This window comes from Hemiscyllium ocellatum, chromosome 4 (genome assembly GCF_020745735.1).
Source record: "Hemiscyllium ocellatum isolate sHemOce1 chromosome 4, sHemOce1.pat.X.cur, whole genome shotgun sequence".
NCBI lineage: Eukaryota > Metazoa > Chordata > Chondrichthyes > Orectolobiformes > Hemiscylliidae > Hemiscyllium > Hemiscyllium ocellatum.
In genome coordinates this window covers 125,738,269-126,026,626 of record NC_083404.1, presented here as the reverse complement: position 1 = coordinate 126,026,626, position 288,358 = coordinate 125,738,269, and the positions used below count along the sequence as shown (strand labels likewise).

The window sequence follows — 288,358 nt, the reverse complement described above, 5'->3', positions numbered from 1 at the left end:
GACAGAGCATGTGAGAATAGCAAAGTACCTACCCATCCAATTTACATGGTAATCTCCAAAACGGCACAAAAATAGCAGCTTTTACCCATTAAGTGACCTTATGTTCACAGCTATTGCAGGTTTCTTGGCTTAATGGCAAATTCATAAACAGAAATTGCCTTTCACAGCGATTTGCAGGCATCAGTTTGTTGGTTAGGATGAATATTAACAGCAGTTCTGGGTAAAATCCTGTCTTGTTGTTTGAAAATCAATTGAAGTTATTTGCATAACATCACCGTGACAGTGTACATAAATGCTTCACTGAATGCGTTGAACGTAGGGGCTTTGATTGTCATTTAACAAGCTTGTTTTCCACGCAGTTCCTTGTTTATGACATGCTCTCAGGCGGGTGAGGAGTTGTGGAATGGATTGGCCCATTTGCCACCCTCTGAGCGATCTGTTCACATCCTGAAGCCTGCAGGGGAAATGCACAGGGGAAAAAAATCTGGAGACCCCAGCTCACAGCCAAAAGCATAAAATCAATGATAATTGAAACTCTTAACTATAGCTTGAAATGATAGCATCTCTTTAAAATAACAAAATGCCACCAAAGCACTTCAAGATAATTTGTGACTGAATCACAGAAGAAGTGATTTGAACAGCAGGATTAGAAGCTTGGTCAAAGAGTCACTTTGTAGCACAGAACTTGAACATTGATGAAAACAGAAATAAATTGATCATAAGACTATCATTCTGGTTCCCAAATGTCCTTAGGGGAAAAAAATCTGCCATTCTTATTCAGTCTGGCCGACACATGACTCCAGGCCCACAGACATGTAATTGACCCTTAGACAACCTCACAAGTCATTCAGTTAAAGGGAAATTAGGGATTGGTAGCAAATAGAGTCATAGAGTTGTACAGCACAGAAACAGACCCTTCGGTCAACTCGTCCATGCCAACCAGATATCTTAAGTTAATCTAGTCCTATTTGCCAGTACTTGGCCCATACCCCTCCAAATCCTTTCCTGTTTATACCCATCCAGATGCCTTTTAAATGTTGTAATTGGACCAACCTCCACCACCAACACAGTTTGAAGCACTCAGCAAGGTACAGGTTCATCCCCACAGGTCTCGGACTGAAGGTTCCTGAACGTGGCCAGGTCTGATTGAGGATATCTGTCGGTGCTGTATGAACTTTACTTCTGTGAGGTCTTGTGCCCGTTATAAAATTAATCCACAATCTCCAGAGTGTAAAGCTGCTTGCTGTTGTTTTTCTGATTGCAGAGAATAAACAATGAAGCTAAAAGAAAAATTAATATTTTTAAGAGGACATTGTGTACCTGCTTAGCTTTACTGCAACATCATGTGAAAGGTTGCATTTTTAAAATGGCTGTCCTCAGTGTTGATATCAAAAAAGCAGGACACTTTGAAATAACTCATAACATGCAAACAACTTTGAGGAGGTTATAATAGATGCAAGTTATTAACTTTGTCACTGCTGGGTTCAGGCATACACTGAATGTTGGGAAACTTAATTTTAACCATAGTTGATGATCTAAAATTAACCCAGGCTTTCCTCATCAGGATAATTGCAAGAATGCCAAATTTCAAATGAGCATCTGTCCTTCGGTATTCATGCGTCTGTCATGCAAAGTTAAAAACCTCAGCAACCCACCTTTCTTTCCAGTTTAATCGAAATGTTTTAAAGAGTGTTTTAAAGGAGGAATGAGAAAGGTAACCATGGAAAGATGTTTAAAGAGGAGGTTTTAACGCTTAGGGCAAGGCAGCTTAGACTGCTTCCGTGAATGGCAGCAATGAAATTTGGATAAGAGGTCAGAGGAGCTCAGTGATTCTGAAGGTCTGGTGGGCTGGGGAAGGTTAACAGGGAGAATACTTTGCATTGGATCACTGAGACAGCTTCTAACTGAATCAGATGGGCTGACCTGATTTATAGAGTCACAGAATTATCTTGGACTATTTTTGGTGTTTTAACAATGAGTCACTGAACGACATGGTACTGATACCAGAAGAGGGGTTTATGCTCTGCTAATCAGCTCAGATTTGGAAATCTTTCAAAATATCCTGAAAACTGTGCAACAGAAGAGCTGACTGAAAACATTTGCTTTAGCCTGCGGAATGATTTCAAGTTATGGAAACGGGTTGCTAAATTAGGCAACATATTTTGTTTGTGACAAACAATATCACCCCGTGACACTTCTCAAAAACATGTTTGAGGAATTCCCAACATGTTGAACAGTGTTCAACCCCACCCCCCTCCCCCCCCACCTCTCCTGGTCATGTTGACAATGTAGTGGGAATGTCACTGGGCAAATGACTCAGAGGCCAAAGCTAATGTTCTGGAGTTGTGGGTTCAAAGCTCATCATGGGAGGTGATGGAGTTTAAGTTCTTTTAAAAGCAAGTAAAAAGGTCATGAAACTATCAGCAGTCTGGCTCCTGAATGTCCTCTGGGGAAAGAATTCTGCCATTCTTACCCAGTCTGGCCTATATGTGACTCCAGGCTCTCAACTATGTAATTGACCCTTAGATGACCTCACAAGTCAGTCAGCTAAAGGGAAATTAGGAACGGGCAGCAAATGCTGACCTTTACAACAACACCCATATGAAAGTGTGCATTTTAAAAAAGCCTGCTTTAATGTTGAGATAACAATAATTGGGACACTTTTGAAATAACTCTCAGCATGGAAATGACTTTGAGGAGGTTATAACATATACAACTTTTTAAGCTTGTCACTGCTGGTTTCGGGTGTACGTTAGATGTTGGGAACCCCAAATTTTAGCCATAGTTGCATATCTAAAATTAATCCAGCCAGCAAAATAAACTTTCTCAAGGAAGCATCTGTCTTATCCCATGATGTCACACTCCTGTTTAGCATTCCCTCCTCTGGGAATCGATATGATTGGACAATAGACATAGAACATTACAGCGCAGTACAGGCCCTTCGGCCCTCGATGTTGCACCACCCTGTCACATCAATCTGAAGCCCATTCCACCAACACTATTCCATGTACGTCCATTTGCCTTTCCAATGACTACTTAAATGCACTTAAACTTGGCGAATCTATTACCGATGCAGGCAAAGCATTCCATACCCTTACTACTCTCTGAGTAAAGAAACTGCTTCTGACATCTGTCTTATACCTATCTCCCCTCACTTTAAAGTTGTGTCCCTTCGTGTTTGCCGTTCCCATACTTGGAAAAAGGCTCTCCCTGTCCACCCTATCTAACTTTCTGATTATCTTGTATGTCTCTATTAAGTCACCTCTCAACCTTCTTCTCTCTAATGAGAACAGCCTCAAGGCCCTCAGCCCTTCCTCATAAAACATTCCTTCCATACCAGGCAACATCCTAGTAAATCTCCTTTGCACCCTTTAAAGCTTCCACATCCTCCTTATAATGTGGTGACCAGAACTGTACACAGTATCCAAGTGTGGCTGTACCAGAGCTTTGTACAGCTGCAGCATAACCTCCTGGTTCCGGAACTCAATCCCTCTATTAATAAAGGCCAAAACACTGTATGCCTTCTTAACAACCCTGTCAATCTGGGTGGCAACTTTCAGGGATCTGTGTACATGGACACCGAGATCTCTCTGCTCATCTGCGCTCCCAAGAATCCTAGCATTAGCCCAGTACTTTGCATTCCGATTACTCCGGCCAAAGTGTATCACCTCACGCTTGTCCACATTAGACTCCATCTGCCACCTCTCAGCCCAGCTCTGCATCCTATCAATGTCTCTCTGCAACCTACTACATCCTTCGTCCTATCCACAACTCCACCGACCTTAGTGTAGTCAGCAAATTTACTGACCCACCCTTCTAAGCCCTCATCCAGGTCATTTATAAAAATAATAAACAGTAGTGGACCCAACACCGACGCTTGCGGTAAGTCGCTCGTAACTGGACACCAAGATGAACATGTTCCATCAACTACAACCCTCTGTTTTCTTTCATCTAGCCAATTAATGATCCAAACTGCTATGTCTCCCACAATCCCATTCCTCCACATTTTGTATAATAGCCTACTGTGGGGAACCTTATCGAATGCCTTGCTGAAATCCATATACACCACATCAACCGGTTTACTCTCATCTATCTGTTTGGTCACTTTGTCAAAAAACTCAATAAGATTCATTAGGCATGACCTACCCTTCACAAAACTGTGCCGACTGTCCCTGATCAGATTATTGCTTTCTAGATGGTTATAAATCCTATCTCTTATAACCTTTTCCAACACTTTACCAACAACTGAAGTGAGTCTCACTGGTCTGTAATTATCAGGGTTGTCTCTACCATCCTTTTTGAATAAGGAAACCACATTTACTATCCTCCAGTCCTCAGGCACTATTCCTGTAGACAATGATAATTTGGAGATCAATGCCAAAGGCTCAGCAATCTCTTCCCTTGCTTCCCAGAGGATCCTAGGATAGATCCCATACGGCCCATGGGACTTGTCTATTTTTACACTCGGCAGTATTTCTAATACTTCTTCCTTGTGAACCTCAATCTCTTCTAGTCTAGATGCAAGTATCTCTGTATCTTCCTCGCCAACATTTTCATTTTCTATAGTGAACACTTTTGAAAAATATTTATTTAGTGCTTACCCTATCTCCTCTGACTCCACACACAACTTCTCACTATTATCCTTGATTGACCCTAATTTAACTCTCGTCATTCTTTTGTTCCTGACAAACCTATGGAAAGCCTTAAGGTTAACCCTGATCCGATCCGCCAACAACTTCTCATGTCCCCTCCTGGCTCTTCTGAGGTCTTTCCTGACTTCCTTGTAATCCTCAAGCATCCTAACTGAGTTTTCACATTTTGTCCTAGCATAAGCCTTCTTCTTCTTCTTGACTAGGGATTCCACTTCCTTAGTAAACCATGGCTCACGCGTTCTATATCTTTCTCCCTGCCTGACAGGTACATACTTATCTAGGACACACAGCAGCTTTTCCTTGAATAAGCTCCACATTTTTAATGTGCTCATCCCCTGCAGTTTCCTTCCCCAAGCTATGCTTCCTAAATCTTTCCTAATTGCATTGTAATTTCCCTTCCCCCAGCTGTAACTCTTTCTCGGTGGAGTACACCTATCCTTTTCCATCACTAAAGTAAACCGGACAGAATTGTGATCGCTGTCTCAAAAGTGCTCACCTACTTCCAAATCTAACACCTGACCAGAGTCGTTCCCCAGTACTAAATCTAAAGTGGCTTCGCCCCTTGTAGGCCTGTCTACATACTGTGTCAGGAAGCCCTCCTGCACACACTGGACAAAAACCGACCCATCTATAGTACTCGTACTGTAGTGATCCCAGACAATATTTGGATAGTTGAAGTCCCCCATGACAACTACCCTGCCTCTCTCACTCCTATTGAGAATCATCTTTTCTATCCTTTCCTCTACATCTCTGGGACTATTCGGAGTCCAATAGAAAACTCCCAGCATGGTGACTTCTCCTTGCCTGTTTCTAACCTCAGCCCATACTACCTCAGTTAACGAGTCCCCAAACATCCTTTCTGCAACTGTAATATTGTCCCTGATCAACAATGCCACACCTCCCCCTCTTTTACCATCTTCTCTGTTCTTACTGAAACATCTGAATCCCGGAATCTGCAACAGCCATTCCTGTCCCTGCTCTATCCATATCTCAGTAATGGCCACAACATCGAAGTCCCAGATACCAACCCACGCTGCTAGTTCATCCACTTTATTTTGAATGCTCCTCGCGTTGAAGTACACACACTTCAAACCAGGTTCTTGCTTGCCAGTGTCAGATACTTGATTTGGGAACTCCCTACTCTGGTCCTCTTCTGTACCTGTCCTACAGTTTTGTTTCCCATCCCCCTACTGTATTATTTAAATCCCTCTGGTTTAGATGAAGACCATCCTGCTTGTAGAGGTCCCACCTACTCCAGAAAGAGCTCCAATTATCCAAAAACCCGAAACCCTCCCTCCTGCACCATCTCTGTAGCCACGTGTTCAACTTCTTTCTCTCCCTATTCCTCACCTCACTAGCACGTGGCACGGGCAGCAAACTAGAGAAAACAACTCTGTTTGTCCTAGCTCTAAGCTTCCATCCTAGCTCCTTGAATTTTTGCCTCAAGTCCCCATCTCTCTTCCGACCCATGTCGTTGGTGCCAATGTGGACCACGACTTGGGGCTGCTCTCCCTCCCCCCGAAGGATCCCAAAAACACGATCAGAGACATCATGGACCCTGGTACCCGGGAGGCAACACACCAACCATGAGTTTCTCATCCCCACAGAACCTCTTATCTGTCCCCCTAACTATCGAGTCCCCAATAACTACTGCTCTGCTCCTCTTCCCCCCTTCCCTTCTGAGCAGCAGGTGCCCCACTGCTTTCCCCTGGTAAGTCACCCCCCCCCAACAGTATCCAAAATGGTATACTTATTGTTGAGGGGAATGGCCACAGGGGATCTCTGCACTGCCTGCCGGTTCCCTTTCTGTCCCCTGTCACCCATCTGTCATTTTCTTTTATCGGTGGAGTGACTACCTCTCTGTAAGTCCTGTCAATAACCCCCTCTGCCTCCCGAATGATCCGAAGTTCATCCAACTCCAGCTCCAGTTCCCTAACGCGGTTTTCGAGGAGCTGGTGTTGGGTGCACTTCCCACAGATGTAGTCAGCAGGGACACTAGTAGTGACCCTTACTTCCCACATTCTGCAGGAGGAACATTCCACTGCCCTACACTCCATTCCCACTGTTCTAACTCCCGAAGTGACTGCTAACAAAAAAGGATCAGGAAATAAACTATTTACCTTACTTTAGAGTAAAAAATGAGGTCTGCAGATGCTGGAGATCACAGCTGCAAATGTGTTGCTGGTCAAAGCACAGCAGGCCTGCTGCCTGGCCTGCTGTGCTTTGACCAGCAACACATTTGCAGCATTTACCTTACCTTGTCAATCTGGCTCCCACAACTTGTTTTTTAGATTAGAGGAGAAGGATGGGTAGGAGACACTACCCGAGTAGTGCCTCAGGTAACGCAACCACGCAGATATAAACTGGCTTTTATGTGGTTGTGACAATAATTCCCTGTAGAAGTGTCTTCAAAGTTATAATATATGCCCCTAGCAGATAAAGCACAATAGTAGGATAGGAAATTCCTAAAGTTAAATTGGGGTGACAAAGTTGAAGCAATTTTGTTTCACAGAGCTGTTATCAACACATCCATATTCTATTTCACCTCTTCCCTCACTTGGTTTTCCCTCTTCATTTACCCACAGATTAACTCCTGATTTGTTCACAAGCTGCTGGTGAGATTTTGACTACAGTGGACCAATTCATGGTTGGTAAATATAAGAATATTTACGAATATCACATAGAGTCATAGATTTTTACAGCATGGCGCATCATGGTCACATCTGTCATCAAGCACTTATCTACTCTAATCCCATTTCCTAGTATTTGGGCTGTAGCCTTGTATACCATTATTTCAAATGAATTAATCTACTTCATAAATGGTGTGATACTTCCCGTCTCTATCACTGACTCTTTCAGGCAGTGAGTTCCAGATAACCACCACACTCTGGATGACACATAAAAGCATAAATGTGGAAACATATCCCCTTTAAACTTCCTGCCCCTTACCCTAAAGCTATACCCTTCCCATTACTGACATATCCACAATGGAGAAAAAAAAAATCAGATGCCATGAATCCATATCTTCGTTTTGCACAATCAATCCTTCATAATACCTCCAAACAGTGCTGTAACTTCTAGTGGAAGGAATCATCAAATGGTCAGAAGATCAATGTAGAAAGAATCTTCCGGGCATGTTGGATCACACATGGTGTCACATCAGGGTTTTATAGATCGATTCCATTGCAATAATGCATAGGAATGGTTTTCACACAATTTAATGCTCATATGTTACCAGACCAGATAAATATATGTTCCCTCAAAGTGTTAAAATGTCTGCCTCATGTATAATTTTTGCAGTCAGCCCTGGTGAGGTCATAGCCATGTGAGTAATGTCCAGCATGTTCATACATCCCAAAGATGGACAAAGCTATAATGGCTGAGCATTGCTCATCTCTCACAATTGATCAACGCGTTCACTGCAGACAGCCTCCGGCAACAGGATTTGGCAGACTGCTAACAGGGAGGTGCACTTTGATTGTGGACAACACTGAGGCTAAATACAACATGCTGGCCTAGCCTGGATATTACACCTTTTATTTACCATTTATCTCTCAGTCCCACAAGCTTCATTCTTGATGAAGGGCTTATGCCCGAAATGTCGATTCTCCTGCTCCTCAGATGCTGCCTGACCTGCTGTGCTTTTACAGCACCACACTCTCAACTCTGATCTCCAGCATCTGGAGTACTCAGTTTCTCCTGGCTATTACACCTATCATCCCCAAGCTTAAACCCCAGTGTATGACTGAGAGTGCAGAAGCAGGGTCGATTCCCCACATCTCTCGAGGGATAGCAAAATATATTGTGGATGCTGGAAATCTGAAGCAAACACAGATAACGCTAGAGAAACTCAGCAGGTCTGGCTGCATCTGTGGAGAGCGAAACAGAGTTAACTTTTCGAGTCCTGTATGACTTCTGAAGAGCCAAATTTCAGCCTGTGCGAGTGCTATGTCCTGAGGGAAAGGGGATACCCAGCAGGGGAGGGAGAAGATCAATCATCTTCAACATTCCACAAGGCTATCGTCTTCCCCAGAGATTCACCACTCTCATTTGATTTTATCTCTCCAAATGAATACTGCACTGTATAGAAATGGTATTTCCTGGTTGAATATTTGGTATTGGAATTTGAAAGGCATTCCCACTTCGCCTGGAGCTGCATGAATGTTGGCCACAGTGTTTGAATTCAGGGTGTTGCGTTTGTCAATCTAAACTCAGACATTGCTTTTCTTTGTGCTAAAGAATTCTAAGATTCTTGGTTACTTCAAATGTATTTCCCCTGTGACCTGTGAGGAAAAAGGTAATTTTTCATCTATATGTCTGTCAGGAATGGGATTGTCTATCGTTCTTTTGAATATCAAGGAAATCGCCAAAATATAGAGAAATATACCATTGTCAGCTAGTCATTTGCCCATAATCGCTGATATGCCAACACAAATATTGTTACAAAAAGCAGGATGCATCTAAGTCCTTCTGATCTAAGGTTTCCGTGTTTGAATTGGCGGTGAGCACAGACTAACCTTTTACACGATTGAAAAAAAGGATGCTGAAAGTACTCAAAATACCTGGCAACATATAGAGCAGGGAGCGGAGTCAATGTGTCAGGTTGAGAACTTGAGGTATCATCAAACTAATGCGTACTGAATGTCTGCACAGTTGAATGGCAGGTCAACTTCTTAAACTGTCTCACTGGTCCCATCTCTCCCTTCTCCCCTCTCCCCCCAACCAAACCCCCTCCACCTCCCTTATTTATTCATAATGAATCATGTACAACTTTTCTGATCAGCTATTTTCACAGATTGGTGGCGATGATAATACAGTGGATTTGCTTTTAACCCTGTGTCTGACATTTGCTTTTTATGAGATCTGCAGTTTCTTTTTCATCTATTCCTTTTGGAACACGCTTGAGTGGGAAAAGTGAAAATAAATGTTCTACTTCCTTCCTTAATTACTCATTGTATCTAGAAATAAAACAGATTTACTAAACGAAGAAAGTTGTACCAAGTTATAGAACATTGCATTTATGGTACGGATGATAGATTTTTAACTGTAAATACTAATTTTTAATAGATGCTGTGAGGCATGCTGTACAGTACTTAACAGTGCGTTAGCAGTTTGGGAAGAATTCTGTCCCATTCTCGCCCTTCCAGGACCACCTTGTGTATTTTCGCTGTGTACACTTGCTGCTTCTCATAGGGGTGACACTACCAGCAGCATTTTGGACTTTCTTTGCACCCTATAGCTTATATTGCATTCAGAGCCTCTCAGAAGCAAACATTGCATTAATCTTGCAACATGGATATAAGAGGAAGAGTGTCCAGAATGGGAGACACTGACAGAATATAAGGTTGGTACTGGTTGGAGTGCAAACCAAAAATGTTCAGAAAAGGTAAGATTGGAATCATTTTTGTGAGGTCCAACTTCTCTTCCAGACTCCAAAAGAACATGGGAATTAGAAGTCAGAGTAAGGCATTTGGTCCCTGGATCCTGCTTCCTCATTGAATAAGATCAGGACTGGTCTTCTATCTGCGTATCATTTTCCATTCTATCCTATATGTAGAATGGTAGATTTCATTCCACAGAGGACATTAGAGAGAGGGAGTTCCAAATTTCCACTGCTGAGGAAAGAGCTGAATTTTTGAGACTGAGGCAGATAGTTCTGACTGATCCAGCCAGTAGCATGTTTAATGATGGGCCTGTACTGCAAGTTGGTGTTGTTCAAGATACCAAACTATGAATTAGGTGCAGAAACAGGGCATTTGGTTTTTCAATTCTACTCCACCATTCAATAAGCTTACGGCTGATCTGCTTCACATTCCCATCTGTCCCCATTCACCTTTGATCCCCTCATCTATCGAGAATCTAATCTATCTCCGCCCTACAAATATTCAATGACATCACTTCCTGAGACCGAGCGTTTCATAGTCACACAATCCCCTGAGAGAAAGGAATTCTCCTCGTCCTGTCCTGAAAGTCAACACCTAATTTTAAAACTGCTTGGCTTAGTTCTGGACCCACCACAACAGGAAACATTCTTTCCTTGTCCAATTTGTGGAGACCATTCAAGATATTATACACTTCAATCAAATCACTCCTCGTTCATCTAACCTCCCGTGCAAATAAGTCCCTTCTTTCCACATATGAACATCTGCTCTTTCCAGCAATCAATCCTGAAAACTTCCTCTGAATTGCCTTCAATACTTTAACATCCTTCCTGAAATTGGGAGATCAAACTCCATACAGCATTGAAGGTACAGTCTCACCAATGTCCCATGTAATCGGAATAGAATAAACCTATCTTTATGTTCAATGCTTCTTGTCATAAAGGATAGGATTTCATTAGCCTCATGATTACGTGCAGTGCGGCATGCTAATTTTATGTGTCTCGTGCACCAGAGCACCTAGATCCCACCCAGGGATCCCCACTAGATCCCCACTAATTATTCAGTTATTTTCCTATTAAATAATACTCTTTTCTTTACCGTGCCTTCGAAAGTGAACAGCTTCACATTTTCTGACGTTATACTCCACCTGTCAGACATGTTCACTTACTCAACCTATCGGTATTAGTTGAAAGTGAGAACTGCAGCTGCTGGAGATCAGAGTCAAGATCCTCATGACCTGTGCTACCTGCCAATCTTCCTTCCGACCTATCTGCTCCACCTTCCTCTCTGACCTATCACCTTCATCCCCACCTCCATCTACCTATTGTAATCTTAGCTACCTTCTCCCCAGCTCTAACCTTCTCCCATTTTTCTCTCCACCCCGGAGGCTCCCTGCCTCATTCCTGATGAAGGGCTTTTGCCTGAAACGTTGATTTTCCTGCTCCTCGGATACTGCCTGACCTGCTGTGCTTTTCCAGCACCACACTAACCTATCGGTATTAGTCTCCATCCTTGCTATGTTATCTACAATGTATACTTTTCTACCCATCTTTGTGTCATTAATGGAGTTAATCACCATGCCTTCAATCCTCCAGCTAAGTCATCTATAAAGATTGGAACAAGGGCCCAACACAGACTCCTGTAAGGCCCCACTCGTCACACCCTGCCAATCAAAAAAGACCCATTTATGCATTCTCCTTTCTGTTTTGTGCTCACCAGCCAATCTGTATTTCCATGCCCGTTTGTTAACCTCTGTGCCAAGAGCTCCTACCTTGGGCAATTACCTTTTATATGGCACCTTGTCAGATTCCTTCTGGAAATCTAAGTATATTCGGTTCTGCTCTAACATGTTAGCTCAGTTCTTGTACAGTCCCGTGTTATAAGGAAATCACATAATAACGGCACAATTTAAACTAATGGGGTCGGAATTGCATTATAAGCAATTAAAAGTTTGTGTTTTAGAAACAGTGACTCCAATTCGTCAATCGTGTTAGAGCAAATTCGCATTCATGAGATGTGCATTATAGTAGAACAATCTGTGTAGCAATTCAACTGACCCCCTTTTACCCTATATTACTCCTTCATAGAATAAATTTATTCAACTCGATTTCCCTTTCACAAAACCTTACTGCCTCTTTCCAATTGCCTTGAACTTTTTCAAGCATCTCATTCCAGTCTCAGTAATGCTCAGTGGGGACCAGTCTCCAGTTGCATCAAGGGAGTAAGCAGTCCTTGCCTTAACAGGTGCCTCCTGGAATCATACATGGAGCCAGGATCTGGGCTAGGAAAGTTGTGGCACATGTGAATACTTCAGATTTAGTGACTTATGGCATCAGTGGGATAAAGAAAAGAACAGGAGAACACCATTCAGCCATCAAGCCTTAACCGTGATTCTAGATGATCTCCTCCTTGTTATTTTTCTGCATTATCTCAGTATTTCTTAGGATGCTGTTTGATCTTTGAGCTTCCTGCCCTCTAAGTTAGAGGAATGTCTCATGTTCGCAGGAAGGCCTTATTGTGGGCTTCCATAATCCACGTATCAAAGAAGTGGAAAGATTTTCTGATCATGACTGTCTGCAGCTGCTGTCTTTATCGATCCATGTCTACCACTTGGGGAGTGTGGGTCTGTGATGGTGATCTGTGGGGAGGTTGGTGTTTTCCATGTTGATGTTCCCACTGAGCAACAGATTGAGAGATGATGCAGATATTTGAATGAAACCCTGGAAGGGACCAGTTGCAAAGAACTTGATGGCCACAAGTTAAGAAGTATTTATGTAATCACTTGCATTGCCACAGCCTCCGGGGCTCTGAGTCATGAGCTGGAAAGCACAATTAGTGTTGTCAGATCTTTGTTGACTGACATGGGCTGAATGGCCTCTTTCTGTACTGTACGCATCTCCGTGTCTATGATTAACCTTGAGTGTAAAGGCATGGGATTGGGTAATCATGGTGTATCATCATGATCCAGAACTGCACAGACTTCTCCAACATTTGTCTTAAAGCTCTGCACCTGTGGCTTGTTCTACCTCTTGGTCATGTGCAGAAAACGCCTTTGGAGATGGTCACCCTTTGTTCAGGGTAATACATCTACCTCCTTCTCCTGTCTGCTGCTCTCTGTGCCAACTCTTGGCCTGGTACCCTGGCTCTGAAGCATTTTGCTGACACCGCCTTTCCACTATTGCCCATATATGCCAAGGTATTCCACCCATCCTGTTACATTTTCCTCCTTTGCTACACAGTCATCATTGGACATCCTCACTTCTGACCTTTGGATGGAGGGAAGATCATTGCTGAAGCAGCTGAAGATAGTTGGCTCTAAGATACTCCCCTGAGGAAGTCCTGCAGAGATATCCTGAGATTGACATGACTGGTCTTCAGCAACCGTTGCCTAGTGCTAGATATCACTCCAACCAGTTGACAGCTTTCTCTGATTCCCATAAACTCTGGTTTCGCTGAGCACTTTAATGCCTCATTTGGATACATATTGTTTTGATGTCGTGGGTAGTCTAATTCACCATACCCATGTACTCAGATTCTGGATTCTCTCATCTGATCCAGGTATGTACGTTTCTCCATGTCCTCCCCACTCCTGATCTCTATAACTGTCTCGAGCTCCACAATACCTCATGGATCTCCTTGATCTTCAGTTCAAACCTTTAGTGGGTGGGGATAGTAAAGGTGAGAAACCACACGGAAGTGGGGTTTAGGGTGAGTGAGCCGAGGTATCAGAGAGATTTTGCAGGTGAGTGCGAGCAATCTTTCTGATGGAGAGAGTGAGAGGTTAGAAACTCAACCCATTGTCGGTTAGGACATCAACATTCAAAATAGCCTGGTTCGCCTTCAGCTAGTAGCCTCCCCTATCCCTAGCATTGTTATATTATCCTGCCACACAACACTTGGAGAACAATCAGTTCTTAACTTCTATTGCTTCCCCATTAAATCCTTAAATTCTGGAATTCCCTGCCTAAACCTCTCTGCTCTTTACATTTCTCTGCTATCTTTAGCTGTTTATTAATGCATGTTTATTTGACCACATTTTAAGCTATTAATATTTCCCAGTGTGGTTCAATGACAAAGTTAGAAGCTCATATGAAGTTCCTTGGGACATTCTGCTGCATTAACATCTCCATATACATGCAGTTTGTTCTGGCATCCCAATCAATTCTCCACTTGATATGGAGCTTGCACTGTCACAGCTTCGGCCTCAGTCTGGAGATAGAGAAAGTGAATGGTCAAAATGCTGGGGGCAAAGTGCAGCAATACAATCTCCCTGCAAAAGGCTCAACCTGCCTTCAATACTGCAAGGCCGGGAAATCAAGGAATATATTCACTAACCTGAAGCTGCCTCATAAATACTCCTATAAATCATTCATGTTCCTCTCTGATGGGCAGCCTCAGGAGTTCTGTTGCTGCTGACTTCTTCACTAACTACTGCCGCTGAGCTTTATCTGCACAGATTTGACCTACATTGCAGAGAGCGGAACTGTATTTGACACTATTGCCCAAGGGTGGAATGAGGACAGACATCCAAAATTCATGTTTGTCTGTGCTTCCTAATGGGCGATAATCTGAAGTGACAGCGGTGTGTACACATGCACGGAAACACCATGTTATTGAATGCCTTGGGCAATACTTAAAACGGAGGGTAAAACAACGACTTGCAATTATATAGACATTCGTAAATAGACAGGAATAAATCAGAAATGAATGAACCCTGGCAGGAATATAATTAGGATTTTATGTTCAAATATGGCAGGAGATAAGAAGTAGCAATTGGGAAGGCAGTGTTTTTGGCTGCGCTGCTTATGGCACTGTGAGGAGATACACATCCATCATTGCTACTGGGAACCAAGTGAGGCAGCCAGTAACCAGCTTTGCTTCAACTTCTTCACTCTGTTGCTATTTCTGGCTCGGTCGATGTATTCTGTTTCACAAGGCTGGTTGAATTATCGATTCACCGCAAGCCTTGGGGCCTTGGTAGTGAGCCACTGTAAATGCTAGCTCCATCTATCTGGCTGAATTCTTGGCACCAAATGTTACAATGCAGTTCCCCAGTTGAACAGTGAACTAACTGCACACCCTTTTTCACAGCTCATTTTTAACAGCACTCTGCATAGTCTCATTTCACAGGGAATAAAGGTCATTGCAATCAGCTCCAAGCATACTAAAAACAAAACATCCCAGAGAAACTGCCTTTTAAAGATTAGTTTAACTTGTTTATTTTCACAGATAGGTCCAGGGCCAGCCTTCTGACAGCTAGGCTCAGCCTCCTCCGAGCTTTGTAAACGTGATTGAAGTCCATTCTTCATTATGGGGCCGGGCAAAGCAGCCTGGAGGTGGGGGTAGGGTGGTGGGGGGATCCCAGGGCAACTGAAGGGGTATTAATAAGGGTGGGGAGGGGGTGTCAAGGCAACTGAGGGGGCATTAATGAAGGTGGGGGTGGGGTGTCAGTGCAGCTGAGGGGGTGTTAATGAGGCTGAGGAGGGGGTATCAAGGCAGCTGAGGGGTATTAATGAAGATGGGGAGGGGGTATCAAGGCAGCTGAGGGGATAGTAATGAGGGTGGGGGTGGGGTGTCAGGGTGGATGAGGGGGTATTAATGAGGTTGGGAAGGGGTGTCAAAGCAGTTGAGGGGGTTATTAATGAGGGTGGGGGAGAGGTGTCAAGGTGGATGAGGGGAGTATTAATGAGGGTGGGGAGAGAGTGTCAGGGCAAATGAGAGGGGTATTAATGAGGGTGGGGGAGGGGTATCAGGGTGAATAAGGGGGTATTAATGAGGGTGGGGAGGGGTATCAACGTGTATAAGGGGGTTATTAATGAGGGTGGGGAGGGGTATCAAGTGGATGGGGCTTTTAATGAGGGTGTGGGTGGGGTGTCGGGGTGGATGGGGGTATTAATGAAGGTGGGGATGGGGTGTCAGAGTGGATGGGGCTATTAATGAGGGTCGGGGAGGGGTGTCAGGGCAGATAGGGTATTAATGAGGGTGTGGGTGGGGTGTCGGGGTGGATGGGGGCATTAATGATGGTGGGGGTGGGGTGTCAGGGTGGATGGGGGTATTAATGAGGGTGGAGAGGAGTGTCAAGGTGGATGAGGGGAGTATTAATGAGGGTGGGGAGAGGGTGTCAGGGCAAATGAGAGGGGTATTAATGAGGGTGGGGGAGGGATATCAAGGTGGATAAGGGGGCTATTAATGAGGGTGGGGAGGGGTGTCCGGGTGGATGGGGGTATTAATGATGGTGAGGATGAGGTGTCAGAGTGAATGGGGATATTAATGAGGGTGGGGGAGGAGTGTCAGGGCAGATAGGGGTATTAATGAGGGTATGGGTGGGATGTCAGGGCGGATGGGGAGTATTAATGATAGTGGAGGTGGGGTGTCAGGGTGGATGGGGGTATTAATGAGGGTGGGGAGGAGTGTCAAGGTGGATGGGGGGTATTAATGAGGGTGGGGGAGGGGTGTCAAGGCAGATGAGGGGGTACTAATGAGGGTGGGGGAGGGGTGACAGAGCAGATGAGGGGTGTATTAATGAGGGTGGGGGAAGGTTTGTCAGAGCAGCTGAAGGGGGTAAATAATGCAGCCATGCGTGATTTGCCACCTAAATAGAGATTGGACAGATTGGGTTTGTTCTCCCTAAAACAGAGGAGACTGAGAACGGGAAGCATGATTGAGGTGTGTAAAATTGTGAGGGGGTTAGAAAGGGTGGACAGGAAGAGAGATTGCCCCTTGGTGGAGGGATCAATAACCAGTGGGCATAGATTTAAGGTAAAGGACAGAGGGTTAGAAGAGATAAGGGGAAATGCTTTGTCACCCAGGGAGTGATGAAATCTGGAACTCGTTAGCTGTAAGGAAGAGGGGGAGGCAGAAACCCTCATAACACTTAAGAAAAATTTATATGTGCACATGTAATACCAAGACATTGAGGACTATGGGCCATAGGACCATAGGATTAGAGTTAGGTGGTTGTTTTTGAATGGCGCAGACTTGATGGGCTAAAGGGCCTCTTTCTGCGCTGTAGATCTCTATGATTCTAAATAGCAGGCCTGATTAATACAATCAAATGTTAAATAACAACATAAAGAAGCCATTTACTGCACATTATTTTCCTTCGTCTGGCACTGCCAGCTAGGTGACCCTGCTGCACTGTGCCAGAACTGTTAGCTGCCTAAACATCTGAGATAGGCAGCTCTGGTAGGACTGGAAAGGCAACTGGGAAATTCTCACCAACACAACAATTAAATGGCGTCCTGGACACATCACCAAATTTGCTGAAGATTGGAATGAGGACAGGCACAGTGTTTGGAAAGTGCAGGCTGTGTGGTGTGTGATCATGCAACAGAGAGAAGTGTTTGTTTGCTTGGCTTGCCTTCTTTCATCTAAAGTGGTTTTGATGGCTAACCAGGCAGCTCCTGTGTGTGCCTCCTCAGGAATTCCATCAGAGTCCAAAGCTTAAGGTTCATGGATCATATTTGAAAACATTTATCCAATGTGCCACCACTTTCACCGAGAATAACAAGGGCAGCAGATACATACCACCACCTGACAGTTCCCCTGCAAGCCATGAATCATCCTGGAAATATATCACCATTCCTTCACCGTCACTGGGTCCAAATCCTAGAATCTTGCCCCTTCCAAGGCATTGTTGATCTACCTGCAGCAAATGGACTGCAGTGATTCCAGTAGGCAGCTCACCACCAACTCCTCCAGGGACGATTATGAATGGGCGATAAATGTTGGCTCAACCAGTGATGACAACATTTATGAATGAATAAAGGAAAAGAATGTCTGATTCTCATTTACTTTACATGCCATCTTTTTCTGCAAGGACACAGGTGTCAGCAGATGGGTGATGAATCGGACATAACCTAGGCTGGAAGGAAATATAGTGGTGAGATGTGAATGCTGGGTGTGACAGGCTATATCTGAGGCTGTAAGATGAGATCCTTGCACTGGTGATATTTGGGAGTGTAATATGGAAAGGGCATAATACTACAGTCCTTTACTGGAGTCCATGAAAGGTAGTCTGACATGTATGATTGATATGAACGTGGACGGCTACTTTTACCTTGTCTGTTTACATCAGGTGATTAAACTTATTGCAACATTGCACAGTCCTGGCTTTCAGAGATATAGATCTACTGCCATTATCTACTAATGTCATAGAGGTTAATGACGTCCACTCACACACCCCTTCCAGCCCACCGGTCACGGATCCCGAAAGGACTCCCTCTCTTTTTTTCAATATTTATTCATTCTTGGGACATGTGTATCATTGGCAATACTGTCCTTCATTGACACTGAGAACTTGAACCTCAGCTGTGTGTCCAATGATTTTCTCCTGACATGGATTTGCTAAGGTGTTTAAACCCAGTACTAGCTTAGAAAATGGCTTGTTTAAAAATAAGAGTCATCGAGAAATCTCAGTTGACCTTCTCACCAGTGTCATCTCTGTGATGCACTCAGCTCCTTGGCTCAGTTACAACTACAAACTCAGCAAGATATCTGCACCAGGAGAAAGTGACGTCTGCAGATGCTGGAGATCAGAGTCGAGAGTGTGTTGCTGGAAAAGCACAGCAGGTCAGGCAGCATCCGACGTTTCGGGCCAGAGCCCTTCATCAGGAATCAGGGTGAAGAAATATCTGCACCAATCTGTCTCTCACTTGTATTCGACTGCAGTCACCTCAAATTAGTAGCAGTAACTGAGAGAATTTCACTCGACAATTTGCTGTTGCTAATGCTCCAGCATTGCCTTGGAGTAACCTGAAAGAAAATCATAGAGGCATTAAAAAGTAGTTTTAAAAAGGCACTTCTGTTAATTAGTTACAAAATTAGCAAACATAGGAGTAACACTGCTTAACCATTCAACTGATTAATTAAGAGTTTGAAAAGAAAGTGACTATAGGCCCTTCTCTGATTCAAGAATGAAAAGGTGGTGAATTTAACCCAAGGGACATCAGATGAGGTTGAGAAGGTGGTTCCTTCTCACCCAGTGCAGGAATTGAACCCACACTATTAACATCACTTCATTGCAAACTAGATAGCTAGTTAACTCAGTTAATAAAACTGCACTCCTTGGCTGATATAGAAAGGCTGCATACAATGGCAGTGGATAGGTTGGATAACCAATGGCTGGAGTTTAGGTATGGGGCAGATAACGAAAGGAGGTCATGTGGTGAAACCTTCAGGAATCTGTTCACACAGAATTGGCAACCTGGAAACAACTATTTTGATTGTCTATTTTTCTGGCTGCTGTGCATCCCACACAAGTGGACATTTCAGCCTAATGTTGGTTAAAACACAGCTAGAGAATTGTGTGCAGTTCTGGAATCCACATTTTAGGAGGGATGTGATTGCTGTGAAGACAGTGCAGAGGAGATTTATGAGGACATTGCCTTGACTTGAGAGTTTTACTTATGAGGAGAGTTTGGACAGACTGAAGTTGTTTCCTTGAGGCAGGGGAGACCACATGAGGATAAGACTATGATGAATAAAATTAGGGGCAGCATAGAGAGGTTAGATGGATTTCCCCTTGGTGGAGGGATCAATAAATAGAGAACAGCGATTGAAGGTATGGATCAGGAGGTTTAAAGGGGATATGAGGAAATTGTTTTCCATCAGAGTGTGATGGGAATCTGGGACTCATTGCCCACTCAGTGTGGTAGAGGCAGAAATGCAGATAACATTTAATACGTTTTTAGATGTCACATACAATGTTGAGGCATGCAGAATTATGGGCCAAAAACGCGGACACAGCATTAAAATAGTTAGGTACGTGTTCTTGATCAGCACTGACTCAGTCGGCCGAAATGCATTTCTCCATATTGTAGATCTTCATGACTCTATTTTGCAAGATTCTGTCATTTAGTTTGTGGTCCATCTTTTTAATCTCATTGGTTTTCAGCGTAGATATTCTAGATCTTAGAACTCTATGACTCAATGACACCGCCTGTTGGATTGCTTACCGTGCAATGAAGACTGGATTGGAGGATTGACAGCTGTGTGGATTTTTGTGAAATAATTAAAAAAAAATTTCAGCAGAAGATGTTCATTTTATTTTATATTCCAGCTTTATCCAGATCTCTGCAAGATAAGTTACAACCATTAGTAAATTGGATGGAACCTTGCTAATTTTCCAAGTTTAAAATAAAAATTGAGTCAAGTGACCTTGACTTACTGGCAGTAAGCAAGAGAGAATGATTAGCAAAGTTCACACTGCCAAGGAAGCCGTAAGTCAGGCCAAGTGAATAACTATGTTCGGTTACAAATTGTACCTGACACCAAGAGGGTTTATGTATCTCCACAGGAATGTACATCTTATCACAATATCAGAATCCCTGGTGAAAACTTTTCTTAAATGCTGTTACAAACCTACATCAGAACATTGAATTTGTGTTGTGACCTGGCTAGGGACCAAGAGCTTTTATTTTTTAAAGCTGACGAATTGCAAGATTCAGGAGACTTATTAGGAAAATAGGGCCATAAGATTCCACAGTTCTGAACAAACAGCAATAAACCTTGCAAAACAAAATCAAAACAGTGATATGATTTACAATACATGTACAACAAACTTCCAACATCCCGAATTAAAACATGCTTCTGTTGGGTAATTGAAATAAATGCACAAAGGCTGGTATCCTGTTACCAAGGCAACCTTTATTTACATGTGTGCAGTATATGGGCTTTGACCAGCCAGCTCAAAGCCAGTCTCTGAGGAGACTTTCTGAATGTTTGTATCTGTCATCCAGGCCTCCCTGATTGACACAGGTTAGCAACCAAAATCAAAGATCTCATAGTCAATGAGATCCACTTGGTAATAGACTGGGATAAAATGCCCTATGACACACATTAAGTCTGCACACCTCCCAAGATATGAATCAGCAAAACTCATTAAAATTCAAAATGAATTACAATTTTTCACTTGTATTTATCTGGCCTTAAAACTCCTTCTCATGAGCCATTCTGTTATGTGCTGCCCGATCTGTTCTGGTTGATCACTTTCCTTTCCTGGGACTATGTTCCAATGGATTCTGAAACTGCACTCCAGTACTCACCTCACAGGCATCACCTCAACATTTCACCGACAGCTAGCTTCACTAAGCTAGAACTGCTGCTGCTTTTTCTCCTCTGAACTTGCACCTTGCTCTGCTGCATCAAGTAAACTGCCTGTGAGTTTTTCAAACCCCCCTTCTCTCAGCTGTACTTAATTATCAATGGCACACAACCACTTCTGAGGCAGATTGTAATAAAAACACCTTTGGCAGATTTCTCAGCCAGCAAGTCGAGCAATTGGAACTGATTTGGCTGCTTTTGGAGCTTTCAGACAGATGAGGACCAACCACCACCTCAATGCAATATGGTGAAAATGTATTAATTATTTATGCTATGCCTAGAAGCATGGTTAAGTAGAACTTCATTAGAACCTTCTTCACTCAACTTTCAGACCTAAATTCACTGATGATGTGATTTCGCTCTTCATATATTGTTCTTTACCCCATTAACACAATTTAAAATTTTCCAATCTAAGGGCACAATTCCTGAAACAAGGGAGCTTTGCAAGTTTCTGGTTAAAGTGTCTGAAATTTCCTCATTAATTTCTTAAAAATCTCATGGGATAGAAGCTATCAGGTGCTGGGTATTTGTCAGACCTCTGTAGCATTATTTTTTTCTAAATATAATGCTAAAGTGAATGTAAATATAACTGTTTCTCTGCTTACATTCACTTAGGTGACTTAAAGTGCTCAATATATTAATCCTTGCTCTGAAGGTCAGCCATAATATTTTGTTCCTTCATGTGCAGACTGACACACTGTCTGTGCCATTTGCTTATTTTCAATTACAATATTATTCATCGGCATTTAAGGACCACCATTGGCCTAGCCAACATTTACTTGTGAAAGAAATTCTTGCCATGTTAATACTTATCCAGAAAGCTCCAGTCTAGAGATAATATTATCTAGGATACAATGACCTGGTGTTGAATTGTTGTTGAACATGAGAGTGGGTATTAAGGGTTCACTTGGTTTGATTTCAGCATCTTAATTAGTTCAAAGGGACAACATTAGGCATTTGGTTTGCTTTCCTTTATTGGTCAGAGCATTGAGTATAGGACATTGTTAGGCTATTTTTGGAATACTGTGTGCAATTCTGGTCTCTCCACTACAGGAACAATGCTGTGAAACTTGAAGGGGTTCAGAAAAGATTTACAAGGATGTTGCCAGGGTTGGAGGGATTGAGCTATAGGGAGAGGTTGAATAGGCTGGGGCTGGTTTCCCTGGAGCATCAGAGGCTGAGGGGTGACCTTATAGAGGTTTATAAAATCATGAGGAGCATGGATAGGTGAATAGCCAAGGTCTTTCTCCTGCGTTGGGGAAGTCCAGGTATTGATTCAGGATGAGTGGGAAAAAGTTTAGAAGGGACGGAAGGGCAACGTTTTAATAGAGAGGGTAGTGTATATTTGGAATAAGCTGCCAGAGGAAGTGGTGGAGGGTAGTACAATTACAACTTTTAAAAGGCAACTGGATGTGTATATGAATAGGAAAAGTGCAGTGGGATAGGGGCCAAATGCTGGCAAATGAGACTAGATTAGATTAGGATTTCTGATCAGCATAGATGAGTTGAACCAAAGGGTCTGTTTCTATGCTGTACATCTGTATTAACTTAAGATAGAGATATATGTTTTTAAAATGCAAATGCAAGGAATCTAAATGCAAACAAGAAATTCTGGAAATTGGCAGCAGCTCAGTTTGAAGCTTACTGGTGAAAAGACAGGATTCTGGTGAATCCTTCCACCGAAATGTCAGGTTATGCATTTTGGAAGGCACACAAATTAAGCGAATGAATTCCCAATAAGTAGGAGCACTTAGCGAGTTTTGAGAAGATTTGTAGCTTGGTTGGGGTTTTGAATATAGGTTTGTGCACTGAGCTGGAAGGTTCATTTCCAGACGTTTCGTTACCTGTGAGGTAACATCTTCAGTGGGCCTCAGGCGAAGCATTGCTGAAAATTCCCACTTTCTATTTATATATTTGAGTTTCTTTGGGTTGGTGATGTCATTTCCTGTGGTGATGTTATTCCCTGTGGTGAAATCCCTTCCTGTTCCTTTTCTCAGGGGGTGGTAGATGGGGTCTAACTCGATGTGTTTGTTGATAGAGTTCCGGTTGGAATGCCACACTTCTTGGAATTCTCGTGTGCATGTCTCTGTCTTCTGCATGTCCTAGGACAAGCCAAACAAACACGTGCACGAGAATTCCAAGAAGCATGGCATTCTAACCAGAACTTTATTAACAAACACATATAAATAGAAAGCAGGAATTTTCAGCAATGCTTCGCCTGAGGCCCACTGAAAATGTTACCTAGCGGGGTAACGAAATGCCTGGAAATGAACCTCCCAACTCAGCAAGCAAACCTACAGCTAAGTAGGGGCACTGTGGAGGAACAGAGGGAACTGGAAGTGCATGTTCACAAATCCCCAAAGGTAGTTGGACAGATTAATAAGGTGATTAAGAAATCACGTGGGATGCTTTGTAAAGGCACAGAATATAACAGCAGAGCCCTCAATGCAACACTAGCTGGAGCACAGATCAGCAAAGAAGATCAGCAAAGAATGTGAATGGGGACCACTGAACTGCTCTCCTTTCCTTCCCTCCACCCATATCAGCCATTCTTTTTTGTGTCTATCTGTATGTGCGTGTAGTGAGGAATGCTTATAAGTGGGTTAGAGTTTTAATTAGCAGAGCTACCTGCTGGCGATTCATAACTGTTCACCTGTAGTCAGAATCAATGCATTTGTAATACATTTTAAAGAAAGAAAGCACAGGTAAACAGGTTTAAGGGAAATCCCAAGGCATTTTATACATATATAAAGAGCAAGAGGGTACCTAGGGAAAGGATAGGTAACTCAAGGACAAAGGAGGGAATTTATGTGTGGTGCCAGAGGATGTGGTGAGGTCCTATTGGTATTCACAAAGGAAAAGGACATGGTGGATGGTGAGAGGAGTAAATTGATGTTCTAGGGCATGTTGATATAAAAAGGAGGTGGTGTTGGATGTTTTGTAAAGCATTAACATAGACAGGACCCCAGCATGCTGAGGGAAGCAAAATAGGAAATTTCTGGGACCTTGTATGAAATCAAGGAGAGGTTCCTTGAGGACTGGAGAATAACCAATGTTATTCCTTTGTTTAAGAAGGAAAGCAGAGGTAATCCAGGAAATTACAGACTTATGTCAGTGGTAGAGAAATTATTGGAGAAAATTTTTAGGCATAAGATTTTCTTGCATTTGGAAAAATCTGGACTTATTAGAGATGGACAGCATGGCTTCATGCGGGGGAGGTAGTGTCTCACAAACCTGACTGACTTTTTGAGGAATTAACAAAGATGATTGATGACGGCAGAGAAGTTGATGTCATCTGGTTTTTAGCTAATTGTTTGATAAGGTCCCTCATGGCATCCTGATACAGAAAGTGAAGTCTCATAAGATCCACAGAGAGATGGTAAGATAGATACAGAACTGGCTCAGTCATTAAAAAATAGAGTAGCAGTGTAAAGTTGCTTTTCTGATTGGAGATCTGTAACCAGTGTTGTTCTGCAGGGATCACTGCTGGGGCCCCTGTTGTTTGTAGTTAGTATATTATGATACAAAGATTGGAGGAGCTGCGGAGGATTGCCAGAGAATACAACAGGATATAGATAGGAGATTTGGGTAAAGAAATGGCAGATGGAATTTAACCTGGACAAATGCAAGGTGGTGTATTTCGGAAAGTCTAACACAGGAGGGAAGTATACAGTAAATGGCAGAACCTTAGAAGCATTAACATACAAAGGGATCTAGGCATGCAGATCAAGGTATACTTGCCTTCGTCAGTCGGAAAATAGGGTATAAAAATTGGCAAGCCATGTTACAGCTGTATAGAACTTCAGACAGGCCATTTTTGGCATATTGTGTACCATGCTGGTTGTTACACTACCAGATGGATGTGGAGGCTTTGAAGAGGGTACAGAAATGGTTTACTAGAATGTTGCCAGGTCTGGAGGGTATTAGATATGAAGAGAGATTGGATGAAGTTGGTTTGTTTTCACTTAAACATCAAAGGACAATGAGAGACCTGATAGAAGTTTACAAAATGATGACCGGAGTGGATGGAATGGACAGTTGGAGTCCTTTTCCCAGGGTAGCAATGTCAATTACTAGGGGACATAGGTTTAAGGTAAAAGGGGGTAATTTTAAAGCAGATATAAGAGGCAGGTTTTTTTACACAGAAGATGGTAAGTATCTAGAATGCACTGACAAGAGATGATAGAAGCAGGTACATTGGAAACATTTAAGAGTCATTTTGACAGATGTACTTATAGGCAGGGAATCGAAGGATATGGGCTGTGTGGGAGAGAAAGGATTTCAGTTTGGAAAGGCATCATGTATCAGGGCAGCCTTGGTGAGCTGAAGGGCCTATTCCTGTGCTGTCCTGTTCTTTATTCTTCTTGTAGCAAAGACCTTAGACAGATGGCATGAACATAATTGTATTGTTCCTTTAAATTCAAGATCAAAATGATATCAACATAAGAGAGACCCCAAGTAAAGACCCTTGCACTCAGCAAATCTTTGCTGTCTCCTAAATCTCCAATTCATCTTATCTATGCCTCTCATGATATTATATAACCTCTAGAAGGTCACCCCTCAACTTCCTACACTCCAGGGGAAAAGTCCCAGCCTATCCAGCCGCTCATATGTCAATCCCTCTGGTCTTGGTAACATCCTTGCTTTTAGCACCCTTTCCAATGGGGAAAAGAGAATCAGACCAAAGGCAGTGAGGAATGTTAAATCAGTCAGAGTATCATTTAGTGACAAGGCAGACTCCTGCTCCTATATCTTATGGTCTTAAATGATCTGCCTCTCAGAAATCCATGCCAAATAGATCTGAATAAATCACATGGCTCAAAGTGCTTGAAAACTTGTTCCATGTTGTGTTCTTGAGAAAGGTTAATATTTCAGTGTTGGGCTGCCACTGGGGTTTTCTCCCTTCTCTCGCACCATTGCCTGTCAAAACTTAAACTCACACATGTGAATGGATGATATGTGACGCTCACACGTACAGTTCTCCCACAGCAGCTGAACATGCTCATTAGAAGAGAAGACTAACTGCTCTCTAATTTGCTGGATAAGGTTTTGGATCATTTCTTCCCATTTAATTGCTACTCATTAGCAGATGCTGAAGACTTTGGCTTTCTAAGCTGAGGAAATATCCTTTTTTGTATTTTAATGACTTAAAGGGATCCCAATTTGGCATGTGAAATGACGAGACCTCCAGATTATAAATAATACCATTCTTGCTAATTTCCTACCGTGAAGCCAAATGCGCTTTATAAATTTTGTCGTAAATGTTGCCTAGTTAGGCTGCATTAATGTTGGGTCCTGTGCTGCTCTGATTGTAAGTGGAGAAAAACTGAGATTCTGATTGACCAGCAGAGGAGCCCATACAGAAGTTTAAATTCATGTACTTTACTCTGTCTGAACTAAATTCACATTAAAACAGTGGCACATGGCAGCTATATTGAATGGGCCAGCAATAAATCATATTTGTCAGATTAAAACATCAAGACAAGCTACTGTTTTCCTTCTTTTCCTCCCGGGTTCTCTGTGACCCCCCAGCACTCCACCTCAGTGACATGCTCCCATTTTTTCGCTAATGCTGACTGTTCACTCACTGATTGGAGGCAGACACGAGTCTTAGGGAGGTTCTATCCCATCTTGTATAATATTCCTTTCTCACTGGATGGGCATGACTGAGGGCAGTTTCAAATGGTGATTCCTGTTGATGGGACCTTTGACTTCCCGTGTTTCCTGGTACATCTGGGAGATGGCCAGAAATACTTGGGGTTCTTCCCTTGGTCTGACTCATCTTCTACCTTATGCCTCCAAACAGCAATGGTAAGGATTAGAGGTTGGCTGGTGCACATCTATGGGATTCTGAGAGAAATAGCTATGCCAAGAGATAGAGAAGAGGAAGATGTAGTTCGGTAGGTCATTGGAAAGCAAATATTAGGATGTGAATACTTGAGAGCTGAAGGTGGGCATAAACCGCCCCGTGTTTACTGTGGAGCAAGGCCCACATCAGGAAAACCAGCAGTATCCATTTTAAGCCAGCAGTATCCATTTTAAAGCAAACAGTATTGGGAGAAGGGACCCAAAGACAGATCCAAATACACACCAGACCAGACACTAGTCAGGACTCCAGACAATGGTCATGACTCACAGATCGAAACCCACCTTATAAACTCGTCAAGACTCCAACTGACACACAGCCATAACCTGATCATGTAAAACAGTCATACACAAAAGGATGAACCTAACACGTTGGAAGTAACAAAGAGGGGTGCTAGCCTTCAGCCCTCACGGAGAGACAAGCAGATAGCACCCGGACCCATTCACATAAAAATGAACAACACACCTTTTGTGTATGCTGCCGACTCTTCGAGGACGGCAGGAAGCTTGACATTCACACATACTCCAGCCATGAGTACCACCATTCACACTCATTCATACCCAATCTCCTACATCCTGACTCATGAAGTATATAACTTGTAACATCGCACGGGAAACGTTAGAGCAATCGAGATTCAAACCTCGATTGGTCTCCGCCAGGGTTACATACTTTAATAAAGTTACTGATTGTCGAACCGCACTCTGGGCTCGGACTGAAGATCATTTCATTCGCGCTAGCAAGAGCAGTTCTTTGTCCTTCAATAACTGCAATGTGAAAGGAGATGGCTGCTGTTGAGGAAGCAGCAAGTAGGGAATGTGTTTTTGGAATGAGCTTCACAGGTGACATATTATCCACTTGTGAAACAGTGGAGGAAAGTGTTCAAAGAGCAAAGAGGGTGAATAGACTGTTAGCAGGTACAGTGCCAAGAAATGGAGGAATAAATTACCGAGTTCACCCAAGCTGCTCCTGTTAAGTCCGAGAAAAAAATGAAGCCCAGAACCCAATGCAATCAGAGGAATGATGATGTACAGATTGAGATGGGAAACATGAAGCGTTATTCACTCATTTCAGCTGAAGCTATTCTATATCTTGGAAAAGTGACTCTGCACATGTTCAGAACCTCACACTGGGCCCTCAGAAGTCTCCTCCTGGGCATTCGAGGGGTGGCCTTTCCAGGAAACATCCTGGTAAATCTCCTCTCCACCTTTTCCAATGCTTCCACATCCTTCCCGAAATATGGGGACCAGAACTGTATACAATATTCCAAGTGTGGCCGCGCCAGCGTTTTGTATAGTTGCAACATGATATTGCAGCTCCAGAACTCAATCCCTCTACAAATGAAACCTAACATACCGTATGCCTTCTTAACAGCACTATCCACCTTGGTGGCAACTTTCAGGAGTCTATGTACATGGACTCCAAGATCCCTCTGCACATACACACGACCAAGAATCTTTCCATTGACCCAGTACTCTGCCTTCCTGTTATTCTTCCCAAAGTGTATCACCTCAGATTTAGCTGCATTGAACTCCATTTAGACAATAGACAATAGACAATAGGTGCAGGAGTAGGCCATTCAGCCCTTCGAGCCTGCACCGCCATTCAACATGATCATGGCTGATCATTCCTAATCAGTATCCGCTTCCTGCCTTATCTCCATAACCCTTGATTCCACTATCCTTTGAGAGCTCTATCCAACTTTTTCTTAAATGAATCCAGAGACTGGGCCTCCACTGCCCTCTGGGGCAGAGCATTCTACACGGCCTCCACTCTCTGGGCGAAGAAGTTTCTCCTCATCTCTGTCCTAAATGATCTATCCCGTATTTTTAAGCTGTGTCCTCTGGTTCGGCACTCACCCATCAGCGGAAATATGTTTCCTGCTGCCAGAGTGTCCAATCCTTTCATAATCTTATATGTCTCAATCAGATCCCCTCTCAGTCTTCTAAACTCAAGGGTATACAAGCCCAGTCGCTTCAATCTTTCAGTATAAGGTAATCCCTCCATTCCAGGAATTCACCACGTGAACCTACGCTGCACTCCCTCAATAGCCAGAATGTCTTTCCTCAAATTTGGAGACCAGAACTGCACACAGTACTCCAGGTGTGGTCTCACCAGGGCCCTGTACAGCTGCAGAAGCACCTCTTTGCTTCTATATTCAATTTGTCTTGTTATGAAGGCCAGCATGCTATTAGCCTTCTTCACTACCTGCTGTACCTGCATGCCACCTCTCAGCCCAATTCTGCAGTTTATCCAAGTCCCCCTGCAACCTATAACATTCTTCCAAACTGTCCACTACTCCACCGACTTTAGTGTTGTCTGCAAATTTACTAACCTATCCATCTATGCCTGCGTCATCATTTATAAAAATGACAAACAGCAGTGGTCCCAAAAGAGATCCTTGTGGCTCATCACTAGTAACCGGACTCCAGGCTGAATATTTTCCATCAACCACCACTCACTGCCTTCTTTCAGAAAGCCAGTTTCTAATCCAAACTGCTAAATCAATTCCATGGCTCTGCATTTTCTCCATGAGCCTACCATGTAGAACCTTATCAAAGGCTTTACTGAAGTCCATGTATACCATGTCAACTGCCCTACCCTCATCTACATGCTTGGTCACCCTCTCAAAAAACTCAATGATGTTTGTGAGACACAACCTGCCCTTGACAAAACCATGTTGACTATCTGAAATCAAATTGTTGCTTGCTTGATGATTATAAATCTTATTTCTTATAATTCTTTCCAAAACCTTTCCTACAACAGAAGTAAGGCTCACTGGTCTATAATTACCTGGGTCATCTCTGCTGCCCTTCTTGAACAAGGGCACAATATTTGCAATCCTCCAGTCCTCTGGTACTAAACCTTTCGACAATGACGACTTAAATATCAAAGCCAAAGGCTCTGCTATCTCCTCCCTAGCTTCCCAGAGAATCCTCGGATAAATCCCATCCAGCCCAGGGGATTTGTCTACTTTCACTCCTTCTAGAATTGATAACACCCGTTCGTAACTAACCTCGATCCTTTCTAGTCTAATATTTTGTACCTCATTCTTCTCCTCTACAATATTCTCCTTTTGCGGAGTGAAAACCGATGAGACATGTTCGTTTAGCATCTCTCCGATCTCCACAGGGTCCACACTCAACTTCCCACTTCTGTCTTTGACAGGCCCTATTCCTACCCTAATCATCCTTTTATTCCTCACATACCTATAGAAAGCTTTAGGGTTCTCCTTTCTCCTATTTGCTAAAGACTCTTCAGGAAGGGCTTATGCTTTTGCCCGAAACGTCGAATTTCCTGTTCCTTGGATGCTGCCTGACCTGCTGCGCTTTTTCAGCAACACATTTTCAGCTCTGATCTCCAGCATCTGCAGACCTCACTTTCTCCTCGAAGATTTTAACCTACTGCGAATTGTCTTGCAAGGATGCCTTCCTTGAAGAAGCTCTCTTCCTCCCTCTACAAGGATTTCAGTGAGTCCATCTCTCACTGCATCCCCCAGGTCATCTCCTCTGCACAGAAGCTCTTCAGCCACATTCTCAAACAGAATTCCTGAAGAAGGGCTTACGCCCGAAACGTGGAATTTCCTGTTCCTTGGATGCTGCCTGACCTGCTGCGCTTTTCCAGCAACACATTTTCAGTTCAGAAGCAAAGGTAGCAATAAAGAGGTGATAAGGATAGTGCATAGAGAGATTACAGGGAGATTAGGAGCTGTGAATGACCAAGACTGAAGCCAGTGCTATGTGACAAAATATGTGGGGGATGGTGGGGATGGGTGAAGCAGGAGCAAAATGGAAAACGGGGAGAAGAGTAGCAAAGGGGGAAGAGGAGAGGAAAAAAGTGATGAGAGTGGGGAGTGAGAGAAAGAGAGACAATTAAGAAATAAGAGGTACAGAACAGTGAAAAAAAATTTTAAAAAAATAAAATAAATGAAATAAAATTACGGAGCAGAATGAAAACAGAGGGGTCGAGATGGGATAATCATCTGAAGTTGTTGAATTCAATGTCGAGACCGGCAGGCTGTAATGTGCCGAGTCGGAGGATGAGATGTTGTTCCTCCAGTTGCGTTGAGCTTCACTGGAGCATTGCAGCAGGCCAAGGACTGACATGTGGGCATGGCAACAGGATTGTGTGTTGAAGTGGCAAGCCACAGGAAGGTCCGGGACCTGATTGCGTGCAGATCGAAGGTGCTCAGCAAAACGATCACCCAGTCGGCCTTTTGTCTCTCCGATATAGAGGAGACCACATTGGGAGCAATGAATGCTATAGACCAAATTGAAAGAGGTACAAGTGAAACACTGCTTAATCTGAAATGAGTGTTTGGGGCCTTGGATGGTGAGCATGGAAGAGGTAAAGGGGCAGGACTATAACCTGGTGCTGTGTGATTTTTAACTTTGGATATAAGGGACATCGTTTCAAAGTTTTCAGGTAATGTTAACCTCAGAAATGAGATAAACAGTGAGGAGGAGAGGAGCCAACCTCAGGAGACTGTGGGGGGCTGCTGAAACAGGCAGAGGCATACACAGAGGAACCTCGAATATCCGACTATCAGTTGTCAGAATTTCGGATTATCCGAAGAAGATCTCAAGGTCCTGATAAAAACAGTGCATCAAAGAGGTGTTTCAACATTGATTGCACCTTTTGTTTACAATGATTAAAAATGAACCTGGCTTACTGAAAGACTGCTGAGAACAATCCTGGACATCAATGGGAGCATTGTCTCTAAATGACTGACTACCCACACACTCTCTCTCTCTCTCTCTCTCCCCCCACACTAAACCCCCCTTCCCCAGATAATCTCTCCAACATTGTCCTGTACAGGGCAAAGGTGGAATCTGTCAAAAAGTTGCAGTAAAAAGGAGTGGGGGTGGCGTGGAAGTTTCAGCAATGCTACAGGTTCCTTACACACAAGGGTATGTCTGCTCAGAAACAAACCCTGAGACAGGGAGAGGGAACAAGGCAGATAGAGCAAGGAAAAAGGGAACTTCAGAAAACTCTGAGCCCCAGAGGTGAGGCATTGAATCAATTAACCGAATAATCAATTATCTGAACAAAATATTGCCTGCCCATCTTGTTTGGATAGTTGATGTTCCTCTGTGGATGAAACTGATGTAGAGAAATGTAAAGTGAGACATTTTAGAGAGGAGAGGGGTTTCCATTAGATTAAAATATTAGGTAGGCATCAGCTGGAGTACTGAGTGTAATTCTGATGGCCAAACTATAGGAAGGATGTTGTTGAACTGGAGAAAGTGCAGAAGAAATCTATCAGGATGTTGCCTGGGCTGGAGCGATTCAGCTCAAATAGACAGGTTGGGCTTGCTTTTCTTAGACCAGTGAAGGCTGAGGGGGTCATCTGATTGAGGTGTACGGAGATCCCCCAATATACAAGCATCAGACTTACTAACAACTTAGACTTATAAATACTGTCCCCTGTAGGAGCATAAATATCCAACATTCTAACATTGCCTGTGCTTGTGAATGGCTGCTTATGTTGTCTTGCATTGTGTTCTGAATTGTATGCAAATTGACTTGTGAATGAATTCAAGAACGGAAACCATTTGCAATCACTTGGACTACAACAGGTTTAGAGAAGATTTGAGGAAAAAAGATTTCACCTAAAAGGGTGGTCAAGATGGGAGCCCTCAAAACATTGAAGCACTATTTATAGGAGGTGCACAAAGAGAGCTCTGTGCCCAGCAGCCTGAAGGAAGAAGACGGCTCGATAATGTCATCTCAGGCTGATGTCATGAGGATCAGTAAATCCTTCTATGCCAGTCTGTATGACGCGAAGCCGACCGACAGCGCGGCCTCCCAGTCGTTCCTGTCGTCTATCACGGAGGTCTTAGACGACAGAACACGTGAGAGGCTGGACCAGCCGCTATCTCTGAACGAGCTGACCAAGGCCCTCGAGTCCTTCGAAAAGAATAAAACTCCCGGAAGCGACGGCTTACCGGACGAGCTCTATTCTGCTCTGTGGGACTTGATTGGCCAGGACCTGCTGGAGGTGTATGTCAGTATGCTTCAGGCAGGTATCATGAGTGAATCCATGAGGAAAGGCATCATCACACTCATCTACAAGCGGAAGGGGGAGAGGGAGGAACTGAAAAATTGGAGACCAATCACACTGTTGAATGCGGATTACAAAATCCTGTCAAAGGTAATCGCCAACCGGGTCAGGTCTGCTCTAGGGTCGGTGATTCACCCTGACCAAACCTGTGCTGTACTGGGCAGGAAGATTGCTGAGAGTCTCGCACTCCTCAGGGATACGATCGCCTACGTGCAGGACAGAGGGTTGGACACCTGCCTGATCAGCCTGGACCAGGAGAAAGCCTTTGACAGGATATCACACAGGTATATGAGAGATGTTCTCTCCAAAATGGGCTTTGGGGAGAGAATCTGCAATTGGATCAGACTGCTCTACACAAACATCATCAGTGCAGTCTCAATCAATGGGTGGGAATCAGATAGTTTCCCAGTCAGATCTGGAGTCAGGCAGGGCTGCCCTCTCTCTCCTGCCTTGTTTGTTTGCTGCATAGAGCCATTTGCCGAGTCCATCAGGAAGGATGCGAGCCTGAGAGGGGTGACTATTCCGGGCAGCGGGGGCCTGCAGGTTAAGGCCTCCCTGTACATGGATGACATCACCGTTTTCTGCATGGATCCGCTGTCCGTGCGCAGACTCATGTGCATTTGTGACCAGTTTGAACGGGCCTCGGGGGCCAAGGTAAACCGAGGCAAGAGCGAGGCCATGCTCTTCGGGAACCGGGCCGACCAATCCTCGATCCCCTTCACCGTCAGGACCGACCACCTGAAGGTGCTGGGTATTTGGTTCGGGGGGGCTGGGGCGTGCGCCAGTCTTGGGAGGAGCGTATCAGTAAAGTGAGACAGAAACTGGGCAGATGGAAGCTACGGTCGCTCTCCATCACAGGAAAAAACCTGGTCATCAGGTATGAGGCACTGTCATTGCTGTTGTACGTGGCACAGGTCTGGCCTATTCCCAGAACCTGCGCCGCTGCAGTCACCCGGGCCATCTTCCAGTTTATATGGAGTTCAAAGATGGACCGGGTCTGAAGGGACTCGCTGTACAAAGATCTGGGCAACGGGGGAAAAAATACATGCAATTCACCCTCACCCTGATGGCCACCTTTGTGTGTGGCTGCATCAAGCTGTGCGTGGATCCCCGGTACGCAAACACCAATGTCACTACGTACTGAGATTCTACCTGTCCCCGGTGTTGCGAAGGGTGGGCCTGGCCTCGCTGCCGCGGAACGCTCCGAGTAGTTGGACCGTTCCATATCACCTGTCCTTCGTGGAGAAGTTTATGAAGAAAAACACCTTTGACCACAAGTCCATCAGGAAGTGGTCAGCATGTAGTGTCCTCGAGACCCTTCGGGAAAAGGAGAGGGCGGATCCTATTGAGCGGTTCCTTGAGCAGACTGTCAAAGCCATTTGGCAGATTGCCTCATCGCCAGAACTGTCCAACAAGCACCAAGACATGGCTTGGCTGGTGGTGAGAAGGGCTCTGCCTGTGAGATCCTTTATGCATGCTCGGACTCTCAGCCGCACCGCACGCTGCCCTCGAAGCGGCTGCAGGGGGGAGGAAACTGTCACACACCTCCTTCTGGAATGTGTCTATGCAGAGGAAGTCTGGAGAGGAATGCAGTGGTGTTTGTTGAGGTTCGTCCCGAGCAGTGCCGTGACACGGGACTCCATGCTCTACGGTCTGTTTCCCGGGACGCACACTGAGACGAACATCAACTGTGCCTGGAGGATCATCAACTCAGTGAAGGACGCTCTCTGGGCTGTCCGAAACCTGTTGATCTTCCAGCTGAAGGAGTTGACCCCGACTGAGTGTTGCAGACTGGCACATTCCAAAGTCCAGGACTACGTGTTGAGGGACGCGCTGAAGCTTGGGGCAGCTGCCGCCAAGGCGCGGTGGGGAAAGACCACCGTTTAACGTCTGTCTGCCTAAAGAAGAACAGGGGGCCCATGCAGTCGTGTTGGGCTCTGCTGACGCCTCAGCTAAATATATGGGCATATGAGGGAGAAATGCACAGATCTGTATATAACAATGATAATTTCTGATCTGTGTATGTAAATGTTGACATATGTATGGCATGACCAAATGTACAGACCATCAAATTATTTTATGATTATTTTACGAATAAAGAATATTTTTGAAATAAAAAAAATTATATGAGCACTTGAAACACCATACCATACAAGGCTATGGGCCAAGTGGTGGAAAATGGGTTTGGAATAGATCGATAAATGCTTGTTGACCAGTATTGATGCAATGGGCTGAAGGGCCCCTTTCCATGCTGTAAAAGCTCTGTGTCTATATGAAAAGCATGCAAAGTTGGGATTGTTCTCCTTAGAACAGAGATGGTTATGTGGAAGTTTATTTGAGCTGTTCAAAATAAGAAGGGCTTTGATAGTGCCGGTAGGCAGAAACTGGTTCTGTTGGCAGGTGATCAGTAATGGGGTGATGCAAATTTAAAATAATTAGCAAAAGAATTAGACAGGAGATGAGGAGATTTTTTTTCTATTTTGCTCAGTGAATTGTTATGATCTAGAGTGAGTTGTCGGCAAAGACAGTGAAAGGAGATTGTAGAAGGGAACTGGATATATGCTTGAAAAGGAAAGAAATGCACAGCTACTGAGAAAGAGCTGGCATGGGCCGCAATAGTTTGAGTAGTCTCCTTTTCATGCTGCATCATTCTTGGATTCTATATTAAGTCAATGTGTATCAAGAAACCAAATATGGCCTTCGTTTAAAATAGGCTGTTCTGTGTAATGTTATATTCACTGCCACACTCATAATTACTCAAAAGTAATCTTCACTATTAAAGCTATCCTGATTTGAGTCTGTGTGTGGGATACATTTTATCACCAGTAGAGATTGCAGGCAGGTCACTTTCATTTAATTAAACTTGGAGGCAAGCTGACCCACTTCCCAAACCTGTTCCTGTTCCTGTTGACAGGACACTGAGATGCAACATAAATAAAGACGTTGATGAGATATCTGAAGCAAGCGAGCTGGAGACATTGGAAAGTGTTTTGGTTTTCAAGTACATTGTTCATAGTTGTTGCATCTCCTTCAGCTGAACTCAGCAGAGCTCACTGCCAGTTTAGGTTAGTTGATTGTTTGTTTGAGTAGGGGGCAGTCATTTTGACTGAACATCAACACTGGGACCAGGCAGATTAGAGGAAACAACAGACTGAGGGAAGTGGAGGTCTCTGTCCTGAGCTTGAAGCCAAAAAGCAGGTCTTCGTTTCCCTAGAGCTGGCAGCCAGAGATTCAAGTCATCCAGCTCAGTAATACGGGGGGGGTGCGGCGAGTGGTCAGTAATGGGGTGGGAGTGGTCAGTATTAGGGAGGGGGAGGGGTTGTGGTCAGTATTGGGGGGGAGAAGGTGTGGTCAGTGATAGGAAGAGGGAGGGGGAGTGGTCAGTAATAGGGAGGGGGAGCGGTCAGTAATAGGGAGGGGGGGGAGTGGTCAGTAATAGGGAGGGGGAGCGGTCAGTAATAGGGAGGGGGAGGGGAATGGTCAGTAATAGAGAGGGGGAAGGGGTGAGTAATAGGGAGGGGGTGTGGTCAGTGATAGGGAGGGGAGGGGGAGTGGTCAATCTTAGGGAGGGGGAGAGGTAGTGGTCAGTATTAGGGTTGGGGGAGGGGGAGGGTTAGACTGGCAGGTTCATTATTTTCCTTATGCACCTGGAAAGCGAAATAATGGTCAGTTTAAGGAGAGAGATGCAGGCCTTCCTGATTAACAGTTCCCTTCAGAGTTAAAAATCACACAACACCAGGTTATAGTCCAACAGGTTTAATTGGAAGCACACTAGTTTTTGGAGCATCACTCCTTCATCAGGTGGTAGTGGAGGGTTCAATCCTTTTATAGCAAAAACTTACAGTGTGATGTAACTGAAATTATACATTGAAAAATACCTTGATTGTCTGTTGAGTCTTTCATCTGTTCGAATACCATGATAGTTTCACTTCTTTCATGTGTAAATCACCAAACCTTTTTTAAAAAGTTGCATTCTCCGGTTAGCTGTTAACAATGGGTGATAGCTAGACAATATGTTGAAGGTGTTAGCCCCCTGTGTGCTCTGTCTGTGCCATGATGTTTAGATTGATTCTAATCTAAAAAAGTGAAATAACAGAGTTTTACATGAATTCATATTGGCCCATCATCTCTGTGTCAGCTCTTTGAAAACATGACTCACTTAATCCTACAATTCAGCCCTTTCCTCACAAACTTGTAAATTATTCTTTTTCAGGTACATGTGCAATTATCCTTGGAATTTTTCTATTGCACTTTCAGGTGAAGAATTCCAGTTCTCAACATGAAGAAATTTTAAATCATTTCCCCTCCAGTTCATTTATCATTTTATTTTAGATCTACAAACTCCACTTTCAAACAATCCTGTTCCTGCCAACACGATCTATCAAAACCCCTGGTCATTCTGAAGATCAGTATTAGGTGTCCATTAAACCTTCCCGGGGATTCACATACACACACCTTCTAATAGGACGCACTTTCAGAGTTATAGATGTATAGCTGAGGAATGGACAAACTAGCTTGCTCTTTCCAAGTACCAGCATAGACATGATGGGCTTAATGGCCTCTTTTCATGTTGCTTAATAATATTGGTGTGTCTGAACAAAATCTCCCAATCTAGAGCCAAGGCTGGTAGTGGGAGGGGATACCATAGAGGGTTTACAACACGGAAAAAAGCCCTTTAGCCCAATGAGTCAAAAACAACCAGTCAACTAATCTAATCCCAAAACACTTCTGGTCAGGGGTGAGTTGGCCTTTCTCACATGGTGACAAGTTCTCAGCACATTACGTATGGGTGAGGACTGTTACCTGATTGGGTCGTAGGTCCTGCAGCCCAATATGAAGGGCAGCTGGATGGAATTCATTCCCTGCAAGTGAGAAATTATTCAGAGAAGACAACTGCAATGAAATTTTCCTTCCATCCTTCACTGAGCAGACCTCCATCCTTGGTCAGCCTTCTTGACTCTCGCCCCTCTTGCTCAGTCAGCCTCCATGTCCTGCACAATGTAGATTACTATCACAGCACTGGGCAGACATTGTTCCCCAACCTCCAAACTACGTCTCCTACTCTATGGGGATTTTCATTTTTTGCTTCTTGCCCCACTTGAGCCACTGCTTGCTCCTGGCTTCGGGACCTGCAGAAGATTTTGTTTCCATCTTGGGAACTCAGAATTATTGCCCATTCCCATTGTGTCAGACCTTCAATGCAGGATTTTCTGCAGTGATTCAGCGTCATACATATCAGTGCCTCTGAGAAACTTTGGTATTTAAATTCGCACCACCAGATAGTTACTGAACTTAATGAAGGTTGAAATTAAATGTTTAATGTGCATGTCTGCGTTTTGAATGTTTATAATCGAGAAGTTCATTTCAACACAGAAAATACAAACACAGAAGTGCAGGGAACAAGCTAGTGAGGCAAAAATGGTTAAAAGATGTTCATCAAAGTGTATGAAATAAAACACTTTTACTTACAGTTTTAGACCATGTTTATTAAGTAGTTTCTTGTTTAAATTAAAATGGAGAAACATTCCTGCAAAAAAACTCATTTCATTTGATATCATGACAGTGTATCATCAGCGTGTGCTTGCTGATTCAATTAAAACAATCAATTTGTTTGGTTTTGGAAGTCAAGCAGAACGTTTTTGTAAGCAGGGTTTTTCAGTGCAATGTTATGCTTCTTAAGAGTTGATGTGTAGGGAAACGATAATGAAATATTGCATGTATTATATATACATTCTCTATTTGAATAAATCTTGAATGAAAAAGCTACTCAGAAATGAAGAATTTCTTTAACATAGCAAAGCTGGAGAAGAAGATTTGCCCTCTAGATTTATAAATATACAAGACCATAAGACCATAAGACATAGGAGTGGAAGTAAGGCTATTCGGCCCATCGAGTCCACTCTGCCATTCAATCATGGCTGATGGGCATTTCAACTCCACTTACCCGCATTCTCCCCATAGCCCTTAAATCCTTAATATGCTTTAATGATCCATCTGACTTGTAAAAGCACGCATGACTTAAAAGGAAGGCTGGTGGTTTCTCAAGATAACACCCAAGTGAATACTGTCACCATTTGTTCTTACATTATGTCTGAGCACTGGGGATTAGAGGCCAGCATCTTGTCATGATGGACAGAAACCATGTTTTGGAATATCCCATGAGGAGGCTCTGAAGACATATCGGAGGCTTTTGCTTGCAGAGGAGAAGAGAGAGGGATAGTAAAAATATAAGTGAGACACTTTCCCCCACTAAAGCCTCTCCCATTGCACTTATACCTCCCACCTCTCTACACCACCCCCTCCCACCACAGCAGCTAATCTGATTCTGGGGGTGGCAAGGTGGAGTTAACATTAATACCCATACTTTTCTAGTTAGAATGCACTGCATCAAGTATAGAAGTGACTCAGAATGAGCACAATTACTGATCATTCCCCTCACCATCACTGTAGACCTTCATTGGAAATAGTCCTGCTATCCTTAGGTCGTGACCCTTTATTCTACAGAACCAGGGTCACAGTCTAATGATACAGAGTAGGCCATTCAAGACTGAAGTGAGGAGACGTATCTTCACCCAGAGAGTGGTGGGGAGCCTGTGGAATTCTTTGCCATAGAATTTGGCATAGAATTTGGGGCGGCACGGTGACACAGTGGTTAGCACTGCTGCCTCACAGCGCCTGAGACCCGGGTTCAATTCCTGACTCAGGCGACTGACTGTGTGGAGTTTGCACGTTCTCCCCGTGTCTGCGTGGGTTTCCTCCGAGTGCTCCGGTTTCCTCCCACAGTCACAAAGATGTGCGGGTCAGGTGAATTGGCCATGCTAAATTGCCCGTAGTGTTAGGTAAGGGGTATATGTTGAGGTATGGGTGGGTTGCGCTTCAGCGGGTCAGTGTGGACTTATTGGGCCGAAGGGCCTGTTTCCACACTGTAAGTAATCTAATCTAATGTATAGAAAGTGTTTGACGCCAAAACATTGAATGTTTTCAAGAAGGAGATAGATACAGTTATTAAGGCGAAAGCGATCAAAGGGGACAGGGAGAAAGGGGAAAAAATTACTAAATTGGATGATCAGCCATAATCATACTGAATGGTCTCAAAGGAGTAAACTCCTGTTCCTAAATTCTATGTTTCTACATTTATTGTTGGGTTTGCTGACTATGACTTAAACACTCGTGCACAGTTGGTGAATTTCTTTGTTTTTTCCAAATTCTAGCAGCACGAGGTGTTACCCCCCTCAGGCATTTGAATATTACAAGAAAATCTGGAGTCAGTATTGTGGCTTCACTGTCCATGAAGAGACTAAGTTTCAGTTCATCGATGATACTGATGAAGATCCGGCAATGAAGATTGGTTCTCGAGGATGAAGAGTCGAGAAGGTGGTGCTGGAAAAGCACAGCAGGTCAGGCAGCATCCAAGGAGCAGGAGAATCAACGTTTCAGGCATAAATCCTTCATCAGAAATGAGGTTATGCCCAAAATGTCGATTCTCCTGCTCCTCGGATGCTGCCTGATCTGCTGTGCTTACCCTCTTGACTCTGATCTACAGTCCTCACTTTCTTGAGGATGAACTTTGCCCATCCTCAGAGGGGATCAGATGGAGATGGAAGGAGGAGCTTTTTGAGAAGTGCTACTGTGTTGGGATTGAGTGGAAGCAGAGAGCCAGGGGCAAAGAGTGAAAGCAAAGGTGATGGAAGAGGATGGAGTGAATGACTATGATGCACCTGACACAGAAACTGAAGAAGGCAAGGAAAACCAGCAAGGTGCAGCTATCATTACAGAAGACATCATTTGGTTTAGCTAAATGCTTTCATATGGCCGAAAATCAAGACTACTGCAACTGACACTCTTCATGTGTCGAGGTGCTCTACTACTTTATTTATGTCCGAGCTTTAACTTAGTTTGGATGTGCCCCTAGTTGAAGGAGTAGCTCTGTTGGGATTGCAAAAGGTGCAGAAGCTCCACTGTTATCCGATCTTTTTTGTGCATTCAGTTCTGGTCACCCCATTACAGGAAGGATTTGGAGGCATTGGAAATGGTGCAGAAGAAGTTTACCAGGATGCTGCCTCGATTAGAGGGCATGATCTATAAGGAGATGTGAGACAAACTTGGGTTGTTTTCTCTGGAGCAGTAGAGGTTGAGGGGGGGGTGTAAATATGCAGAATCTTTAACCCATGTTGAAATGTCTAATACTTGATTGGCATTGCATCCACATTCATCTACTCCATCCAGCAACAATGCTCAGTAGAGGTAGTGTGTACTATCTACAAGATGCACTGCAGAAATTTACCAAAGATCCTCAGGCAGTACCTTCCAAACCCGTGACCACTTCCATCTAGAAGGACAAGGATAGCAGATAGATAGGAACCCCACCACCTTCAAGTTCCCTTCCAAGCCACTTGCAAATCCTGACTTGCAAATATATTGCTGTTCCTTCACTGTCACTGGGTTAAAATCCTGGAATTCCCTCCCTCATGGCATTGTTGGGCCACGTACAGCACATGGATTGCCGTGGTGCAACAAGGCAGCCCACCACCATCTTCTCAAGAGCAACTTGGAACGGTCAATAAATGATAGTCAGCCAGTGACGCCCACATCCCACAAAGTGAATTTAAAAAAATTAATGGGCCTGCATTTAGGGTAAGAGGTGGAAAGTTCAAAGGAAATGTGAGAAGCAAGTTTTTAACACAAAGAATGGTAGGTTCCTGTAACGTGTTGCCAGGGATAGTGGTGGAGGGACCTTTAGATAAGCACATGAACAAGAAGGAGTGGAGGGATATGGACCATGGGTAGGCAGAGGGATGAGCTTAACTTGGCACCATGTTGGCACAACCTTGTGGGTCAAAGGTCCTGTATTGTGCTGTACTGTTTGACGTTCTATCATATATGACTCTTAACAATGGTCAGTTTTAACAAATATTCCAAAATAGGAATAGTTTCATTGGCAAATACATAGGGTGCTCACGATATTTCATTGTCCCTGTCAAAAAAGTATAGATGGAATACATTGCGCTTGAGGGCCATTGTAAAATTACTCAGTCAAATAATGACCAGAGTCCAAGTTCCAGCAGTGGGGACCTGATGGGCTGTATATCCTCTGACTGTGCTCTCAGTAACTCTATAACTCCACAACTAAACTGTCAGAGTAGATTTTCTGATTGAGTATCCAACAGTGTTTTAAGTTCACCCTATTATCCCATCACATTCCCCCACCCCAAAGCCATATATCCCACCCCTTTAGATTGTGAAAGCAAGTCACCTTCACTAACATCTACTGCATTGAAAACTGCAGTTTATTAATGAATTCAGATCTCACCAGCACTGATGATTTATTTGTGTTATATTTGTTTCATTGCGATAAACACATTGGGTAGCCTTCTCACCTTGTGAAGTGGGGGATTAATGACTGAATCTTGTTGCTCTGTTGTATCGATCTTTCGTTCATGATGAAAAAGGTTCAGTGGGTGCAGCTCCCATCAGGGAAATTTGACAAATATTTAAAAGGGAAAAGAATTGTGGAGGTATGGGGATATCACTTTAATGCCTTCTAGCATTATGATGCTCTGAGATATCTATACTTCTGGCCTCTTGACTATTACCAATTACATTGGAGGCCATGCTTTCAGAAGCCTATGCTTTGGAAGTCTATCCCGAAACCTATGGCTCCTTCAAAATGCCTCGTTAAACTTACCTCTTTGGTCAAGCTTTCAACCATCTGTCCTAATATTATCTTATGTGGTGTGGTATCTAATTCTACTTCATAATAATCTGTCAAGTGTCTTGGGATGTTCAATTATGTTACAGGCATGATGTAAATTCAAGTTTTGGTGCTGGCTAAAGATTAGATTTAGATATAGATTTATTGTCCCATGTACTCAAGTACAGAAATACAGTGAAAAGTGTAGAATGTCACCACAAATAGTGACATCTTAGGTACAAAGTAGTAAGAGAAACAAGAGTTTAGAATTAGATTAGATTCCCTACAGTATGGGAACAGGCCATTTGGCCCAACAAGTCCACATTGACCCTCCGAAGAGCAACACACCCAGAACCATTCCCTTACCCTATATTTACCCCTGATTAATGCACCTAACACTATGGGCAATTTGGCATGACCAATTCACCTGACCTACACATCTGTGGATTGTATGAGGAAACTGGAGCACCTGGAGGAAACCCACACAGGCACTGGGAGATTGTGCAAACTCCACACAGACAGTCGTCCAAGGCTGGGATCAAACATGGTCCCTGGCACTGTGAGGCCAGCAGTGCTAACCACTGAGCCATGGTGTCACCTCCAAAAGTTAAATTTTAAGCATTATTCCAGAGAATAGCAGAAAAATAAAGAAATAAGATAATTGTTATCATTATGATCTTTCATTTGTTTAAACTTGGAAAATAAAGGAATAAGTGATAAGTGATGGGATGTGGGACTAATTGTTTTACTCTTCAAAAGATCTAGCTCTGACCTGATGAACTCAGTAGTCTCCTGTTGCTCTATGATTCTGTAACATGTTTTCTCTAGGAAAGCTTTTCAACTCTCTCTCTCTCTCTCTCTCTCTCCACCTGGGATCACCGAGTTTAAAGTTGGGTTCAGTATGCTTTTGTATTGCACTGTTAACTGTGTCCCTACACACATTTGCACTGAACCATCCACAAATCATGACTGAAACAAAATACCAATTATTGATAAATGGAGGAAGGGTCACTTGACCTGTAATGTTAACTCTGATTTCTCTCCTCAGATGCTGCCAGGCCTGCTGTGCTTTTGCAGTAATTTCTGTCTTCGTTTCTGAAATCCAGCATCTGCAGTTTTTTTCAATTTTTAGCAATTGTTAATATTAGTGAGAAATATTACAAATCCCTCTTTCAATCACTATAACCTAGCTCATAACATTAGCAAAAAGCAGTGTGAACTTTTTTTATTGTCAGTTCAAATGTTATGACATCCATTAGGAGTAGGAAGCAAGCCGAATGGAATATTGTCTCTGAATACCACATGCTGAGCATTAGATTAAATTCCCTACAGCATGGAAACAGGCTCTTCAGCCCAACAAGTCCACACCGACCCTCCAAAGAATAACCCACCCAGACCCACTCCCCCACCCTGTATTTACCCCTGACTTGGCAATTTTGCCTGGCCAAGTAACCTGACTTGCACATTTTTGGACTGTGGGAGGAAACCGGAGCACGTAGAGGAAACTCACGCAGACATGGGGAGAATGTGCAAACTCCACACAGACACTCACCCAAGGCAGGAATCAAACCCGTTTCCCTGGTGCTGTGAGGCAGTAGTGCTAACCACTATGCTGCCCCAAAGCATGTTTTTATATTTATGCAAGATAGAAGATGGAATTCCAAGAACTGTGCAGAATGTGTGAAGCAAGGAGGCAATAAAAAGTGCAATAATTGAATTTGAAATTGAAGTTTCTTTCTTGGACTGTGACAGTTTTATGATGGTTTATGATAACTTAAGTAACACTGTACTGAAAAATCTTTGATCCAGACTGTTGTTCATGACTGTATTGTATGGGCTTTATGAGACATCTCCTGGATTATTGTATTGCAGTTTTGATCGCCTTATCTGAGGAAGATGTTCTGACTATGGATGTGATACAATGAACGTTTACCCGACAGATTCCTGGGATGGCAGTACTGATATATCAAGAGAGCCTGGATTGATTAGGACTATATTCACAAGAGTTTAGAAGAATGAAAGGGGGATCTCATGGAAATGTACAAAATTCTAACAGGACTGGACTGGATAAATGTAGGAATGACACTCCCAATGATTGCAGGGTTCAGAACTAGGGATCACAATCTAACGATATGAAGTAGGCCATTTTGGACTGAGATAAGGAGAAATGTCAAGCTTGTGGAATTATCTCCCAAAGAAAGAGGCAGAGGCCGAAGCATTGAATATTTTCAAGAAGGAGTTAGATATAATTCTTAGAGCTAAACGGATTAAAAGGTACGAGGTGAAAATGGGAGATAGTGGCATTATGGACCAGACCAAACTCCCTCAAAATGTATTATAACGGTAGTCTAGAAGCTAACATTTTTTATTTCAAAGGTAACCATGAGAAACTGTGTTCCTGATTCAATTTGACTGGTAAAACCATTTGACATTAAGCAAAACATAATTTATTCAAACACTATAGTTAAAACACAACAAAATAAAAAGGAATGTGGAATATCTTAACTCTGTTGGAAAACTTAACAGAATAATAGATTATTTTACGACTAAACAGTAACTGTTCCAATATAGTAACAGGGAGAAAGTGAGGACTGCAGATGCTGGAGATCAGAGCTGAAAAATGTGTTGCTGGAAAAGTGCAGCAGGTCAGGCAGCATCCAAGGAGCAGGAGAATCAATGTTTCGGGCATAAGCCCTTCTTCAGGAAGAAGGACTTATGCCTGAAATGTCAATTCTCCTGCTCCTTGGATGCTGCCTGACCTGCTGCGCTTTTCCAGCAACACATTTTTCAGCCCCAATATAGTAACAGCCTATAAACACACTTGTGGCAAAAAGGCAAATTCAGAAAACAGATTGTCTCCAATCCAGGAGGAAAGAACATCAAAAGACAATTCTGAGAGAAAACTCAGGGAGAGAGAGTGTCCCAGCCAGGAGAGGTTCACTACCTTCCAACCCTACTAAGACCCCAGCAATAAATGCTGAAAGCTAAAGGCCTGGATCTATAAGAGCTTGACCACACCCACTCAGGCTGCTTCTATTGTTCTAACTTTAAAAGAAAACCCCCAAGGTCTCACAAGTTAGTTATCTTCTCATAGACTGCTGTACACCTGTCCCCCAATCTCTCTCTAAAATAAACCAGGACAAAACGCACCTCTTAAAGCCACAGTATTATCACAGTGGGAACAGGGTACTGAATTAAATGATCAGTTATGATCATATTGAATGGTAGAGCAGGGCTGAAAGACCAAATGGCCTTCTCTTGCTCCAATCTTCTATGCTTCTATCACTCACGACTCTTAAGAAAAAGCAGAAATAAATTCAGAAAATGGTCAGAACACCCAATGCTCGCTGAAACGCATTGGTAACTTTTTCTCACATCACAGATCCTGCTACACCTGCTAAGCACTTGCAGTGCTTAAAAGCATTGTGTTCAGAGCAAGGGTCGCTGGACCTAAAATGTTGACTCTGATTTCTTTTCACAGATGTTGCCAGACCTGCTGAGCTTTTCCAGCAATTTATGTTTCTGTTTTACAGCATCCACAGTTCTTTCGGTTTTTATATCCAGTGTTTCCTGTTTTTACTTTCGATTTCCAACACCTCCAGTATTGTCTTTCACATTTAAGAGGGGTTTTTTTTGCAAAGTGATTTCAAATTCCCTGATTGAGATACAGTTAGTCACAAACTGAAATTGCAGCTGCTGACTTTGTGCAGCATTAGTGTTTGTAGTGTTAATTCCAGATTGCAATAGGAATTAAATATCATTTCCTTTGACTATCCTCCTTTATTGTGTAAGACTCATTAAAAAAATCCTTGATTTCTATTCCATTACAAACATTTATTTCAGAATTTGATTTGGAACCTGGGTTTATTTTTACAGTTAAGTATAAATTCTATCAGATTAACAATGGCAGGTCAACATCTTCTTTCCTCCTAAATAATTGATGTTTGTAGGAAGTGAAAGTCCCACTCATTCCTGATTATTTTCCTTTCCTGGTTTATTTAGTTGTACTCTCGTATTATGATGAAATGCTTCCAGAACTGGAGGCACGTCCCCTGTGAGGCACGGCTGCTGCCTTCACATTTTAATTTATGTTCCAGCCCTATCTTTACTCAGGGATGTTCTGCCATTTGTGCATCCTTTAAATCACATCACTGGAGATGGAACTGTTCTGTTTTTAGAAGACTTTCACCAATAGATCAGAAAACGACCCTCGGGAATGTTGCTGTATTTGTAGGCCACTATATTCCATTGTGTGAATTCCTCAAGTGCATGATGATGAATCCTTAGTTGGAATTTACCTCCAGTGCTACTAAACATCCACTCCCTACATCACTGGTGCACTGTGACTGCAGTGTGTACTGTTGAGGTATGCAGGAGCCAAGTGTAGGACAATACTTTCCAAACTAATAATCTCTACCACTTAGAACAGTAACAAATTCAACTGTTATCCCTGTTGAAAAGGGATTAAACCTTTTCAGTGTCTGTGAATGAACAATGACATCTCTCTCCTATGAGACACTATATTTGACTAAAAATAGTCTGAAAACCTTACCGTTCAGGTCATGAAGTATATAATTATCCTCATCAGAACTAACCTCTTAACCGAATTTTGTATCAATGAGAACTTTCTCAGGCCTTTGCCTGAGCCTTTGCCTTGTTGAATAGTGAAGAGTAATGGATTCAAAGCTGACCCTCAAAGAACTTCATTGCAAATCACCTCCCAATCTGTCATAGGTCCCTCCACCACAACCTTTTGCTTCCAGACACGAGATAACTTTTGTATCTGAAATGCACTATCCCTTTCATTCTTGAGGTGTTTTATCTTCAGTATAAATCTGCTGTATGACACCTTGGGGGACCAATCAGCCAATTGTGACTCTTCGAAGTTTTACAAATATCTATCCAATTAGCATCACTCTATGCCTTTTTTTCCTGCTTTGGAGTTTATCCGATTCTTTTTGAAAGTCACACTGACATCTAACATCACCTTTATTTCAGATTGCTGTGTACCAAGTCTTTCCTCTGGTTCATTTCCAACCATCTGAAATCTGTATCCTCTGGTTATTGACAATCTCCCAGGGCCATGCATTGTTTATAAAGAGCTGTACAGGATGGCAAAATATTTTACACAGTAGGTGGTGGACGAGCTTTTTTATTCACTCATAAGACGCGGGTATTGCCAGCTGGGTCAGCATTTACGCCCCTCGCCAGTTGCTGCTGAAAAGGTAGTGCTGAGCTGTCTTCTTGAACTGTCACAGTCCATGTGCTGTAGGTGGTACAATGTGGTTAATACCACTGGGAGTGAACTGTAGGATTGTGACCCAGTGAAAGTGCTGGAACGGCGATATATTTCCAAGTCAGGACGTTGAGTGGCTTGAAAGGGAATGTGCAGGTGGAGGTGTTTCCATGTATCTGCCGCCTTTGTCCTCCTGGAAGGTGCTATTTGAGGAGCTGAATTTCTGCAGTGAAACCTACAGTTGGTACACATTGCTGTTACTGAGCATCAGTAGTGGAGGGAGAGAATGTTTGTGGATGTAGTGCCAATCGAGTGATCTACTTTGCCCTGGATGGTGTCAAGTTTCATGAATGTTGTTGGAACTACACCCATCCAGGCAAGTGGGAATATTCCATTCCACTCCTGACTTGTGCCTTGTAGGGAGTGAACAGGATTTGAGGAGTCGGAGGTCAGTTACTCACCACTATATTCCTAGCCTCTGACCTGCTCTTGTAGCCACAGTACTTATATAGTGAGTCCATCTCAGTGTCTGGTTGATGCCAACAGTGAAGAATTCAGTAATGGCAATGCCATTGACTATCAAGGGGATAGTGTTATATTCTCTCTTGTTGGTGATGGTCACAGGCTGACATTTATGTGGGGGGTATGTCACCACTTGTTAGCCCAAGCCTGGATATTGTCTGGATTTTGTTGTATTTGGACACAGAATACTTCAGTTTTTGTGGAGTCACAAATGATGCTGAACGTTGTGCCATCGTCATTGATCATCCTCACCTCTGGAGGGAAGGTCATTGATGAAGCAGCTGAAGATGATTGGGCCTAGGACACTACCCTGAGAAGCTCCTGCAGAGATGGCCTGGAGCTGAGATGTATGACCTCCAACAGCAACAACCATCTTCCCATGCGTCAGGTATGACTCCAACCAGCACAGAGCTTGCCCCCGATACCCATTGATTACAGGTTTGTTAGGTCTCCTTGATGCCACGTTCAGTTGCATGCAACCTTGATGTCAAGGGATGTCACTTTCACCTCACCATCTGGAATTCAGCTCTTCTGTCCGTGTTTGAACCAAGGCTGTAATGGGGTCATGACCTAAATGGCCCTGGTAGAACCCAAAATGGGCATCACTAGGCAGGTTATTGCTTGCTAACCCTGTTGATGACATCTTCCATCACTTTACAGATAATTGAAAGTAGACTGATGGGGCGCTAATTGGCTGGGTTAGAGTTGACCTGCCTTGTGCGTACAGGAGATACATGGGAATGTTTCCATATTGTCAGCTAGATGCCAGTGTTGTCACTGGACAGGAACAGGGTCACCATGGACTGAATCCTACATTGTTTTGGGCTAAGTGCGAGTTGCATTTGTGATTTACTAAACTCATCTTGTTAATCAACCATCACATCTGTTTCTATACCATCTAACCACACGCTGATCTCAGAGTAACTCACCGCACAGCTCAGATATGATGATTCTATGGTGATAATGATATCCCAAACTTTGTCAGCATCCTTCGTGCCCATTCCATCAGTAAAAGCCCGTTGTGCATCCCACAGGCACTGTCAATCCAAGGCTGCGCTGCACGGTTGCCGACAGTTACCCCCGATTTGGGAGGCACCTGGAAATGGAAACTTCCTCCCCCCACAGGATGTGCCTGTACCAGCCCACTTTGAGGTTGCCACATGGGATACAACAAGCTCAGCCATCTGGAGGAATGGCCAGCACTGGAAGAAAGTAACATCCTTCTCCGTTCTAGCTCGGTAAGTGCCATCATTCTCAGTCTGATACCTCCCACTCCCTCCATCTCTGCTACTGTACCCACACCCCTCCCCCACCATGGTCCACCCGCCCCCTCCCCACACTGCCCCCTCTCCCGCTGTGGCCCCGGGTTCTACCATTCTGACTGTGGCCTGCAGCATCTTCTCTGTTCACTGCTACCCACCCAAACCCCAATCTCCACTCACGCTGCGTAGCCTCTTTGCTGCCTGTTCACTCACTCGGGAAACCTCCCCTCTTGCGTCAACACTAATAGCTGTACCACCCACTTTCACCTTCTGTAATACCTGCCCCACTCTGACTTTAGGAGTAAAACAGCCCACACGGGGCAGAAAGAGTCAGGATGGCGGGGGTACTGCCTGAGATTCAGCTCCTCACCTTTTGTCAGCGGAGGTTCCTGACTCTGACTGTGCTGAGAGAAAGTGAGGACTGCAAATGCTGGAGATCAGAACTGAAAATGTGTTGCTGGAAAAGCGCAGTAGGTCAGGCAGCATCCAAGGAGCAGGAGAATCGACATTTCAGGCATAAGCTCATTTCTGATGAAGGACTTATGCCCGAAACGTTGATTCTTCTCTGCAGCTGCTGCCTGAGCGGCTGTGCATTTCTAGCACCACACTCTTTGCCTCTGAAATCAGAGGCTGCCCTTGTCATACCCCATACCGTACAGGAACCTCTGAGCAAAACCCGACTGAGGCCTGCTGACAATCATGGCAAAATCTCTGGCTTTGTGTGTGTCATAAACAGCGAGGCCTGGCAGAAGTAATCTGATCCTGATATCTCCGACTGAGGGGGTGAAGTACAAAAAGACAAGGCAAGGCAATGCAACACAGGGGTTTTGTGAGCTGAGTCACAGAGGCCAGGATTCAGCCTGGTCCAGTTGGTGAGCTGGGGGTGTGTACCTGAGCATACAGTGTTCTTGTTGCAGCATTACAATGAGAGGTGGCGGCACTAACTGAGGCAGCATTGAATTGCAGAGGCCTCATGTAAGTGGATTAGAGATGTGCTACAAAGGTTCTTAGAGGTTGGCACATATCGGGTGTCAATGTGAGTCATGTGGTCTGCTAGGAGACAGTGAGGTCTGCAAATGCTGGAGATCAGAGTTGAGAGTGTGTTGCTGGAAAAGCACAACAGGTCAGGCAGCATCTGAGGAGCAGGCGAATTGACGCTTCGGGCTGGAGCACTTCATCGCGAAGTCTGATGAAGGGCTCCGGCCCCAAATGTTGAATTTCTTGCTCCTCAGATGCTGCCTGACCTGCTGTGCTTTTCCAGCAACACACTCTCAACATGTGTGTCTGTTACTCACAGAGCACGTGGTGAGCTGAATCCTGTAGGTAGCTCTTCCATTTTCCTTATCAAATTTTCTTGATGTCCAACTTGTCTGGTGAGTTTGATAAGATGGGAGGTTGAGTATCAATGAGATTGTTAACAAGGTGCTTAACAAATCAAAGCCCTCCGCTACTTCCTTTCCCGGCATACCAACCAGTACCCTTCCACTGACACCCTCCTTCGACTGACTGAACTGGTCCTCACCCTGAACAACTTCTCTTTCCAATCCTCCCACTTCCTCCAAATCAAAGGAGTAGCCATGGACACCCGCATGGGCCCCAGCTATGCCTGCCTCTTCGCAGGATATGTGGAACAGTCCATCTTCCGCAGCTACACTGGCACCACCCCCCACCTTTTCCTCCGCTACATCGATGACTGTATCGGCGCTGCCTCGTGCTCCCACGAGGAGGTTGAGCAGTTCATCCACTTTACCAACACCTTCCACCCCGACCTCAAATTTACCTGGAACGTCTCAGACTCCTCCCTCCCCTTCCTAGACCTTTCCATTTCTATCTCGGGCAACCGAATCAATCTACAAACCGACCGACTCCCACAGCTACCTACTACACCTCCTCCCACCCTGCCCCCTGTAAAAACGCCATCCCATACTCCCAATTCCTTCGTCTCCGCCGCATCTGTTCCCAGGAGAACCAGTTCCAATACTGTACAACCCAGATGCCTCCTTCTTCAAAGACTGCAATTTCCCCCCAGACGTGATCGACGATGCCCTCCACTGCATCTCCACCACTTCCCGATACTCCGCCCTTGAGCCCCGCCCCTCTCATCGCCACCAGGACAGAACCCCACTGGTCCTCACCTGCCACCCCACCAACCTCCACATACATCGTATCATCCATCGTCATTTCCGCCACCTCCAAACGGACCCCACCACCAGAGATATATTTCCCTCCCCTCCCCTATCAGCGTTCCGAAAAGACCACTCCCTCCGAGAGTCCCTCATCAGGTCCACACCCCCCACCAACCCAACCTCCACTCCCGGCACCTTCCCCTGCAACCGCAAGAAATGCAAAACTTGCACCCACACCTCCCCCCTTACTTCTCTCCAAGGTCCCAAGGGATCCTTCCATATCCGCCACAAATTCACCCGCACCTCCACACACATTATTTACTACATCCGCTGCACCCGATGTGGCCTCCTCTATATTGGGGAGACGGGCCGCCTACTTGCGGAACGTTTCAGAGAACACCTCTAGGACACCCGGACCAACCAACCCAATCACCCCGTGGCTCAACACTTCAACTCCCCCTCCCACTCCATCAAGGACATGCAGGTCCTTGGACTCCTCCATCGCCAGACCATAGCAACACGTCGGCTGGAGGAAGAGGGCCTCATCTTCCGCCCAGGAACCCTCCAACCACAAGGGATGAACCTAGATTTCTCCAGTTTCCTCATTTCCCCTCCCCCCACCTTGTCTCAGTCAAATCCCTCGAACTTAGCACCGCCTTCCTAACCTGACCTCTCTGCCCCCACCCCACTCTGGCCTATCACCCTCACCTTGACCTCCTTCCACCTATCGCATTTCCAACGCCCCTCCCCCAAGTCCCTCCTCCCTAACTTTTATCTTAGCCTGCTGGATACACTTTCCTCATTCCTGAAGAAGGGCTCATGCCCGAAACGTCGATTCTCCTGCTCTTTGGATGTTGCCTGACCTGCTGCGCTTTTCCAGCAACACATTTTCAGCTTAACAAATAATAATCACTGGTAATTGGCAATTCACTGCTGGCTTGTGAGAATCCCCCCAATGCACTTGTGAAAATGAGAAATGATGTGTGAGTTGTTCCTGATGTCAAGAAATGTCTTGCTGCACTTGTCACCTGGTTCTGCCATAAATCTCACCATGGCCCACTTCATTCAGACCCCTATACGATTCCGCCCATTGTTACAGAACTTATCTATAGTTTAATATGACCTGATGCTGAGATAATCTTTGTCCTCACTCTTTAGAAGAGCCTTGTTATAGTTTTTAATCACTGCACGGTCACTGCAAGGTTTGGCTATTGTTAAAGTTCATGAGCTTGCTCTGGCATTTTTACCCTTTCACATAGAATAGAAGCTCTCATTTCCAAAGAAGTGTGTGAGTAATTTCATTTTCATTTTCTTCTACTGAGGATTGCTTTCAATTTAACGAGCTTCCTGTCAGCCAGATAAAACCCCATTCTCACCAAAACTATATCTCTGGCAGACATGAGCTCTAATGTAATGTGTTCATTAGTGCAATTCCAATAAGCTCATTAATCATCATCAAAACTAACAAACAGGCTGACTTGTGTACATGGCCTTTCTCGCACTTTCATTCCAACCTGCAATCTGTGCCGTGCACAGTTCTACTTTGGTTGCTAACTATAATCACCTTTGAGAACTGTCATTGGTCAATGATCTGCCGCTGTCTGATTCACCCTGTTTCTGAGCCTTGAACTTGTCTAACGGTGGTGGTTGATTTTGGCTGCACCCACTGAGTTGTTAAGTCTGTCAGCACAGCTTGATGTATTGGGAAAACAAGAGCATAAGTAAGCCTTTCAGCCCTTTCAGCCTTTTCTGTCAGTTAGTCTTTGGTGGTGTTCCATAATGATTGTGCGGGGCCTCTGTCGCTCAACATTTTTGTAACTAATTGCTCTTGAGAATCCAAAGCACAAAACCAAATGTGTATGTGACAGGAAAGTACAGTTAAAACTGCAAAGGACCATGACAGAATCATAGAGTCATAGAGTTATAGAGATGTACAACATGGAAACAGACCCTTCGGTCCAACCCATCCATGCCGACCAGATGTCCTAACCCAATCTAGTCCCACTTGCCAGCACCCGGCCCATATTCCTCCAAACTCTTCCTATTCATGTACCCATCCAAATGTCTCTTAAATGTTGCAATTGTACCAGCCTCCACCACATCCTCTGGCAGCTCATTCCATATACGTACCACCCTCTGTGTGAAAAAGTTGCCCCGAAAGATGTTAATATAGATGCAGAGTGGACATGTAAATGGAAATTGAATTTCAACGTGATATGTGTGGGATGGAACATGTTGGGTGGAGAGGCTATCTGTTCTCCTGAAACTAAGGTTCTAAATGGTAAAGAGGTACAATTTTTTGCTTGATGAATGATAGAAACACTAGTTATCCTCAGAACCAGGGTTTCAATCATGAACCTGTGAGTGCTGAGGTTGGACCACACTGCCTGAGAGTGTGGTAGAAATGGGCTCAATCAAAGAATACAAAAAGGAATGGGATCATTATCTAAAAAGGGAAGATGCACAGGGCTGCAGGGAAAATGGGCAGAAGTGGCAGTGGGTGAATTTTTCTTCCAAAGGGTCATCATGCATATGACAGGCCAAAAGACCTCCTTCTGTGTTATACACATTCTATGATTCTAGTTGTGGTGCAGAACCGCAGCAACTCCAAGAAAATTGAGACCCAGTCATTCTTATATGTCTGTAGGACTTTACCGTATATGAAGTGGCTGACGTACTCATGAAAGTTGCAGCAATGACAAAATGCATTGGCTTCAACACATTTGGAATAGCATGACAAAGTGAAAGGTGTTATATAAATGAATGTTTTGCCTTTCATTATTTCAATAAACAGTGAACAGCCATTGCAATGACCTCCCAGCCTCCTGCTGAATCCCAATGCCTTCCATTTTTAGCCTGATCAGCAATTAATTTGAATAGCAACTTGAATAAGAAGAAGCTCCTTGATTAATATGTTTATTTTCCAGTTCGTCAGATGAGGAGTCTGACTAATAGAAACAAGTAGAAAATGTAAATGAATACAAATGAGCAAGGCAGCTTACAAAAAAGTGATGAAAGATTACAAGCCATCTCAGATTTAGCTAAATTATGCATTTATGCTGAATGACTCCAACCTTGTGGCTAATTCTGTGAATCACTGTAATTAGGAGGATTCACTCTGAAGGCAGAGACCATATTATAATTCTATTTCTAATCGATTAACAACTTGGATCAACGTCAAAATGCTGGAATATGTCTTCAGCAGGAACCTTGGCGGATTAGGCATGTTGAAAATGTGTCAGATTCTGATGGAATTAAAGGGAACAATTTGATTATTCTGGTGTTTCATAGATCATGGATTATGGAATTGATGGGAGCACTTAATAATCCACTCATGAAACACCTTCATGGTGGTTAACTGAAGAGCAAAACGAAAAAAAGATTTCAAGACAATTTTTTTTGTACATTCACTCATAAGGCATGGGCATTGTTGGCTAGCCCAGCATTTATTGTCCATTCTAAGTTGGTCCTGACAAGGTTGTGGTGAGCTGCCTTCTTGAACTGCTGCAGTCCATGAGCTACATCCACAATGCTGTTAGAGCAGGAATTCCAGGATTTTGGTTTAACAACAGCGAGGGAACGGTGAAATAATTCGAAGTCAGAATTGGAAATTACAGGCGATGGTGATCCTAAGAATCTGCTGGCCTTATCCTTCTTGATGGAAGTGGTCATGGGTTTGGAAGATGCTATCTAAGAATCTTTAGCGTATTTCTGCAGTGCATCTCGTAGGTAGTACACACCGCTGCTACTGAACATTGATTGAGGAGGGAGTGAACATTTGTGAATGTGCTGTTTCTCAAATGGGTTTCTTTGTTCTGGATGATGTCAAGCCTCTTAAGTGGAGCTGCTCTCATCCAAGCAAGTGGAAAATATTCTCTCCCATTCCTGACTTGTGCCTTGCAAATGGCTTTATGAAGTTAGAAGGTGAGTTACTTACTGCAGAATTTTAGCTTCTGACTTGCTCTTATGGCCAGTGTAGTTCTATGGTTAGACCAATTCAGTTTCTGGTCAATGCAAACCCCTAGTGTGTTGACCAGTAGAGGACTCAGTGATAGTAAGACAATTGAACGTCAAAGGACTGAAGTTAGATTGTCTCTTATTGGAGATGGTCATAGCCTGGCATTTGTGTAGCATGAATGCTACTCGTCTCTTTTCATCCCAAATCTGAATATTGTCTTGTGTTCTGAGGAGGATTCACCGAACCCGAAACATTAACTCTGATTTCTCTTCACAGATGCTGCCAGATCTGCTGAGCTTTTCCAGCAACTTCTGTTTTTGTTTCTGAATATTGTCTCGGTCTGACTGCATTTGAACATGGACTGCTTCGGTATCTGACGAGTCACGAATGTTGCTGAACGTTGTGCAAACATTGGTGAACATGCCCAGTTCTGACCTTCTGATGGAGGGGGAAGGTCATTGATGGAGCAGCTGAAGATGTTTGGGCCTAGGACACTACCCTGAGGAATTCCTGCAGAGATGTCCTGCACCTGAGATGACTGACTTCCAAAAACAACCATCTTCCTGTGTCAGGTATGACTCCAACCAACAGAGAGTTTGTTTCCTGACTCCGGTTATTTATAAATGTATAAGTTATAAAGGGTACATCTTTCTTTTATAATATGTTTAAGGCTGTGCTTGCTATCTTATTATCTTATCCTTAACTGCAGAAGGCTGTAGAATCTAGATCATTGAGCATAATCAAAGCTGAAGTAGGCAGAGTTTGAACCACTAAGGGAGTCAAGAATTATCAGCAAAATACAGGGAAGTGGAGTTGAGGATTATCAGGTCAGCCATGATCTCATTGACTAGTAGAGTAGACTCGATGGGCTCAATGGCCTACTTCTGCCCCTTTATCTAATGGTTTTATGATGCACAGCAGTAGTGAAATTTCTTATAAATTTTATTAATTATACTACTTTATTGAACCAGTATCTCGGGTCTCAGAACTAAATGTTCAACAAAATCCAATTTCTCTTTTGAATTTTAAATATTGGCTTAATATTATATATATGTACTTTTAGCAACAATCAGCAAAGTCTGGGTATCTGCAAAATAGATCCTGTTTCAAATTACAATGAATCCTAGTGTTCTGGTGTTGCAAGCTATTTTAAAATCTCAGCCTTAACTTGTATGCAATTGTACAATGCTGGGCACTGGGTGAGATACTTTACTTGTAAGATAGGGACAGAACTGTTGATTTAGATCATACGTCAGCATATAACACAAGACAGGTCCAGTGGAGATACTTGTGGGAGGATTGTGGAAGTTCAGTTTGCGCTGTTATACAAAAGGAAGAAATAGGTAAAGTATTCCAATAGTTCTTAGTGGACCACAGGGCTGCTCTCACATTGGAAAGAGGAGACTGTGGGGGTTTAACCTCTATTCACCACACCTCAGGTTGGAGAAAAGTTGAGAAGGAGAGTCCTTCATGGTAACTTTAGCTGTTGTGGAAATTGAGCTCACACTTTTGGCACCACTGTGTATTGCAAAGCAACCATTTTGCCAACTGAGCTAGTCACCCCCAAATTAGCTGCACAATTAAATAAAAAGACTGAATAAAATAAAGAAGCAGCCCTGTTATCAGGGTTGGAGAAAGATTGTTTTAAGCTACATTGTAACCTAGACCTCAATGAAGAGCAGAAAGACAAGCTGGAGAAATTTTGCAGGCTTGCAGACATACTTTAGATCCTATATTAATGTTACTCATGGTTAGTATTCCTTTCACATCAGAGCTCAGATGGAGAGGGAGAATATTGATCAGTATGTGATGGCATTAATATATCAACCTAAATCTTGTCAGTTTGGACAATAGAAACATGATTTCATCAGAGACTGGATTGCTTTAGGCATAAGAGATCCTGCCATCAGAGCACATCTGTTAAAAGAGGAGAAACATAATCTCGAGCATTGCCAACATGTGCAGAATCTCTGAGGCTGTCAAATTGTCAGCTAGAGTGTATTAATGGAGGAACAAAGAGACCATATATTATTCCAAAAGATATCTTGGACTATTAAGGACAACCTATTGGAAAAAGGGAAAAACAAATACACGAGGAAGAACCAGCAGGAAGATCAAGACCATGGGGCAAAATATAAATATCACAATGGATAGCATACACAAAAGGAAACATGTTCAGTGTTGAGAAAGAAATTCTCTGACTGCAAGAAGGTGGCTCATTTTGCAAGCAAATGTTTTACGTGTCCAATAACATGGCTTGGGCTTTGACAAATTCCAGGTTTATCATGAAGCATACCTCCTGAAGTCAATGAACAATCCTGATAAATATTGAAAATGTTCTTTCCATGTGTGATTAAAATTCACCAGATTATCTATATATATGACACAATTGGGTAATCCAGAGAAGACCTCATTGGTTAGTCTCTATAACATGGCTGGCACATTTATCATATCAAATGGCATGATTTTAAACTGTTGAAAAGGTGGGACAAGCAACGTATATTTCTAAGCTGGACCTGCTCAGAGGGAAGGAAAGCCAAAGGAGGCTGTGTTATTGGTTACAACACAGAGTTAAGAACCAAGTTCAGAGGATTCAGAATTGGACATTCCTCAAATTAAATTGTACAATGAAGAAGTTGTCAAAAGTTGGGATAAATTATTGAGTTACCTTCCAGAGAAAAATTGAAATGACCTGAAAGAGTTATTACTATTACATGAGAAGATATGTGGAAATTAGCTGGAAAGTACTATCCTAATTATTCATGATGTAGATATAGGTGATGCTGCTCCACTTAAGCAACATCCTTATAGGCATAACCCTCTAAAGTTGGCATAGGTTCAAAAGGAGATTGAACACATACTCCAAAACGATATAATCGAAGCGAGTTACAGTGACTGGAGCTCACCCAGAGTAATGGCACTTAAACCAGATGTACCCAATGGTTATGTGTGGACTATTGCAAAGTCAATGCAGTTACAAAGACTGATGCATGTCTGATTTTGCATTTATGGGACAACAATCCTTATGCAGTCCAGGCCAGTAAAAATGTTTTTGTATTTTAGCTTGAGTTTTCCTCACTCTTAAATGACCTTTAAGTGGTAGCTCATGCCCCACTCACAACACCTCTCTTCCATACTCCACTGGCAATATGACTTAATGAACTTCTGCCCATTTTTCATCTGCCTGAAATGTGATGATCTCTATTTCCTCATTAAGACATTTTTTTTAAGATAGTAGCATTCAAGAATACATTTGGATTCTTTTTACGTGTATGTCTTTTGATGCAATCGCTTTAAATTTTCATCTTTCTGCTGTAATACAGTTAATTTATTTGAGCTAAAGATGTCTGCTTTGTCATCTTTCTGATTCTGGTTTGTGTCTCTGCTAATTCCATTTCAACTTTCTTATCTATACTCTCTGATCTCTCCTGTTTCAACTGGAGACTTTGTGACCTGGTCACCACATAGTCAGGAAAAAAAAATCCCAGGATATGTGTCCTGCAATAGCTCAGTTGTCTGATTTTCCACTGGCTTTTCAACCCCAGTAGGCTGTACTCCTACCTGTGAATGAGGTATATCGTTAGGCAGGACAAATTCTGTTCCTGGAGCTGAGAGTTCCAGTACTCCTACCACGAATTCTCCACTCTTCATTGAAGCCTGTAACCCCACTTTACATAATTGAGCACTTTTTGTCTCACCATTAATTCCCGTTACTAGTACCTTTTCTGGCAATAATCCTTCAGAGGTACATATCGCCTCATCTTTCAACATCAAAGATTGAGAGAATCCCGTAACTCATTATATTGTAATTTCTTTCCCTGCTGCTCCTGGCCAATGCAAGAAAACTCTACCATGACAGGTATATCACAGAATCACAGAATCCGACAATGTGGAAATGGGCTATTCAGCCCAACAGGTCCACACCGACCCTTCACAGAGCATCCCGACCCCACCCATCCCTCTACCCTATCCCTGTAATCCTGCATTTCCCATGACTAATGCACCTACACATTCCTGGACACTATGGGCAATATAATATGCCCAATCCACCTGACCTGCACATCTTTGGACTGAGGGAGAAAACCAGAGCACCCAGTAAAAACCCAGACAGGCGAAAGTGCAAACGGTTTAAGCAGATCTGGCACTTAACCAACCTCCAACCAGATTGCACATTCTGGTACAGCTTTCTAGCTTCCACTGTCCTTTACATTACCACTCCAACAAAATTAATTAGCTTATCCTGTTTTCCAACATCTCGCTTCCCAGTACCCTTCCTAACCCACCAACACTGTGATTTCATGTGGGCCTACTTTATAGCAGTGAAAACACCAGAGCTTTTTAACTTCTCTTACTCCGTCAAGGGTTTCCTTCTTACCCTGTGGTAAGTTATCCTTATGATCTTCACCGAGATCTACCTTTCCCTTTCCACGCGAGGATTTCGCTTGTACCCATTTCCTGTCCTTCAAGGGTTGAAATTGATTTTGGAAGCCAAACTTTGCTTTATGGACCAACTCATAATCATTAGCCTCTTCAACTGCTAACCTTGCTGTTTGAACTCTTTGCTCTTCCACATGAGTTCTCACTACTTCAGAAAGTAAATTTTTGAATTCCTCCAAATATTTATTTCTCTAAGAGTGTTGTGAATTTGCTCTATTTTTAATGCCCTTATCCACCTATCAAAATTACTTTGTTTGATCCTTTCAAACTCAATGCAGGTTCAACCAAGGCCCTCCTTAGATTCCTAAAACATAGTCTGTAGGCTTCTGGCACAAACTCATATGCACTTAAGTTGGATTTATTCACATCCTCATACGCCCCAGATGCCTCCTCTGATAGTGATGCAAATACCTCACGAGCTCTACTTGCAAGTTTTGTTTAGATCAACGAAACCCAAATGGTCACTAGCCACTGCATTGGTTTAGTCAACTTTTCAAATGAGATGACAAAGACTTCCACATCCTTCTCATCAAATCTAGACAATGCTTGAACATATTTAGACAGTTTCTCATCAGGCTGCCATGGCCTTGCTCATTCTCACTCTCTTCCTCACCAAGTTTACCTTCAGCCTTCATCTCTATCCTTTTAAGCTGACTTGCCTGTCTAAGTGCCAATTTCTGAAGTTCAAACTCTCTGTCTTTCTTCTTTTCCTCTCTCCTTTTCTCTCTGTTTCTCATTCTCTTCTGCTTTTAATTGTAATTTAAGCCTTTTCATTTCTGCTGATCTTTCCTTGTCTTTTGCCTCTAACTCAAGTTGTTTCATTTTCAATTGAACTTTAGCCATCTCTAAAGATTCTGATGACATTCCCAGCAAATTTAATACCTGAGTATTGCTTAGTTATCTCTCCTTCCTTATAGAAGGAGGCAGCTTCAACTCCATATTGCCTGCTAATTCCAGCACCCTTGCCCTAACCACCTTTTGTAAAATGCCTAAAAGTCACTTCTTCCACCCCCCAGAAAATGCTTAGTGACTCAAGGAGCCATTGCTATCCCAGGCACTGTTTAAACCAATTGAATTCAACACCTGAAACAAAAGACACTAATACCTACCACTCGCTGCCCTCAAGTCCAATAACCCTAATCCAAATTGGAACTGTAGAACAAATCCCGCAAAGAGCCCCCAATCTGTTATAGACCAGGCTAGACCACCTCAAAACATTTCAAGAAGATAGTCCGGACCCTAACTTTGCTAGTTGTTTCAAGCAGGCGTAGAGTGGATAGTCCAGGAGAGATGCTGCTGGTCAAACCACTTAGTTTTTAAAAAAACACAGAGTTTATTTACAAGATTATGGAATGAAATACAAATAAAATAGAACAGAATATAGAATAACTTAGCCTATCCGAAAACCGACCAGACTATCCCAACTTAATGATGCTGTTCCAAATGCTCGCAATAATCTCCGTAAACACTTCTTGGCGAAAAAGGTAAAATCCAACAATGTTCTTACAGGAGAGACATCAGAGAGAGGGAGGATCAGCGTGGAGCTGCTTCTTTGGGTCCAGCAGTTTCACAACTGACTGCCTGCTTTCAATGAACAGCCAGACGGCTAAAACTCAAACCGAAGCAGAGAAAAGCTCAGCTGGGAGAACTGGCCATTCCCCTTTCATTGTACAAGTGTTTTTTTTCAAAACTTGAAAGCATTCTTGAATAGTCAAACCCAGACTTTTTAGAATCACTGTTTTTATGACCTCTCTGAAAAAAAGCCACGGGCAGCATAACTTTGTTAAAGGATCAGCATTGTCTCATCTCCCCTCTTAAAAATGCATTTTCCAGCTCCATATGCAAATCATACTCATCTCAAGAGGACAATAAATCGGAGAGTGCAATGCAATGGGAATAATGAAGATCTAGAATTCCACACAGCAGATGTCTCAGCTGTAGAAAATCTATTGGACCGATGACCTATATTCTGCCACAACAGATCTGTGGCATTTTGCTGACACTGACACCTGGGCAGATCCGAGCGGACTAGAAAGATGTCCTCACAGGTTTTGGATCTCCTCCTGGTAAACATCATCTCAAAGTAGATTAGAGGATGAGTCCAACTCAACGTCTGTCGTGGTGAGTTCTAGCTGTCTTCAAGTTCAGCCTGAAAGACAAAATCAAGGAGCTGGAAAAACGGAGTGTTCAAGAACATGACAACAGCTTCAGACTGGATCAGCAGCACAGTGGCTGTGAAGAGACCTAGAAAACTGAGAGTGTGCTGTCATTTAAATCTTTGAAAAGATCCCACTGCTTTGTGACAACTAAAGAAAATCTTTCACCACAACTCACCAAGGCAAAGGTCCTTACTACCCTCAGTGTCAAGGATGGTCACTCCCATATTGGTCACTTCCATATTGGTCACTCCCATATTAGTCGTGGCAGTGGTTTTGGATTCTAAAAGGATGCTGGTTTGACAACTCAATATTTTCTTGATTATGTCCAGTCTTGTCAGTATTAAGCTCTTGAGATAAACATAGAACTGATTAATTTTACTGCAAAAACACATCCAGGTGAAGACTTTAAAAATAGTATAAATGTTCAAATATATTCAATTTTCCAATAATGCACACAAACATACTCATTTCCATAAGCACACAAACAAATATATAGCTTTACAGAGCTTTGAGAAGATTTGGAGCTCAAGTTGAGATTCTGGATGTAGGTTTGCTCACTGAGCTGGAAGGTTCATTTTCAGACATTTCATCACCGTAAGCGGTAACATCATCAGTGAGCCTCCGGATGAAGATTGGTGGCATGCCCGCTTTCTGTTTATGTATTTAAGTTTTCTTGGGTTGGACTAACAGGCAGAAAACTAGCCACCGGGATACATGAAAATCAATGAGCCATAAAAAGACATGACCCACTCTCACTGGTATCCTTACATACAGATGAGGAAGGACACCACTTCGACTGGGCCAACACGTTAATCCTAGGAGAAGCCAAACAGAAACATGCATGAGAATTCTGAGAAGGGTGGCATTCCAACCAGAACTCTATCAACAAACACATTGACTTAGATCCCATTTACCACCTCCTGAGAAAAAGAACAGGAAATGACATCACCACAGGACATAACATCACTAAGCCAAGGAAACCTAAACACATAAATAGAAAGCGGGCTATGCCACCAGTGCTTCATCCAGAGACTCACTGATGATGCTACCTAGTATGATGACAAAATGTCTGAAAACTAACCTTCCAGCTCACTGAGCAAATCTACATCCATAGCTTTACAGAGTACCGGATCTTTAACTTGGCCAAATAAGATGCTATTAAAAGAGTAAATTTGAAAGGTTTTGCTCTTTGCCTTCAGAAAAGCTCAGAACCCTAGGAACACCATCAATGGCATATGTCAGAACAAGAAGATTCTGAAAATTGGCAGTCCAACATAAGAGCTGCCATGATCCTACAAAATTGCCAAACTGAAGATTTTTTATTCGGAACCACAAGCCTTTGTAATAGCAGGTCTGAAACTCCTGGGAAAATCTCAGTGTCACAATGAAACAAAGTCAATGTTCAATGGTAGTAATCAGAGGTGTCAGTCACAGCTTTGTGGATCAAGAAGTTGGTGAATACAGCACACCTTTTCTCATGGAACTTTCATCTTCCCTCTGACACAACGATAATGCGTTTGGATTATAAGGGTGTCAGTCCTGTCAACATAGCATGAGTTAGATTGTACCATATTAAATATGGTTCAATGCTTCAGAAAGGTCCCAACAAATTGCAGAAAGCAGCAGTTTGGAATGTTAAGCCTTCTGGCTCCAGGCAATGTCTCACCACCAACAAAGAAAATAACATGTGAAAGATTGGGGTCTTCGTTCATTTAGCCTCAATTCTCTCCAAACAATCATCACCAACAAAGGTTACGCCTTTGAGGCATCCTATGCTTGTTGTGGTCACCCTCACTTTATTCTGTTGTTATGGCACCTAATGTACATTTAAAAATAAATTAAGTGCTTAATTGGTTTAGTATTAAATATTCACTCAATGTGCTGATAGTCTGACACAGATCTGTAGTGGTTTGTAGAAAATGCTATCTTTTAGAATAATTCTATCCATTGACTATTAACAAGCAAACATTCATTAATTTCTGTCCCTCATATTTATCTTCAATAGAACTGCTGTTTCACCAAACTGTCCTGTTCAAATCAAAGGTGTCTCGCAATGATCAAGTTAATGAGCCATGTTGATGTGTCAAAGTTATTCATTTGTGCTTTCGCTGACCTTTGCGTCAGCTTGCTCTGAAATGAAATGATTTACGACTTCCCTTTGTGCTGAAAGCGTCTTTCCCCTGGCAATACATTAATTGGGAAAGAGCTGATATCCAATGCAGTGTTAAAAGATTGGCCGAAGCTAAACTCCCCTAAAGCTATGTTCTTGCAAACAGCTTGACTTTTCATCCAACAGTCTGCACTGCATTCATATAATGAAGGAGGTGGGCTGGAACATTGAACTCTCGCAAACCAGCACAAGTTGCTTTAAGGACACACACGGTAATTTAAGAAATGATTGTAGTCGTGATGTGGAGTTGCCGGTGGTGGACAAAGTTAAAAATCAAACAACACCATGTTATAGTCCAACAGGTTTATTTGGAAGTTACCTGATGAAGGAGCAGCACTCCGAAAGCTAGTACTTCCAAATAAACCTGTTGGATTATAAACTGCTGTTGTGTGATTTTTAACTTAATAAAATATTGTGGCAGAAGTTTCACTTCTGAGTTAATTCCTTCATTTTACTTTCCTTAGTTGCTAATTACATTTATTAATCAGTCCTGATTGTGTTTCACTCCTTATACAACAGGAACGAGGCTGATACAATAATGTGCACTGCATCTGACATCACTATCCTCCTGTAGCGACTCTCAAATGACAACATAGTTGTCCATTCTGGATCCTAGAACCTGCAGAGATATGACAGCCTCCATAAATCTAACAACACTTTCTATAACACCTGCTTTCTTTATCCATTTGCTCTTGTTAACTTTTTCATGTATTATTTTTGTAGCCCTCTAACTAGTCCAGAACTTAAACATTGCTAAAGGGAGACCAGAAATTGGAGTTTTTGACTTGCATTCATCAGAACAAGAATGGAAAGAAGAGAGATACCTTTTTCAAACAGAATGAAAAGAGGCACAGTGGCACAGTGGTTAGCACTGCTGCCTCACAGCGCCTGAGACCCAGGTTCAATTCCCGACTCAGGCGACTGACTGTGTGGAGTTTGCACGTTCTCCCCGTGTCTGCGTGGGTTTCCTCTGGGTGCTCCGGTTTCCTCCCACAGTCCAAAGATGTGCGGGTCAGGTGAATTGGCCATGCTAATTTGCCTGTAGCGTTAGGTAGGGGTAAATGTAGGGGTATGGGTGGGTTACGCTTCGGCGGGTCGGTGTGGACTTGTTGGGCCGAAGGGCCTGTTTCCACACTGTAAGTAATCTAATCTAATCTAAATAGGTTGCTGATTGGTTGGGCTATAATTGGATTGCAGATGCAGCAAGAACAATTGTTGTCAATCTTAATTGTCTGATAAGCAGATAAATTCTGATTGGTCAAGGCATTGCCAATGTGTGTTCAGATGCCTGTCCTTGCTGTACCTCAATGCCAATTATGGCTCAATCCTCTTCTCATTCTGCATAAACTGGTATCTTAATAAATGTATATTCTAAAATCAGACCACTGGATTGGTTTGGGTCGCAGGCATGAAATATTTGGATATTAGGATACTAGTAGAGTCATAGAGTCACAGAGATGTACTGCATGGAAACAAACCCTTCGGTCCAACCCGTCCATGCCGACCAGATATCCCAACCCAATCTAGTCCCACCTGCCAGCACTTGGCCCATATCCCTCCAAACCCTTTCTATTCATATACCCATCCAAGTGCCTTTTAATTGTTGTAATTGTACCAGCTTCCATCACTTCCTCTGGCAGCGCATTCCATACACGCACACATTCTGCGTGAACATGGTGCTCCTTAGGTCTCTTTTATATCCTTCCCCTCTCACCATAAACCTATGCCCTCTAGTTCTGGACTCTCCCATCCCAGGGAAAAAAACCTTGTCTATTTATCCTATCTGTGCCCCTCATGATTTTATAAACCTCTATGAGGTCATCCCTCAGCCTCCGACACTCCAGGGAAAACAACCCCAGCCTCTTCAGCCTCTCCCTTTAGCTCAAATCTTCCAACCCTGGCAACATCTTTGTAAATCTTTTCTGAACCTTTCAAGTTTCACATCTTCCAATAGGAATGAGACCAGAATTGCAGGCAATATTCCAAAAGTGACCTAACCAATGTCCTGTACAACTGCAACATGACTCCCAACTCCTGTACTCAATACTCTGACTAATAAAGGAAAGCATACCAAATCCTTCTTCACTTTCCTATCTACCTGCAACTCCACTTTCAAGGAGCTATGATCTGCGCTCCAAGGTCTCTTTGTTCAGCAACACTCCCTAGGACCTTACTATTAAGTGTATAAGTCCTGCTAAGATTTGCTTTCTTAAAATGCAGCACCTCGCATTTAACTAAATTAAACTCCATCTGCCACTTCTCAGCTCATTGGCCCATCTGAACAAGATCCCATTGTAACCTGAGGTAACCTTCTTCACTGTCCACTCCACCTCCAATTTTGGTATCATCTGCAAACTTACTAACTATACCTCCGATGTTCACATCCAAATCATTTATGTAAATGATGAAAAGTAGTGGACCCAGCACCGATCCTTGTGGCACTCCACTAGTCACAGGCCTCTAGTCTGAAAAACAACCCTCCACCACCACCCTCTGTCTTCTATCTTTGAGCCAGTTCTGCATCCAAATGGCTAGTTCTCCCTGTATTCCATGGGATCTAACCATGCTAATCAGTGCCCCATGGTGAGCCTTGTTGAACACCTTACTGAAGTCCATAGAGATCACATTCTGGAAACATATAAATGTTTTCAGGGGCGCCAGAGTGTATTCTGATGTTTGACATGTTTAAAATTAACAAGATGCCCCAAAGATCAGAGACAATCCAGAAATTACATGTGAGCAGGATGAATGATGATGCATGAAATTTAAAGCAGGCACCAGGACAGGACTGCCCACAGGAGGGCAAATCAATGGAAATAAATAACAATCAGATCATTTTTATAATGGACAGCAGATCTCTTAATCCCCAACTCCTCGAAGCTCCTCAACATTTCTGCTTTCTTGCTGCTGTGCTATGTTTGACTCTCAACTTGATAATTGTAAATCTTCCCTGTGCTTCTCGTAGTTTTCTCTGAAGGACTCATCAAGGCACCCCGTTACCATGACCCATCCTCCCAACTATCGTCCCTCCAGATTCAGTGTAAAGTCATGACAGTTTGAATGAAAATGCACCAGCAATGTTTCACTTGTTAACCAATGAAGTAATTGATAGAGTGTATAATTATATCAGTTATATTGACAACTCGATTGTTTTTAGCCTAACCTAGGCAGCACATTTGTATCATGTGACTAAACCGATTGATCAGTCATTAAAAAGCCAATTTGAATAAACTTTCCAGTGTCAATGTGACTTACTCGTGCCAAACTGTGGGACAAGTTGCACTCAGAGAAGCAAAATTACAAGCTATTTTTGACTTTACCGTGCCTAAGATGAAATGTGAAACTTTACATTATGTTGTCTTGGGTGAGTTCCAGCACAAAATGGTTCTGAACTTCAGCACTGTCATTGCATCCTTAACAAATTGTTGAAAGAAAAGGCAGAATATTTGAATGGATGAAAGATTGTCAGTTTGCCTTTGAAAATTTGAAAGTGGTATTGACGATGGCACCCGTTTTAGCTGCACTGAATTATATGAAGCCATCAAACTGACTGTCAATACCTGCTATATTGGAGTGAGGCTGATTTACTGCAAGATGACGAGATGATCATTGAATAGCCTGTCAGCTTTTTATTGAAGCAACTGACTGCACAAAATAAAAATATTCAAAAGTTGAGAAAGAAAGATATTGAGTCTTTTGCTAGATCTGTGTCATTTTGAAATCCACATTAGCAACAACATGGAATAAACCATTATTTAGGCAGACAACAATATTTTGACTTTCTTAGAAACATTACAGGACAAGAACTTATGATTAATTCAATAGGGTTTAATTCCGCAACTTTGTAATTTAAAACTCACTCATGCCTGGGAGAGAAAATGTCACTGCGGATGCTTTATCAAGAGACGCACTTTCATTCTTCACTGGGATGTATGTATGATGTAAATCATGTGTTTACGTAAAGTTTTAGTATAATTCATTGCAAGTTTGGGTTCTTGGATTCTGGATTAGTGAGAGACATGGTTTTCTCTGAGTGTATGGAGTTAGCAATTAACTTGGGGGTATTTCTGCAGCAATGGTGATTTGTATTAAAACAACTTTTAAGGCTTAGTTTTAGAAATAATGGGTTTGTGTGTACAGGTTGTTTTGCTATAAAATGCATTTCGTTAACGCAAATTCACCATGACGTGATTGATGAATGGGAGACACTATTTCTAAAATGCAGTTTAAAAGTGTGTATAGGTTCCGCTGATACTGGCCCCATTAGTTTAAATGGTGCTGCTTTACATGAATTTCTTGTAACATGGGATTGCATGAGAACAGAACTACTGCATTAAAGCAGAACTTACTGCGCATTAGCAGTGTTTATGACTGAACGAGATAAATAAAATTTAGAAGGTCAGGAGGGAGTTAATTAGGCTTAGAGAAACGCTCATAGCTAGAGATAGAGGCTTTGTTTTTAAGTTTTACTTTTGCTTTGGGAGGTAATGGCCTGATGGGATTATTGCTCAGCTATTATCCTGAATGGGTAGGTGGAGATGGAGCCCAGAGAGACGGATGGACGTATGAAAGGTGGAGGTAAACAAGGACATTATGGATAGTAGGTCAGGACAGAAGAAAAGCTGAGCAAATGGTAATAAGAGCTAACAGTAGGAGCAAATGGGCAACTGTGCTAAAAATAACCCATGTCTTATCAGGACCGTGTGTGTGTGGTGAGCATGGAAGAATAGAATCAGGTGCTAAAGTTATTTAACTCAATATTGAGTCCTAGGGATGCAGGGTCCCCGTTTGGAAAATGAGATGTTGTTCTTTAAGCATGTGCTGATATTCACTGGAACACTGCAGCAGGTCTGTGACAGCAATGTTGGTGTGGGAACACAGTGGTGTGTTAAAATGGACAGAATGTCGGTACTCTACAAAGCCGTCACCCTATCTGTGTTTCATCTCCCCAGTGTACAGGAGACCACACTGCGAGCATTGAATACAGTGGACTGGATTGAGTGAAGGGCAGGTGGAAGATGTGTCTAGGGCCTTGGGTACTGAGGGGGAAGGAAGTAAACGGGCAGAAGTTACACCTCCTGCGATTGCATGGGAAGGTACTGTGCCTGTATGGGGTGGTACTGGAAGTGGAGGAGGAGTGGTCTAGGGTCGCCCAGAAGGACCGGTTCCTGTGGAAGGCTGACAAGGGTGGGGAAGAGAATGTGTCTGCTCATGGCATCTTGCTGGAGGTGACGGAAATGGCGGCTTACAATCCTTTGAATGCAGAGGTTGGTGGGGTGATAAGTGAGGACCAGAGGCTCCAAATCATTGTTGCGAGAATGAAGGAAGGGGTGAGGGTATAATTACAGGAGATGGTTTGAACACATCTCAGGGCCCTGTCAACCATAGTGCAAGGAAACCTCGATTGAGGAAAAAAGTAGATATTTCTGGGGATCCCCACAGAGGGTGACATTGTCAGAATATATGCAACAGGGAAACTGGGAGAATGAAATGGAGTCCTTCCACGAAGCAGGGTGTGGGGATGTATAGTCAAGGTAACTGTAGGAGTTGGGTTTGTAATGTACATTGGTGGCCAACCTATCCCCAGAAATGGAAACAGCAATGTTAAGGAAGGTAAGAGAGGAGTCAGAGATGGGCCAGGTGAAGGTGAGAATGGGGTGGAATTGGAAGGTAAAAGTATACATTTTTCCAGTTCTGAACAAGAGAGGGAAGCAGAACCAAGATGTCACTGACATAGCAGAGAAAGAATTATGGGGAGAGAACTGGATAGGATTGGAGCATGTACCCGAAAAAGAGACATGTAACCGAGGTCCATGTGGGTATCCATGACCACACCTTTGATCTGAGGAAAGTGAGAGGAGTTAAAGGAGAAGTTGTTCAGTGTGAGGATGAGCTCAGCCAGGCTGAGGGGAATGGTGGGAGATGGGTATGCTTCAGGCCTTTTTCTCAGAATGAAGCTGGGAGCCCTGAGACTGTCCTCATAGGGGATGGACATATAAAGAGATTGCACACTCAGTGAAGAGGAAGGGGCTGGACGCTGCAAACTAGAAAATCTGAAACTGATGTAAAGCATCAGGATAATCGCAGATGTAAGTGGGGACACACTGGACAAGGGGAGAAAAGGTATAGTCAAGGTATGAAGAAATAAGTTCTGTGGGACAGGAACAGGCAGAAACAATGGGTCTCCCATTTTGTTTTATGTTAATCCAGAGACATAGGTAATGTTCCAGGGACCTGGGTTCAAATTCTGCCATGAATGACATGAACTTTGAATTTAATAAGAATCTGGAATTAAGAATCTAATGATGACTATGAAACTGTTACTGATTTGGAAAATAATTTATCTGGTTCACTAATGTCTTTTAGGAAGGAAACTACTGTCCTTACCTGGTCTGGCCTACACGTGACTCCTGATCCATAGCAATGTGGTTGACACTTAACTGTCCTCTGGGCAATTAGGGGTGGGCAATAAATGCTGATCTTGCCCATGATGCCCACATTTCATGAATACATTTTAAAAATCACCATGCTGTGGTGTGATTCAAACCTTGGTTCCAGGAGCATTACCTGGGACCTGGATTACTCATTTATATTCCCTATGAACTCAACATTGAATATGAGACATGAATATGGCATTTGGATTCTGTTCAATGATTTAAAGTGATTTAAAATCAAGACATCAGTTGAACCACTGAAACACTCTGATTATCCACCATGGAGAGAACTCATGAGGTGTGTTATAACACTGGGAAGTCTTTGAAATGCTCATAAAACTGTCAGAAAAACAAACATTTATTCCAAGTCCTCCAGAAAAAATGGCTCAAGTATTGATAATACTATCAAATTAAACAAACAAGCTTTCAAAACTATTTCACAGAGACATAATACTTCCAACAGGACATAACATTTTCACTCAGTCAAATCCCAATATGTCTTTGGCAGCTCTGTAATCACCTCCTGCAGAGTTGAATCTATGAAAGGGGTGGTAGATTGGTTGGACCTCAGCCAAGTGTTCATAGTAGGGTTTCAGTGTAAACATTGTGCCAATATAGGTTCTAGATTTGAATATGTGACATTTTTAAAAACAGGTTGAACAGATGGCTATCTAGCTCAAAATGTGGCTGACAACCATTTGGTTAGTCTCTGAAACAATCTGATAAACGATAATCTATTCAGGAGGGTTCAAAGATTTTATAGTGTTCAGCTCTATACCCTTAATTAAACAAACTGTGAGATCAGATCCTATGATGGATGCTTGGCTGAGGTCCAAATAATGTTCATGCATTCATCATTACTGGAGCAATTTACATAGCCACCAGGAATACTGTAAGCATTGTTTAGCTGTCTGTTTTATGAGCGGCTGAGAGGATTGCTTATTTGGTATGATTTTTTAAATAGATGAATTTTGACCATTTTATGAGCAGTAACATTTTTCAAGAGATGTTTGAATGGATATTTGACAGTTTCATAAACATTTCAAGACTTCTCAGTGCAAGAGAGAGAGAGAGAGAGAGCGAGAGCTTCATCAGTATGTCACTTTTCTTAGCAATACTCAGAGAGCTGGTATGATAACAGACTGCCAGCTACCACAAACGTCTTAGAAACCCTACTTTGCAGAAAGGGGCTATTCGGCCTATTGAGTCTGCACTGATCGTCTGAGAGCATCCCACATAGACTCATAACCCCCCCATGGGGTTTATACCATGGCTAACCTACCTAGGCTGCACATCCCTGGACACTATAACATGGCCAATTCAAGTAACCTGCACATCTTTGGACTGAAGGAGGAATCCAGAGTACCTGGAGAAAACCCACACAGACACAGAGCGAATGTGCGGACTCCACACAGACAGTCCCCCAAGGCTGGAATCGAACCTGGGTCCCTACCACTGTGAGGCAACAGTGTTTACCACTGAGCCACCGTGTCACCCTTAAGCAGGGTGACTTCTCTAAGAGATATAAATAGTAGGAGGCTTTTAAGAGGAAGGGAGGGGTCAATTAAAGACGAAAAGTTATATTTCTGTGTGTAGACAGAGGGAAGCTCTGGGATACTAACTTTGATCTGTCTTAACCTAGGAAGAACATGCTGCCAACACAATATTGAAAGAGGAGTTGGATGAGATCTTGCTAAGCTGCTTCATCTCTAGGACTGATAAGATACATATCTGAGGATGCCAAAGGAACGGGGTGGCATGGTGGTTCAGTGGTTAGCACTGCTGCCTCACAGCGCTAGGGACCTGGGTGCAATTCGACCTTTAGGCAATTATCTGTGTGGAGTTTGCACATTCTCCTTGAGTCTGCGAGGGTTTCCTCCAGGTGCACCGATTTCCTCCCACAGTCCAAAGATGTGTAGGTTAGGTGAATTGGCTATGCTAAATTGCCCATAGTCTTCAGGGATACGTAGGCTAGGTAATAGGGTAGAGGAATAGGTCTGGGTGGGATACTCTTTAGAGGGACGGTGTGGACTTGTTGGGCCAAATTGCCTGTTTCCACACAGTAGGGATTCTATGATTCTATGAAAGAATCATAGTGAAAGGTATGGAACACTGTCCATAATATTCCAATTGTCTTAGTAAGTGGTGACATAAAAGACAAATGTTACATAAATGTTCAATAAAGAATATGAGGATAAAGCCAGCAACAGTAAGATGGTCAAGTCAACTTGGAGGGAAGGAAAGCTTTCAGAAATGATAATCTGCAATAAAACTAACAGTCACTTGGACAAGTGTAGATTAATTGAGAAAAGCCAGAATGCCTTTATTAAGAATGAATCAAGTTTAATTAACTTGATTTGAGTTTACTGATGAGTTAGCAGATAGGGCTTATCAGGATAATATGGTTGACAGTGTGCGAGAACTTGTAAAAGGTGTTTTTGTGAATTGCCAGTGATTATGTGACAAGACACATGGAGTAGGGGAGAACGGTTGCCTTATGGACTCAAGATATTTTCATGGTATCAAGGGCACTGCTTATCTTGTTGTACATTTATGACTTGGACTTAGATGCACTGGGTGCAATTTTCAACCTCAGATGACACAAGACATGGAAGCAGTGCAAACTGTAAGAAAGACAGTGTTAAAACGTGAAGATGATATAGACAGGATGGTAAAGTAACAGATGAAACTTTAAGCAGAGATGTGTGAAGTGATTCATCTTGGGTAGGAAGAACTTGCAGGGATCCAGCAGGGAGACACAGCACGTGAAATGACCTTCCTCTGTGTCACTGTGACACTGAACATGATAGAAGAATCAACAACAAAGTACAGTTAGTTATTTCTTGTCTGCAAATTTAAAACAGAATTGAGTATGCTAACCACCTTCACCATCACTTTTATGACTTGTCTCCAAGGTATCATTCCCAGTTAGTTCTAGTCACAATGTAGTGAGGTCTTTCCAGCAAAGATTTCTCCTTTTATCCTGTACATTCATCTTTCTTCCTTGGCCACTGCTAGTCCTTCTTTAATCCTCCACGGCCATAGATTCATTTTCCCTCTGCTGACAATACCCAGCTTGACCTTGTCAGCACTGAATGACTTCAGTCACAGCTGGTGACCGTGAGAAGGACATGCAGCATTCTTAAGCTGGGAACACAATGGAAAAGCATTGAATGCTATTAGCCAAAGGTCTCTAGAAATTGTTAACTTATTTTTTCAAATAGGGATGAGATATACCAAGGAGTGCAGAAATCAGAAATGACAGGAAAGGGTTAAATACGTCAAAGACAGGATGTAACCTGCTGCGTATGAGAGATGCTGGCTACAGAACTGGTATAATCTGGCTTTCTGGAAGGAAGACATTTAACATTCATGAGAGGCTGTGCATGTCACGAAGATAGATGTAATGAGTATATCATTGTTCTGGCATAAATACACAACCTGCACTGAGGGATTTCTCCAGTGTTTTGTGGTTACTGCTGCAAAACTCCTGAGAGGTCGCCGGTGAACATATAGATTCATTTCTTACAGATGTTATGCATCTGTGGTAAAAACATATGAGCTCAATCAAAGGTTAGAAAGGTCAATATAGAATTCCAGCTCTTTCCTCAGCTCCATAGATGCTTCTAGGCTACCAGACTGTCCAAATTGGAAAGAAACTGTTGTAATATTCTCTGCCATCCCAAAAATATTGCAAAATTGCCAATTACTCCATCTCTCTACAATTGTTCCCCTTGGCAATCTTGTTGTCTTGCTTGATCCAAATTTATAATTCCAGCTTTACAGCTAAGACTCACATATCACACGATAGCAGCAGTTAATGTTTAGGGGTGCAGTATAGTTTCACCACCTAGGCAACGGGGTGAATACGATGGTGGAAGGGCAATGTTTTTAGACCAGTAATTTAGAACCCCAGGTTAATATTCTGGGGAACAAAAATAGAAAGTACAAGAGAAACTCAGCAGGTCTGGCCGCATCTGCAGAGAGAAAACCATAATGTTACCATTTTGAGTCCAGTGACCCTTTGTCAGAACAGCTCTGGTAGTTTTCTCTCACTTCCTGTCCCATCACAGCAAATAATGATGATATAGAATACACTGTCTGAAAGGATGACATAAACAGGAACAAACATTAACTTTCAAAAGGGACTTACATATAAATTTGAAGAGAAAATATTGCAGAGACACAGTGAAAGAGTGGAGAAATTGGAACTAGTTAGATATTTCTACAAAGAGTTGAGAATGTGTTGCTGGAAAAACACTGCAGGTCAGGCAGCAGTCAAGGAGCAGGAAAATTGATGTTTCAGGAATGAAGGAGGGCTCTGGCCTGAAAAGTCAATTTTCCTGCTCCTCAGATGCTGCCTGACCTGCTATGCTTTTCCAACGACACACTCTCAACTCTGATCTCCAGCATCTGCAGTCCTCACTGTCTCCTAGTTGATCTCTACCAAAGAGGTGACACAGGCACAGTGGGCTGAATGGTTTCATTTTGTGCTGAATCATTTTATATTCCCTTGAATCAATGTTACTGTTACTTCCAGACCAGATTACCTCAACACATGCTTCTCTGACTTCTAAATGTTGACCCAAATTCCAACTCATTCAGTACTCCACAAGCCCCAACGTGATGCTGCACCCCAAGTCCAACTTGATCATTCCAATTCACACTGATGTGCACCGAGTTTCCATTTGCTCATAATTAATTTCAAAATTCCTCTGCACTCTTGCCCACTTTAATCTTTTTTACTCTTAACCACAGCCTAAAATTGTTTGTTTTCTGCAACCGTGACTACTGAGCATCTTATGCTCCAGTTTACGATTAGAATTGCTCTTTCGGCTGAAGGGAGCTGGTGGCCCAGTGCTGATGTCACAGGAATTATAATGCAGAACCCCAGGCTAATGTTCTGGGACATGTGCAGAAAGTGAAATGTGAATTTAGTAAAAAGCTGACCTAATGTGATCACTATCAATTGTTTAAAAAAATACATCTGGTTCTCCCTTTAGGGAAAGAAATCTGCCTCGTTTACCTGGACTGGCCTACATGAGACTCCAAATCCACAGCAAAGTGATTGACTCTTAACTGTCCTCTGGGCAATTAGGATTGGGCAATAAATATTGGATTAGCCAATGAAGCCTACATCCCATGAATGAAAAAAAATTAATTCCTTAAATTTCCTCCCTGATTCCTTTGTCTTGAAATGGAACAGAAAAGCTGGGAGGTAACATAGGTTAACCTTCTAAATGTATATCACCTCCTAACAGTTGACCGTGCTAATGTGTCGTTGTTCCAATGTGGTTGATCCAATATGACTGTTAGCAGTCTTAATCTTACCCACCCTCATAGTGATGGGTCTGAACATTAAACTAACAAATCTGTTCACATGTCACTTCAAATGAACTTGAAAGACAACATCAGATGTTGGAAATTCGGACATTTTATTTTACGGGTACATTATCTCTTACAGTGAACCCTAAAGACATCCATGACAATATTCAGTCTGAACAATATTTCAATATTTTCCAAAAATTATCAATACTGTACACAGACAGTTGAACTTTTACAATAATTTAGTTAAAAATGTTTTCTCCCTATTTAATGCAAGAAACACCAATAATTAAAATACAGTACATGTTTAACCTCACAATTTCATTACAGTGGATTCTTTGTCTTTTTGATCCTCATATTTATGAGTGATGTCGGGGCACAGTAGCTATATACATGCACTAAAGTGCTATGGACCCAATGGCATGCAAATCAAGTATTGTACCATCATACATCTAATTTATTAAGACTGTCCGTATCTCTCCTCTTTTTCTGCCTTTTGCTCTAGCAAAAGAAAATAAAAAACTATTTGATATAGCTTCTTTCTCTTGTCTCTAAATATGTACTATGCAACTCATTTTTGTCGAGTGCACTGTTGACTCTCTGCAATAATATAACTAATGCTCCAATCAATATAAAGCACTTTACAAAGTCTCACTGGCATCAAATGTAGAATAAAATTAATGCTTTATAAAAGAATAATATTAGGACTATTTTACATGAAAAACAATACAGTGCAATGTAAAAGAAGGCAGTCCAAATTACTGAGAGACCACTCCAAACCCTTCAACCTCTCAGGATTCTGATTCCTTTCTCTTCTTCCTGTTATATAGAGTGTACTTTTTAACAGGTAAATACCTGGACACTATAACCGTCAAACTGGGGTGTGCAACGCTGTATGGTAACACGCTGTATGGACACTAATGTAAGCAATGAATTACAAGACTCAGTTGACATAGTTACAAATTTTATTGTAGATAATGCTTCTGACATTTTTTTTGTGTTTGTTGGAATTTTTCGATGGAAAAGAATTCCCCTACCTGACGTGACCTTCAAGCTGTAGACACCTCCACAGCCACCGTTTTACACGTGGCCGCTCAGTGGTCAGCTGACAGAAGGCATAACTTTGGATGGAGGTGACCATGTGGGTCACCATCTCTCCCCACCTCCCTCCCTGTAGCTAGCCATCTGGTCCTAAAGTACAGGCCAAAACATTGCAGATCTGACTAGCAAGCAGCCCTCTAAGTGTTAAACCTGCATTCCTCACATCCGTAAAGAGCACAGTGCTATAACCACCAGCTATCAGGAAAACTAATTAGGATAAATATCACCTGGATTAAAATTTCAATTTGGCCTCTTCCAGTAAACAGCAGTGAAGAAATAAATCTTGATTGGATATTCCAAATTGAGAAAGAATAGGAGGGTGGAGGGGCAAATCCCGCTGAATCTTCACTGCATACATTTTATACAACTCTGACTACTCACCATGATGGCTAAAGTAACAGAGATCCCTAAAATCATTGCCCCGCAGGCAAATAAATCTCTACCTTTACAGCCAATAGGTGCTGGCTGGTTTCAGTTTGCAGTATAGACATTTCCATTGTTTTATAGGTTTGATACACAACATTTATTCCTCCATTCTTGACCTGTTAAATCCTTTAGAACTTCAACTGCTGACCAGGTTCGGTCACTTTGCAGGGTTGCCGTGATGATGAATTTCGATGGCATTTTGCTGCTGAGCCAATGGCTCATGCGGTCTTGTGCTCAGTGTCACAGTGTGGCTCAGTGTGTTGGAGTGGTTCTGTTGCATGTGCGTCACTGCTTCTGAGTTGCCCGGCACAAGCTAAATCCCCAGAGGACGAAGACCGGGAGGCGGAGGGGGAGCGTGAAGCCCATCGTGATGGTGGACGTTGATTAGCTGGCCTGGCAGGGCGTGAGAAGCAGGATTCTAGTGGTGGTGCTACTGAGGACCGAGGTAACTCCTTACAACCAGGAAACAGAAAGAATAAAAGGCAAGGTTAAGACATCGCAATGGAAGGAAAACAATCAGAAATCTTATCAACCTGCCTACTGTTAACTTGCACATTCTCTTTCATGTCAATGGATTATCACTGAAATATTGAAAGGAGCATTTGCTAAGGGAATCTTAGTTAATATCAGCCATTATTCCTGAAATAGGACCACATTCCACAGTTACAAAAACTCTTAGTTCATTCAAAACCCTCAACTTGTATAGAGTTAACATTGGGCCTGTAATGGTAACAATACCCATTGGTTAGTCAAATACATGAAAGGTTGATGAAAAATTGTTCTGACATCGGGAATGAGGATTACATTTCACATTCAAGGAACTGGATATCAAAACTTCACTTGTTCAATGATAACTGCTCATTCAATCGCTCTTATTGCAATCAAGCCAAAACTTAAAGCAACATCAGCGTAATGTATTGAAAACATTTAACCAATCAGTTGATCCACTCCTTTCTGAGAGTTTTGCACAGAATTGTGTTTCAGTAGTCCATGTGACAAATTGGTCCTAGTGTCCTATAACTTCATGCCTTTTTTTTAAACTAGGGCTGAAGCACAGAGGACTTCCATGAAATAGTCTCATGAAATAAGCGAGCCAGAATACTCACCTGCTCTGTACCCTGAAAGGTGACAGGTGGAGAAGTATCCTGGACAGAGGATTTGTTTCAGGTAGCCTTGGTAAGTGTGAAGCATCATTTTCCTGAACAGCACACAGTGACTGAAGGCCTCTATAATTAGCACAGAGCAGCTTTAAAACAGTCTTTGCTAGAAGGCACAGGTGTGCAAATGTTGTGTACTAATGTCGTCTACGTTCAACCACAGAAGGTGACCTATTTAGGAAAGGAAATGCTTGGCTCTCCATGAGACTAAACTGCAGTGGGAGTAAGAAAGAAAACGAAGTCCAAATATTGGTACAGGGCAAGTACATGAAATCTGAAAATATCCAAATGATTTGGTTGTTTGTTATAAAAGGTAACACTCATTCTCTCTTTTCGTCACTACACGATGCACTGGAACAACTGGGAAACACTTCTTCCTAAGCACCTTCCAAGCCTGTGATTTCTATCACCCAGAGGAAAAAGGGTAACAAGTGCATTGGAACACCATCAACTGCACATTGCTCACCAAGCCATGCACCATTCTGACTTGCAGCTATATCGCTATTCCTCTGCAGTTGCCAGGTCAGAATCCTGCATCTCTCTCAATTAGGGTGCCCTTACACCACAAGAAGGCAGGTCACCACCACCTGCTCAAGGGCAATTAGGAATGGGCATTAAGTGCTGACATCACCAGCGATAACTGTGAATGAATGAAAAGGCATCCCAATGCATTTCACCGAAATTATGTAAATTCTGTGTGGAACACTTAAAAGAACACATCAAGGAAATATTTGGCGTCTTTCCAAATTTGTTGAAAGATACTCTGAGAAAACTACACTCCTATCCATGGGCTATATTGGTTGAATCACAAATAAAGTTTCTTCTTGGCAATGCATCTCACATTTCTACCATGTAAGCATTGAGCAACAGAGGTGACTCAGTAGAATTAATTGCTGAATTGAGAGCTGTATGGGAAAGGCTGAGGGAATGCTTTGGAGTTCCTTATCGAGGGTGGCTTCCAGTGGGCTGGCTCTCCAGTACCATTCACATTATTTCAGATCTACTTTGTTATCTGGAGCTTGGAAGGTGAATACAACAGACAGAATGACTTCAGGAAGAAGAAACAAAATAAAATACAATAAAGCAAATAAAGCTGAAATACAGGCTTAACAAGTTAACAAGTTCTTTGTATTTAGTGTGAAGTCAGAGTGCAAGACAGCAAAGACATAACCATCAGCTACAGCCATAGTTCTTGCTACAGTAATAGATCACTTAATGCTCAGGGTGACCAACACAAAACAGGAACAAACATCAAGAACCCTGGAGAAACTCAGCAAGTCCAGCAGAGAAACAGAGTTACCATTTCAAATCCAGTATGACTCATCATCTGAAGAGCTCTAAAGAAGATTCATACAAGACCCAAAACATTAGCTCTGTTTTTCTCTCTCCACAGATACTGCCAGACCTGTTGAGTTTCTCCACTGTCCTTTGAGTTTGTTTCAGATTTATAGCATCTGCAGTATTTTGTTTTAATGCTAATCAGACCCAGAGGAAGCTGATGACTGATAAACTAGGATATCAATATCAGAGTTTAAAATACAGCATGGACTGAAAGATCAGAAAATTTGGAGGTTTGGACATTTTTTTTGTTAAGAAGTGACACAACCTTGGCTAAAGAATTGAACAAAAAGAAAAGGGAGGATCTTAATTGACTAATCAGATTAACACATGCTGCTGAATCATGGGTAATCTTAACTAAAACATATTACACAGGTACACTCATCTTAATTCCCACAGTTTCAGGATTGAGGATTTCAAAACATGCCAATTTTCCAGAAAAACAGTGAAATGTTTTTCATTCAATGATGCAGGAAAACCAACTGAAACTGAAATGCAAAACATTTTAGAATAATGGTCATATTGCTGCTGATATTAATTCACTTCTAGCACATCGGTTTAGATAATTCCTTCATCCCTCTCTCCTTTCCTTATATCAGCACAACCTGTTTAAAAAGAGGAAATTTCAAGCAGTAAATGTCCAGCTTTTGAGGAGCTACATTTGAGAGAACGTGAAGTGAGATCAAGAATAGGTTTTGACATTTCAATTTGAACTGCATTGAAAGTCTAATATCCGGCTTGAAAGGAAAATTCATTGTACAATGTCAAGAGTGACATGCAGTAGCTAACACGATGCTATAATAGCCAAATTCTAAATCAAATGTGCTATGTAACATCATGTTGAAATGCAGATACCACACTCTAAAAATTGCAAATCCTTATGGGGCTTCACACCCTGGCCTGTTGGTGGCTCTGACTGGTATTTAAAACCCAAGTCAACTATTGACAAGCTTCATTTCTAAAGTGGAAATTGGAATGGATCTATCGGGCATGAGGAAAGGTTTCGGTGTCATAGTGTACATTTAACCAACTGACTTTTAGCTCATGGTTTTTCTCCCCAATCTCTAAAAGTAACCTCAGTTTAGCACTTTCTCTGGGTCTGAGTTAATGACTCAAATCCCACCTTCCCAACAGACCATTCTGTGACCTTGCCCATTCTTCCTTTCATTGTAGTTCTCAAATTCACTTGATGGATTAACCAGGGTTGTGATTCTGGCCAATACTGCTCTAAAACATCCTGACTGCTTTATGCAAGATTCACAGCATAAAACATATTGGTCCTGGTGACTGACCATGGTCAGTTTGGTGGACATGCGCACCAAAGTTCCTCAGATCCTTGGTGCTTCCCATGGTCCTCGCGTTCACCATATCTTCCCTTGCCTTGTTGTCCTGCCATTGCACATTTATCGGGATTAAATTCCATTTACCACCAATTAGCCTATCTGACCAGCCTGTCAACATCCTGGGGTGGCATGGTGGTTCAGTGGTTAGCACTGCTGCCTCATAGCGCCAGGGGCCTGGGTTTGATTCCCACCTTGGACCTCAGTCTGTGTGGAGTTTGCACATTCTCCCCACATCTGCGTGGGTTTCCTCCAGGTGCTGTGGATACCTCCCACAATCCAAAGATGTGCAGGCCAGGTGAATTGGCCAAGCTAAATTGCCCAAAGTGTTAGGTGCGTTAGTCAGAGGGAAATACAGTGTAGGGAAATGGGTCTGGGTGAGTTGCTCTCTGGAGGGTTGGTGTTGACTTATTGGGCCAAATATCCTGTTTCCATACTGTAGGAAATCTAATCCTCTTGTAGTTCAAGGCTATCTTCCTCATTATTTATCACTGCACCAACTGTTGTATCATCCGTGAAACGACCAATCATTCCTCTTCCATTCACGTCAAACTCATGTATTTAAATCACAAACACCGACCCTTGTGGTTTTTCACTGGACACAGACTTCTAATTGGAAAAACATTCCTCAACCTTATGCTTGGATTCCTTGGACTCTTAGTGTTTGCTTTCAGGCTCCCATGCAGGACCTTATCAAAAGCCACCCTGAAGTTCAAGTAGACAACGTCAAAAGCATTGCCCTCTTCCACACAGCCACCCACCTCTGAAAAATTCATTCAAGTTTGTCAGACATGACGTTTCCGAGATAAAATCATCATAATTGTTCTTGAGGAAGGAAGAACTAAATTCAAATCTCCCTGTGATCTGAAGGAGGGAAGGCTTTCTCAACACAACCATGCCACTATTAAACCAATATTCCAGCCCTGCCAGTGTGACCTCCTGGAGTTCTCCCCTCTCCACTAAGATAATCTCTATGTCCTCCTCCTCCAACCCATCCTTCTCCCCATTTTAGCACAGAAAAGGCCCTTCAGTCTGTTGAGTCTGCGCCATAACTACCATTAAAAGTGCTCTAATCTCGATTTCCTACACTTGTCCCATATCTCTGGAAGTTATGATATTTTAAGTGCTCCTCCAAATATTTTTTAAAGGTTGAAAGGTCTTTAGCTTCCACTACCTTTCCGAGTGTGCATTTCCGATACCCACCATCCACTGAGTGAAACTGTTTTGTTCCCAAATACCCTCTGAACCTCTTGCCCCTTACTTTAAAACTCTCGTGATTGACCCGTCAGCCAAAGGGAACAGCTGCTCCCTATCTACCCTGTCTGTACCTCTCATAATCTTATTCACCTCAATCACATCCCCCCCTCAGTCTTTGCTGTTCTAAAGAAAAACAATCCAACTCTATTTAGTGTCTCCTTACAGCGCAATTTCTCTTCCAGGCAATATCCTGGTGAACTTTTTCTGTACCCCCTCCAGTTCGATCACATCCTTCCTGTAGTGAGGTGACCAGAACTACACTTACTCCAGCTGTGGCCTAACCAACATTACCTACTTATACTCTATATGCTATAACTGACAAAGCAACTGTCCCATATACCTTCATCATTATCCTGTTCGTGTGCTTTGCCAACTTCAGGGATCTAAGCTACCCAGTGTCCTGCCATTCATTAAATACTCGCTAATCTTATTTCTTCTTCCAAAAAACATCATCTAATACATATCAGGGTCAAATACCATCTGCTACTGATCTGCCCATCTGACTGACCCATCTATAACTTCCTGTGACCTAAAACCATTGACTTCCCTATTAACCACTTGACCAATTGATACAGAACTGGCTTGAAGGTAGAAGAAAGAGGGTGGTGGTGGAGGGTTGTTTTCAGACTGGAGGCCTGTGACCAGTGGAGTGCCACAAGGATCGGTGCTGGGTCCATGATGTTTGTCATTTATATAAATGATTTGATTGTGAACATAGAGGTATAGTTAGTAGGTTTGCAGATGACACAAAGTTGGAGGTGCAGTGACAGCGAAGAAGGTTACCTCAGAGTACAACGGGATCTTGAACAGATGGGTCAAAGGGCTGAGGACTGACAGATGGAGTTTAATTTAGATAAATGTGAGGTGCTGCATTTTGGAAAAGCAAATCATAGTAGCACTTATACACTTAATGATAAGGTCCTAGGGAGTGTTGCTGAACAAAGAGACCTTGGAGTGCAGGTGCATAGTTTGTTGAAAGTAGAGTCGCAGGTAGATAGGATAGTGAAGAAGGCATTTGGTATGCTTTCCTTTATTGGTCAGAGTATTAAGTACAGACATTGGGAGGTCATGCTGCAGCTGGACAGGACATTGGTTAGGCCGCTTTTGGAATATTGCGTGCAATTCTGGTCTCCTTCTATCGGAAAGATGTTGTGAAACTTGGAAGGGTTCAGAAAAGATTTACAAGGGATGTTGCCAGGGTTGGAGGATTTGAGCTGTATGGAGAGACTGAACAGGCTAGGGCTGTTTTCCCTGGAGCGTTGGAGGCTGAGGGGTGACCTCATAGAGGTTTACAAAATCATGAAGGGCATGGATAGGATAAATAGACAAGGTCTTTTCCCTGGGGTGGGGGAATCCAGAACTAGAGAGTATAGGTTTAGGGTGAGAGGGGAAAGACATAAAAGGGACCTAAGGGCAACCTTTTCATGCAGAAGGTGGCGCTAGCATGGAATGAGCTGCCAGAGGAAGTAGTGGAGGCTGGTACAATTACAGCATTTAAAAGGCACCTGGATGGGTATATGAATTGGAAGAGTTTAGAGGGATATGGGCCAAGTTCCGGCAAATGGGACTGGATCGGGTTGGGATATCTGGTCGGTATGGACAAATTGGAGCAAAGGGTCTATTTCCATGTTGTCCATCTCTATGACCCTATGATCTTGGTGTCGTCTGCAAAATTGCTTCACATTTCTCTCACACTTTCTATCTATATCATTTACATACATAACAAACAAATAAACAACAAACAATTGTGACCCTTGTGGAACACCAGTGGACACTGGCCTCCTGTCACTCAAATAGGCTTCTACCCCATGTGTCCTATTACTAAGCCAGTTTCTGATCCATCTCACCAACTTTCCCTCAATTCCATGTGCCTTAATCTTCCCAATTTATCTCCCATGTCAAAAGCTTTGCTAAAATCCATATATACTGAATTTCCATCATCCACAACACTTGATCACACTTTTAAAAAATTCTATCAAATTTGATAAGCATGACCTCCCTCTGACAAAGTCATGCTGTCTATCTCTAATTAACCCATGCCTTTCCAAGTGGGTATTAATTCGCCCCTTCAGGATTTTCTCCAATACTTTCCCTTCCAGCCTGTAATTTCCTGGTTCATTGCTACCTCCCGATTTGAAAAGTGGAACATTTGCCATCCTCCAGTCGTCTGGCAGTTTCCCAATGGCCAGACAGGAATTAAAAATTATTTTCCATCATTCTCTCTCCCCTCATTCCCCATCTCCTCCTCATTCACCCTCACTCCTACTCTCATATCTCACCGACTTGCCTCTGCTGCAGGCTCCTGTAAAAATTGAGGTTTTTAGTCAGAACCAATTGTTGGATGAATACTTAAGGAGTCACATTACAAAGTGGTTAACTTTTGTTTGATAAATATAATAAATTCTAATATAATGCACGGGTGAAAGATTTAGAGCTATATCAGTGGGGAATGGGTTATTTTATCAGGATGGCCTCTTATCTGTCCTTCAGATTACAAATCATGAGTGTATTGGTTAAAATCTATCTTGCAACCAGACCCAAAATAACTGGAAGCACTCAGCAAACTTGTCAGTGTCTGAGGAGAGAAAATCTCAAAACCTTAAAGTAACAGTTCATAGAATCCCTACAGTGGGGGAGCAGGCCATTTGGCCCATCAAGTCTACACTGACCCTCTGATGAGCACTCCACCCATCCTATAACTCTGAATCTCCCAAGGCCAATCCACCTAACTTGCAAATCTTTGGACTGTGGAGTCAAACTAGAGTATCCAAAGGAAACCCACACAGACACTGGGAGAACATGCAAACTCCACACAGTCACTAAGGGTAGAATCAAACCCAGGTCCCTGTGAGGCAGAAGTGCTAATCACTAGACCACAATACCCACCCAAACATTTAAAAGACTTACGTTCCAAATATTAAAACAAAACTGTTGCATTGCTAAAAGAATCATTGCTTGCTATTCCACCATTTGTTGAAAGTAAGTCTGAACTCTCATTACTGGATTAAAACTTTGTGACTGGACTCATAGTCTTCTATTAAGACAAAGGAATGCCTGCTATTTCATGCTTTGATTGACAGCCCCAAGTGGTTATAGACTCTTTGAAATGGGACAAAGAATTACAACGTGAGTTTTGTTTTCATGAGGTTAAAGGAAATTTGTTTTTCTTCTGAATAGAGAATTCTTTAGAGAGTTATCTTATATTATTTCAGCATTGGTCCTGAGGTCTCCCCATGATGTAAATTGTGTGATTTGGCATGGTAAGGTGTAAGGGCAGATTGGGGAAATGCATTGGCACAGAGTTGGCAAGCGATTCTGAACTGATTATGTGGAGGGTGTAGACTGTTTCTTTAAAATAAACTTTGATAAAGTCTTGGACCACCAAGGCCGGCTTTCTGCCTGGCCCCCAGAATAAAATTCCAAAATTCCTGTCTACTTCCTTATAGGTTGGGTTTCTGGAACTGGTATATTTCCTGGCTGTGTGCTCCTAACTTGTGAGCAAAACTTCAGATAGTTATATTCTCTGCTATGAGCACAGATGGATCTAACTCTCCAAACGCTTCAACTGTGTCAAATGCACATTGTTCTGAAATAAATCTAAATTAGTTGGGTCAGATCGGTCTGGATTCAATATGATCTGCTGTACATTAGCCAAAATGAAGGGGGTAATTGCAAACTGGTGTTTCAGATGCTAAATGTGCCCATGAAACAGCCCTGTATAAAGCTGACATTATTTTAATGTTGCCTTTTAAAGCTCAAATCTCACAACGGACCACAATCTGAGCATGCGGGAGGTACATCATCTCTTAAGTCGCTTCTGCAGCTGTGTGAAATCTGAGATATGGGCTGATTATTATTTTACACAAACACTTTTAATTCTCAATGCAATGTGATACGGTGAACTTTGCTTTATAAAACGCTCACCAAAAGATGCAAAGTAGCACTTCCTTCATATAACAGCGACTCAGTCAGCTCCTTTTTCTCGGGAAGGTGAAGTAGCATAAGATTTTTTTAATATAATGTCATTACCACCCTTAATTAGTGTGGTCATCTATCATTTAATTGCAAGCAAATTAAATAAGACTTTAAGATCATTTTAATCTACAGAATTATAATTGCGCAAGTTAAAAAGTTTTACTGTTACATTCTAAAAGATCTCAAAGTTTATATATATATATACAGTCTACACTTTTCTTGTGAGATAAAGCAGCTGCAGTTTGTCTATCAGCCTGGATGGAAATATGAAACCGACATTGGAAAATGGCCTGATTTCTGTGAACTGCTGCTCTGTCTAAACTCTCAATAATGTGCTACTCCTTGAAGAAGGGGCTCTATTAAGGTCTTGGCAATGAGACTATAATCATGAGAATTCATCATTATTTATTGCTACTTGCTTCGAGCTCCTGAATTGAAAAATGAAATAGCCTTAATTTCAAACTCGTATGTAAACTGGGAAAATAAATGGCACAACCAACGAGTAATTGAATATGCTGTGAGATATGAATGTAGTTTTAGTGAGAGTCCGATAAGATTACTTTTTAAACAATTTTCAACAAAGTTCTTGCATTTTGTGGGTTACCTGTATCGCAAGGGAATAATCTCTTCTCATTTTACCTTTGAAAAGCTGAAATCTGTTCTGTGTATTCCCCAATAGGCCCAGTTAGGGGAGGCAGTGGCTTAAAGGCATTATCGCTGTACTGTTAATCCAGAGACCAAGTTAATGTTTATGGGGACTCAGGTTCAAGTCCCCCTATGGAGGGTGGAATTTGATTTCAATAAACATCTGGAATTAAGAGTCTAATGATGATCATGAACTGATTGTTGGGAAAACCTGTATGGTTCACTAATGTCCTTTAGGGAAAGAAACTGCCATCTTTACCTGGTCTGGCCTACATGTGACTCCAGACCCACAGTAATGCGGGCAATCACAGATGAACAACAAATGCTGGCTTAGTCAGCGAACTCCTTATCCCAAGAATGATGTTTTCACATATACTCATAATATACTCAATAACATTATGAATGCAATTGGTGTGATTTCTAGGATGATTAGTCCCCACATTCTGGAGGTGAAGCCAGCTGAGCTAAGCTTCCTTGTAGATTGTGACTTACCAAGCTCACAAGGATCTTTCTCACTGATTATATAAGGGAAAGCAATTCAACACAGAGGTAAACTACCAAGGTGGGCAGAAAGAGGGGCTATTCCATGTTGGGTTTAAAAGGTGAAGGACTGCCACATTGGAAGCTAAAGCAGATTTTAATTGTGGAAACTAGGATTCAAAATACTGACTGGTCCAGATTCATCTGGTAAACAGCTGGTGTGGTCCATGTATGTATAAGGGAGTGCCAGTAAGAGGGGCCGTATGAGGAGGAGTGGCCAAGGTGGAAAACAGTAAGGGTTTCACTGGGCTAAGGGTATCAGCTACAGGATTATCATGTCATGAGGAAGGCCAAAGAGTTAAAGAAGTTGGAAATTGTTGCCCAAAGTGACCTGTGGGAAGATTTTTGTTCCAGTCCAGGAGGTGAATGAAAAGGCAGAAGCCGGACAAGAATAGCAAAGGAGACAAGATCATATTGGATCTGGACTTGGTGATGGGACCTATTAGCTTCGTTAGATGGCCAGAATAATTAGCTTTATGATGCAAGCAAATTGGAATCCAATTTGTGCAACTCAAGGTACCACAAAAATAGCATAAGATAAATGACAATTTAATCTATTTTAACAACCATGTCTTAAATTTACACAGCCCTCTTGCATCTGCCTGTCTGTCAGTTTCAAGAGCTAGAGGATAGAACCCGAGATGGAAACTGGTAAGCATTTCCAGAATTAAGAAAAACGATTCCGAAATCCTCAAATTGGAACCGAATGCTATGAAGCTGCAGGTTACAACTGTGTGCCATAAGGTCTGGTTGTAACCACTGAGAATCCAGATTTCATGACCCTGAGCTAAAGTTCTGTCAGAGCTGGAGAGATAGTTTCCAACTTATTATCAAGCTGTTGAATCTCATTGTTTTTTCCCCCACTTTTCTTGTGAACAACAGCTATACTACTAGAATAATCCACAAATTGAAGACATTCTGTATTTAATACCTTCAAGGAGGTAACTATAAATAGGTTTCTACATGCCTAACGATAATAATTAATACTCTTTAATTTAGTCATTCATTATGGAACTTGAGTATTGTTGAAAGAAGACATCATTTATTGAAGTTTCTCATCTTGTACCCATCAGGATATTGCACAGGAGTATAAATTCAAATTCTGCAACTGAACAACATTTGCAGGATAATCCTTAATGTGTGAGAAGTTACACTGTAAACCAATTTAGGATTGCAAGTTGGGTTTTTAGTATTGCAGTGCTTACATATTCTGAAAGCCACGCAGATTAATAAACAGGGCCCTGTTCTTTGCCCTAACAAATCAGAGACAATCTCTTGGTTTACCAAAGTCTGGTTGTTAACTGCCAAACAACATTAATAGAATATGTGCCTTCTTCATGGCCTTCTGCCAATCACTCATTATCCAATGAGCACTCTTCTCTCATGCAGTATGCATGTTGGATTCGCTATGAATTTACATCCTTGTAAAATTTCCTGAAGATGCAAAGCTTCAACAAAACATGCCTTTTTTCAGAAACAGTCATTAATCACATAGGCATTGAGAAAAACTAGTAAGCACAGTGAAATAAGGAGAACAGGCTCGAGACGTTTGTTAGTGTAGAAGAGACATTGCAGGCAGTTGTCAAAACAAAAGGAATATCAAAAGAATGGAAAGCTGCCAGGAAAACAGAAAGGTGACCAGTAACAATTACAAACCTGCTCGGAGGAGGGAGTATCACAAATCCAAAAGCAGATACATTTTTAAAAGAGAATGAGAATAAGCTAGAAACATTCATCAGGCCAGACAGTACCCAGCCAGTGACAGCTAACGGATAAAACTGACCTTTCTGTTAGGTTGGAAACTCAAACGAAAAGCAAAGATGTTGAATGCAGAGAGGGGAAAGTTAATGGAAAGACCAATCACAGTGAAGAACTCAACGTGTTACTGACCTACAGTACTAATTAATGATCATCTGTAATTGAAAACTTAAATCATTCTGTTTTTGCCATTAGACTGCGATTTTCAAACAACTTCCTAGTTGTTTTTGGAGGAAATGCTGGGCAGTCACTTAAAAGGTTACTAGAAAGTTGTATCAGGTTGGTCTTGGGTGTCCCAAGAGATGCTGCTGTTTCCCACTTGTACCTAAATAATCAATGCCTTTTAAAAAGTGCGTGTAAGCAGCTGAAAATCGTTCCAATTTGTAAGTGTTGTCACAGAGGTAATAGTGAATGCTAATTTCATATGAAGGCTACTTAAGATGTTAAGAAGAGTGTTCCTTTCCTTAAATTAAATTTTCAATGTTGATTCAATGAATAAGGAAATTAATTAATGTTTTTAGCCCATTAGTCCTGAGCTGTCATTGCTAACAAATGCATCATTTAAGCAGAGAGAGGGGGAAAGGATCAAAGAGGACTCAGGAATTGCCTAATGTTTATGAACTACTTGCATGAAGAGCATTAATGAATGAAAGATCTTTTAAATGATTTCTACATTTTTTTTTAGACTGCCAACATTAATAAAGAATAAAAGCAGATCCAGATTAAGAAATGTCTGTTTAACTCACTTTGTGTAAAGTCTGTTTACGATTACTAATAGTGTAGACATCTCTCTGACACAGTTCACGAATGTCCTATTGCAGGAGGCACTAATATCTTTTTCCAGTCTCTTTGTAAGAGAAGTATAGTCTGTTAAAATCATTCCAAGTATAATAAATGGAATAGATAAATATGTTTAAGGCATTGATTTTATGTCATGGAGATCCAATATTCATTAAAAAATATAAATCTTCCCTCTATCTGTCCATAACTTTCTGCTTTTGTAATTCAGAGAATAGTAACTTGTGCACAAATATCAAGACATGTTTCATTGGTGGACTAAGGAATATGGACATTAAATGAAAATGGAATGTTTTAGGAGGATGGTCAAACGCTGGGTGAAAATGTAGTGATTTAGAGAGTCTCTCGAAGGAGGAGAAAGAGGTAGAAAGATTTTGAGAAGGAATTGTAGAGTGTGGGGCCTAGCTGGTTGATAGGGGCAACAGCAGAGTGCAGAGTTAGAGAAATGGAGCACACAGAATCATACAGTACAGAAAGGCCCTTTGGCCCTTCCAAGCCGCACCAGAATTTTGTACAGCTGTAGCATGACCTCGTGTTTCCAAAATTTAATCCCTCTACTATTAAAAGTTAACACATTGTATGCCTTCTTAACAGCCTTATCAACCTGGGCGGAAACTTCCAGGGATCTATGTCCATGGAGACCAAGATCTCTCTGCTTATCTACACTACCAAGAATCTTACCAATCACCCAGTACTCTGCATTCCTGTTACTCCTTCCAAAGTGAATCACATCACACTTTTCTGCATTAAACTCCATTTACCACCTGTCAGCTCACTCTGCAGCTTATTTATATCCCTCTGTAACCTACAACATCCTTTGGCACTATCCACAACCCCACCAACCTTAGTGTCATCCATAAATCTACTAACCCATCCTTCTATGCCCTCATTCTGGTCATTTATAAAAATGATTAACAGCAGTGGACCCAAAACAGATCCTTGCAGGACACCACTAGTAACTGAACTCCAGGATGGACATTTCCCATCAACCACCAGCCTCTGTCTTCTTTCAGCTAGCCAATTTCTGATCCAAACTGCTAATCGCCCTCAAACCTATGCCTCTGCATTTTATGCAGTAGCCTAACATGGGGAACCTTATCAAATGCCTTACTAAAATCCATATACACCACATCAACCACTTTAGCTTCATCCACCTGTTTGGTTATCTTCTTAAAGAACTCAATAAGATTTGTGAGGCATGACCTACCTCCACAAAACTGTGTTGACTATCCCTAATCAAATTATTCCTCTCTAAATGATTATAAATCCTATCTCTTATAACCCTTTCCAACACTTTACCCACAACTGAAGTCAGGCTCACTGGTCTATTATTACCAAGGTTGTCTCTATTCCCTTCTTGTACAAGGGAACAACATTTTCTGTCCTCTAGTGTTCTGGTACTATTCCTGTAGACAATGACAACATAAAGATCAGAGCCAAAGGCCCGGTAATCTCCTCCCTGGCTTCCCAGAGAATCCTAGGATAAATCCCATCCGGCCCAGGGGATTTATCTATTTTCACACTTTTCAGAATTTCTAACACCTCCTCCTTGTGAACCTTAATCCCATCTAGTCTAGTAGCCTGTTTCTCAGTATTCTCCTTGACAACATTGTCTTTGTCGAGTATGAATACCAACGGAAAATATTTATTTAGTGCTTCCTCTATCTCCTCTGACTAACCAACAACTTCCCACTACTGTCCTTTATTAGCACTAATCTTACTCTTGTCATTCTTTTATCCCTTATATACCTGTAGAAAGCTTTAAAGGTTTTCCCTGATCCTATCTGCCATTAACTTCTCATGTCCCCTCCTTGCTCGTCTTAGCTCTCTCTTTAGGTCTTTCCTGACTACCCTGTAACGCTCAATTGCCCTAACGGAGCCTTCACATCTCATCCTAACATACCCTTGACAAGGGATTCAACTTCTTTAGTAAACCATGGCTCCTGCACTTAACAACATCCTTCCTGTCTGACAGGTACATACTTATCAAGGACACACAGTAGCTGTTCCTTGAATAAGCTCCACATTTCTATTGTGCCCATGCCCTGCTATTTACTTTCCCATTCTAAATCTTGTTTAATCACATCATAATTGCCTTTCCCCCAGGTGTACCTCTTGCCCTCCAGTGTATACCTATCCCTTTCCATTGCTAAAATAAACATAACTGAATTGTGGTCACTATCACCAAAATTCTCACCTACCTCCAAATCTAACACCTAACCCAGTACCAAAGCCAATGTGGCCTCTCCCCTTGTTGGCCTGTCTACATACTGTGTCAGAAAACCCTCCTGCACACATTGGGCAAATACTGACCTATCTAAAGTACTTGAACTATAGTATTCCCAGTCAATATTTGGGAAGTTCAAGTCTCCCATAACAACTACCCTATTAGTCTCGCTCCTATCGAGAATCAACTTTGCCATCCTGTCCTCTACAGCTCTGGAACAATTTGGAGGCCTATAGAAAACTCCCAAAAGGGGACCTCTCCTTTCCTGTTTCTAATCTCAGCCCATACTACTTCAATTGACGAGTCCACAAATGTCCTTTCTGCAGCTGTAATACTGTCCTTGACTAACAATGCCACAGTACCTTCCCATAGGGTGGCACGGTGGCTCAGTGGTTAGCACTGCTGTCTCACAGCACCAGGGCCTGGGGTTCGATTCCCACCTGGCTGTGTGGAGTTTGCATATTCTCCCCGTGTCTGTGTGGGTTTCCTCCCACAATCCAAAGATGTGCAGGTCAGGTGAATTGGCTATGCTAAATTGCCCACAGTGTTAGGTGCATTAGTCAGGGGTAAATATAGGGTAGGGGAATGGGTTTGGGTGGGTTTCTCTTTGGAGGGGCGATGTGAACTTGTTGGGCTGAAGGGCCTGTTTCCACACTGTAGAGAATCTAATCTAATCTTCTCTGTTCTTACTGAAACATCTAAATCCCAGAACCTGCAACAACCATTCCTGTCCCTGCTTTAAACATGTCTCTGAAATGGCCACAACATCGAAGTCCCAGGTACAATCCATGCTGCAAATTCACCCACCTTACTCTGGATGTTCCTGGCATTGAGATTGACACACTTCAAACCAGCTTTTTGCTTGCTGGTGCCCTCTTGCGACCCTGAACCCTTATTTCCGACCTCCCTACTCTCGACCTTCTCTATACTTGAACTCCAATTCAGGGTCCCATCCCCCTGCTGAATTAGCTTAAACCCACCTGAACAGCATTAGCATATGATCCCCCTCAGGATATTGGTACCCTGCTGGTTGCGGTGAAGATCATCCTGTTTGTAGAGGTTCCACCTGCCCCAGAATGAGCCCCAATTATTCAATTATGCCCCAATTTGTGACAAGATTAGACGGTTCTGACTTTGTATGCCTCGACTGAGAAAGTGACAAGTTGGACCAAAGGGTCTGTTTCCGTGCTGTATATCTCTATTTGTTAGGCCTGATATGAAGCCCCTTGCTGACTCTACTTGATCCTTGTATGTACTCCCACTCATTGTTTTGCTTCGCTTTATAAGTATGTTCTCTTGTCAGGATAGTGTTCAATTAGACTTGACAAAAGATGTCTATCTGAATTGTCTAATACTTTCTCTTTTTCAAATGTCAACATACCCATTGTGCATTTTTATCATTATTTGGATCAAGGCAGGATTAGATAAGGGTATTTAAAGGAATCTGGAATTAAGAGTCTAATGATGACCATGAATCTATTGTCGATTGTTGGAAAAACCCATCTGGTTCACTTTAGGGAAGGAAACTGTCATCCTTACCTGGTCTGGAGTACACAGAACATTACGCAGTACAGGCCCTTCGGCCCTCAATGTTGCGCCGACCTGTGGAACCAATCTGAAGCCTATCTATCCTACACTGTTCCATTTTCATTCATATGTTTATTCAATGACCATTTAAATGTCCTTAAGGTTGGTGAGTCTACCTCTGTTGCAGGCAGAGTGCCCCAGATCCCTACTACTCTCTAAATAAAGTGACCCCAGACCCATACCAATATGGCTGACTCTTAATGACCCTTTGGGATGGGCAATAATTGCTGGTCTAGTCAGCACCTGCCCTCATCACATAAATTAATACAAAGAAAAACATCCAGTGTTACAGCATTATATTTCCATATTACACTAGAGTTTATTTTTATAATGCATAATCTATCTTTTGGAATTAAACACATTTGGTATGTATTAACTTAAGATAAACAATTTTCTTTGTCTCTGATGCTCCAGGTTTAATAAACAAAATCTGACACACTTAAAGACAAATGCTAGTCTCCATCATGTAAGGGAGAAAATGCTATGGAACCAGGTTGCAAGTAGATGTGATGCCAATCAAATGAGCTGCTTTAGGACAAACCAGGATGATGGTGTCAAGCTTATTGATTGTCGCTGGAGCTGCAATCACCCAGGAGAGTATTCCATCACACTCCTGACTTGTGCCTTGCAGATGGCTGACAGGCTTTGTGGAGTCAGAAAGTGAGTTACTCATCACAGAATTGGTCTCCAATTGACTTGCTAATGCATGAACATTACATGATCATTCTCAGATTGGCTACATGGGTCCAATTTGTGATTAAAGTGCAGCAGGTCAGGCAGCATCCAAGGAACAGGAAATTCGATGTTTCGGGCACAAGCCCTTCATCAGGAAGGGCTTGTGCCCGAAATATCGAATTTCCTGTTCCTTGGATGCTGCCTGACCAGCTGCGCTTTAACCAGCAACACATTTTCAGCTCTGATCTCCAGCATCTGCAGACCTCACTTTTTACTCCAATTTGTAATTGTATTCTTAAGGGTGTTGATAATCTTATTGGTACCATTTTCATTCATCACCTGACTACCTGAAATGTGAGTCATTTTATGGGAACATCCTTTTTCATTTCCCTGCTAATTTACTAAGTTTACAGATCTTAACATTTAAAAGACATTTGGATAGGTACATGGATAAGAAAGATTTAGAGGGATATGGGCCAAACGCAGGCAAGTGGGAGTAGTTTAGTTTGGGAAACTTGGTTGGCATGGCTGAGTTGAACTGAAGGGTCTATTTCAGTGGTGTATGACTCTATAAGATTAACCGGTAATGTTGCAATACACTGCTTATCCATTCATACCATTTAGTCGGAGTCACACAAACCTCATTCTTCTCAAATTGTACAGCTTAAAGCATTTGATAATGATCAAAAAATGTATGATCCAGTTTCAATATCATAATACAGGTAACTCATTTGGAAAATGAAGGATCTTTCTACCGATATTTATTAAACAGATAGCTCAAACGCCAGCAAGGTTGTTAATAAAGAACTTACAGTAGTGAGGCAGCAGGGTTAGAGTCCCCAGGGGGTGGTTAGTAAGAGAGTTTGGCTCTGGGCAGAACAGACAGAAGAAAAATAAGACAAGATAAAGAGCAAAGTTACACATTGATACAGTTGTTATTAAACAGAAAGACCTGCAAGTTTTATACAGTCCCTTCACAAAACCCAAAGCACTTTATAGCCATGTAAATAAATTCGATGTGTGGTCAGTACTATAACGTGGGAAATGTGGTCGCCCAATTGCGCACAGAAAACATTCAGAAACAGCTAGGTGATAATGACCAGAGAATCTGTTTGTGATGTTGATTGAGGACAGGACATTGGAGATAATTCCCCTGCTCATGCTGCAAATTATGTCATCAATTTACATGATTTTATATCCAACCAAGAGAGCAGCTATGGCTTTCAATATCTTGGAGTACATCCAAGTCTAGAATGTCATGTTCAAATCCCTGGAAGGGGACTTGAACCCACAATCTTGAAGCTGAGTAATGAGTAGAACAAAGAGAGTTCCAGCTGGTAACGTTAATGTGTAGGGTACTCTCCAAATTGATCAGTTACAGATTCAGAAACAGATACATTTTGACGTCAGGACTCATAAGTTTGCCCGAATGACTCAGGTACTCAATGGGGATTTTCAATATGAGCATACTAATTGTCCACTGACCTAAAAACAATTGACATATGAAGCGTTAAGTTTGAGTTACCTCATTAGGTGCAACGAGGTTTAACAAATTTACTGTGGATCTTAGGATCAAAGCAGAATTAAAGATTTTAATGAATGCTCATTGTACACAGACTGTTGAATTCATACATCAATCTTGCTTCAAGTAGTATAAACCACACGTTATATACTCGATGGTTATAAATCAAAAAGAAACAGCTGTAAAATATTAATTTGAGAACAACTTACACACATAAAAATAAAATAAAATAGATCATTTTAAAGATGTCCCCTGTCTCCATTGTTTGATAAAGAAGCATTACTTTAAGGTGTTCCAAACCAGGGAGTGATCAGTGGGAAGCTTGTCCCTGGTTCAGACATGTCCCTTATGTGTATGTTTTTACTTGTCACCGTACCCACGATAGTAAACTGACTCTCTCATGTTGAAAAAACCTTCATGAGGCACATCTGAACACAATTCACCTCTTCTTCCAGAAGCTGGCCCAGAAAAGGAAGGAGACAACTAGCAAACAAAAAGGAGGATCCACTTCATGGTCAACCCTGATTCCTATGGAAAGGATCACTATTGACACCATAGAAAAGGGACAGAGCAGTCAGCAGTGGAGATGGTGAGTCTGAGCTTTGGGTGATGCAGAGCGCATTGGCATCTTTTACAGAGCATTGATAACAGAAAAAGGGCCATTCGGCACATCAGGTCCTTGCTGTTGTTCATTATCCACACAGGTCTCCTTTCTCTCCAGCAACATATCCATACAATCATATCTCCCTGAAGTAATTATTTTGCTTTCTGTATCAATTTGATTCACATTTACTATTTCTCGTGGCAAGGAGTTAGTTCCAAATTCCAATCACTTTCTGTTTACAGAGTTTTGAATTCTGCACTGGATTTATGACTGACTATCCTACATGTGGAAGCCTCTCCTGTACTTTATAATCCACCCCACAGGGGATTTTCTTTGCAGTGACAACTTCACTCTTACCTTCTCCCCTTTTATTGGAATCCTCATACCAAACTGATCAATAATGACCTGGGGTCTGTGGGTTCTGATCACTTTATGAAGCTGTTACAAGATAAAGAGATACATTGACCTTCTGGTGACGGTTTCTACCTTTTGAAAGGCATTTTAATGATTGCTTCTTCACTCGAACACAAAATTAATCCTAGCAGTTTTGATATTCTTCCTATAGGAGGGTGGAGTTTCTCAGCACTTTGAAATGAATGGCCTATGGATAATCTGATCTGCCCGAGTGTAGAGAGTGGAGACACCGCCGCACGAACCAACCAACCCAATCACCCCATGGCTCAACACTTTAACTCCCCCTCCCACTCCACCGAGGACATGCAGGTCCTTGGACTCCTCCACCGGCAGAACACAACTACACGACGGCTGGAGGAGGAGCGCCTCATCTTCCGCCTGGGAACCCTCCAACCACAAGGTATGAATTCAGATTTCTCCAGTTTCCTCATTTCCCCTCCCCCCACCTTGTCTCAGTCAGTTCCCTCAACTCAGCACCGCCCTCCTAACCTGCAATCCTCTTCCTGACCTCTCCGCCCCCACCCCACTCCGGCCTATCACCCTCACCTTGACCTCCTTCCACCTATCACATCTCCATCGCCCCTCCCCCTAGTCCCTCCTCCCTACCTTTTATCTTAGCCTGCTTGGCTCTCTCTCTCCTATTCCTGATGAAGGGCTTATGCTCGAAACGTCGAATTCTCTATTCCTGAGATGCTGCCTAACCTGCTGTGCTTTGACCAGCAACACATTTGCAGCACACCCACTCAGTGAGTTTATTACCTCTCTCTGACAGACCAAACAGATAGGACTCAATTATAGTGAATCCTAGAGTCACATTTCTGTCAGGGTTGGGCTTGAATATGATTTCCAGTCAGGAATAATGAGAATTCACACAGAAGCTTCAGTTGGATTTTCCAGGATACATCACCAACCACCCACCAGAATGTGAACACATTACAAGAAATGGCTTTACTTACACCAATAAAACCTAACATACCAAAGGGCATCAATTACTACTGAAAGAGTTTGAAGGCCAACATCATAATATAATCAAGAAGTATCACTGAATAGAGGCTATTCAGCCCATCTTATCCATCCTGGCTCTGTAAGAATTGCATAGCTTTTCTCATTCCCATGCCTTTTCAACCTGGCCTTTCAATTTCTTTTTCCTTTAGCTATTTCATCAATTCCCTGATTAATGTCACAATCAAAGCTACCTCATTCTCTGGGACTGCCTTCCAGATCTGAGACATGATTAGGGTTAGTATTGTTCATATATAGTTTTGGAGCATATATAACATACTACTATTATTAAAATTACAATGCTATAAAAAATCTGGTATTGTAGTTTTAGAGTTAATATCAATGCTATAATTGTAAGGAGGTGTTGGCTGCAGCTTATTGGCTGTGCATGATTATTCCTGCCCCTATATTATCAGTGCAGTGAGTTAGACAATAGGCTCACTTGTGGATTCTAGATACTGATCCCCGAGTCCCAGTTGCTTCAATGATGCAAAATTCAGTCCTTTCAGACACAATTGTGTGAATCACAATCAAGGGCAGCCCTGCAATGATTACAGAACCAGCATCTATATTCGCTTAGGGACCCACGAGTCATTCCAAACATCAGCCTGAGGTGTTACATCAGACATAACTCAGTAACCACATAGGCAGATAATTGGCACTGACACTACTAGGCTTGTTCCAGAGTTTTTCAATGTAAGCGACAGCATAACCTCTGAATTGCAAATCAGCTATTAGTCTCGTAGGAACATCAGAATGGAAGTTTGCCATTTAGCTTTGAGCTTTTCCTGTTCAGTAAGATCGTGTCCCTGATTCCACTTACCTGCCCTTGGCAAGCAAAGCAACTAGCAATCACATGTTGAGATTTGAAATCAATCATTGAGCTAGTGTCGATTGCCTTTTTGTGAGAGAAGATTCTACACTTCTATCCTTTTGTTCAATATTTTCCTTGATCTGCTTTCTGAAGGGCCTACCCCGTTTTTGTGTGTTGTCTCCTTGTTCTAGACCCAGTGGAAAAGTTGTTCTTATTTCCCTTCAAAATCTTAAAACATAAATCTCCTGAACTTATAAGGCAACTTATTTGTTTTTCTCTTTGCGTGCTAGGTGTTCAGGAAAGATGAAAGCATCATTAGAATGTTAAAATATTTCTTTACTGTGGGCAAAAGTATTCATTTTAATTGACTTATTTCTTCTAGAAATGTGACCAAATTTCAGGAGCGAGGGTCACTCTGCAGTTAATTTGGATTCCTGCTGCTAATTGTCAGATTTTCCACCTTGTTCCTTCCAGCTCACAGCCATTTCCTGTGCTCATTTGCTCCCACTGCCACTGCTTCCCAAGAAATTTGAGAATAAAATACACTGTTGTTTGACAGTACAGAATCTGAGTATCTCCGAAAAAGGCACATTTCATTTTCATTTTGTGCTCATCGGGACATTCACAAGAAATACTGCTATAAAGGGCAATAACATGTTATACAAAGTGAGAAAAAAAGTGCTCATTGGTTGGGAAGTGGACTCTGATTGGTCGAGGCATTACCATTGAGATTGCACCAGTTGGTGATCACCGACAGTTATCTGCAAAGCATTGGTTAAGATTAAACCAGGCAGGTTGATACGGATTTGCCAAGGCATTGCCCCAAAGAATGAACTATCAACTGTCACCAATTTTGTTGAGTTGAAACAAGTGCAGTGCATATACATGAAAGCAAAATACTGTGGATGCTGGAGATCTGAAACCAACACAGAGAATGCTGGAATAACTCAGCAAATCTGCGAAGACAGAAATAGAGTTAACGGTTTGAGTCCGGTATTCCTCATCTTCAGAACCAAGCTCTCAGTGGTTGCTGCGGAGCATGTACAAGTGCTTTCTGTCTGCAAAGTACAGAGCGCTGTACCTTACAGCACACATAAGGACACCAACCTGGAATTGACTGACAATTCTTAATCGATTCTAAGGTGCACAGGAAGGTGCATACATTAACAAGCTGACCCCAATTCTATGCATTCCCTAATGACATTGCCTACTCGCCAACCAATGAGCACTCTCCTCTCAAACATACAAAATATTATTTCCGTTTACACTGGTATTCTTGTGAATGTTCTGATGAGTGCAAGTCAAAAGGCTTTACAAAATGTACTTTGTTTTTCAAGACTAATGAAAATGAATTTAACATTTGTTTTCCAATGCTCTCTGACAGCTCAGTGCTTTCTGGCATAATGTGCTGAACACTGGGGATCGGGAATCCTGTGTCCAGTTATTGGTCTGTGTTGAAGGCAATTGATTTCAGTCTGGACAGTGCTACATTGAAGGTCAGTGGATCTTAGGTCATGCATCGGAAATCCTCACTATCCAGTCACCCTTGTTGGGTGTTCTCATTCTCATGTTCCGTTCTCATGTTCTTCACTGATTTTAATGTGAACCAAACATACTCAACATTAACCTGTGACAATGCCACAAAGCAATGTCCATGATTGGTTCCAAATCCATTGAAATGGTGACCAGAGAAGATTCAATTTGTTTTTATTTTGTTAATACAACAGTTAGACTTGAATAAAGACTTGTAGATGGACACAAAGTGTTAAAGCTGTTTACCTTGTTTGGCGTTTGACAATTTTTTGAGCTGCAAGTCAAACCCAAAGCTCATTTAAAACTTAGGGCAGGGTTGGAATTGTTTACTCTCCATCACCAAACAAAAACGGGCTTGATCAATGGCCAGTGCAAGATCCCTTTCACCTCGCTATCTTAGTGTACAACTCAATAAACCAGATCCCCTTTTCCCTCACAGTGTCAGGATCTAGTCAACCATAAAGGACTAAAATACAAAACACTTGTCACAAAATTGACCTATTGTCCCCTGACCTGCAGCTTTGTGAATTCAGCCACAGATATAATGTAAAGTGCACAGATATATTTTTGAAAGTATTAAAATTCTCTGTAAGAACTCAGACAAAGTAAGGAAACAGAATTACCTCAAGGGAACCAGGGGAAGCTCCATCTGGATCATCTGCCTTTGTATCCTCACTGGCAGGTTTCTGATTGTTCTTAGCTTGATTTTGTTCCTCATTAAGAGCCTGCTCAAACGGGTGTTTGTTTAAGATCCTGGCAGGGCTTTCAGCAAGTGTATATCCTGGAGAAAGGGGAACTCCCTGCTTAGCAATGAGATCCTCGCCATCTCCTTCCATCTCGGATTCTATGGTCACGTGGACAGGGCTTGGTGATCTGCCACGGACACTCTTCAAAAACTCCTGAACCAGCACATAATTTGACCTGGGATCTGTGGCCTTAGACCTACTCATCGACCTGGACAACCTCTGCGAAGTATCACAAACTATAGGTGTGTGATCTATAATATTGAACAAACTTGAAAGGCCATCATTAATGGTCGTGTGGACTGGACTGTCTCGTGTGGTGGTCGACCTGGCCCAGGCTGACTCATTAAATCCCTTCTGTTGGTTATTAGGCAAAATCCGATCTTTTGGCTGATCGGATTTTGCTGAAATCTTTCTTTGCAGCTTGGGTGAGCCATACTTTGGGGAGCAGCATGTGCGTTCAAATTTCGCCTGCATTTTCTCAACTCCAGGAGCCACTTGTTTGCTTCGCAAACTCCGTGAGGGCGATGACACTGGAGTTGAGCCTCCCTTTGGGGTTAGACACTTGTGTGGACTGCTACTGATGCCTCTAAGACAGTCCGTCTGTAGACCTACACTGATGGTGCGTGTGGTCTGTGTTCCCGTACTTGTGAAGCCATTAGTCTGACACGCAATGTCTTTGAACTGGGGTTCTATTGAGTTAGAACGTATTCGGCTCATGACTGAATGAGCAACTTCCTTCATGTCATCACTCATGTTGCCAGAAATTTTCAAGTCGTGCAGTGATGAAGCGAAGCCAACAGTGCTGCAGATTGGGTGCTCCATTGGATGGAGCCCACCCTCCAGTAGGTCTTTATGGTGCTTGCCAATGTCACACGGCCATCTTCCAAATACATCTGCTGGACCTGCCTTTGGCTCAGCGACATTGCCATTCACTTTGATCTTAGAAAATGCATAATCCGAATCAACTACGTTCGTTCCATCTTTATTAGGATGTGCTGACCCATCAAACCTACAAATCAGAGGTGGGCTGTGATAAAGTCGTGTTCCCAATTTATCCGGGTTCATGCTACTCCGCTGAAGCTGTTTTTGAGTGTAATCTTGGCTGCTTGTTGTGTTTGTTGTCATTGTGGCACTAGTTGTGAGGTACCACGAGGCAGACTGGAAGGGCTCTGAGGCTAAACTGCTAACTATTTTATCACTTTCAGTCTTTTCTATCCAGGCTTCTGTTGGATTATCCCTGTTAGTGTACTCCCAGTTTTTCCTGTTGAACTCTTCAATGTACTTCAGGTCATCTGGAGACAGCGGTGGGGTGGTCTCATCCTTGGTGAGGCCTACCTGTAGCTGAGGACCACCAGGGAGGAAAGGGGAACTGTCCATCAAACGTTGAAACTCTGACATGGAGGAAACCGATTTTGCCCTTTGAATAAAACAGGAAGATTTTTAGTGTTGCCTCAAGAATGAAGAAATAAAACTGTACCATCAAACAAAAACGCAGCCAGTACTAGTGCCATTTCACACAACGTATTAGATGCATCTCTTGGACCCTTGTTACTGTTCCTATGTGTATATCATCAGCTATTCTGTATTAGCAGCAACTGCAAGCAACAATGAGGTGAAACAATTATTAATCTCTATTATTTTGCTGGTACTGGTTGGAATGGGAATATTGCAACATATTGTCCACCTAAGACAATTAGTTAAGAGCTGAAAATGTGTTGCTGGAAAAGCGCAGCAGGTCAGGCAGCATCCAAGGAACAGGAAATTTGACGTTTCGGGCATAAGCCCTTCATCAAAAGGGTTTATGCCCGAAATGTCGAATTTCCTGTTCCTTGGATGCTGCCTGACCTGCTGCGCTTTTCCAGCAACACATTTTCAGCTCTGATCGCCAGCATCTGCAGACCTCACTTTCTCCTCGAACAATTAGTTAAGAGTCTCAACCAAAGGATGACACCTCTGGCAATGCAGCATTACTGCACCAATGCATTAGCCTGGACAATGTGCTCAAGGAGGAGGCCATAGCTTGGTGGTAATATCATTGGACCGGTAATTCAGAACCCCAGACTAATGTTCAAGGGCCAGAAGCTCAAATCCCACCATGGCAGATGGCGAAATGTTAATTCAATAAAAATCTTGAATTAAAATTCTGTAATGAATGTTATTAAAAACTAATCTGGTTCAGTAAGATCCTTTAGGGAAGAAAATCTGCCATACTTACCTGGACTGGCCTCAACCTTAGACCCACAGCCATGGGCAATCAAGGATGCCCATTAAAGGCCAAAAAATAAATTGCTGGTTTGGGTCACCAATCCATAAAACGCATCTAGGAGAAGGATTCCAACTGACCTGATGTGGTTTGAGAATTTGTACTCCAACTGTGTACTGATTCAGGCTGGGTCACCAGTCTGTGGCTGCTGCTCCCTCTTCAGAACTACATCGTCCTCAATCTTTATGCATGAGCATTTTACCATGACTGATACACAAGGGTATGTGGAATGGCGGTACAGAAACAGGCCATTTGACTCCAATGTTCATGTTCCAAACAAGCCTCTCATCACCTTCCTTCTTCAAATCCTAGCAGCATATTCTTGTTTTCCTTTCTTCCTCCTGCACTTATCTAGCTTCTCAGAAATGGATCCACTGTCTTTGCCTCAACTAATCCATGTGGTAACAAGCTGCATATTTTTACTGCTAGATTAGATTAGATTAGATTCCTTACAGTGTGTGGAAACAGGCCCTTTGGCCCAATGAGTCCACACCGACCCATTTCCCTCTAACTAATGCACCTAACACAATGAGCAATTTAGAATGGTCAATTCACTTGACCGGCACATCTTTGGACTGTGGGAGGAAGCTGTTTCGCCTAGAGTAAACCGATGAAGACACGGGGAGAATATGCAAACTCCACACAGACAGTCGCCCAAGGCTGGAATTGTACCTGGGATTTTGGTGCTGTGAGGCAGCAGTGCTAACCACTGGGCCACCATGCCACCCTAAACTTGGGCCCTGAGTTCCCCTAATCCTTAGAACATAGAACATAGAAGGATACAGCGCAGTACAGGCCCTTCGGCCCTCGATGTTGCGCCGACCGAATCCTACCTAACCTATACTAGCCCTATAACTTCCAAATGCCTATCCAATGCCCGCTTAAATGACCATAAAGAAGGAGAGTTCACCACTGATACGGGCAGGGCATTCCATGAACTCACAACCCGCTGTGTGAAGAATCTACCCCTAACATCTGTCCTATACCTACCACCCCTTAATTTAAAGCTATGTCCCCTAGTAACACCTGACTCCATTAGCGGTAAAAGGTTCTTAGTATCTACCCTATCTAAACCCCTAATCATCTTATACACTTCTATCAGATCTCCCCTAAACCTTCTCTTCTCCAATGAGAACAGCCCCAAGTGCCTCAGCCTTTCCTCATAAGATTTTCCTACCATTCCAGGCAACATCCTGGTAAACCTCCTCTGCACTCGTTCTAAAGCTTCCACATCCTTCCTATAGTATGGCGACCAAAACTGCACACAATACTCCAGATGAGGCCGCACCAGAGTCTTATACAACTGCAACATGAGAGCCATGTCATAACCTTAATGTCTCCATCACATTGTCCTTAACCCTTCTGTTCTCCAGAGAAGAATGCTGTCAGTCATATCCTCATCCAACATCCTCCTATATTTTATTGGGATCAGCGCTTGAAGAGGGATAACTGATGTTTTGTACTTATTTTAATCAAAACTCAGATCCAGCATCTCTGCAGCTATGCCACTGACCAAGTCACCATGTTTTATAATCAACCCTGGGTCTACATTAGGCTGAACATTTACCCAGTAAAAACTGAGGGTCAGGAGGGCAAGTTAGGAAATGTGGTTGTCATTGAAGACTATTTTTAAACAGATTTGAATCACCCTGAAAAAGCAACATTTTGTTTTCTGATTTGCCCTAAAATTAACGCACTTAATGTAACACTAATTGAGGTGATTTGGGAGATGCATTTTTGCTTCTAATTCATCTTTTGAGATTCAAATCTGAAACACATTCGGCATGTAAATCTATTTCAATTTTAAATGTCACCTGACCAATAAAATCACAATGATGGTTAACAGGAACACTTCAGATGAAGCAGTCGTCTTTTATCCTAGCTGCTGTCAAAACAATGAGATAACACCAAAAATACATTCAGCATATGAAATCCATTTTCTCTTGCAAACATTCAATATTTGTGGGCAGGAAAATATCAATAAGTCTGTCAAGCTTTTTCCTTTTACTCGAAACACTTCCCCTCTCTTCAGGAAGGAACTGATTCATGACAACCTCTGACAACCTCCATGTGACCAATACTCAAACTGAGTCGAGAAACTCTGCTGCCTTTTGGGAAGATGATAGCTATCCTTTTCCAGGTTTCATATGAACAGAATTTCCAGTGCTACTGCCCCAGCCTGTCAGTGGGGATCAGAGAATCATAAAATCCTTATAATGTGGAAGGAGGCCATTTGACCCATCAAGTTTACACCAATCCTCCAAAGAGTGTCTCACCCAGACTCACTCTCCCAGTAACCACGCATTTCTCATGGCTAATCGAGCTACACATTCCTGGACACTATGGGCAATTTAGCATGGCCTGCACAATTTTGGACTGTGGGAGGAAACCAGAGCAACCAGAGGAAACCCACACAGACACATGGAAAATGTGCAAACTCCACACATTCTGTCACCCGAGGATGGAATCGAACCCGAGTCTCTGTGAGGCAGCAATGCTAGCCACTGAGCCACTGTGCTGTCCAATGGGATGGGAGGGGACTGTAAATTGAACAGAAGATTGCACAAAGTGGGAAATGTGGTTCTTTGGGGATCTCAAGCACCAAGGGGAAGATTTTTGAGGAGACAGGATGTGCATTTATGCTCCTCCAAAGTTTCATAATCCATAGAACAGTTTGGGAACAGTCTGCAGTGATCCCCTTAAGTTCTATTGATTCAATTGTTATGTATCAAGTTCTACTGGGCAGAGATTGCTCACTCACTGACTGGCGTCTCCAGATCTGGCTGGGTGGGCTCCTGCACCATGTCCTACACTGCGACAGTGGCTACACTTCAACGAACAGACTTTATTGGCTGTAAAACACTTTGGGACATCCTGTGTCAGGAAAGGTACTACCTAAAGGTGTTTTTTTTTGTCTTGCTATTCACAGTTGCTGAATATCAAAATAGAAATGGGACAGATGTCAATGGCATGTGCCATTATTATTATCACTCATCGTGTTACTGTTCTGAACCACGGTACTGCCTGATTTGGCAGAACGATAGACAAATCAATACTGATCCTACTAAGTGCTGTTATTTTGTTGAACGAATAGAGTATGACAGCCATTTTCACCTGATGCTGGTCAAAGCACAGCAGGTTAGGCAGCATCTCAGGAATAGAGAATTCGACGTTTCGAGCATGAGCCCTTCATCAGGAGGGCTCATGCTCGAAACGTCGAATTCTCTATTCCTGAGATGCTGCCTAACCTGCTGTGCTTTGACCAGCAACACATTTGCAGCTGTGATCTCCAGCATCTGCAGACCTCATTTTTTACTCGAAGATTTTCACCTGATGCCCAAGAGTATATACTTTCCTGTGGGTCTCACAGCCATAGTCCACAGTGAGTGTATTTTCTAGCTATAGTCCAGAGGCACAGAGACGAGCTGTGCATTCAGTAAGAGTTAAACATTGCTCAGACATCCTGCAAGCTCTAATTGATCAGAACCCAGTCTCGTACCTCTGAAGATTCACTTTCCGCGTTTCCTTCTCTTGGAATTCTGCTGTCTCCTTGGTCTCACAAATTTCACTCAGAGCCTGCGAAGGAAGAACGCTGCATGTTACTGAGTGACACAGTGTTGACATTTGCACTGCTACACCCTATTGTTACACTCTTTCAAACAGAACAAGCCACTATCTGCATTCCGGAGAGGTTGCAGCCCTCCACAATAGCAATGTGTCAAAGGGTATATATTAGCAAGTGGTGGCGACTTCTAAACCTTCTTCTGCTTATGAAACAACTCAGCGGGTTCCTTTGTACATCTGATATTTATGTTCATTGAACAACAAAGGAACACAGCATCATCACGCAAGACACTGCATGTCTTTAAATACAATATTACCAACTGCTCAATCACACATTATTAAACACTATAATCAGATCAACTGAAATGTATCTTTAATTTATTATTGGAAACAGTTCAACGTAATGTTGATTACTTTGACGATATATTTAGTGCCAAAGAGAACAATTTGAAAACTGTATTGCTTGCTTCGCAAGTGGTACCATAAACAAATGTCATGAAATAACTTGAATAGTCTAAATTAGTCAAGTTGGATGTCAGGTCTACAGAGGATAATGTGGGTGAAAGGCATGTGACCTAATTCTCAGTTAAGGAGATAGCTTTCAAGGGACTATTTGAGTTTTTAAAAAAAATTAAAATACAGTCAAGGAGATAGGAAATAAAGGGAACATTTGACTTTTTTAAAAACTCATTTATGGGATGTGGACTTTGCTGGTTGGATCATCACTAATTAGCCAGGAGAAAGTGGTAATGAACTGCCTTCTTGATCTGCTGCTGTCCTTGGACATCCACACAGTGCTTTTAGGACCAAGAATTACTGAAGGAACCATGATATATTACCAAGTCAGTTAATGGTAAGGTCCTAGAGAGTGTTGCTGAACAAAGAGACCTTGGAGTGCAGGTTCATAGCTCCTCGAAAGTAGAGTCACATATAGATAGGATAATGAAGAAGGCATTTGGTATGCTTGCCTTCATCGGTCAGAGTATTGAGTACAGGAGTTGGGGAGTCACATTGTGGCTGTACAGGACATTGGTTAGGCCACTGTTGGAATATCGTGAACAATTCTGATCTCCTTCCTATCGGAAAGATATTATCAAACTTGAAAGGGTTCAGAAAAGATTTGCAAGGATGCTGCCAGGGTTGGAGGATTTGAGCTATAGGGAGAGGTTGAATAGGCTGGGGCTGTTTTCCCTGGAGCGTCGGAGGCTGAGGGATGACCTTATAGAGGTTTATAAAATCATGAAGGGCATAGATAGGATAAATAGACAAAGTCTTTTCCATGGGGTGGGGGAGTCCAGAACTAGAGGGCATAGGTTTAGGATGAGAGGGGAAAGATATAACTTAGAATTAAGTGGCAACTTTTTCACACAGAGGGTGGTACGTGTATGGAATGAGCTGCCAGAGGAAGTGGTGGTTGCTGGTACAATTTCAACATTTAAAAGCCAACTCGGTGGGTATATGAATAGGAAGGGTTCGGAGGCATATGGGCCGGGTGCTGGCAGGTGGGACTAGATTGGGTTGGGATATCTGGTCGGCATGGATGAGCTGGACTGAAGGGTTTATTTCCATGTTGTACATCTATATGACTCTATGTCAGGATGGTGTAGCTTGGATAGGAATCTTCAGTATTGTCGGTGCTCCCATGTAGATGGGCAGGAGGTTGGAAAAACACAGCAAGCCAGCTAGCATCAAGAGGTGGAGATGTCAACGTTTCAGGTGTAACCCTTCTTCCGGTTTCCCATGTTTGTGCTGCCCTTGTCCTTCTAGATATATTTCTCTGCTTTGAATGGTGATGTCAAAAATGCCTTGGTCAGTGTATCTAGTAGTTGGTACACACTGCTGCCACTCTCTGTCAGGACTGAAGGTTGTGCATGTTAAAAGCTGGTGGATGAAGTACCAGTCAAGTTTGTTCTGGATCATGTTAAGTTTCTTGAATGTTGTTGGAGCTACACTCATCCCCTGACTTGAATCTTGGAGTTGGTGGACAGGCTTTGGGGAGTCCGGAGGTCAGCTATTCTATCCACAGCCACAGAATTTCTATCTGCTCTTGAAGGCACGGTATTTATATGGCTGGACTAGTTCAGCTTCTAGTCAATGGTAATCCCCAGGAGGTTGATAGTGGATGATTCAGCCAAATGACAGTAGTTATATTCTCTCTTATTGGAGATGATTATTGCCTGACAATTGTGTGGCATCAATGTTCCTTGCTACATACCAGCTCAAACTGCCTACAATGTCATCCTTAAAGTGACAGATTTGCTGAAAATCTGGTTCCGAATTTTGGCGTTAACAAGGTAGAAGGATTTGGGCTTTTTAAAAAAAACTATATTCTTGCTATTCTGCAGGGGTATATTGGTCAAACAAGACAAACTGCACATGAAATGAAGGTACAAGAACATGTGTGAAATAGAAATAAATCTTGCCTTTGCGAGCTAAAATGGAAGCAAAGTGTTGGAAGTTGAGCTAAGTAACAAAAAAACTTGCATTCACTCTTCCCCAGGAAGGAGAATCCCTTTACCTCTTCCATGAGTTGTTGAGCAGCTGAAACATTGAGGTGCAGTAAACACTTGCAGACTGTACCATGACAGATTCTAGTCGACACTCTGATTAAAATGCAGCTCCGTGTTCCAGTCATTGCTACTTCAGCTCAAGGAAAACTCGCTTCCTTTTGTCTGAAAGCTACACACAGTTATAAAGGGCTTGACCATTCTATGCCAAGACTACACTAACAACAGCAGCAGCAAAGTACTCCATCTTACCGTTTCCCCTCTGTTGTTTGTTAATGCAACAATAGCCAATTGCGTGAAGTTACAAAGTAGCCGAGTTTTTTTTTGTAGGTTTTGCAGTAAGCATTCTTGGGAAAATAACAGTTAAACTGGCAAAAGGTATCAGGAATACAATGACCACCGACTACAGAAAACAGATAAATTGTTTCTGAACAGAGCTATAAGAATCTCTGGGAAATCAGTGCTTGATAATGAGATTAGGAGGCTCATCCCAGTGAAATTATGCTTCATAATTGCTCACCATCTTTGCAGAACGACTTGCTCAGAGACTGGGATGGCCTGCAGGCCAATCTGTTGAGGGAAGATCAGAGGCAAATGTGTGAATGCCTGGAGGAAGCCTCATCTACTGCCTCGGGATCCTCCAACCCTATGGAGTCAATGTAGACTTCACCAGTTTCCTCATTTCCCCTCCCCCCAACCTTACCCCAGATCCAACCTTCTAGCTCAGCACCGTCCCCATGACCTGTCCCACCAGTCCATCTTCCTTCCCACCTATCCACTCCACCCTCCTCTCTAACCTATCACCTTCACCCCCACCTCCATCCACCTATTGCACTCAGGCCTGAAGCGTCAATTTCCCTGCTCCTCGGATGCTGCCTGACCTGCTGTGCTTTTCCAGCACCACTCTAATCTTGACCCTGTGTGTGAATGCCACCCACCGTCGGCCTGCAGTACTGCTGTAAAGTCAGGACGGGCTGGAGTGTACCAGACTGAATTCATCAAGAAGAGGAGAAACTTAGACTTCACTAATTGCCTCCAGTGTCTACTTGAGGACACTTGGCCACTGAGGTAAACTTAGGGAGGTATACGGAGTTTTTTTTTGTCAGATTGAGGACTGAGATGTGGAAGGAGCCACGAGGCCCCTGATGATTACATTCAAGGGGCTGAATGCTCGAAGGCACCTTGAGCACTCAGGCTATCATGTTGTGGCACCAGGCAGCTTGAGGCGATGAGCAGGACTGGCTGATCATGCCCAGAAGGTTGTGTCGCCATTTAGTACCCTGTACACCTTCCTGATGTAGAGAAATTTTCCTTCAAACGTTTTGTGGAAATGAGGTGGCATTTTATCCACCTTATAGTGAGGCACCATTTTTCTGATTAGTTTTTCTCCTCAGCAGAACCCAAAGTTCAAATTACAAAAAAAAAATTGTGGTTTACTTCAGCGCACGAGAATTGAGGAGTGAATGTTGCAAGAAAGATGGCCTTGTGTGGCCCAATGTATATAAGACTCTCATTACCTCCTTTGGGTAAAAAAATGAATCAAATTCTTCTAAGTAAATAATTGCAACTTTTTCCTCAAAACAGAAACAAGATGTCAGATAAAGAAGGCTCGGTGTTCCAGGTAGGTGTCTTGGCTGACAGCAGTCTTATCACTTAGCACTGTGCTCAGGCATTGGAGATCTCTCTGTCTCTCTCCCTCTTTGAACACTTAAAAGACACAAACAAAGCTTTGTTAATTGCTGGTGACTCTTCACATTGAAGCAGAACATATTGTCCTAATGATTCACTGTTAACACAAAAATGTCAGTGTTTTTAAATTACTAAAAAGTCAGTTTTGCACTTGATGTGTCGGCCATTTTCAATTCACACAACAAAATGGTTGGACTGCTATTTATAAAATGAATTGATCACTTTGATATACCTAGTGCATATTGTGAAGCTTTGGTGAAATTGTAAGGAATACAATTTGAAAGCATGGTCAAACTTTTCCAGAACTTGTGGGAGGCTCAGATCATGTTGTCAGGAAGGTGTGCGCACTTACAGAACTCAGATGCAGCTAATGACTCAACATATTACCAATATGTCACTGCACAGTCCAGTTACAAATCTGGTAAAATGGTCTTGAATGAATTTTACCAGAAGGTGCCTGTGAATGATGTAAAATCCCTGTGATAGAAATGATGCCTCAATTAGTATAGTCACAAGCAGTCGTAATTCTGTGTTGACAGCAGATTCTTACTGGTTGATGTTGTAGTTCAGGCTAAGGCAGATGGCAAATGTTTTCCAAACTGCAAGTCTGAGGGTCCTCGGCATCACTTAATGAATTGAGTGTCAAGGCATCAAGGAACAAACTTGGGGGAGTGTGCAAACTGTTACCTTCCTTCAGAGCAAAGGATGCAGTATATTCTCTACTTGGCTGTTTCTCTGATTCCAAGAAAGGCCTGTGGCCTTGTGAGTGATGACTCTGAATGCTCCCTCGTGCTGGACATAGTCCAAAGGATTCCAGCACTAGCTCGTGTTGGTCAGTACATTGACCAAATCCTCCTTTCCAGGATTTGGACTGAAGCTGCATTAGGAACACAAGAAGGCTAGTTTCTAATAGGCTACTGCTTTTAAGAGCTGAAAATGAAAGGGAAGTAGCTGATGACAATGTTGTAATTGTGTTGTAATGGTCCACATATGAATCACGGCAACGCCTTTGCCCCAGGAGCACAGTGGTTCGGATGATCACAAGATTGGTATCCATGCACTGACCTCAGGTGTTTGGTTCCTCTGTTCCAGAGCAGGTGCATTGCAGCAGATGCACAAACTAACTTAACCGAAGCCCTGCATACAGAGGCTGGAAAAGAGTTACAGGGCGATCAATGCAGCACTTGCTTCCTCACTGTGCGGTGAACACTGTTTGCAGAAGAACCTCAATGTAGGATTGCTAAGCTTGGCCAAAACCAGACAAGGGCCAGAGGAAAGCTGTACGATCATGGAGCATGGTCTGATGTTTGTTTTATTGATGAAAAATAGAAGCCTTTTGAACAGCAGGAAATTAAAAAAAAACCCTCCATATTACAAGCTAAAGACTAAACTGAAACACTGGACCTTATTATAACATCATTCTTTTATAATTAGAAATCTCCATCAGCCACAATGATTGTTAATCATTTAATAATCTCTTAAAATTGTCAAACTTCCACACAATCCCTTGCTGAAATAGGGGCTCTGAAACTCCTAAAACACAGCCAAGCATTCATAATGGCCTTACATTTGCAAATAATGACGCCTGTGAAAATTGTATAAGTAGATTGCCTTTTATTCTAAGCTATACCAGGTGGCCTGTCTATCAAAGCAGCCTCAGGGTGACTGGCTGTTTTATTCTAAGTGAAAGCTGCAGGCCAGTTGTGTTTTTGATCCTCGTAATTAGAAACTTGATCGTGGCCTTCCACCAATTTTGCTCTTCTGTTGATGTTTATGATGAACATTAAAGCTGTGCATATATCTTGAAAGAAACATTCTACAAAACAGATTCAAAATTAAAAGTGAGGAAAAGGCTAACTGGCCCATCAAGCTTGTCTCACAGGATGTTGGCCTGATTTTATACTGCAAATTTATAGCTTGGAAGATAAGACGGTGAAAACCTTGCTAGCTGCTTCGACGCAGCACTTAGGAGGTACTGCACAGTTTATTGGAGGCACCATCTTTTGGAACAGGCACTAGACCAAGACCCCATCTGCTTGCTTGGTTAGTTGGTTGGTGGGGCACCATTTCACAGAAGAGATTGGGCATTAGCAGGAGTTTGACTGTGTGCAAATTGGCCGTTGCTTTTCCTACATTTCAACAGTGCCTATACTTCAAACAAGACTTCAACGGCTGTAAAGCAAATGACACATCTGGCACTCACAAATGGTGCTACATAAATGCAAACATTTATTTTTGAAACCAAGGAACCTTTAGCTTCTCCTTGTCACACTTTTCGCTCGGGCACAGTTGTGACAAGTAAAAGCTCCTGCCAATTTTGCTTCCAGTGTTGGAAATGTGGTTTAAATTCTGGAAACGATGACAGAGTTCTTTATATATTTAGGATGCATTTCTGCTGGAATGTGCATTCATTCTTTATGCTTTAGACTGGCAAAAGGAAGGAACCAAATGAGATGTGCAAAAAAAAGGTTGAAATCAATCTGCTTTTATTAAATCCATATTTTCTTCCTCAAACAACAACTTCACACCATCATTACTACCGTTTCTTTTATCTTGAAACTCTTACTCAGGCAGCACATGACTCAGTCACTGCGAGTCTATGAAAGAGACAGGATTGTGCAGAGAATTCTTGTGAATTGTCAAAGCGACTTATTGCTCAGAGGAAAACACATGCTTCTTTATGTTTCTGAAGCAATGTCTCTTCCTTGACAGATCAAAAAACAGGAGTGGACAGTCGTGAAAAATGACAATTCAATCCCTTTGTGGGACTGCTATTGAAAGTGCTGCACTGCCACACAATGCGACAAAACACAATGCGATGGCAGTTCTGTGCAAAACAGAGAGATCTCGAGCACCAATGGGCCAACGATATAATCAGTTACAATTGCATTTGCTCCATGTGTAGCAATGGGTTGGTGGGAAAATTTTAAGCAGCATTATTAAAGTATGAGAGTGCCTAGCTCCTGTTGAAGTTTTGAGACACTGACTAAAGCAAGCTGCCTTCAGAGAAAACCGACAGCCTTTAAGATCTCCAAAGACTTGAATACCTCAGACAGTGGCACCATTATATTGCTCTGAACAGCTCCCAGCTGCTTAGAACATGCTTCATGACACAGGATTCACAGTTAAACATAGCAGGCCCTATTCAGTGGCCAACCCTGTTCACTTCCGGAGAGTTTATGCGCTGTGCCAAACAGCTAAGATATGACACGGTCGCTGACTGAGCCTTTCAGAGTTTTAGGAGCCTCATAAATTGTCAGTTTTTCCATGGAGGAAGTTCCCCTTCATCTTTATCCTACAATCACAGTTCTGTTGTTCTCAAAATAATCCCTTGTCTCCCCCATTGTTAAAGTATAATCCCTGCAATTAAAAATAACTGGCTTGCACCAAACACAAACCTCCCAGCTCTCAGTGGTTCTGTACAGTAATTAAGGAGGACGTGATCAAAAATATATTTTTAAACTTTCATTATCAAACAGGGGCAGGCACTGTACTGATCCCTGTCAAGCATTCTTTAAGCCATAAAATTAATTGTCCAATAAGCTGCCTGTACGTGATTACACCATGGGTCTCTTTCTCTATATTACAAGCTCAGATGCTAGAAAGCAGAATATTGACTATTGTATTACTTACACATCAGAGCGTTTCATTTAAATTTGATTTTGTGCTGTCAGACATTTCTATCTAATACTTTGTTAAATGGGGAAACAACCTTGGACAGGTAGTTCCAACCCGATTTGAGTGCAAGGTGCTATTTCTCACCCTCCTGACTGGATGGTAAGCTGAAGTTGCCCCGTACCAGTACTAGAATAGAATCCCTACAGTGTGAAAACAGGCCCTTCGGCCCAACAAGTCCACACTGACCCTCTGAAGAGCAACCCACCCAGACCCATTTCTCTACTACTCTAGGTTTACCCCAGACTAACGCACCTATGTGCCCGTGAACACTACGGGCAATTTAGTATGGCTAATCCACCTAACCTGCACATCTTTGGATTGTGGGAGGAAACCGGAGCACCTGGAGGAAACCGACGCAGACACGGGGAGAAATGTGCAAACTCCTCACAGACAGTTGCTTGAGGCTGGAATCAAACCCGTGTCCCTGGTGCTGTGAGGCAGTAGTGCTAACCACTGAGCCACCGTGCCACCCGTGCACTCCCAGCCTGTGAGCTGCTAGCTATCAGCCACTCGGGTGACAGCTGAATCAAATGTCAACGCCAAAGTAAAAATGTGGATGTGGGAAATCTGTAAAGGTCTAACAAGTTAGCAGTCAGCATCCAAAAGAGAAAATAAAGCAGAATGCTGGAATCTGAAGCACACAGAAACACAAGTTACCGGAGAAACTCAGCAGGTCTGGCCGCATCTATGGAAAGACAGACAGCAAAAACATTTCAAATCCAGTGACCCTTCTTCAGAACTGAAGAACCTGCTGAGTTTCTCCCGTAACTTATGCATTTCTGATGGACAGAAGCAGCTGGGTTAACATTTCAGTGGGTGGCATGGTGGCTCAGTGGTTAGCACTGCTGCCTAACAGCACCAGGGACCTGGGTTTGATTCCACCCTCGGGCAACTGTCTGTGTGGAATTTGCATGTTCTACCTCTGTCTGTGTGGGTTTCCTCCCATAGCCCAGGGACATGTAGGCTAGGTGGATTGGCCGTGGGGAATTTCAGGGTTACAGGGAAAGGTTAGGAGGGGTGACTCTGGGTGGGGTGCTTTTCGGATGGTTGATGTGGACTTAATGGGCTGAATGTCGTGCTTCCACACTACAGAGATTCTGTGATTCAGCTGTGCAGTTTGAGCATTCTCTGTTTCGGAGATGAATCAACCATTTCACCTTCTACATGCTGCAAATTGAGCCAATGTGTTCATCCCTGATCAAAGGCACGAGATCTTAGGTTAGTTTAAAGCTATGCCATTCTGTGTGTTTTATCGTTCTGCTTTTGTTTAAATCTTGATGAAGATGTTCATGTTTTTAAAAGTTTAAATTGATGAGGCCTGCATCTCCAAGGTGCCTGAACATTGATATTTCAGAAAACCGTTGCTCTGAATATCCTGTAAGCCGTGTGTGATGAATTTGCATTTCCAAGTGGAAGCAGGTGTGACAGCACTGTCAGACTGCCTGTACTCCATCAGCAAATGGCTCAGAAAACCATCTGGTTCCCTGGTAGCTTTTATCTCAAGCTTGGCTCTGCCGTCATCTTCCATCTGTTGTTCCTCTGTGTCTGTCTCCAAGCCACTCCCAACTCTGCTCCCTTAAGAGTTCTGTCAGTTACAGTTCCTGACTGCGTGAAGAATGGTTGGGCCCTGGTTCCCTCCTCGTTCCAGGACTAATCCAAGCCGGCGAGGAACTGAGCATATGCTATTGAAAGGGTTTTGACTGTTTTGCAAACAGGGCAAGCATTCAAATAATTAGATTAGATTCTCTACAGTGTGGAAACAGGCCCTTTGGCCCAACAAGTCCCCACTGACCCTCCAAAGAGTAACCCACCCAGACCCAGTTCCCTTTGACTAATGCACCTAGCATTATGGGCAATTTAGCATGGCCAATTCCCCTGACCTGCACATCTTTGGACTGTGGGAGGAAACCGGAGCACCCGGAGGAAAACCACACAGAACGGGAAGAATGTGCTGGAATTGAACCTGGGACCCTGGTGCTGTGAGGCAGCAGTACTAACCACTGTGCTGCCCACAACAGGATTACTGATCCTCTGCCTCCTTTTGTTTTCAGTTTTAACCACGTCCTCTTGATCAGACAGCAAAAGGCCACTACCAATGTTTTCTTAAATAGTTAGATGCTCTGACTATGCCATTGGCTCCCAATTTATTGGTTATTTAAAATCAATTTGCTGCTCATTTCAAGTTGCCCTTGAGAAGCTGGTGATGAGATCTGTTTATCACTGCTCCAAAGTGGGAGTCATATCAGACTTGAAACACTAGCTTGGTTTCCCTTTTCACAGATACTATTTACAGGACCTATTTTGTTTCTCGGTTTATGTTCCAGATTTTCAGCATCCACAGGATTTTATTTTTATTTAATCTGTCTATCACTTGCTGCTCACGCTGTTTGGAGTCCAGTTTGGGGGCTTCGCCAGGTTGACACCTTACTTTTTAGTTGTGCCTGGCACGGTTCCTGTCATGTCCTCCTGCACTCTCCATTGAACGAGGATTGACCCATCTTGATAGTAATGGTTGAGCGGGGGATATACCGGGTCGTGAGGCTGCAGAATGTGCTGGAGTACAGTTCCACTGTTGATGGTCAACAGCACCTCATAGATGTCACTTTTGAGTTGATAGATCCGTTCAAAACCTGTCCCATTTAGCATGGTGACAATGCCACAAAAGACGATTGAAAGTACCCTCAACGTGATGGTGGGACATGATCTTCGTAAGGACTATGCAGTGGTCACTTCTACCAATGCTGTCAAAAAGGAATTTTGGTAGGCAGATTTGTGAGGGTGTACTCATGTATCATTTTCCCGCACCACCTGCCGCAGACCCAGTCTAACAGCTATGTCCTTCAGGATCTGAACAGCTCAATCAGTAATACTGCTGCTGAGCCACTCTTGGTGGTGGACACTGAAATCCCCCACCCAGAGGACATCTTGTGCCCTTGCCACACTCAGTGCTTCCTCCATGTTTTGTTCAACATGGAGGAACACTGATCCATCAGCTGAGGGAAGATGGTTCGTGGTAATCAGCAGGAGGTTTCCTTGCCCAAGCTTAACCTGAAGCCACAAGACTTCATGGGATCCGGAGTCAATGTTGAGTACTCCCAGGGCAACTCCCTCCCAACTACATACCACTGTGCCACCAGCTTTGCTGGGTCTGTTTTGCTGGTGGGACAGGACATGTAATGATGACAGTGTATGAGACATTGTTTGCCAGGTATGATTTCATGCGTATGACTATGTCAGGTTGCTTGACTAGTCTATGAGACAGCTCTCCCAATTTTGGTGCTAGCCTCCAGATGTTAATAAAGAGAACTTTGCAGGATCAACAGGGCTATTTCTGCGATTCTTCTTTCCACTCCCCAGTTCAATGCCAGGTGATCCATCCAGTTTCATTACTTTGAGACCTTTCTTTAAGAGGTCTGATCCAATTGAGTGGCTTGCTGGTCCATTCCAGAGTGCAGTGAAGAGTTAACCACATTGCTGAGTGGCTGGAGTCACATGTAGGCCAGACCAGCTGACATTAGATATCTCTCTGGATTGTTAATCCACTGAAAATCGCACAATGCTGTCACATCATGGTGTCGGGGGCCTGGATGGGAAGTTGGGCTACCAGGCGGGAGGGAAGGGGGTAGTGCTTGTGTTTGTTTGAGGTAGGGATGTAGCAAGCGGCTTTTCGGGAAACTTAGCTCAGTGTTTGTGGTGGTGGGGGGGAGGGAGGTGATGGGGGGTGGTGTCAGTGTTAGTAGTTGTGGAGTGGTGTAAATGAAAAGGATAGACCAAATCTAAAGGTTGAAGTTCTAAACTGGAGGAAGGCTAATTTTGACATTATTAGTCAAGAACTCTCAAAAGCTAATTGGGAGCAGATGTTCGCAGATAAAGAGATGGCTGGAAAATATGAAGCCTTCAGAAATGAGATAACGAGAGTCCAGAGACAGTGTATTCCTGTTAGGATGGACAGAAAGGCAGGTAGGTATAGGGAATGCTGGATGACTAAATGAATTGTGGGTTTGGTTAAGAGAAGAAAGGAAGCAGATGTCAGGTATAGACAGGATAGATTGTATGAATCCTTAGAAGAGTATAAAGGCAGTAGAAATATGCTTAAGAGGGAAATCAGGAGGGCAAAAAGGGGATATGACATAGCTTTGGCAAATAAGAGTTAAGGAGAATCCAAAGGGTTTTTACAAATGCATTAAGGACAAAAGGATAACTACGGAGAGAATAGAGCCCCTCAAAGATCAGCAAAGCAGCCTTTGTGTGGAGCTGCATGAGATGGGGGAGATAATAAATAAGTATTTTGCATCAGTGTTTACTGTGGAAAAGGACATGGAAGATATAGAATGTGGGGAAATAAATGGTGACATCTTGAAAAACGTCCATATTAGAGAGGAGGAAGTGCTGCATGTCTTGAAACACATAAAAGTGGATAAATCCCAAGGACCTGATCAGGAGCACCCTAGAAGTCTGAGAAGTTAAGGAAGTGATTGCTGGGCCCCTTGCTGAGATATTTATTTCATCAATAGTCACAGGTGAGGTGCTAGAAGACTGGAGGTTGGCTAACATGGTGCCACTGTTTAAGAAGGGTGGTAAGGACAAGCCAGGGAACTATAGACCGGTGAGCCTGATGTTGGTGGTGGGCAAGGTGCTCGGAGGGAATCCTGACGGACAGACTGTACATGGATTTGGAAAGGCAAGGACTGATTAGGGATAGCCAACATGGCTTTGTGCGTGGGAAATCACATCTCACAAACTTGATTGAGCTTTTTGAGGAAGTAACAAAGAGGATTGATGAAGGCAGAGCGGTGGACATGATCTATATGGTCTTCAGTAAGGCATTCGACAAGGTTCCCCATGGGAGACTGGTTAGCAAGGTTAGACCTCACTGAATACAGGGAGAACTAGCCATTTGGATACAGAACTGACTCAAAGGTAGAAGACAGAGGGTGGTGGTGGAGGGTTGTTCTTCAAAGTAGAGGTCTGTGACCAGTGGAGTGTCACAAGGATAAGAGCATAAGGGATATAGTTAGTAAGTTTGCAGATGACACCAAAATTGGAGATGTAGTGGTCATCTCCTCGAAGAGGGTTACCTTAGATTATAATGGGATCTTGATTAGATGGGTCAATGGGCTGAGAAGTGGCAGATGGAGTTTAATTTAGATAAATGTGAAGTGCTGCATTTTGGGAAAGCAAACCTTAGCAGGACTTATACATTTAATGGTAAGGTCCTAGGGAGTGTTGTTGAACAAAGAGACCTTGAAGTGCAGGTTCATTGCTCCTTGAAAGTGGAGTCGCAGGTAGATAGGATAGTGAAGAAGGCGTTTGCTCTGCTTTCCTTTATTGGTCAGAGTATTGAGTACAGGAGTTGAGAGGTCATGTTGCGGCTGCACAGGACATTGGTGCAACATTTTAGAATATTGCATGAAATTCTGGTCTCCTTCCTGTTGGAAGGAATGTTGTGAAACTTGAAAGGGTTCAGAAAAGGATGTTGCCAGAGTTGGAGGATTTGACCTAAAGGGAGAGGTTGAATAGGCTGGGGCTATTTCCCTGGAGTGTTGAAGGCTGAGGGGTGACCTTATCGAGGTTTATAAACTCATGAGAGGCATGGATAGGATAAATAGACAAAGTTAAAAATCACACAACACCAAGTTGTAGTCCAACAGGTTTAATTGGAAGCACTAGTTTTTGGAGCGCCGCTCCTTCATCAGGTGGTTTTGGTGAAGGAGCATCAAGTGAAGGAGTGGTGCTATGAAAGGTCGGTGTGGACTTGTTGGGCCGAGGGGCCTGTTTCCACACTGTAAGTAATCTAAAAAAAGCTAGTGCTTCCAATTAAACCTGTTAGACTATAACCTGGTGTGTGATTTTTAACTTTGCACACCCCAGTCCAACACCGGCATCTCCAAATCATAAATAGACAAAGTTTCTTCCCTGGGTCGGGGAATCCAGAACTAGAGGGCATAGATTTAGGTTAAGGAACCTAAGAGACCTAAGGGGCAATGTTTTCATGCAGAGGGTGGTGTGTGTATGGAATGAACTGCCAGAGAAGTGATGGAGGCTGGTACAATTGCAACATTAAAGAGGCATTTGGATGGGTATATGAATAGGAGGAGTTTGAAGGGATATGGGCTGGGTGCTGGCAGGTGGGACTAGATTGAGTTGGGATATCTGGTCTGCATGGATGAGTTGGACTGAAGGGTCGTTTCCGTGCTGTACATCTCTATGACTATCACAGGGTTTGGGGGCACATTGATGGTTTCATTGTTCACCTGGAGTTAGAGCAGGTTTATCCACCTCTAATGATTACTACCTAACTTAGCTTTTATGGAAAGTGAATCTGGACCTGCAAAGTCTCAGACTAATTCAGTGTTCAGAGGGTTTGGAGGGTTCTAAGTGCAAGTTGATTGTCCATTGGAAGTTTAAACGTCATGGACAATGACTGTATAGTCAGTACATTGGGAGTTCCTAGAGGTACCTTTGCATTCATTCCAGGTTATAGCCATTCTATGACTATCTGGAGACTAACAGATCTGGGCCATTATTTTAAGAAGACAGCAATGCAAGTTACACCTAGAGGGCCACACATCCAGTATCCACAAACACAGTGTATTCCACCATGAGCAACAATGATATTGGGCAGGTACATGAATGGGAAAAGTTTCAAGGGATATGAGCCAAATGGGACTAGCTCAGTATGGGAACTTGGATAGCATGGACGTGTTGGACCAAAGGCTCTATAAAGACAACCTTCAGCAGACAGCAGGAGTTCACTGAAACTATCATTAAGCAACTTTTCGTCACAGTGCAATCCCCTTTCCCTGAGAGATTTCTCATTTGCCCACCTGCTCCAGTTTGCTCTGCAGCTCCTTCATCTGCCATTCCCACTCTCGCCGCTCCCGGTCAAACCTGTCCAGCAGCTCCACCTTCTCGTGCTTCCAGTTCTTTTCCGAGTGTTGGAGCTGCCAGTGAAGATCCATCAGCTGACTGTGGCTGTCCGCCAATAGTTTCCGGTGCTCCTCCCTCTCCCGCTTGAACATTTCTTTGGGATCGATGGAACCCTTGTTAGTGCTCTGCTTTCCAACCCTCTCTTCAAACTGCCAAAAAAAAAGTAGCTTTCAGGTATGGAAACTGATCCCCTGTAAATACTGAATCATTTGTTCAATTTTAAGGTCAAGAACTCAGAATCGGAGAATGGTTACAGTGCAGAAGATGTGGATGGTGAGCAACAGCTACAATGGTCACACAGTTTATAACACCCATGGGAGCACTTTAACTCTTGGGTGGGAATGGGCCTAGTCAGCAGGCAGCCCAGCTGGGGAGCAGTATTTGCCTCTATGGGAACAATATAGCCACTGGGAGCAGTATTGAACCATCTGAGACTAATATCATCCCCCAGGGAGCAATATCAGCCTTTATGGGGGGAGGTATGATTCCTCTGGGACTGGTATTAGCTTCACTTGGGGAAACAGCTCCTCTTAGAGCAGTTTCAATCTCTCATGGACCGGTATTAGACTCTCTGGGGGCAGTCCTAACATGTTTGGGATTGGTATCAACCCCCCTTTGAGACTAGTATCAGCTCCCTCTGGGACAGGTATCAGATCCTCTGGGACTGGAATCAGCCCACTCTGGAAGTGGTAATAGTTCCTCTGGGACAGGTATTGGCTTGTGTGTATTAGCTCATCAGTTACCACCGAAACAGCCAGGGGAGAGGGCCATAAAGCAAAGACAAAGAAGACCCGGGGTGCTCTTGCGGGACCCAAAGGAGCAATCATTTTCCTCTCAGCTCACATCAAAACTTCTAAGACATTTTTTAACCTTCCCTTTGCTGGCGATTTCTAACCCTGCTCCTGACTGTCGTCAGTGGGTACAGAAAAACCACAGCTCAGCCCTCTGGTATAATTCGCAGCTGGGCTTTAGTGATGGCCCAATTCAGGTGGATGGGCAAGTGCGGATGACTCACACTGCGTTCTCTTCAAGCTGCACAACACAGTTAGGTTTGTTTGTTCCCCCAATGATATTTCCCTCTCGTTGCCATTGATCACTGACAAGAAATGGCCATTATCCTGAGAGCTGCTGGCATTCTGGCCGCCTCAGCGGAGGGGAGTTTCGACAGCGCAGCGAAGAAAGGAAGTGAATGAAGAATCAACATGCCTACCCCCAACCCCCAACCCCGACATAAGGCCATTATCACACTCAGAGTCACAGCTTTACCAAAGTACAGAACTAGGCCTTTCAGTCTATCATGGCTCTCTAAATGAGCCTTGTAACGAAATGTCATTCTCAAGCTTTTTTCTGTAACCTTGCGCATCATTTCCATTCAAATAAATGCCCATTTTCCCCTTAAATACTTCTATTTAACCTGCCTCCACTAAGTTCCCAGGCAGTCTGTTTCATACCCTAATTACTTACTGCTTAAAAAGCATCGTATTTGCTCCTATTGCAAATTATTTTAAATCTGTGTTCCCCCTCATCCTTGGAATTTTTAGAAATAATGTCTCTCTATCTACTCTCATCAGATGGAAAATTTCTTTCAAATCTCCTCTTATTCTCTCTCCCTTTTTGAAGGAATGTAGTCCCACCTCCTCTGAGCTGATGAGACTCCTCATCACTGGAACCAGTCTTTTAAATTTCACCTGCACTCTGCCTCATGCATTCACATCCTTCCTGACATGTGCAGTTCAGAACTTGACATAATGCTCCTGCTGAAGTCTGACTAGTGTGCCTTGTATAAATTCTGCATAATCCCTTTGCTCTTTACTCTGTGGCTGTATTAATAAGTTATGGTCTGCTTTATTAACTGCTCTGTCTACTCTCCTGTCACTTTTGATGACGAATGCATATCTACCCCGAGGGTCCTCTGCTGCTCCACATCCTTCACTGTAGCTCTCATATTGTCCCTCCATTGACTTTTTATCCAAAATGTATAACCTCACAGTTCTCCACATTGAACTTAATCTGCTACCAATCTGACCACTGGAGTGATTGTAATATGGGTTCCCACTTGGGGCTGTTAACCAGGTCCAATCAGGGAGCCCTGGCTGATAGATATAAACAGGAGTAGTTTCCCCTTTCAACTCTATTTTGATTTAGTCCCTGCCCTCCCCTTCACTGTTTGATCACACAGCATTGCCCTTTGATGTGAAGAGCACTGCTTGTCACTGGCCACTCGGGTGTTTCCTATCTTCCTGGTGGTGGAAATTGAATAAAGATTCGTGCACTTTGTGTCTCTCACTGTGTCTCACACCTGCGCACACACACACAATGGGTGCTGGGGGAAAAAAAAGCACTACCGCAGTTAGGTGGTAGTGTGGGGGTTAAGAAAAAAAAAGAAAGAAGAAAAAATAAATAAACAGGAGTGGCAGAGGTTCTGTTCACTCTGAGAGAGCTGGATCAGTGTAAAGGACTCTCCATGTGGAAACAAACTTGGTGATGAGATACTGGCCCCTATGGAGATATTTTCACCCATTCTATCAACTTGTCAATAACTTCTGGACCCATTTCCTGTCCCCCCCATCATGGTTTACAATGCTTCAGCTAAGTTAGAGAAATTCCGTGCTATATTCAGTAATGGTTTGTAATGATTCTTTTAAAGCCGTGACTAATTGGCACCATTCTGTTGCATATTATTTCTCCATAGAAGATATTCATAGAATCCCTACAGTGTGGAAACAAGCAATTTGTCCCCACTGACCTTCCGACGAGTCTCCCACCCAGATCCATTCCCTGACCCTATCACTCTAAATTTTCCCATGACTAAGGCAACTAACGTACACATCCCTGAACACTATGGACAATTTTGCATGGCCATTTCACCTAACCTGCACATCTTTGGACTGTGGGAGGAAACCAGAGCACCTGGAGAAAACCCAAACAGACACAGGGAGAACATGCAAACTCCACACAGACAGTTGCCCGAGGGTGGAATCGAACCTGGATCAATGGCACGGTGAGGCAGCAGTGCTAACCACTGAGCCACCATAGTAAGTGAGTCTTTGAAGCAAAATTGAGGAATGAGAGCTGTGTACTTGAGCCTTTGTCTTAACCCACTTCTTGATGCTGTCGTTCCACTGTTTACAATCTGAACAAGGTAAAACGTTGCGGGTTACCTGGGCGAGTTGACACTTTTGCTCGGCATACTCCATTTCCCAAGCAGCTTTCTCATTAGCATACTGCTGCTGTAATTCATTGCGTCGCTGCTCCTCATCACCAAGCTCAGCACCAAACTCTTCCAAAACAGACTTCAGCGCAATCAGAATCCTTCGGTTTTCTCTGGCCTGTAAAAAAAAACAAAAACCTTTGATGAATCTGCTGCCTAGAGGTAGGTCATTTGGCCCAATTAGCCTACACTGATGCTTAAACTCATTTAAGCCACCAGTCAGCCCTTGTGAGATCGACCTGCATATTCTGCTATTCCTTTAGACTCAGAGATGTACAGCACAGAAACAGACCCTTCAGTCCAGCTCATCCATGTCGACCAGGTATCCTAAATTAATTTAGTTCCATTTGCCAGCATTATCCCTCTAAACCCTTCCTATTCATATACCCATCCATATGCCTTTTAAATGTCATAATTGTACCAGCCTCCACCACTTCCTCTGGCAGCTCATTCCATACACGTACCACTCTGTGCATGAAAATGTTGCCTCTTGGGTCCGTTTTAAATTTTTTTCCTCTCCTATGCCCTCTAGTTCTGGACTCCCCCATTCTAGAAAAACGACCTTGTCTAGTTATCCTATCCATGTCCTTCATGATTTTATAAACCTCTATAGGTCACATCTCAGCCTCCAACTCCCCAGGGAAAACAGCCCTCTCCCTATAGATCAAACTCTCCAACCTTGGGAACTTACTTGTAAATCTTTCCCTGAACCCTTTCAGGTTTCACAATATCCTTCCTATAGCAGGGAGACCACAACTGCACACAAATATTCCAAAAGTGGCCTAACCAATGTCCTGTACAGCTGCAAGACATCCTCCCAACTCCAATAGTCAATGCTCTGACCAATAAAGGCAGGTGTAGCAAACACCTTCTTCACTCTACCAACATATTCTGCAACTCCTTTGTCCTTATGTGTTTATTGAACTCCTCATTAAATGCGACTATTGTGCACTGTTCACTGTAGTTAACTATTTCAAAGATGAGATCAATAATCACACGACACCAGGTTATAGTCCAACAGGTTTATTTGAAACCGGAAGCTTTCAGACTCCTCGTTCCTTCCTCAAGCAACTGGTGAAGATTGAATTCCTCCAGTGTGGAAACAGGCCCTTTGGCCCAACAAGTCCACACTGATCCTCCAAAGAGTAACCCACCCAGTCTTATTTCCCTCTGACCAATGTACCTAACACTACAGGCAATTTAGCATGGCCAATTCATCTGGCCTGCACATCTTTGGACTGTGGGGGGAAACCGGAGCACTCGGAGAAAACCCAAGCAGACACGGGGAGAATGTGCAAACTCCACACAGTCAGTCCCCCGAGGTTGAAATCAAACCTGGGATCCTGGTGCTGTGAGACAGCAGTGCTAACCACTGAGCCATCATGCCGCCCATGAGTTATGGATTTTTATGGCTCCATTTTCTCAGTTTCCTGTGCTCTTCATTTTATTGATTTTCTTGTGAAGGTGCTGACTCTTGCTGGATCACCATTCCATGGATAATTAAAGCTCTAAGTAACCATCTTGTATTAGAATTAAGCAGGATGGTTAATCAGAGGTTATTGTGTTCAAACTCTGACATCTACCCAACCTCCAACACCTTCCCAGCAGGATAACTGCATTACAATTGGGAGTGACAATGAGGATGACATTCCTCTCCTGTTCAGAGCTACAAATGCTTCACTGCTGTTACCTTGGAGATGTATAACATAAAAACCTACAGCAATCCTGGTTTTGCAAAACACATGACTTCCACCGATTGTTAAACGCGATTCTTTTTTCTCAAAATCCAATCTCATAGCCGAAATTAATTAGAGGTGTTTCATTGTCATTTAATACACTGTTATACTGACAGTAAATCACTCCATTCTGTGTAGCCTTGGTAACAGTCACAAGAAGGTCTGAAGCTTTGTCGAAGATACAGCTCAAGGTCAGATTTAGCCGTGATTATTTAAACACGAAAAGACTCACTAACCGAACCAGTCTCCCCTCTGAATTGCAAATAGCAACTCGGGGCAAGGAATGTGGGGCTGCCCATCTTCACAAACACATACCTCACAATGAGTTAGCAGAAAATTAATGTTAAAAAGACAGAGTTTACTTGTGGAGGTGAATGGAGGACTATAAATCCAACACTGGAATTTATGAAAGATTTGCATTTAAATACTTTAGGAAGCACAGCAAAATACAAGGAAGACGATGAGATAGTGGCTTTGCCACTGGACTAATAATGCAGGCCATGTGTTCTCGGGTCATGTGTTTAAATCCCACTATGAAACTTAGATAATAAATTCTGGGACTGAATGCTAGTCTCAGTGATGGTGACTAATTAAGCTATCATCAATTGTTGTAAAACCCACTGGGTTCACTTATATCCCATTAATGGAAAGGAAGTAAATCCGCTATGATTACTGGTTGGCATGGCAGATCCAGCAGGTCACTCCTGACCAACTGAAATCCAATCGTTTCTCTCCTGCTTCTGAAATGGGCAGCCCATACAGTCAAAAACTAAATAATAAATAAGTAACTTTTGTAATAAAAATGTCACAAGCATTTTGCAAAACATTAAAATTCCACTTTTCTAAATTCAGAATGTGGAGGTGCCAGTGTTGGACTGGGGTGGACAAAGTCAGAAGTCACATGGTACCAGGTTCTAGACCAATAGGTTTATTTGAAATCGTAAGCTTTCGGGTGCTGGGTCGTGACTTCACCTGACGAAGGAACAGCGCTTCAAAAGCTCGTGGCGCAGGTCGGGGGAGTTGCTCCTGCTCTGCAAGCGCTACCATTCCATCAGAGGTTGGCAGTCCTTGCACTTGGCAATACCATGGAGAAGCCTGTAGTCTCTGCTGGCAGGAGGACAGAAGTCACCAGCATTAAGTTGTTAAGAAAGTGGGGTGGTGGTGGTGGTGGTGTGGAGGATGTTTTGGGGGTTCTCAGTCACTGGGCGGACTATGGGGTGTGGTTAGAACTAAGGACAGGGCGTGTCTGTCTGGAGCCACCTCTCTTCTCCATGTACCCCACCCGACCAACAACCGACAGCCTGCCCACATTGGTTCACCTGTTGGGTGGGCAGTCTCTTTCTCATCCCACCTGGAGCTGAGGTAATTTTCAGGTGGAAAACAGCCTTAGACAGTCATTAATCAATCAGTGAGAGTCATAGAGGTTTTACTGAACAGAAAAGGGCCCTTTGGCCTTTATATCCAAGCTGGTCATCGAGGATCGCTCTATTCTAATCCCATTTCCCAGCATCTGCTCCATAACCTTGGCATTTCAACACTCTTCCAAATGTTTCTGAAATGTCTTGAGGGTTCCTGCCTCTGTCACTCTTTTCAGACAGTGTGTTCCAGGTACCCCTCACTCTCTGAGTGAAAATATTCTTCCCTAAATCCCCTCTAAACCTCCTGCCCCTTCCCTTAAGTCTATGACCCCTGATTATTGAGTGCCGTTCTAAGGGAAAGGTTTTCTCCCCATCGACCCTGTCTATGTCACTCATAATTCTGTCTCAATCAGAGACCCCTCGGCCTTCTTTGCTCAATGGAAAACAACCCCAGCCAATCTTGTCTCTCTTCATTGCTCCAGCCCCAGGCAACTTTAAAGCATCAAGTGGCAGTGGGGCAGGAAGGTAAAACTTGGGTCATATTCTCAGCCAGAAGAGGTGGAGATGGGTTTCTGGGACAGCAGCATCCCTCCTATATTTGCTCCTTTGGAGTGGCTCAGTTGATCAGTGGTTAGCACTGCTGCCTCAAAGCGCCAGACACCTGGGTTCAAAACCCACCTCAGGTGACTGTCTGTGTGGAGTTTGCATGTTCTCTCCGTGTCTGTGTGGGGATGCTCTGGTTTCCTCCCACAATCCAAAGATGTGCAGGTAGGTGAATTGGCAACGTTAAATTGCCCATAGTGTTTGGTGCATCAGTCAGAGGGAAATGGGTCTGGGTTGGTTACTCTTTGGAGGGTCGGTGTGAACTTGTTGGGCTGAATGGCCTGTTACCACACTGTAGGTAAAAACAATGACTGCAGATGCTGGAAACCAGATTCTGGATTAGTAGTGCTGCAGCATCCAAAGTGCAGTGAAATCGACGTTTTGGGCAAAAGCCCTTCATCAGGAGATAATCTAAACTCAACTATATTGCCTCCCCCTCAGGCCACACCATCTCCAGGATTGGAAGGTTCCATCCAAGTACAGAGGTGACGTGTGTGTGAGAGACAAAGACAGAGAAAGAGAGAGAGAGGGAGAATGCAACTGATAATATCCAGTGATTGCCTCAAATGTTACTTAATACCCTCGCTCCCAAATCTATCCAAAGGTTCAATTAAAACTGCTCAGAAACTATGTGGAGCAGAAAGGCAGAGGAACCATTTTCAATCTAGAGAAGGCAGCAACTGGCACGAGTCTCCCGTGGATTCAGTCGCATCATGTTTCCTTTGTCTGGATCCAATTATTGTTATTCGGCTTGAGGAAAGGGGAGTTTGTGCGGTCAGCTTGAACAAATAAATCGCCCCATTTCAATTGGCCCCTCTCACCAAACAATTTTCTAGTACTGGCTTCCATGTGGCCAGGATGTACCATGATCAGATGCCCGCATGATCGAGTCTGCCTGGAACAAGCACATCAAAAGGTACTGCAAGCTTTGTAATAGTAGGATGAAGCAAAGTTATAGGTTTAAAATGTGGCAGTTGTGGTAAAAGCAGAACAGTCGGAATTTTCAAAGAACTCCATAATTATGAGCTGGTTGTGGATTGTGTCAGGCAGTTCTGCACTGACTGTAGCCTTTCCAAGAGGGAAATAGCTTTTCAGGAACCACTGCAGCCTAACTATAGACTAATACCACCCTAGAGAACGTTCAGCATTTTCACTTACCATAATTAAAAACCATTTCCACCCTTCCGTCTCCCTAGTGAACTGCAATGTTAGAATGGAATATCAGCTTAATTCTACAACTGGGTTTGTACTTTTAACAATAACTAGAAGGAGGTTTATGGCCCAGTCATATAGCATGGAAAAAGGCATGCCACCTTTAGCAATAGGATGCACATATTCAAGCAGATAAATCTGAAGTAAAATGAGAATGTCTGCTAACAGTGCCAAAACGCTCTCAGTCCACACGCATAAAACGCACACTTGTCAGTAATACCAGTGACAACATTCTGTCCCATTCACTCATATTTATTGTGTTTATTTGGGCGCTGCCATGTTTTTTCTGGCAGGGTGATTTCACAAAACGTGCATGTGCACAACTTCCCGGGTGCATAATGTGAACCTTGCAGGGGCTATCCGGAAAAACAGGAAGTAATGTTGCAGGATCAAATTACTGCAGATGCTGGAATCTGCACTGAAATCAAAAAATTCTGGAGATCACAGCAGGTCAGGCAGCATCCATGGGGAGAGAACGTTTCGAGCCTGGGTGGCTCTTCATCAGAGCTGAAGTGAAGTGTAGAGGGGGCAGCATTTAGACAATAGTAGGGGAGGGGGTGTTGGAGTGCTCAGGAAGAACGGATCCCTCCCACAGCCGGTCATTTTAACACAGCGTCCTGCTCACGTGCCCACATGTCTGTCATCGGCATGCTGCAATGCTCCAGCGAATCACAGCGAAAACTGGAGGAGCAACTTCTCATTTTCAAACTGGGCCGTTTACAACCTTCTGGACTCAATATTGAGTTCAATACCTTCAGATTGTGAACCCATTCCTTCCCTTTCTTTTAGTTTTACTTGTTACATTCTCTGCCACAATGTCCCCTTTCCCCTCCCACCACTCCAATGGGACCGTCTGGTTGTTCCAATCTGGCAGTTAGACACACCATTGTTCTGCCATTCTCACATCCTGATCACTTAATCTGAACTATCAACATCCTTTCTCCCCCAGCATAAAATCCACACCCCTCCCCCAACTATTGCATAAACAGTGCTCCCCTCCACGCCTCTCAGTTCTGATGAAGAGTCATCTGCCTGACCCACTGTGATATCCAATATTTTTTGTTTTGAAGTAATATTATAATAGGTTTAGGTGTTGCCATTGACATTAATGCATGAAAGCATGAATTGTACTACTACTGAGGGTCAGGTTATTAGTTAATCATCACAAAGATGTTTTTTTCTCTCTGTTGATAGCCTGGCTGCTCTTGGGTGATGGGATGGGAAAATTCACCTCACTTTGTGGATTATAAAATCTTAAGACATCAGATCACATGTAGGCCATTCAGCCTACCAAGACCATTCAACGAAATCATGGCTTATCTGAAAATTCTCTATTCCACTTTCCTGCCTTTCCCCCATAACCTTTGATCCCCTTACTGATTAAAATTTGTCTATCTCAGTCTTGAATTTACTTAACAGTACAACCTCGACTGCCCCCTGCTGTAAAGAATACCACAGACTCACTATCCTCTGAGAAGAAGATCCTCCTCACCTCTGTCTTAAATGGGTGATCCCTTACTTGAGATTATGTCAAATAATGTGGCACTGGAAAAGCACAGCAGGTCAGGCAGCATCCGAGGAGCAGGAGAATCGATGTTTCGAGCATAACCCCTTCATCAGGAATGGGGGGGAGGGGATTGAGAGATAGATAGGAGGGTTGGGTTTGGGGGGGGAAGGTAGCTGGGAAGTGATAGGTAGATGCAGGTGGGTGTTAGTGATAGGTCGAAGGGGAGGGTGGAATGGACAGGTAGGAAGGAAAATGGACAGGTAGGACAGTTCAAGAGGGCAGTGCCGAGATTATGTCCTCTGGTCCTGAACTTTCTACTCCTGCTATGAATCCTGTATTTTTCTCTAAGGTTGTCCTACAATCTTCGATATTCCAACATTTACAGTTCCTGAAGAAGGACTTATGCCCGAAACATCGATTCTCCTGCTCCTCGGATGCTGCCTGACATGCTGCGCTTTTCCAGCAACACATTTTTCAGCTTTGATCTCCAGCATCTGCAGTCCTCACTTTCTCCATGGGAAACTCTATTGAGTTTGGGTGGGATGAGCTTACATTAAAACTGCTTGGGACCCAATATCAGTATTCACCCAATTATGATAATTTCTCATGGGATGGGTATGGTTTGAATTATTCCCCTTGCCACGTGTGCACTCAGCAGATGAGACAATTCTGATGAGACTGAATACAGGAAAGAAATAGAATGCTTGCTATCACAGTGCAAAGACAACAATTTCACTTTTAATGTCAGCAAAACTAAAGAAGCTGATCGTTGACTTCAGGAAGGAAGGAGGAGGACACGCTCTCATCTACATCAGTGCAACTGATAACCAACAATCTGTCCTGGACAACCCACATCGATGTGATGGTCAAGAAGGCACAGCAATAACTCTCCTTCCTCAGGAGACTAAGGAAATTCAGCATGTCCATAAGGACCCTCACCAACATTTACAGATGCACTATAGAAAGCATTCTAACTGGGTGTGTCACAGTTTGGTACGGCAACTGCTCTGCCCAAGTTGGTAAGAAACTCCTGAAGGCTGTGAACACAGCCCAGACTATCACAGAAGCGAGTTTTTCACCTACTGTTTCCATCTGCACTTCTCGTTGCTGTGGGAAGGCAGCATCGAGAGACCCCTGTCACCCTAGTTACATCAGGCAGAAAATACAAAAGCTTAAACACATGTACCAACAGGTTTGAGAACAGCTTTTTTCCCGCTGTTATTAGACTAATGAATGGACCTCTCCAATTTCAAATCTAATGTTGATCCTGCTTTTTATACACCTCCTGTGCAGCCATAGATGTACATGCTTCACTTTGTTCAATCACCCTATGATCTGTATGTCCTTGTATATAATGATCTGCCTATACTGCATGCAAAACAAAACTTTTGACTGTACTTAGGTATGTGTGACAATAAACCAAATAAGCCAATGATAGGACAGGGTGCTTTCCCTGGTAGTAACCGCAATCATGTTTCTCAAAAAGCCCAGGATGGCCTTGAGGAGATATTTCACTGCATCTACTGCCCTGAGGATCAATAGGAAAACAGCAACTCCAGGAAAGGAGAGCAGGAACAATCAGACATCATCATGAGATGAAGAAATTTCACTTTATTGCCGCTGTAACCTGAGTAGTTTCACTCATCCATTGCAACTTTGGAAAACTGCCACATCAGCTCAGGAAGTATAGAGTATCACACCCCCTATCACAGCCTGGAATCAGACCATAGGACCGTAATCAAAGCACCTAGCAAGGACCTCTGGAGCTGGGAGATGCTTCATCAGTGAAATTCCCGAGCTGACAGTGGCAGGAAAACAAAGATTAATTTTGTTTTCCCTGTCACGCAGGAAATTGGATCGAACTATTTAAAAATGCAAGGACAGGCAAATCAAGAGCAATTTAATTCTGCAGAACGATATTGGAGTGGTGAACATTGTGTCAATGAAGGGAAAATCAGAGAGATATATAAAGTAAAGGAAGTACAAGATAATGTGAAAATGCAGAGCAGGGAGTTAGTTTACACATTGTTCCAGCCAACAGCAGGAATCTCACATTCAGAGAGGGTTTTACAGTGTAGATGTTTAGGGGATTGAGTGCCTAGCACTAGACAAGTGTTCACCCAGCAGGGATTCTGAATGCAGATTTATTTTGACGGGTTCCCATCCCCCATGAGGTGTCTACTTCCAGACACTTAACTGGCCCTAGTGGTACAAGAACCTGATTGGAAAATCCACGCTGTCTTTCTTTGACTGTACTTATGTCTCATTGGAGCCCAATTGGTTATCAGCTACCACAATGTTACCATGTTAAAACAGCCACTGCCAGGACTGACAATAAAAAACTGGAACACACATAATGGCCTCACTAAGGAACCCATCACAAATTCTGTCAATAGCTCCAGGATTGGGGTCAAATATTTCAGATGAAACAAAGAGCAATTTCTTAACTCAAAGGATGGTGATTTTCTTTGGAGCGCTGTAGATGCTCAGTCTGAGTCAAGGTTGAGATTGATAGAGTTTTGGACACTAAGGGGATCCAGGGATATGTGTGGGGAGGTCTAGAAAGTGTAGATGTAGACAGTCATGATTTTAGAGAATGGTAGAGTAGACCTGAGACACCTTGTGGTCTGTCCCTGTTCCATGGATCAAGTGGGTCCCTTCTGTCCTGTATCGTTCAATCATTCCAATGGCAGTACCCTTAGGTAGAAGTAGAGTAAACGTAGACCTTTCTTTTTAAAAATCACACTTTCTCTTGGATTTCCTTGATGGGATTGGGAATTAATCTGTTAGTAGCTGATCAGGACCAAAAGGGTCTGGCCTAAATTATCTGACATTCAACCATAGCAACTGTCTCAGCCTCTTCTGCGTTAGAGACAGAGATACTGCTGCTTCCTTTTTTAAAAATAATTCATCTGCAGGCTGTGGGCCAAACTAGCTTGACCAGTATTCTTTGTCATCGCTAATTGCCCAGAGTCAACCACCTTGGAGTCCCATGCAGGTCACACCAGGTAAAGACAGCTATTTCCTTCTGTAAAGAACATGGGCTTTTCTCACTGACAATTGTCAACAGTTTCACAGCTTTCATTATGCTTCGTGAGTTTTGAGAAGATTTGTAGCTCAGGTTGAGGTTCTGAATGTAGGTTTGCTCACTGAGCTGGAAGGTTCATGTTCAGATGTTTCATCACCATACTAGGTAATATCTTCAGTGAGCCTCCCGACGAAACATTGCTTATGATTCCTGCTTTCTATTTATATGTTTGGGTTTCTTTGGGTTGGTGACGTCATTTCCTGTGATGATGTTATTTCCTGTTCTTTTTCTCGGGGGGTGGTGGTGGTGGTTGTGGGGGGTGCGGTGTGGTAAATCGGGTTCAAGTCCTGATAGAAAGCAGGAATCATCAGCAATGCTTCATCCGAAGGCTCACTAAAGAGTATGGTGATGAAATATCTGAACATGAACCTTCCAGCTCAGCGAGTAAACCTGCATCCATCATTACAATCTTTATTCCAGATTGTTTGCTAAATTCAGATTCCATTATCAGCCATGACAGGATTCAAACCTGGATGTCTAGAACATCACCTGGATTTCTAGATTAATAGTCTAGTGACAATCCCACTAGGCCATCACCGCCTCTGCTGTTTAGTAGTGTCAGTGCATTCGCACACCAAATGAGCCAGAATCAAACTTAGCAGTGACACAACATGAATTCATATTTACTATTGAAGTTCATGTGAGTAACAGTGATGGCGAAACAGGGAATGCTGAAAATACTCAGCAAATCAAGCAGTGTTTGCAGATAGTGAAAAGAAATAGGCAATGTTATGGCTATGGACATCAATCTGAAATGTTTGTGTTGTCTTTATCTCTGCAGATATTGTTGGACCTGCTCAGTATTTTCAAACTTCGCTGTTTCTACCACAGCATTTTGCTTTTGCATCAGTTATGGTGACTGGTTCAGGTTACCTCTAGGATCACAGACAGAGGTTGAAGTGCACCTCATCAGAAGAAACAACACTTTCAGGACATGAGGGGCGAGGTTTGCCTCCAGAAACAACATGTTTTGTAACCTCATTTCTCAGATTGGGATTGGTTTCTATGTGCTGTTTGAACCAGCTGCTGTCAGTGTCGTACGAAGGCTAGCACACTCGCTTCAACTGTGAGTAGGTCACAGGAGAAACCATCAATCACAAGTTAATCCCGGGGAGTGCAAGCAAAGCAGAAATACTTCCAAGGGCTCTCGTCCGAGTCTACTTCAAACTGCCTCAGCCATCTGTCAATCATCTGGCAGCAATGTTGGCCGTCCTGTACAGTATGAAGTCAGGACAACATTTATGTGTTCACTGTCAGCACAAACCTTTCTGAAACCCAGTTCTGTGACTCATCAGGATATATTTAGAAATGGGCACCACCACAACAACTGCTGTCAGGTAAATAAAGTTTATGTAAGAAGGCATTTAAAGGACAGAAGAGCAGTTTGGCGGCTCTGATTCTGCTGATGTCTCTTGGGCACTGATTAGACCAGGAAGCGAAAGTGGTCAGGTAGCACGTGAGGGAGGAGGAGACCAAGCTTTCACTGGAAGTGATCTCCTCTCACACCGTGCTAATAAGCTTTGGCCTACAACAATTCATTCACTGTCAAACTGCGCAATAGTTATGGACACAGCAGCTTCCTAGGTTACTGCGGATGCCTTTTAGCAAGGCAATGTCACTCTGTCTCGAGAGCATGGCCCTCCAGTATGATATCTTCTCAAAAATTTCAAACTTTTGTCAGGAAAAAGCACATTTTAATTTGCAGGCAGCAGCTATCCACGCCCTCCCGCCCCACAACAGCATGAGTCTAACCTGTGTACTTGCACTGATATCATGGCATCCGAGTGACCTGACATGGAGAGACAGGGCTCTTCATTGTCATATTTAAACTGGTCCTCACAGTGTAACTGGGAGCTCTGTTTAAAATTTCCCAGCTGCAATCTATGTTTCTAAGGGGTTGAACTGACAATGAAGAGGCAGGCAGGAAGCACTGGGCCTTTCCTATTGCTGTTTCAAATAACCCATTATCCTTTCCCTGCTGACTGGGGCCCATCTCTCTGCTTTTGATGCTCGATTACTCTGCTCTCTGTCACCGCCTCCAGTTCTATGCGTTCTACCCTATTCTCACCACCAATCTAATCTCTCCCAAAATGCCACACAGTTGCCCCGAGGACTACCAATTGCCAACTCTTAAGCCTGTTCATTTGGCCAACTGTTAAGCAGGGAAAGGATCCAAATAATTATATGAAGAACTGCTATTTGGGGAGGCAATGGCATAGTAGCATTATGGATGGTCCAGGAGCAAATTACTGCAGATGCTGGAATCTGTATTGAAAACAAAAAAGTGTTGGAAATCACAGTGAGTCAGGCAGCATCTGTGGAGAGACAGCAAGCTAATGTTTTGAATCTTGATAGAACAGTCGTCTAGATGCAAAATGTCAGCTTATTCACTCTCCAAGGATGATAACTGACCCACTGTGATTTCCAGAACTTTTTGATTTCAGTTATCTAGTGAATCTAGTGACCCCGGTAATGTTCATCTGCTGCCTGGTGGCACTTGAATTCAATAAAAATCTGGCATTAAGGGTCTAATGATGATCATTAATTGATTGTCGATTGTTAGGACAAGCCCATCTGCTTCACTAATGTCTTTTAGGGAAGGAAACTTGTCTAGTCTGGCCTAGGTGTGACTTCAGACCCACTGCTGGGCAATTAGGGATGAGCAATAAATACTGGCCCAGCCAGCGACGTGCTCATCTGTGAATGAGGAAAATAAAAAAGCGCTAAGTTCCACGGCTTCTCAGTTTTTGCAGGATTGTGGACTACTTTGACTATCTCATACCCCCAGAAATATTGAGGCCAATAAGTACTTCCCTTTTCGATTAATCTTAGCCATACCCTCCAGACATGTCGTCACACCTTGCCAGAGCACGACAATTTACATAGTTCCTTTTATATGATTCTTTTAACTTATGGTTTCAAAGCATTTCAAGGGAATATTATCAAAGTCTGATTCTGAGAGACAGTAGGGTAGAGTGTAAGAGATGACAAGGGTCTTGGTCATGGAAACACCTTAAAAGAAGGAGAGACAGGAATGGAGACCAGAGCAGAGGGTCTGATCAGCTGAAAGCATGGCCACTGTGGAGCAACTGAAATCAAATATATATGAGAACTCAGAATTTGGAGGGGGATGGGCACTGAAGTTTTATAGAGCTGGAGATATTTACATAGATAAGGAGGAGCCCAGCATTGCCTAATCTAGAGCAAAAGTGAGTGAGTGAGGCAGCAGAACTGTGAATGATCCGATGGGGTGGGAGATGGGGAATGAGTGGCCAGTGAGGGAAGCCAGACAACAATGAGCCAGAAACTCATCTAATTGCATTGCATACTCATTTGATGATTTTCTCAAGTTAGCTATTCCAAAAGTGTAACATCTTATTTAATGTCACAGTGCTTCTTTTCTTACTATTAATGACTGTTGGCACCTGAAGCCTTTACAATGGCAAACAATCGTCTGGATAAAATTGGCTTCCTTCATCATCTTCAAATTTGATATTCTATCACCCTCTTAAAGAAAGCAAACAACCTCCGTTTTCTTAAAAGTTCCTCAGAATATTGGCTCTCAACACAAAGAACTGTGTACAATTGAGTTTAACTAAATGACTAATGGGCCAACATGTACAGACAGTTATTGAAACATTCTGCTTTTAATTGCATCCCACCACTTCTCCCCGTTGATTATAATGGAACTACGAGCAATCGGGACATAATCTTGTTTTTCTGCTCCATTGCCTGTAAAGGTTGGCAGGTTTTGCTTTCCTCTCTTTGGCCCAGACAGAATTGATGTTAAAAGTGTAAGCAATGGGTTAGAGAAAAACAAGGAGATGGCAGTGAAACAAATAATGTTTAAAACAAATGCTAGCATTTGGGTTTTGTTTTAAAACCAAAACAACCCCCCACCTAATAGCATTATTGTGGTTGCTGGGTCAGGGCTGAGATTTGATGGTGATGACGAGAGTGATGTGGGGAGATTGCCTTGTACAACATAAGAGTAAGCTCTCCCCATTAAAACAAGATGCAGCTACTTGCAAATAATAATCCCTACACAGGTCAATGGCTCAAAATCTACCTTTCGACCTTGTTTAATGTCAGTGTGTTGCTGCTCATCTCATTCCACAGAAGTACTTGCAGAAGTTGTTTCACTTCACACTTCCAGTGTGCAACATTTAAGAATATTTGAACTGTTCACTGACTGATTATGGAGGATACGTGGGCACTCTTGTAATGCTTGTCATCTGTTTCAATCGCCACTAATTGAATTTACTGCGTTCTCTGCTCCGTAATGAACTGTAATAGGAATGTTGATGGTAAATGATATTCACTGACTGGCACCAACTACACCAGCTGATTGGAGCCAACTACCACTCCTCATGTTTACATGGTTTTTAAAAAAAAATTTGCAGGATGTGGAAGTCACTGGCTGGTCAGCATTTATCGCCCGTCCCTAATTGCCCTTGAGGAGGTGGTGGTGAGCTGCCTTCTTGAACCACTGCAGTCTACCTGCTGTGGGTTGACCCCAATGCCATCAGGGAGAGAATTCCAGGATTTTGACCCAGCCACAGTGAAGGAACAGTGACATATTTCCAAGTCAGAATGGTGAGTGGCTTGGAGGGGAACTTGAAGGTGGTGGTGTTCTCTTGCATCTGCTGCCTTTGCCCTTCTAGATGGGGGTGATCATGGGTTTGGAAGTGGTGCATATTGGAATATTAGACTTGGCTAACTCAGATGATATACTAAAATGGTGTGATTCAAGGTCAATCTTTGCTTCACCTTCTTATGTCAACACTGTCTTAACATGGACAGCAGAACCATTCACAGCATTCCAAGTGTGGTCTAAAGAAGCTAACACAGGCTCTGCTTTTCAACTGAATACCTTGAACAATGAAGTTTAATTTTGTGTTTCTTTTTGTTAGTGGCATCACTGCCATTAGTGGTTTGCGTACCCTTGACCTCTCTACTCCACTTTTTCATTTGTTCATGGGATGTGGTTGTTGCTGACTGGGCCAGCATTTAATGGTTATCCCTGATGGGACTTGTGAAGGCTGTAATGAGCCACCATCCTGAATCACTGCAGTCCATGGAGTGTAGGGAGAAAGTTCCAGGATTTTCATCCAGTGACATTGACAGAATGGCAACAAAGCTTCCAAAGCAGCCACATGGTGACTGGCATGCTGACATTGATCCCAGTATTACTGTTTCAGAAGTCACTGCTGTGCACGGACATCAGAGATCTCCACAGAAGAAAGCAAAATTAAGGGGAATGTCAGTAGTGTCTACTTGCTCTTGTTCTTCTAGATGGTAGTGGACATGGACTGGGAAGGTACTACCGAATTTCTACAGTGTGTCTTGGAGAGGGTGTATAGTGCTGCTAGTGTGTGAGGGAGTGAAAGTACAATGTAAGAGACTACATATTGCCAATTTTTAGAACTGAATTGGAATTTGAAATGCTACATTGTTAAAAAAGCATAATTCTTGTATTCCATCACACCCATGATTTGTGTCTTGCAGATGATGGACAAGTTTGTGAGAGTGTTGTTGGTTCCCTCACCACCTGCCACAATGTCCTTCAGCACTCAACCAGTTCAATCAGTAATGGGGCTGCTGAGCCACTTTTGAAGTGCTCCTCCTGGAATATATTCTGTGCTTTCCCCAAGTGGTGTTCAACACAGGAGGAGCACTCATTCACCAGGTGAGTGGGTAATATGTGGCAAACAACAGGATGTTTCCTTGCCCAAGTTTGACCTGGCCCTACAACCCTTCATGGGGTCCACACTGAGAGCTCCCAGGACTGTAGACCACTGCACTGACACCTCCACTGGGTTTCTTCTGCCAGCTGGAGAGGATGAATCCAGGGATGGCAATGGTGTTGTCTGGGGCATTGTCTGTAAAAGTATGATTCGGTGAGTATGACTATGTTAGGCAGTTACTTGACTAGTTTGTGAGACAGCTCGCCCAGTTTTGGCACTAACCCCAGAAATTTGTAATGATATTTCTTTAGAGTTGACAGGGCTGACATTGCCACTGTCATTTCTGGTGCCTAGGTCAATGCTAGGTGTTTTGTCTGGTGTCATTCCTTTTCGTGGGTTTATACAACTGAATGGCTTCTTAGGCCAATCAGACGGAAGCTAAGTGTCAACTACATTAGTGTGGGTCTGGAGTCATATGTAGTCAGTCTAGGTGAAGATAACAGATTTCCTTCCCGAAAGGACATCAGTGAACCAGATGGGTTTTTACAACAATCAAAAGTGGTTTCATGGTCATCACTAGATTTTATTTTATAGCAGGTATATTTTTGAACTTCAAATCCCATTGTCTGCCATGGTGCGATTTAGATACTGGGGCATTCAGTGATTCTAATGTCATGGGAAGATGGTTAGATTGTCTCTTACTGGAGATGGTCATCGCTGGCACTTGCGCAGAGTGAGTGTTACAGGTCATTTATCAGCCCAGTTATTAGCTTAAGTTAAATAACTGACATTATAACAGACTGCTTCAGTAGTTGCCAAGTCAGTAAATACGCTGAACATTGAGCAAGTATCATCAAACATTTTGACTTCAGACAATATCATAAAAAAAGGTCATTATTGAAGCAACTGTTGAGAGTTGTGTCTAGGACACTATCCTGAGGAATCCTTGCACAGACACCCTGAAGTTGTGATGCCTGACCTCCAATAACCACAATCAACTTCCAATGGAGAGCTTTCCCTTTATTGCCATTGATTCCACTTTTGCTACAGCTCTTCATGCCACACTTGGTTGAATGCTGCCTTGATGTCAAGGGCAGTCACTTTAACCTACCTCTGGATTTCAGCTCACTTATCTATGTTTGGCACAACTCTAATGACGTCAGGAGCTCAGTAGTGCTGCAGCACATCAGTGAGAAGCTTATAGTTGAGCAAGTGCTGCCCGATAAATCTGTTGATGTCCCTTTCCATGAGTTTGCTGGTGATTGTGAGTAGTCTGTTGGGATTGGCATTCCATTACGTTGGCAACCTCAGGAGAAGACCAAGATTTTCATTCACTCGACACCTCAGGCTGAAGGTACTTGCAAATGCTTCAGCCCCATTTTCGGTATTTATGTGCTGGGGATACAGATAGTTGTGGACAATCTTTTTTTACTTTTAAGCTTTGCACCACCATTCATGGCTGCATGTGGCAGGACTGCAGAGCTTAGATCTAACCCTGGGATCGCTCAGCTGTATCGCAAGTTGTTCAGTTTGTACAATTTGTTCAGTGTTGTAGCTTCACCAAATTGACACCTCATTTGCAGGTTTATGTGCTGCTGCCTTCCTAACTCCTCACTGGACCAGGCTTGATGGCAATAGTAGAGTGAGAATGATATGGGATATGAGGTATTCAACCACAGACTCTGATGAAATACAACATCGCTGCTAATGATGACACATAATACCACATGGATTCCCAGTCTGGTGCTGCCAGATCCATTCTGCAACCAATCCATTTGGCATTGTGGTGGTGCCACATGTAGTGATGATGATGCAGAATAACATCCTGAGATTGCGTCTCTATTAGGGATTTGCAGTGGTCACTCTTACTGTCACAGACAGATGCACCTATGGCGGTTAGGTCTTTGAGAACATGAAAGAACTGGAGCAAGAGGAGGGTATCTGGTCCATTGAACCTGCTCCACCATTCAATAAGGTCGTGGCTGAGCTGACTGCGGTCTTGACTCAATTTTCCTGCTCCCATAACATAAGCCAATCGACCATTTGATTAACTCAGCCGTGAGGAGCTTCAATGAGAATGAGGTCTGGTATATTTTGCCCTCACGTTGGTGCTTTCCTCACCTGCACAGGCTCAGACGGGCAGATATGTCCTTTAGGACACAACCGGCTTATTATGTAATGGTGCTATGAAACTACTCTTGGAGATGGGTATTGTTACCCTCTCATCCATTCTAGGTCCTTGTCACCCCTTGGTTCTTTTACAAGTGGTGTCTAAACTAATAACCACACGAGACATGCAAGAAGAAAGCCAGATGCATCTTGTCCAAACAAAACGCCAAAAGGAATCTGAAATAAAATTAGAAATTGCTGGAAAAACTCAGCAGATCTGACAGCACGTGGGGAGAGAAAGCAGAATTAACGTTTTTCAGAACTGAACTTCAATTTCTGTTTTTGTTGAGTCTTGTCCACCATCTGCCATTATGGTAAATTCCGGATACAATGTTAATAGAATCATTGATTCCTGATGGCAGTTAATCTTCATTAATTACAGATCCTAATCAGACAATTAGACCAAGGGAAAACCCCCCCACAGTAGTGAGCTTTTGAACCACAGATCCAATATCACCTGTTCCTCCCAATCACTGCTACACTTGCCACATATTAAGCCTCAAATTACTCTAAAACCGTATTGCGAATACGATAAGCAACATCATCTGATTTGCCAAATGACCAAGCTATCAATCTCCTGTGTTACAGAAAGATGTAAATTGTAGGTTTGGAAACATGGACAGAGGAAATTTGAAGAATAAACATTCTTGGACTGGCTTTTAAAGCAGCTTTAGCAGTGAATGTACACTGACAGCTGCTGTTTTTGCAGATGGAAAATGATATTCAACAAGGGTATCACTTTCAAATCAGACACAGTGATATGAGGCATTGGTTTAATCCACTTACCAGTGTGGGTGTGAGATGGCAGAACATGAGAAATAGGAGCAAGAGGAGGCCATCTGGCTGATCGAGCCTGCTTCGCCATTTAATAAGATCAGATCTTTTTGTCGACTCAGCTTCACTTAGCTGCCCACTCACTTCACCCTTAATTCCCTTACTGCTCAAAATCTATCTCATTTTGCCTTAAAAACATTGATTGCAGTAGCCTCCACTGTTTCACAGGGCAGGGAATTCCACAGATTCACGACCCTTTGGATGAAGAAGTTCTTCCTCAACTAAGTCCTAAATCTATACCCTCTTATTTTGCCCCCTAGTTCTGGTACAGCTCAAATTTTCTCTAGTTTTGAAATGTTTAGTGGTTGAAGTAGCTTACTTAAAATCTATTCTCAGTATTTCTAACATTTAAATAAATGCATTTGCATCTCTGTAATCAAACCAATCAATTTTATTAATTAATTGTCTTGTTTGCCTATCATGACTTCAAGAAAGCCACATTGGTGAAGTGCTATAGGATGTACAGGCCTAAAATCCGCCCAAGTAATATTATAGTTAGCACAAATCACATCCCAAATAACTCAGCTACTGCATCCCACATCAACGCCTGTGTCTTCTAATTTGTGAACTGCTTCGAACCGCAATAAATTACTTTGAGAATAATCATTGGGAGACTTTAGAAAAAGCACAGTGTGTGGGGAATTTGGACTGAGCACAACAGTGAGGGATCTAATGAGCAAAAAATGGTTCAGATGAGTTGGAAAAATAAATATAGTGAGTGAAGACAAATTGCTGCATGTTAGCACTCTTAGATAAGAGGATTGTGACCCCAGAGAGATCGCGGAAGGTGAGCGAGCTAATTGCTAAAATGATGTTCAAGCTAAAGAATTCAATTTTAAGAAAGCAGCAGGCTTCTCATCTCAGAGAACGGAGTCGGTGTAGGTTTATTCACCGAAGATCCACCTGCTGATCTGATAATGGAAGCCACTCAGTCTCATCTGCTGGTCTTTTTCAAACATCGCTTGATAAATTCTAACCAACCAAGCCCAAGGAGAATGGGAGGGGAATAATGGTTGGTGGTGGGGAGGGTGGAGGAGGTTTGCAAAGGTGACACCCACCTGCTTCTGGTGTTGGAGTAACTCCTTTGTTTGTAGCTGCGGTCTGTGATCATCTGTCTCAGTGCAGGAAAGCTGGGAGTATTCAGACAGCACACACCCACTGTCCTCCTGATCAGCATCCAGCTCTTTTGGCTCAAGGAGCAGGTTCAGTTCAGGCAGGTTTTCAATCTGTTCAAACTCAAAACACATTATTTGTACGTTAAACATAGAAGCCTTACAGTACGAAAACAGGCCAAGCGGCCCATTGAGTTCACACCAACTCTCTGAATAGCATCCCACCTAGACTCACCCCTCCCACCCCGACCATATCCCTGTAACCCCACATTCCCCCATATCTGACAACTACCTCATAGAATCATAGAGATGTACAGCACAGAAACAGACCCTTCGGTCCAACTTAGCCATGCCGACCAGATATCCTAACCCAATCTAGTCCTACCTGCCAGCATCCGGCCCATATCCCTTCAAACGTTTCCTATTCATATAAACATCCAAATGCCTCTTAAATGTTGCAATTGTACCAGCCTCCACCACATCCTCTGGCAGCTCATTCCATAAACGCACTACACTCTGGATGAAAACATTGCCCCTTAGGTCTCTTTTATATCTTTCCCTCTCACTGTAAACTTATGCCCTCAAGTTCTGGACTCCCCCACCCCAGGGAACAGACCTTGTCTATTTATCGTATCCGTGCCCTGCATGAATTTATAAACCTCTATAAGGTCACCCCCTCAGCCTCCAACACTCCAGGAGCCCCAGCCTATTCAACCTCTCCCTATAGCTCAAACCCTGGCAACATCCTTGTAAATCTTTTCTGAACCCTTTCAAGTTTCACAACATCTTTCCGATAGGATGGAGACCAGAATTGCACATAATATTCCAAAAGTGGCCTAATCAATGTCCTGCACAGCTGCAACATGACCTCCCAACTCCTGTACTCAATACTCTGACCAATAAAGGAAAGCATACCAAACGCCTTCTTCACTATCCTATCTACCTGCGACTCCACTTTCAAGGAGCTATGAACCTGCACTCCAAGGTCTCTTTGTTCAGCAACACTCCCTAGGACCTTACCATTAAGTGTATAAGTCCTGCTAAGGTTTGCTTTTCCAAAATGTAGCACCTAGCATTTATCTAAATTGAAGTCCATCTGCCACTTCTCAGCCCACTGACCCATCTAATCAAGATCCCATTGTAATCTGAGGTAACCTTCTTCGCTGTCCACGACATCTCCAATTTTAGTGTCATCTGCAAACTTACTAACTACACCTCTTATGTTCACATCCAAACAATTTATATAAATGAATAAAAGTAGTGGATCCAGCACTAATCCTTGTGGCATTCCAGTGATCACAGGCCTCCAGTCAGAAAAACAACCCCCACCAACCACCCCACCTCCCCCACCCTCTGTCTTCTACCTTTGTGCTACTTCTGTATCCAAATGGCTAGTACTCCCTGTATTCCGTGAGATCTAACCTTACTAACCAGTCTCCCATGGGGAACCTTGTTGAATGCCTTACTGAAGTCCACATAGATCACATCTACCGCTCTGCCCTCATCAATCCTCTTTGTTACTTCTTCAAAAAATCGCAATCACATTTGTGAGACATAATTTCCTATGCATAAAGCCATGCTGACTATCTCTAATCAGTCCTTGCCTTTCCAAATAAATGTACATCCTGTCTCTCAGGATTCCCTCCAACAACTTGCCCACCACCGACATCAGGCTCACTAGCCTATAGTTCCCTGGCTTGTCCTTACCACATTTCGTAAACAGTGACACCAACCTCCAGTCTTCTGGCATCTCATCTGTGGCTATCGATGATACAAATATCTCAGCAAGAGGCCCAGCAATCACTTCCCAGCTTCTCACAGAGTTCTAGGGTACACCTAATTAGATCCTGGGGATTTATCTACGTTTATACATTTCAAGACATCCAGCACTTCCTCCTCTGTAATATGGACATTTTTCAAGATATCACCATCTATTTTCCTGCATTCCATATCTTCCATGCCCTTTCCCACAGTAAATACTGATGCAAAATACTCATTTAGTATCTCTCCCATCTCCTGCGGCTCCACACAAAGGCCGCCTTGCTGATCTTTGAGGGGCCCCCTATTTTCTCCCTTACCCTTTTGTCCTTAATGTATTTGTAAAAACCCTTTGGATTCTCCTTAATTCTATTTGCCAAAGCTATCTCATGTTCCCGTTTTGCCCTCCTGATTTCCCTCTTAAGTGTACTCCTACTGCCTTTATACTCTTTTAAGGATTCATTCGATCTATCCTGTCTTTACCTGACATATGCTTCCTTCTTTTTCTTAACCAAACCCTCAACTTCTTTAGTCATCCAACATTCCCGATACCTACCAGCCTTTCCTTTCACCCGAACAGGAAGATACTTTCTCTGGATTCTCATTATCTCATTTCTGAAGACTTCCCATTTTCCAGCTGTCCCTTTACTTGTGAACATCTGCCTCCAATCAGCTTTTGAAAGTTTTTGCCTAATACCGTCAAAATTGGCCTTTCTCCAATTTTGAACTTCAGCTTTTAGATCTGGTCTATCCTTTTCCATCACTATTTTAAAACTAATAGAATTATGGTCACTGGCCCCAAAGTGCTCCCCCACTGACACCCCAGTCACCTGCCCTGCCTTACTTCCCAAGAGTAGGTCAAGTTTCGCACCTTCTCTAGTAGATACATCCACATACTGAATCAGAAAATTTTATTATACCCACTTAACAAATTCCTCTCCATCTAAACCCTTAACACTATAGCAGTCCCAGTAGATGTTTGGAAAGTTAAAATCCCCTACCATAACCCTATTACTCTACCTGATGAAGGAGCAGTGCTTTCAAATAAACCTGTTGGACTATAACGTGGTGTTGTGTGATTTTTAACTTTGTCCACCCCAGTCCAACACCAGCTCCTCCACATCCATCTAGCCTGCATATCCCTGGACACTATGGACAAGTTAATATGGCCAATCCATCTAACCTGCACATATTTGGACTGGAAGAAACTCACGCAGACACAGGGAGAACATGCAAACACATACAGACAGTCGCTTGAGGATGGAATCAAACCGGTGTCCCTAGTGTTATGAGACAGCTGTGCTAACCACTGAGCCACTGTGCCACCCAAACAAGGTAATGAAATTTTAAATGTGGAAGATCACAGTCAATATTGCTGGAATAAACTAATTGACTCTCTCCCAGCAATGCGGTATTTCCACAAAAAAATCGTTAATCTCCTAGGATGCTCGCTCTAGAAGTTAATATCTTGTTTCTGCTCAATCTTGTGTCCTGCATGCGCTTTCTGCATCTCACTCAGATATCTAGCTGTAGAAGCTCAAACTAATAATATAAGAATTTTCATAAGAATAGTGATGGGAAATGGCTACACAGGTGAATGGTCACAAATTCATTTCAAGTCATTGAAAATTCTCCTCCAGCTGAGGTGAGGTCACACTTCTAGAACATCAATCCTGCAGAGTACTTGGGTTGAGCAACCAGCTGTTTGATCATTGAACTATTTTGACTCAGCTTCCTCATGTGATACCAACTAGCTTGGGGTGTGGTCAGTCCTGAGGATTGGCAGCCATCATGGTGGGGACCTCAGGAGGAGGCCAAGATGGTTCATTCACTTGTCACCTCAGGCTGAAGGGTATACGACAGGCCAGACCATATCAGGAAGCACCCTGACCATAGCTTTTGTTAGTTGGACAGCAAGAAGGTGCACAGATGTTTCAGTATCCTTGGAAAATTAGAGGGAAAAGGCAGGACTTGGTATAAAGCATGAGAGAACACAGAAAGAGAGAGACAGAGAGAGAGAGAAAAAAACTTTCACATGTTGAGGAAGACAGTGATATAGTTGCATTGGTACGAGATCACTCAGGCTCAAATCCAGGATAATGCTCTGGGGATGTGGTTTGTAATCCCACCATGGGAAGTGGCAAAATTTGAATACAATCTGGAATTAAAAACTGATTTGATGGTGACAATGCAGTAACAAGCGAGAGAATCTCATCCTCACTAATCCGCCTACCACAGTCCTAGTGGACGCAAAGCCCCACCTTCATTTTGAGAATACTCTTCATTGTGCTGTGTGGCTCTATCACTGTGGTGAATGTGGCAGACTTCAAACGGATCTATCATCTCCAGCCCGGTGATCCATAAGGCACTATGGGCCATCAATAGCAGCAGAATTATACTCTAGTACGATCAGTGATCTCATGGCTCAGCATATTCCCCACTCAACCATTACCATCAAGCCAGGGGATCAACCCTGGTTCAGCGGAGTGTGCAGGAGGCCATGCCAGGAGCAGCACCAGGAATACAGGTCATTCTGTTATTTCACGTTATCTTGTTAAGTCAAATTCACTGTAACACGATTGACAGAAATGGGAACACTGTTTCTAAAGTGTGAATTTCTAAAACATGTGTTGGCTGTAACGTGACTATACCACCAATACTTTATGCACTGTTTCTGTCGTGTGATTTTTCTATAATGTGTGGTTGCACAAGAACGCAGCCATTGTGTTATAGTAGAAGTAGGAGAAAGCGAGGACTGCAGATGCTGGAGATCAGAGCTGAAAATGTGTTGCTGGAAAAGCGCAGCAGGTCAGGCAGCATCCAAGGAGCGTGAGAGTCGATGTTTCGGGCATGAGCCCTTCTTCAGGAAGAAGGGCTCATGCCCGAAACGTCGACTCTCCTGCTCCTTGGATGCTGCATGACCTGCTGCGCTTTTCCAGCAACACATTTTCAGCTTTTATAGTAGAACTACCCGTACCTAAAAATGAGGTGTCAACCTGGTGAAGCTACAAAAGAGGACTGCTTGCATGCCAGATAGCAAAAGCAGCAATTGATAAACAAAGCAAACCCACAACCAACGAATTTCTGGAGTCCTGCCACATTTAGTTGCGAATAGCAGTGAACAATTAAACAACTGAATGGAGGAGAAGATTCCACAAATATCACAATGACAAAGAAGCACAGCACATCAGTGCAAAAGATAAGACTGGAGCATTTGCATTCAGCTTTGTCCCAAAATGTTCAATCTTGGCCTCCTCTTAAGGCCTCGTGTCCTTTTTCTCATCTTTAGCCAATTCGATTCACTCCATGTTACACCAAAAAATACTTGGAAGTACTAGATACTGCAAAGGCTATGGGCCTTGACAATAATCCAGCAATAACAATGAAGATTTGTGCTCCAGAATTGTCTGCACCCTGAGCCAAGCTGTTCTAGCTACAACATAAACATCTATCCAGCAATGTGGAAAATTGTCCAGATATGTTCTGTACCCAAAAAGCAGCACAAATTCAACCCGGCCAATTACTGATCCATCAGCCTGCTCTTGATCATCAGTAAATTGATGGACGTGGTCATCAGGAGTAATATTAAATAGTACTTACTCAACAATAACTACTTACTGACGCTCAGTTTGGGTTGTGCAAGGGCCACTCAGCTCCTGACCTTATTTCAGCCTTGCTCAAACATGGACAAAAAAGCTGAATTTCAGAGGTGAGCTCAGAGAGATAGCCCTTGACATCAAGGTGGACTTAACCTAATACAGTATGGCAGGGTCCTAGCAAAACAGAAGTCAATAGGAATCAAAGGGAGAGCTTTCCACTGGTTGGAGTCAAATTTGGCTCAAAGCAAGTTGTGAATGTGGTTGTTGGAGGTCAGTCATCTCAGCTTCAGGAGATCTCTGCAGGAGTTCCTCTGGATAGTGTCAACCATCTTCTACTGCTTCATCAATGGCCTTCCCTCATCATAAGGTTAGAAGTGGGGATGTTCACTGATGATTGCACAATGTTCAGCACCGTTCACAACTCTTCAAATACGGAAGCAGACCATGTCCAAATGCTGCATGATCTGAACAATATCCAGATTTGGGTTTATAAATGGCAAAAACATTTACATTACACATTTGCCAGGCAATGACCATCTCCAACAAGCAATAATCTAAACATCACACTTTGGCAGTCAATGGTATTACCACGATTGAACTCCACACTATCAACATCCTGGAGGCTACCATTTACCTGAAACTAAACTGGACTAGCCACATAGGCTACTACAGTAGTTCAAAGGCTAGGAATTCTGTAGCAACTCACCTCCTGACTCCACAAAGTCTGTTCACCATCTACAATCCCGACAGTATGGAAGCAGGTCATTTGGCCCATCGAGTCCACACCGAACCTCCAAAGAACAACCCACCCAGCCCACCACTGTAACCCTGCTTTTCCCATGGCCAACTCACCTAGCTTGCACAGCCCTGGATACTATGGGCAATTTAGCATGGCCAATCCACCTCACCTGCACATCTCTCAACTGTCAGAAGAAACCAGAGCAACTAGAGGAAACCCATGCAGACGCAGAGGGTCCGGCACATTCACACAGACTACCACCTGAGGGTAGAATCAAACCTGGGTCCTGGCACTGTGAGGAGGCTGTGCTAATCACAGAGCCACTGTGCCACCCAGAAGATACAAGTCAGGTGTGTGATGGAATATGTTCCATTTGCTTCAGTAACATTCACGAAGCTCAACTCTCCATCCAAGATACAGCAGCCACATGGCTGTCACCTCATCAACCACTTCCAACATTTACTTCCTTCACCACCAATGCACACTGGTAGTAGATACCTATCTGTAATTGAGCTTTGTTATATCTTTGCAACCCTGGAACCTCGACCACCTAGACAAAGAAAGCTGATGATTCCAAACATTATCACCTGCAAGTTCTCCCTCCAAGTCTCACATCATCCTGACTTGTAACTATGTTGCTGTTGGTTTGCCACAGGTGTGTCAAAGTCCTGGAACTTCCTTCTGAACCACACCATTAGTGTCCTTGAGTCCCGAGGCCTGCAACCGCTCAAGAAGACAAGCCACTACCACCTTCTCAGAGCAGTCAGGAATGGGCAATGAATGCTGGCATGGACAGTGGCAGCCAAATGTTGTGATTTAATGAAAATGAGCAGGAAAAGTGCAAAATGAAAGGTGATGAAATGAAATAAGAACAACTTATGGGAAGGACTAAAGAAAGTCAAGGCATGAAAAGGCTGCAGGCCAAATGCTTGAGAATGTGATCAGAATAGTCGGGTGATCAGCACAGACTTGATAGGCCGAAGGGCCTTTTGCTGTGTTGTCGACCTCTATGAATACAATTCTAAAGGACAAGTAACGTGATGAGGTTGAAAAGGTACAGGGAGAACTGCAACAGAAGCTCATGAATGTGACAAGCAAGAATCACTAAACAGAAAAGAAATGTGAGGTAGGTTCAGCAACTGCTGTAAAAGCTTCATGATGCCAGCGTTTTGTCACGGTGACCAGGACGAGTCCACAGTACTGAAGATTCAAACAGGTTTGTAATTCATTCTTTGACAGCCTGGAGATAGCTGGAGCTGTGACTTGTTCTCTCCCTGTTTTGACTGAGAGTAGCTTAACAAAGATCTCAACATTTCATTCTTTGCCTGGGGTGAACTAAATCTTGTGTTTGAAGATCGCTGAAGAAATCAATAGGATGGAGATTTATCAACATTGGCATCAGCTATAGTTTGAAAACACAGCGTCTTTTCCTGTGTTGGATGTTGTGATAGCTCTACCATGTCCTTAAGCCTTGTTTCAAATACAAGGAAGCTTCCTCTGTGCCAAAATGTTCCATTCCTGGCAATATCCTTTTCAGCTTCCTCTGTACCCTCTCTAGTGCAATCACATTCTCATAAAGCACTGACCAAAGTTGTACACAGTGGCTGTCGTTTAACTGGTGTTTCATACAACTCTAGCACAACTACTGTGCTCTTACATTCTATGAAGCAAAGATCCCAGATGCCTTGCTAACATCCTTACCAATCTATCCTGTTCCTTTCAGGGATCTGTGGACAATATAGCCCAAGTTCTCTTTATTCCCCAACTTTTGGTGGACTGCAAGAAGGTTCAAGAAGGCAGCTCACCATCACCTTCTCAAGGGGAGACAGGGACGAGCAATAAATGCAGGTCAGCAATGATGCCCATATCCCACAAATTTTTAAAACAAAAATCTCAGTATCCCATGCGCCTTTGTGCCTGTCCTAATTTTAAAATTATTTGCCAAATCTCAATTCCAAAATCAAAAACTGAGACTGCTCAAGACTGCAAATTAGTTGTGCAAAGAGTTGAGATGCAGGGATCAGAGGTCATACCTCCAAGATGTCCTCTTCATTGTACTCCACCTTCTTGCCTTGCCTCCAGTGTTTGAGCAGCCATTTCAGTTTGACATAGAACAGGTAAGTGCTGTCCTTGAACATTCTCATCTCCTGCAGTAGCAGGGCCCTCTCGTGACTCCATGACTTCTGCTCCAGCCTGTTCTGCAAGCTCAGGCTCTGCACTTCAAAGTCTTTCCTGCGCAAGTTCTTCTGGTTTTCTTCTTCGATCTGTAGTAGCAAAGAAAATATTACTTCCAGGCACTTTAGATTTACTAGGACATGAAGCTAAAGATGCAATCATTAAAGAAAAGGCCCACCTCAGGATTTACTTAGTGCTACATCGATCAGAAAGAGGTCCCTCTTCAATAACCAGGAGAAAGTGAGGACTGTAGATGCTGGAGATCAGAGTTAAAAACCGTGTTGCTGGAAAAGCACAGCAGGTCAGGCAGCATCCAAGGAGCAGGAGAGTCATTCCTGATGAAGAGCTTATGCTTGAAACTTTCCTGCTCCTCGGATGCTGCCTGACCAGCTGTGCTTTTCCAGCTCCACACTTTTTGACCCTTTTCAATAATCTTCCACCCTAATCCCTACATTATACATATAAGCGAAACATAATTAAGACGTGGTGTTCAAAACAAATCCAAATTTAAATGTCTTTGCATGCAGACTTTACAGATACTTTTGCAGCAGGGAGTGGGGTTGGGGGAAATGATTTTTCTCACTCTATGATCAAAAATGGAGCAACGTTGAAATCTAATCTCAATATTGAGCACATTCTGGCTTTATTCACCTTTTTACTGCTTCAATACTATAACCATCTGGGGTGTCTGCAGAGGCTTAACTACTGCTGCCTTACCAAGGCACTCAGATCTCTCCATGCCAAACCTGTGCCCACTGGCACCCAACAACAGGCTTTCCTGCATGTTGGGAATTTATTTCCAATTAGACCTTGTAAAACCACTGCTGTAATTCACCGAGGCAAAAAGAGACAATATCTGTCTCACCAGTTTGACATGAAGTTCAATCCAACTCAGCATCAGGAAACACGGCCCATTGTATTTCCAGGTTTCCCTCAGACACAGGAAGCTCCTTATCAATTTGGGTAAGACTCAGGCCCTGTGTTCTAACCCATTGTATTACACACTACTAATCCACTCTGAATTAAATCCTGTTTATAAATTATAAATCCCACTGTGTGAGCATGTAACAGTATGTTTTTAATCACCAAATGAAACTGAACCAGAACAAAATGCCTGTGGCCATCTCAAGTCCAAAGACCTCAGCTGGCAAGACTTAAAAAGGAAAAGGATGCATTAGACCAGTAACATTACAATTTAGAAATTAAATAACATTTGTTACGGAAAATAATTAGTGCATTTTGCCCAAGGAGCATATTTGCTTGAGGCAATTTAAGAAGTCTCAAGATAAATTTGACTCCACATTTTCCACATGAACACAATCTTCTGCCAATGTTTCTTAACCTCAGCATGACTCTGTGAAGAAATTCTTGATTCCCTTCCCATGATTGGAGGAATACATTTACTTCCTCTCTACGCAGTGTGCGTGTGGGGAGATGACATCATGGAGGCTATAAAATTCTGTACAGACTCTTGACTCAAAGCTCAGTGGCATCTATCCATTTTTTTTGTCTCAGTAAAAATTCCCTGGAAAAGTTTACAGAAAGCCTGGCAAAGAGCAGGAGCTACAATGACGTCCTCTTTACTTGAATAAGTCCAAATATAAATGCAACTTTCTACACGCATCACCACATAGATCAGGAACTTTGGAAGGAGCCTGACCTGAGCTAGTTGCTGACTATTACATATAGAATCATATAGCACTTCAGTCACATTCCTGCACTCTTTCTCCATAAGTTTGCAAATGTTTCCCTTTTGAATTCAGTTTTGGGGCTGACAAGAAACTTTCTCATGACTGATCCCAGATTTCTGCTATTTATCTTGCCTCAAAAGGAAAAGAATGCTCTGCTTTGAATGCGAGCTGCGTTGTTCCTCCTCAGGGAAATAAAGATCCTTCTGAATTTTAAAAACATTCGAATTAGGGATTTTGAGTTGTTTCGAGTCGGCTTCACCATTCAGCAGGATTGTGAGTGAATCTGACTGTGGCCTCAACTACACACATTCCTGCCTATTCCTCTATTAACTTCTGACTGCCTTAAAAATAGTCCATGACCCTGCCGTGGCCAAAGCCTGGGAAACAGAGTTCCAAAGATTCATGTCCCTCCAAGAAACAATAATGTCACCACATCCCTATCTTAAATGGGACATCCTTCTGTTCTCCCAAAGTGCGGTCTTTCTCTCATAGGCGGCAGCATCCTTTCATAATCCACTCTGCCAAACCGCTCAAGAATGCAAGATCAGTCTCTAAACTCCAATGGATTAAGGTCCAGTCTGCCCAACCTCTCCTCATAACATAAGCCAACCTTCCCTGCTATCAGTCAATTGAACCATCTCTGAACTTACTCCTAATGCATTTATATCCTTCAGTAAATTAGGAGATCAAAACTGTGCACAGTATTCCAGATCTCTACAGTGTCCCGAACAATTTTAGCAAAACAAATCTGGTTTTACATTCCACATCCCTGGCAATAAATGAGGAGATTCCATTTGGCTTCCTGAAAGCATGCTGGACCTGCATATTAACCTCCTTTGTTTCAGGTACTCAACAGCAAGATCTGTCTGAAACTCAGAGTTTGGTAATTTCTCTGCATTTAAATGGTAGAGGGACTTTTGTCAGGTTCACTGACTACCTCTGGGCAAAATGGCCTCTTACTCTATCATGAAAAACAGGCTGTTAGGAGACATGCACTTCCACAACAGAGGTGCTCTGCTCGCTAACTCCTACAGTCCTTATACTGAGATGAGCAATTCACAACCCACTGCCACAGAAACAACGGCATTCAACTACTTGGAGCTGGGAGTCAGATACAAGGCTGACTTATTGACAAGGCGAAAGTGAGGATTGCAGATGCTGGAGATTAGAGTCAAGAGTGTGGTGCTGGAAAAGCACAGCAGGTCAGGCAGCATCTGCGGAGCGGGAGAGTTGACGTTTCGGACAAAAGCCCTTCATCAGGAAATTGCCTGAAATGTCGATTCTCCTGCTCCTCTGATGCTGCCTGACCTGCTGTGCTTTTCCAGCACCACACTCTCTGACCTACTGACACCCTATGCACCGAAAAGCAAGATCCCTGCAGATTAATGAAAAGGAAAACCATCACCAATTCCCAGCAGGAATCTAGCAATTGCAAGACGAGAATAGCCAAGGTCAATCAAATTTGCCCCATCCAGGTAGTCACGCCTTATAAAAATAATAGAATTGTTAACTAATCATAGCAAATCAATCTCTATCAACTCATCTACAAAACACTCGCATCACCAGAGAAAACATCTCAGTTGAGAAAAGCTATGGGAATTATAGGTCTCAAGTCACCGGTTCTTCTCAAGCTATGTGACGTTTACCTTGTACCATGTCTCAGATTGGTCATATATTCCAAATAGGATTGCCCGCAATGGGTGAGCCCTTAATTGTGGGTTTGCTGTTGAAAGGTACATAAGTGCTTTGCCTTCTGGGAGATCCAGAGAGTGCAGGAACATTTGTTGCCTTTGTTAAAGAAGGCTAGGCTGGAGAACTGGTGAAGGTATAACTGGCAAAGGCTTCTTCCATATTGGCGAAAGCCTTTCAGTCAGGGAGAACCCTGTCATCAGGAATTTTTAGCAGTTGGACAGCTTTCCAAAGGATAGAAGGTCCTCAGGCTGAACTCATGGAAGGCCACAGCTTGTAAAGAGGACACCCGCACCAATCAACCCCACCGCCCCATGGTCGAACATTTCAACTCCCCCTCCCATTCTGCCGAGGACATGCAGGTCCTGGGCCTCCTCCATCGCCACTCCTTCACCACCCGATACCTGGAGGAAGAATGCCTCATCTTCCGCCTCAGAACACTTCAACTCCAGGGCATCAATGTTGACTTCACCAGTTTCCTCATTTCCCCTCCCCCCACCTTACCCCAGTTCCAACCTTCCAGCTCAGCACCATCCTCATGACCTGTCCCTCCTGTCAATCTTCCTTCCCATCTATCTGCTCCACCCTCCTCTCCTTCACCTATCACCTTCACCCCCACCTCTACCCATCTATTGCACTCTTAGCTACCTTCCCCCTCCCATTTAGCTCTCCACCTTTGAGGTTCCCAGCCTCATTCCTGATGAAGGGCTTTTGCCCAAAACGTCAATTTCTCCTGCTCCTGGGATGATGCCTGACCAGTTGTGCATTTCCAGCACTACTCTAATCTTGACTCTAATCTCCAACATCTACAGTATCCATTTCTGCCTTAGAGTGAGGGCAGTCAAGGGATGGAACACACAAGGTGAGTGGGTCATGTTTTGCCCTGGGACTGGTCTCCAATATCTCTTTTTGCAAAAGGGTGCATAAGTCATGTTTTCGTTTATAATTATTATTAGAATGGTTTTTAATGTGAGATGACACTGAATCTAAAGAACAGAGAATCGGTCTCCTTGTTGTACAATCAAATCCATCCAATTTTTGACCTAGCCATTCGAACACAGTCAGGTCTTGAAGGTTTATAGTTCTACATATACTGTCTATCCTCTAGCTCCTTACCAAGTTTCCTTTCTTTGTGTCTGAACATGAATTATGTTAACAGATTGTTCCACCGCCCTCACCTATGCCCACACATCCACTTTCTAGTTGAGATCACTGCATAGCAAGTAAGTGCAGAATTTCAACCACACCTATAGACACTGAGACCAAAGGGATCCAAAAGAAGACATGAGTGTAAGTGACCGATTGAGCAGAGGCCAAGGATTAAATTTAGCACTTTATGATTCTGCAGCACTCGCATCAGCAAGGGTCTCACTTTCTTCTCGAGTGTAAATTTCTCCAAGGAGATCATGTGAATCTGCTCAAATAATTTACCTCAGAGATTATCTGTACCCACCTGAATGATCTTGCTGGTGAATTTTTCATTTTCGTCCTCCCGAAGCTGCCTTTCCTGTTCCAGACGAACTTGCAGATCCTGAACAGATAGATCCTGGTCTGGTAAAACACGGGATTCCCTGAGCTGTGCATTTCAGACAAAGGGACATGTTCAGTTGAAGCTGAGTGAACAAATGGCCTGATATCAGAAAACCTCCTCAAGCATTTCTCAGTCATCAAAGAAGTGAAAATAATGCCTCTACTTGTGGTTCTTGGGTTTACCCACTGCAGATGACTACGACTGTTCACATTGTTAATTCTCAGCAATAATAATGGCCCAAGTCAGAGCTGCAATGAATCTCACCTTCTGTCAGTAACTCATTGGAAATGCTGATGATGGCAAATTGGGATTTGGTCCCTTCACAAAAATCTTGATGGTAAAATTACCAACAGAAGAAATTTCAACCCAACCATTTAAATAGTTTCCCATTCTATGCTTCATTATTAAAGATGCTAAAATTTAATAACAGCCGTATCAACTATGATAGTCAATGTTTCTGAATATTGGATTGCAGTGTTTCTAGCTACTGCTCTTCATTAAAGGGCTTTCTCTGACTAATAAACAATAGGTCAGACCTTCAAGTAAACCTCCTTCCGAGTTCTACTCAATGCAGACTCTAAGATTAACATTAGAGTTACTTAAACCAATACTTGCCACCAGTTACACCATGGAATGGCCTTAACTGTAGATGGATTCACACCACAGAATTGAAACTGGAGATCATATTTATGTCTCTCCCACCAGAGTGAGCTTCATACATAAAAATAAGATAACTTATATCCTGTTTCTCCTCAATCTTCACACATTTGGAATTTCCTAATCTTTTCAGCACCTTTATCCTCTCTTGTCGAGATTTCCTAAATTTCATGTACCCTCACTCTTCTTTTCAGTACCTTACAGTGCTACAGAACACGACACCATTCAGCCCATAGTGCCTGTACTAGCTCGGATCTTTTGTAAAGTAATCTAATTCATCCTACTTCCCTGTTCTATTCCCATAGCTCTGTAGTTTATTTGCCTCTTCCAGTTTTACCCCAATTTAGAAAGTTACTGTTAAAGCTGCTTCTTCATTGTTTTAGATAGTGCATTTCTGATTTAAAAAGCTACTGTGACAAACACTTAGCAAATAGCAATCACAACATGATTGAGTTCACTGTCCCATTTGTAAGTGAAAAATCATGAATCAACTACTACAGTTTTAGACTTGTGTGAGGCCGATGTTAATGAGGTGAGACAGAGATTGTAGTGATTGTGACGAGGTCAGCCAGCTGGTCTAATTAGGGAGCCCTGGCTGACAGATAAAAAGACGTGTCAGAGATTTCTGGCCCTCAGAGATGACTCTGAAGGAGCAGTACTAAGTCAAGGAATTTTCATGTGTAAATAAAGGGTGATTTGGTGACGGGATACCAATCTCTATAGAGTTACTTCAGAGGCTGCGTACAAAGCTCTGGTACGGCCACACTTGGAGTATCGTGTACAGTTCTGGTCACCACATTATAAGAAAGATGTGGAAGCTTTGGAAAGGGTGCAGAGGAGATTTACTAGGATGTTGCCTGGTATGGAAGGAATGTCTTACGAGGAAAGGCTGAGGGCCTTGATGCTGTTCTCGTTAGAGAGAAGAAGGTTGAGAGGTGACTTAATAGAGACATACAAGATAATCAGAGAATTAGATAGGGTGGACAGGGAGAGCCTTTTTCCAAGTATTGGGACGGCAAACACGAGGGGACACAACTTTAAAGTGAGGGGAGATATGTATAAGACAGATGTCAGAGGTAGTTTCTTTACTCAGAGAGTAGTAAGGGTATGGAATGCTTTGCTTGCAATGGTAGTAGATTCGCCAAGTTTAAGTGCATTTAAGTCATCATTGGATAGGCATATGGACGTACATGGAATAATGTAGGTGGGATGGGCTTCAGATCAGTATGACAGGGCGATGCAACATCGAAGGCTGAAGGGCCTGTACTGCGCTGTAATGTTCTATGTTCTAAACTGAGAAAATCTTCTAATGGATAAAACAGCAAAAGAATAGCAGAGGATGTCTAAAGAAACATTTAACAAAATACAAAACCACTTCATACCTCTGAGAGGGAAAAGCTCCACTTCACAGAAGGAAAAGCAATGGACAATTAAAAAGATAAGAGCTGAGGAAAATGCAAAAACAGTACAGATCCTGCTGAATTGAAAAGATACAAAGACCAGCATAGGGTCACAAGCAACCCGTAAGAGCTAGTAAAAGGAAATATGAAAAGAAACTTGCCTGGGGCATCAAAACCAATAAGAAAAAAATTGTACAGTCAAGGGAAAGTGGGTGGTCAGGAGTAATGCTGGCCCATTAAAGACTGAACATGGGGATATTGTAAATGACTATGTGGAAACGGCGGAGATGATGAATAATTAATTTGCCTCATAATTTACAGGAGAAAAGGAGGATAACTTGCCAGAAGTCCTGAGGAAATTAATAGTCAATTATGAACAGGGATTGAATTATCATTAACAAAATTAACATAAGTAAAACATTGGTAATGAAGAAATTAATGGAATTAAAGAGTGACAAATCCCCAGGATCTGATAGTTTCCATCTGAGGGTGTTAAAGGAAGCATTATAGATGCTTTAATTGGATTGTTTGGAAAATTAACCTTCACCATCCTTAATTATTCACAAGTACCCTCTGCTTTATGTCCTTTAGTCTTCATGCGTCTTCCTTTGGTCAGTATTTATTGCCCATGCCTAGTTTTCATTAAGAATGTGCTGCCTTCTTGAATTGCGTCAAAAATCACGAGTCACCGGATTACAGTCTAACCGGTTTATTTGAAGCCACAAGTTTTCAGGGCCCCTGCTCCTTCCTCAGGCAGCTGGTGTCATCTGATGTTTGACTTTGTTCACTCCCATCCAATACCGGCACCTCCATGTCTTTTAGATTAGATTAGATTAGATTACTCAGTGTGGAAACAGGCCCTTCGGCCCAACAAGTCCACACCGACCCGCCGAAGCGCAACCCACCCAGACCCCCTATATTTACCACTTACCTAACACTACGGGCAATTTAGCATGGCCAATTCACCTGACCAGCACACCTTTGGACTGTGGGAGGAAACCGGAGCACCCGGAGGAAACCCACGCAGACACAGGGAGAACGTGCAAACTCCACACAGTCAGTCGCCTGAGTCGGGAATTGAACCCAGGTCCCTGGCGCTGTGAGGCAGCAGTGCTAACCACTGTGCCACCGTGCCGCCCTAAACTGAACTGCTGCAGTCCATATGCTGCAGGCAGACCCACAATGCCATGAGAGAAGGAACTTCAGGATTTATACTCAGTGACGCTTAAGAGGCAGATATACTTATGAGGCAGGATGATGAATGGGTTGGAAGGGAACTTACAGTTGGCAGTGTCCTTATGTGTTTGCTGCCCTTGTCCTTTGAAATGGAAGCGGTTGTGGGTTCGGAAAGTGGCGTGAAAGGAGCATTGGTGAATTTCTGTAGATGGCTGATGCTCAGTGGCAGTAGTGAATGTGGTGGAGGATGTGGATGCTTGTAGATAAGCTGCCAATTAAGTGGGAATGGCAGCAGCACTATTGATTGAGCTGATCCGATCTTAAAGGACATAGCTGCTACACTGAGTTGGTGGTAGATGGTGAGGAAACCAACAAGAGGGAAAAACATACTTGACCTCATCTTTACCAATCTGCCAGCTGTCCTTGCCAGTATCAGGAAGAGTGGCCACTGCATTCTCCTTGTGGAGACAAAGTCCTTTATTCGCATTGATAATACCTTAAATGGTGTGACACTACCACTCTGCTGGATAGGATACACTGCAAACAGATCGAACAACTCAAGACAGGACCTCCATGAGGCACTGTGGGCCATCAACAGCAGCAGAATCTGCAAGCTCATGTCCCAGCATATCTCCTCTGTGCTATGATTGTTAAGCTAGGGGATCATGCCCGAAGAAGGGCTTATGCCCGAAACGTCGAATCTCCTGGTCCTTGGATGTTGCCTGACCTGCGGCGCTTTTCCAGCAACACAATTTCAAGCTAGGGGATCAACCCTGGTTCAATGGAGGGTGCTGGAGGGCATGCCAGGAGCAGCATCAGGGGTACCTAAAAATGAGTCGTCAACCTGATGAAGCTCCTAAACAGGACTAATTCCATGCCGAACAACATAAGCTGCAGGTGATAGAGCTGAGTAACCCCACAACCAATGGATCAGAGCTATGCTCTGTAGTCTTGCCACATCCAGTCGTGAATGATGGTGGACAATTAAACATCTCACTAGAGGAGAAGGATCCACAAATATCCTCATCCTCAATGATGGAAGAGCCCCAACACATCAGTGCAAAAGATGAGATTGTAGCATTTACAGTAATCTTCAGCCAAAAGTGACTCCTCCTGTGTCATAGTCACACAGCACAGAAACAGACCCTTCAGTCCAACTCATCTATGTCAACCAGTCATCCCAAACTGACCTAGTTCCATTTACCATATCCCTCTAAACCTTTCCTATTCATATACTCCATCCAGAAGCCTTTTAAATGTTGTAACTGTACCTGCTTCCACCACTTTCTCTGGTGGCTCGTTCCATGCATGCACATTTCTATGTGAAAATGTTACCCATTCAGGTTCTTTGTAAATCTTTCTCCTCTTACCTTAAACCTATGCCCTCTAGTTTTGGACTCCCCCACTCCAGTGTTCCCCAGTGTCACAAATACCAGACATCAGCCAATTCAATTCACCCTAGCGGGTTTTGAGAAGATGTGTAGTTCAGGCTGAGGTTCTGGATGTAGGTTTGCTCGCTGAGCTGGAAAGTTCATTTTCAGACATCTTGTCACCCTTCTAAGTAACATCTTCAGTGAGCCTCCAGACGAAGCACTGTTGATGTTTCCTGCTTTCTATTTATATGTTTAGGTTTCCTTGGGTTGGTGATGTCATTTATTGTGGTGATGTCAATTCCTGTTGTTTTTTTTTCTCGGGGGGTGGTATATGGGCTCCCAGTCAATGTGTTTGTTGATAGAGTTCCAGTTGGAATGCCATGCTTCTAGGAATTCTCATGTGTGTCTCTGTTTGGCTTGTCCTAGGATGGATGTGTTGAGCCAGTCGAAGTGGTGTCCTTGCTTATCTGTACGTAAGGATACTAGTGAGAGAGGGTCATGTTGTTTTGTGACTAGTTGATGTTCATGTATCCTGGTGGCTAGTTTTCTGCCTGTTTGTATTGTATTTTGTAATGACTGCCAGACTACTTAGACCCCTTGGCATCATGGTGGTCCACTAACCCACCAACACACTAAAACAGCAGTTAGTTAACTTGAAAGACCCTGTACAGACAACAAGCAAAACTAATGTTATTTACAAAATACCGTGCAATAAGTGTAACAACACTACATTGGACAAACAAGCAGAAAACTAGCCACTAAGTTACATATAGATAAGGAAGGACACCACTTTGACTGGGACAACACAGCCATCCCAGAACACACCAAACAGAGACACACACGAGAATTCCTAGAAGCATGGCATTCCAACCAGAACTCTATCAACAAACACATTGACTTGGATCCCATGTACCACCCCTTGGAAAAAAAACAGGAAATGACATCACCAACTCAAGGAAACGCAAACATATAAATAGAAAGCAGGAAACATCAGCAGAACTCTATCAACAAACACACTGACTTGGACCCCATGTATCACCCCCTGAAGAAAAAAGAACAGGAAATGACATCACTGCAAGAAATGACATCACCAACCTAAGGAAGCCCATATGTTTAAATAAAAAGCAGGAAACATCAGCAGTGCTTCGTCCGGAGGCTCACTGAAGATATTACCGAATATTGTGACGAAACATCTGAAAATGAACCTTCTAGCTCAGCGAGCAAACCTACATTGATTCACTCTGTGTGATATCAAGAAATTATTGGAGACACTTCATACTGCAAAGGCTATGGGCCCTGGCAATGCTCAGGCAATAGTACTGAAGGCTTGTGCTCTAGAACCTGCTGCTCCCCTAGCTAAGCTGTTCCATTCCAACTAGAAGACTGACTTCTACCCAATAATGTGGATACATCCAGTACATAAAAACGACGACAGATCCAATCTGACTAATTACCATCCCATTCGTCTATTCTCAATTATTAGCAAAGTGACGGAAGGTATCATCAACAGTGCTATCAAGCAGCACCTGCTCAGCAATAACCTGCTCAGTGATGCCCAGTTTGGGTTCTGCCAGGGCCATTCAGCTCCTGACCTTATTCCAGTCTACCCATGACATCAATGTTACATTTGATAAGTGGTGGTGTCAAGGAGCCTTAGCAAAACTAGATTAAATGAGGCACACAAAAATTGCTGAAGAAACTTGGCAGGTCTGTCAGCATCTGTAGACAGCAAGGCAGCCTTTGTGTTGAGCCACAGAAAATGGGGGAGATACTGAACGAGTATTTTGCATTAGTATTTACTGTGAAAAAGGACATGGAAGATACAGAATGTAAGGAAATAGATGGTGACATCTTGAAAAACATCCATATTACAGAGGAGGAAGTGCTGGATGACTTGAAATGCATAAAGGTGGGTAAGTCCCCAGGACCTGATGAGGTGTACCCTAGAACTCTGTGGGATGCTAGAGAAGTGGTTGCTGGGCCTCTTGCTGAGATATTTGTATCATTGATAGTCAGGTGAGGTGCCAGGAGAATGGAGGTTGGCTAACGTGGTGCCACTGTTTAAGAAGGGTGGTAAGGACAAGCCAAGGAACTATAGACCAGTGAGCCTGACGTCAGTGGTAGGCAAGTTGTTGGAGGGAATCCTGAGGGACAGGATGTACATGTATTTGGAAAGGCAAAGACTGATTAGGAATAGTCAATATGGCTTTGAAGAAGTAACAAAGAGGATTGATGAGGGCAGAGCAGTAGATGTGATCTATATGAACTTCAGTAAGGTGTTTGAAAAGGTTCCCCATGGGAGAGTGGTTAGCAAGGTTAGATCTCATGCAATACAGTGAGAACTAGCCATTTGAATACAGAACTGGCTTAAAGGTAGAAGACAGACGATGGTGGTGGAGGGTAGTTTTTCAGACTGGAGGCCTGTGACCAGTGGGGTGCCACAAGGATTGTTGCTGGGTCCTCTTCTTTTCGTCATTTATATAAATGATTTGGATGTGAGTATAAGTGGTATAGTTAGTAAGTTTGTAGATGACACCAAAATTGGAGGTGTAGTTGACAGCGAAGAAAGTCACCTCAGATTACAACAGGATCTTGATCAGATGGGCCAATGGGCTGATAAGTGGCAGATGGAGTTTAATTTAAATAAATGCTAGGTGTTGCATTTTGGGAAAGCAAATCTTAGCAGGGCTTATACACTCAATAGTAAGGTCCTAGGAATGTTACTGAACAAAGAGACCTTGGAGTGCAGGTTCATAGATCCTTGAAAGTAGAGTCACAAGTCGATAGGATAGTGAAGAAGGCATTTGGTATGCTTTCCTTTATTGGTCAGAATATTGAGTACAGGAGTTGGGAGGTCATGTTGCGGCTGTACAGGACATTGGTTAGGCCACTGTTGGAATATTGCGTGCAATTCTGGTCTCCTTTCTATCGGAAAGATGTTGTGAAACTTGAAAGGGTTCAGAAAAGATTTACAAGGATGTTGCCAGGGTTGGAGAATTTGAGCTATAGGGAGAGGTTGAATAGGCTGGTGCTGTTGTACCTGGTGACTATGGGGTGACCTTATAGAGGTTTACAAAATTATGAATGGCATGGATAGGATAAATAGACAAAGTCTTTTCCCTGGGGTCAGGGCATAGGTTTAGGGTGAGAGGGGAAAGATATAAAAGAGACTTAAGGGGTAACCTTTTCACACAGAGGGTGGTACGTGTATGGAATGAGCTGCCAGAGGAAGTGGTACAGACTGGTACAATTGCAACATTTAAAAGACATTTGGATGGGTATATGAATAGGAAAGGTTTGGAGGGAAATGGGCCAGGTGCTGGCAGGTGGGACTAGATTGGGCTGGGATATCTGGTCAGCATGGAAGGGTTGGACCGAAGAGTCTGTTTCCGTGCTGTACATCTCTATGACTCTATGACTCTAAGTCCAGTGACCATTCTTCAGAATCACCCGGAAACAAAGGGAAAGCTTTCCAAAGGTTGACGTCATGCCTGGCACAAAGGAAGAAGAGTCATTCGACTGGAAAAGTTAACTCTGTTTTCTCTCCACATGGAGTCAATACTGTGGTGCTGGAAAAACACAGCAGGTCAGGCAGCATCCGAGGGGGAGGAGAGTTTGGGCAAACACTCTCCATCCGGAATGAGGCTGTGAGCCGAGGGGATCGTGAGATAAAAGGGAGGGGGTGGTGGGGCTGGGGAAAGTTAGCTGAGAGTGCGATAGGTAGATGGAGGTGGCGGGGGGGGGTGGTAAGAGAGGAGGGAAGGATAGGTGGGAAGGAAGATCGACAGGTAGGACAGGTCATGAGAGCAGTGCCAAGGTGCCAAAGGCGGTTTCTCTCCACATAGACTGCCAGGCCTGCTGAGTTTCTCCAGCAATACCTGGTTTTGTTTGTTTCAGATTTCCAGCTGCCATTGTTCTTTGTGTAATTTTGTTAGCTTAGGAAGATGGTTGTGGTAGTTGGAGGTCAGTCACCTCAGCTAAAGACATCTCTGCAGGAGTTTCTCATGGTAGAGTCCTAGGCCCAACCATCTTCAGCTGCATCACCAACCACGTATGCTCTACCATAAGGTCAGAAGTGGTGATGATCAGTGATGAATGCTCAATGTTTGGCACCATTCCTGACTTTGTCAGATACAGAAGCAGTCCATATCCAAACGCAGCGATATGTGGACAGTATCTAGGCTTAACCTGACAAATGACAAGTAACATTGATGACTCACAAATGCCAGACAATGGTCATCTTCAACTAGAGACAATCCCTTGACATTCAATGACATTACAATCACTGAATCCACTTTGTATTTGCAGATACATTCTATTTTGTTCAAAAAGCACACAATCTGTTGGCAGTCAGTCCATGTGACATTTTATAAATTCCTACTTCGGAAATAGAACCAGTCTGATTCAAGGTTTGAATACAGACAGACTCTAACTACACACCTTTAATGCATTGTCTGAGCTGAGATGTTTTTACTGATAAAAACGTAAGTTACCTTGGGAATGTGACTTGAAAGAAGTTCTGGGATTTACATATTAGTCAACCGAAACCTGCATCCCCATTCTAAGTGTTTGAAGGCTGAACAGCAATCTAGGTTTGTTCAATGTATCACATCAGTTGTATGACACTTTGACCTTTTGTTATGAATTTTGTGTCCTATGATCCTGCTCCACTAGCTCCCTGATGAAGGAGCAGCACTTGGAAAACTTGGACTTGCACATAAACCTGTCGGACTATAATGTGATGTTGTGTAATTTTTTAAACTTTGTCCATCCCAGTCTGACACCAGCAACTCCACAACATCCACATCTATCAACATTCTGTGATTTCACAATTGACTAGAGATTGGAGTAGCCATATAAATACAATGGCTACAAGAGCAGGTCAGCTAATAGGAATCCTGCAGAATGTAACTCAACTCTTGACTGCCAAAAGGCTGCCCACAGTCTACAAGGCACAAGTCAGAGGTGTGTTGGAATACTCTCCACTTGCCTGTATGGCTGCAGCTCCAGGTGCTTGATACCATCCAGGACAAAGCATCTCACTTGATTGATGCCACAATGACAAACATCCACTCCCTCCACTGCTGACGCTCAGTAGTAACATTGTGTACAATCTACAAGATGCATTGCAGAAATTCAACTAAGTTCCTGAGACAGCAACTTCCAAACCCATGACCACCACCACCATTTAGAAGGACAAGGGCAGGAGATACATGAAAAACCACCACCTATAATACCCCTCTAAGCCACTCACCAGTCACCACTCATACCTGGAAACCTACCACCGTGCCTTTGTGTGTTGCTGGGTCAAAATCCTGGAAGTTTGGGTCTACCGACAGAAAATGGACTGCAGCGGTTCAAGAAGGCAGCACAGCACCAGCTTCTCACCAGCAATTAGAGATGGGCAATAAATGCTGCCCTGGCTAGGTACACCCACATCCCATGAGCGAATTAAGAAAAAACATTCTTAGGTGTATCAAAAGTGTCAGGAGTGGTTTTTATCTTATTGCCAAAATTGGTCGATCTGCCACTATACCTGTCCAAAGTGATTAAAGGGCTTGGTATGTTACGTTCAGGTCTCATTGGTATAATTAAATGTTCAATGAACACATTAGGCACCTTGTTATGCCAAAGGCCAGAATGTCTCATAGCTTCAAGAACCATGAGGTCACGAAAAATGAGAGCTGTATGTGGTAGAAAGTGGGCTATCAGTAGTTGTCGGCGATCTACATATTTGTGAGACTGCACTTGCATGCCTATTTCTGGCTCTACAAACATTTCCACAAAAAAAAGTGCCAGGCTATTTTTAGTACAGTTTCCAGAACTCCCTTTAGATATGCTACACGCACCCAACCCAACAAGTGAAAATGTAAGAGATGATTTTGCAATGAAACGCTGCTGGTGGGGAATCCCTGCACATATCACAAACTGTTAACATCATCCTTCTCTGGAGAAAAAAAAATATTCTAACCGAAGACCTTTCCTCATCAAACACTTTGCTGCAGTTGTGGTGTGCAGATGACAGTGGGGGCCTCTGTCTCACTGAACATAATTTGACTTGTCTCGAAGAATGAAAGAACTTTAAAACTGATCTGCTGCCAGATATAGAAAGAGAAACACACGTTTCAAAGAAGAAAGGTCACAATTGTGCATCAGTCCAAAGCCTGGGTGTAACTGCTGATGTTACAAAAAACAGAGCGTGGTCGGACTCCACCCTTGATGAAGGCCTGAGTATAATTACATTAACCTCTGCCTTCACTCTTGGCTGATTCCAGTCTTTTAGTATTTCTCTAATTTTTAATTTGACGTGAGAGAGAGAGAGAGAGCGAGCGAGAGCGAGAGAGAGATGATTGTCCATTTTGGTTAGCCCATCCTTATTTGACAAACCAATTGTTCAACTCAAAGATGCTCCTTCAATTCCTCAGACTCATTTACATTTATCGAAGAAAAGCCGAGAGTTTCAATCTCAAGGCAGGTAGCAGGAAACCACTGGGGGGAGGTGGGGGAGGGGGTACTGACCAACTCAGGAGAGAGACTCTGCGAAGATGAAATGTTCATGGTTGGGTGAAGTTAAAAATCACACAACAGCAGGTTATAGTCCAACATGTTTATTTGAAAGTACAACCATTCGGAATATATTTTTGTCCAGAGCAGGATGATGTTAACTGTTTGTGATGTGTGCAGGGATTCCGCACCAGCAGTGTATCATTACAAAATCATCTCTTACATTTTCACTTGTTGGCTGTGTATAACATATGTATAAGGAGTTCTGGAAACTGCTCCTAAAATAGACTGGCACTTTTTTTTGTGGATTTGTTCATAGGACCAGAGGTAGGCATGCAAGAACTTGACTAGAACGAGAACGTTTTGGAGAAATAACGAAGAAGACGTGAACTATATGGACTAAAGTAAGTCATTTGACAAGGTTCCGCATGATAGACCGGTTAGCAAGGTTAGATCTCATGGCATACAGGGAGAACTAGGCATTTGGATACAGAACTGGCTCGAAGGTAGAAGATAGAGGGTGGTGGTGGAGGGTTGCTTTTCAGACTGGAGACCTGAGACTAGTGGAGTGCCACAAGGATTGGTGCTGGGTCCACCACTTTTTGTCATTTATATAAATGATTTGTATATGAACATAGGAGATATAGTTAGTAAGTTTGCAGATGACACAAAATTGGAGGGGAAGTGGGCAGTGAATAAGATTACCTCAGATTACAACAGGAATTTGGCCAATGGGCTGAGAAGTGGCAGATGGAGTTTAATTTAGATAAATGTGAGGTCCTGCATTTTGGGAAAGCAAATCTTAGCAGGACTTACACACTTAATGGTAAAATCCTAGGGAGTGTTGCTGAACAAAGAGACCTTGGAGTGCAGGTCCATAGCTCCGTGAAAGTAGAATCGCAGGTCGATAGGATAGTGAAGAAGATGTTTGGTATGCTTTCCTTTATTGGACAGAGCATTGAGTATAGGAGTTGGGAGGTCATATTGCGGCAATACAGGACATTGGTTAGGCCACTGTTGGAATATTGCATGTAATTCTGGTTTCCTCCCTGTCGGAGGATGTTGTGAAACTTGAAAGAGTTCAGAAAAGATTTACAAGCATGTTGCCAGGGTTGGAGGATTTAAGCTATAGAAAGAGGTTGAATAGGCTGGGGCTGTTTTCCCTGAAGCGTCGGAAGCTGAGGTTTATTAAATCATGAAGGGCATGGATAGCATAATAGACAAGGTCTTTTACCTGGGGTGGTGGAGATCAGAACTAGAGGGCATAGATTTAAGGTTTTCATACAGAGGGTGGTACGTGTATGGAATGAAGTGGAGGAAGTGGTGGAGGCTGGCATAATTTAAAAGGCATCTGGATAGGTACACGAGTATTAATGGTTTAGAGGGATATGGGACAAGTGCTGGCAAATGGGACTAGATTAGGTTAGGATATCTGGTTGGCATGGACGAGTTGGACTGAAGGGTCTGTTTCCAGGCTGTACACCTCTATGACTCTATGTGCAGTCCCACAAATATATAGGTTGCTGACAACTACTGATAGCTCTCTTCTTAACCCATACAGCTCTCATTTTCCATGACTTCGTGCTTCTTGAAGCTGCTAGAATTCTGGCCTCTTGCATAATAAAGCGCTTAATGTGTTCATTGAACATTCAGATTATACCAATGAGACCTGAACTTAACACACACCAAGCCCTTTAATCACTTTGGACAGGTATAGTGGCAGATCCACCAATTTTGGCGATAAGATAAAAACCACTCCTGACACTTTTGATACACGTAAGAATTTTTTTTCTTAATTCGCTCATGGGATGTGGGTGTACCTGGCCAGGGCAGCATTTATTGCCCATCTCTAATTGCTGGTGAGAAGGTGGTGCTGAGCTGCCTTCTTGAACCGCTGCAGTCCATTTTCTGTCGGTAGACCCAAACTTCCAGGATTTTGACCCAGCAACACATGAAGGCATGGCGGTATGTTTCCAGGTATGAGTGGTGACTGGTGAGTGGCTCAGAGGGGTATTATAGGTGGTGGTTTTTCATGTATCTCCTGCCCTTGTCCTTCTAAATGGTGGTGGTGGTCATGGGTTTGGAAGTTGCTGTCTCAGGAACTTAGGTGAATTTCTGCAATACATCTTGTAGATTATACACAATGTTACTACTGAGCGTCAGCAGTGGAGGGAGTGGATGTTTGTCATTGTGGCACCAATCAAGTGAGCTGCTTTGTCCTGGATGGTGTCAAGCACCTGGAGCTGCAGCCATCCAGGCAAATGGGGAGTATTCCAACACACCTCTGACTTGTGCCTTGTAGACTGTAGGCAGGCTTTTGGCAGTCTAGAGGTCAGTTACAGGATTCAGAGTTGCTGACCTGCTCTTGTAGCCATTGTATTTGTATGGCTAGTCCAGTTCAGTTTCTGGTCAATTGTGCAACCACAGGATCCTGACAGTAGTGGATTCAGTGATGGCAATGCCACTGAATGTCAAGCGATTGTCTCTTGTTGAAGATGATCATTGCCTGGCATTTGTGTGACATGAATTTCACTTGCCATGTCTCAGGCTAAGCCTAGATACTGTCCAAGCATTTGGTTATGGACTGCTTTTGTATCTGATGAGTTAAGAATGCTACCAAGCATCGTATATTGATCAGTGAACATCTGATCTTATAGGGGAGCAAAAGAGGTTGGTAAAGCAGCTGAAGATGGTTGGGCCAAGACACTACCCTGAGGAACTCTTGCAGAGACGTGTTGGGCTGTTGGTTGGCCAGTTGACTGAGTGTTCTGACATTCATTAGAACGTTGGAACAGTTCAGCCTTAGGGAAAACATTGCTTGATTGACAGCTCTGACTCTCTTAACCTTCTCTTTTAATTTACATAAAAACAAACAGGTTTCAAGTGCTTGCAGTCTCTTCTATTGGCAATTTATTTGGCCTGAATGATGGATACTTTAATTATCCTATTGTAAAGAGGAGACATTCTTTAAGAACATGGAAACTAATGAGTGATGTTTTTTAAAAACATTTTCTATTTACAGATTTTTCTGCTTCCTCTTTGTTTATCCTCAAATATTCTAATATATGTAAAGCCTGATTCCTCCTCCATGAAGTCATGCTGATAGTGCTTGATTATATTATGTTTTCTAAATGCTCTTCTATCTTATAACAGATGCTAACATTTTCCCAATAAAGATGTCAAGTTAACTTGTCTACAGTTATTTTCTTTATCTCTCCTTTAATTTTTGAGTAAAGGTTTTATATAGATAGTTTCCCAATCCTTTGGCACTTTTCCAAAATCTAAGGAATCAAGTTCAATTGTGATCTGCAACCTAGCACAGTCTTCCTTGAGAAGGGTTCCCTCTTTGCCTCCTCTATAATCCTCCAACTTATTGATAATCAAAGACCGATTGACAAAGCAAATCATCACAGACAGTTCTAAATATTAAAGCCAGGTGTCGTGACCCTTAAACGTTAGAAAATGTGCTTTTAGAAACGTCTGAAGCAGTGTTTTTTTCATTTGAGGTGAAACATAATGGCCTAAAATGGAGTAAATTGGACTGAACTCTGCCTGGCAACAGGTCGATGTGATGGAGAGACCAGGGGGCACAGGTCAAATCCGACAGAAAACGAAGTGTAAACTTTAACACCTGGACACGAAAGGAAGGCGGCTGACCTTCCTAACAGCAGATTCCCAGAGGTATTCAGACAAAAGTTTTGGAGGTGACCACACATAACAAGTACCAAGCTAAAGGAATGAACATCTTTTAGGGAAGCAGCGAGCAGAGTGCTGGTGAGAACACAACCCATTCTGAAAAAAAACCTACCATTGTGGAAAGTTAGACACCATGCTGAACCTTACAATGGAAAGGCCATTTCATTATGCTCATAGACTCGAGTCTGGAGAAGCACAATGGCAGATTTATCTTAGCAAAGTGGGGTGATGTGCTGGGAGAATTAGCCGCAAGATTATATGTCTACAGAGAGTGAGATGTACTGCATAACGTTGTCTGGGGTTTTTGATTGTGTTAAGAAGTTGTTTGGGAATACTTTCCATTAATTTATTAAGTTTCTATTAAATGGTGTTTTAATCGATATTGATTTTATTTGGTTTGTTAAGGTAAAAGTCTTTTAATGTGAAATCTCACTGAATGCTTTGTTCAGATTGTACGAAATTCAGATCTCTTTTTAAAATGTATCCATCTCTGCACGGGCTATTACACAGAAACATGGAGATTTGAACCCCTTCCTCCTGATTGGGAACACAGCTCTGCACAACGGACATTGCTGCCTGACTCAAAATGCTTCCCAAAGTGTTACCAAAAACAAATGTCTTTAGTTACCTCTGTACTGAAGCAGCTCTCGTCTTCTGTCCTGTATATTTTGTAGTCTCCATCAGCTTTGCGAATTTGGTCCATAGTGCCTCGGCTCTGAAGGGTTTCTTGCTCTTCTCTGTGACTGGGGACTAGCTGCCAATCAGGCTGGTCCCTCAGTTTGGACTGTTGAGTGCATGGGCGATTTAACAAAAACAATAAAGGACAGGGAGGAAATAAAAAAAAAACAAAAATGGGTATAGTAGACGACTAAAAAACTACAAGACAAAGAAAAGCGTGAAAAGGAAAACCAACTTAAACACAGTGGCATAAGAGAGTGATGAAAACAGAACCAAAATGAGTATAAGCAAAATGATGGGCTGAAACATCTGAAAAGAAAAAAGAGAAAGAGAGGAAAAAAGAATGCAAACACTGGTTATGAGGCGCATGCAATGAAGGATGCATGAATCAAACCAACGGTAAGCTTACAAATCATGAAAGAATTTGCCTATCCCTGCAGGAGCCATGCACAAAGCACCATTCGGGAGGGTGTTAGTGGGGGCTGGTTCCGTGACTAGAAGCAAGCACCAGCCTTAAATCACGGTGCTGCCTGTCTGAGGATACCATGCCCCCTCCCCTCTGTAGGAAGGGAGAATTGATTGGTTTCATGGCATGTGCTCCTTATGTCTTTCCATGGATCATTAAGCGAATCAAGAATCTTGAACCGCCTCTGGTATTCTGTAAATCAGCTCATGGAATTGGATCCAAGGGACCTAAGAGACTCAAAGATTTGAACGAATGCCATAATGAATGGGTCAGTCTACACATTCCTGTTGGTGATGACAATGGAGGAATTATATTGCTTTGGTCACTACTTTAATGTGTGAATTAACTATTTATTTTTAATGACAAAGTCAAACGTCACGCGACACCAGGATATAGTCCAACAGGTTTATTTGAAATTACAAGCTTTTGGAGGTGACCTGATGAAGGAGCAGCGCTCCAAAAGCTTGTGATTGCAAATAAACCTGTTGGACTATAACCTGGTGTCATGTGACTTCTGACTTTGTCTACCCCAGTCCAATACCGACGCCTCCACATTGTATTTTCAATGAACTATCATCTTACTATACTCATGGACAAATCTTTTGAACAATTTGGGCTAGTAATTTTTTATAGGAAATCTAGTGACATTTATGAAATTTTCTTTATTTAATCACCACTAGTTTTTCAATGTGCTATGTTTGGTGTTGAAGATTCTGCTTCTATTTTCTCACTGAAGATTTTCTCACGTTGAGTTAGTATTCCATTGGATATCGCCAGTCCAAGGCACTCTTGATGCCTGATATTGGACAGAGGTTGGCAACGGACTGACTGTTCAATCTCAGGAAGATAAGCTCCAAACTGTCCACAAGCCACACAACACTTGCTAGCCATTAGTGACCTGGTCAGGCCTGTGGAGGATAAGAAGTGGGACTCGAGTTCGCAATTTGTCACTTGTACCCACACTTTAAGACTTTGTAAATGGTTAGGTACTTTTTATCAGTTTCATTGGGCAGGCTGCCTGGCAAATCTGTAAATAATGGCTGAGCTGTGAAGCTTCACCATTCTGAGAGCCAAACCTCACCAGTTACTATTTCAGTTATGCCTCACCTCCGTGGCCTGGGTTGGATAGAAACTCGTGGCATGATCGTTGGGTGAAATCCATACCAGAAAGAATACGTGTTCAGATTTGCTACACATTTTACTCTGCTTATCAGGTTCAATGAAATTGTGGTTTCCATTGGTAGAGGGACATAGAATCAGAAACAGGCCATTCAGCTACACTGTCATTCAATTAGATTTTTGGGGTTGACACGTAGCCTACATGTATTTACTCACCGAGGTCACTATCAATCCATAGCCTAGATTAACAAAACGCTGTGTAGTTATGGAGAGTTTTATTAACTTTATTCAATGCACAATGTAATGGGCTGATCAAACTTCAGCACAACAAAGAAATGGACAATTCAGAGGGCAATGCCCCCATTGCCCCAGAGTAAACTTGCAAAATAAATCTGTATGTCACAGTGGGTCAGCTTTCTCAATGTGTAATGCCTGCCCCCCACCAGTTTTCCTTGTTCTGATAAACCTACTCAATGGAAAGATTCTGGTCTGCTTGGGGAAGTACTTTAAGATCAAATGCAGGAAGAATTCTTTGTTCAGGTTTAACCACCTCATTCCATAACACCCAAATCCTTGCTTTGGTAAACACATCCCAATAGCGGAAATAGAATTGCTGCCTTTTGCAAAGTTCAAAATCAAAAAGGGCCCGAGGTGTTAGGCTAGAAAGGAAGATAAAAAAGACATTAATCATGGCAATAAATTTGAGGTGAAGACAATAAAAACTTGCATAACCCACATCGTTAATTCTTCTTCTGTGTTCAAATGGAAAAAGAGCTGGATTGTTATTTCTGGGCCATTTCTTTTGGAAACATCCAGTCAGCCGTATCCAAACTGGCCTGCTCACTCTCTAACCGAAGGTATATGCCAATCCCATTTTGCTTCATAAAGCAGGCTGTGTAAAACATTGCCCGTCTTTCACTCACATCGCAGGCCCACAGCTCAGCCCCAGCACTCTGAAGGTGACGCTATGACTCAAGTGCACAAGCAGCTGAACACTTCCCTTCCTGCCAAGCTCTCAGTCTGACTGGGGAAGATGTGAGAAATGTGATATCTGGCACTAGTGGATTTACTCCTAATCCATCTTGGCTCAGGAAAAGCAGAGAGTGAGCGGACTTAACGACCCTGTCTGATCTACTGTAAAAAAAAGAAAGTACACGGGGCTTTATATCTTGGAAGCGTAGAATCTGAATAATGCTACACCTTAAATAGCTTAATTCCATTTGAGCTGGTCTCTAGAGGCTTTTGGAAGTCAGGTGTAAATGGGCTGCAAAAGACCTTCATCAGAGTTAGTCTTGCAATGTTTTCCCATTCTGTATGAGGCTTCACATCAAACTCTATGAGCTGAGCACAGAATGTATTTAGTAAGTGTTTTAGTGCAGTTTGGTTTATGCTTAGTAAAGGTGCAAAGTGTTATTGAGTTTAAAGGCAACAGCAGAAGCGAGAGCAGCAGTGGTGCATCTAAAAGCAGACAGAGCCAGCTTGCTTACCTGGAAGTCAGTGATGAGCTCCTTCCCCAGAGTTCCAACAGGAGAGTCGCGAGACATGGAAGTCACAGATGACAGGAAGCTTCCAGACTCTGTCAGATGTGGCAAGGGTGACAGGTCGTCCATTTGCTCCCTCAGCCCTTCCCCGAGATGGTCAACCTTCTCCATGAAGGTGTGCAGCTCGGATCGGAACGCCTTCATCCTGGTGTTGATGGTGTCCAGAAGCTCAGGCTGGTTCCTGCTGCTGCTGCTGCTGCTGCTTCTCTCCCCGTCTTCACTGAAGCCTTGGTCCGAGGCAGCACTCGTCACCAGCAGCTTGGCGTCGTAGATGAGGCTGTCGGTGTCTGTGATCAGGCGATCGACCGTCCTGCCCAGACGTTCGGCCTCCCGTTTGATGCTGATGAGAGACTCGGTGTCTTCCCTCTTCCTCAGCAGTTCCAAGGCGCAGATGTCGACTGCGTCCGGTGGCTTGCCCGGCGATTTCTCGCATACCTCTTCGGAGTCGCTCTCGCCGCCGATGGGGCCCTCCCTTTTTGGCTGGGGCGGAGCGTGGCTCTCCTCACCATCGCTCTCCTTCTTGCCCGGGTCACTGTCGGCATCGCTGTCCCTGGGGCTGGCCGTACGGAGGCCGAGGTGTGACGCCAGGTCATAGCGCTGCACGTTGGAGATGAGCACCCGATTCTCGTACTGCAGCTTCATCACCTTGCCGCTCAGTTCGTTGACCTGGAGCCGGGCCGCTTTCAGCTCCTCCTGAAGGGAGATGCCTGCCTTCTCCTCCAGCCATGCAGGCTCCTGGCCTGGGCCTGGGCCACGCCTCAGCACGCTGATCTCGTGGGTGAGCTGCCGGTTGTGGTCTTCGATCTCGCTGATGGAGCGGCGCAGGAGCTCCGCCTCCTCCTCCACGAACTGTAGGTGCCTCCGGAGTTCAGCCGCCGAGTCCAGCGAGTCACCGTGCGGCGAGGTGGGAATGCTTGGCACGTGTTCCCGGCCCGGGCACTCCCTGTCATGCTGGCACTTCATGTCGTCCATCTCGGCTTTGAGGCCTCTGTTCTCCACCTCCAGCTCCACGATCTTCCTGCCCAGGATGTTGGCCTCTTCCTCCACCAGCTTGAGCCGCAGTTTCAGCTCAGCCTCTCTGGTGCTGGGCGGCCCTCCAGCCTCACCGGTGGGAAGGGGGCTGTCCACATCCCCATACAGGGACTTGTACTTCTGCAGTTCATGTTCCAACTCGTCCTTCTCCCTGCCCAACTTTGCCATCTTCTTGCGCATCAAAGAGCCTTCCTCCTTCGCAAACTGGAGCTGGCACCTGAGGTCAGCGCTATCTTCCTGAATTTAGAAAGATGAACAGATCAATAATAGACACATAACGCCATACAGCATGGAAACAGACCCTGCGGTCCAACTCGTCCACACCGACCAGACATCCCAATCTGACCTCGTCCCATTTGCCAGCATTTGGCCCATAATCCTCTAAACCCTTCCTATCCATATATCCACCCAGATGCTTTTTTAACATTGTAATTGTATCAGCCTCCACCACCTCCTCTGGCAGCTTGTTCTATATATGCACCACCCACTGCAGAGGAGTCAACCATAATGTGGTTAGAACCAACAATCAAAATCTTCCAGTAATTCACTCAAGAATTCAGCATGCAATGTTTTCAAAGCATGAGGGTGTTGTACCAAAGAGTGATAAGGAACGATGACACTAAATTCTTTTGGTCATTGACGCAAGAATTCAGTCTCCACACAGATTAAAGGACAACACAGACAGGGGTCTATTGAAGTTGTCACCCGACATCCCAATGCACACTGCTCTACAACGTTTCCAAATTTTATCCAGGAAGACGGATAAGTGGGTTATTTAAACTTGTTTGGGTCACTTGGAAGATTTTACTCTAATGGAGAAAACTGGTTTTAATCACGTAATTATAGAAACAAGAAAGAGTTGCATTTATACGGCGCCTTTTATGATCATAGGATATCCCTAAGTACTTTATTGCTAATTCACTCCCCATACTGGTCATGCTGTGGCTGTAGAATGAATTCATTCCTATTTGAAGCTCTGATGGTTAGTCAATACTATGCTAGTAACACTTAGACGTGAACAACTAAAATTAATCGTTTTTATCATTTTCCATTTAATTCAACCTTTAAGGAGAAATAAACAACTGTGAACTACATACCAAGCACCTGCCTAAAGGAGATGGAGGGGCGAGCCAGAAGCAGATTGCTCTACAACAACAAAAATACATTTATATGGAACCTTCAATATAGTGGTACATCCTGAGGGAGCTTCAAAGGAATGCTACATTTGTACCAGGTTAATGGTATCACTAACTGAAATAGAAAACAATCTAATGAGGTGAAAAATGAACTAAGTGTAGCCACATCAAACCCACTTTCCTAATGGGAAGCTGAAATGTCTCTCTAAAAGAATTTTTAAGATCATCGTCAAACTTTGCAAAATATCAACATTGAAATCAATCATTAACCCAGGAAGTGCTGCTCATTCTACAGTGGGTTCCACAACTTCCATCCTTCAGGATGGCAATTTAACCTTGTGGGGCACCACAGCACAGTTCACGAGGAGTCTTTGGGTAGTCAGCGAGTATTACAAAGTTGCACCACCTTTGTCTTCCTCCTCCTCTCACTCTCCAGCCTGAGGACTGAAAGCAGAGCTAATGTTAATTGGACATGCTGGAGGGTTTGTACTTTCCCAGAGGGAGGAAGCAGTTCACAAATCAATCGATCACAGCTCTCTCTGAGAACTTGACGCTAGCAAAAGCCTGTGAGTTAATGAAGTGGCTCTTTACTTCACAGTGTATCAGGGAGAATTGAAGCCTGGACATAAGGTTTCCACTGGGACACTCATGAAACAGCTGCCGACTGCTGACTGAGAGACCAAGCTAGCAGCAGGTCCCATTGCTGTCAAGACAAGCCTCATGCCGAATGAGTGGAGGGGTAAAACCCTTCTTCAAAATAAATGTGAACGTGACCACACTAAAACCATTCATCTATGAATTCAAACTGACAGGTGAATTAAGGATAAAAAGGGAAAACACTGCAGAAACTCAACAGGTACAGCTACGTATGTTTGGAGAATGGTGGTTTTTATGCCGTTGACAAAATGGAGGGGACGACAAGGACCGAGTAGAACAGATGGTGAGGGTGACCAGAGCAAAAGATCAAGGGAGTTCTAAAGTCGGTAATTTTCTAGCCCTTTTCAGTTCTGGAGAAGAGTCATGTTGGATTCAAACTGTTAATTCTACCTCTCTCTCCACAGGTGCTGCCAGTCCCACTGGAGAATTTTCTCTTTTTACTTCAGATTTCCAGCATCTACCATTTTGCTTTTCAATGAATTAAGGCATCATCTGATCAATTTGTTCATATAAGCTTGAGGCTGACTGGGTTGCTATTCACAGAGAGAGCTGGCATGGACTTGATAGGACATATGATGTTTTAATGACTGCACAGCTCAATGGACTGTTCCGTTTGGGAGGAGTTGACAAGGGAATTGACAAATACTGTGGTGAGATTTTAGAAATTCATAACTGTGAACATTGTCAAGTTGGATTAGAGACCATCACACAGGAATTGTGGAACAATGGAGAACATTACATCCTTGGAAGCCTGCTCAGCTTACTGGTGAGCGTTACCATTAGACATCTGCAATATTTGGTCCACATGTGTTGTTTTCCTGTAGACACGTTTCTAGCTGCTCTCCCTAAATGGAATAACACACTGGGAATATTGAGAAATATTGGACACTGACTGTCAATAAGAATTCCATGGAGCAGACAGGAAATTGTAACAGCAACATGCCTGAAATCCTTATCTTTGCAATGATTGTCACCAAATTACTCAGAAATGGAGACTTGCTCCTGATGTAGCTTCAGTTCAAAGTTTAGTTATATTTTTGTTCAATTATTTTTAAAGACACCAGATCTGACATTAGCGAGATCAGTAAAGGTACTTGTCTCCTGCACCTTTGTCCTGTTCTTCAACTCAAACAACATGGTTCAGCAATCTCCATCTGTCTTGGGTTGCTGTGATGGCACCTGAATCAGGCGGGCATTTGGATGCCTTAAAAATCAAAGACCCAGCGCCAATGTGTGGGAATAGGGTAATATGTATCCTTAAACGAATTTAAGCACTTTGGCCTTGCCTTTCCACTGGGGAATATCCCCATCCCCTATTCTCTATGTCAGCATCTGCAGTTCTGAGATGGACTATCAAGCACAGTCTGATTTCCAGCTGTTAAAGGCAATGTGATTCCAATGTGACAACAAGCAAAACTAATGTCATTTACAAAATACCATGCAAGAACTGTAACAAACACTACATCGGACAAACAGGCAGAAAACTAGCCACCAGGATTCATGAACATCAACTAGCCACAAAATAACATGACCCTCTCTCACTAGTATCCTTACATACAGATGAGGAACGACACCACCTCGACTGGTACAACACATCCATCCTAGGACAAGCCAAACAGAGACACGTGCAAGAATTCTTAGAAGCATGGCATTCCAACTGGAACTCTATCAACAAACACATCGAGTTAGACCCTATCTACCAATCCCTGAGAAAAAGAAAAGGAAATGACATCACCACAGTAAAGGACATCACCAACCCAAAGAAACTCAAATATATAAATAGGAAGCAGGAATCAACAGCAGTGCTTTGCCCGGAGGCCCACTGAAGATGTTACTTAAAAGGGTGACGAAACATCTGGAAAGGAACCTTTCAGCTCAATGAGCAAACCTACATCCGGAAACTTGTCTCCATGCAATAGCTGTAAACACAATACTGACTAGTATCCTGTACTCATTTGTAACCGTGAATATGATCATCCCAGAATGTGAGTGTGACCATAATGGGAAGGGAAGGGGGTTTGGGCCAGGAAGTTTCCATGTTGTTCTCTTTGTGTGACAAGGGGGATTTGAACCCCTGGCCAGGCTATCATGTGGCAGGAGGCAGGTTTCCAGCAGCAGGTGGGTGGTAGGTATGGAGTGGGAGACCCTGGGGTTTGAAAGTTACAATCATTACTCAATTCAAATCGTCCCTGTCACAAAGTACATCTGCTCCTCCTTAACACACAAGGAAACTAGAAAGACAAAATACAAAGTTCAGGCATACCTGGGACCTCTAACTATAATTACACAGGTTTGAATTTGTACAGTATTTCATAATGTCATGATGTCCCTAAGTGGTTTACAACCATTAAAATATAGTCATTGGTGCACATTTGTGTGAAAGGCTAAAAGATAAACTATCAAGAAGCATATGTAGCCAAAGACTGAGTCTGTTTGTTATTACTCCCCTCATAAGATAGCTTCAGACCCAGTTATCCATATGACTTCTTTTTCCCTGGCAATGTTCCCCCAAATATGTTGAATCATTGTTGGTATACAATTCTCCAACACCTGATTGCTTGGAGCAGCTAATCCTCATATACAAGCTGTGTGGCAAGGGACAGTATATTGTCTGTGTGTGTCTTCACCAAACACAGCGTCCACACATTTCCTTCCTGTCCATGCATTGTTTGTGAAAATGACAATCAGGAGTGAGACCATAATCCTAATGGAGGCCCGTTCTCATGTGGACACAGGTCGGAGATCAAACATGATGCAAATTGAGGATTAAACCTGAGACATTCTTGGACTGTAAGACTCAGCTTTAAATAGTTGAGTCAACAATAAATCAACAACAAACAAAAAACTGTGGATGCTGGAAATCTGCAACAAAAACAGAAATTGCTGGAGAATCCCTGCAGGTCTGGGAACATTTGCAGAGAGACAAAGCAAAGCAGAGTTAACATTCCAAATCCAGTGACGCTTATTCAGAAATGGGAAATTATCTTGCTCTGAAGAAGGGTGACTGGAAACGTTAACTCTGCTTTCTGTCCGCAGATGCTGCCAGACCTGCTGAGTTTCTCCAGCAACTATTTTTTTTGTAATAAATCAACAACTATTCTTTCAGCCTATATTATGTTTGGTCATTAGTCAATAAATTCCCAGGAATTTAATTCCTATATCAATAACCTAGTAACACTTGGTCTTTGCCATGGCAACATAATGATCTGTTTTGCTGATTATATGTTCCAATTCTTGTCCAACATAACGGCTCTGTGGCAGTCAGCAATTGAAAAAAAATGTTGAAAGAAAATGAACAGGCAATTGACTAATTTAGAAGTGGGCCGTTCCACTGCGATCAGCTGTTGAAGTGTGACTGATAGATTAGTGCCCACCACTGAGGCTTTAACCTGCTGTCAGGAGTTTCACTGGACATTGGAGAAAGGTTTGTGAGCGAGCTCTCTGTGCTCTGAGGGAGACCGTGCAGCTGCCCCTGTGGGTGGAACTGAGGGGACAGCGGTGATCCAGTAGATCAGCTGATGGTGATGATTGAGACAAGCAGGTGGGAGGATGCAGAGTTTACCAGCAATATACAGTAATTTGGGGAGTTGCGATCATCTAGTAACTTAAGAACGTAAAAAATGATGCTGCTCATCCGCCACATTCTCTGCATGGCACTGGAGTCTTATCAGCAATCTCCTTGCCCTTCACAATAAGGTCTGGCAACCTGAAGTGGACACAAGATTTTAATGACGTAAACAATGTGGATTTCTATAAGTTATGGGTTGTCATGTCAATCAACAAACAGTATATTTCCTCACCTCCACTATCCTGTAAACGGAACCAATCATTAGTGGAAAATACTTCTTTGAGAAAACCAATCTGGTATTGAGCAGGACATCAAAGTGTCCAGTAGAATTTCCCGGCCTGCCAAATCCAGGGAAATGTAGGGCAGACCAGGAGAATTTCTGGGCTATTGTTATTCACTTGAAAAGCCACCAGTTCTATTCAATGTGATATCCTGGTGCCCTGGAGTTTGAGAACATGGTCTACCATTTGTACAGTCACTGGTACCATCAAACTAAGGCCATGTTCTCCCCTTGCATGATTCAGGAAAGACAGAAATCTATACCTGATATTAAACGGTGGTGGGGAATCTCCAAACTAACATAACACAAATAATCACTCACAACATGCTCTTTCCCACAACCTGTGCTACCATCTCTAGGAGATCCAATCGTTCTATCAGACCTTTGCATGAGCACAGCCTTTTGTCCTTATAATTAAACAGAAAAGGACTGTAGTCATGTACAACTCATAGGAGATCACTGAGGCTTCAAGTTATAACATTCGATTTAAGATCAGTCAAATCCCACTCCCTCCATTATTTCCCCTCACAGAACATCACAAATTAAACCCAATGGTGTCACCCACCTGCTTGGCAGAGCCAGCTCTGTCACCTCTGGTGGAGATGCCTTTAGGAATGAAGCTTGGCGATAAAAATCAGTCTATGATAAGACCATTAGACCATAAGACATAGGAGTGGAAGTAAGGCCATTCGGCCCATCGACTCCACTCCGCCATTCAATCATGGCTGATGGGCATTTCAACTCCACTTACCCGCATTCTCCCCATAGCCCTTAATTCCTCATGACATCAAGAATCTATCAATCTCTGCCTTGAAGACATTTAGCGTCCCGGCCCCCACTGCACTCTGCGGCAATGAATTCCACAGGCCCACAACTCTCTGGCTGAAGAAATGTCTCCGCATTTCTGTTCTGAATTGACCCCCTCTAATTCTAAGGCTGTGCCCACAGGTCCTAGTCTCCTCGCCTAATGGAAACAATTTCCTAGCATCCACCCTTTCCAAGCCATGTATTATCTTGTAAGTTTCTATTAAGTCTCCCCTTAATCTTCTAAACTCCAATGAATACAATCCCAGGATCCTCAGCCGTTCCTCATATGTTAGACCAACCATTCCAGGGATCATCCGTGTGAATCTCCGCTGGACACGTTCCAGTGCCAGTATGTCCTTCCTGAGGTGTGGGGACCAAAACTGGGCACAGTACTCCAAATGGGGCCTAACCAGAGCTTTATAAAGTCTCAGTAGCACAATGGTGCTTTTATATTCCAACCCTCTTGAGATAAGTGACAACATTGCATTCGCTTTCTTAATCACGGACTCAACCTGCATGTTTACCTTTAGAGAATCCTCGACTAGCACTTCCAGATCCTTTTATACTTTGGCTTTATGAATTTTCTCACCATTTAGAAAGTAGTCTATGCTTTTCTTCTTTTTGCCAAAGTGCAAGACCTCGCCTAACCTCTATGAGCACTAGCCTCACCACCCTACCATAATAGTGGAGTCAAGGACTGTGACCATCGAGTCACTTGACCATTTCTATTGCACTGTCTACAAAGTATCAGGATAGGAGGCATCAACACTGACACAATATGAAATAGAACAACTCAAAGAGATGTTGCCATATTAGTCTGACAATGCCATTCACATGAGTGATGATAGAATTCTCAAAACCATCTTCTCTGGCAAACTGTGGTCTGAATTTTAGAGGTAGCTGAATGAAAAGTTTTAAAACCACAAAGGCCATCACACAGTCTTTCAATATTGACTGCAGCATCAGAAATCACAATGACACAATGCCCCGCAGTCTGCCTGCTTTTGAATAGAAGGTTGTGAGGGTGTAATACCATATGCATGGTGCAACTGATTTACTCACCTTCAGGGGTGGTTGATGGCATTTAAAAGGACTATTAACTTTCATACATGACCAGCTCCATCAGCTCATTCACATCTAAGACTCATTCACATCTGCTGGGAAACTCTAGCAATAGCATTCACTATAATGATGTATCCAATACAAGAATTCAAAATCAATGACATGGTGAGGATGCACTGCCTCAGTCTAGTCAAGGCTCATTTAGAATTGGTAACAATTCTTCTACACCTTAAAATGATCAAAAATGCACTTTACTATAGAGGAGCTCAAAATCCTGGAAGTAATTAGCAACAACTGAGTGATACAATGTGGGATCTTTCAGGAGGGAGCAAATACGATGGGTCAAAGTAATTTCCTTTTGATGGTGGACATATCATAACTAACTGTTCTCCAATGGTGGCCCAGTGGTTAATACTGCTGCCTCACAACGCCAGGGACCTGGGTTTGATTCCAGCCTTAGGCGACTGTGTGGAGTTTGCACATTCTCCCTGTGTCTGTGTGGATTTTCTCAGAGAACACTGGTTTCCTTCCACAATCCAAAGATGTGCAGGTTAGGTGAATTGGCCATGCTAAATCACCCATGGTGTTCAGGGATGTGTAGGTTGGGTGTATTGGTCAGGAGCTAAATGTAGGGGAATGGGTCTGGGTGGGCTACTCTTGGAAGGATCAGTGTGGACTTGTTGGGCCAAAGGACCTGGTTCCACGCTGTAGGGATTCTAAGCTCCTGGCCCTGTAACACACAAGACACGCTGGAAAAACTCAGCAGGTCTGGTAACATTTGTGGAGAGAGAAAGAAAGGTAACATTTTGAGTCTGACAGGTTCTGTGGAAGAGTCTTATCTCCCTATTCTGTTCCTGCCTGAATCAGTTACCAGGATGGGATGGTCCCGTCACTTTAATGGCTATATGGTTTAAGTGGGCTGCATACTTTCTGTGTTTTGGGTGCTGTAATCCTCTTAATCAATTTCCCTCTTGGTATTAAGTTGGAACAATAATTCCTGTCCCCTACCTCCTCCCTTGGACCCCTGTCAATTAGCTCACCACTCACAGAAAAATATAGACAAGGAAGTTATGGATAAATCCATAAAGAAAGGTTAACATCACAAAATGAATTGATTGGATTTTTTTTTAGTATCAGTTCATGGTGTTGACTCCTTGCAACAATTGGAAGTTTCGCTGTATTAAATCGTAACGTTGCCAAGTCAGGCTAAAAATACCTAACCCATGAAAAACTGGAATTGAATCAACCTTGTAGGCTCAAGGGAACGTAATACTTAGCAGTGGGAGATAGCCCCCGAGAACTCATAGTTTACCTGCGTGGCACTTTTCTTATCTTTGTAAAACTCTCGGCTTCCTCTTCTCTTCAAGGAGCTCTGTAAGAGACAAACGCCAAAAAGCTATCATGAGAGAAGATAAGAGATAACATAAACATTCACAGTGCAGGGTGAAAAAAATCCCAGTCACCACCCACTTATTAAAAGCTTCAAATCAAACAACTTAACACTTCAATTAAAATGGTAGGCAAGTGTCAAAAGAACACACTGTTCATTTGCAGACTAATTGTTATCTCTAAACTTGGGTGATAATTGTACCAGCAAACATTGATATGATAGCCCATTATAAAAAGAATTGCGGACATATCATACATTTTACAACCAGTGGACATCCCTAAGTTCTTCGCAGCCAATGGAGTGCATTTAAACAGTAACAAAAGCACAAGTTGCTGGAAAAGCTCAGCAGGTCTGGGAGCATCTGTGAAGAGAAATCAGAGTTAATGTTTCAGGTCTGGTGAAGGGTTCTGAGGAAGGGTCTCCAAACCCGAAACATTAACTCCAATTTCTCTTCACAGGATGCTGCCAGACCTGCTGAGCTTTTCCAGCAGCTTGTGTTTTTGTTTCAGATTTACAGTATCCGCTGTTCTTTCAATTTTTGTTTTGTATTTAAACAGTAGTCACCATTGTCGTCTCAGCCTTTATACAAATAATTTTTATTTTTTATTGTTGCCAAGAAAAAGAGTTAAGCTGACAGCACAGTCCAGCACAGAGTGACTCCCTTCCCCGCAGTATACTGGTTGTGGCCAGCTAGCTCAGAGTCAGTCTTCTCAATTGAAGAGATTCTAATCTCCTGATTATACTGTTTTTTTGTTCCCCACTCCACTACTGCCATACAGCAGTAGTGTTCATATTTACAAATATTCTTTATTTTGTAATGCTGCTAAAACCCATATCATCCAATAGGCTTCCTAACATGTCTGAGAACTAATTTTCTGCTCAGACTGTTCCATACTCTGACAACCAGATGGTGAATTAGGAAGCTCAAGACTTTCAGAGATTTATTAAGGATTTATGTATTTTAAATCAACCTGTTCAGACATATCACTGCAGCTGGTGGATTTGAAGCCAAACCTTTTGGCTCAAAGGTATGCCCACTACCACTGCTGCAAGCTGGACATTCAGCCATCTTGTGACTCACCAATCCCTGTGGCAAGGCCTAGTGCAGGCCTCCATCACGTGGCACCTCCCTGATTCTGGTCACCCCACCCTGCCCAGCCACTCGAACCCACCATTTAACTGATAAAACTCTCGAATGCTGTGGGTTGTGTTTCATTCAAAACTCCATGCTGGAAAACAGAAATAGTTGTAAGACTTGAGAGGAGGAGTATACAAAGAGTCATCCGAGCACAGATCTTTAATTATTGCTGTTGCAACGTTTTCACTGACAGGACATTGTGCTAGGGAGATGGTCAGTCAACTTGCTTGAGGGTCAGTGTAAAATCCACCAGAACATCCAGTGTTGACTTCAGTTTTCCTTCTGTTGCTAGGCAATGACGCATGGTTTACAGTCAGCATCTCTCTGGAACTCAAGTTGAGATCATGAACTTGACATGTGGAGAGTGCTCAGGATTCCTTTCACTGTCTGCCAGTGTGCATAAAGAAATCAGACCCCCACACACATTAGGAATTAAACTGTAACAAGTTGTCACAACATAATATGTCTTTAGCTTTCTCCAGTCTCCCCTGCGGCTCAGCTGGGTGCACTGTTGCTGTTGGGGTTCGAGCTGCAGTCAAGAACTTGAGCCTGAAACAATCTAACCCGGCATTCCAATGTTAAACAGAGGGAGTGCTGCACTGCTGCTTTATAAATGAGATGGTGAGTTAGAGGAAATTAGATCCCGTAACAATACTTCAAAGAAGAGCAAGGGTGTTATCACTGGCCAATATTTATTCCCCCAGTCAACATCATTATAAAACAGATTATTGGTCATTATCTCACTCTTCTGTGCATAATAGCTACTGCATTTTGTTGTGTCTACACTTTGAAATAATGTACTTGATTGGCTGTAAAGCACATTTAAGCGTTTGCAAAAGGTACTACATAAATGAAGCCTTTATTTTCACTTCAAGACTGTGTCCACACTATAGACGTTGAATTAATTTTTTTTGAAGTAGACAGAGGTGTCAAGCATGTCAACATAATGAAGACTCGGACAACCTCAAGGCTTTGCTGATGTAGACGTTCAGCGAAACCCAGACTAAACTCACTGCTCTGTGTAGCAGCGATAATGCTGAAAAGTGAATATTATGACTGTATTTTTAATTATTTCTTTGGATCCTAGCCATACATTAAACAAATACCATCCACATCGTTACACACAGCCCTTTATCCTCTCAGGTGAAGTCAATAATTTCACTTGTGCAAGGTCAAGGTCACACCACTGACTGATGAGCAATCCTGAACTGCACTCTGCAATGTGTGGTGACGGTGATCGTTCCTGGATGTGGGTGATAGTGCATGGCACTATCTCACACATACTCTCAGTCCTGTGCTGTTTTCATTGCATCCCTTGGAATTCTATTGTGTCTCATGCGAGCAGGGAGGAGGAGACTCTAATCTCAAACCTCATAGGGCAGCCCCTCCTTCGTGCTTTGGCAGACCTTGATCTGTGGCGAAGCCCACAGCCAGTTTCAGCCTTCGTGTGTTTCCGTCCACTGCTGATAAATGAAACACAGAAACAGGATTGTGTTGCTTAGATAACTGAAGATGACAGAATTTCTCAGCATTGATATTGCATTCAAAAGTTTTTTTGGTGGCAGTAAGGGATAAGAAAGGGAGTTGAGCAAGTTGCAGTGTTTTTTAAGTTTGACTGTTCCTTTAAATTTGGAATATGGTACCACTTGCATAAAGTATTATTTATTATAGCTGTAGAAAACAGAATTAAATCCCAAAAATAGAGATGAGTTTTAATGCCTATTGGCATTATAACACAGATTAACATTAATCTGCCAAGCCAGCGACACACACATAATCGCAGAGATATACAGCATAGAAACACACCCTTCGGTCCAAATTGCCCACGTCGACCAGATATTCTAAATTAATCTAGTCCCACTTACCAGCATTTGGCCCATATCCCTCTAAACCCCTCCTATGCACATACCTATCCAGATGCCTTTTAAACGATGTAATTGTACCAGTCTCCACCACTTCCTCTGGCAGCTCATTCCATATACCATCATCCGCTGTGTGACAAAGTTGCCCCTTAGGTCCGTTATAAATCTTTCTCCTCTCAGCTAAACCTATGCCCTCTAGTTTTGGACTCCCCCAACCTGGGGGAAAGACCTTGGTTATTTACTCTATCCAAGCCCCTCGTGATCTTATAAACCTCTATAAGGTCACCCCTCAGCCTCTGAAACTCCAGGGAAAATAGCTCCTGCCTTTCCCTTCAGCTTAAACTCTCCAATCCTGGCAATATCCTTGTAAATCTTTTCTGAACTCTTTCAAGTTTCACAACATCTTCCTATAGCAGGGAAACCACAATTGAATGCAGTGTTCTAAAAAATGGTCTAACCAATGTCCTGTACAATTCAATATGATCTCCCAAACATCTATACTCAATGCACTGACCAATCATTGTTGTTGTATACAGACCACTTTTGAGCTGCCCTGATCACATTTTTCAGGTAGTTTTCCATGGTACAGTGTAATCCGTAGTAAAGCTCATACTGCCTTAAACTATGATCTGGGACAGGAGAGTAACTTTTCCAGCATTTCTTAACCTTGCACAAGGAGACTTGTGCTCTGGAATGCACACTGAGAATCTGAGTAAAATGTACAGGTGGAAAATCAGCACAGAACTTACTGAAAATCTAATGTATACTCCTGATCTAATCGAATACATTAGACCCTTTCACAATGCAGACTGAAAGCAGGTTCCCTCCGAGCGGCAGAACCATGAAGGATGTGATTTACATCATGCTTTGGAACTCAAAGCAGCACAAAAAGAGCTTTTATTTGGCAACTTACAAATGAGAACTTTATAGAGATTTGTTGAAGGATGTGCTAATGGATTTTATGGAGCACAAACAGTGCAGCAAGGGATACTTTATATGGTGTGCTAATTACTGAGGAGGACATGTTACAGATAGGAGTGTTTTACAGAGGATGGACTCTGCTGCAAGTAATATTTTATTGGAGATCTGCATTACATCGAGGAGAATTTTACACTGTACACAAAGAAGCGTGCTTTCTGAATTAGTATGGAGAGGGGCATGAAAAAAACGCCTGCATTAAACATCTGAGGGAACTGTTTATAAAGAAGTATTCCATCTAATGATGCATCAGAGTGTGAGGTAGTGAAGAGGCTGCAGTACTAAAGCCTTAAACAAAGTTCATCAATTTCATGAAAAAGACATTATAAAACTTCAGAGTTTGATACAGAGGCATTAAACCAGCTGGCAGTTTACATTCCCTGTACTGCTACAGTGCTGTTTTTCATAGTGGTTAGTTCTACTGCACACGGTTATAGCTTTCGAAAATGCCACTAACTCAGTAAGCATCTGAAGTTCATTGAACCTGACAGATAGCGCAAGGCATCATGGTCTGGGCCAAGAACTCCCCATGAACTGCCTCCTGTTGAGGTATTTCCACCTCTCGATGGCACCAGTACAGAAAAGAGCAGCGGTTAGTAATCAAAGAGCCCATGTCGCTCTCACATTTCCAGCCAGATGCTTGCTGATGGACAGTTAAAAATACTGGCGGGTGAACAAAACAAAAGCAAGTAATCCACGGACTGTGCAAGCGACTGAATGAACTGCGGGAGAAGAGGGGTACCTTCTTAAAAACAATCTCTTAATGACCCCATCTATCTCAGCCAAATCAAGTCCTCTTTATCATAATGAGGTTAGCTCCAGCATCGAATGTCTCCACTTTGCTAATTTATTCAATATTTTATGTGACCTCAATGTAAGAAACAGTGTAATCATCAACAAAGCTTGTATTGTCTTACACTATGATCTTTTCCAATGTTTCGTGACCTTGCACAAGGAGACTTGTGTTCTGGAATGCACACTGGGAATCTGAGCAAAAGATACAGGTGGAAAATCAGCACAGCACTTACTGAAAATCTAATGTATATTCCTGACCGCAAGGTTTCTTTCCCACAGTGCGAGGTCACAATGTGACCCCCATGTGTCCTGTGCCAACACTAAGAGCAGCAAGTCTTTCCAGCTCCTGATGGCGGTGGTGGGCAAGTTGTTGGACGGATCCTGAAGGACAGGGTGTACATGTATTTGAAAAGACAAGGACTGATTTGGGATAGTCAACATGACTTTGTGTGTGGGAAATCATGTCTCACAAACTTGATTGAGTTTTCTGAAGAAGTAACAAAGAGGATTGATAAGGGTAGAGCGGTAGATGTGATCTATATGGACTTCAGTAAGGCGTTCAACAAGGTTCCCCACGAGAGACTGGTTAGTAAGATTATATCTCGTGAAATACAGGGAGAACTTGCCATTTGGATACAGAACTGGCTCAAAGGTAGAAGACAGAGGGTGGTTGTGGAGGGTTGTTTTTCAAACTGGAGGCCTGTGACCAGTGGAGTGCCACAAGGATCGGTGCTAGGTCCACTACTTTTCATCATTTATATAAATGATTTGGATGTGAGCAAAAGAGGTAACCCCTAAGGGGTAATCTTTTCATACAGAGAGTGGTACATGTATGGAATGAGCTGCCACAGGAAGTGGTGGAGGCTGGTACAATTGTAATTTTTAAAAGGCATCTGTGGGTATATGAATAGGAAGGGTTTGGAGGGATATGGGCCAGGTGCTGATAGATGGGACTAGACTGGGTTGGGATATATGGTCAGCATGGAAGGGTTGGATGAAGGGTATGTTTCTGTGTTGTACATCTCTATGACTCTATGACTTTGGGAAATTGATGAATGGGTAACTGGGACTGGTGAATTGGAGAAAGGGAGACTTGGCCAATGGATGATGATATACATTCAAGTTTGTTTTTCCTGGACAGCTCAGGGAGGATGGGACTGTTCAGGTTGTTTGGAAACATATTTCCACTTTTGACTGAAAGAGATGGTTCGCATGAAGCTGAGATTAGCCAGCATTGCCATGAGTCTTGACTTCTCCAGGCAGCTGTGGCAGAAGCAATGTTCCAACATGAGAACAGATGGAACAGTACTATGGCTCTCATTGTCAGGATGCTACCCACATGTGTGTGAGTCGCACCCTGGAGTCACTTGTCCCTACTGGCCAGTAGTGACTGACCGTGGTGACTCAAATGCAGGATGGACAGCAGACCGCCAAAGAAAGATGGCATTGTGAGGTCGATAACAGGACTGGACTTTGAGCTGCTCAATCTGCTGCCTGTGGTCACACAGCAATGGGACACTGAGTAGAATCCCTTTCTACTCTGCTACACGACAGCATTTCCATATGATATCCATAGTATGATGAGCGTGCAGGGAAGGGAATCCTGTGGAAGCCTGTGATGCTAATAAAGCCATATTCTGCCCTCCAGCAAAACTGAACAAGATTTAGTACAATATAAACAGAGACGTTTGGTGACTTCCCTTAACCAAGTCACTAACAAGCTCTCAGATGTTCCAAACAATTCCTGCACAAGTCTCTTAGGAGTAAGATACATGTAAATCTTCACAATCATTGGCAACGCCACTTTCTGAAATGTGGCTGTGGCTACAGCTGGTGGGTAGTTCTAGTGACAATGCTATTCTTGAAGTGCAAACATCTCACACGTTCACTAACACTCACTGAGGTCAGTGGCACCCTGAATACTCTGTGGGATATGGTTTCTGGCTGAGATTCCTTCCACCCCGCTTTCTTCTCCTCCTTCTGCTAGCAGCTTGCCCTACTCTGCCTGACCTCTGTCACTCTCCTAGTCACGCTCGCTTGTGCTGAAGCCTGGAAGTCAGCAGCTGTCACATCCACTCCACTAGACCTTTGTGAATTGAAGAGAATTCCAGGGAGCACACACTTGCAGAACTGAAACTACAGCCAGAAGAAATCAACCAGCAATTCAACTGTAAGGAGCTGACCATAATTGGGATGTGCATCTGTTAACAGCCTCATCAATGCAGCAGCAATTTAAGGCAAAAATATGCACACAAAGCTGCATCTACTGGTCCCTTAACAGTACCAATGTCACCCAAACAAGAAGTGAGTAAAGCCCAATTTTGCACTGGTACTGTACAGACTAAATTAGCTTCAAACTTTGAGCTATGTATGAGCTACCAGTTTCTTAATAGTATCTATACCTACACGCAAAACTTCACAACTAACTCTGCAACCTAATTAGTGAATTTCAATATCCTTAGGATATTAAACTCCTTTCACCCTGAGGTCTTTTTCACCTAAAACTTTAAAATAATAATAAAAAGCTTAGCTAGACTTTATTTGTGCCTTCTAGGGTTACACCTGACTAAATCAAGGATGCTGCCTGAACTGCTGTGCTCTTCCAGCATCACTGATCCAGAATCTGGTTTCCAGCATCTGCAGTCATTGTTTTTACCTAAATCTGTTTTATTCAAGTTCTCAACTGGCCCCAAATTAGTTTCTGTACCATTAAGCAGCACTAAAAGATATAGCAAAGCAAATTTAGTGGATAGCCTAATCATTACTGAGGCAAGATTCCTCATTGTTCATTGTTCAGGGAAGTTGGGATTGTTCTTTTTCTTGAATAGAAGGCTAAAAGCAGATCAGACTGAAGTATTTGATATGATTGGACAGATAGGGAGAAACTATTCACAATCATGAAAGGATTGAGAATGTAATTGGGAAAGCAAGCAAAGCTTTTTCTACTCCAACGTCCTCCTGATATCTGAACCCTCTCCCTGAACCCTCAAAACTTCCCAGAAAACAAGCTGATCCTGATATTCTGCAGTGGTACCAGGGGCCAAGGGGTGGGGGGGATGATCATGAATGTAGGCTCTACATTAGGAGGAACCAACTAGTGCAGATGCTGGAGCATGTACTGAAAACAATAAATGCTGGAGACCACAGCGGGTCAGGTTGCATTCACGGAGAGAGAGCAAGATAATGTTTCATGTCAAGATGACTCTTCAACAGAACTCTGATGAAGAGTTATCTAGACTCGAAATATTAGCTTGCCTCTCTCCATGGTTGCTGCCTGACCTGCTGTGATCTCCAGCATTTGTTGTTGTCATTAGGAGGAATGGCTTTCACATAAATGAGCCAGACTTCTGGAAATTTTAAGCCCTGGAGATGTCCTAGGATGTTGGCAACTGGGAAATCCATTTCTCATTCTTGGAGACATCTGAGCTTCACGAAGTTAAAAATCACACAACACCAGGTTATAGTCCTACAGGTTTAATTGGAAGCACACTAGCTTTCGGAGCCTTGCTCCTTCATCAGGTGAATCACCTGATGAAGGAGCGTCGCTTCGAAAGCTAGTGTGCTTCAAATTAAATCTGTTGGACTATAACCTGGTGTTGTGTGATTTTTAACTTTGTACACCCCAGTCCAACACCAGCATCTCCAAATCAGAGCTTCACTAAAGCATTGACAAGTCATTTTCTACTTTCAGCTTTATATGAAGAACCAAATCCAATCCACCATCAAGATTACTTAGTTTCCAGATGAGAATACTACCTATTACAATCTGTTTGCGAGTTTCTGGGATAATTAAAGAAAATGGATGGATACAATGATGGCTTTCAATGTTATTTTCCCCAAAGCCTGTCTCAATTGTAACAGAAATCACATGGGCCTTGTGTCCAGAAAGAAATGCTGAATAATTATCTTCTAAATACTGTTTTGTCATGAAATTAAATAGCAAGATTGTAGTATAACCATTTATAAAGCCTGGAATCCCTAATACTGCTCTGACAGACTTGGAGACTAACATTCTGAGTCAGTACAGTTGATCTAACCATTATGATTATCTTGTGCCCACCTCTTCATAAAATAACTTGAGTCCTACCATCCCCCATAGCGACCAAGTCACCCAGACCTCTGTTGTTAAGGAGGGTTCAGAGTAGGCCACATGACCTCCTTCACTATTCCATCTTCCTTTAAGTCAATCAGACCCAAAACATGAGAAAATTATAAAATTTTTACCATAAATAATAGTATAGAGTATAAATAACAAAATCCTGGCAAATTTTTAGAGAAGGTGGTAAGCTTTATATAATTTTTGATCTCTTATTGTACAAACATACAAGGATATAAATTAGGAGCAGAAATAAACCATTTGGTCCCTTTAGCTGACTCAACCATTCAATAAGATCCCACCTTATCTGCTGGTTGTTTGAATCCTCATGCTGTTCCCACAAGCGTAAAAACAACCAGAAGACTTCCCTTCCCTAGGAACTAGTCTTGTAATCACACTCAAAATTCTCTTCATGCGGTAAAGAGATGCTCACAATGAGAAATAACCCAACATATTTTCTTCAGTTGATCACATAATATTTAGATTTTTTTATTTTGACTCTTAACAACATATAGTTATTCAGATGCCAATGACCTATTTTTGAGAGGGCAGGCATTCACTGTTTATGTCCTATACACCCAACATCTCCCATTCGCTTCCTGCCCAGCAACACCTCAAGTTTAAAACTGTTGCCTTTGAGCTGAGATTCTTCAGGAGATGGCTGGAAGTTGAGAAGGCTGGCAATATGTTGGGAGAGAGCACCAGGAAAGGGGATCCTGATGTCTTCTCCAATGCGTGGTCATTTCAGGGGGCACTCCTCTCTTTTCTGGGTATTGTGCTCATTCCTGGAAGATCTACAGCTGTGTCTGGTGGTCTTCTGGCTCTTTTTCTTTCTCTCCCTCTCTCAATGGGCCATCAACTTTGGGATAGCAGCTCACCCTTCCTCAATTGGATAGTAGCCCCAGCAGTGGCCTCGCCATTGGACGGTGCTGGACAAAGATCACTTCCAGCCCTTGCCTCCTCTGGAGTCAAGTCCGTTCCTATTTTAGTTCTAGTAACTGGACTTCTCCAGGATGGAGAAAATTCCAGCTTTGTTATCAAATCCCTCCATGGCATGATCCTTCCGCTTTCTGTAACCCCTTCAGTATATAACCTCGTGTTCCTCTGAATCCACCCTCTTACACAGCTCTGACTTTAATTGTGTTTGACCACTCAAGGCCGTGTCTTCAGCTGTCTGGGTCAGAAACACTGGAATACTCTCCGTTCATTTAATACTCTCTTCAAAACCTACCTTTGAGAGTCAGCTTTTTGTCATATCAACAGCAAAGCACTGTTAACTCCATTGTGCCTTCAACCTGCTATAGCATGGAATCCCTACAGTGTGGAAACAGGCCCTTCAGCCCAACAAGTCCACACTGACCCTCTGAAGAGTAAGCTAGCCAGACCCATTCCCCTACTCTATTAGCCTATATTTACCCCCGACTAATGTACCTAACCTACATATCCCTGAAGAGTATGGGTAATTTAGCATGGCCAATCCACCTGATCTGCACATCTTTGGACTGCGGGAGGAAACCAGAGCACCCAAAGGAAACGCCCGCAGACACAGAGAGAATGTGCAAACTCCACACAGACAGTCGCCCGAGGCTGGAATCGAACCTGGGTGCTGTGAGGCTAACCACTGAGCCAGCGTGCCACCCCACTGTAAGCTCCAGACAAGACTCTTTTCAATGGACGACAGGAACGATTACTGCTCAGGCCACACAATGTACAGGTGTATCATCTGTCGTAAGACATTTTCCTGGAATAAATATCCACCTATTTCTTTGAAAGGGCAGAATGAAATCCTAGTTACCCCCACCCCCGAATCTGACATGGGGCCATCCCAGTCAGATGGGTAATAACTTTCAGTATTGCTCACTCAATAATTGTTTAACTCCAATGGGTACTGTGTCCATGGTGAGCTGGGGAGAGCATGGTAACCATTGCTGTACTATTGTCTGACGGGACTCATGGCAGGAAAAGGTGACACAGTTGAACAACGTAAGGCCTGACTTTCTAAGTCTTATGTTTCTTTTCCCCAGTTCAGACAGCAGAAAGTTTTGGGAATTCTCTCCCCAAGAGAGCAGCAGCGACAGTGTTATTGAATATTTCCGAAGACTTCATGACAAACATAGAAGTAAAATGTTATCGTGGTTAGGCAGGAATGTGAAGGCCTCGATCAGATCACTTTATAAAATGGCAGAGCAAACTCCTACTTTATATCTGTCATATGCTCGAGACGAAAACTCAACGCTCATCAAGATTTTGCTGAAGTCAGCTATGTAACTGCTCAGTTATATTAGGAAGTAAATGGGAAACATTGAGATTCTGCTGCATTCAGGGTGGGCTTCACAGGGTGTTCCCTTGAGAGAAGTGACCCTAGTCATCCCCTCCCACCAACCAGTCAAAACAGTAAAGGCAGAAAATACAGCCGTCACACTTTCCTCACAACTCATCAATTCTATGTAAAACAAATAAAAAATGTGAAATGTATGTAAGTCTAACAGGGACAGACAGACCGGATGGTAGCGAGAAGCAAGTCTGGTTGGGGAGTTTGGACAGAACATATGGTCTCAGGATATGGGGTGGACTAGTTAGGACTGGGACAAGGAGATATTTTTCACTCAGAGGGCAGTGAGCCTCTGGAATTCTCAGAAAGAGATTCATAAACATTTCGATATTGAAGGCATTAAGATGCACAGGTCAATCTGCTATGACACGCGAATTTGCTGTAATGCAATTGACGAATTGGGGACACTATTTCTAAAGCATGATTTTTCGATAGCACGGGGTTGTACAAGAATGCAATCATCGCATTATAGAGCAACAACCTGGAGTTCATTAAGGCAGGAATATCTTAAGGTAGAGCAGTGTTACAATCTTGAATGGGCTTGAAGGGCTGAATAACATACTCCTACTCCCAGCTTACATGTTTCTATAAATGTAGCCCCTTTACCAATAGCTCAACGTAGAGCTGATGTGGAAAAATCCAGTTCTGACTTGCTTGCTACCAAACTCCCCCTCCCACTCCACCAAGGACATGCAGGTCCTTGGACTCCTCCATCGCCAGACCATAGCAACACGACAGCTGGAGGAAGAGCGCCTCATCTTCTGCCTAGGAACCCTCCAACCATTAAGGATGAACTCAGATTTCTCCAGTTTCCTCATTTCCCCTTCCCCCACCTTGTCTCAGTCCCAACCCTCGAACTCAGCACCACCCTCCTAACCTGCAATCTTCTTCCTGACCTCTCCGCGCCCACCCCCTCTCCGGCCTATCACCCTCACCTTAACCTCCTTCCACCTATCGCATTTCCAACACCCCTCCCCCAAATCCCTCCTCCCTACCTTTTATCTTATCCTGCTTGGCACACCTTCCTCATTCCTGAAGAAGGGCTCATGCCCGAAACGTCGATTCTCCTGCTCCTTGGATGCTGCCTGACCTGCTGCACTTTTCCAGCAACACATTTTCAGCTCTGATCTCCAGCATCTGCAGTCCTCATTTTCTCCTGTTACCAAACTAACCAATTACAGGCAGAGCAGCCTCAGGGTTCCGACGAAGGGTCACTGGACCTGAAACATTAACTCTGCTTTCTCCCCATAGATGCTGCCAGACCTGCTGAGTTTCTCCAGCAATTGCTGTCTTTGTTTCCAGCATTCATTGTTTATTGTTTTAATTAGCTTATGTGATGTTCCGAGGGATAATGTGAGAGGAATGTCATACTGTGCATGTGTGCATGCATGTATGTGTGTGAGAGTGAGTGTGAGGGCACATGTGCGTGCGTGTGTGTGAGTGCTTTGGGTGGGGTGATTTGGAATGTCTTGGAAGAATTATCCCTCAATGTTCTTTAAAATTTCTCTACATACTGACTATAATTAACAATGTACCAACCTTACTTTGTATTTACATGATTTAGTAGATACAGCACACCAGTTATTTAATTAGAAACAATATGCTCAAGAACGCAGAATGTTTCAGTAACACTGGGATTAGGAAAACATTGATTTTTTTTGGCAACTGAACAATACTGGTGTTACAGGTAGAAATCTAAAACAGGGATTTTACTTCATACCACACAGTACAGTGCTGAGCCAAATATTTAACAATAAATGAATGCATCAGTTCGCAGAATTCCAGCCTTTATTTGTTTAAACATTTCTAAATCATAAAAAAGCAAGCTTGCATTTATATAGTGTCTTTTACAATCACAGGACATCTCAAAGTGCTGAGATACAAAGTCTAACAAACAAACAAAGAAGACCAAAGATGTCAGAAACCATGAGAATCTCCTGTCTGTAACAACTTACTACCCATTATGTTACTTTCTCATTCATATGGGATTGGAAAATGAAAGGTCTGAACATTTTTCAACATATATTTAAAGCTACTTACAAAGGGATTTTTTAAGTCAAGAAAAACACTGCCGTTATTGTTGCCTTCCAGGACATTTTGCTTGGATTAAAGATTCCTCTCAGACATTTACAGCTCTGGAAGATTTATTTCATTGATGCACTCTTTGAAAAATAGGCATCCAAATAGGCACTTTTACAATGTGATGGGCTGTTGGCGGACACAGCTGTGTGCCCCCAGCCAATCCAATCCGTGCACACCTTGGCTGAAAAGAAATGTCAACTGTAAAGGAGCCAGCCTCCCTACATCAGCTCACTTACACACATCTGAGCATGCAACTGTGTATCAGATGTGCGGCAGAAATCCAGTCTAAATGCAACCGGTATCTCACTCCTCACAAATCAAAATGCCTTCAACAGATCTGTTTGTAATACTCTCTACAGTTAATGGTTGTACAATCTCTACCCAATGGTCCTCATCAGTGATTGCATCACCTCTGACAAAACTGCTCCTGTCTTACTTGCTACAAATACAAGGGGACATTAATGATGAGTTTTACAATTGAAATCTATCTCGGAACTTGATGGATCAAATGAAATCTGAAGGAAAACCACATGGTTGTGTGTTAAATGTTTTCTATTACCAAATTTTAATCGATCATTTTGACATTTTCATCTATCATTGCTCAGCGCAGGCCAAAGATAGGAAAGTCGACCCAGAGAAATAAAAAAAATGCTAAAAAAATTCAGAGAGTCAAGCAGCATCTGTAGACAAAAAAAACAACCGAAAAGGCTACAGACGTGAAACGCGAGCTCAGTTTTTCTCTCCACAGGTGCTGCCCTACTCACTGAGCCTCTCCGGCATTTTCAGCTTTTATTTCAAATTTTCAGCATCTGCAGTACTTTGCTTTTGCAATCTGGAGAAATTATTCAGAAACTACCACTTAGACGTTGCTGGGTCTATCACTTGTACTTACTGTCATCAGTTCTGTTTCCCCCACTTCACTGGAGCTCTTTTTAAATAGAGTCAGTAGACTGCTGCTTTAATAAGGCTTGATATATTGTAAAATAAACTGGCTGTGAGCCCTGCTCTAAGTCCCAATCTGCCTCCAACTCTCTGGCTGACACAGTGCTGCCACTGGATAGTGGGCAATAATATACCAAGTCAAACGTTCCTTGCTAAAAGCAATTGTTCCGGAGGGTCACATCCTATGGAGAAAAGCAGACAGAATAAACGATCCTCAGCCTCAATACGTATCAAACATTGGAGGGGCGTGCTGCATATTTTGCCAGCACAGATTGGGAATAGTTTATTACAGAGTGGGGGAAAACCAAAAGCGAAAGCAGAAGTGAAAAGTCAATGAAAACCACGACAAAAGGCTGTGAGGATTAAAACTAAATGAAAGAAGAGAAACCATATACATGAATATATTTTTTGTCATAATTAGGACAATGGACAATCATAGAGTACCTTTGCAGGACTCTGTACAACCATTTTAATGGAATTTCTTATGGCGTTGAACACCATAGAAAAAAGGAACCCAACAGAGGCCAGTGAAATAAATTTTATCCAAGGACCTTAAGACCAAAAGGAGGAAAGATTTCTTCACTCAAAGGGTAATGAGCCTGTGGAAGTTCTTGACCACAAAAAGCTTTGGAGGAAAAGTCACAGAATATATTCAAGAATGAGATAGATAAATGTTTAGATTTCATTGGCATCAGAGATATGGGGAGAACGTGGGAACATGGTGCTAAAGTAGAGGATCAATTATGTTCATACTGAATAGCAGAACAGGCCCGAAGGGCTAAACGGCCTACTTCAGTCCCCCATTTTTATGTTTTTTATGAAGACCTTTAAACATAGATCCCTGTGCAACACCCACCAAAAAGAATCAACAACATTTTAAAACTATTGAGCACACCCTAACTGAGAAGTAAAATTTTGATGATGTAATCACTGCTAGGATTGTCGCTGACCAGAAATAAAAATGCTTTCTCAACTTGAGCAGTAAATTTACCTCAGGTGAGTTCTTGATGCCATGACTAACTGTGGGATTCATTCTTCAGTGGATGCTCCTTGACTGAAAGATTGACCCAGCACAGATTGTAACCCCATCCCCAGGGAAGAACGACCTTTGCTTTGGTGTCAAATGTTGCTGGTGTTGAAGATCAAGTGGAAAAAACTTTTGTGACAGTTACTCAGGGCCTGGTGTTTTTTTCCCTGCATTACAAATTAACATAGAATTTGTTTCAGAGATTAGAATTTATCTCAGAGATTCTTTTCTATATAGGGTTCCTTCAGGGACAAGATAGAAATATTGTTTCTGAGTCTTTTATCCCCTTGCTTCCACTTCTTTGATAGCTTGTCAAGAGCCTTTGCGATGCAATTTGAGTTCTATGTAATGGAATAACGCAGATCTGAAGGAGATTATTCTACTCATTGTGTTCCTTTCAGTTCTTTCCAAGAGAAATTCAGTCCTAGATTGTCACCATCCACCACATTCTTTCCCCATTTTGATTTTTCCAAACATTTATGCAATTTCCTTTTTGAACTCTAATTCCAATCTTTATCCACTACAGTGTCAGGTGTTAACCAATTTCTGTACGACAATTTTTTCTCATGTTACCTCCCATTCTCTTCCAATCATTTTCAATGTGGTTAACTCTGAGCCATCTATTATCAATCTTAGTGGCTGAATACAGTTTTTGTTTATTCTAACTAAATACCTTCTTAATTTTCTACACGTTTATCAAAATCCCCCAGGTTTATTGGCTCTGAAGAGAGCAAACACAGCTTCTCAGTAATCCCTCATCACTGGAACTATTCAATTAAATCTCTTCTAAATTTCTGTCAAAGCCTTCAGATATTCCAGAATAGGAAGCCATGGTCATAATGGGGTCAAAATATTCTATATAGATTCAGCAAAACCTCCTCACTTTTGTACTCAATGTCTCTATTTGTAAAGCACATCAAAACCTCATGTTTCAATTGCACACACTTAGAGTCATAGAGATGTACAGCATGGAAACAGACCCCCCCGGTCCAACTCGACCACGCCAACCAGATATCCCAACACAATCTAGTCCCACCTGCCAGCACCGGGCCCATATCCCTCCATACCCTTCCTATTCATATACCCATCCAAATGCCTCTTAAATGTTGCAATTGTACCAGTCTTTACCACTTCCTCTAGCAGCTTATTCCACCCTCTGCGTGAAAAAGTTGCCCCTTAGGTCTCTTTTACATCTTTCCCCTCTGACCCTAAACCTATGGACTCCCCCACCCCAGGGAAAAGACTTTATCTACTTATCTTATCCATGCCCCTCGTGATTTTATAAAGCTTTATAGGGTCACCCCTCAGCCTCCACTGCTGCAACCCTGGCAACATTGTAAATCTTTTCTGAACCACTTCAAGTTTCACAACATCCTTCCAATAGACAGGAGACCAGAACTGCACGCAGTATTCCAAAAGTAGCCTAACCAATGTCCTGGACAACCACGACATGACCTCACAATTCTTGGTTATTCACATTATGCAGTCAGCTCTGCTTCTTTGAATCTGGCCTGATGACAAAATAATTTTTTTCGAGGGCTATCCTGGAGATTTTCTCAAGGATTAACTTTTGAATTTCAAGGTTTGCTTTTGAATTTTACAGCCTCCTTTTTCATGCTCACCAACTCATTTATGAGGTCACTCAACCACATGGTAACAAAACCTTCTGTTTGTGTTGAGACATTTGGACTGATATCGAAGCAAAATGAGAAGAATTCATCTGTATCCTCAAACATCAACACTCCATTAAACTGCAAGCCATGACACTGGAGCTCTTTAATTTCCGAGACACCACGGTCTTAAACAGGTTTAAGCAACAATAGGGTTGTTCATAACAATTGACATTTTTCCACATAAAATAAATCATCACCCTAAATACACCTTCCACATTACTAACTACATATGCACAAAGTTGGAATATTTTAAGCAGGCAGTCACGATTCTATTCATTGCATCTCGAAGCTCAGTCCTAGATATTAATTCAACAATTAACACAGTGTTCATTACAATAGAATTCATGACATTATTCCCCAAGTCGTAGCTTGCAAATATAGGCAACCTTAAAGTGAAGAGTCCACACTCATTGGGGTGGCTCAGTGGTTAGCACTGTTGCCTCTCAGCGCTAGAGACCACCTCTGGGTGCTCTGGTTTCCTCCCACAGTGCGATATGCAGATTAGGTGGATTGACCATGCTAAATCGCCACATAGTCTCCAGGAATGTGTAGGTTGGGTGGGTTAGCCATGGGAAATGCAGGGTTATATGGGTGGGTGGGGAAGGGGGATGAGTCTGGGTGAGATGCTCTTTGGAGATTCTGTGTGGACTTGCTGGGCTGAATGACACTGTAGTGATTCTATGATTTTCAAGAAATTTATTAGTGATTTCAAGTTTTCCTGTCTCTAATTTGTTGAGTGTTCCTTTGTAAATAAGTTTAAAATAGTTCTGTCCTTTGCAGCCTCCGTCTTCCATCACTTCATAGCCTCCTATTTCCCTGTAGCCTAAGCCTCCTTCTTCACTCTTCCTTACAAACTCCTTCCTCTCCCTCTTGTGTAGCAGCCTTCATATTACCTATCCTGAAGCCTCCTTCCTCAACACCTCTTTGCATCTCTTCCTTTGCTCCCATCTTGCAGCCTCATAGCTTCCTTGCAACCCCCCCTTTCCTAACCTTTTAGATTCCAGTTTTCAGTGCTTGTCCCATCACAAAATCCACTTTTAGACTCTCTGCAGCCCCTTTCCCCATCCCTACATTCTCCTTAACAACCTGACCTTTATAACCTAATCTCACCCTTGCCCCCAATACAGCCTCTGCCTTTAATTCCAACCTCTCACCCTCAGAACGTGCAGCCCTCCACTCCCTCCGCTCCAATCCCAACCTCACCATCAAACCCGCAGACAAGGGAGGCGCGGTGGTAGTTTGGCGCACTGACCTGTACACCGCTGAAGCCAAACGCCAGCTCGCGGACGCCTCCTCTTATCGCCCCCTTGACCACGACCCCACCTCCCACCACCAAACCATCATCTTCCAGACCATCCAGGACCTCATCACCTCAGGGGATCTCCCATCCACCGCCTCCAACCTCATAGTCCCACAACCCCGCACCGCCCGTTTCTACCTCCTGCCCAAAATCCACAAACCTGCCTGCCCCGGCCGACCCATTGTCTCAGCCTGCTCCTGCCCCACCGAACTCATCTCCCAATACCTCGACACGGTCCTGTCCCCTTTAGTCCAAGAACTCCCCACCTACGTTCGGGACACCACCCACGCCCTCCACCTCCTCCAGGATCTTCGCTTCCCCGGTCCCCAACACCTTATTTTCACTATGGACATCCAGTCCCTGTACACCTCCATCCCATCACGAAGGACTCAAAGCCCTCCGCTTCTTCCTTTCCCGCCGCACCAACCAGTACCCTTACACTGACACCCTCCTTCGACTGACTGAACTGGTCCTCACCCTGAATAACTTCTCTTTTCAATCCTCCCACTTCCTCCAAACTAAAGGAGTTGCCATGGGCACCCGCATGGGCCCCAGCTATGCCTGCCTCTTCGTAGGATATGTGGAACAGTCCATCTTCCGCAACTACACTGGCACCACCCCCTACCTTTTCCTCCGCTACATCGATGACTGTATCGGCGCTGCCTCGTGCTCCCACGAGGAGGTTGAACAGTTCATCAACTTTACTAACACCTTCCATCCCGACCTGAAATTCACCTGGACTGTCTCAGACTCCTCCCTCCCCTTCCTAGACCTTTCCATTTCTATCTCGGGTGACCGACTCAACACAGACATCTATTATAAACCGACTGACTCCCACAGCTACCTGGACTACACCTCCTCCCACCCTGCCCCCTGTAAAAACGCCATCCCATATTCCCAATTCCTTTGTCTCCGCCGCATCTGCTCCCAGGAGGATCAATTCCAACACCGCACAGCCCAGATGGCCTCCTTCTTCAAGGACCGCAGATTCCCCCCAGACGTGATCGACGATGCCCTCCACCGCATCTCCTCCACTTCCCGCTCCTCCGCCCTTGAGCCCCGCTCCTCCAACCGCCACCAAGACAGAACCCCACTGGTTCTCACCTACCACCCCACCAACCTCCATATACAGCGTATCATCCGCCGCCACTTCCGCCACCTCCAAACGGACCCCACCACCAAGGATATATTTCCCTCCCCTCCCCTATCAGCGTTCCGCAAGGACCACTCCCTTCGTGACTCCCTCGTCAGATCCACACCCCCCACCAACCCAACCTCCACCCCCGGCACCTTCCCCTGCAACCGCAGGAAATGTAAAACTTGCGCCCACACCTCCACACTCACTTCCCTCCAAGGCCCCAAGGGATCCTTCCATATCCGCCACAAGTTCACCTGTACCTCCACACACATCATCTATTGCATCCGCTGCACCCGATGTGGCCTCCTCTATATTGGTGAGACAGGCCGCTTACTTGCGGAACGCTTCAGAGAACACCTCCGGGCCGCCCGAACCAACCAACCCAATCACCCCGTGGCTCAACACTTTAACTCTCCCTCCCACTCCACCGAGGACATGAAGGTCCTTGGACTCCTCCACCGGCAGAACATAACAACACGACGGCTGGAGGAGGAGCGCCTCATCTTCCGCCTGGGAACCCTCCAACCACAAGGTATGAATTCAGATTTCTCCAGTTTCCTCATTTCCCCTCCCCCCACCTTGTCTCAGTCGGTTCCCTCAACTCAGCACCGCCCTCCTAACCTGAAATCCTCTTCCTGACCTCTCCGCCCCCACCCCACTCCAGCCTATCACCCTTACCTTGACCTCCTTCCACCTATCCCACCTCCATCGCCCCTCCCCCTAGTCCCTCCTCCCTACCTTTTATCTTAGCCTGCTTGGCTCTCTCTCTCTTATTCCTGATGAAGGGCTTATGCTCGAAACGTCGAATTCTCTATTCCTGAGATGCTGCCTGGCCTGCTGTGCTTTGACCAGCAACACATTTGCAGCTGTGATCTCCAGCATCTGCAGACCTCATTTTTTACTCTGCCTTTAATTCCTACACTTGCAGTGAACTTACCTACTCCCCTTCTCCCCCCCCCCCCCCCCCCCCCAGAGCACAGCCTCACTGTTTCCACTCCTCACAGACTCGGCCAGCAGCAAATTCTTGATCCAGTTGAAGGAAATTCTGAAACCTGACTGACAGCACGCCCCCAAAGCCCAGATCCAGCTCACAATCACTCCAAGGTCCCACACCCAGCTCACTGTTTCACTCCTCCCCACCCCTCCTTGAAGAGCCAGGCACAGCTCAATACACGCCACAGTGCTTAGACCCATATCAATGCAAGAACCACCACCACCCTGTCTGAGTCCTAGCCCTGTCCTCACCCCTACTCCCACCAGCGAGCCTATCAGCACCGACTCCTGGTGTAAACCAGCTTATGATTGGATGAGAAGCACCCCCTACTGATTCTGTGCCTCTCACTGGAATAAGTGACAGAGAGCCAGTGCTGCCTGAGCCCTCGCCCTCCCTGAAGACACAGGCCTTGGGGATTCACAGTGTCTACTGAAACTGAAACCTGGACACTAGCCTCACAGTGTTCCATAAGCATTCATTACGGTAGCATAGTGGTTACGTTACTAAACTAAAAATTCACAAACCTATTATGCCAGAGCCTAGATAATAATCTAGAGAGATGTGTTCAAATCCCATGAAGTTAACAAGAGAACATAAAACACAAATCTTGGAATAAAAAGTCTGCATCCGTGACCATGAAGTTAACAGATCACTGAATGGGTCTGTCATCTTGAGGGAAGTCTGTCATCCAATTACCCTGTACGGGAGTCCCCCGATTTACGAATGCCTGTCTTACAAGCATTCAAATGTACGAATGCAATCTCATACAGGGGTGTAATTTCGAAGTTTTAACATAAAAACATCTCCTGTACTTACAGACAGCTCCTTTATATTATCCTGCGTTGTGTCCCAACCTTTGTGTTTGTGAACAGACCCCAGAAGGGAAGCTGTTTGCAGCATGGGGATTGAGTGTTTCGCCTTCTGGGACTCCCGGTCCACAGCAATTTCATAGATTGGTTGACATGTGGTGAAATGTCTGAACAGGCCATTCTGTCATGGTGCAAAGAAAGCAACAACATGGTCCTTTCTCAAGTCAACAAGGTCCCTAATGAAGTGTTAATCACTCAAAGCCAGCTCTGATGGACAAGGCATGTCGTCCTCAAGCCTGACACCAGACTCCTGAAGCAACAGGAACAATGTAGAATTCGTTCATGATAGCAGACTCTCAGTGGAAAGACAATGGAAACATGTCAGGGATATTTACAATATGACCCTGAAGAGGTCAAAGAAACCCAACAACTCCTGGGTATCCCTGGATTGTGACAGACTGAAATGGAACAGGTTCATTCAGGAAGGCACTGAACTCATCGATAGTGAGCGGTTACAAAGTCGAGACATCAGAGAGAACACCAATCTCTCAACGCCTCATCTACCTGAGCCTTGAAGGACCACCAGACCTCTGTGAGGCAGAGTCTGCAGATTAGGTTTTCGACTCACAGTCATATCAGAGGCCCATGAACTGGAGCAGCAAGTCATCCTTGACCCTGAGGGGCTGCCTAAGAAGCAGCAGCTCACAGGCAATAAATGCTGACCTTGGTCAGTGATGGCCATGTCCCATGACTGCAAACAGACTGCTTCTCATTCTGCACATTCGGTGTTTGTCAAACTCCTTCTTTGAACAGCAGGATTTCGAGAACTCAGCTGTGGAATGTGGAAGGCTGATGGACATCATTCTTTCTTCCAGTATTGTTTTCTACTATCACAGAATAAACCCTTCTGAGAGAGTTTGGAACAGGCATGGCACTATGAAAAGGCAGAGTTTCACTGTATACTGCTGAAGCGACTCTATGAGACGGTTTAACGCATTTGGAATACCATATCTGGTTCCCACCCACAAACATTTTCAAAGCAGGTCTTTAGTGTGAAAATTTAAAACGCTAGCTTCAGAAAGCTTTCAGCATTAGCACTGCAAAGTGGAACACCCATAGAAAAAAGAATATCCTACAAAAGAAACCCAACAATGTTCACAAATGTTCTCTCACAGTGTCCTTTTTGACCGATCCCAGGCCTGAGTCCAACCTAAAACTTTGCCTGACACATGTTGCATTCAGAATTGAATTTGCAAATCAATGATCACACAGAGGAGATTGATGGGCCACAGAGCCTGTGTGGTAACATCGGTCATGTCTAAGATGGAATACAATTTAACTTATTACAGAGAAATGTGCAGCATCCTCATTAAAATAAGCAACTGGGGGAGATCCACTTTCAGTCATATAAATGGGCAGACATCAGCTATTCAACAAATTAATGAGTTGCTCAATGACAGAAAAGGACAACATAAATAGTCAGTTAAAGAGGTTTGCGACCATGGAAGATCATTAAAGACTATCGCAACAAAAACAAGTGAGTGAGTTCGTTATTTTGGTGAGTGGATGCAAAGCAAATACTGTGCTAATAAGAAACATCTGTTGCAAAGTCTGGTTTTCGTCCTCAGTTTTGAAGTTGATTGATGATTACCATAATTTAATCCTGCCTGAAGGTGCTGTTTAAAAGCAATTTTCATTGAGTAGTGTATTTTGCTTACAAGCGCACGTCTCCGCTTATGGTGCAGCACGCTGGCTGACTTGAAACAAAATGTTTCAGAAGGGCTCACTGGTTGAGAAATAAGAGACACTCATTCTTTGATTATGGCTATGATGGTCTCAGTCGAAGAGGTCCATATGATATTGATATCCATCTTAGCATCCAGTCTCTCTCTCCTGCTGTTACTGTCCTGCATCATCTCCTCAGTTTGCTAATTCCTTACCGGTGAGGAAATCAAAGGTTACAAGGGGCAACAGGAAAGTAGAATTAAAGCCAGACCCAGGTCAGTTCCACTCCTACACTAAAACTAATCTTTGCATGTTCCTCCCCACAGCCAAGGGGATGGGTGCCTTGCAGGATCTCAATAACCAAGCACTCCTTTTCATCTCATCCCTCCTTCGAAGTTTTCCAATAAGGAACAGCAGCACAGCATTGAGAATTTAAACAAAGTCCTTGAAGACCTTTTGGCAAATGGAGATAGTGAGGTAATGACAAAGTGTCTCAGACGGTCTGCCAATGGATATCAAAGTCCCCTCAAAACAGAATTTGTCTCTAGCTGTAAGTAAACATTGGAACTGGGCATGACTTTAAAAGATAGTGTCTCTGAGGGTCTTGAGCAATGTCCGCACCCCTATTCAGCTGGCTGCTGCTAGGAGGGGTTGTCACTTGAAGCACTAACCATGATGAAACCTTTATGATGGATGTGGGGAGCAGACCAGAATTTACTCTAAACAAAAAGGACAAAAGGGCCACAGTGCTAACTAGGAATGAATATCAGCAAAAACCCAGGAAAATACCAAGGCAGAGCATTATATTGAAAAAAATATTACTTTGCCTTATTATGGAAATGATTGTGGTGATTGGAGTTGTGTTAAAATACCAATGCCAAGAAACCAAACTTTCCCACAGTGATGGATGATTTCTCAAGTGCAAAATGAGACATGCTTAATATGGAAGTAAAGGACAGAGACATTTTGTGTATCATTCTTTCATTGTACAGACAACAATGAATTCTCTTTAGTCCCCATCCGCAGAAAACACAGACTGAACATGTGCATCTTTCGGCTAAAAATAAATAATAAAACCAATTAACAATAATCTGACTAAAAATATATTTGATGGAATGCCACAGTACATTCACGCTTTTATAAAATATATTCTGAGTTGATAACAGGTAGTTAAGATGTTAATGGACTAATGTTGCTTGTTTATTCATAGACTATAAATAACTGCATCAACAATCAAAAAACACTTCGAAACAACTGTGTTGAAAAGTTTTGCAGTTTTTCTCCACTGTGAAAAAGCAGCGTGAGATACACAAGCAGCTAGGTTGCTGAAGTAAATACTTTGAGGCAGAAATAAAGTCATAGAGCTGTACAGCACAGGAACAGACCCTTCAGTCCAACTCGTCCGTGCTGACCAGATATCCTACATTAATCTAGTCCCATTTGCCAGCATTCGGCCCTTCATATTCATATACCCATCCAGATGCCTTTTAAATGCTGTAATCATACCAGCCTCCATCACTTCCTCTGGCAGCTCATTCTACAATGGTTGCCATTGTCTGCATGAGTAATGTGGTGAAAGGTTTGAGATGGTCAGAGAGAATGCAGCACTTTGTGAAAGCATCTCACTTTCACCTTCCCAAAGGCAACCAGGATGGGAAACAAATGGCACTCTTGGCACTGACCCTGGTCAAAGCATTTATTTTTCAGAATATTACTTTCTGGGGGTGAAGGCAGGGTCAGTATCCACAGGCTACATTTCAACAGGGACGTAAGACTCAGCAACGGCTAAAAAAGAAATTCTGTCACTTTCCACTGATCTTGGATATTGATGGCATAATATTTCTTTCCAGTGAAGGTACTCTTGAACAATGAGTGGCTACACATGTACAATTAATAACACTCTGGAGAAGCTAAGGGGCCAGAACAATATCAGCAGCCTCTTAAAAACCCGGCATGATATTGGCTCCACTCAAATAAATGGAAAAGAATGAATGAGGTGCAGTCGATGCAATATATGGCTATAATTGCAGCTGGGTTCTCGTGGTCCATATCTTTTAGTCCATCTTTATCTGACACAAAACCGCGCTAATAGAAGTAAAGCTGCCATGGCCTTACCAGACTGGAAGACTGATCTCTCATTACAGAGAGAGAGAGAGAGAGAGAGAGACATACACACAACTGGTGGCTTAACCTGAGGGTCACTGTGCCTCAAGGGAGGGGAGAGGTTGAGAAGGAAATTTCTTCATGGTAATTCAGCCAGTGCAGCAAATGAACCCCAATTGTTAACATCACTGCATTGAAAACCAGCTATCCGGCCAACTGAGCAAAGTCAACTCCTGAGAAAGGGACAAGTAAATGGGCCTGAAAGTAGGAGGTCATTGAAAGGACACTAGCTTTATAGGCTGCTTATTTCCCAGTGGGTCACAAAGAAATTCAAAATAGAAGGTATTTCCTAATTAATTATTTTGGAGGCTGTGGGACAAGTACTGTCTAATCATCCAATTTAGGATTTACCACATTAAAAGGTTTAGACAAATTCAAGGTGTTGTTCCGCAATGATAATTTTGTGCAGGTAATTTTTAATTTCACTGAGGGAGAATCCTGACTACAGCAGGATTCGGGGTGCTGTTGAAACAGTGAATGGAGTACGTGCTACTGCTAGTTGTTCACACTCCTCGCAAATTTATAACTACCATTGATTTCTCTTGAGAGAAAGAGCTACCAATATGTTCCTATGTAAAATTTGGACAGGGTAAACATTTTCTTGAAGCATTCTAGGCAACCACTGCAATGCTGAAAGATACTCTCGAGAAAAGCTGTATTCTGTAGATGTTTGTGAGTGGTGTACCATTGACGTCAATGGAAGCAGTTTGTTTTTAATACACTCTGATCAGAAGCTTTCTTTTCGATACAACTGAGTGTGTTTATGCATGTGTCAGGAAATGCTAAAACAAAAACCTGCGATCAGCTTGGCTGGGAACAAATCAGCTTAGCTTTCCTTTTCCCATAGCGAGGGAGCAAAGGGTAGTCAGCTGCCCTGGCAGGAACAATGGGACTGAGGCAAGTGACCCTTTTCACCTAGAGTACTATACCACAGGAACAGGAGGAGGTCCTTCAGCTACTTGATCATGCACGAGCCAAATCTTCGTGCATTTAGCTGCCTTGGTTTCCTGAAGTTTAACAAACTGGCCATGAGAGGCCTCAGCCTAGTGCTATTATCACTAGGTTACTAATCCAGACACCCAGTGAATGCTCTGAGAACCTGGGTTCAAATCTGGCTGCAGCAGATGGGGCAGCTTGAATTCAATACATTTTTTAAAAAATCTAGAATTAAGAGCCTAATGATGATCACAAATCTACTGCCAATTATCTGGGAAGTCCCACCTGGTTCACTCATTTCTCTCTCGTTAGGGAAGGAAACTGCCATCCTCACCCCATTGTACATGTGACTCCAGACCACAACAGTCTGGTGGACACTTGACTGCCCTTTGGCAAATTAGGGATGGGCAATAAATGCTGGCCTTGTTGGCAATGCCCTCAGCCTTTGAATGAATAAAACACAGTAAAGATCTATCAATCCCGGTTTTGAAAATGTCAACAGACCCTCAAGCAATATTTATTGGAATTGGTGTGGGGGGAAGAAACTTCAAGATTTCTAAAAGTCTTTGTTGGACCACAGATTTCTGACAACATCCCTAAATACCTCACCTTGACCTTTATGGAGTAAACCTGTTTTGTTGTGCTCTTTTGCAATGTCAGAATGACTTGGAAAAAAGGGAGAGGTGGGACCATCTGATGCATGCTGTGGCTATTAGCTATGCTTTGGCAGGCTAGACATTTATCACTCTGATGTTTTCATCTAAGATTCTCCAGAGGATGGTGCAGTCAAGAGCCCTTTTATTACGATGTTTCCCTAATCATTACATCGCCTTAAAAAAGACAGTGTCCTAAAACACTGACAAAAGCTACATTTCAAATCAAACTAAGATGCTGGTTTTCTTAATTACACAAGATTTTTAGCAGCACTCAGTTGCATTTGAAGACTACATTTGCTCAAATTCTGTTTTTTTATATTTCAAAAATTTACTTTATTCAAAGAAAGTACATATATACACATAGTCAAATGCATTTCAGCTCTGTAGAGCAGCATATCATAGAGACAAACATTGGAGTTTGACTGTATCCAAACAGCCCAAAAGCATCTCTTACTTGAACCAGACTATATTTACATGCTTTGAGATCAGGAGGATCTGATAATTGAATCGACCTCGTTTAATCAATAGAAAGACCTCTGACAGTGGTCTTTTCTCAGATGGTGGTCTGAGACTGGTGTACCTTTTCTTGAATTTTGTAAGTCTTTGTGGCAAAGCACAGTTAGAGCCCTCCCTCTCAGTGCTTCACTAGTTAATATACAGTGCAATCTTTTCCCTGGACATAAGAGTTTGACCTTTAGAAAACTTTAGAAAACCGTTGTGCTACTGAGACTTTATAAAGCTCTGGTTAGGCCCCGTTTGGAGTACTGTGTCCAGTTTTGGTCCCCACACCTCAGGAAAGACATACTGGCACTGGAACGTGTCCAGTGGAGATTCACACGGATGATCCCTGGAATGGTTGGTCTAACATACGAGGAATGGCTGAGGATCCTGGGATTGTATTCATTGGAGTTTAGGAGATTAAGGGGAGACTTAATAGAAACTTACAAGATAATACATGGCTTGGAAAGGGTGGACGCTAGGAAATTTTTTCCGTTAGGCGAGGAGACTAGGACCCGTGGACACAGCCTTAAAATTAGCGGGGGTCAATTCAGAACAGAAATGTGGAGACATTTCTTCAGCCAGAGAGTGGTGGGCCTGTGGAATTCATTGCCGCAGAGTGCTGTGGAGGCCGGGACGCTAAATGTCTTCAAGGCAGAGATTGATAGATTCTTGATGTCTCGAGGAATTAAGGGCTACGGGGAGAATGCGGGTAAGTGGAGTTGAAATGCCCATCAGCCATTCGATGGGCCGAATGGCCTTACTTCCACTCCTATGTCTTATGGTCTTAAATGAGGGAGGAAAGAGAGAGGCAGCAAGACTTGAAGGTCCAAGTTTGAGAGACTCTGGAAGGAATAGATTACAATTCAATTGAAAATTTAAATTTGCAGTGAGCCAGATTAGGCTGGGATAGGCGAAGATAAGCCTTGCCTTCCCATTCCATTGTAGCTGAAAAATTAACCAATGAATGGATGTCACCAAATTTCTGAATTGAAACATACACAATGCATGTGCACCTTCGTTTCTGTCTTCAAATAGGGCCGTACGTTAAGATGTAACTTCCAGTGCATGTAAATGTGCTATACTGGAAACTTGACTGACAATTCTGAATATGTTGTCAGCATAACTCTTTGTGCACTCAGGATTATCCAGTAAATTCTCTTCAACATCTACTGTTGGACACTGTCTTGGAAGTGCGGATTTATTGGACACAGTCTGTATCTATTTGTTGCAAAAAGCCAAAGGATGTGCTGGTTAATACAATCCCCCAGTCTCTGGGATGGTATTGGTTACATTTCTGGCATCACACCTCCACTGAAATTCACATGCCATATTATTCATTGCTGTCATAATGAAATCTTGTATCCCTTAGCTTATCAGTGCCTAATCTATCTCAGATTACCCTGGAAGGGTAGAGTATCTCCAAAGTTTAACTAATTGTTTCACACTGCTACAATACTCATAGTGCTTCTACTAACAGGATGCTGCCTTCAAGCTAATAAAATGTTCTGCCTCTCAGACAAAGGAGTCATGTGGTATATGATTTTCAGTGCTGTTGTGATGCCAGATATTTAGGCTGGACATCTCAAAGACTTGTGGATCATTTCAAATTGCATAAGGCTGGTAGCAACAATCAATGTACTTACCATACTCAACGAGCCAATGTTTCGAAAACTCACAACTTACTATCCAATGTTAGATGTGATTGGACATCATTTTCTGGATAATCAAGAAATTACACTGACAATCAATTCAGGACTACTGGTTCACAGTACAGCATACTGGCAAGTATTAGAAGCTACATATATTAATTCACACGACCTTGTTCTTCACATACAGAAAGAACACAAACTATACTGTATCTGTTTAAAGTTCACAAAATAGATGACTGCCATTTACTGGTTCATTTCTCATGGCATAGCTCTGACAAATCTCAGTCAACCTGCCTGCTTTAAAATTCAAACAAAGCTTGGCAATTGACTGTCAATCATCAACAACTGGTGCATTTTCCATGCCAGCTGCTCCTCTAATCAAAGTTCATCTGTCAACCAATGACCACCCTATTATAGTGCAAACATTGTGCAGATTAGGTGAATTGGCCATGCTAAATTGCCCGTAGTGTCCAGTGAAGGGGTAAATGTAGGGGAATGGGTCTGGGTGGGTTGTGCTTCGGCGGGTTGGTGTGGACTTGTTGGGCCGAAGGGCCTGTTTCCACAGTGTAAGTAATCTAATCTACAATTGGTTTCCCCTTACATTGGCATTCTTGCAAATTATCCTGATGAATGCAAAACGAAAGCTTCAACAAACCATGACTTGTTCTAACAACACTCTCATTCTGTCCTACTGAATAACCATTTGGTAATCTCTTCCTGAACATAGCTTTTATGTCTTTCAGTACCTATAATCCAAATCAGTGATATGTTCACAATTTCAGCTTGAAATATTGTTAATATAGAATTGCCTAAAGTAACAAGAATGTAGATGGAGATAAACATTGAAATTTAAAATCTTAGGAGTTGAACGAAATTCACAAATACTCTATCAATTCAGTAACAGCCTTGCATTGAGTTACACATGAATCACTACGTTTGATGTGCCCGGGCGATTTACAGTGAAATTTCTTTTTTCACAGTAAATCACAGCAAGAAGAGCAGTATTAATCTATTTTGATGCAGATAATGTGACTGCAATCTCAATTATTGTAGCCAAGATCAGGCATTCTGAGGATAACCAACAACCAACCTTCTAAAAATATATTTGACATATATTATAAACAAGATGTAAAAATATGAACCGACATGCACTTGCAGTTGACACTGTCAGCAAAATGTTACAGAACTCATTAACTTAATTGGGACTCCCCAACATTACCTGACAGACTCCTGCACTCTCTTCTGCTATACATACGTTCAGAATTAGCTTCTGCAAGTGACAGGATTAACTTAGAGCCACATGCTAGTCTATTATATGTTGCATTCTCACACTGACTGTGAACAGAGTTATCAATGGACAACTTTAATGCAATTAGGACTGTACTGTAGGATTGCTTCAAGGTCAGAGATATAAAAGATGCCATGACACCTTTTTGATTTGTAGAAAAGACATAAAGTTAGGTAGGATAGTAAGTGGTGAAATGAACACACAAACGCTCCAGAGAGCTTATGTGAGCGGAAACAAAATCTGGAAAATGGAGAATACTTTAGGAAAAATTTGAATTATCCACTTTGGCAAGAAGGATAATAACGAAGCTTGTTATCCAAATGCTGTGAGATTACAGAGCTCCGTAATGCAAAGGGATCTGGTTGTCCTTGTAAAGAGGAACCTTGATTATCCGGCATCGATTATCCGAATACCAGATTATCTGGCAAGATCACACGGTCCCAATGCTTTGCTAAACTATGTTACCCGGCATTTGATTAACCAGAATTTGATAAACCAAATGAAATACTCCCTGCCCATGTCCTTCAAATAATTGAGGTTCCTCTGTATATGAATCACAAAAGGTTAGCATCGGGGACAACAATTAGGAAAGCTAATAGAATGTTATCATTTATTGTGAGGGGGGATTGGATACAGAAGTAGAGAGTTATGTTTCAGTGGTACAGCTGGAGTACTTTGCACAGCGTTGGTCTTATTTAAGGAAGAACGTAAATACATTAGAATCAGTTCACAGTAATGCCTGGAATGAGCAGGTTGACTCAAGGAGAAAGATTGGACAGGTTAGATTTGTATTCATTGGTATTTGTAAGTGCAAGAGGTGACTTGATTTAAACACTTAATATCCTGACAGTCTTAACAGGGTCAAAGTGGAGAGGATGTTTGCCCTTATGGGGGTATCCAGAACTAGGGTCACTGTTTAAAAATCAGGGGCCTGCCCATTTAAAACAGAAAAGCAACCACACTTTTTCTGGTTAAGCTGGGGTTAGGGTGAAAGATCATCAGGGGCATGCGAGAACACAAATTTGAGGCAACCATCAGATCAGCCATGATTCTGTAGGAGGCTCAAGAGGCTGAATGGCCTGCAATCACTCCTTGTCCTTGTGTTTTAAAAGTGAAGCAGAGTTCTCCTAATCTTCTGGCCGACATGTATCCCCTCAATCAACATCATCGTAACAAAAAAAATACAAATTGTTCAGTCATTTATCTCCTTGCTGTATATAGGCCTTGCTGTGTAAAAGCAACTTGAGTTTTCCAACATTATGGTTTTATATTTTAGAAATATTCCGATAGTGCAAAATTCTTTGGGGCATCCAACAGCCAACGAAGAAAGCAATTCTATTTGCGATTACAGCTGGCAGTGCTAGACCAAATATCAGGTCCCAACTGGGGAAGGAGTGAGTTTTACGCCATAAGACCGTCTAACATTCGGCACATGTTACACATAATGGCTAACAGCGTGTATAGGACACACAGATTAAAAAGCACAACAGTAAGCATTGGTTTGGACCCAAAGCTTAAGAATCCAAGCACAAGAATAGGGAAAGACTAAGTGACTCATTATAGTTCATCCGTGTCTTTGTCCAATCCTCTAATGATAGCAAGCAGCTGCTTCTTTTTTCTGTTCCTCCTACTCTGCTTGTCCTGGCAAATTATTCAATTACTCTTTGAGTATCTGCTTTAAATATACTTTCCAACTCTTTCAAGTTGTTATATCTGGCCTTTCTCCACCACTCTTACTTCAAAGGGATTATGCTTCTGTCATTTAACATTTTATAGACTTTAACGAGTTCCCTACTTTAAAGGGATAATTTTTCTTATTTGTTAGACCATAAGACGTAGGAGCAGAAATTAGGTCATTCCACCTATCAAGTCTGCTCCGCCATTCTATCATGGCTGATCAGTTTCTCAACACCATTGTTCTCAGGATGTGCGTGACTGTATTTATCACCCATCCTGTCTTGTTTACTGATAGCATATTAGAATCATGCAAATAGCGTGGGACTCAACACAAGTGCAGGCTAAACTGGGTAGGCTTCTTTCCCTGAAGGCCATAAACCAATCAACTGAGTTTTTACAATTACAGTATCTGGTCATTTTCATGGTCACTTGTTTCTTCTGCAACTACGACTATATGTACATAGAGTATTATGTCATCAGAATATCCTAAACTGCTTCACAGACATTGCTTTGAAGCACTGTAACACATCAAAGTCCTGCTCACCTGTTGCCCCTGTGCTTACTGATCTATACTGGCTTCCTATTCAGCAAAGCTTCAAATTTTGCAAGTCTCAAGGTTATTTTCAATCCCTCCATGGTCTCACACCGCCCTATCTTTGTAACCAAGATCATCCAACTTCCATGCCTGTCTCCAATTCTAGCTTCTTAGGCATCCTCAATTTTAACAGCTCCAACATGCTCTCAGTTGCCCAGATTCTAAACTATGCAATTCCTTCCCTTAACTTACTTTTAAGATTTTCCCAATGACAGATGTTAGGCTCACTAGCATATACTTCTCTTTTTTTCTCCTTCCTCACCCCTTTTAAATAAAGGTGTTATATTGGCTGTTTTCCAATCCTCTAGGACTTTTCAACCCCCTAAGAATTCTTGGAAGATCAGACCCAGTGCACCCACTATCTCTGTAGCATCTTCCCTTTGAATATCCCAGGATGCACCCCATCAGATCCAAGGGACTAATTGACCTTTAGCCCCATCAGTCTCCAGTATTTTTGCTCTAATGATTGCTACTGTGCTTATTTCTTCTCCCCCTTTTATTGTAATTATACGGAGTTTTTGGAATGTTATTATGCTCACCACCATGAAAACTAATGAAGAGTACTTATTCAACTCCTCTGCCATTTCCTTGCTCCCCATTATTATTTCCAAAGCTTCGTTCTCTAAGGGGCCTATGTTCATTCTGGTGACTCCTTTTTTTCATATATATTTTAAAAAACCCTCAGTCATACTCCTTGCTAACTTATCCTCAAAGATTACTTTTTATCTTTTTTATGTTTTGGACATGTTTTATTGGTTTTAAAACTTTTCAATCTTCTACTTTAACACTTATCTTTACTGGCATTTGTAAGTTTATCCTTTCAATCCTTCCTTGGTTAACCACTGTTATTTTATCCCCTTCCTAGAATGCTTCCACCACACTGGGATATATCTTTGTGTGAGGCATGAACTATTTTTTGAAACATTATTATTGTCCATCAACCATTCTTTTCCGTTAAGTTCTCTTCCCAGCCCACTTCATCAACTCTGCCCTCATTTCTTTGTATTGTAATTACTTTTAGTTTAGTTTCATATAGTTATGTCCAACCAAAGTTTCTCACTCTCAAACAGCTAAATTTGACCATGTTTTTGTTACTGTTCCCTCAGTGATTTTTTTTCTTCTGATCAATTATTAAACCTGCCTCATGATATATTACTAAATGTAAAATAGCCTGATCTTTGGTTGAATCTTAACAAATGGGTCAAACAAACTGCCCCATCCACACTCTGAATTCTTCCTTGCAATTACCTCTGTCAATTTGAATCACCAAATCTACATGAAAATTAAAGCCACCCATGGTTTGTGTAAAGCCTTTTTATTTGCCCTCATTATTTCCTGATTAACTCTCTGTCCTACAAAACTATACTGTTATGGGGATCTATTTACCATTCCCACCAGTGTCCTCTTCCCCTTGTTATTTCTTATGTCTATAGATTTTACATCACCTCATCCAAGATCATTTCCTGTTAACATACTTACTCCATCCCAGACTGACATAGCTGCCCCACCACGCCTACATCCCTTCCTCTCCTTTGGAAAAGCCTCATGTCCCTGAATATTTAGTCCCCAGTTCTGATTTCCTTGTCTCTAATATCTGAGACCATCCAATTAGCTTCTAGGTAGGCCGTGAATTCATTTATTTTGTTCCAAATACCACGTATTTAAAAGATGAGCCATCTACAGGGTGCTGCCTGGACTGAAGGGAATGTCTTATGTTCAATATCTTACCTTTTTTTTGAGCATTTCTTCATTTGAACCTTTTTGCTCCTTTTTAAATATGTGTACATGTTTCTTGTCCCATGCTGGATATCATTATCTGCACAGTTACCCTGCAATGCTCACATATCCTTTTGCTTTGTAGGCCAACACACATCCCCTCTCCCAAACCTTCCTGCCCCAATATTAGTATATTTAGCCCTCTGCCTTGTACTGTCACACCAACATCTTGTGTGCAAAACTAATTTCAGGGATCTAAGTGTGTAAAATAGTGACTGTGTTTTCCTTGATTGCAAAGGTATGTATGCTTAATTGAGCTAAATAGGACTAGCAGACATAAAACAATGATTGGTGCATTGGCACCCTTGCCAGAAAGACTGCTGTCACTGACAAGAGGGATGGAGAAGTCCCGTTCCAACTTGGCACAGGACTTCACACAGAACTTGGAACCCATCCTTTCCAGTGTGGAACTCCATGAGAACACTTACAGACACAGGCGTGTTGCAGATTCAGATGGCCAATGCCTCAGCCTCCACTACAGTACAAGCAGAAGCCAAAGGCCACGCTGGAAGTGGTACATATAACACTTGGCTGCTAAAACAGTAACAACAACATTAAAACTACCAGCTTCTGAATATTGCATCAATGTAATTTTTTATCATTCATTCACAGGATGAGGGTGTCACTGGCTAGGCCAGCATTGATTACCTATCTCTAATTGCCCAATGGGCAGTTAAGAGTCAAAAATATTGCTGTGGATCTGGAGTCACACGTAGGCCAGACCAGTTCAGGATGGCAGTTTCCTTCCCTGAAGGACATTAGTGAACGAGATGGGTTTTGCCAACAATTGTCAATGGATTCACAGTCATCATTAGCCTTGCAATTCCAGATTTTTATTAAAGCCAAATTCCACAACATACCATGGCAGGATTGGAACCCAGGTCCCTAGGTCTTTGAATCAACAGCCACATTACCACTAGGCTACCGCTTCCCACTGGGCAGGGACTAATTGTGCCTGATGCACTTCAAGATGTCTTTGAAAGATGTAAAGAGGCCAGAAATGAGAAGTTTTTTAAAAAACGTTTCCTCTGTTCTGGCTGACCCACATGTCCTCCTTCATTACAAACTGCTGATTTATGAAAATCTCCAATCCTGCTCCACAAGGAGAAAAGTCAGGTTTACACCTGGAGCATTTTCACTCAGCAAGGCACTTTGTGAATGAGATTCACATTCAAAGATCCCAAGTAACCTGCACCTTTCCACATCAAAACAGCCTTGGATAAACTCCAAGGAAGCGAAGAAGCTGTAAGTGTCTTCTAAAGCAAAAGTAAAGTTGCCGAAGTCCCAAAGGACCATTGAACTGCTACACAAGTCCAATGCGGTAAGAATTTCATTGGGGTTTGGAACGTAGGAAGACTGGTAGGAGCAGGAGAAGGCCATTCGGCCCTTACAGCCTGCTCTCATATTCAATAAGACCATGATTGACCTGGTTGTGGGGACAGGGGAGGGTATGCTGATGGTAATTGATAAGAAATTGCATTTGACCAACAAGATAGGAGAACAGAAATATGGATTGGAGTCTGAAATCATCTAAATTAAATTGCAAATTGTAGTTTCAATATTAGCAGTCAATCCTGAGTAACCATTATTACGTTTTCTGAGTTTCAGAATACAGGTTAAAAATTTGGGGGGGCAGTACACTGCTGAAAATATTGACAATAACTAAAACTGGGCACACGTCATCAAGAAACCACAGGTTTCATTCGCAATTCTGGAAGGGACGTCATAGGTATATCACAAATATTTGCTACTGTCCCTGTAGAGTGTGACATTAAAGATCTTTATCATTAGCTGTTTCCTCAACATCTCCTCCCTCATGAACATGTGTATGATAGGAACCACTGAAGGTGTGCTCAGTATCAATACTGCCTGTTTCTACAGGGAGGTCAAAGCTCAAGCTATGATGAAAGGGGGGGAATATGTATTCTGCACCTTAACAGATTTCCAAATAGCAGTTTTATTGAATTTAAAAACTCATTTCTGTTAATTAACCCCCAGGTGTCCTGTTAAAATCCTAAAGTATAATCTATGCACCAGTCCATTCTCATTGTCAGAGTGCTTGCATAAATGCATTTACAGACATTGAGCTGTACAGAATGGAGACACACTCTTCGGTCCTATTTGCCAGCACTTGGCCCATACCCCTCCAAATCCTTTCCTGTTTATACCCATCCAGATGCCTTTTAAATGTTGTAATTGGACTAGCCTCCACCACCAACACAGATTGAAGCACTCATCCCCACAGGTCTCGGACTGAAGGTTCCTGAACGTGGCCAGGTCTGATTGAGGATATCTGGTGGTGCTCTATGAACTTTACTCTGGTGAGGTGTTGCCTACATCATAAAATCAATCCTTTATCTTCAGAGTGTAAAGCTGCTTTACAGACTTGCTGCTGTTTTTTTGATTGTGGAGAATAAACAATGAAGCTAAAAGAAAGGCTAATCTTTTAAAGAGAACAGTATGTACTAAAAAAGGATAAAAAGTGGCTATATTTTCTTTTCTTTTGAGTTTGAAGAGGTTTATTTTGCTCTGTAAGATACTGATGTCACTGCCTTATGCCTGATAATATTTGTTGTTCCTGTTAATACTTTAGAACTGCTGTTCTTAATCTTTCTTACAGCTTCATAAATTCCAATTTGGCATTGAGGAGCTTCAAAACATTATCCTCTTCATCGCATCAAATGGGAAAACCTTCTGCACAACAGATGTCTCTAATCGCTCCACTCCCCACCCCCCACCCCCCTCCCCACCCTGTGTTCGAAGATATAAAATAAATGAATGGTAAAATAATACCACACATTTATATAATAAAAGTCTTCCAGTTATAAAATGAAACATATTTGATTTCTTTGAAGCTCAACTATTGTCAAGATAATATCAAGATATTATCAAGATTACCTCTCCGCCCCCACCCCACTCCGGCCTATCACCCTCACCTTGACCTCCTTCCACCCATCACATCTCCATCGCCCCTCCCCCAAGTCCCTCCTCCCTACCTTTTATCTTAGCCTGCCTGGCACCCTCTCCTCACTCCTGATGAAGGGCTCTGGCCCGAAACGTCGAATTTCCTGTTCCTTGGATGCTGCCTAACCTGCTGTGCTTTAACCAGCAACACATTTTCAGCTATTATCAAGATAACTCAAAAGGGCTTTAAAGCAACAACAAAAGTAACAACCATATAAATACTGTGGAAACAAGAGCAGGTCAGAGGATAGGAATCCTGCAGCGAGAAGCTCACTTCCTGATTCCTAGAAGCATGTCCACCTTCTACAGGGCAAAAGTCAGGAGTGTGATGGAATCATCCCCATTTGCAGCTCCAACAACACTCAAGAAGCTCGACACCATCCAGGCCAAAGTAACCCGCTTGTCTGACACCCCAACCACTACCTTCAACATTCACTCCCTTCACCACAACATGGAACGACAACAGTGTGGACTACTCATAAGATGTACTGCAACGACTCACCAAAACTTTTTCAGCAGCACCTTCCGAACCTGTGACCACCATCAACTTGAAGGACAAGAGAAGCAGACCACCATCTGCACGTTCTTTCCAAGCCACTCACTATGCTGACATGGGAATATCTAGCCATCCGCTCATTGTTGCTCATGTCAAAATCTTGGAACCATCTGCTTAGTAGCACTTTGTCCCTCCACCATATGGACCTCAGCAATTCAGAAAAGCAGCCTGCCACCACCTTCTCCAGGGCAATTAAGAACAGCAACAAATGTTGGCCTTGCCACATTTAAGAATAATAAAACCAAGTTGTACTTAACATGATACGATTAGATTACTTACAGTTTGGAAACAGGCCCTTCGCCCAACCGACCCTCCAAAGGGCAACCCACCCACACCCATTCCCCTAACACTCCAGGCAATTCAGCACGGCCAGTTCACCTAACCTGCACATCTTTGGACTGTGGGAGGAAACAGGAGCAAATCCACACAGAGAACGTGCAAAGCCCACACAGACAGTTGCCCGAGGCAGGAATTGAACCTGGGTCTCTGGCACTGTGAGGTAGCAGTGCTAACCACTGTGCCAGCATGCCACCCTAATTTGACATTGAGCAACATAGGGAAATATCCCGACATATGCGGAAAGGCAATGGTGTACGGCTAATGTTCCTGGTCTAGTCATCCACAACCCTAGGCATATGCCTTTGAAACCACGGTAACATGATGAAATGTGAAATCAATAAAATTCTGCAATTATAAAGTTAATCTAATGGCAACTGTTGATTGTAGTAAAAGCCCAGTTGGCCCATTAGTGTTATTCAAGAAAGGAAATCTTTCCCCAGTCTGGCCTCCAGAACCTCAAACAATGTTGCTGATTCTTAACTACTGTCTAGGCCATCCGGACTGAGCAACAATCTCTGGCCTAGCCAGTGACAGCCACATCCCATCAATGAAACAAAAATGACCAATGCTTAGTCGAAGAGATTTGCCTTAAGGAATGTCCTTTCGCGGTGAATTTCAAGTGTATGACTTGCTGAGTGGGTAAATACAGTCCTCTGTTTTTGTAATATGGTCCAATTTAAGAGAACGTGCTTCCACTAAAACCTTTTAATAGGACAGTTTCAAATCAGCTCAGCTCAGCTTAAAGAACAGAATTAATCCTGCTTAGTTCTACCTTGCTCTCTTTTTTTAGATGTGATTCACACAAAATCCATTCAATGTGATATACATGAGAAGGCAGACTAAACTGGCACTTTGCCCTCTTAAGCTTTTGTAGTGTTTTCCTGGCAAAGCTATATACACAAATCATAATTAATTTAAACAGTGAGGATTGCAGCCATTCGCTATGCCTTAATATAGGCAATAGAGCTGACAGACAAAGCACAGCAGCAACTGTGAGAAAAGATTTCTCAAAGTATTTTAGTTTGGTCTTGTTTGGCTTTGTTTCCAACATTATAAAAATGACGACACTCCAAAACTACTTCACGGCCTTTAAAACAGTCTGTAATATCCAGAAGATGTGAGGGACATTATATTAAAGCAACTGTTTCACCTTTCTAATAAAAAAGTACAATACCACAGGAGGACATTTGGTTCATCATGCCTTAGTTGGTTCTTTGATAGAGATGTTCAGTTTAGACCTGCACCTCAGCTTTCTCACACTGGCCTTGCAAAGTAATCCTCATTATTGGAGTTTAGAAGAATGAGAGGTGACCTAATTGTTGATTAGATTAGATTAGATTCCATACAGTGTGGAAACAGGCCCTTCAGCCCAACAGGTCCACACCAACCCTCCGAAGACCCACCAAACACATTTCCCTCTGACTAATGCACCTAACACTATGGACAATTTAGCATGGCCAATTCACCTGACCACTGAAACAGATTCTTTGGGGAGTTGACAGGCTAGTTGCAGGAAAGTTGTTTCCCACTGTGGGATACTGTAAAACCGGGGAGCATACTCTCAGAATAAGGAGTTGCTATTTCTGACCAAGCCGAGGAGTAATTTCAGAAAGCAGCAGCTCTGGAATTCTTTCCCACAGAAGGCCATTGAGACAGAGTCTTTAAGTATATTCAAGGCTGAGATAGTCAGATTTTTAATCAGTAAGGGAGTCAAGGCTTATAGGGGAAAAGACAGAAAGGTGGATCTGAGGATTATCAGATCAGCCAAGACATCATTGACTAACACAGCAGATTTAATGGGCTGAATGGTCTGCTTTTGTTTTCATTTCTGCGATCTACAATCATTTGTCAGAACACCAGGTCCTTTTGCTCTAGCAGCCATCCAAACCCTCAAAACCAAGTTGTTTCATCTGAAGTATACCACTTCTCAATAATCCATGCTTCTGCCCATTTCACCAGTCTATGTTCTCTGGAAGTGTTCTACTATTCTTAACCAATTTACCAGGTTGTGACAATATGCATCATCTTGTACTCTTACACTCAGGCCATTTATTCATATCCATTTATATACACAAGAGGAGCTTGCAATACAGATACATATGAGATCGTAGCAAGAATAAGGGGTCAACTCCCTGAAATATGAGAGACTAGATCTGGTAGAAATGTGAAGGTACTCAGGATGCAGATTCATAAATCATTAAAGCTAATGGTGCAGATTAACAAGGACATCAAAATGTAAGAGATAGTCCAAGGGTTCATTTCTACACGAATAGCTTTCAAAGGCAGGGGCTATGTCTAACTTGTCTAGAATCTTGACCTCATTCCTGATGAAGGGTTTTTGCCTGAAATGTTGATTCTCCTGCTCCTTGGATGCTGCCTGACCTGCTGTGCTTTCCCAACAACACACTCTCAACTCTGATCTGCAGTATCTGCAGACCTCACTTTCTCCTAAAACCTAGACCAGACAAGACTTAAGAATGTTGTGTACAGATTAGGTCTCTGTATTACAAAACGATAGTGAAAAGAAATATTAATGGAGAAAATGCAAAACAATTTTAAACATTGAAGCCAGGTTAAACAGGTTAAAACCAACAGCCACGACTTAAAAGTCTGTTACTCCTTTCCCTAAGACAGAGGGCACAGAGATTTGGTAGTGCTCTTTAAAGTGACATAAAGATTTGACAGTTTGGAAATGTTTTGACTTTTAGATTATTCTGAAACTAGGGGTCATAAATTCAAAGGAGTTACAAATAAATACAAGGAATTCAGGAGAAAGACCTTTGCTCAAACAGTGCTGAGAATAATCGAACTCTACTACAGGAAATGGTAAAATCCACTTACACATTTGCTCTAGATTTAGATTTATTTAACACTGTCACTTGTACTCAGGTACAATGAAGTGTGTATGATACCGTCAAGCTCTGGCGCCATCTTGGATTACAGAATAAATTACTGAATAAGTTGTATAAATTGTAAAAATAAACTGAATAAATTGGTATCAAATTGACATTACTGAAACAGCTCCCACAGTTCATCTTTCCCTCTCTGTAACTTCACCCTCCGTTCTCCTCCAGTCACTGCTGTCCCACATCATCCCCAGGGTCATGGAAACATGCTCCTTTCCTGCCGCTATTGCTTCCACATCCACCGCCTCTGAGCTGGAGACTGCCACATTGCACAGATCCCGCAACTCCTCCAACGCGGCCCTGAGTTAGCCCGCCGTCTTCTGACACTGCCATCCGAGACAGAGCGGGGATGGAGACACGCAGGAGGAGGCCCCAAGGCAACCAAGAACAAAAAGAAAAACATCTGACTGAGCTTCCGAGCTCGAAGGACAATGATAAACCGTCTGGTTGTGGACAAACCCACCGCACAAGCCCATGAGATGTCGAGACCGAAGCTCCAGAGTCTAACACTGCCAACCCTGCGACTGCCATCTTGAGATTTTCATGGGGGAAGAAGGAACAGTAGGATATTTTAACAGGGCTAGATAAAGTAATTTGGGTAAATGCTCACGTCCAGCTGAAACACAATGTTTAGTCCCATTAGGTTTAACGACCTGTTTCTGAGCTGTATGATCCTACAGAGTTCTATTACGATCTAGAAACTTTTAGTTTACTGCCAAATCCTGCTTTGTTATAGGACTATGAACCTATTAGGAAATATCTGAGATTGTGTAAACTACTTTCTACTTTGCAGCCAGTTGAGAAACAATATAAAAAACAGAACAAAAATGAAAAAAACTGCAATTGCTGGAAGTCTAAAACAAAAACAGAAAATGCTGGAAATGTTCAGCAGGTCAGGCAGCATGGAGGAAGAAATAAGAGTTAACACTGCAGGCCAGCAATCAGAATCCTTGTCATAACCTTTCATTCTGAATAGTTGCTTTCCTAAACTGCCATAGCCCTAAACCTAACTACCTCTCGCATTTTCAATGCTTATGATAGGATATAAATGCTACCAGATTACAATGACTGTTCTTTTTGTACAAGAGTGGACCTTGTAGACTCACAGGATTTAGATAGGGGCTTAGAATCAGTTTTGTTGCAGATTAAACAGCAACAGATTCTCTGACTAAGCTCTTGATTTCATTATTCCTCTGAGAAATTAGTATGCTGATAAATATAACACCCTAATCTTGTGGTTTAATTAGCAAGACCTGAAAAGGCTCATCATTGACCTATTTCTGTCAGTCCGCCTGTGTATCACCTTGTTTGTAACAGCAATAAAGAATTGGCAAAAACAAAACTACTACCTGCAGTAATGTGAAATAAAATCAAGCACTCGATTTGCCAACCCTCTGTTATCGAGTCGTTGCTAACAGCGTGATGTGCAGCTCTAACTTTCTGTAAGTGTTGAACTTATTTCCTGTAACGCTGCTTTATCATCCTTTGTTCATCATGCTTTAATGATAATAGCCCCTTGTTGGAGAACACCATATCCTCTGAGTCACAGTGAGCAATAAAATTCCTTGGTCAGTGTAACAACTAAAGATTGAAGCTTTACTGTCCCTCGGTGAGGGAGCTGGTCAATCACATGTTCATCAGCATCCTTTCAAAACTAATCCAGTGTCAAAAGAGCTGACCACCACTCTAACTGACTACCCCCCCCTTCCATTCAAAATACCACAATCACTCACTAGTGGTGCCCCTCCTTTCCTCATTTTACAAAGTCCTGAACAGACAGTCGAAAAACTAATCCTGCTGATTCCATTACTGTGAAATTAAGTGAATCATTAAATTACAGCAGAGTGCCAGCATAGAAAATGACCATTCAGACCTTGTGTCCGTGATGGTACTCCACACAGCCTCCCAGCTAATTCCAAATCCACCTTCTCCCGAAAGCACTAAAATTAATTATCTAATTCTCTTTGGAAAACCACTGTAGAATCTGCTTTCAACAAACTCTTGGGCAGTGCGTGTCAGATCCTAACCATGCACTGTGTAAAAAGTTATTTTCTTACATTGCCCCTAATTCTTTTGACAATGCTCTTGAATTAGTGGCTTCTGTTTTGTAAAACCCTGCTTTAATGGGAACAATGTTTCCCTCTCTCCTTGCACAGACACATTAAGATTTTGAAAACCTCAACACAAAATTCTTTTCTCAAAGAGAACTGTCCCAGTTTCTTTCCGTGTAATTGCAGACTCTCATTCCCCAGGACCATGCCTTACCTAGAGTTTATTGTAGCACAGAAGGAAGCCATTCAGCCTTTAAGTTCATGCTCACTGCTGTGGAGCAATCTAATCACACCCACTCTACCCCTGGAACCCTGGAGGCATTCTCACCGTGAGGTCTAGCAAGATCTGTTGCCAAATCCAACTCACTTACTAGTTATCCCATCCCATGGTGACCCTCACGTCCAATTCTATCCCCATCTTCACGAGAGCTGTTCCAAGAACAACTCAACAGTCTTTGGATAACCGCTGAAATAACAGAAACTCTTATGCCCAAACCACCTTTTAAAGCCCACTGTGCATACCCAAAGTGTATCACCTTGCAGTTTTCAAGATTAAATTCCATTTGACACTATTGTGCCCATACAATCAGCTCATCTATATCATCTTGTGGTCTAAGGTTTTCCTCCTTGCTAGTTAAAACACCACCAGTTTTTGGGTTATCTGCAAACTTACTGATCATACCTCATACTTTCATGTCTAGTTTGCTTGCCTTGTATCATGGGAACCTCTTGATTACAATATGCCTCTCCTATATTCTTTGTTAAAATCTTAACATCACAAGAACTAGGAACAGGAGTAGACAATGCGGTCCCTCGAGCTGCTTTGCCATTTAATACAATCATTGCTGATCTCATCTTATCTTCAACTCCACTTTCCTGTCCGCTGCAGCTAACGTTTCAACTCATTATTAATTACAAACCTGTCTATCCTCTGCTTAAATTTACTCAATGTCCCAGCAACTACTGTACTCAGGGTCAGTAAATTGCACAGGTTCACAGTTCACACTTCCAGAGTAGTTCCTCCTCATCTCTGTTTTAAATCTGCTACCCCTTTTCCTAAAACTATGACTCTTGTTCTAGATTGCCTCATGAGGAAACATCCTCTCCACCTCTACTTTGTCAAACCCCTTGAGCATCTTATATATTCCAAATGATCTCTCATTCTTCTAAACTGCAGTGATTATTTGCAGACCCAGACCTTCTTTCAAATTACACGAAAATGTGACCGCTTGAAATATCTCCATATCAAAACATTAACTAATGCCAAAATACAAACAAGCTCATTAATAAAATATTCTCCAGACTTAACTTTCCCAATTATTATGAACCAGACCAATCCCCTCAAAATGTACGAAGAAGATAGTCTCAACCCTAACCTTTTCTTATTTTAAAAGTAAATGTAAGGCACTGTGATCGGGATGCAATTTGATTGCTTGAAACAAAATACACGTTATTCATACACTATAATTAAAATACAGACAAAATAAAAAGAAAAGAATTGGCTTAATTACAACTCTGTCAAAATGCTTAACAAAATATATTAACTATTACTAATTAACTGTTCCAATATAGTATCTTATCTTCAACTCCACTTTTCTGCCCACTGCAGCTAACTTTTCAACTCATTATTAATTACAAACCTGTCTATCCTCTGCTTAAATTTACTCAATGTCCCAGCAACTACTGTACTCAGGGACAGTAAATTGCACAGGTTCACAGTTCACACTTCCAGAGTAGTTCCTCCTCATCTCTGTTTTAATAATATCCCATAAACACCGCCCTTGGCAAAGGCAAATTCAGTAAAATAGATTGCCTCACATGCCATTCCAGCAGCAGGAAGCGATCCCCAGCTTTTAGCTGTAACAGACACAGGAATAAGAGTTTCCACATCCAGCTTCATGATCCCAGCAATTGCAGAAAGCTGAAACTAAAACCAAATCCTGGTTCTGTAGGAGCTTAACCTCACACATTCAAGCTGCTGCTATCGTTCCAACTTTTTTAAAAAAACCCGGAAGGTCTCAAACTGCTTACTTTGTCCGCTTTGGAGCAGATTGCTCAATACCTCTGCCTCAAAGTTTCTTCATTAAAAGAAACTTTAAAAAACCTCTTAAAGACATAGTACTGTCACACAATTTAGTTTCTTATTACCAACTTGCAGGATATAAAGGAGACACAAATCATGTGAAATCCAGCAAGAGAAGCCTTCACCTGCCTCACTTTCATCAAGTTAAATAACTTGCTTTTTTTGGAATTTCTGCACCGCTGGAGCAGATGGGGAGTTTTAAAATCATGTGACCTGGTAAAAATGACCCAGATTTAAAAGCAGGTGCCCAACCTGTCATGGTTTGATTGAAGTTCTATTCCTGATTGGGCATCTCATGTGCTTTAACACATCACCATTCCAGCAGCGTCACTAAAAGTCTAAACCTTGGAACTCCCAGCACAGCATCATTGTGGGTGCACTTACACCATATAAAAGGCAGCTGTTCACCACCTCAATCAAGGATGGGCAGTGCAGTGATTGGAACCAGGCTGGTCTTACTGACTGCACACAATCCTTGTTTGGGGTTGTTAACATTGTTCAATCAAGGAACCCTGGCTGACAGATATAAACAGGGGATTCTCACACCTGCACGCACACACACCATGGGTACTGGGGAAAAATTAAGTACTACCGCAGTTAGGTGGAAGTGTGGGGGTTAAAAAAAATAAACTGGGGATTCAGAATCTCGTCACTTCAGGGACTAACTCTGAGCTGGCTGGTTATAGCCAGTGTACTGTGCACATGTAAATAAAGGGTGACTTGGTAACGGGATACCGGCCTCTATGCAGTTATTTCAGGCAGTTAGGAGTAAGAAGATTGTATGCAGGTGAAGGTATGAGTCCTTAACCAATCTTGACCTGAGTCTGATCTTTTGATAAGTTGGGGAGAGGGTGCCATGGGCACGAAGGTGATACCGGATCCATCAACAATATCAGTCTACCCCAATCACATTGCGATCCCTGTCAACCCAGGAAATCTCAGTGTTATGTTTCATTGTTGTGAACCAACATTATCTATAAGAAAAAACCAACAAGGAATTAGAAATGTTGTTAAATCACCTTATTTTGAATTGAGAGCCTGTCTAAATTCTTGGAACAAATTATTACTCTATTACTTCCACATCCATTATCTCTTGATTCATACACAAAACACTGTGTGATGCCAGAGTGATGGAATAAAAATTGACATTTCACACTCACACTGGCACAACAAACCTGCAGCTTACTCCTCAAATGAATTCTGTGGAAAAAAAATGCAGAACAAAACCTCATTAACAATTCAGAGAATTTGGATGACCTTAAACGTGATCTTAAACAAAAAGCAGGTCAATCAATCAGTGGAACTGAAAGTGAGGCTTTTGAGGACTTTGAATGAAGTGAGGGCAGACATTGCGAGAGCAATCGCCATAATCTTTCAATCTTTCCTGGACTTAGGGAGATGAGAGAAGACGAGGGAATTGCAAAAAATGACAACCTTGTTCAAGAAATGTTGTAAGGATAATCTCAGCAAACATAGACCAGTCAGTTTAACCTCTGAGGTAGGGAAGCTTCGAGAAACAATTATTCAGGATTAGATTAGAAGTCACATGGAAAAACATGGGTTGACCAGGAAGAGTCACGGTGGCATGGTGGCACAGTGCCAGAGACCCGGGTTCAATTCCCGCCTCAGGCGACTGCAAATGTGTTGCTGGTCAAAGCACAGCAGGTTAGGCAGCATCTCAGGAATAGAGAATTCGACGTTTCGAGCATAAGCCCTTCATCAGGAATAAGAGAGAGAGAGCCAAGCCGGCTGAGATAAAAGGTAGGGAGGAGGGACTAGGGGGAGGGGCGATGGAGGTGGGATAGGTGGAAGGAGGTCAAGGTGAGGGTGATAGGCCGGAGTGGGGTGGGGGCGGAGAGGTCAGGAAGAGGATTGCAGGTTAGGAGGGCGGTGCTGAGTTGAGGGAACCGACTGAGACAAGGTGGGGGGAGGGGAAATGAGGAAGCTGGAGAAATCTGAATTCATACCTTGTGGTTGGAGGGTTCCCAGGCGGAAGATGAGGCGCTCCTCCTCCAGCCGTCGTGTAGTTGTGTTCTGCCGGTGGAGGAGTCCAAGGACCTGCATGTCCTCGGTGGAGTGGGAGGGGGAGTTAAAGTGTTGAGCCACGGGGTGATTGGGTTGGTTGGTTCGGGCGGCCCAGAGGTGTTCTCTGAAGCGTTCCGCAAGTAAGCGGCCTGTCTCACCAATATAGAGGAGGCCACATCGGGTGCAGCGGATGCAATAGATGATGTGTGTGGAGGTACAGGTGAACTTGTGGCGGATATGGAAGGATCCCTTGGGGCCTTGGAGGGAAGTGAGTGTGGAGGTGTGGGCGCAAGTTTTACATTTCCTGCGGTTGCAGGGGAAGGTGCCGGGGGTGGAGGTTGGGTTGGTGGGGGGTGTGGATCTGACAAGGGAGTCACGAAGGGAGTGGTCCTTGCGGAACGCTGATAGGGGAGGGGAGGGAAATATATCCTTGGTGGTGGGGTCCGTTTGGAGGTGGCGGAAATGGCGGCGGATAATACGTTGTATGCGCAGGTTGGTGGGGTGGTAGGTGAGAACCAGTGGGGTTCTGTCTTGGTGGCGGTTGGAGGAGCGGGGCTCAAGGGCGGAGGAGCGGGAAGTGGAGGAGATGCGGTGGAGGGCATCGTCGATCACGTCTGGGGGGAATCTGCGGTCCTTGAAGAAGGAGGCCATCTGGGTTGTGCGGTGTTGGAATTGGTCCTCCTGGGAGCAGATGCGGCGGAGACGAAGGAATTGGGAATATGGGATGGCGTTTTTACAGGGGGCAGGGTGGGAGGAGGTGTAGTCCAGGTAGCTGTGGGAGTCAGTCGGTTTATAATAGATGTCTGTGTTGAGTCGGTCGCCCGAGATAGAAATGGAAAGGTCTAGGAAGGGGAGGGAGGAGTCTGAGACAGTCCAGGTGAATTTCAGGTCGGGATGGAAGGTGTTAGTAAAGTTGATGAACTGTTCAACCTCCTCGTGGGAGCACGAGGCAGCGCCGATACAGTCATCGATGTAGCGGAGGAAAAGGTGGGGGGTGGTGCCAGTGTAGTTGCGGAAGATGGACTGTTCCACATATCCTACGAAGAGGCAGGCATAGCTGGGGCCCATGCGGGTGCCCATGGCAACTCCTTTAGTTTGGAGGAAGTGGGAGGATTGAAAAGAGAAGTTATTCAGGGTGAGGACCAGTTCAGTCAGTCGAAGGAGGGTGTCAGTGGAAGGGTACTGGTTAGTGCGGCGGGAAAGGAAGAAGCGGAGGGCTTTGAGTCCTTCGTGATGGGGGATGGAGGTGTACAGGGACTGGATGTCCATAGTGAAAATAAGGCGTTGGGGACCGGGGAAGCGAAAATCCTGGAGGAGGTGGAGGGCGTGGGTGGTGTCCCGAACGTAGGTGGGGAGTTCTTGGACTAAAGGGGACAGGACCGTGTCGAGGTATTGGGAGATGAGTTCGGTGGGGCAGGAGCAGGCTGAGACAATGGGTCGGCCGGGGCAGGCAGGTTTGTGGATTTTGGGCAGGAGGTAGAAACGGGCGGTGCGGGGTTGTGGGACTATGAGGTTGGAGGCGGTGGATGGGAGATCCCCTGAGGTGATGAGGTCCTGGATGGTCTGGGAGATGATGGTTTGGTGGTGGGAGGTGGGGTCGTGGTCAAGGGGGCGATAAGAGGAGGCGTCCGCGAGCTGGCGTTTGGCTTCAGCGGTGTACAGGTCAGTGCGCCAAACTACCACCGCGCCTCCCTTGTCTGCGGGTTTGATGGTGAGGTTGGGATTGGAGCGGAGGGAGTGGAGGGCTGCACGTTCTGAGGGTGAGAGGTTGGAGTGGGTGAGAGGGGTGGACAGGTTGAGTCGGTTGATGTCACGGCGGCAGTTGGCTATAAAGAGGTCGAGGGCGGGTAGGAGGCCTGCACGGGGTGTCCAGGTGGATGGGGTGTGTTGGAGGCGGGAGAAGGGGTCGTCAGAGGGTGGGCGGGAGTCTTGGTTGTGAAAGTAGGCACGGACGCCTCAGGCGACTGTCTGTGTGGAATTTGTACATTCTCCCTGTGTCTGCACGGGTTTCCTCCAGGTGCTCCGGTTTCCTCCCACAGTCCAAAAATGTGCAGGTTAGGTGAATTGGCCATGCTAAATTGCCCCCAGTGTTAGGTGAAGGGGTAAATGTAGGGGAATGTGTCTGGGTGGTTGCGCTTTGGAGGGTCGGTGTGGACTCGTTGGGCCAAAGGGCCTGTTTTCACACTGTAGGGAATTTAATCTAATCAGAATTTCTACAGGGAAAATGGTGTTGAACCAACTTGGAGCTTTTTGAAGCTATAACAGGAAGGATCAATGAGGATAACACTGTTGTTGCGTGTACATGGAATTCCAGAAGGTGTTCAATACAAAACCACACAGTAGACTTGTGAGAATAGTTGCAGGTCATAGCATAAAAGGGACAGTATCACCAATGGATATTTTTCAGGCTGGAGGAAGTTTCATAACGGAGCTTGGCAAGGGTCAGTCTTTTCTTAATATACATTAATAATCTGGATCTTAGTGTGCCGGGGACACTGAACTTTGGAGAATTGTAAACTGTGAGGCGGACAGTGTGGCACTCCAAAAGGATATTGGAGGAGGAAACATCACAGAAGCACTTCACAGGAGGCTCCCAAGCACTGAGGATGTCACCTAGACAGGGGACGAAACGTCTGCAACACAAATTCCCAGCTCGGCGAACAGAACCACAATAACGAGCAGCCGAGCTACAAATCTCGCCAACAATGCACATGTCTATCTACTTTACTTTAAAAGATGGTAACTGTTTGGACTGGACTGGACTGCCCATTGATGGTCTCAGAAACATTTTTACCATGGGAAATCTCAAAGGGAAACTGGATAGATGTTTGAGAGAATCAGCAACTGGGCAGCATTGCAGACAAAGCAGATAGACTGCTGGCCATGTGCCCATCGCACAGCTGCCCCCTACATTCATGTGTATTGCTCCTTTACAGTGCTGAGTGCAATGCTGTTTATTTACAGTGTTTTCTATTTTTATTTCATTATAGTCAGTTCTTCAATGATCTAAGTATTATGATCATTTGATCGAAGTCTTTAACCGATTCTTTGAATAATTACATTGTCGAATTAGATTTTTATCTCTACATTGAGAAACTTGCTGCTGTTTGACCGATTCTGATGTTTCATTGTGACTGCTCTTTTCTAAGAATTGGACAGACATTCACATTGTCGCCTCTGCCCAGATAAAAGTTTGGTAGTGGCTTTAACTACCACAGTGCAAGGAGGGCCTGACTGTGTTATCAAAAGGCATACAATCACAGGACACAGATCCTCAATGCATCCTGTTTACATTCAAATTAAACTTCAACAACAACAACAACAATGTTAAAACTGGCAATTACATGCCTGGAGAGTGACTGGGCAATCGCTACAAATTAAGCTAATATCTTTGTACACATGGGAGGCGAGATCCTGCATAGTCTGCTATCAGGACGGCAGGGCAGACAGTTGGAAAACTTGACAAAGGGATGACGTCGTCAACCTTAGAGCAGATTGTAGGCTGGGCTGCAGAGAGGTCAAGCAGCATATTACATAAAGGCCACAGTGATGGGAAATGCTGACCATGACTTTCTTTATGGTGTTCTGTTGTACTGTGAAGAGTGGAAACGTGATTTGAGGGCCTCAAACAGGGAGCTGCAGGACAGCAGTTGTATCAGGCTCTGCAGCAGAAATGGGAAGTTGAGGAGATAAATGATAACTTGACAAGACAGCACAGGTTTCTGGGTGGGTGGATAGTGGTGATGAGGCAACAGTTTGAAAAGGGCCAATGTCAAATGGGGGAACAAGTCATTCACAATATCAGGGAGCATGGGGCTGAGTGACGAGGAGTTCAGACTCAGAGATTGAGCTCTGAGCAGACATCAGGAGAAAAACTAGCGGGCCAAAGTTCAAAGTTATGGGAATGCTCAGTTTGTAGCAGAGGCAGCCGAACAGACATTTTGTATCTGTCTGTTACTGAGGAATCCACCAACATCTTCCACATGATAACGGTGACGTTTGAGAGAGCAGGAGCGAGGGAATTAGGGAGCTACTTTATAGTACAGAAAATAGGGCTGGGAGTCACATGTGGAATCAGAGGTGATCTCATTGAAGCTTACAAAATTCTGACAGAGTATGACAGGGTGCATATAGTTTGGACATTTTCCCTGCCTGATAAGTCTAGAACTTTTGACTTACACCTTTTAGCACTGAGGTGAGGAGGAATTTCTTCACTTGGAAGACGGTGAATCTTTTTTATTCTCTACTCAGTGGGTTATCGAAACTCAATCACTGAGCATGTTCCAGACAATAATCAGGGGATTTATGAATATTAGTGTCATCGCATAGTAAAGTTCCTTTAAGGGAGATGATCAGCCTAGATTTAACTGAATGGCAGAATACACTCAATGGACTGAATGGCCTACTGTTGTTCCGATGCTCCAATTTCCATTCTCCAAGATGACCCCGGTGGCTATAACAGACAAAAGTACAGCCCATTGAAGCATTTTAAAGTTCAGGGGACTGAGGTCTAAGTTTGCTACTTTTGAATATGAGGGACCAGAGACGGATGATCCCTGGAATGGTAGGTCTAACATATGAGGAATGGCTGAGGATCCTGGGATGGTATTCATTGGAGTTTAGAAGATTAAGGGGAGACTTAATAGAGACGTACAAGATAATACATGGCTTGGAAAGGGTGGATGCTAGGAAATTGTTTCCATTAGGCGAGGAGACTAGGACCCGTGGGCACAGCCTTAGAATTAGAGGGGGTCAATTCAGAACAGAAATGCAGAGACATTTCTTCAGCCAGAGGGTGGTGGGCCTGTGGAATTCATTGCCACGGAGTGCAGTGGAGGCCGGGACGCTAAATGTCTTCAAGGCAGAGATTGATAGATTCTTGATGTCTCGAGGAATTAAGGGCTACGGGGAGAACGCTGGTAAGTGGAGTTGAAATGCCCATCAGCCATGATTGAATGGCGGAGTGGACTCGATGGGCCGAATGGCCTTACTTCCACTCCTATGTCTTATGGTCTTACCGGGATGGTAGGGATGGAAGACAGCTGAGCAAGAGGAGATCAAAAGCTGGGGAACAAGGTGAAGGATTGACTAAACAAGATACCCATTATTGTGGTCAATGAGAATTTCAGAGTGTGACTGCATTGCTTTTTCTGGGGTGGATGTAGAAGAAAGAGGGACTGAACACTGTCTGAGGGTGGCCACTCACCTGCAGGAGGTTAACAGACTGTGGGAGACTGTAGTTTAGGGGAATATCCCTGAATATGGGGAAGGGACATCAGGGAAATGTAATCAGGTAACAAAGGTTAGGAGCTCTTTTCCCCGTGGATGGGGAAACCAACAACTGGGTAATGAAAATAAAACAAAGAATTGCAGAATTCTGAAACAAAACCAGAAATTGCTGGAGAAACTCAGCAGGTTTGGCAACATCTGTGGAACGAGAAGGGGAGTTAAAATTTCAAGCACAGTGTCCCTTCTTCAGATTTGAAAGTAGCTAGGAAAGTGTGGTATTAATGTTGAAAATGGTTGAGGGGGTGAGAGAAAGAGTGTGTGGATAGGCAGAGATGCAGCCGAGAGAGAGAGAGGGAGAGAGAGAGAGAAAACAAGTTAGGTATATCTGATAGTCTGCTCAGGAGAAAGTAGGTGCAAATGGGTTGACTGAGCTTAAAGCAGCTCATGTCTTGACAGGGCCTGGGGTGAGGGGGTGAGTAAGGACATAGAAGAGGGTTCAGGTTCTACCATTATTGAACTCGCTATGTCCTGCAGGATGTCCAAGTGGGAAATAAGGTGCTGTTCTTCCAGCTTGTGCAGAGCTTCACTGGAGCACTGCAGCAAAGCTTAGGACAGAGATGCTGCCAGTGAACAGGGCAGCGTGTAGAGGTGGCAGGCAACTGGAAGCCCAGTGTCACTGTTGCAGTCATGAGCAGGGTTATCATGCACACCATGATGGCAGGAGGGACTGGCACTAACTTCTTAGTCCAGTTAGAGCTGCAGTTCATTGAGCAGAACCTTAGCTTGGGGTGCTGCAAAAATCCATGTGATATTTCTGTCAGCAGAACATTATGACATTATAACAGGAGAAGATTGATTATGCTCACTAGTGGAAGGCATTCTGCAAGTAACCTGTAATGGTCACAGAAAAATGGTCTGTTCTAAGTTGAGCAGAGAACCATATGAACACTTCAACTACAAATGAACATCGACCATAAATCTTAGAATCCTTACAGTGTGGAAACAGGCCCTTCAGCCTAACAAGTCCACACCGACCCTCCAAAGAATATCTCACCCAAACCCATTCCCCATTACTCTACATTTACCCCTGACCAATGCACCTAGCCTACACATCCCTGAACATTATGGGCAATTTAGCCTACCCTGCACACCTTTGGATTGTGGGAGGAAACTGGCGCACCCAAAGGAAACCCGCACAGACACGGGGAGAATGTACAAACTCCACACAGACAGTTGCCTGAGGCTGGAATCCAACCCAGGTCCCGAGCGCTGTGAGGCCACACCACTAACCACTGAGCCACCGTGCCACCCCAAAAGACTTGATATCTCCTGATTTGGACAAAATGGCTCTGTGGCTCCAGTAATTGGACTGGCTTTGTGTCACTTTACAGCAAGACACTATAAATGGAGGGGCCTGGCAGGGTGTTTACTTTCGTCAGGATGCAGAGCTAAGGTCTGTAGAAAGCATACTAATTATCTCCAGGGCTGCACTGTAGCAATCGTCAGACACTGCTCTGTGCTAGCAACTGATAAGAACCTCAGATCGGCCCAGCCCTCCCTCCCTTCCCCTCCTCCCAGCCGGGCTATCTGCCCTTTCATGTTATATTGCGAGCTGCAGGTTCACTCTTTCGCTGATTGCTTCAAGTGATTGTATACAGATTGTGCTTTATTGCTACTTATCTGTAGCTTCCCAGAAATGGAGAATTAGAACAATGGTAACAGCAGAGGTGACAGGAGGGTGTAATGTAGATGAAATATTAGTTAGCACTACCCTGGGCACAGGTGTAGATTTAAACTCTTACTTCCATGAGAGGGGTTTCTGAAACAAGAAGATTTATGACATTGCAAAGTTAGATATTACAACATTCCCTTCTCCAGTACTGAGCAGTCAGATTAACTATAAATTCCAACTCCCTGACTAGCAATTTTAGTCTTTAAGCATTTTATCAATGTTGTTATGTGTGAAAATAGTACAAGTTAGTATTCAATACACGTTTACACATTTTTTTCAGTTTAATATCACTAGCTTGACAGCACTGGGTGAAGGACAGGGTCTGCATATTAATTGAAGCCTCTGTCCCTACATTAACTCTATTGATGGTCCTGCACAATACACAGCCACTGTAATTAATGCGTAATTTATACACAGGTCACTTTACAAAAGCCTTCATTCATGGCCAAACTGAACTAATTTGTTCACATAACAATGATACCAAGAATCAGCAGAAAATGCTAATTCACAATTCCCTTATCGTCAGGAATAGGACAGTCCTGCAAAATACAAATATCTGTCTTTACACAGTATAAATTCTAGTTTCTTTCCAATCCTTTAACACATCCTTCTTTCTTTTTTATCAGATGATTGTATAGGGGACACTAAAAGAACAACTGAAAGCTGCATATTAATAAAAATGCAACCAACACTTCAGTAATAAAAATGACAAGTATTTCCAATTTATTGGACCAGGTACAGGCATTAAGTTGTAAAAACACAGCAGGTCAGTCAGCATTGGAGAAGCAGGAAACTTGATATTTCGGGTCAGAAGCCTTCATTGGGACCGTCACGAGTTCTGATGAAAGTCGTTGATTTTCCTGCTTCTCTGATGCTGTCTGACCTGCTGTGTTTTTCCAGCTCCACATTTTATTGACTCTGACTTCCAGCATCTGCAGTCCTCACTATCTACAGGCATTCAGTTTCCTCTTCTTCACTCTTCAAGTTCAGTTCATTTCACAGAACCGCTCCCAGTGACTGGCTGGGCTGCATGTTATCGAGTCATAGAGTCAGACCCTTCGGTCCAACCCGTCCATGCCGACCAGATATCCCAACCCAATCTAGTCCCACCTGCCAGCACCCGGCCCATATCCCTCCAAACCCTTCCTATTCATATACCCATCCAAATGCCTCTTAAATGTTGCAATTGTACCAGCCTCCACCACTTCCTCTGGCAGCCTCATTCCATACATGTACCACTTTCTGCATGAAAATGTTGCCCCGTGGGTCTCTTTTATATCTTTCCCCTCTCACTCTAGACCTATGCCCTCTAGTTCTGGACTCCTCGACCCCAGGGAAAAGATTTTGCCTATTTACCCTATGTATGCCCCTTATAATTTTGTAAGCCTCTGTAAGGTCACCCCTCAGCCTCCGACACTCCAGGGAAAACAGCCTCAGCCTGTTCAGCCTCTCCCCGTTACCTCAAATCCTCCAATCCTGGCAACATCCTTGTAAATCTTTTCTGAACCATTTCAAGTTTCACAACATCTTTCCAATAGGAAGGAGACCAAATTGTACGCAATATTCCAACAATGGCCTAACCAATGTCCTGTACAGCCGTGACATGACCTCCCAACTCCTGTACTCAGTAGTCTGACCAATAAAGGAAAATATGTTCATCCAGTTTGTTTGTGCAGAGTGTGACTGAAACAAGCTCGAGAACAGCACATGTGCAGCTGTCCTAAGCTGGGTTTGCAGTGAAGACCACAACATTGGGGAAGGCCAGCGTAGGACTTCAGTCAGAATAGAATGGCAGCCCCAATTGCACACTTTGGCTAATCCAGCACTCTTTCCATCGGGACATGAACCACGGTTTGGAAAACTGCTGAGGGGTATTTATTCAAAGGAATACTGTTAATGAAAGAATGTTGGCCTTTAGTCTATTTGACATAGTTTTATTGCACTTGTGATGACTAGCAGATGTTAGAGAGGTTCAGATATAAAGGATACACAGCTGGGATTCATCACAATTGGATCTTGCTCACTGACAACACTTGAATCTCCTCCAACTCCAAGTTTAAATTAGGCCTTGAATGTCCACTTTCTAATGAGGAGAGTTATTCAAAGCAAGGAACATGAATCAATATGGCATTAGCTCTATTCTTTGAATATTATTATTTCATCTTCATCTAGGCTAAACAGCACAGATAAAAATGACTTACCATTGTTAATACTGCTCGACCCTCTAAAATTTGAATTAGACAATGAGGAACCATAACCTTATCTGAAGGTAAATATTTCATCCATTAAATCACCAGAGCGTACCAATCATATCTATTAAAAAATCATTTTGTTGTTCTCATTCACTTTCCATTCCATCAGGAAAATCCACAGGAGATATAAACATGCAGCTGTGTATAAAGGAGCATTTCACCTCCATACACATTTAACACCAGTGGGATGCTACGTCAAGGCAGAAATATTCCTAACAGGATAAAGTTAAGGTAATTCTTGGGGGAAAACAGGGAATAGAATTAGACGCAGTTGAAACAGGTTTTTAATCGAGAGTGTGGTGCTGGAAAAGCACAGCATGTCAGGCAGCATCCAAGGAGCAGGAGAATCAATGTTTCGGGCAAAAGCCCTTCATCAGGAAAATAAAACCTCCCATCACCAAACCATCATCTCCTAGACTGTACATAACTTCATCACATCAGGGGATCTTCCACCCCAAAGCTTCCAACCTTACAGTTCGGGAACCCCGCACCACCCCGTTCAAAAAGAAAAAAAAAACAAGTCCTGAAACAGATTTTAACCCATCTCTATCTGCCTGTGTAGCTGCTCTGGAATGAAATGGGATCATTTTATGGTTTCCTTTAAGTTATGCAGTATAGGAGGTGAATGTCACCAGTAAAAGGATTCACTGATGGTACTGAATGCTCAGGGGAGCTGGTGAGACTCTCTCTCTTGTTAGAAATGAATATTGCCCACAGCACAAACCTTACCAGTGACTTATCAGCCTCAACCTGGATTTTACCAAGGTTTTACACCACGCAGAAATGGTCTGTTTCAGCTTCTGAATGGTATTGAACATTTCAGTTATCAGAAACCATCGCCCAGTTGAGACCTCAGATGAATGTGGATAGGTGAGCCTGCTCCTACTCATTCAAAATTGTTTGCTTGAATCGGTCCTGAATGACTAACTCCTCCCTGGTACTTTACATCAACACAATGTGACTGTTTCAGATGAGTGAACAAAGTAATTTATCTGGCTTTAGCAGAGCCCTGCTTTCTTAACATCCAGAAAAACATTTCCATGTGATGTGTCACAGAGCCATATGCTTTAGAAAGATCTTGGCTTTGATCCCTGCTCTGCTATCAACTAAACTGACCTCAGTTGAATCAATGGACTTGGAAGTCTTCACAGGATGTCACTATCATTGGTAAGGGCAGTGTTGCTTACGCCAAAGAGTGGGTGGCATGGTGGCACAGTGGTTAGCACTGCTGCCTCACAGCGCCACAGACCCGGGTTCAATTCCTGCCTCAGGCGACTGACTGTGTGGAGTTTGCACATTCTCCCCGTGTCTGCGTGGGTTTCCTCCCGTGGGCCAGGTGAATTGGCCATGCTAAATTGTCCGTGGTGTAGGGGTATGGGTGGGTTGGTGTGGACTTGTTGGGCCGAAGGGCCTGTTTCCACACTGTAGGTAATCTAATCAAAGTGCCTTTCAGAAGTGGTGGTGACGTTTTTTTTAAATTGCTGCATCCATGTTGTGTAGGGACCCACAACTGTGCTGTTCGAGAGGAAGTTCTGGGATTTTGATCCAATGACAGTGTAAAAACATTGATTATTTCCAAGTCAGGGAAACTTGCAGGGGATGGTGTTTCCATGCATCTGCTGTCTTTGTCCTTCTAGAAGATAGCGGTTGTAGGTTTAGAAGGAGCTTTTGAAGCAGCCTTCATAAGTTACAGGAGGCATTGTGTAGATCGTACAGGCTGCTGATACTGAATGCTGGTGGTAGGGTGAGTGAATGTTGTGCCAGCAGTGGGCTGCTTTGTTCTGGACCCATCCAGGTAAATAAAGAGTAAACCATTGTACTGCTGACCTGTGCCTTATACATGGTAGATAAGCGTGGGGAGGCAGGACGTGAGTTATCAATCACTCTATTCCCAGTGTCAGCGTTCTGCTCTAGCGGCCACAGTAATTATGAGCTGGTTCAGTTATTTTGTTGGTCAGTAGTAACACAAGATGGGGAATTCAGCAATGGCAATGTCATTGAATGTTACAGTGAGATGGTCAAGTTCTCTCTTGGTATTAATGGTCCTTGCTTGGCTCTTGTGTGGCTGTACACTACAGCCAAGTACTAACCTCAAGGTGCTGTGCATAGACCGTTTTAGTATCTGAGGAATAACAAATGGAATTACAAATAGGTTCCAATTGCAATTTGAAAGATTCGTTTAAACTTTTAAACTCCACTTCCCTATGTTGGAGATCATTCCATGTAGTCATCACTATTAGGAAGGATTGTTTCTCAGCTAAAATCATGAATTTTCCTTTCATCAATTTGTCCCGATATTAGATTGTAGTTTAATCTGAGCTGAAAATGTGTTGCTGGAAAAGCGCAGCAGGTCAGACAGCATCCAAGGAACAGGAGATTCGACGTTTCGGGCATAAGCCCTTCTTTAGGAAGGGCTTATGCCCGAAACGTCGAATCTCCTGTTCCTTGGATGCTGCCTGACCTGCTGCGCTTTTCCAGCAACACATTTTCCGCTCTGATCTCCAGCATCTGCAGTTCTCACTTTCTCCTGTAGTTTAATTTGAGTACAGTTCAGATCAACCCTCTCCTGAATGCTGTATTTAGCTGATTATCAATGCAACACCTTTTCTTTGTTTCCAAATTGTGGGCGGATTGCCTATATGTTCATTCCTAAAAACTGATCAGTGCAGGTTCCATCCCCGATCTCACCACTCGATTTATACCTCTGCCACTGGAAATTAATCTATTTTGAGCTCTGTAATCCTAACCAGGACCTCTCCGCCTGTGATGTCAAACTCATTAAGTTTAATTATAGGAAGACAATGATGGCTAACATGTAAGTAGTATCTTCCCAAGAGAAAACCTCCAGGAAATTATCATTTAGTAGGTTAAATGTTTTTAGTTTGACCTTGTTTGAATCCTAAATCTCAGATTATCCTGTTGTTCGAACACTGCTTGCCAGTAATTTATACAACATGTGTGCATGGCACCCAGCGACATCCATGGTCAATGAGTTAATGTGAGGATCAGCCCTTTTGGCAAGTGAGGACAGGAGCATTGACCCCAGCAAAAAGGAGAAATAAAATAGGGAAGGAATAAGACATGCAAGGCAAAGCATTTTACCACACTGACAAACAAAAAAGGTGTTTTTTTTCCATTTAAATTTTTAAAAAAACTAATTATGGTCTTTTTAAAATGATAGAAAGCCAATATGGAAGCCTCTGAAATGTTCACATTCCTCCTCAACCAAGGATTGCGCAGCTCCATTGTTGACAGGGCCTCCAACCAGGTCCAACCCATCTCCCATATTTCCACCCTCACCCGTTCTCTTCCCTCTTGCAACAGCGATAGAGTTCCCCTTGTCCTCACCTACCGTCCCACCAGAAGATCTTTAGCCACCATTTCTGCTACCTCAAGTAAGATGACACCACCAGACACATACTCCCCTCCCCTCCCTTGCCCACTGCACACTTTGCTCTACCACTCATCTTAGTGTCATCTGCAACGTTTAGCACACTACACGTGGATCTGGTACTGTAATTTTTTATATAAATCTACAATTTCAAACAAACCTTTAAAACCTAAAATGGGTGAATTGTGAATTATCTAATTGCCAGCCTCTTTAATCTCAGTGGAGAAAGTGAGGACTGCAGATACTGGAGATCAGAGCTGAAAATGTGTTGCTGGAAAAGCGCAGTAGGTCAGGCAGCATCCAAGGAGCAGGAGATTCGACGTTTCGGGCACGAGCCCTTCTTCAGGAATAGTAGAGCCCATTCCTGAAGAAGGGCTCATACCCAAAACGTCGATTCTCCTGCTCCTTGGATGCTGCCTGACCTGCTGCGCTTTTCCAGCAACACATTTTCAGCTCTTTAATCTCAGTCTCCACTTTAAGTGAATATTCATGTAAGATTACAGTAAATTCCAGATTGCTGAACCTAACTACTTCATTTTTCACGCAAATGCCAAAACAGCAAATGTTAAATGTTTCTCATCACAAACCAGTGACAGATGCACACACCAAAAAGCTAAGTGCAAATATCTTCAACATGAATAAAATTTAAATTTCGTTAAGAATGGTTTATTTAGTTTTCCATTAGTATTTTACAAAGATAATAAAACAGAGATAAAAATCCAAAGTTACCTTTTGCTGGAAGCATGAAAAGAATCCATGCTTGATAAACAGCAGCACTGCAGTGTGTCATAGTCCAGTTAGGCACCTTAAAAATCTAACTACAATGAAGCAGTATGAAATACTGACACTAAATTTCTCCTCATCAGCACATTTCTTACAATATTGTGTTGTGAAATGATACAGCTGAGTAACACATTCTGCTCAGAAGCCTTATTTTATGTCCTGGCTTGAAATAGCGGCACTGAAATAAATACCAGTGATACAAGACTCGCTGACCAACACAGCTGGCTTCATTTCTTGCTCCACAGAAAACGTCCCTGTTCGTTCCCAGTGTAGTACTGAAACATTCCTTATCAACAAGTAACAGTTTTGAACCTCTGGGGTTCATTGTCACAGGAGTACACTCCCATCTGATGTTTTACATTAAAATTCCCAGGAAAAAGTGAGGTCTGCAGATGCTGGAGATCAGAGCTGAAAATGTGTTGCTGGTTAAAGCACAGCAGGTCAGGCAGCATCCAAGGAACAGGAAATTCAACGTTTCGGGCCAGAGCCCTTCATCCTGATGAAGGGCTCTGGCCCGAAACGTCGAATTAAAATTCCCAGTAAATATTACTTAGAAGAAAATCTGAACATGTAGGAAATTTCACTGTAAAAACACAATCAATGACAACAGAAATGAAGTGACAAAAATTAGCAGTGTTTGAATGTGACCTGAAGTTGGGTAGGGGGGGGTCAATGCATTTCTCCATCCATGCTGGTCATATTTATACTACATAGGAGCCATTTTAACTTGCGCACAACTTACGGGGTTAAAACAGGGCCCTAACTTTCATTGCTGAACTAAAGTAACCAGCATTTGATGGGATACATTTTATTATCCAGGTTGCTGACTGTAGTTAGAAGAAGAAACGGTAAATTATTCAACTTGGAGGAGTTCCTCCACTTCGTAGGAGGAACAGATCTGCTGAGAACTGTACTTCTTCAATGTTACGGAGTTGGAACATACACATGTACAGCAAGTCAATAAGTCATAGAAGGCTAACATGCAGGTACAGCAAGCAATTAGGAAGGCTGTAGAATGTTGAACTATGTTGAAAGAGGATTTGAGTACAGGCATATTGAAGTCTTGTTTCAAGTGTGTAGAAATTTGGTTAGACTGCACAGGAGTACCGTGGTCTTATTATCACAGAAAGGATAGTATTTCACTAGACACGGTGCAATGATATTTCTCCAGACATGTTCCTGGGATGGCAGGATTGTTCTATGAAGAGAAAGTTTGGCAAACTGGACCTGTATTCTCTGTGCAGCGAAATCGACGTTTCGGGCAAAAGCCCTTCTTCAGGAATAAGGCTTTTGCCCAAAACGTCGATTTCGCTGCTCGTTGGATGCTGCCTGAACTGCTGTGCTCTTCCAGCACCACTAATCCAGAATCTGGTTTCATGCATCTGCAGTCATTGTTTTTACCCTGTATTCTCTGTGGTTTCGCAGAATGAGAGGTGATCACGTTGAAATTTACAAAATGCTTGAAGGGAGGGATAGGGTAGATGCAGGTAAAACAGACGCCCCTCCCCTCAACGACTCATGACTGAGGAGTTTTCTTTTCGACTGAAGAAGAGTCTTACCAGCCTTGAAATGTTAATTCTCTTACTCTCTCTTCACAGATGCTGCCAGAACCGTTGGAATTCTCTACCACAGGAGATTGTGGAAGCTCAATCATGGACAATGTTTAAGATTTCTGATTATCGGTGGTGTAAAGAGTTATGGGGCATTTGTCAATAAAAGGCAGTGAATGTTCTGTCAGCCATGTTTGCATTAAATGGCACAGCAGGATTTGCAGGCTGAATGGCCTACTCCTATTCCTATGTTGGACTTAGTTCAGCAGGAAGAGTTCTCAGTATCTGCTGTCTGAACTAGCAAAGACTCAAACCTATACTAGTCTGTTTTTTGAAGTGATGTAGCAATTGTCCTCCTTGCCAGAGAAGTGAAGATGAAGATACAAGTATGTCCCAATGAGACTCAGGTGGCTTTAAACAGGTACACTTGCTGAAGGAAGACAAATCAAGGTAACCATCCATGTCAAACCAACATTTCAAACCCAATTCCAATAGATCAACAGAAAGCTAGGGAATTGTTCATGAAAGGTCACCCTTTGGGAGGACTTGAATTCTTCCCATTTCACATCAACTGGCCTATTATCCCAACACTTGGAATGCATGGAGCGAGGGGATTAACTGAACAGGCAAAATAAAACTGAAGTGGTTCTTACAAGCAAGTTAAAATCCAATATTCCATCTGTTCCTTTGCTGTCTAGACATAGACAACTCGACTGTCTCTGGGGTGAAAAGAGCATATGCTCCATCAAATAAACAGGGACTCTGACTACAATGACTTGTTATTACCTTGATGGAGAAAGTCCTCAGTACAGACAGTCCCACATTGTGAATGGCCTCCTTTCTGGAGTCTATTCGCAAATCAATTTGTACCTAAGAACAATGTTAAGCAGCTGTTCATAAATATAGGAAACGTTTGACTCTTGGGTCTTTAAAATTATACCCCTGTATGGGATTGCATTTAAAAAGGAAAAGTGTTCATAAATCAGGGAACAACCAGTACAGTGATGAATCCACTGTATAGTGATGAACTCCCTGCACGGTGATGAGCCTCCTTGTACAGTGATTAGCTCCCCGTAGAGTGGTAAACCCTCTGTACGATGATGATGAACCCTCTGTACAATGATGATGAACCCTAGTCTGGTGATGAACCCTGTACGGTGATGAATCCCTTGTATTGTGATGAATCTGCTGCACGGTTATGAATCCCCTGGATAATGATGAACCCCCCTGTATGGTGATGAACACCCCTGTACAGTGATGAGCCCCTATGTGGTGATGAACCCTAGTCTGGTGATGAACCCTCTGTATTGTGATGAATCTGCTGTAAGGTGGTGAACACCCCTGTAAGATGGTGAACGCCCCTGTATAGTGATGAACCCCCTGTACGGTGATGAGCCCCCAGTACGGTGATGAACACTCCTGCATGGTGATGAACCCCCTGTACGGTGATGAACACCCCTGCACGGTGATGAGCACCCTGTATAGTGATGAACCCTAGTCTGGTGATGAACACCCTGTATTGTGATGAATCTGCTGTAAGGTGATGAACGCCCCTGTACAGTGATGAGTCCCCTGTATAGTGATGAACATCCCTGTACGGTGATGAACCCCCTGTATGGTGATGAACCCCCTATACGGTGATGAACATCCCTGTGCGGTGATGAACACCCCTGCACGGTGAGGAACCCACTGTATAGTGATGAGCCCCCTGTACGGTGATGAACCCCCTGTATGGTGATGAACCCCCTGCACGGTAATGAGCACCCTGTACGGTGATGAACACCCCTGTACGGTGATGAACCCCCTGTATGATGATGAACCCTCTGAATAGTGATGAACACCCCAATACGGTGATGAATCCCCTGTACGGTGATGAACCCCCTGTATAGTGATGAACACCCCAATACGGTGATGAATCCCCTGTACGGTGATGAACCCCCTGTACAGAGGTGAACCTTAGTCTGGTGATGAGCACCAGATAGTGATGAACCCCCCATATAGAGATGAACACCCATATAGTGATGAACCCCCGTATGGTGATGAGCCCTCTGTACGGTGATGAACCCCTGTACGGTGATGAGCACCCTGTACGGTGATGAACCTCCTGTATATTGATGAACCCCCCCGTACAGTGACGAACCCCTCCCTGTATGGTGATGAACCCTAGTCTGGTGATGAATCCACTGTACGGTGATGAGACCCCGTACGGTGATGAACACCCCGCAAAGTGATGGACCGCCTGTGCAGTGATGAATCCACTCTGCGATGATGAACACTCCTGTACGGTAAAGAACCCCCTGTACAATGATGAACACTCCTGTACAGTGATGAACCCCCTGTACGGTGATGAACCCTAGTCTGGTGATGAATCCACTGTACGGTGATGAACCCCTGTATAGTGATGAACACCCCTGCATGGTGATGAGCACACTGTACGGTGATACACAGACCGTATAGTGATGGACCCCCTGTGTAGTGATGGACCCCCAGTACGATGATGAACCCCCTGTACAGCGATGAACATCCTGTACGGTGATGAACCCCCTGTGCGGTGATGAACACTCCTGTACAGTGATGAGCACCCTGTATAGTGAGGGACTGCCTGTACAGTGATGAACCCCTTGCACGGTGATGAATCCACTGCAAAGTGATGAACCCCCTGTATGGTGATGAACCCCCTGTACGGTGATGAATCCACTGCAAAGTGATGAACCCCCTGTATGGTGATGAACCCCCTGAATAGTGACGGACCCGCTGTACAGTGATGAACCCTCTGTGCAGTGATGAACACTCCTGTACGGTGATGAGTACCCTGTATAGTGATGGACTGCCTGTACAGTGATGAACCCCCTGTATAGTGATGGACTGCCTGTACAGTAATGAACCCTAGTCTGGTGATGAGCCCCCTGTACGGTGATGAACCCTAGTCTGGTGATGAATCCACTGTATGGTGATGAGACTCCTGTACGGTGATGAACCCTCTGTATAGTGATGAACAATAGTCTGGTGATGAGCCCCCTGTACGATGATGAACACCGTGTACAGTGATGAATCCCCTGTACCGTAATGAGCCCTCTGTACAGTGATGAACCCCCTGTACGGTGATGAACCCCCTGTATAGTGATGAACATACATGCATGGTGACGAGCACCCTATTTGGTGATGAACACACCGTATAGTGATGGACCGCCTGTACAGTGATGGACCGCCTGTACGGTGATTAACTCCCTGTACAGTGACGGACCCCCTGTATAGTGATGAACTGCCTGTTCAGTGATGAACGCCCTGCACGGTGATGAATCCATTGTATAGTGATGAACCCCCTGTACAGTGACGGACCCCCTGTACGGTGGTGAACTCCCTGTATAGTGATGGACTGCCTGTACAGTGATGAACCCCCTGTACAGTAACGAACCCTAGTATGGTGATGAACCGCCTGTACGGCGGTGAACCCCCTGTATAGCGATGGACCACCTGTTCAGTGATGAACCCCCTGTATAGTGATGAACCCCCTGTACAGTGACGAACCCCCTGTACAGTGACGGACCCCCTGTACGGTGACGAACCCCCTATATAGCGATGGACCGCCTGTTCAGTGATGAGCCCCCTGTACGGTGATTAACACCCTGTATAGCGATGGACCGCCTGTTCAGTGATAAACCCCCTGTATAGTGATGAACACCCCTGTACAGTGATGAGCCCCTATGTGGTGATGAACCCTAGTCTGGTGATGAACCCTATGTATTGTGATGAATCTGCTGTAAGGTGGTGAACACCCCTGTAAGATGGTGAACGCCCCTGTATAGTGACGAACACCCTGTACGGTGATGAACTCCCTGTATAGTGATGAACCCCCAGTACGGTGATGAGCCCCCAGTACGGTTATGAACATCCCTGCATGGTGATGAACCCCCTGTATGGTGATGAACCCCCTGTATAGCGATGGACTGCCTGTTCAGTGATGAACCCCCTGAATAGTGATGAACCACCTATACGGTGATGAACCCCCTGCACGGTATAGAACACCCCTATATGGTGATGAGTGCCCTGTACGGTGATGAACCCCCTGTACAGAGATGAACCTTAGTATGGTGATGAGCACTCTGTATAGTGATGAACACCCTGAACGGTGATGAACACCCTGTACAGTAATGAACCCTAGTCTGGTGATGAAACTCTTTACGGTGATGTACCTTAGTCTGGTGATGAGCACCGAATAGTGATGAACCCCCCATATAGTGATGAACCCCCTGTACGGTGATGTATCTTAGTCTGGTGATGACCACCCTGTATTGTAATGAACCCCGTGTATAGTGATGAAATTCTTGTATAGTGATGATCCCCCTGTATGGTGATGAACTCCCTGTACAGTGATGAACACCCCTGCACAGTGATGAACCCCTTGTAAGGTGATGAACCCCCTGTACGGTGATGAACCCCCCTGCACAGTGATGAACCCCGTGTACGGTGATGAACCCCCTGTACGGTGATGAGCCCTCTGTACGGTGATGAACCCCCTGTACGGTGATGAACCCCCCTGCACAGTGATGAACCCCGTGTAAGGTGATGAACCCCCTGTACGGTGATGAGCCCTCTGTACGGTGATGAACCCCCTGTACGGTGATGAACCCCCCTGCACAGTGATGAACCCCTTGTACGGTGATGAACCTCCTGTACGGTGATGAACCCTGTGTACGGTGATGAACCCCTCCGGACGGTGATGAACAGCCCTATACAGTGACGAGGCCCTGCATGGTAATGACCCCCCCTGTATGGTGATGAACACCCCTGTATGGTGATGAACACCCCTGTACGGCGATGAACACCCCTGTACGGTGATGAGCCCCCTGTACAGAGATGAACACGCTTGCATGGTGATGAGCACCCTGTACAGTGAGGAACCCTAGTCTGGTGATGTATCCACTGTAGGTGATGAACACCCTGTATAGTGATGAATCCCCTGTATGGTAATGAACACCCTGTACGGTGATGAACACCCTGTACGGTGATGAACCCCTTGTATGGTGATGAGCCCCCTGTATAGAGATGAACCCTCTGTAACGTGATGAAAATCCCTGTATAGTAATGAACCCCCTGTACAGAGATGAACCTTGGTCTGGTTATGAGCCCCTGTACAGTGATGTACCTTAGTTTTGTGATTAGCACCCTGTATATTGATGAGCACCCCTGCACAGTGATGAACCCCCTGTACGGCGATGAAGCCCCTGTATAGTGAAGAACCCCCTGTACGGTGATAAGTGCCCTGTACGGTGATGAGCGCCCTGTACAGTGATGAATCCCCTGTACGGTGATGCGCCCCCTGTACGGTGATGAGCCCCCTGTACGATGATGAACCCTAGTCTGATGATGAGTGCCCTGTACGGTGATGAACCCTAGTCTGGTGATGAGTGCCCTGTACGGTGATGAACCCCCTGCGCAGTGAAGAACCCCCTGTACCATGAAGACCCACCCTGTACAGTTATGAACCCCCGGTACAGTGATGAACCCTCTGTACGGTGATGAATCCCCTGTACGGTGATGAACTCCCGGTACAGTGATGAACCTCCTGTACGGTGATGAACCCTAGTCTGATGATGAGTGTCCTGTACGGTGATAACCACCCCTGTATAGTGATGAACCCCCTGTGCGGTGATGAGCCCCCTGTATAGTGATGTACCTTAGTCTGGTGATGAACCCCCTGCATAGTGATAAATGCCCCTGTATAGTGATGAACCCCCTGTATGGTGATGAGCACCCCTGTATAGTGATGTACCTTAGTCTGGTGATGAACGCCCTGCATAGTGATAAATGCCCCTGTATAGTGATGAACCCCCTGTGCGGTGATGAACCCTAGTCTGATGATGAGTGCCCTGTACGGTGATGAACACCCCTGTATAGTGATGAACCCCCTGTGCGGTGATGAGCCCCCTGTATAGTGATGTACCTTAGTCTGGTGATGAGCACCCTGTATAGTGATGAACCCCCTGTATGGTGATGAACCCCCCCATATAGTGATGAACCCCCTATACAGTGATGAACCCTAGTTTGGTGATGAGCCCTCTGTACAGTGACGAACCCCCTGTATGATGATGAGCACCCTGTATAGTGATGAACACCCCTCTATAATGATGAACCCCCTGTACGATGATGAACCCCCTGTATAGTGATGAACACCCCTCTATAATGATGAACCCCCTGTACGGTGATGAACCCCCTGTATGGTGATGAACCCCCTGTACAGTGACAAACCCCCCGTATGGTGATGAACCCCCTGTACAGTGACGAACCCCCCAATATTGTAATGAACCCCCTATACAGTGATGAACCCTAGTTTGGTGATGAGCCCCCTGTACAGTGATGAACCCCCTGCACAGAGATGAACCTTAGTCTGGTGATGAGCCCCCTGTACAGTGATGTACCTTAGTCTGGTGATGAGCACCCTGTATAGTGATGAACACCCCTGTATAGTGATGAACCCCCTGTACGGTGATGAGCACCCTGTATGGTAATGAAGCCTAGTCTGGTGATGAACCCCCTGTACGGTGATGAACACCCCTGTAAATTGATGAACCCCCTGTATGGTGATGAACCCCCTGTATGGTGATGAATCCACTGTATTGTAATGAATCCTTGAACGTGTCAATCTTACAATTGGGTGACTCTTGATTTTGAAACAGTGACTCCTAGTTCTAGATTCTTCCATAAGAGAAAACGTCCTCTCCACATCGAGTCATAGAGTCAGAGAGATGTACAGCACGGAAATAGACCCTTTGGTCCAACCCGTCCATGCTGACCAGATATCCCAACCTAACCTAGTCCCACCTGCCAGCACCCGGCCCATATCCCTCCATCAATAGTTACCTTTCTACAGTTATCTACAGAAACATTATTACAATAAACACTATTACAACATGTTCCATTTACTTTGAAAAACTACCAGCAGGGACAATGTGCTAACAACTGAGAGGACACCAGCTTTTCTAGGAGATACATTTCTTTCTCCTTTGCGCGTTCCTGATGGGCAAAGACAACCTTCCAGACCTTAGGAATGATTGTCAGACACTGGAAGAAAGAGTCACAGTTAACTGCAGGAAAGATTGCGTGTACAAAGTTGCTTTTGCATATCCAAGCACTTTGACTCCATCTTAATGACATAAACATGGTGGGTTTCTCAATGCTAAACTGGAGGGGAGCTTCAACATGAAACAACAATGCTCAATACCAGCAATATTTAGGATCCTGAGCTCACCTCTTTGATCCTGTCCAGCTCATTCTGCAGCGTTTGCTTGGAGATTTCCACTTCAATTAGTCTCTGCCGCAGGGACTCGTTCTCATCTTCCACAGTGACACGCTTCTCCTCCACACTCTCCAGCTCATGGTGTAGACGCACAGACACGTCTTTGGCAACCTGTGAATAACGGCAAAACGACAACAACTCAGCTCAAATTCTCCTGGAAACTCATCCTTCAAAATAATCCCTCAAGGCTTTGCAGGAAAACAGTGATGCTGTGCATACAAACCAGACTCAGCACAATGACTTGAAATTATATCACCATTCTGTCACTGAGTCAAAATGGTGGAACCCCCTCCCTGACAGTATTCCACACCCAATGCACTGCAGCAGTTCAAGATATCTCAGCACCAGCTTCTAAAGGGCAATTTGGCATGAGCCATAAATGAATGAATAAAGAAAATAATCCAGGTCTGTTCACTGGCAATGGTAATGCGCATCATAGGTAAGTTAAGCTACTGACCAGGTTCAGGCAAAGAACTATCGCTGGGCTGACTTATCTGAGGGAAATGCTTGTGGTATTACATCCCTGTAGAGATTAATATCTACAGCAGGTGGGAGAACTTTTAAAAATTTTTTTTATTGAAAAAGATGTTGAATCTTTTACAAAATTATAAAATTACTATAAAATAATATAACAATCTTATAGTATAACAGCAATAACAATAAACAAACAACTACTCTACTTCACAAACTAGAGGAAAAAAAACTACGCATACTACAGTTCAATAAATAATTAAACAAATTAAAATAAATTAGATTGAACTCAGTTAAATTAAAGCACTCAGCGCAACCCCACCAAAACTCTCCATCACCGGGAGCATCAGTTGGCACACCCGTATTTATTCAGGTTTCTTCCTCTCAGGGGCCCCGGGCCAACCAGACACAGCCCTCACAGCTACACAAAGGCCCTAATCAATATAGCCGACAAGTCTGCATCCATATAGTTCAAAACGGGCCGCCATGTCCCAAACAAATTTCAATTTTCTGGTGCACCGTACTTGTGAGGAAGTCTGGGGGATATGTTCCATAACTAACCTACTCCATCGCGGAAGTCCTGGGATATTTTCTGATATCCAGCTCATCAGAATGTTCTTCCTCACACCATATGAAAGAACGTTAAACAATTTCTTCCCATGCGCATCCAAAGAGAGCAGATTTGGCAGACCCAAGAGGAGGGACACCGGATCTACCTTAACCTCGATTCCCAAGATTCCTTCCAAAACACTTGTTATAGCACCCCAATACCTATGAAGGCAATGAGTAAGACTACCAATATCTGTTTTACATTTGGAATACATTGGAGAGATTTCTTTTTTAAATTTCGCAAGCTGCTCCGGAGCCAAATAGATCCTGTGGAGAACCTTCAGTTACTTAGCTTGCATCCTATTACAAATTGAAATCTTCCTCACATTCTCCCAAATATCCCTTCATGCCTCTGATGAGATCACCAGCCCCAATTCCTGAGTCTAGATCCCATACAGCCGTTCAATTTCCTTTGAGACACCATCTCCTAGTAAATGCTCGAGAGAGTACCTGTGGACCGAAGTACTCTCCTCTCCACGTCAGACTGATAGGGATTAACCAGTAATGTAGTCTTTTTGTGTATAAAGTCCCTAATATGAAAATAATGAAAGAGGTCCCTACTGGACAATTCATATTTCTGGCTCAGCTGATTGAAAGCCCTCCCCATCAAATAAGTCTAGGTGGGAGAATTTTAAAGTAAAATACTTTGTTGTGCTTATTTCACAATAGGAACTTTTTACAAACTGATTTTAATTTATGTTTCAGTCTGTACTCTGTTGCTACACTCTGAAATTCTAATAACCCACACGATTTGAAAATAATAAGAAAAGTTAACAATGCATCAAAGTAATTTAGTCCATCATAGGAGACTTTTATCTTCATGTAGATTGGGAAAATTAATATTTACGAAGGTAACCATGTGGGAAGAATTCATCAAGCGAATTTGAGACAGCCACCTTGAACAATATGTTGTGGATTCAACCAGGAATCAGCCTGTTCTGATTCTGATTTTGTAATAAGGCCAGGCTAACAAAACATCTTCCAAGAAAAAAAGATTACCTTGGGAACAGTGACCATATCTTGGTAACGTTTAACAGTCAGGTTGAGAGTGAGAAACTGAAATAAGAATAACTATGAAGGAAATGAGCACAGAGCTAGTGAGAGTGAACTGGGAAAAACAGTTCAGCAAAAGAGACAGTTAAAGGATAATGGTAGACATTTAAGAAATACTTCATGACTCATAGAAAAAGATATATCCTACGATGAAGGAAGTGTTCTAGGAAGGGGATAAATCAATTATGGTTAACCAGGGAACTTATGGATAACATCAAATTGAAAAGAAAATTAATATAGATGGCAGAGAATTGAGATAACCAGAGAACTGGAAGACTGCTAATGTAACACCCTTATTCAAAAGGGAATGTAAACATAAAAAATAGGTATTACAGGCCAGTTAGCTTAACATGTCATTGGAAAAATGTTGTAGTCTATTATAAAAGCATTTAGAAGAAAGAATTTAATCAATAGAATGAGCATGACTCGTGAAGGGGAAATCGTGCCTGACAATTTATTACAGTTCATTTAGGTGGCAACAAATTGGAAAGATAAAGGGGGAAGCAATAGATGTAATGTATTTTGACGTCTAAAAGGCTATCAATATCATGATGCACGTAAGGCTACGTAATAAGATCATGTGGTGTTGGGGACTAGTATATCAGTATGGACAGAGGATTGGCTAACTAATAGATAACAGAGGATGAGGGTAAGGGGCATTTTCAGGAAGGCTACCTGCAACTTGTGGAGTAGGACAACAATGCCTGTTGGGGCTACAATTATTTGCAATGTGGCTACAAAGGCAGAAATTGAGAGTAACATGTTTTTTTGTTTCTCTCTTGAACAGCCAGAAATTAATTACGTGGGAGGGGTACAGGGAAGCTCAGTGCAAGCTGGAAGAACAACACCTTATTAATTTTTTACAATTAATTAGATTAGATTCCCTACAGTATGGAAACAGGCCCTTCGGCCTAACAAGTCCACACTGACCCTCCGAAAAGTAACCCACCCAGACTCATTCCCCTACTCTATGTTTACCCCTGATGTGGTAATTTAGCAAGGCAAATTCACCTAACCTGTACATCCTTTCCACTTGGGAACTCTGCAGCCTTCCGGACTGACTATTGATGAAGGTGATGTGCTTCTAGTTTGCACTGACTTTGCTGGAGCACTGCAGCAAGCCTGAAACAGAGATGTTAACCAGGGAACACATTTTCCTCGCTACCATCAGTTCTGAGGAAAGGTCACTCGACCTGAAACGTTAACTCTGTTTTCTGTCCACAGATACTGCCAGACCTGAGCTCTTTCAGCAATTTCCGTTTTTGTTTCCGATTTAAAATTTCCACAGTTCTTTCGTTTTTGTCCCAACATTTTTCATTTTAATGATGTTTATGTGTGTGTATGTATAACTGTGGCAATTCATATTGGTACAATTATTTATAAATGAATCATAGACATGAATGGATATGGATGACTAAGTGAAGGTTTATGTGGCTCATTATGAATGAAATTGCTAAGAGTGCTACAGTCTCTAAGTTCAGTGTTTCAGTGAGCAAAATTAAGTTGACACTAAGCTGGTATGGAGGTCGATACAATGTACTCTGTGGCACAGAGTGCAATAGGAACCAAATTTCTACTCCAGTCAAGTTCTCTTTTGACTGTATAAGTGCAGTTGTGGTGTTGCTTATTTAGCACTGCATCTATATCAGTGGTACAATTTGGACTTCTCTTGTTCCCAGATACAAGACTCAAAAGCAGCTAGTCATTTCTTTAAAACATCCAGGGAATCTGTGGTTGTTTTAAGAATCTTTCAGAAGGGCCACAAGGAGCTTGCAGCAATTTAAAGAAACCAATTGTAATTTCCTTGAATAATAAAATAAATGTGGTCTGTTGACCTGGAAATTGTACTAACAGGAAGGAATTTAAATACCAAAAAAAACCACAAAGGAGATTCCGAGGAAGGATATAGTGGGTGAAGATGGCTAACACACAGATGTCATTACAAAAAGAGGAATACCACCAAATTCTGATGAGAAGAAAATCTCTTTCAGAACGTGGCTGGTTTTCTGTTTGTCAGAAAAGGAGACAGGAGCTCTTGGAGCTGTTGTGCAAGTTGGCTAGAAAGGTGTTAAAACCTGGAAAGTCATGTAAGAGCCTCTGAGAGACTCTCAGGCCACATAAGGGAGAGTTCAGAGATCGATGAGTATCCTATTGGTGTTAACCATACCAGAGCGCTCCGATGGAATACAGCTGCTGGTGAATATGACTCAAGGGCTAAATGAATTGACAAAGAAGGTCCGAGGTCCTGTGTACTAAAGGCTGAGTTGTGAGAATTGAGATTGCCACACTTGTGTGGGGAGTGATTCAGTATTTGTGATTACATGAGACATACCTTTGTTCTGTCAGCTATTTTTACTTGAAGTATCATTTGCCTGTTAATTTCTACTTATTCATGGTGTTAGTTCTAACTTGTTTTAAGATGAAATTTACAAAAAGTGAGCTCTTATTCTTCATTTCCTCATTTGGGGAAGTCATAGAAATACAAGTAGGCCATTCAGCCCATTGAGTCACTCCATTATTCCATGAGTTCATGGCTGATCTGATCATTCTCAACTCCACTTTGCTCCCTCATCTTCAATAACCTTTGATTCCCCGACTGATTATAAATCAGTCTATCTCAACCTTCAATGTACTTAATGACGCAGCTTCTATAGACCATCGTGCTGGGTTGTGTGATAAACGTGGTTATTGTTGGTTCACAGTTTCCCCTCAGCGATCAGAATAAGGGTTAGTGAATTGAGCAGGCACGGTGTGCCAAGGGATCCACCTTACCTTCAGATCTTGTTCCAAGTTCCTTATCAGCTCGCCATCAACCTGGCCAGTCTGAGCAACTTTCAGGCTTTTCTGCTCTGCTTTCCTGAGGCGGTACTGCAGGATGCGGCAGTTCTTGTTGGCTCGATCCAACTCTCTGCGGAGTTCCTGCAGCTGGTATACATCCTCCTCCAGATAGCTGTCCCGCATTTCTTCCATTTCCGACCGTAGCTCATCCAGCTCATCCTGCATTTTAAATCATGCACACAGCACAAATTAGCAACAGGTTAGGCACAACATTCGCCACAGCCTTCCAGTGTTACATTAACAATGGACGAGGAGTGAAAGGGCAACATGCAGACTGCAGATATTCAGTGAAGATCAGTGACACTGCACACTGTGGGATGGTAGTGAGTGTTGGTATAACAATGTCAATCTGGTGTGTGTGTGGGCAGTGAAAGTGAGGTGGGTGGGGGACAGGTGCTGACTCGGGCCTCACGGTTTCCCACTGATGATAGAACACTGCAGTATCTTCCAGTGGAGGCAAAATAGGACCAGTGAGTTATTCTCCTGTTGGCATCTTCTGTTGGCTGGGGCACTGGAAGCAGATGGGGGCAACTGTCCTCATGACTATACAGATCAGGGCACAGACAACAAATAGGAAGAGAGAGGAAAGGGGAAATTCAATTCAGAAAAGTATCTCTTGGAAAGAGGGGCAACAAAACCTTAAGTACATCAAAAACAAAATCAATTTTACAAATCTCACCCTTCCCACTTGCATGATAAAGACCTCTACAAATGAAGGGAAGTCTCGTGTTTCTTGTTTAGCTTTTGCTTTCATGTGAACCTTGCACTCATTAACTTGAGAGGATTCAGTGTTGAGAGAAGGATGGAAGATTTTTTGTTTGATTTTAAACACAACATCTGCAGAGACCAGCTGCAGAGTTAAGCTCTCCCAATTCTGTCCCAACAATTAATACATTAATCTCAACACCAAAGGAACAGCTGCCACTTCAACATGCCATTACCATCTCTCTCACACCAGTCGTGCTCCTGGAGTAGGATTGTCAATTTGGCATTGACAGATTTAAGTCTGAATGTTTTGACCAGCACTGGTGATGCCCAAGTCCCATTAATGGAGGAGCTCAACTTCATTTTAAACAATAAAGTTTGAGACGGGGCTGGACTGATTTTGAAATAAGCAATCCCATTACCGGTGGTGAAGTAAGATTTTAATCTACTTTGAAAAGTAGACTGTTTTAAATCTATATTTTGGTTGTTTACAAAACAATATAGTTCCTGTGTTCTGTAAAATATCCCCTGACTTTGCTCACATCGGAAACTAAGCATTTCTAACATATAAATCAAATATGGTGGATGTAATCAATGCCATCACATTGTTCTTCCCCCCAAAAAAACTTTAGTTTCAATCTAACTTCTGAACAACCATGGCTTCAAAGTTCCCCAGGACTCTGGAATGTAGTGTCAACTGGACATGGCCATTGTAGTCTATCACCAGGACCAAACCATGGAATCATTATAACATTTTGGCCCTAACTCAAGTTGATGGGTGACCTCCTGGAGTTACAAGTGTTCTCTTGCAGGACATTGGACTAGTCAGGGAATACAGGAAGAAGAGGAAACCATTCAGCCCACTGGGCCAGTCCTGCCACTCTCAATCAAGGCTGATCATTTCTTCATTGTCTCTTCGTCAAAGTTCAGAACAGAACCTTCCCTACGGTGGGGTGAATTGGGCAGACTGCCCATACACTCTGGAGAATCCTGCGCTCAGACCACATACAGCTGGGAGAAACCAGGATAGAGCGGTATGGGGGAGGAGGGTTCCTCTGTGATTTCCCTCAGTCCCTGTATTTCCCACACCCAATGCCTTAATGTCATTAATCTCCAGAAACTTACTAAGTTCGGTCTTGAACCTGCTTCCACAGCCTTCTGGGTTAGAGAATGCTAAAAGATTTCTCCAACCTCTGAGTGAAAATGTTGCTGCATATCTCAGTCCTAAATGGTCTGCTGCTTGTCCTAAAATTATGTCCCCGATTCTAACACCACCGGCCATAGAGAGGCACGCTATCCTTATCGACTTTCTCATGTCCTGGAAGAATTGAGAGAGTCTCAGTGAAGTTACTCTTTAAAAACTCTGGAGAATACAAATCCAGTTTCCTCCAATCTCTCCTCATACAGCAATCCTGCCATCCCCGAGATTAATCTGGTAAACCTCCGCTGCACTGCCTCTGTGGCAAGTGCATCCTACATTAGATAAGGAGATCAAAACGGCATACAATCCTCTAGGGAGGTCTCACCAAGGTTCTACATAACTGCAACAAAAAACATCTTTACTTCTGTACTCAAGTCCCCTTGAAATGAATGTCAAGTTTCCATTTGTCTTACTTCCTGCTGTACCTGCAAAGTAGCCTTTTACAAGGACATCCAGATCCCTTTAGACATCCACAATTCCCAATTACTCACCAGTTCTAAAATAATGTGCCTGTTTTCTCTACAAAAATGATTAAACTTCATACTTATTACATCCCATCTGCCGTGTTCTTGTTCAATCACATGGTCTGTCAAAGTCCTTTTGAAGCATCCTTGCCCCCTCCTCGCACTTCCGTTCCCAACCAGTTTGGTATCATCAGCAAACTGGAAATATTACAATTGGTTTCCATGTCATGATATTTTACATAAATTGTGAACAGTTGTGGATAGTTGTGGTGGACTCTGCAGTACCCCACAATCCTGAGAAAGATTCCTACTATTTGCTTCCTGACTGCTCACCCGTTCTCAATCTATCCTGTTACATTTTCCCCAATCCCAAGTGCTTTGATTTTATTTAGTAATGTCCGGTGCGGGACCTTATCTAAGGCTTTCTGAAAGTACAAACGTATCATATTCAGTGGGGGTTTTCCTTTGTCTGTGCTACAAGCAATTTCCTCAAAAAACTATGACAAGTTTGTCTGTTTCCTTTCAAAAATCCACGTTGACCATGTCCAGTTTTGCTATTCTTTTCCAAACATTCTGTTGTCACATCCTTTATAACAGCTTCTAACATTTCCCTACAACTGATAAACAAGCTCACAAGCCTACAATTCCACTCTCCTGTTCTTTTTAAATAATGATGTTACATTTTCCATATTCCAATCAATACAAGTCTTACTAGAAGTTATAAAATTGCTAAAGGGAACCGTCAAAGCACTCACTATCTTTTGGGCGGCACGGTGGCACAGTGGTTAGCACTGCTGCCTCACAGCGCCAGAGACCCGGGTTCAATTCCCGCCTCAGGCGACTGACTGTGTGGAGTTTGCACGTTCTCCCCGTGTCTGCATGGGTTTCCTCTGGGTGCTCCGGTTTCCTCCCACAATCCAAAAGATGTGCGGGTCAGGTGAATTGGCCATGCTAAATTGCCCGTAGTGTTAGGTAAGGGGTAAATGTAGGGGTATGGGTGGGTTGCGCTTCGGCGGGTCGGTGTGGACTTGTTGGGCAGAAGGGCCTGTTTCCATACTGTAAGTAATCTAATTTAATCTTAGAATCCCTACAGTGTGGAAACAGGCCCTTTGGCCCAATAAGTCCACACCAACCCTCCGAAGGGTAACCTACCCAAACTCATTCCCCATTATTCTACATTTACCCCAGACCAATGCACCTAACCTACACATCCCAGAACACTATGAGCAATTTAGTCTGGCCAATTCGCCTAACCTGCACATCTTTGGATTGTGGTAAGAAACCAGAGCACCCAGAGGAAACCCATACAGACATGGGGAGAACATGCAAACTCCACACAGACTGGAATCAAACCCAGCTCCTTCATGCTGTGAGGCATCAGAGCTAACCACTGAGCCACCGTGCCACCCTCGCTATTGCTACTTCCTAGAATTAAGCTTATTTGGCTCAGAAGTTAATAATTAAGTTAATTTTCCAAGTACTGCCACTTCACTGATACTAATTTCCTTTAGCTGCTCATTAACACAAGTCCATCAGTTGCTTAGTATTTCTCGCAAAAGTTTTGATACTTCCTCTGTGAAGCCAGATACAAAGTAACCATTTACTTTCTCTTCCATTTTCTAATCTCCACTACAATTCTCCTTCTGCCACCTGCATTGGGCCAGACTTGTCCTTGCTAATCATTTTTCCATTACATTCCACCTTTATGTTCTTGATAGCTTGCTTTCATACTCACTTATCCTATTCCTACATGCACATTGAAGTCACCCATCGTCGCTGTAACTTGAACTCGATATTAAAAGTGTAACACAGCTTTTGCTCCTAAAGTTGTACAAAAGGCAGCGATTGTGAGAATGTCTCAGCACTAACTGAAGATAATGGAGTCTCACATGGTAGCAGCACATACGTCTGAAAGATACAATTTAAAATGAAATTGCAGGTAGTTACTGATTATTAGTTGTTCTGACACACTTGGAAGAGATGGCGTCATATTAGCATCACATGGTCAGGTATTGTGTTTTTAATATATTCTTTTACAGAATGTAGGCATCACCAGAATTGCAAACATTTACTGCCTGTCCCTCAGTACCCTAGAAAAGGTGGTGGTGAGCTACTCTTTTGGGTGTTTGCAATCCATGTGGTGTAGATATAATTGATCGTACTGTTACAGAGCAAGCTCTGGGACTCTGAGCAATGCTGATCTACTTCTAAGTCAGAGCAGGGTGTACTTTGAGCTGCTGTTATCTTTTTTGCATGTTATGAAGTAAATAAAGAAAAATGAAACTTGAAATAAAGATAACAGTTGCCTGAAACAAGACAGGCAACATCTGTGGAGATTGGAAAACAAATGCTGCTTGGTCTGCTGTTCTTGTTTCTATGTGCTGATACCTCTAAAGTGACTGCGGTGAAATATTGTTGATTTGATGAAACGTGCATCCTTTGATATGACTGTTCACAAGACCATTGTTTGTGGGAGGAGCAGTTAGTTCAGATGGCTGATTCACAATGCCAAGTGATGCCAACAGCGTGGGTTCAATTCCTGCAACGGCTGAGGTTGCCATGAAGTGCCCACTTTCTCAACCGCACTCCCTGCCTCCGGTCAAACCATCTCCAGTCATTTCTCGCTAATGAGAGAGCGGCCCAATTGTCCAGTTTGACTATGGTGACTTTACTTCATACCATTGATTGAAACAAAAGAATCCTTCCTCTTCTAAGCTATTGCCCTTCTCTGATGTAAGTGTTCTTAGTTGTGGTGACATCATCTGAGAGCTAAATGACTAGAGTTACCTCTTGTGACTCTGAGCAGCATAGTAGGTTGTCATGTTGACTTTTAAAAAGTTAAATTCTGACTCAATATGTTCTATGTTCTTAGCAAATTTTTGTTGTTCTCCCCACTTTGAGTGAGATGTAAGGAGATGAGATCAGGCCCACCCTCCTGTTTGTAAGTGATTTGCCACAGTGTTTTAGTTGACATGAGGAATCCCCATCAGTTTGGCAGTAAAAATGGTGCCTGGATTTAGCCAATACACCGAACACCGATTCCATTAAACTTCTTCAGCTCAGGGACTCCCTTTAGAAGCAAGCGCAACTACTTGGCAGAGGTGTGGGAGGGAAAATACTCTGAGTCTAAAGTAATGTTCGCTGTAGGAGCAATCAAGATAAACTGTCCATTTGTTTCCTCAGGGATAAAGCAAGCATTCTGGAGACAACCCTGCACCTCCTACATCAGTCATTAACCAACTCAAATAAGTTAAAGAACTTGTGCCTTAAAACACAGCATTCTTGTCTATGGGAAAATTATTCTGCAGTTACATTTGAGAAATCTGTCAAATCCTTTCCATTTCAGAACTGCCATTAAAAAAAAGCTTATGTTACATGCAGTGGATCTTCAATCCTTTGCCATAGAGCAGGCTTCACTGCTCCCACAACTCCAAGGGTTATAGAGCAAATGACTCAAATTACACTGCTGCTGATTGATGCTGTGAGCAGTGATTACTCTGTGCTGAATTCTACATCCCCACCACACCCGCCCCAACACAGCAGTCCTCTTGGAATCACTGACCCCAACTCAGGTCAGCAGTTGCTGGGCTACATGATCCAACAGCTAATTGCTGGCTCAGGACTTGCCAGGGTAACACTTCAACAACTAAACCGACCATAAATCTGACCTCATCAACTAAAAACTCCTCCAAACCCCAGCCAACCTTTTCACAAAATGTTAGAGCTGAAGAATTGAACTTCCTACTCTCTGCAACAGCCCACTCAAGTAGGAACAATAACATTGCTACTTGTGGTACTAGATCAAGCAAAACATTTTTAAAATGCGTCCATAGTATGGTGGGTATTGCTACTGCCCATCCCTCATGGCCCCTCAGAAGGTGGGAGAAAGATGAACCACTGTAGTTGCTATAGGCCCACAGTGTTGTTAGGGAATGAGTACCCGGCTTTCGACCCAGTGACACTGAAGGACAGGCAATAAATTTCCAAGTCAGGACGATGAGTGGCTTAGTAAGGAGCTTGCAGCCATGTGTGTTTCCATGCAGCCACTGCATTTCTAAGTGGTAAGGGCTATAGTAAGGCACTGTCAGAGAAGGCTTGCTGAGTTATTGTAGTATATCTTGAGATGTACATACTGCTGCCAATGCCAGTGTGCAGGATGTGATATTTTTAAAATTGAAACATGGGACACTCCCTCGTGTTTCTAAAGCCATACTAGCTGCACTTGTTGGTTCTTGCATTCTGTCAGAGAACAGCAATTGCATCTGGTGATGTGGTGCAGATCAAGGGGGCTACTTTGTCCTGGATAGTGTCAAGCTTCCTGAGTGGTGGGTGAAGCTGTACCCATTCTGGCAAGTGGGCAGTATTCCATCACACTCCAGACAATACAAAGTACTCAGCAGTAGTAGGCCATTCAGCCTCTCGAGTCTGCTCCACCATTTAATATGCTCATCTTGGCCTCAACTCCACTTTTCTGCCCACTCCACTTAACTGTATAATGCATAACTAATTAAAAATCTGTCTCTCTACCTCCTCCTTAAATTTATTCACTGTCTATCACACTATGAGGTAGTGAATTCCACAGATTCACAACCGTTAGAGAAGTAATTTCCCCTGATCTGTTTTTAATCTGCAACCCCTTAGCCTAAACTTTTGACCTCTCATTCTAAATTGCCCTAGAAAGGGGAACATCCTCTCTGCATCTACTATTTCAATCCCCTTTATCATCTTAAAAACCTCAAATAGTTCGCCCTCTCATCCTTCTAAACTCTAACCAGGACATGTCTCAACTGCTCAATCTCTCCTCAGTCTGACATTAGTCTAATGGACAGACTACTCTGCCAGTAAGAATGGCTGACAATGTGTTGCTGGAAAAGCACAGCAGGTCAGGCAGGCTTCTGAGGAGCAGGAAAATGGACGTTTTGGGCCAGACCTCATTCCTGATTAGATTTATATTAGAGAAGATTTCCTACAGTATGGAAACAGGCCATTTGGCCCAACACTGACCCTCCAAAGAGTAAACCACCCAGACCCATTCCCCTACCCTATATTTACCCCTGGCTAATGCACCTAACACAGTAAGCAATTTAGCATGGTCAATTCACCTGAACTGCACATCTTTGGATTGTGGGAGGAAACTGGAGCACCCAGAGGAAAGCCACGCAGACACGGGGAGAATGTGTAAACTCCATAGGCTGGAATCAAACCAGAGTCCCTGGCGCTGTAAGGCAGCAGTACTAACCACTGAGCCACCATGCCCCCCGAAGCTTTACCACAGCTTCACTTAATAAATAACACCATGATATGAAAAAAAAATTCTCTATATATGAAGGGCTCCAGCTCAAAACGTCAATTTTCCTGCTTCTCAGATGCTGCCTGACCTACTTTGTCTTTCCAGCAACACACTCTCAACTCTGATCTCCAGCATCTGCAGACCTCACTGTCTCCCAGTAAGAATGGCTGACAAGTTTGCCACAGTTAGAGTTTGGGTATTCTGCATTTGACCTGACATGATTTCACAACACTCTCTTCTTCCCCCATGGTAAACATCTTGCACTCCATCATGAACTCTGCCGTGAAGGAATGGCTAAGCTGTCCAAAATCATCTGCGAGTAACAATGTACATTCCATCACTCCATCAGCCTATGTTGAGTGTACGTTCATCTTTAAGGGCTATTATCAACAGTGATAGCAAGCTCTTTTAAAACATTGCAAGTTCCTGGGTCTCCTTCTAAATAAAAACAATGATTGCAGATGCTGGTAACCAGATTCTGGATTAGAGTGATGCTGGAAAAACACAGCAGTTCAGGCAGCATCTGAGGAGCAGTAAAATCGATGGGCTTTTGCCCGAAATGTCAATTTTCCTGCTCCTCGGATGCTGCCTGAACTGCTGTGCTTTTCCAGCATCACTCTAATCCAGAATCTGGATCTCCTTCTGACAAGACACAGACTTGGATTTGAAGCTTTAAAAATGAGTACTGTTTCCTCATATCAGGCAACTACGGGTCAATTACTCCACCACGATTAATGGGAAAAGGGAACACAAACTTTTCCAGATGCAAGTGCTGTTCGCTGACAGAGTGCAAGAATCGACCAGTGCAGCTGACATGCTTTAGAAACACTAGGGAGTGTCCCATGTCTCAATGTCTGGCCTGGCAATCTCTCATTTCAGAATTTTCATCACTGTTTTCAAGTCTGTCCATTGTCTGTCTCATAAACCCTCCCCAAGGCCATTTCGCAGTAAACTCCTCGAGCTCCAGAACTCCGAGATCTCCCTGTTCCTTCCACTTCTAACCTGTTACCCATTTTGCATTTTAAATCACTCCACCACAATGATCATTCAGCTGCCAACACCCTAAAGTTTGGTATTCCTTCCTTAAACCTCTCTTTTCTGCTTCATAATGTTCTGGCTTTTTGTCAGGACCCCTATTACCATCATATAGTTCAGTGTCAAATGTTGTTCAGTAACTCTCCTATGAAGCACTTCAGAATGTATTACTACCTTAAAGTAGCTACATAAATTCAAGTTACTGTTTTTGTGACCACATTCAATTCCCTACAGTGTGAAAGCAGGCCCTTTGGCCCAACCAGTCCACACTGACCCTGCAAAGAGTAATCCACCCAGTCCCATTTCCCTCTGATTAATGCACCTAACACTATGGGCAATTTCGCATGGTCAATCCACCTGACCTGCACATCTTTGGACTGTGGGAGGAAACCAGAGCACCCGGAGGAAACCCGCACAGACACGGGGAGAATGTGCTGGAATCGAACCTGGGACCCTGGTGTGTGAGGCAGCAGTGCTAACCACTGAGCCGAGTCAAAGTATATTCATTGTACTGAGATATGGAGAAGTTGCACAGACAGTTCAAGGCTAGACGTTTTTAGTGCAAAGAATTGAAAATCCGCTACTGCTACAGAAACAGGAGATAACAATAAAGGAATAAACCTTTTGTCCAATGGGCAGTAGCGAAATTGCTGATGTTGTGTTTTTCATCTCCTGCTGTTCACTTCATTCATGATTTACATGGTACTTCAGATGTTCAACATTGTAGATTTATGCTCTGATGAGTTTCATAAAAGAGATCAATAGCACTTTACACCCTTGAAAAGGCTACCTAAGGGATGGTAGATGCCCTAATGCAACAAATCCCATCTCAGTCTTCATAATTCCAATTGATCCAAAATCAGCAACTATTTTTGCTGTCTAAATGCTAGATTTTCACTACATTGGAGAAAACACTAATCCTGCTTTCACTCTTACGTAATGGTAAGATCCGAGGGAGTGTTGCTGAACAAAGAGACCTTGGAATGCAGGTTCATAGCTCCTTGAAAGTGGAGTCGCAGGTAGATAGGATAGTGAAGAAGGCATTTGGTATGCTTGCCTTTATTGGTCAGAGTATTGAGTACAGGAGTTGTGAGGTCATGTTGCAGCTGTACAGGACATTGGTTTGGCCACTTTTGGAATATTGCACGCAATTCTGGTCTCCTTCCTATCGGAAAGATGTTGTGAAACTTGAAAGGGTTCAGAAAAGATTTACAAGGATGTTGCCAGGGTTGGAGGATTTGAGCTATAGGGAGAGGCTGAACAGGCTGGGGCTCTTTTCCCTGGAGCATCGGCGGCTGAGGGGTAACCTTTTAGAGTTGATAAAATCTTGAGGGACATGGAAAGGGTAAATAAACAAAGTCTTTTCCCTGGGGTGAGGGAGTCCAGAACTCGAGAGCATAGGTTTAGGATGAGAAGGAAAGATATGGAAGAGACCTAAAGGGCATCATTTTCTCACTTTTGAATCCAAATCCCTGATTGATGAACTGCAACTTTCCATTTGCCTTTGTTTGTATCTGTTCACTAGCTTCTAGAAGTGTCTATCAAGGAAGACCCACATTCCCTTGCTGTGGCTCCTAATCCCTCACCATTAGGGAAATTATTCCCACTTGTTTTCTCAGATTCCTGACATTGAACTCAAGCCCAGCTTGGAGAGTCTGCAGGCCCATGGCTTAAGAAAGGACTGTAATGTTTGAGTTTTGAAACTTTGTTTCTTTATTTTTCTACTTTTATATTAAGAAAACTGTAGTGCTGAAAATTTTTTTAAAGTATTTGCTTATTTACTACTTCTAAAATTAAGATTTTGTACCTAGGTATTTTGTACCTAAAATGGCGCTGTGTATGGTGATATTTTACACTTTTCAAAGTACTCTTACTACTTGAGTACATGTGATAATAAACCTAAATCTAAAAATCATTCTGTCATAGTCATACTCACATTCCCAGAATCCATAGCTCATACAATCTACAGACTGTAAGTAATGGGCACTAACTTCCACCCACCCTCCCATCTATGCAACTTATTGTCTCTCCTAACTTCGTGTCATTTCTAAATGATGATATACAACATTATAACTAAGGCTGATGCACCAGTGCAAGTTCCCTGGGTACCACCGACTGTCAGAGAGAGAGTGAACTCTTTGCCTTTATTGCAATAACACCCATATTATAAGCAATGTAACACAGAACTCTATAGTGATCTGCGTATGACCATTGGTGAATCTGTGGCTCTTCTCAAAAAGGTTAATCCAATGCTCTGCTCGATCAGAAGCACTGTGATTTACAACAGATCACTAACTCTGTACAAACATCATTTAAAATCTACTTCAAATAGTCAACACAATTATAGCCAATAAAATCTGGAAAAAAAGTGTTTTACTTCAAAAGCTCTGCGCCAGTTTCCTAATTCTCTTGTTAAGTCCTGAAGCTTTCAGAACAAATTGTAGTCTCAAACGCAGCAGCAGTCAGGTCAGTAACTTTTGGCCACTATTGTAAGGCAATTGCCAAAAGAAATCAGCAGCAAGATAAGAATATCACCAGCAAATGATGACCTGGAATGCAGTGCCCAGAAGGGTGATGGAAGTAGCTTTCAAATAACTTAAGAGGGAAAATCTGACAGGAAGTGACAGGGGAATGGAATATAGCTGCTAAGGTCTATCATATACATGATGGGTTGATCAGCCTCATTTGATGCTGCGGTGTTTCAATGACTGATTGCAATTATTCAGAAATGCAAATTCGAGGATTCTGTAGGGGTTGCTGCGTCTCCAGTGGAAGTGCATTATAAAATGTAGCCACATCTGTGGATCCACCCTGCATCTTTCCAAGCCATCTCATATAAGGAGAAGCAGGATTCTCCATGAATTTAGAGGATCAGCGTGAAAACATGAAATTAATTTGTGCACAAAACAAAGTGATAGTAAAGAGCTGATTCACTGGGAAGGGCAAGAATTCCATCTTGCAAACTCCATAAAGTAATCCGCAACACAGCACATTGCTCTGAACATCTTTTGCACTGGAATTAACCAGTTCACTTTACAAGTATGTGGAAGTAGCACTTTTATGATAAGTGTATTAGCCATTTGCAAACTCAACACTACTTACCCAACTTGTGTGGCTGAAAATGTGACACGATAAATATCCACATTTCAGAATATATTGCAAGAAGACTAAATTAGCAACCTGACCAGAATAACTTTCCCAAAAATAGGCAGCAGTTGGGAGAGGAAAGAAAATCAAACAGGTGTCTGCAGATGGTTGACATTACATGTAACCACACGCACATATTTTGGTGTCTTAATACCACAAACACCAAACATTTTGCTCTGTCGCTGACCCCAAATGAAGTCCATACATTCTCACATTTACACAAGGCCACTGCCTGTCATTGTATTTTTAAATTAACTCTATGGTCAAACTGCAAGATCAAAGTAGCTAAATAAAACAAATCTCCGCAATATTCAATACTGAACAGTCATAAATACACCACCATAAATTCCTCTTAATGACTGCCAGCTAACTGATAGCATCAGTCATAACCATGGTGGCAAGCATATTTGAATGGCTTTTAATATTCAAAGATAAGAAGCAAGAGCAGAAGTAGACAATACCAGTCCTCAAGCCTGTTCCACCATTCAACAGAATCATGGCTAACCATCAACATTCCCACTGATTTTCTTACTGCCTTCATGTGTCTGCAGAGTCAAGGTGTAGCAACAACTTCCGAAACTGCAAATCAATGCCATGATTGGCACACTGATGCCAATCGCCATGCACAGGGCATTAGATCAGCTGCACACCCGCACAGCCTTGCAGCTTAGAGAGAATGCTGCTGACCATCCCCCCTCAACTCCATTTTTCTGCCTGCTCTGGATTCCATGAGGGACCAAACATCTCTCGATCTCAGCTGTGAAGCTGGATTGAACAATGGAGCATTCACAACTCTCTGGGGTAGAGAATTTCATGGACGCACAATCCTTTAAATGAAGAAGTCTCTCCTCATCTCAATCCTAACCAATCATCCTAACTGAGACTGTTGTCCCATGGACTAGATTCCCCAGCCAGGGCAAACAACTTCTCAGGATACACCCCATCGAGCCCTTCAGAATCTTCTACGTTTCAATGAGATCACCTCACATCCTTCTAAACTCCAAAAAATGTGGGCCTGATTTACTCTCATTACAGGACAACCTACCCATCCCAAGGACCAATTTAGTGAACTTGCAATACAACAATTTCCTTCCTTGGCTACGAAGACCATACTGCATACTGTACTCCAAGCATGCTCTCATCAATGCCCTGTATAATTGTACCAAGGTGTCTTAATTCATATACTCCAGTCACCTTACAATAAAGGTCAATGTAGCATTTGTCTTCCTAATTGTTTACTCTGTCTGCATGTTAACTTTCTTCATTCCACATATGATTACACCCAGATCTCTCTGAACATTAAAATTTAAGATTTAAAATAAATTGATTTACCACCAAAGTGAATAACATCAACCAGAAATTGCTGGAAAATCCAGCATCTGTAGTTAGATTCCCTACGGCCCAACAAGTCCACGTTGACCCTTCGATGAGTAGGCCACACAACCCCATTCCCCTATTTATATCTACCCTTGACCAATGCACCTAACGCTAAGGGGAACTTAGTAAAAACAAGGACTGCAGATGCTGGAAACCAGAGTCTAGATTAGAGTGGTGCTGGAAAGGCACAGCCGGTCAGGCAGCATCCGAGGAGCAGGAAAATCGATGTTTCAGGCAAACGCCCTTCATCAGGAATAGAGACAGGGTGCCTGCAGGGTGGAGAGATAAAGAGAGGGGGGTGGGGGTGGGGAGAAAGTAGCATAGAGTACGATAGGTGAATGGGAGTGGGATGCCTGGAGGAAGAACACCTCATCTTCCGCCTCGGACAACCCCAGGGCATCGATGTGGACTTCACCAATTTCCTCATTTCCCCTTCCTCCACCTCACCCTAGTTCCAACCTTCCAGCTCAGCACTGTCCCCATGACCTGACCTACCTGCTTATCTTCCTTTCCACCTATCCACTCCACCCTCCTCTCTGACCTATCACCTCCATCCCCATTCACCTATTGTATTCTATGCTACTTTCTACCCACCCCCACCCCCTTCTCATTTATCTCTCCACTCTGCAGGCAGCCTGCCTCTATTCCTGATGAAGGGCTTTTGCCCGAAACGTCGACTTTCCAGCTCCTTGGATGCTGCCTGAGGCGTTGTGCTTTTCCAGCACCACTCTGATCTAGACTAAGGGGAAGTTAGCATGGCTAATTCACCTGACCTGCACACCTTTGGATTGTAGGAGGAAACCCACACAGACACGGAGAGAATGTGCAAACCCCACACAGACAGTCACCCAAGGCAGGAATCATACCCGGGTCCCTGGTGTTGTGAGACAGCAGTGCTAACCACTGAGCCACCATGCCACCCTTTGGCTTTTTGAATAGTCTCACTTCTTCACATTATATACATCCTGTTACACATTCCCTTAACCTACCTTTGCAGTAATTTACAACTCACAACTGCACAATTTACATTCTCACCTGGCTTTGTATTGCCAGTAAACCTAGATTCAAAACTCTCCATCTTTTCGTCTGAATTATTAATGTAAATGGCCTGTGCGACACAAGCTCCACTGCTAAAATATAAGTGAAATTTATATCATTCAGAAGCCAGCAGCAAAATTAATGAATGCAATACTCTCGAAATGTTCCCCTCTGAAACTATCCAACATACTTTCCTTCAGGAATAAAACTCACTGAACAACTCTCTATATATCATCCTGTTTATGTGATGATTTTAGAATGGATATGACAGGGAGGGAAATGCCCATTTGAAGTGTTGCTGACTGCAGATCAGTCAGTTGTGGTGGGTGTAGTTTGACGTGATAAATTGGATGTATCATACCAGAAGTTTACTGGTACAACATTGAAGTATAGTGATCAAAATTCAATTGTTCCCTTGAGTACTGCTATTGATGTGCTATATAAACCTAATGATTATTGATGATAGATATTATACAGCCTTTTGGCAACTGGAAAAACATTCAATGAAAATGTGTCCTGTATTGTGGCCGTAGAAATTAAATAGAAATCAACCATCAATTATATCCATTGAATATACACGTATCTCTCTATGATATCCATATGTCTATGTGGTCACACAGACATAAGCTCTGGTACATATTACAGTGTATAAATAGATATTCAGCATATGTAGACAACACAATCATAAACTGTGTGTGCAGCACTACACCAGGCTGTACACACCAAGACTGGAGCCACTCCAGCAAAATCTGGAGTCCAGCCACTGGCAACAGAAGAGTTATTTTTTGAAAATGCATTAGAAAAAAACACTTTTGAATATGTTATTTTTACAACCCAATCTAGTGCTACAAACCAATGCTGCAAACAAACAGGAATTAAGCAGTTTCATGTGAATTCAAAGTTAGCACTTCCCAACATTCTAGATCTGTTCATATAAAGCAAATTTAAACAAAGCACCGCTGATTATGAACCAGGTCTGTCCATCCAATGTGGCCACAAATGGCTGTTTCACGCTGCAATAAAAAGATGAGGGGCACTATCTCCTGCAGTCTCCATAACAAAGAATATGTAAATGAACCTAGCAGACTATGAATAAGCTTTAGTTGTAAGAGCTTTGTGAGGAGACCAGTCATCTAGCCGGAATACTATTAAAAAGGAGCTTTGGGCTCAAAGTGCTGCACAGCAATACATACAGATGATATAAAGCCACTCATTATTATCTGGAATGTGAGTGTGTTACTGTGGCCCTAGCTGGCTAATAAGGAATACGGAGTTAGGACATTAACTGACTTGTAGCAAACTGTCAACTTGTCGACAGCGATATGCATCACCCAGACAGACACTCCATGTGATTTTCTTTTTTATCATCACTAGGTCAAAACTGGCTGTCACAGGGCATCTAATGGCGTCTGCCACTAGTTCATCATTGCTTGGCATGTTCAGATTGCTAAATAGTTTGTGTGAGGAACCTGCGAGCTGATAACATCGCAGGAAGGGAAAACCAGGCATCTTTTATATGAGAGATCAGATAAACAACTGTGTATCTCCACAAAGTGCGAGCAGCAGCGGTGGGAGGACGAACTCGGAAGACTGCAGGTAAGATAAGACAGTTTTTATTAAAATTACTTACTGGAGTGGGCAGCGGTGTTTTTCTCTTTCACAGAAGGAGCGGGAGGAGTGGAGGATGTGATGGGAACCAGAGGGGTAGCCGGGAAGATAAGCAGTGAGTATAAATACTCACCCTTCGATGCCAACGGCCATTTTAAGTGCGAGCAGCAGCAGAGAAGGAGCGGGAGCAGCAGAGAAAGTGACGTGGACCGGAGGGGCAGCCGGGAAGGAAAGCAGTGACCATATGGTCTCTCCATGCTTCCAGCTCACTGCCTTTATTCCTGATGAAGTGCTTTTGCCCGAAACATCGATTTCGCTGCTCATTGGATGCTGCCTGAACTGCTGTGCTCTTCCAGCACCACTGATCCAGAATCTGGTTTCCAGCATCTGCAGTCATTGCTTTTACCATACATATCAGCAAGGCGGCTAAACCCGAGACTCTACTACTGTAGTGTTTCCCACCCACCCTCCTCCTCTAACCTAGTTAATAAGTAGGAAGAGCGGGAGCGATGACCAGGGGACTGCCGGTAATATATCTAGGCAGTGGCCGAACCCGAGACACTATACGTGTTGTGTCTCCACACCCCCCCACCCCTCCTCCTCTAACCAAAAATAGGACTCTAGTTTGTTAAGGTAAGGATTTTCTATTTCTTTATGGGTGAATGATTAAAAATTTACTTTTTATGGTTTATCTATTAATTGGTTTTTAGAAAAAGACTATAGCAGAGAGGTATCAGAAAGTGTTTTAACTCAAGTAGTTGACCCAGCACCGATCCTTATGGCATTCCACTGGTCACAGGCCTCCAGTCTGAAAAACAACCCTCCACTACCACCACTTTCTGTCTTCTACCTTTGAGCAAGTTCTGTATCCAAATGGCAAGTTCTACTTGTATTCCATGAGATCTAACCTTGCTAACCAGTCTCCCATTGGGAACCTTGTTAAATGCCTTACTGAAGTCCATATAGATCACATCTACCACTCTCTGCTTATCAATCCTCTTTGTTGCTTCTTCAAAAAACTCAATCAAGTTTGTGAGACATGATTTCCCATGCACAAAACCATGTTGTCTTTCCCTAATCAGTCCTTGCCTTTCCAAATACATATACATCCTGTCCCTCAGGATTCCCTTCAACAACTTGCCCACCACCGTCGTCAGGCTCACTGGTCTACAGTTCCCTGGTTTGTCCTTACCACTCTTCTTAAACAGTGGCACCATGTTAGCCAACCTCCAGTTTTCCAGCACCTCACCTGTGACTATTGATGATACAAATATCTCAGTAAGAGACCCAGCAATCACTTCTCTAGCTTCCCACAGAGTTCTAGGGTACACCTGATCAGGTCCTGGGGATTTATCCATTTTTATGTGTTTCAAGACATCTAGCACTTTCTCCTCTGTAATATGGACATTTTGCAAGATGTCACCATTTATTTCCCGACAGTCTATATCTTCCATGTCCTTTTCCACAGTAAATACAGATGCAAAATACTCTTTTCGTATCTGCCCCATCTCCTGTAGCTCAAAGGCTGCTTTGCTGACCTGTGAGGATCCCTATTCTCTCCCTCGTTACCCTTTTGTCCTTAATGTACTTATTTGGATGAAGGCAGTTCTGACAACACAAGAAGCTTGATACCATTGAGGACAATGAAGCCCACTTAACTAGTAGTTTGAATCCACAAACATTCACCCTCCCCATTGACACTCAGTAGTAGCAGTGTGTACCATCTACAAAATGCACTGCAGAAATTCACCAATGCTCCTTAGACAACATCTTCCAATCCACACACTACCAGTACGGAGGACAAGGGCAGAAAAACATGAGAACACCACCATCTGAAAATTCCCCTCCAAGCCACACACCATCTGATTTGGAAAGATCCCAGTGTCACTGGGTCAAACTTCTGGATAAAAACAATGACTGCAGATGCTGGAAACCAGATTCTGGATCAGTGAACTTCTGGAGCTCACTCAGATTTGTCAGAGTACCTACAAAAAAATGGACTGCAGTGATTCAAGGCTACAGTTCCCCATTGCCTTCTGATGGGCAATAAATGTATGGTAAAGGCCTAGGGAGTGTTGCTGAATAAAGAAACCTTGGAGTGCAGGCTCATTGTTCCTTGAAAGTAGAATCGCAGGTTGATAGGATAGTGAAGGCGGCATTTGGTATGCTTTCCTTTATTGCTTCGAGCATTGAATAAATGAGTTGGGAGGTAATGTTACAGCTGTACAGGACATCAGTTTGGCCACTTTTGGAATATTGCATTCAATTCTGGTCTCCCTGTTATAGGAAAGATGTTGTGAAGCTTGAAAGAGTTCAGAAAAGATTTACAAGGATGTTGTCAGGATTGGAGGGTTTGAGTTATCGGGAGAGGCTGAACAGGCTGGGGTTGTTTTCCCTGGAACGTTGGAGGCTGAGGGGTGACCTTATAGAGGTTTATAAAATCATGAGGGGCATGGATAGGATAAATAGACAAGGTCTTTTCCCTGGGGTGGGGGATTACAAAACCAGAGGGCATAGGTTTAGGGCGAGAGGGGAAAGATATAAAAGATACCGAAGGGGCAACTTTTTCACACAGAGTATTGTACGTGTTAAAAATGAACTGTCAGGGGAAGTGGTGCAGGATGGTACAATTATAGCATTTAAAAGGAATCTGAATGGATATATGAATATGAAGGGTTTACAGCAAGTGCTGGCAAATTGGACTAGATTATGTTTGGATATCTGGTTGGCATGGATGAGTTGGACCGACGGATCTGTTTCTGTGCTGTACATCTCTATGATTCAGACCACGATCAAAGCATTGGAAGGATGAGAGGGATCTGATTAAAATGTATAAAGTTCTAACAAGGCTGAGTAGACTAGATAAAGGGAGGATGTTTTCCCTGATTGACAACTCTTGAACCAGGAGTCATCTCAGAACATAGGGCACTCTAGAATCACAGAGACCAGAAATCCACACTGAAGTCGCCATGCTGGGTCACTGGGAGGCCATTCAGGTAGACCATTTAGGACTGAGGTGAGGAAACATTTTTTCATTCAAAAGGTTAGTGAGCCTGTGGAATTCTCTACCACAGAGCCACAAAAATATATTCAACGAAGCGATAGGTCCTATTTTTTAAAGAAATGAAAGGCATTAAAAGGTATGGGGGAAAAGCCAGGATATAGCATTGAGTTAGAGAATTAGCCGCTATCTTACTGAACGGTAGAGCAGAATGGCCCATTCTGCTCCTGCTTTCTATGTTTCATTGACATTGCTGCTACACCATTGCCAACATCGGCCATTAAGCCAATAAGGGGAAAAAAACATATTTGATCTCATCTACACCAATCTGCCTGTCACAGATCCAACTGTCCATGAGGCCATTGGTAGGAGTGACCACAACCTAGTTCTTGTACAGACAAAGTCTTGCATTCACCATGCTGTATTGGAAAACTCCAAACTGTTCAAACAACTCAAAACTACAAATCCATGAAATCAGCAGAATTGCCTATTCCAGCTCATCCACAATTCTTTTTCTGATATTGTATATCAATACGCATCACTCGCTCATCCAGAATTGGAAAAGTTCATTGATTTCACTTCCATTTTCCACCTTGTTCTCACTTTCACCTGGTCTATCTCTGACTCCTGCTTTCCCTTTCTTGACATTTCTGTTTCCATTTCTGGGGATAAACTGTCTAATAAAAACTGCTGCAGACCCACCAACTCCCAGAGCTACCTGGACTGTACTTCCACGTGCCCTGTTTCTTCTAAAGACTGCATTACATTCTCCCAGTACCTGTCACATACATTCCAATTAGTCCAACTTTGACAAGGGAGCCTCAAAAATGACCACCTTCTTCCACAGCCGAGGATTCCCCAGCATCGTTGTTGACAAAGTTCTCAATTAGGTCCGACCCATCTCCCACACTTCCGCCCTCACCCCTTCTCTTCCCTCCCACAACAGTGACAGGGTTCCCCTTGTCCTCACTTACCATCCCACCCACCATCCACATCCAGAAGATCATCAACCACCATTTCTACCATCTCCAGTGAGATGCCCTCACCAGGCACATATTCCCCTCCCCTCACTTGTCCACCTTGCACTGGGACCATTCCCTGGTCCACTCTTCCTTCACTCCCAACACCCCCCCCCACAGTCTCATAGCACCTTCCTCTGCAACTGCCGAAGGTGTAACACTGTCCATTTACTCCTCCCTCCTCAGCATCTCAGAGACCAAACATACCTTCCAGGTGAAGCAGCATTTTACCTGCACTTCACACAATCTAGTCTACTGTATTCACTGCTCACAATGTTGTCTCCTCTACATTGGGGAAATGAAGCGTAGACTGGGTATCTGCTTTACAGAACATCGACGCTCTGCCCGCAAAAAAGACCCTGAGCTTCCAGTTGCCTGCCACTTTATAACATACCACCCTGTTCCTTTGCCAACCTCTCTGTTTCAGTCAGGCTTGCTGCAGTGTTCCAGCAAAGCACACTGCAAGCTGGAGGAACAGCATCTCATTTCCTGCTTGGGGACCGGCAGCCCTCTGGACTCAATATTGAGTTCAATAATTTTAGGGCCTGAACTCTCTCATATCCTAGCCCCCTACCACACACCAGTCCTTGTTATCACGCAGTCTGCCATTACACACTATCTATTGTTAGCCACTAACAGCTATTCACTCCCCTAGCCAGATCATTATCCACTCCTTAATTTGTCCAACTGTACTTGGGCTCTATCCCCAACTATCATTTACTCCTTAAACCCTCCCCTCACCCTATCTTCTGCAGATAAGCTGACACTCTTCCTAACTACCACTAGTTCTGTGGAAGGGTCACCGGACCCCGAAACATTAATTCTGATTTCTCTTCGACCATCACCATCAGCCAATGGAAGCATGGAACCGGAGGAGAGCACGCCATGAACAGCACCAGCCATACCTAACATGTTGACGTTATGAAGCTTGCATGTCAAACAACTTAAGCAACAAGTGATGGACAGGGTTCAGCAATCACACAGCTAACATCAGCTCTAAGCTTGCACTCCTGTCTCATCCAATCTTGAACGATGGCGGAAAATTAAACTCCCTGGGAGGAGGAGGCACACATATCCTCAAGCTCAATGATGGGATGATTAGATTAGACTTACAGTGTGGAAACAGGCCCTTCGGCCCAACAAGTCCACACCGACCCGCCGAAGCGCAACCCACCCATACCCCTACATTTACCCCTTACCTAACACTACAGGCAATTTAGCTTGGCCAATTCACCTGACCCGCACATCTTTGTGACTGTGGGAGGAAACCGGAGCACCCGGAGGAAACCCACGCAGACACGGGGAGAACGTGCAAACTCCACACAGTCAGTCGCCTGAGTCGGGAATTGAACCCGGGTCTACAGGCACTGTGAGGCAGCAGTGCTAACCACTGTGCCACCGTGCCGCCCACGATCCAACACCTCTGTGCAAGAGACTGAAGCATACACATGGATTTTCAGCCAGAAATGCCAAATGGATGATCCATCTCAGCCTCCTTCTGAGGTCTTGAGCATCAGAGGTGCTGGTCTTCAGCCAATTCATTTCACTCCACTTCAGAAAAACTCCTGATTGACTTGAGTGATAAGTAGTACAGGGAAAATAATAATGATTGTTGGACGTCAATAATTTCACTTCAGAAGTTTCTCAAGGAACCCTGGCACAATCATCTATAGTTGCTTAACCAATGACCTGCCCTCCATCCTGAGTTCAGAGGTGGGGTGTTCACTAATGATTCAGAAAATTCATAAATTGTTCAGCACAATTTCTGACTCCCCAGACATTGAGGAAGTTCCTCAAAGATCTAGACAACATTCAGAGTTGCATCAATAAGTGACAAGTAACACACACAACATACAGGTGTCAAACAAAGACCTTATTTAACAAGAGAAAATTCAACTTTCACACTTTGATGCCCAATGGCATTACCATTTCTGAGTTCCTTTTCATTATCATTCCTGGTGGTTACAAATGAGCAGAAACTGAACTGAACCAGCCATATAAATATTGTGATGACAAGAGCAGATACAAGACTAGAATCCTTCAGCAAATAACTCCTGAATCCGAAACTCCTGTCCATCATTTGCAATACACTGTCAGGGCTGCAACATTTAAGGTTGTGTAGTCGAACATGCATACAGCCACTCCAACATTCTGAACATGGTCGTCGGCATGGCAACACAGATCATAGCAATGACTGCCGATTCCATCTCTCAATGCCATGCATGGAACTCGGAGGTCCACTCAGAAGAGAATGGTTAGAATGAACATGGGTCAGGAGGGTAACAGAACATTACCTACTTGCCTGGAATCCTAAAGGCTCAACATTCAAGAAGTTCAGCATTATCTAGCAAACTAGACTGACAACACATCTACCAACTTAAACTTGTACTCCCTTCATCACTGATCCACAGTCACAGCAGTATGTGCCATCTCCATGATGCACTGCAGCAATTCGACAAGGCTCCCCACACAGCATTTTCCATACCCACCAGCACTATCATCTGGAAGGACAAGGGCAGCTGTTCCATTGGAAAGACAACCACTCGCAAGTTCCCCTCTAAGCCACACACCATCCTGATTTCACAGGACCGCAGAAGTGGTATGGTGCAGAACAGGCCATTCAGCCAATCATCTCTGCACCAGATCTTCAAAGGAGCATCACTTTCTGGTATGCGTGAAAAGCTGCCTTTTCCCCCATACCTTTGCACATTATTTGTATGCATTATTTGGTTGCCTCAGTTTAACCTATCTCCATCACAATTCCAAACTAATGCATTCAAAGCCTGAGCCATTTGCTGAAAGAACAAGTTATTTCTCATATCATATTTGCTCCTTTCACAAAATCACTTTAAATCTACCGTCTCTCATTCGTAATCTTTTTTACGATCAGGAACAGATTCTCCCTAACTATGATACTTAGCTGCTCATGATTTTGAAAACCTATATTAAATCTCTTCTCAGCCTTTTTCTGTCCAAGTAGAACATACCCAACTTCTTTAATCAATCCTCTTAACTGAAGTTTCTCATTCCTAGAACCATTCTTGTAATCCGCTTCTGTCATCTCTCTAATACATTCATATCTTTCCTATAATGTGGTGCCCACACTATTCAATACTCCAACTGAACTCTAACAAGGGGCGGCACAATGGTTAGCACTGCTACCTCATGGCACCAGGGACCCGGCTTTGAGTCCAGCCTCAGGTGACTGTCTGTGTGGTGTTTGCATGTTTTCCCTGTGTCTGCATGGTTTTAATCTGGGTGCTCTGGTTTCCTCCCACATTCCAAAGATGTGCAGGTGAGATGAATTGGTCGAGCTAATTTGCCCATAGTGTTCAGGGATGTGTAAGTTCGAGTCATAAAGAGTAAGAGCATTAGTTAGGGGTAAATGTAGAGTAATAGGGTAGGGGAGTGGGTCTGGGTGGGTTACTCATCAGAGGGTCAGTGTGGACTTGTTGGGCGCAGTGGCCTGTTTTCTCACTGTAGGGATTCTATGGTTCTTTGATAAAGCTGCAAAATGCAATTCAGTGAGGCAGAGAGAGATACTTTTCTTTCTGCGAAGTTACTGACACAGAAGGTCAGTCCTAACACCAACATTTTAGGAGTTTTGAGTTTCTGGTGCATGTTTGCTGTACCACTTGGGGTACAAATAACTATAAGTACCTTTACTTTGACAGCCATATCTGGCTCATTATAAGGCCTCTATCTATATGCTCTACTTTCCTAGTGTTCACATTGAAAACATGCTCACCTGAGGTAGAGGCTAAATAGGCTGGTGCTATTTTCCCTGGAGCTTCGGAGGCTGAGGGGTGACCTTATAGAAGTTCATAAGGTCATGAGGGGCATGAATAGGGTGAATAGGCACGGTCTTTTCCTCAGGCTGGGGGAGTCCAGAACTAGAGGTCATAGGTTTAAAGTGAGAGGGGCAAGATTTAAATGGGACCGAAGGTGTAACTTTTTTCATGCAGAGGGTGGTGTATGTATAGAATGAGCTGCCAGAAAAAGGGGGTGGAGGCTGGTACAACTACATTTAAAACATTTACAATATCTGGACGGGTTTATGAATAGGAAAGGTCATGGATCGAGAGTGCGGTGCCGGAAAAGCACAGCAGGTCAGTCAGCATCCCAGGAGCAGGAGAGTCGGGCATCAGGATTTCCCTTACAGGGACATGGGCCAAACGCTGGCAAATGGGACTGGTCGGCATGGTCGAATTAGACAGAAAGGTCTCTTTCCGTGCCGTGTAACTCTATGAGTCCGAGAGGGACCATTTCACCGTTTGCAATGTCCACACATCGGGTGCCCCATTAAGATGAGGGTTTGTGTGTGTGTGTGTGTGAGAGAGAGAGTGTGCGCGTGCGTGTCTCACCAGTCATTCCAACATTCAAAAAATGCTCATTATGCAAAACTACAGCCCTCCTTCCAACAAAAAAACCCCTAAAACGTTTATTATTTATCCATCCGGCAACCGCTATCCTTTAAGAAGCGAGTCAGAAAACTGGTATCCAACCAGAAGTTGCTAGCCAGCCCTCCCTCCGTCAGACCCTATCTCCCGTTGGCTCATTTCGAATCTGACAGGATAGATGGCTCTGTTTGAAACCAGACCCCGCAATGTTAAAAATAAACACTAGCGCTGGTGTGGAGAGGCGGCACGGCAAAGCTTCATAGTAGACCCACAAACTCCACTTCTCATCAAACTCATTCAGCCCAATAAGAAACATTCCCCTGACAAGTATTTTTCAGATGTCATACATCTGATGAAGGAGCAGCGCTCTGAAAGCTAATGCTTCCAAATAAACCTGTTGGGACCATAACCTGGTGTTATGTGTGTGTTTTTTAAACTTTATAATTGTTAAATAATGAGGAGGATTCCGTTCAAGTTAAACTTATCACAAATAAATGAGTCTTCTTGACCAAAAAATGGGACTCTGTATCGTGTATATCGACGTAAAAAAGTGACGAAATTTACAGTTGTGATTGGGAATCACGTCTGAGGGAATCTCCAACTAAATTTAAGATAGTAATCATTTATCATATTTTATTTTTAAAAGATTAAATTGCAATTGGGGATCATACACGAGAGAAATTTTCAATTTTTAAAAATGGCTACATTTAAGATCATAATTGTACATCATACATCTTCATTTGTGAAGAGACGATATTTAAAACTACTGACATTGGGGACCATAAATCTTAAAAACAATTAGCAGAATAAGATCAAAACTATGTTCAAAGACCAGCGCTCAGAAAGCTAGTGCTTCCAACTAAACCTGTTGGACTGTCACCTGGTGTGGTGTGATTTTTAACTACGTTCAAATCGAAGTGATGAAATAATTAAGGGGACGTTAGGTGAAACATTGAAGGAAGTAAATATCAAAACACAATCATATTAAATAATTAAACCTGTTAAATATTCTTGGTGACACGGGAGAGATGAAAGCAATAATAAACACGGGGAAACCATCACAAACGGGAGGATTTTGGTGGTAAACATTATCTAGCAAAGAGACACAGGAAGGTAATGTTAGTGGAGGGACAGCGCTGTGAGCAATGTCTGAACAGTCTCCGTCTCTCTCACCTTAAGATAGTCGTTTTCCGAGCGGAGTTCCTCGATCTCTCTGAGCAGCTCCTGGTGCTGAGACCTCCCACCGCCTTCCAGAGTCTCGGTGGCCGGGCTGCAGACGTTGCCGGCCCTCGACTCCTGCCTGACTTTGCCGGCCTTGGGAGCGTGTTCCCCATCGGTGAGGTGGCAGCCTTTACCCGGGGAACGGCGCTGCTGCTGCTGCTCAGGAGCGAGGGGCGCCCCGGCCGCCTGCTGCTGCTGCTGCTGCCGGCTCTCTCGGCACCTCCTGCCGCTCTCCGCGTCGCTGGAGCCGGTGCCCGACTCGGCGTCGCTGGTGGTGGTCACTTCCCCGGCTTGCGGGCGCTGCTCGTCGGAGAGGGGCTCGGAGGCGCAGTCGGACAGGTCCGAGCTGCTGTCGGTGTGGCTGGTCTTGGCGAGAGGGGAGGCGGATGGAGCCTGGGCTGTTGCTGCTGGCAGCCCGGGGCTGGGCTCGATCAGGAGGCATTTCTTGGCTTTTCTGAGCTGCTGCTGCTGCTGCCCTCCTCCCTGCTGCTGCTGCTGGTGATGGTGGTGATGCCTGCCCTTGTCCGGGTGCCCCTTGGAGCTGGAAACCCTCTTGGCCGGGTGGGGGGCGGACAGCGAGGGAGACTTGGCCGCCTTGCCCCCGGCCGAGGCTTTGTCCTTCGACCCCAGGACCCCGCTCCTCCTGGAGAGGCGGCTCTGAGCGGGCGGCAGCAGCAGACCCGGGAGCAGCTGCTGCTGCTGCTGGTGTGTGGGCTGCAGCTGGGGCTTGGAGAGAGGGAGGGTGGGCGAGGAAGGCAGCACCAAGCCTCCGGGTTTGGGGGGCAGGCAGAGCTTGGCAGCAGACGCTCGGCAGTGAAGGTCCTTGAGGGGTCTGGCCGGGGACGGAGCTCTGTTCAGTCGCTTTCTCTCTACGTACTGTTGCTGCTGCTGCTGCCTGATCTCAGGGCTCCCATTCACCGTCTCCATCCCCGCCGCACTCCTCCCGCAGCTCCTTGCAAAAACACACCGGCTACCCCTCTCTCCCCTTCTCTGAGCATCACTCCTTCCTGAACGATTGTGCTTCTTCACTTCCCCCCCTCCTCCTCCTCCTCCCCCCCAACCACCTTAAGTGTGGCTGACCGCCCGGATCCAATTGTATTTAAAGCCCGTCACACACCAGCCTAGACATTTGCAAATGGAAATGAATGACCATTTCCTCGCCCTCTCCGATTTGCACCGAGCACTGTCTCTCTCTCTCTGATGAAGCAAATCTCTCCCTTGCTCTGTTGTGGACTAGATTTCCACCATACCTGGCTTTTTTCTCATCTCTCTCCCCCCACCTTCTCTGCTCCCGACCTGATTAAGACAGAGAAAAATTAAAAAAAACTGCAGCCTCGCCTAACGCCGGTAGCTGAACGCATGCGTGTCTTATTTCAAGCCAGACCCCTCACTGTAAAGCAACCATCGACAGCCAGATCTGATGTAGTAAATGCAGCCGGCAGCTTGCATCGTTGTGCGTGCGTGCACACCTCCCCCCACACCCCCCCCAAAAAACGCTTACTGTTTATATACGTGTAATTGAATGTTGAATATGTTTGTTTGTTGCTGAAGGGCGGCCGTCTATCGTCTCTTTTGATGTGAGCCATCATTAAGGATGGCCAGTCATTCCAGGGTTGATTCAAATCGATCTGCACGCCAGGGGAAGAAAACAAAATCACATTTTAAAAATAAATTGAGTTTTTTTTCCCCATCTTTTTTTTTGAACGCTCTCTTTCATCCTGGCCAATTTGTATCCCCTCAATTACGGTCACAAAAACACATTTGTATGAGTTTGCTGCCTGCAAACTGACAGACTCGTCCCCCACGTTTTAATGGCGAGAGCTGTTCAAAAGTACTCCATTGGACATACAGCGCTTTTGAGTTGGCCGGTGGTCGTG

The 288,358-nt window shown here is 43.3% G+C and overlaps 1 protein-coding gene across 2 annotated transcripts; it reads right to left on the bottom strand.

Moving 5' to 3' along the window:
- Positions 1 to 76,493: 76,493 nt before the first annotated feature.
- Positions 76,494 to 287,483, bottom strand: LOC132815089 (microtubule cross-linking factor 1). 2 transcript variants are annotated; one of them, XM_060823835.1, is made up of 14 exons: positions 286,434 to 287,483; positions 260,910 to 261,134; positions 255,957 to 256,115; positions 186,637 to 186,696; positions 176,729 to 178,051; positions 173,607 to 173,762; positions 158,095 to 158,217; positions 153,120 to 153,350; positions 144,937 to 145,113; positions 125,635 to 125,802; positions 122,371 to 122,622; positions 107,605 to 107,681; positions 101,720 to 103,259; positions 76,494 to 78,362 (listed from the first exon to the last, which is right to left on the bottom strand). In XM_060823835.1, the coding sequence occupies exons 1-14, from the start codon at positions 287,406 to 287,408 to the stop codon at positions 78,129 to 78,131; spliced, it is 5,700 nt and encodes a 1,899-aa protein (XP_060679818.1). In that variant the 5' UTR covers positions 287,409 to 287,483; the 3' UTR covers positions 76,494 to 78,128. The 2 variants fall into 2 exon arrangements, with proteins under 2 accessions (XP_060679818.1, XP_060679819.1); XM_060823836.1 differs by having other exon boundaries at positions 144,937 to 145,104.
- Between the last annotated feature and the right edge of the window lie 875 nt (positions 287,484 to 288,358).

What these genes read in the sequence shown, in the direction of transcription:
- LOC132815089 (XM_060823835.1), bottom strand. Translation starts at nt 287,408, where the DNA reads ATGGAGACGGTGAATGGGAGCCCTGAGATCAGGCAGCAGCAGCAGCAA. An exon ending in AGAGCTGCTTCAGTACAGAG is followed by an intron (nt 158,218 to 173,606) that starts GTAACTAAAGAC and finishes TGAAATGCACAG; the next exon opens with CTCAGGGAATCCCGTGTTTT. An exon ending in CTTCCCCTGGTTCCCTTGAG is followed by an intron (nt 78,363 to 101,719) that starts GTAATTCTGTTT and finishes CCTGGTTGTAAG; the next exon opens with GAGTTACCTCGGTCCTCAGT.